Below are 206,833 nucleotides of genomic sequence, written 5' to 3'. Positions count from 1 at the left end.
AGTGGGACCGAAGAGGGTGGGGAGCGGAGGGGCGGGGAGCAGCCCAGGGGGGCGGAGCGTGAAGGAAGAGGGGAGGGACGGGGAGCCGAGCTGGACCGGGGGCAGGAGGGGTTGAGGCACCTCGCATACCTGCAGGCCCAAATCCGGTCAGCGGCCCAAGGGTGCTCCCTGAAGTGGTCCTCTAAAGGCAGAACCGCTGCGGAGAAGGCATGAGGAAAACGGGAGGAACGCAGACAAGCTTTGAGGAGGTGGGAAGATGGGGTAATGGAGGATCCACCCTGTAAGGAACAGGCAGGTGTGGCTTCACCAGCACACACTCCTGAAAATGTTTCAGGTGAGGAAATAGCCTACAGGAGTGTCATACGAGAGGAGCTGACAGGGAAACCCAGATCTTAGACTGTGGAGCAAAGCTGGCCTCTGAAGGAAGAGCCCTGCCTACACAGTGTGGGGGGGGGGAAGGAATGTTGGGCACAGCTGCTGCCACAGCAGGCCGCATCTGCAGGGAGGAAAGCCTCAGCTCCACCATGCTCCCCGTGCTGGCCTCACACCTGTCAGGGAACAGAGTGACTGTGGAGGCGAACACAGCAGATGCAGCGTCCCACTAGGAGAGGAGCAAGCCGTCCAATGGAAAGACCACCAGCCACACACACACAAGGCCTGGCACAGGGTGTCAGGGCTGGGGAAGAGGGTGAAGATGGGAGCAGAGAACGGGGGACCCATTTTAGCCTGGCCCACCTCCAGCCCCGCCAACTTACTCCCCAGGAGCAGTCCTCCCAAGTCCCTTCAAGGCATAATCCTCCTGAATGTCCCAGAGATCCAGCCTATGACACTTGGGGTCCCTGAGCGAGCTACCCACTCCCTCTGGGTGGAGATGGCCAAGATAAAAGCCAAGGCGAGGCCAGACCTGTCTGTTCCCCCCCCTCCTGCTCCCTCAGGGCATAGCTTGTAGCAGGTGCTAGACAAAGGGCCTGTCATAGCAGAGGGGCCCCACGGCCAGCAGAGACAGTGGTCCCTGTCCAACACTGCCCTGGCCACTGGCACTGTCCTCATGGAGCATTCCCAGGAGCAGCTGCAGCACTCGGAGCAATCCAGGCCCAACCTTCAGTGTGCCCGAGCCGAGCCAGGGTTACAGGCTGGGCAGACCCCACGGAGGGAACTCAGAGCTAAGAGCAGATATCCCTGCCAGTTGTCCCCCCTGCAGAGCCACTGTCGGAGAAGCAGGCCAGCAAAGGTTCGGATGGGGAGAATAAGACAGGGAGGTGAAAAGTCCAGCCAAACCATGCAGGGAGAAGGCAAAGCCCTGGCTTCCGAAATTGCAGTCACCGCTGGGGCAACAACTCACAGCCCCTCTTGATCCACCTCTACCTTTGGCCCTCCCGCACAGCCTGCAGGCTGCCTGTGTGGACACCACCAAGGACCTCTAGGGCTGAAGGGAGAGGAAAGAGGTCAGGGCTATTTTTCCCCAGCTCCCTCCCTGTGGAGTCACTGCCTCTACACTCTTCCCAGTTTCCAGTGACCAACCTTCCCTTCTTCCAGGGGTCTGTTACTACCCTTGGGGTACCCTACACTCCACTCCCACCTTTGTAAGTAAGATGACTTTATTAAACTCTCCTCAGACTGCCCTAACTTGAGTATGTCTTTTGTTTCCTGCCGGGACTCGGACTAATATGACGATCCACCATGGATTTCCTGGGATGCCATGTTGTAATAATCAACCCCACAAGGAGGCCTGGCTCCTTGTTTGGAAGCACCGGCAGACCGATGTGTTCCCCACAGCCCCCTCCCACCTCGGTCTCAGCCAAGTGCAAGGCCACTCTCCACTGGCCTTTGGTCCACTCCAGCCCCCTCGCTGGCCTTCCAGGGTTCCAAGTCCAAGTGGCTCAGGCCAGAGCCTCATTCCCCCAGGGCACTCCTCCTTTATGACTTCACCCACTGAAGTCACCTGGGGGACAATGCTGAACATTCCACCCCAGAGTCTTGGCCTCTAGGAGGCAGGGACAGCAGGTCCGGCCAGCCCAGAGGACTCTCTGTCCACAGTGTAAATGAGGACGCTGCTGGCCCATGTCCCACAGGAATGTAGAGGGCAGCCTCAGAGGCACTGCGCGCTCCCGGCACCATGGATGACGCTGCTGTCCTCAAGCGGCGAGGCTACATCATGGGGATAAATTTGGGAGAGGGCTCGTACGCAAAAGTCAAATCCGCTTACTCTGAGCGCCTGAAGTTCAACGTGGCGGTTAAGATCATTGACCGCAAGAAAGCCCCCACGGACTTCTTGGAGAAGTTCCTTCCCCGGGAAATTGAGATTCTGGCCATGCTAAACCACCGCTCCATTGTCAAGACCTACGAGATCTTCGAGACATCAGACGGCAAGGTCTACATCGTCATGGAGCTCGGGGTCCAGGGTGACCTCCTTGAGTTCATCAAAACCCGGGGGGCCCTGCATGAGGATGACGCTCGCAAGAAATTCCACCAGCTCTCCTCGGCCATCAAGTACTGCCACGACCTGGACGTCGTCCACCGAGATCTCAAGTGCGAGAACCTCCTCCTCGACAAGGACTTCAACATCAAGCTGTCTGACTTCGGCTTCTCCAAGCGCTGCCTGCGGGACGGCAGTGGCCGCATCATCCTCAGCAAGACCTTCTGCGGGTCGGCGGCGTACGCGGCCCCCGAGGTGCTGCAGGGCATCCCCTACCAGCCCAAGGTGTACGACATCTGGAGCCTGGGCGTGATCCTCTACATCATGGTCTGTGGCTCCATGCCCTATGATGATTCCAACATCAAGAAGATGCTGAGCATCCAGAAGGAGCACCGCGTCAACTTCCCCCGCTCCAAGAACCTGACAGGCGAGTGCAAGGACCTCATCTACCGCATGCTACAGCCGGACGTCAACCGGCGGCTGCACATCGACGAGATCCTCAGCCACTGCTGGGTGCAGCCCACGGCACGGGGCCAGTCCTCTGGGGCCATCAACAAGGAGGGGGAGACCTCCTGGGGCCCTGAGCCCTCATGGACCCCTGAGACCCCTGACAAAAAGTCTGCCACCAAGCTGGAGCCCCGGGAGGAGGCACAGCCCGAGACACAGTCCCAGCCAAAACCCGACGAGGAGGAGACGTTGCAAGCGCCGGTGTCAAGGCAGTCGGACACCACGGGTCTTAACGGAGAGATGCCCGGCAGGGAGACAGAGGAAGAGTTCCTCCCACAGCCTGCAGAGACACACACCTAGCGAGCCCCTCCTGGCCCAGGGGGCCAGCAGAGAATGAAGCAGAGCTCATGGCTTTGAGCCTGAGCTCCAAAGAAACCAAGGGACAAGCCAAAGAAGGAAGACGGTCCCAGATGAGCCACTATTTTCGTCAGTTTCTTCTCCCTCCCTTTGAACTTGGTAACCCACATGGCTAAAGAAGCAATAAATCACTATATTAGTGCAGACCCCAAGGTGAATGTCTTTGCCCTAGCTGACTGCAGTCATCCAGGGAAAGGACCCTGCACTCCCTGCCGCCCCCCGCCCCCGGCTCCCCACTCTTGGATCGCACCGCATTTTGCCTCCAGTTTCCGCATTTTGCCTCCAGTTTGGGAAAATACATCCCCGTGTGCCCAGCCCTGACTGTGACCTCAGGCCCCGGACTAGAGCAGAGAGCTGAGCAAGGAAGACGCTGTTTCAAGAGGGAGGCCATGAGTGCGGTGCTGGGAAGGGCAAGGGGGCACAGAGAGGACAAGACCAAGAAGGGCAGGGGCGCACAGGGGCTCCCCTGCAGTTGGGGCTGAGGATCTGGGCCCTCAACGTCCCGGGCGCTACTGCCTCCACAAGGCTGCCAGTGGGGAGGGGGCCTGCAGGGGGCAGGTGGACCAGCCTCTCAGCCCCTCTGGAGCTCCCCACCCTGGGAGGCCACTCATTTCTTTCATTCTGTCCACCAGGGCTCCCTCATGGCCAGCCAACATCCAGTTCTGGGCATGCCCTGAGTCATCCTGCTTGTGGTCATTCCCCCTGCCCATGAGAAGTGGTGGTGGCGGGGAGGGGGGGCCCGCTGGATGGCCCAGCCCCACCCAGCCTACGTGCCCCACAGTCACTGTGTGGTCTCGACCACATCCCTTTCCCCTCTAGTCCCAGTCTGTCCCCAATGGTGATGCTCCATGCTGGAGTGGATAAGCAGACATTGGCGAGGAGAGAGGACAGGTGTGCTCACTATGCAGGCCTGTGCCCTGCAGCCATCAGTGTCCTTTAGAAGGCACAGCCCTGCATTTAGCATCGCTGGCTGCCCTGCCCTGCGGGGCCCACCCATGTCATTCGCAGGCTGTTCCTTCTCACCTCAGCCACGGCAGCCCCTTTCTCTTCCTGCTCTGCACTCACTCTGGACAACCTCATGTGGATCTGCGGGTTTGACACATCAAGAGGACAAGCGCCTTCAGACTTACCCCCCACCCCATGTCGGTGTCTTAGAAAGACTCCAACTCCAGGCCCCGGGAGAAGCGAGGTCCAGTGAGTGCCCCGGCCCTACTCTCTTTGCACCCCTCCACACATCCACACCACCTCTCCACTTGGCTCCCACCCTACCCACAGCCATCTTCACACATTCTATGTCTTCCTCTCTCCGTGCTCCTGGGAGTCTGTCGTGAACACGCAGCGCAGCTACCATCAAGGCCTCTACCTGTCCCATGATTCCCCCAGTGGCCAGAACCTCCCTCCTGCATACAGTCCAGATCCCGCTGCCCTCGGGAAGGATCCCAGTGCACGGCCTCGGCATCCCAGGTCTGGCCTCCTCCTGGCCTCCCAGCCCCCTCCCTCATCCTCACACCCCCACATACACGTGCCATAATCATGCTCATAGATGCATCCCTGCAGACCTTACCCATGTCTCCAGGATCAGCCGAGGGGCCATGGTCTCCACAAAGCCTTCTGAGCTCGGCAGCCCGTCACTATAAGCTCTGCTGGGGCAGGCCTGTGAGTGCTGAGGTCCAGGTGCAGAATCGGCCCTGGGTAATACTGAAGGGGCCACCCAGTTTTCCCAGAGGCCCCAGGAACCCAGCGTCATGCAGATCATCTGGTGGCTGGAGTGGGGACATCCTGAGGAGAGGCTCGTGAACCTCCTTGCCTTGGTCATCTGTGGCTTGTGGTCATTGGGGACAGCAGGCAACATGCAGCAAGAGGGGCCTGGGAGCAACTCACTATAGCCTAGCCAGAAGGCAAGCCTTGGGCAGGAGGGGCCCCACAAAGGACCATCTTCTGTGTGCTTTACAGGTGGAGAGACAGCTCAGAGAGGGTGGGCAACTGCCTGAGATTACCAACACAGCACAGAGTGGCAGCCCAGGTGACTGAAGCCCACTCCTTCCCAGATGGCCTCATATTCTGGGGCCATTCCCAGGGTCAGCCCTGACTCAGACCCCGTCAGGGACCTTCCCCAAGGCTTTAGGATCAAGACTCTCACCATGGCCTCCACAGTCCCACCCCTGCACACTCCCACCACTCTGTCCTTTCAAGCCATGACGAGCTCTAGCAGGTCCTCGTCCCCCTCCATGTAGTTAACTCCTCAGACCTCAGCCTTCACAGCCCCGCATTCCTGTGTCATGGCGCAGCCGCCACTGGTGTGACACGGGAGCTCCCTGTGTCCTCTGGGCTTCAGGAAGGCATGGGTCCTGTCTAGTTCATCAGTGAACCCCAGCATCTGGAACCAACCCTCAAATGCCTATAGGGTGAGTAGAGAAATGGAGGAAACCGAAACTCAGAGAGAAGTGGCTTTGCCAGAGTCCGTGGGTCTCCCACGCACAGGGCTGCAGGCTGGGAGTACCCCCTGGAGGCCACAGGTCCAGTGGAGGCCTCCAGGGGGTCCGCGTCCACGCTGACACTTCCCACCAGGGACACACCAGGAGGGCCTGCCTCGGTGTGCGTATGCTGGGTTAAGCCACCTGCTCGCCGCCCCAGCAGCTCAGCTTGTGCCTCCTCTACCGCGTCCCCGAGAACCAAAGAGGCCACACTGTTCCGGGCAAGGGCAGAGTATGAGGAAGCGGAATCCACAAAAAAGGGGAAAGTGGGTGGGTCAGCAGAGTCAGCCAAAAAGGCAGACATGCAGGGGGCGCCCCAGATAGAACATTCGGGAGTGCAGGAGAAGGGCAGAGGAGACTGTCATGCTCCTGGGTCCTGGCCTGCAAATCCTCAGAGCCAGTCCCTTCTGGGAGGCAAAGGAGTGAAGTTCTGGTCATTTCTTCCAGAGACGTCCCAGGAGAGAGCGGGCATCAAGCCAAAGCTACTGCAACGGAAGCTCTGAAGAGCCAGGAGCGGGCCTCAGGGAGGCCGTGGCTGCTGAAGGGCAGTCTACTCCTACTTGGCATCTGAACTCTAGCCGCCCCACCCTGGAGATCTTCCCCATGAACCTCCAGATGCAGGGAGCTTCCCATGTGCCCCAGCTGGGTCCACACATCTGCCTGGCATGTCCTACCCCTCACCAACCCGGCAGGGCCCTACGGATCCTCTGCACTCTGGCTCCTCCATCACCAACCCTCCCGACTACCCACACAGAGGCAGGCCTCCTCCTCCCCCTCTCCCCTGAACACTGAGCACATGGCACGCCCACGTGTGGGCACAGAATGCCTGTGATGGAGAACAAATGAGCAGCACGGCTTCCAAAGTACCCAAGGAGACACACATAAGATGCCACAGTTCCCAAAGCAAAAACAAAAGGGTTTTCACGTTGCTTTCAGTGCAAGACAGCTTGAGAGATGCAAATGCCAGGGGTCCACCAGGCCACAACATGCCTGCTCCTCACAAAGGTCCAGAGTGACATAATTCAGGACCCCCCCAATCCCCGAGCCTGATCTTACCAGGACCCCCAGCACCAAAGCTTTGGCCAAGGCCATGCCCACTCAGAGGTCAGTGCACCAGACCCTCTGTCTCCCTTTGCCACCCAGTCCCTGCAGGCCCACCCTGGGCCAGCCTCCTTTCATCTGGTCAAGGGTACTGGCCTCCACTCATCCCGAAGCCCATTCTCTAGGCACTCTGTCAGGGACCATCTTAAAATGTGACTTGGGGGGGCACCTGGGTGGCTCAGTCGTTAAGCGTCTGCCTTTGGCTCAGGTCATGATCCCAGGGTCCTGGGATCGAGCCCCGCATTGGGCTCCCTGCTCCATAGAAAGTCTGCTTCTCCCTCTCCTACTCCCCCTGCTTGTGTTTCCTCTCTCGCTGTTGTCTCTGTCAAATAAATAAATAAAATCTTAAAAAAAAAAAATGTGACTTGGGTCATGACTCTTCTGGCCCCAGGCCTTGAAATGGCTGCCCGCCACCTCCCTTCTCCTCCACCCTCCCTCCAGACTGTAAGACTCAGCGATTCTCAGGACAAGCCGTCACCTCTCCCAGGCTCTTCCCTGCCTGGATGCCTCACCACCTCCTCTACCTGACTGAGGCCTGGCCCATCCTCCAGGCAGGCCCCAGCCCTTGGAACACGCATCTGCCAGTCTGGGGCCCAGGGTCCTACCGGCCCTCCCATCCCACATACACCCTGCCTGCCACAGTGGCACTCAGCCTTCTACCCTGAACAGGAGCTGCTCTTCATTCACAAGGCTGGCCAGACCAGCGCCCTTCCTCCCAGGCACCACCCATTCCAAGGACACAAGTCCTAGAGAGGGTTTTCTTCACACCCCAAAGAAGCTGCGGGAAATCGGCCCTAGTGGGGCATGGACCAATGCAGGGTCCACACAGCCAGAAGAAGGAAATGGGCATGGGGCCGGCACTCTGGCTTGACCTGGGTGGCCCTCCCTTGGGCCTGACTCATGACAAGGAAGCCACAGAGAGGAGGAGGAGCAGGGAGGGTTACTGCGGTCCTGGGTGCCGGCTTCCTTCCAGTGGGCGGGGGGGAGTGGGCCCTCCTGCCAGGCCAGCCTGGCTTCCAGGGTTCCAGGGGCCCCATTTCCCCCAGCTCAGTCCCTACTCCCGGCAGGCTGGCTTTATGACTTCACATGCTGAAGTCACGCGGGGACAATGCTGAGCGTTCCACCCCTCCAAGTCCAGGCCCAGCCCAGCCAGACGGCTCCCCACAGTGTAAATGAGGACAATGCCTGCTGGCCCACATGGGGAGGGGATGTAGAGCGCAGCGGCGCTACCTGCTCCTGGCACCATGGACGATGCCGCGGTCCTAAGGAAGAAGGGTTACATCGTGGGCATCAATCTTGGAAAGGGCTCGTACGCAAAAGTCAAATCTGCCTACTCTGAGCGCCTCAAGTTCAACGTGGCGGTCAAGATCATCGACCGCAAAAAGACACCCACCGACTTCGTGGAGAGATTCCTTCCTCGGGAGATGGACATCCTGGCAACCGTCAACCACCGCTCCATCATCAAGACCTACGAGATCTTTGAGACCTCTGATGGGCGCATCTACATCGTCATGGAGCTCGGGGTCCAGGGCGACCTCCTTGAGTTCATCAAGTGTCGGGGGGCGTTGCATGAGGATGTGGCTCGTAAGATGTTCCGCCAGCTCTCCTCCGCCGTCAAGTACTGCCACGACCTGGACGTCGTCCACCGAGATCTCAAGTGCGAGAACCTTCTCCTCGACAAGGACTTCAACATCAAGCTGTCTGACTTCGGCTTCTCCAAGCGCTGCCTGCGGGACGGCAGTGGCCGCATCATCCTCAGCAAGACCTTCTGCGGGTCGGCGGCATACGCGGCTCCCGAGGTGCTGCAGGGCATCCCCTACCAGCCCAAGGTGTACGACATCTGGAGCCTGGGCGTGATCCTCTACATCATGGTCTGTGGCTCCATGCCCTACGACGACTCCGACATCAAGAAGATGCTGCGCATCCAGAAGGAGCACCGCGTGGACTTCCCCCGCTCCAAGAACCTGACGGGCGAGTGCAAGGACCTCATCTACCGAATCCTGCAGCCGGACGTCAACCGGCGGCTACACATCGATGAGATCCTTAGCCACTCGTGGCTGCAGCCCCCCAAGCCCAAAGCCATGTCTTCTGCCTCCTTCAAGAGGGAGGGTGAGGGCAAGTACCGGACCGAGTGCAAACCGGACACCCGGCCAGGCTCGCGGCCCGAGCACCGGCCCGAGCACCGGCCGGACCACAAGCTGGGGGCCAAAACCCAGCACCGGCTGCTGGTGGTGCCCGAGAACGAGGACAGGATGGAGGACAGGCTGGCCGAGACCTCCAAGGCAAAAGATCATCATGTCACTGGAACCGAGGTGGGGAAAGCGAGCACCTAGCAGTGCTGAGGGCCTGGGGGGCGTGGTGCATGGTGTGCACCCACATAAACTAAATAGGTAGTAGGAGCTGAAGAAGGCACAGGTGCAAGGAACAAGTAAAATCTGTCAATTAAACCACTATTTTGATTACGTTCTATTAGCTTTCTTTCACTCAGCAAAGACATTAATTACTGACCACCAAATAAACCACAAAGTGTATACAAGCATCAAGAGTGCCCCGTGAGGAGTCTTTTTCTCTAGGACTCAGCCAACCACCCTCCCTGCGGTGCGGGGGTCTCCAGCATAGGGGTGCAGGGACTGGTGCTCGGGCACAGGCAGACTCATGGCGAGGCCCTGTGGGCAAGAAGACCTCAGCCGCAGCCCACAGCCAGGCCCCCACAGTCTCCCTCTGACCCACCCCGGGCCCAGAGCCTCCAGGGCTGGCCAGCTGCACGTGTCTCTCCAGCTCAGGCACAGCACAGCCCACCCTGACCCTGACCCCGACCCCATCCCGCTCCCTCCGACAGCTGCTTTCTCCATGTACTCCACTCCCTCCATTCCTGCAGTTGAGATCAGTGGCCTTGGCCCCTTGAGTGCCCTTTCATTTGCCAGAACAGCCCCAGCCCAGAACTCTCATCCACGCCCTCCCCACCCCTTCCTATCTACCTCATACACCAGCCAGCGCTCAGGGGGGCCAGCGCTTGGCCTTAAGCGGCCTTGCCTGGACAGCATCTCCCTCCGCATCACACACCCACTCAGACCTCTCTGCCTTCATGCTGCTCTGGCCCACGCCCCCGCTTCCCTATGGGGAAAAAGCACCAAAGGCCACACTTTTCCTGACCCCCTGGGGCGGTCCTGGTCCTGGTCCCACCCGCTGAGCCCAGTCCCAGCCCCCTGGTGAGTTACAGGGTTTGGCTGGGGCTTGGCCCCCTGGAAACTGGCAGGAACTCACAGTCAAGCACAGACTAGTGGGTGCCTAGGCAGATGACTGGCCCCAAGCCAGCCTCCAGGGAACACGGCACTCATGGAGGGGGCGAGGAAACATGCAGGACAACCCAAGACATACCCAAGCCAGGGCAGGGCTGGGTATGCTCAAAACAAGAAAGACTCTGGTCTGAGCAGATTCCAGGCTGTCTCCTTGGGCAGTGTAAGCCCAAGGAGGATCCGACCTGACCCCACTTAAGGCCGGAAGAGACCCATCTGGAAGCCAGCTTGGATATCCCATGTCACCAAAGCCCTCAAGGTCATGGGCAAGTGTGGCCTGTGGTGTACGTGACACTCTCTGGTCTGCATAGAGCCTGGCCCCATTGCTTTTTGACACTGTGGCCCAGGTTACTGTTACCCACGACTCCTGCTGGTGACTCAGCTGAGTATGGAAGGTGGTGCCTGGAGCACTGGGAGAGGGAAAGGCAGGAAGGGAGACAGTTCCACCCCACCTGAGCTGGAGACCAGGTGCTTGGAGAAGGTGATGCTGAGGCCACTTTGAAGGTGCCATATGTGATGTGTTGTCTGACACATAGGACCCATGCAACCCTGTCACCAGCAAACCACGTGGGCCAGGCCCAGCTGGTGAGGCTGTGGGCCTGGACCAAGAGCGCCAGGGGAACCTGAGAGGCACAACTTCCAAGGGCTCTCTCCTTCCATCAGGGGGACAGAACTTGGGGAGCAGGGCCCAATGTGCTGTGAGCTCAGTGCAGAAGGCAGGTTCCAAGCCCCAGGGGGGCCACAGAAAGCAATGCAGGGAGTGGCAGGAAAGCCCAGAGACCCTGAACTTCCAAGTTCACCTCACCCAGAAGCTTCCTCCCAGGGAGGCCTGCAGTCCTGAGACCTTGATGTGGGCACGAGGGCAGCCTGAGGGCCGTGCGGAGTGGGCCGGAGAGACGGTCCTGCCAGACTGCGCTTACGTGCTCTTTAATGACGGCTAGATAGAAACAGGCAGGGGTTATATAGAAAACAGTATCAACAAGGCCCTGGGATACACCCTGAGGGCCGTGGGGGCAAGTCTCGTGCCAGCTGGCCTCTTTTCGGTGGCTCCTGGGACAGTCACCATTTCTGGCCCGGGCCTGGGTCCCCAGAAGGCCAGAGTCCTCTGCCGAGTGGAGCTTCTGTAGGCCTGGCCCGGGCCTGACCCTAGAAGAAGTCTGAGGCTTTGCGCCGGGCAGGGAGCTGCAGCAGGTTGTCCGTGATAGAGGCTGGGTCCTGGCTGAGGGGGGTGCGTGCCGCAGAGCCAGGAGCCGGTGTGCTTGTGGGGGTCTGAGGCCCACCAGCTGGGGTCTTGAGGTGGGTCGAGCGTGCTGGAGATGGGGTGTAGCTGGCCCGCAGGGCCCGGTCTGTGTACTTGCTGGCCGTCCTGCTCACAAGGCGCTGCAGGGCTGGGGACATGGCTGGGCTCAGGCCTTTGGGGGTGAGGCTGGGGTGGAAGGGGGTGGGTGAAAGAGGCACCATTAGGCCCAACCAGGCACTGCCAGCAGTGGGGCTTCTCACGGCCCCACAAAGATAACATGGGAGATGCGTGGTCATTATGGGCTGAGGACACCCGATGGCCTGGCACACAGCTGTGGAGCCAAACTTACGGTCAAGTGGTGGTGCTGCCCTTGGATGTGGAGCTGGGATGGACCCCAACTCTCTCCAAGGAGAACGATACACCTGTTTCCACAGGGCTGACAGGAGCTTATAGCGGGACAAGGGGCCCAAAGGTGCCTCTTAGGGATGTGCTAAGGAGGTGGTTGAAGAAGGAAAAGACGGAGAGGGGCCCTGCATCCTGGTTCATACAGGCCACGCCCAGACCAGAGGAGCTGCCACAGGACCCACCACAGAACCCCCAGGCCAAGCGGGAACAGGGAGAGACCCCCACCTGTGCGGGTCAGGCACTCCTCACCTGGCCAGGTTCTCCGTCACTCTCCTTAAGGCCTCTTGCTTCTTGGCTCGGTTCTTGGCGGCGGCCTCGTTGGCCATCTTCAGCCCCAGCCGTTCCCTGCGGCCGGGCTCCAGGATCTACAAGGCAGCAGGTGTGTGGGCGGCTTGCCACCGAGCCAGCCAGTCCCTTGCTGCTGGGCACCTGCCTCTTTCCCATGGCGCCCCGTGATCCTCACAACCCACTGCCGCCTCCCTAAAAGCCCCCAAGAGCACCCGACCAGCTCGCCTGAACTGCCCACCCGCCAAGGGCCTGGGCCTCCCACCTGTCATCACGGTTCCCTGCAAACCAGCACTGCCGACTTATGAACCTCCGACAGTCTTCTAGGGAAGAAGGGGATCTTGTTTGAATCTGCTTCCCTCTGATGACCGGAGTAAACCGTTTGCTGACTTTAACCTCCATCGACCTTCTGTATTTCTTTCCAGAACTTCCTGAAATGGGTCCTTGTCCTATTTTTCTATCCAAGTGCTTGTTTGTTTCCTTACAGTTTCCCCCCAGTTACGTTAAGCTCTGCCATACAAACGCCTTCTCAATCACTTGCTTTCAGTGTTATTTACGACAGGTTTTTCTGCTGTACTTAAGTCCACCGCTTCGTATAGTATCATCCACCCCCTGCTTCCTTTGTGACCGGCTCTCTTCGCTTTATTCCTTCCTACCTTAATGCCAGATTAAGTATTGACTATGATTTTCTTCTCATTGTTTACACTTTCTGTTTTCTATACTTAACCCTTCCCCTTGAGGAACTCGTTCTGCAACATGTATCAGGCACTTTATATCCAAATACTCTACTGCTCAGCACAATTTGAACTGTCGTCTCTCACGTACCCTGAATTCAGATTTGGACTGACGTTTTGTTCAGAAGCTCTTCCCTGCTGCCTGGTAGGCCCCAGGACCAGGGCAGACTTCTGGCAACCCCATACCTGCGGCATGCCCAGACGCCTGCCGGCACTCCTCTCTCCGGTTTTTCTTGGTTATCCTCATGTCCCAGACAAATTTAAGAACCAAGGTGCCAAAATCATCTGCACACGTTCTGTGTGGACATGCGTTTCCTCCCAGAACGAGAGTGGTACTGTACCGGGGAGGGCCCATGGTGTGGCCCACACCCTCCGATTTTCCTCAGGCGAGCCTGCAGCACTAGCCTTTGGTTGCTTCACAAAAGCTAAGGTACTGTTAGTTGTTCTAAATTTCTGCTGCTACAGTGAGTGAGATCTCTTTTTCTGTTGCATTTCAAACTATACGCTGCAAGTGTTTAGAGGGATTGGTTCAAGACAACCTCGAACCTAGCTCCCCATGCAGCAGACCTACATTAATTCCAGGTTCCATGCCCGACCCCTTGGGGTTTCAAGCAGATGATGTTACCCCACGCCCTTTGCTCTCTGCAACAACACTGACCTCTGCCTCCTACAATTTCCTAGCACTCCAAGTTGGGAGTGCTGGCCCAGCACCCTGAGAACAGGACTGCATGCTCTCAGCTTCCAGCGACCTCTCTTCCTTCCTGTTCCAAACTACGCCAGTCACTCAGTTTCCCCAATAAGCCACGGAGAACACAGTGCCTTGCCTTCTCAAAGCCTCTCTGGGGTCATCCTAGACTACCCCATCTCCACAAACCACCTGGCAGCCAGCTTCCCTGCCCTACCTGCTCCAGGCCTCACGACCCCACCCTCGGGCAACTTCTACAAAACTGCTGCCTCCCGATGCATGCTCTCCTGTAACCAGACGCCGCCCTCTGCAAGCACACAATCCTTCTGAAGACACAAACCACAAACCACAGCCCACGGAACACTGGGGCTCCAGGGCCCCTCCCGGCCCACCAGCCTGCAGGCTCAGAGGGCCATGGCTTTGGTGCCCTGGCCCCACGCCCGAGTCCCCCCCCCCCAACACCTGTCCTCAGTGCCCTGGTCTTCAGAAGTGCAGTGATGCGCGGGTGTGCAGCCGGGAGCACGGCCTAACCCCTCAGGTGGTTCTGCTTTGACCAGCGGCAGCTAGACCATCCTCTGTGCATCGAGCTACAAGTGCTCCGAAGGCCATGTGTCTACTCAGGGTCCCATGTGAGCTCCCCTCACCATGACCCACCTTGAAGGCTGGCCCTGGCGTCCTGTCCACATAGGGGGTTTCAGATCCTTCAACTCTCAAGGGAGTGTTTTCAACTTCCCCCCAGGTCATCAGCGGCGACTCGTTCACACCTGCAGATGGAGAGCTCAGTCACCTTAGGCCAGGGGACACAGGTGGGGGCACTGCCAGGTCCTCCCTCCTATGACAGCCAGCTCCCACCATGCATGTCCCAGCTAACAAACACGAAGGCTGGCAGCTGGCCCACTCTCCTTCCCTGGGACTCTGGAACCCCAGCTCCTCTGCTCTCTGAGAGGACAATACTAAGGCTACTTTAGGCCCAAAGCAGGCCTGGGCCCTGACAGTTGTGGGGCTTAGCCCGGGAAGGGGGCTCCCCAGAGAAGCTGGGCTGGCTCAGCTAGGCTCCCGTCCTAGCACATGGCCACCAGGGCCTCCTGGAGGTTGCTATGGCACCCCACCCCAAAGGAGAGGACACCCAGGGGGCTTTTAGAGCACCCAAACCTCCCAGGACCCTGGGTAAACCTGTAGTGCCTCCATATACCCTGGCCTGTGTCACAGGAACCAGTAGCCCAACACAGAGGCCAGTGCTCGGGGTGGGGGGTGCAGGGGGAAGGACACCACGTGCAACGCTGCACCGTGAGATTGTCCCCTAGACTCATAAACCTCCTGTGTGAGGGCATGCAGGGCTGGAGCCCAGAGCCTCTTCCCTATGCCCCTATGCCCAGCCTCCCCCTGCCTGGCCTCCCCCTGTGCCCTTCACCATGCTCACCATAGCCCATCTGTTCAGCAGAGCCCCAACACCCCTGGTTCCCAGCAAAGCCAGTCTGTGCGGCCAAGCTTAGGGCAAGGCGAGAAGACTGCCCAACTCAATGGGCTGGGCCCCATGCATCTCAGGTCAGCCCCACCTGAGAGTCCAGCCCCGCCACAGCCCCATTCAGCCCTGACATTGCACAGGTGGGACACGGGGTCCCTGAGTCCCACGAGGCATGTGGCAGACACGGCGAAGTGTCAACAGTGCCCAGAGCCACCTGAGCAGCCCACCTCCCCACAGGCAGTCCCATCAGGGGGCCCGCCTGCCAGTGGGTTCACGTCTCACCAGGGGCAGGAGAGGGGGTTGCAACAAATCCAAATCCGCCCACTCGTGGGGAATCCTGGGGGATCAGCTCCTTGCCGTCAGGGCCTACCTTGCCCTGTTTGTGCTAGAACAAACAAGAGAGACTGGTGTCAGGGGGGCCCAAGCCACCTCCCCCCAGCTAGCTGATGGGCAAATGCACAGGAACATGCTGGCAAATCTTCCCCTCCCTGGTCTGGCAAATCCAGACCCAGAGCTCCAGGGCTGGAGAAAGAAAGGAAGGACCCCGGCCCCTGCAAAGACCTTGAGGACCTGTCAGAGCAGGCATCAGAGCAAGGGAAGCTCCCCCTCCTTCCATGCAGGGCAGGGCCGGGGTCCTTGGCCTCAGTCCACACCCCACACAAGCTGCTTTCAGCAGCTACTGACTTAGGCCCTGACAGGAAGCCACACTGACCACTGGCACATGTGCTCTGACCTCTTTCCCGCAAGGCACTTGCAGAAGCTACCGGAACAGTCTCCCCACCTCCTGCCTCTCCCACTTCAACCCCATGACCACTGGAGTTGCCACTGCACCGTGACTCCCCGGCTCAGACATCCCTGCTGTCTGCCCCACCCAGCCTCACCCTACCCCAGCCTGCCCACCCCATCTACCCCTGCCCTGCCCGGCGAATGGGTGTGGGTCTGGCCAGCCTGGGCTGGCTCCCAGCAGCCTCTCTTCTCTCATGTCCTTGTCCCCCAGGAAGCTGGCACTGAACTGACCCACAGAACGTCTCTGGCCAAGACAGTGCCCCAGTGGAAGCCCATACAGGTCAAGAAAAGACTCAGGACCCTGCCGCCCAGGAGCCCCAAATACTCACATACTGCTAGGCTCCGCCAAACCCAAGAACGTACTAATTTAAGAAAGGAAAGCAAGATCAGAGGGGTGGTGGCTGCCCACAGCCAGCCCCGGCCACTCACCTGGGCATTGAGGGCGGCAGCCTGCTGCAGCTGGGACCTGCTTAGGGCCTGGCTGAAGGGATCCCTGAGGAAGCGAGTATTCTTATGCACCACCTGCCTCGGCTTCTTAAACAACTGCTCTTCATCAGGGACGCCTGGCGGATCGAGGAGAGATGGCAGCGTGTCAGAGGGTGGGGAGGCCCCACCACTGCCCCATGCTCAAGGCTTGAGGGAGAGGCCAAGTCATCCCCCAGTTAACAGAAGCATGAAGCCAGGCAAAGCAGGGGGCAGCCTCACTCCCTCACTGACAGAGGCAGAGCAGGACCCTCCGAGGCCCGGTATGCCAGGGAGCACAGATATACACACCCTGAAGGCCAGATCCAAACACCCAGCCCCACCCCATGGTGCCCACCAGCCCCGCCTGCTCACCCTCTGGGTAGTACATGAGGGAATTTTTCGCTTTGTACTTCCAGGTCTCCACGCCGGCCTGGCTACTCTCGATGGCTTGGTGCTCTGCCGACGGAAGTGCAAGATTATCTTTCTGCCTCTGCATCACAGGGGGAAAGTGAGGGTCAGAGAGGTCCCCAGGCACTGTGCCCCTGGTCCCAGGACTCCCTCACCCTGACAGAGGATGCCCGTGCCACTGCACCCAAGGACACCTTCTCAAACTCCTCCTCGGCCTGGTAGAGCCACGTGTGGCGTGCCCGGCTCTTCTCCTTGGCCACCTCCATGATCTCCTGGAAGGAGGCGTTGTCCTCACTTGTGTACCGGCTCAGGAAAACATCCAGGCTGGGCAGGGGCGCCTTCTCTTCCTCCTCGCCAACCTCTCCTGCTCAGGGGCAGAGGTGGGGTGACACAGAACCACAAACAGCATGAACACTTTGTGGTCACTCAGTCCCAGGAACCGTGCTACTCCATAAGCAGGGTTGGAACCCTCACCCTGGTTGTGCATCTGTGGGTGAGAGCCCACACTGCCAGACAACTCCCCACCTGGGGGCAGAATCACACCCCCCCCCACACTGCCCAGGGAGCACTCAGGGGCTCTCCTCACCTGCTGGATGTCAAGTGAAATGTATGTCTGACTCAGGAAGAGGGGCATCCAGAGGTCAGAGAAAAGGCAGATGGTCATAGTAAGCCTTGCCCTGCCAAAACTGGGCCGGTCCTGTAGGACCTTTCTCCAATGCCCCAAGCTCTCCCTCCATCCCTGGGCTTTCCTTCCCTGCCTGCTCCTCCCTTCCTGGCACCTGTGCCACAGGCAGGAGGCTGTCACCTAAGCCTCCCAATCTGCTAGCAGGCTCTGAGGGCAGGGACCCCGGAGGATCCAGTGCTCCAGATGGGGCCACACAGGCACTGGGCCACAACCCCAGCTGTCGCACCCACCACCATAGAAGGGGGTACCCCCGCTGAAGGGGTGCCATTGCACTGTGCACAGTGGGCCACCTTCAGCGGGGCCACCAGGATAGCCTTGTCTTCCATTCCACTGACAGTCTTGACCGCCTACTACCTGCTAGACTGCACAAAGCACAGTGGCTAAAAGTTCAAGACCCAGAGTCAGAAAGATTAAGGACTCAAACCCCGTTCTGATGGTACCTACCACTGAGGTCACTGAAACAATTCCTAGATTTACCAACAAGGCATATTTAAAAAAAAAAATCTGAGGGGCGCCTGGGTGGCTCAGTCAGTTAAGCATCTGACTCTTGATTTCGGCCCAGGTCATGATCTCAAGGTCGTGAGATCGAGCCTTGTGTCGGGCTTTGCGCTCCACACAGAGTCCGCTTGAGATTCTCTCACTCCCTCTGCCCCTCCCCCCACTTGCACACGCGCTTGCTCTCTCAAATAAAGTAAAATTTTGATACATAAATAAATAACAAGAATCTGTAAACTGCCTGTGATTCATCTGCCACATTACAGTGGAGCTGCGATCAAGCTCCCCTGATCAAGCTCCAAGAACACATCATGATGGACTACAGTAATGCCACAACGAGCTGGATTTTGAAGCAGAAAATATCTCGTCTGTGTGAGCACACAGGGCATCTGTGTTAGCATGCTATAGACTAGGACCCAGGAGAGAACAACAAGCATCTTGTCTGTTTGGGCACTGATGTTCTACTGATGAGATTGACCGCTGATCGTAAGAAAGTCCCATAGCATGTAGTACACTTATGTCCAACGGAGCTCAAAATGCTCTTTCCTAGAAAGATTCCCTCATAAAGCTGGACCATGTCACGACACCCCAAAACATGTGTGGAAGAAGGCAACTTGTTTGTTTGTTCTACTTCCACAACATGCCATGTACTGTCCTAGGTGCAGAATATACACACAGAAGCAAGAGAGAGAAGCTCTCGTGGTGAGGAGAGGCAAGAAATAGAGAAATGCCTTTTGGGGCGCCTGGGTGGCTCAGTTGGTTAAGCGACTGCCTTCGGCTCAGGTCATGATCCTGGGGTCCTGGGATCGAGTCCCACATCGGGCTTCCCTTGCTCTGTGGGAAGCCTGCTTCTCTCTCTCCCTCTGCCTGCCACTCTCCCTGTTTGTGCTCTCTCTGTCAAATAAATAAATAAAATCTTAAAAAAAAAAAAAAAAAAAAAACGCCTTTTTAAGTGCCAGGTCCTACAGCGAGAAAACAAAGCCAGGCAGGAAGGCATGCTGGGGGTGGTGAGAAGGGGTCAGAAAAGGGTTTCCTGAATGGTAACATCTGAGCAGAGGTCTGAGGGGAGAGAAGGTGTGAGCCGTGCAGCTATCCAGGGGAAGTGACTAACTCACTAAACAAGTGCAGAAGCCCCGAGGCATTCTAAGATGACATCGGGAAAGGGGCCCTCCGAGGCCCATGAAGCCCACTGGGCAGGGGCTGGCACACAGTGAGCAGGCCGGTGAGAGAGGTGGCGAGATTCCCATTCCACAGAGGAGGGCCAGAGGCTCGGAGAACTGCCCCATGCCTGCCTCCCAGACCGGTGCTCTTTGACCCCATAGGTTGCCATTCAGGCAAACAGAGCCCTCAGGGACAAGATGTGATCTGCCTCTGGGCCAGTCCCTGGGCCACACAGGATGAGACTCGCAGGCAAACCCAACCGCTCACTCACCATCACCCTCCTCCAGGCCTCGGCCCCGGCCCCGGGGCTTGTTGCCCACCACTCCGGTGCCTGTGTGCACATCAGGAGTTTCAAATGTGGCTGGAGTCACATCTAGAAGGAGGAAGGGGGTGGGGATTAGAGCCAGCCTAAGGTATCAGTTCAGCAGGAGTTCCCCTCTCGGCCCACCACTGTCGCTCTTACAGGGCGGTGGGGGCTCTCGGGACATCTTGCCCAGGGCAGAGCCAAACTTGATGGCGATCTGACGCATCCGTTCCAGGTCTCCATTCTCCTCAGCCTCCAGGTACTCCTTCTGAGCCTGCAACTTCTCCACATCAGGAAAGAAGTCCCTCTGGATGACTGTCTGGAGGCCCTATCAGAAGTCAGAATAAAAGTCAGAGTTCACATCTGCCTCTGCTCTCAGTCTACCAATGTACATGCTAAGATCCTTGCCGATGCCCCCAACCTCTGTCCAACCCAATGATCCTGAGTTTAGCTGCACTTTCTAATGAGGATGAGCACCCCCTGTGATCTTGCTTCAACATCTAACATTACTAAACGCTCACCTGGTTTCCATGAAACTTTTCTCTTTCCCCCCACTAACTGGTCCCTCTCATCTCCTTTGCTGGCTCCATCTCCACACCAGCTGGACCAAGGTGGGTGTTGCCCTTTCATGCCATCCAAGGCCTCCTATTTCCAATCGGAACCCTTTACCTGGATGACTTCAGCCTGTCACCCCCACCAGCAGCACTGGCTGAGATTCCCAAGTCTGTACCTCCAGCCAGACCTTGCTCCTAAGCTGCACAGCTGTGCACCCAGCTATCCCCTAATGCCAGCTGCCTCTCTATCCGAGGCCTCCCAAACTTTACCCGTCCAAAACCAAACTGATTTTCTCCAATCTCCCTGCCAGCTCCTCTTCCTGCATGTCTGTTGTAGTATTAAGACCTACTTGAAGGATCCTCTGAAGCGCACTAACTCAATGATGCTGACACAATCACAGACTGTTTCCAAGACCTCCAGCCTCTGCATTTGCTGTTACAACTCTCTAGAAAGTCCTCTTTGCCACCATCCTCCCACACGCCTCCTCACGCTTTAATAAAATACCTTGTTTCCCTGACGCGCCCCCCCCCGACATATAAACAAAGCCGCCCCCTCTCTCCCCTAACAGCACTGCTGCTGCCTCCCCTATCAAGGACACCTCTCTCTGCACAGTATTTGTTTGGCTCCCCGACTGTCCACAACCCAAGAGCACGGACTTGGGTTGCTCCACCTCCGCGAGGGTACGAGTCTGCCACGACCCGAGAGGAGAGACCCGAGAAGAGCGCAAGGCGGGGAAGAGACCCAGAATTCGCTAGCGTCGCATCGAGGTCTTACCTCGATGTACTCTTCTTCGTCCAGGACCCGTTGCTTGCTCGTCGCAGCCCGGGCCTCCCCTGCCGCGCGCTTCCTCCGGGGCCCGGACGCGGCAGGGAGCGACAGGGCCCGGGTTGATGCTCCGGGCGTCTCCATCGCTATCCCAGGACCGCTCGGGCGACGCAGGTACGTAACAGCGTCGGGAGTCGGTGGGGGCGGGACTGTGCCAAATGCGCAGGCGCTTGCAACAGTCCACCAATGGGAGAGCTGTGCGTTTCGAGGCCAGCCCGCGCCCCCGTAGTGACGTCACTAAAAGCCCTGGCCCTTATGGGAGTTGTAGTCTTCGCTCCGCCCCGCTCTGGTCCTGCGAATCTGGGCTATTGGCACCAGGGGGCGTTGTGGTGGGAGAGACTAAGGGGCGTGTCGATCACGCTAATCGTGAAAATTTTTAGAACTGCGAAATTGAAAGGCCTTGGGATTCCAGTTTCTCGCAAATCATTGCGTGTGCTTCTGTATTATTAACAAAAACGCATTTTGGCTATATACGCGGTTTCAATGTTTTTATTCAAACTTTTCTGCAAGAAAAGAACCCTAAGACAATTTCTTCTTGATAGTTACCTAACAAAAGAAAAAAATACGCGGTCCAATGAAGAAATGTTTGGTTAAAAATTATTCGGTCCCTTTCGACGACTGTGAGGCCGGAAAGATTCCGGCCGGGCCGAGGACGTCGGATCTCCCTCCCTGTCCTCCTCTCCCTCGACCTTTCCCGGAAGCCCCTCAATAAAATGGTTTGATTAAAAAAATTTTTTTTGGTCCCTGAACGCCACAGGGGGTTTCCCAGAAGAGGGTCACTCTCATTGAAATGGACCAGAAAATTGTCCAACCATTTTTCAGGAATGATAATTTCTTCCCTAAAGGAGGTTGTGAATTATGTCAAACAAATTCTGACCCAGAACAATTTAGTATAATAGGCAGTCATTCCTTCATTCAGTGGGGAACTCCATGATGATGGTTCCCCAAACCATCAGGGCAAAGAGCCTTTTTTTTTTTTTTTTTAAGATTTCATTTATTCATTTATTTATTTGACAGAGCGAGAGAGCACAAGCAGGGGGAGTGGCAGGCAGAGGGAGAAGCAGGCTCCCCGCTGAGCAAGGAGCCCGACGTGGGGCTCGATCCCAGGACCCTGGGATCATGACCTGAGCCGAAGGCAGACGCTTAACCGACCGAGCCACCCAGCCCTGTGGAGCTGACAGTCAAATGGGGAAGACAGACGCTAGTCAGATCATCCCACAAACAAGCATAAACCTGCAGTGAACAAGTGCAAAGAAAGAGTTTGTACTAGGGGTCAGTCAGGGGAAGTTTCCCCGGGGTCAGGAAGTGCTTGCAGACCCAGAGAATGGACATTGATCAGGTGGAGGGAAAGAGCAGGTGCAAAGGTCTCACAGCAGGAGGGAGAAGACCTTTGGATATACAGAGTTCAAGGAGCGGTGAGGTTGAAGACGCCAGAGGGGCAGGGGCCAGCTGTGTTTGGGCTCATGGGTCACAGTGAGGAGTTTTGTCTTTCAGAACAACGGGAAGCCCTTAGAGCACTGTAGGCAGGGAAGAGGCAGGTTCACACTTGCACCCTGCCTTTTATGTGGAAGGAATGACAGAGGAACCAGAGTGGCTGCAGGCGGACGAGGCTGGAGGCAGCTGCAGTGGTCAAGGTGAGGGATGACAGCATTTTCATCAGGTTGCTGCAGTTGAACCTGGGCAGAAGATAGCTTCTGGGATTGTTTTTGGAGGCAAAACTGAGTTGCTATATGTGAACTAACTTTAATTTAAATAAAACAAAAAAAAATTGGCCTGGGTATGGTGGGTGGGGGAGGGGAGGTGGGGGTAATTGCCAGTCCTCTGGCTCATGCACCTGGTTTGCACAGCGGAAGAGTTGCTGCCGACGAGGTGATTTTGAGATGCTGTGGGCTTCCAGGTGGAGTAGTCAAGGGGACAGTTGGACATAAATATCTAGCTCAGGAAGAGGTCCAGGCTGGAGATGTAAATGTGGCAGAGAGATAGGAATTGGGGCCTGAAGGTGGAAGTGATCAAGCAAGGAGAGAATGGAGAGGAGAGGAGCATGCCTGGGGCCCAGCCTGCAGGACAGCTATGTTAATGGGCAGCTTGTAGGGGGTGAGCCTGCCAAGGAGCAGCTAGAGAGAAAGGAGAGAAAGGAGGACAGTATGACCACGGGTCCCTTGAGGGTGGAGCTCTGATCATGGCTGCCCAATACAATGACAAAGAGCCACCCGGCAGCTAGGGTCCCAGAGCCCAGTGAGATGAGGGCATCCCGGCCTGCAGGGAAGCTCTGCGCGCAGACTGTGCGGTATCCAAGGATAAGGCCAGGAGTCAGGGCAAAGAGCCTTTTTTTTTTTTTTTTAAGATTTCATTTATTCATTTATTTATTTGACAGAGCGAGAGAGCACAAGCAGGGGGAGTGGCAGGCAGAGGGAGAAGCAGGCTCCCCGCTGAGCAAGGAGCCCGACGTGGGGCTCGATCCCAGGACCCTGGGATCATGACCTGAGCCGAAGGCAGACGCTTAACCGACCGAGCCACCCAGGCGCCCCCGGGCAAAGAGCTTTGCGACAACCAGAGTGTGCATCCTGAGGGGTGGAGGGGGGTGTTGCTGTCCTGGAGGCACCCCGCGGTGTGAGAGCAGCGCCGCAGGGACATCGTGCCTGCTCTGTGTTATCTGATCTAGCCAGCCTTGGAGTCCTGGGGGCAGTAGCCTTGCCTTCTGCGCCTTTACTGAATGGACTGTGTCTCCTTTCAGATACCCCCGGCCCATCTCCTCCAAGACCCATGAGGAGGCAGAACATGGTGCCCAAGCCAGATGATGGTGTTAGATGCCTTGAGCCCACCATACAGGCCTCCTGGGGGAATCAAAGCCTTGTTTGCACACCGTCCTTCACCCTGGGGCCAGGATGATGGAGAGGAAAACAGACATCTTCCAAGGCAGTGGCCGGGGGGGGGGGGGGGGGCGGGGTGCATCCTCCCCGGTCAAACTTCCTCTTGTCCCAACATGATGGCAGAGAGGGAGGCAGACACACAGCATGGAATCCCCCCACCCATGAGCAGTACCTCGAGGCCGGTGCAGACCCCCAGCGTGCTAGGCCATGATCCGTGGGGTAGTCTGCTGTGCTGGGGAACACAGGGACTGAGGACTCACTGGGCTGTGCTCCCCAAGGCAAGATGGCCCCCACTCCCTGGGTGGGGGAGTGGGGGCCATGGCGGACTTGGAACTCTGGACTGCTTTTGTGCTGTTTGCAGTTGCTTGTTTATTTCCCAGGATCCAGACAAGGCTCACAGAATTAAGGAGTGGGGCAGTGGCTTCTGGAGATGACCTCACCCAACGTTCTCATCCTATAGCTCTGGATGCCAAGGCCCAGTGCAGGGCACGCAAGCTGACAAGCCCAGGATGCAGAGAAATCTCCTGGGGCCCGGGGAAGGGAACTATGTGCCTGCTGAGGAGAGGAGGGGCGCCAGCATACCCGGGGAGGGAGAAGAAGATTCTGGGCCCCCCTGACAAGGGGTGGTTCCTGACCTGGAGTTGATGGGGAATTGAGGAAGCTGACCTGCTCTGTGCCCTGCTCCCAGCCCCACCAGCCCCCAGGGAATCTTCCTGACCCTTAGTCACTGGAGAAGCGAGCACATGGAAATGCTCAGTGTTCCCTCCTTTCACGGGGCAGGTGACGGGGCAGGGGAGATGGGGTTGGGGAGGTAACACACACTCCAGCGGCCGGCTCCCGCCTTGACCACTAGCTCCAGGATGCAGGAAGCCCTGCAGACAGACGGGAAGAGGCTGGTGTCCCCTCTCAGCTCGATTTCGGGTAAATCTGTCCTCTCTCTGAGTCGGCCCCCAAAGACGCGGCCAAGTCCAGGAGTAGCTACCAGAGCCATCAGCAGCTCTCCTTTGGGGCCTTCTTGGCTCCGGGGAGGAGCCTCGAGGTCGCTGACGTGCGCTTCTGGTGTCGCCACTTGGCCCGGCGGTTCTTGAACCAGACCTGAGGAGCAGGAAGGACCGCTCAGGCCCTGCCCCAGGCCCCGCGTACCCCCCCCCCACCCCCCATAGGTGGACCAGGCGGGGAGCTTCCCGATGGGGATGTGGGTAGACGAGGGCTGCGGGGCCGGCACGCGGCAGCAGCACCCACCATCTCTTAACCGCTGCAGGTAGGCGCTGCGGCTCGGGCCGCGGGGACGAGAGCCCCCTTCCCACCCGGACCATCTATCTCTCTGCAAGCCTTCCCACCCCCCACCTCCGCCCGGCGGTGCCCCGGACGCCCCTTCTGCAGCTTCCTGCCCTTTCCAAGCTTCCCAAATTCTGGCACATGAACGCGCGCCTCATTAATCAGGGAAAATAAAAAAGTTTAAACCAAAGGACAACTAGCCTTACCTCCCCTCCAGTTCCAGGGACACTTTCCCCGCACGTGCCTGTCCCCGCCCGCCCCCCGGAACCGGCCCTGCGCCCCACAGCGGTCCCCGGGCATCTGGCGCCTCCTCCCACCGCGCCAGGGCCGTCTTTTCAAGAAAAGAAGGAGGAAGGAAGCCAGCCTGCTCGGCCCCTCGGCGGTCCGGCGGGCGGGCACCCACCTCCACGCGCTCCTCGCGCAGGCGGATGCGGCCGGCCAGGCGCTCGCGCGTGCCCACGTCGGGGTACTGGTTCTGCACGAAGAGCGCCTCCAGCGCCTGCAGCTGCTCCTCGCTGAAGATGGTGCGGTGGCGCCGCGTGCGCCGCTGCGGGCCGGGGCCGCCCGCGCCCGGCAGCGCCCCCGAACCTCCGCTGGCCGCGGCCAAGGGCAAGGGCGCCGCGGGGCCCAGCCTCAGCGGCCACGGCAGCCGCGCGCCTGCGGGGCGAGGGCGCGGTGAGGCGCGGGGCGGGGGCCGAGCTCCGCCCCGACCGCGCCGCGCCCGCAGGACCCCCGCGCCCGCGCCCCGCTCCCACTCACCCAGCCCGGCGGCCGGCTCCGGGGGTCCCCGGGGCGCCGCGCGGGGCCCGCAGCAGCAGCAGCAGGCGCAGGGCGCGGCCTCGGGCGCCCCGGGCTCCCCGGGCTCCGCGGGGCTCTGGCGGCCGGCGGGCTGCGGCGCGCGGGCGGCCCGCGCCGGGGGGCTCCGCTCGGGCAGGCTGGAGAGGATGTGCTCGATGGAGAAGGGGCAGGGCCGCCCGGGGCCCCTGCGGCTCGCCGCGCCCCCCGCCGCCGCCATGCCCGCCCGGCCCCTCCGCCGCCGCCGCGGGAATATATACGTCGGGGGGAGCGCGCTGTAATCCCCGGGCCGAGCGCCGAGTCCACGCGGGCTAATCCCGCTGCGCCGGCCAGGGGCGCGCTAATCCCCAACTGCGGCGGCGGGAAATCCTGCTCCGCATCGGCGCGCGGGGGGCTCCGCCGGGCCGCGGGGAGGGGCCGGTAGGAAGCCCTCCGCCCCGCGTTGCTCTTCCTGTCCCCGAAGGGCTGGCAGAACTCGCAGGCAGGGAGATGCCACCGGGAGGGCGCGGAGGGCCGCCTCCCCCTGACCACCGGGCCTGGAGGTCCTCACCCTGCTTTTGGGCAGTGGCCGGAGGCCACCCCGACCTTGCAGCCCCCTGGTTGCCCTGGCGCCTCCCGGCCCAGCCCCTGGGTACCTCCTCCTGTAGCCACCACAACCAGGGCTGGCTCCTCGTCCCCTTGGGGCCCTACAGAGGTGGATGGGCAAGTCTGGAGAAAGCCACCCAAACTGCCCATCTCTTGGCCCCCAAACTGCTGGGCTCCGACCTCAAATGGGACCCAACTCCATTGGCAACCCCACGATCGCACCGCTCTTTGGCCACAAACCTCCCACCCATTTCAGAGCCGGGATCTCAGCCTCCTGGAGGAAATGGCAGGAGCAGGAAGCTTTCTCTGCTCATCACCAAACCTGAAACCCCGTTGTCTCGTGCTCCCAAGTCTCTATCTTCTCTACTAGGTCAGGGGAGCCTTCCAGCCTTCCAAGGCCCCACCCCAGAGCTCTGGAGCGACCCCTCCTCCTGCTTCCTATATGTCCCAGAATCCCCCCCCAAAAAACGTGAAACACCCTTGCTGTACCCTCACCATAGCCATGCTTCTCAAGAGCTGACTTGTGTAGGCTCTCCACCTCCTTACTCTTCAGGCCAGTCCGACTGTCTATACTCTCCCCACCCAGGTCCCACTGCCCAACATTGCTGATGACCTGTACTTTACCAAATTTGTGAAGACTGTTCATTCTCAAGCAAGTAGCACTGAACAGCCAGTCAGACACTTCAGCTTAAGACCCTCTTCTCTGGACCTCTGAAAAAGATATCCTTGGCTCACAGGAAAGAGCAACAGACTGTCTGGCTTATATCCCAGCCGTCACTTTCTGGCTGCGGGACCTTCCATAGGTTCCCTCAGCCCCTTGTGCCTTGGTTTCCCAATCTGTAACATAATAATAGCAACCTAACTCAAGAGGACTCAACCGGTTACTATACATGAGGCGTTAGAACTGGGCTGGGCATGTGGGAGCTCCATGCATGGCAGGTGCCATTGAAAGGCAGCACACTCACATTCCTCCCCTTCTCCTCCCACCTCACACACCCTTGTTCAGACCCCTTTGCTGACTCCACTCTGGTATCAGTGAGGAGACTTTGGACTTCAGGTGACAGAACCTCCCAACTCAACCCCTGTCGCAAAAGTCTTAATAAAAGTGCCCGGGACTTAATGTGAATGCTTAGTGAAGGAACCATTACTTCTGTGAGTGGCTCTGCCGCTCCCAGCCTGCCTCATGGTTGCAAGATGGCTGCCACAGCCCCATACCTCCATCTCTTCCCATGTGTCCCTTTGGATGACTGTGGAAAGCTCTTCCAGCACAGAACCTCATAGAACCACGTGCTCGCCATTAGATCAGAGAGGCACACGGGGATTGACTGCCAATCAAAGTGGGAGTTCTGCCAGGATAGGGGCAAAAGAGTTGGTGGTTAGGAAGATTGTGCCCTCCTCACCCCAGCCATGGCAGGTTCTTCATCCGTCCCCATTCCCACCCTGGGTCAGTGACCTCCTGCAGCCTTGAAGCTTCAGACACCTTCTCTGTGACAATGACTCCCAAGTGGTTACCTTTGGTCTGACGTCTCCCTCTTTTGCAGGCTGGTATCTCCCAAGTGCCTGCTCCACGTCTCCATTTGGATCACCTATAAACATCTCCCGGCCACCACACCCCGGCTGGACTTAAGATCCTCTCAAAATCTGTTCTTGCTTGGTATTCCCTACCTTGATAAATGGGTCACCTACCTACCTATCTGCCTGGGTAAATGCACCATCTCTTTACCTGTCTACCTCTGCATACGCCTATCTCTTCACCAGTCCACCATGGTGAAGAGGGGCCCACTCTGGAGCTTTCCAAACATGTCAGGGAATTCCCTGACCCTTCTCCCTTCAAGAGGTGGCATCTAATTCCTTTTGCCTTAGAACATGAGGGCTGGCCTAATGACTCGCTTCTAACCTCTAGAATGGAGCAGAAGTGACACTGATTTCTTTTTTTAATTATTTATATATTTAAGAGAGAGAGCGTGAGCAGGGGAGGGGAGGGGCAGAGGGAGAGGGAGAGAGAGAATCTCAAGCAGACTCCTGGCAGCTGAGCGCAGAGCCTGATGCTGGGCTCAGTCTCACGACCCTGAGATCATGACCTGAGCCCACATCAAGAGTTGGACGCCCAACCAAATGAGCCACCCAGGCGCCCCAAGTGACACTGATTTTTGAAGCCAACTCAGACAGCTAGGTGATACAGCTCCTCTCTCTCTTACTCATCTTGGGATGCTTGCTCTTCGAGCCGGCCACCAGGCTGCGAGGAGCCACCAGCAGCCCCAGGAAGAGGCACGTGCAGAGGTGTTCCAGCCAGCAGCTTCAGCTGAAGGGCCAGCCAACAGGCAGCACGGAGCATCATGAGTGAGTGAGGAAGCCTTCGGGTGGCTTCTGTCCCAGCTGTCATCAACGGCAACCACACGAGAGACCAAACTGGCAACTGTGAGAGGTAACAATAGAGGTGATTTGTTTGAGGTGGTTTGTTACATGGCTCTAGATACCCAGATGGGGTCAGGTACCGGAAGGGGATGCTGCTGGTACAAGCCCTAAGTCACGTGGCTTTGGCTTTGGGACTGGACAGCGAGTGGGAGCTGGAAGGACCCTGCAGAGACTGCCAGCGGGGGCTTAGAGGGAAGTGAGAAAAGTCTTACTAGAAGATGGAAGAAAGGAGACCCTTGGTGTGGCGTGGCAAGAAGCTTAGCTACATTGTCACCGGTAGCAGGACCCGAAATAAGATGCTTCCCCTGTGAGTAAGATGATCCAGCTGAGGAGATGCCCTGCGGGGCCGCTGAAGGAGCTGCCTGGCTTCTTTCAGCCTCCTCCAGTGAAGAGAGGGGAGAGACTGACCTGAAAGAAGGAGACGTTCATGCACAGAAACCAGCGGACGAAGTTAACAAACAGACAGCTGCTGTGCGAACAAGCAGTTCCGGTCCTGGGAGCTGCCCTAGACCAATGAAAACATCTATTCTCACAAAATGCTGCCCCTGCATGTTTAGAGAAGTTCTATTAATCATCGCCAAAGCTTGGAAGCAACCCGGATGCCCATCAGCTGGGGGGCAGACGAACATGCCACGGTCCCCCACCCCAGGGGGGAGCCAGTGACACACGCCGCAGCGCAGGGCCATCTCAGAAGATTGGACCGAGTGAAAGCAGCCAGTCTCAGAAGGCTCCCTGTGAAGCCATTTATGTGACACTTTGGAAATGGCAACAGATCTGGGGAACAGATCAGTGGTTGGGGTGGGGGAGGAGCAGGAAGGAGTTTTTGGGGGAGCACCTGAGGGAGGGGGAGTGAAGGGGGAAGTGCTAAGGGGGAGGCTGGTTCCTCTCCAGCACAGGGCGGTCTGGGGCCACCTTCATAAGGTCAGGGTGCACAGCCTCTTTTACCAGGGTGGCTCCCATTCAGCCAATGCTCCAGAGAAAGGGTCAGCTGCAAGTCACCAGCTCACACTGGGGACGCTTACCCCAGCCCTGCCACACTCAGCCCCACATGAAGTTCATTGCTTTCAGATCCCCAGGATTCTGGTTGGGCACAATTTCTGGACATACCTAGGAAAAGAAAGCTAGTGGCGATGGGCTGTGGCCCCTGTTGCTTAAGTTGGTCCCGAGCCTGTAACCAGGCACCATCTGATCCCTCTTCCCCACCTTTTCTAGATCCCCTCTCCTAGCACTGTATATATCGTTCATGGTATTGCTGGATCCCTCCCCAATGTGAAGGAGACTTCAGTAGATGAGGTCTGGGCCTGAGAACTGGCTGGAAATTGGGCAAGGGATTGTAACAGTCCCTTGGGTTCAGTGATCTCAGCCTTTTGCTCTTTTACTATTTGTATTTATTTTTTTAATGTGGTAAAATGTTCCTAGCATAGAATTTACCATTGTAATCATTTTTAGGTGCACAATTCTGTGGCATTAAGTATATTCACAATGTTGTGTAACCATCATCACTGTCATTTCTGGCTCTTTCCATCAGCCCAAACAGAAACTCTATACTCATTAAACAATAATTCCCCATTCCCTCCTACTCCCAGGGCCTGCCAACTAAGGATTAGTTGGTTAGCTGAGTTCCATTGAATGGATATACCACATTTTAAAATCTGTTCATCTGTAGGTGGGTATTTGGGTTGCTTCCACCTTCTATTTTAAATACTCTTGCTGTGACTGTGGATATACAAGTATCTGCTTGAGTCCCCACCTTCAATTCTTTTGGGTATATACCTAGAAGTGGAATTGCTGAATCATATGGTAATTCTGTTTAGCTTTTTAAGAAACTACTAAATTGTTTTTCACAATAGCAACACCATCTTCCATCCCCACCAGCAAAGCACAGGAGCTCCAATTTCTCCACTTCTTTGCTAGCATTTGTTATTTTCTGTTTTTTAAATTTATAATCATCATAATGGAGTGGAATCTTGTGGTTCTGAATTGCATTTCCCTAATGATTAATGATGTTGAGTGTCTTTTCATGTGCTTATTGGCCATTTGTATGTCTCCTTTGGAGAAATGTCTATTCAAGTCCTTTGTTTATTTTTTAAAAAGATTTTATTTATTTGAGAGAGAGAGAGCACAAGAGAGTGAGAGAGCATAAGCAGGGGGAGCTGCAGAGGGAGAGAGAGAAGCAGGCTCCCTGCTGAGCAGGGAGCCTGATGAGGGGCTTGATCCCAGGACCCCGGGATCATGACCTGAGCTGAAGGCAGACACTTAACTGACTGAGCCACCCAAGCTCCCCCTTTATTCATTTTTAAATTGGGTTGTTTTGTTTTTGTTGTTGTTGTTATTATTTTACCCGATATTTCATTATGAAAAATTTCAAACATTCGGAAAATTTGAAAGGTTTGTACAGTGAACATCCATATCCTCACTACCTAGATTCTTTGATTAGCATTTTTGCTTTATCACCTATGTATGCATCCATCCATTAGTCCATCTGATTTTTCTTTTTTTTTTTTTAGTCCATCTGATTTTTCATGCATTCCCAAATAAGTTACAGACATCAGTACACCTCACACCTAAAATCTTCGGCATGCATATCATTAACTAGAGTTCAATAATTGTTTGCAACTTTAAGGTAACATTTATATACAGAGAATTATGCAAATCTTGAATGTGCCATTTTGTGAGTTTTGACAAACGTATACACCTGTGCTATCCAAACCCCTATCGAGATATAGAATATTTCCATCACTCCGGAAAGTTTCCTCATGCTCCTTCTCAGATAATCACCATCCTCACTCCATCCTCAGGAGGAAAACACAGCTCTGTTTTTCAACATAGATTAATTTTGCCTGCTCTGAGAGTTCATTGAAGCGAACTCCTACAGTATGATCTACTCTTGTATAAGGCTTCTTTCGTTCAGCATGATATATATTTGTTTACTTTTATTTGCATTTATTTTATGCAGAATTTACCCCTGGGCCGTAGTTTTGTTTCTTCAGTTTCTTCTGGTGTATCTTTTTCTTCTGTGCAAACTCCTCCTCTGGTTTAGGAACAGTCTGGTCTTTTGCAGGAAGGAGCATCTCAGTGTGGCAGGGAGAGCTCATGCACGGGTTAATCTGACTGCGAACCCTGTAAGTTCTCACTGCATCTTGGGGGCTTTGTTCACCTGGATGTGCTCAATGACCCCCAAATTACATCTAAACCCTTAAGTTCAGTGTTACTCTCTGCATTTTTAAGCATGTGCGGTAAAAATTCAGCACTCTTCTTGGGCCACCAACCCTGTGTCCAGCCCCACTGTTTGGCCTGGGCACACCTACCAACTCCACCATTGTAGCGACGGAATGGCACACACTGCTTCTGTAAAGTGACATCCTTCACATACTGGGTGGTTTTTCGGATATGCATACCCTTGATGGCCTGGGCAGTTTGTTCTTTAAGTGAACACGAAGATTTGAACCTCTGATTTGCATGATTTTGTAGGGTTTCCTGGGTCAAGTGAATAGCGAACCATTTGCAGGGATCACCTCAGGCTGCTTACAGGAAGAATTCAGCATAATATTTTTAAGATTCAGACATCTGGGGATGCCTGGGGGGCTCAGTTGGTTAAGCATCTGCCTTTGGCTCAGGTCATGATCCCAAGGTCCTGGGATCAAGCCCCACATTGGACTCCGTGCTCAGCAGGGAGTCTGCTTCTCCCTCTACCCTTCTCCCCTGCTCATGATCTCTCTCTGACAATAAATAAATAAATACAGTCTTAAAAAAAAAAAAGATACATCCATCTCATTGTGTTGTTTTGTGCCAGTCTTAGCCTATCAATAACCAGTGTTGTGGTCAGACCAGCCCTTATGGTTCTTCCTGCGATTGCAAGACATTTTTCAGCCATAAACATCAGGGAATTTGGAAAAAATAAAAATTTATTCCTTACAGGACCTAGAACTTACAGAGCACACCCGGGGCCACACAGCAAGGTCATACATAGAGAGAGAGAGAGAGAGCACAGACCTGGGGCTTTACTTTTATTGGGGTTAATGGTGGAGGCCTAAGGTTTCAGGGGCTCAGTCTTTTTTTTTTTTTAAGATTTTATTCATTTATTTGAGAGAGCACAAGAGAGAGATAGCACGAGAGAGAGAGAGCACAAGAGGGGGGGAGGAGCAGAGGCAAAGGGAGAAGTCAACTCTCCGCTGAGCAGGGAGCCCGATGATGCAGGACTCAATCCCAGGGTCCTGAGATCCTGACCTGAGCCAAAGGCAGATGCTTAACCGACTGAGCCACCCAGGCGCCCTCAGGGGCTTGATCTTTACTGGCGAATTTAAAACCTAAGAGCAAAAAAAATAAAAAATAAAAAATAAAACCTAAGAGCAGGAATTTAAAGCATGGCAAGAGAAAAAAAACAGTAGGCCCAAATGGTCATTTATCAAAATCAACCAAGATCTCTAAAACCAAGGAGACTGTTGGCGGGGGTGGCCTGGTTCTTTACCTAGTTGTGTAGCTGACAATATGTTTATTGGAGAGAACCATCTCTGAAGGAGATGCCTCCACATTCGAAGCTTACATCAGGCACTTGCATGACAAAAAAGAAGAAATCCAACTCTCAGGGCTTATGCTATATGTATGAATCAGAAATGTTTTCTTCTTAGCACTGACAAGTACTCCTTTGTTGTGAAGATATTTTCCTGTTTCTTCTAAAATGTGATATTTTTACATTTTGTGTTTAGATCTACAGTGGCTCTCAAATTAATTTTCATGTGTGCTCTGAGGCAGGAGTTGAAGTTAAATTTTTTTCCATAGAGATACCTCATTGGTACAGAACCATTTATTGAAATAATTGTCCCTTCCCTGTTACGTGTCACTGGCACCTTGTTTAGGAGTAAATGGCCTGTGGCTCTATTCTAGGCTCTCTATACTATTCCACTGATCTACTTATTGATCCTTAGACCAGTAGCACAGTTGATTGTTGTAGCTTCACAGAAAGTTTTGAGAAACTTCTGCATAGGTTCTCTAAGTTTGTTATTCCTTTTCAAGATTGCTTTGGATATTTCAGGTCCTTTGTATTCCTATAAAATATTAGATTTAGGGATGCCTGGGTGGCTCAGTTGGTTGAGCGTCTGCCTTCAGCTCAGGTCATGATCCGAGGGTCCTGGGATCCAGTCCCACATTGGGCTCCCTGCTCAGCGGGGAGCCTGCTTCTCCCTCTGCCTGCCTCTCCCCCTGCTCGTCTTCTGTCTCTGACAAATAATAAATAAAATCTTAAAAAATATATTAGATTTGTCTTGTTAATTTCTTCAGGAAAAGCTTACTGGGACTGTGTTTAGAACTGGACTGAAACTATGGATCAGCTTTGGGAGAATTGATATCTTAAAAATATTGACCCTCCAAATCAATGAACTCTCCATTTATTTAGATCTTCTTTAAGTTCATGCAGCAATATTTGTAGGTTGCAATGTAGCTGTCTCAGAGGTTTGTTGTTAGGTTTAATTTCTAAGTATTTTATGTTTCTTGATGCTATTGTAAATGGAATTGTTTTTAATTTTTCAATTATTTGTTACTACTATATGGAAATACAGTTAATGTTTGTATATTAACCTCATATCATAACTGTATTAGTTTGCTAGAGCCGCTGTAACAAAATACCACAAACTCGGTCATGTGAAACACCAGAAATTTATTGTCTCACACTTCTGGAAGCTAGAAGTCTGAAAAAAGTGTATTAACAGAACCAGGCTTTCTCTGAAGCCTGAACAGAATTCTTTCCCTACCTCTTCATAGCTTCTGGGCCTTTGCTGGCAATATTTGGAAGTCCTTGGCTTGCAGCTGCCTAGCTCCAATCTTTGCTCTTGTTGTCACATTGCATTCTTCCTGTGCGTCTGTTTTCACATGGATGTATTCTTATGAAGACCAGTCATGTTGGATTAGGGGTCCATCCTACTCTGGTAAGACCTCACCTTAACTAATTACATCTGCAATGACCTTATTTCCGAATAAAGTCACATTTTGAAGTACTGGGTATTAGGACTTCAACATATATTTGGAGGAGACATAATTCAACCCTGCTGATTTCATGTATTAACTTATAGACCTCTGTAATTTGTTTTTGTAGATACATAGAGGTTTTCTTTTTTTTTTTTTTAAGGATTTTATTTATTTATTTGACAGAGAGAGACACAGGGAAAGAGGGAACACAAGCAGGGGGAGTGGGAGAGGGAGAAGCAGGCTTCCTGCTGAGCAGGAGCCTGTGGGGCTTGATCCCGGAACCCTGGGATCATGACCTGAGCCAAAGGTAGACGCTTAACAACTGAGCCACCCAGGCGCCCCTACATAGAGGTTTTCTATATAAACGATTATACCATCTGAAATACCATCTGTCTAGTTTTACTTCTTTTACAATATTATAACTTTTATTCCTTATAGAATTATCTAGACCTCCAGTACAATGTTGAATAAAAATGGTGAAATCAAACCTCTTTGCCTTGTTCCCAATCTTAGAAGGAAACCGCTCAGTCTTTAAGCATTAAGTATGATGATAGAAGCAGGTTTTTCAGAGCTGCAGCAAAGATTTTGACGCCAACTATTATAATTATGTTCAAGGATATAAAAGAAAATATGCTCATAATAAATGATAGGATGGGAAGTCTCAGCAGAGAAAAAAAAAATTAAAAAAGAACCAAGTGGAAATTCTAGAATTGAAAAATACAGTATTAGAAATAAAAAATTTACTAAATGGGCTTAACAGTAGAAGGGAGGTGACAGAAAAGTCAGTGAACTCAAGATAGATCAATATAAATTATCCAACCTGGACAATGGAGAGAAAAATGACTGACTGAATAAATGAACAAAATCTCAGGGATCTGAGACACCCTGCAATAGTTCATATATGTTACTGGGATCCAAGAAAAAAGCAGAGGGAGAATGGGGGCATGTATTAGTTTCCTATCACTGTTGTAACAAGTTGTCACAAACTTGGTGGTTTAAAATAATACAAATATATTAACTTCCATTTCTGTAGGTTAGAAGTCTGACACAAGCCAAAATGGGCTAAAAGCAAGGTGTTAGCAGGGCTCCATTCCTTCCTGAAAGAAAATCCATTCCTTTGCCTTTTCCAGATTTTAGAGGCTGCTTTGGCTCCTGTCTTATTCCCCCATCTTCCAAGACAGCAATAGTGAGTCACTTCCTTCTCACAATTGCATCACTCTAAATTCTTCTGCCCCCTCTTCCACTTTTAAGGACCCTTGTAATTACACTGGACTCCCCGGAATACTCCAGGATAATCTCCTTATCTCAAGGTTCTAAACCTAGTCACGTCTGCAAAATCCTTTTTGTCATGTTAAAAAACATATTCACAGGTTCTGGGGATTAGGATGTAGGCATCTTTGAGGGGATCATTATTCTTCCTACCACAGGGAAGAGAAAAATATTTGAAGAAATAATGGTTTAGCCTTTTACAAAAAAAAATTTTTAAAGATTTTATTTATTTGACAGAGAGAGCACAAGTAGGCAGAAGGAGAGGGAGAAGCAGGCTCCCTGCTGAGCAGAGAGCCTGACACGGGGCTTGATCTCAGGACCCTGGGATCATGACCTGAGCTGAAGGCAGACTCTTAACTGACTGAGCCACCCAGGTGCCCCATAGCCTTTTAAAAATTTTAATGAAAGGCATACATTGACAGATTCACTAAGGTCAGCATCCCCCAAACAATGTAAAAACAAAGAAAACCATGCCTAGACACATCCTAGTCAAACTGAAAGTTGAAAATAAAGAATAAATACTAAAAATAACCAGAGAAACATGGCACATGATATATAGGGAAATGATACAAATGGTAGCTGACTTTTCATCAGAAATGATTGAAAGACTGGGGTGCCTGGGTAGCTCAAATGGTTGGGGACTGATTCTTGTTTTCAGTTCAGATCATAATCTTATGGGTTGTGGGATTGAGCAGGGGGTCTGCTTGAAGATTCTCTCCCTTTGCCCCCCATCTCACCTCGCACATGTGTGCTCTCACTCTCTCTCTCTCTCAAATAAATAAATAAATAAATAAATAAATCTTTAAAAAAATGATTGAGGGGTGCCTGGGTGGCTCAGTTGGTTAAGTGTTTGCCTTTGGCTCAGGTCGTGATCTTAGGGTCCTGGAATGGAGCCCCACATCGGGGTGCCTGCTCAGCGGGGAGTCTGCTTCTCCCTCTCCCTCTGCTCCCCCCACCCTGCTAATGTACCTCTCATTCACTATGTCTCTCTCTCTCTAATAAATAAATAAAGTCTTTTTAAAAAATGATTGAAAGACAAAAGACAAAAATGGAATAGCATCTTTAATGTGCTGGGTGTGGAGAAGGGTTTCACACATCCAGAATTCTATATCCAGCAAAAAATATCCTTCAAGGGCGCCTGGGTGGCTCAGTTGGTTAAGCGACTGCCTTCGGCTCAGGTCATGATCCCGGAGTCCTGGGATTGAGTCCCACATCGGGCTCCCGGCTCAGCGGGGAGCCTGCTTCTCCCTCTGACCCTATCCCCTCTCATGCTGTTTCTCTCTCTCTGTCAAATAAATAAATAAACAAAATCTTAAAAAAAAAAAGTATCCTTCAAGAGTGAGGGTGAAATAAAGACATTTTTAAATAAACAAAAACTAAGGTAATTTGTTACTTGCAGACCTGCACAGCAAGAAATATGAAGGAAGTTCTTTAGGCTGAAGGGAAATGATAAGAGCTGGAAACTCAGATCTCCATGAAGAAAAGGAGAATATCAGAAATGCTAAAAATGTGGGTAACTATAAAAGACTATATTTTTCTTCTTATCTTTATTTTTTTTAAAGATTTTATTTATTTATTTGACAGAGAGAGACACAGCGAGAGAAGGAACACAAGCAGCAGGGGTGGGAGAAGGAGAAGCAGGCTTCCCACCAAGCAGGGAGCCCGATGCAGGGCTCGATCCCAGGACCCTGGGATCATGACCTGAGCCAAAGGCAGATGCTTAACAACTGAGCCACCCAGGCGCCCCCCTCTTCTTATCTTTAAAAAAGTGGATGACTAAAGGCGCCTGGGTGGCTCAGTCAATTAAGCATCTGACTTTGGCTCAGGTCATGATCTTGGGGTCCTGGGATCAAGCCCCACATTGAGCTCCATGCTCAACGGGGAGTCTGCTTCTCCCTCTCCCTCTGCCCCTCCCCCCGCTCATGCTCTCTCTCTCTCAAATAAATAAATAAAATCTTTTTAAAAATGGATGACTATAAAACAAATATAAATTTTCATCTTTGTGTTTATAACATATAATCATGATCTCAAAAAGACAAAGGGTGTGGCAGTAAATAGAACCATATAATTTCTCAATGTTCTTACATTTTACATGAAGTAGTACAATATTAACTGTAATTAGACTGCAAAAAGTTAAGATGATATATTGTAATTCCTATAGCTACCAGTAAAAAGGGCAAAGGGGTATAGCTGAAGAGCTAATAAAAAATTAAAATGGACTTCTAAAAAAGTTAAAGTGTTAAAGTGAGTCAAGAGAAGACAGGAAAGGAGGAATAAGTACTAAAAATAGGTGGGACAAACAGAAAACAAATAGCAAAACAATAGACTTAGATTCAATTACATTAATAATTACATTAAATTTAAGCAAAACAAACACTCCAACTAAAAAGGAAGACATTGTCAGACTCAGACTGAATTTTTTAAAAAAAAACAACTAAGACTTAGGGGCGCTTGGCTGGCTCAGTCGGAGAAGCCTGTGAGTCTTGATCTTGGTGTTGTGAGTTCAAGCCCCATGTTGGGTATAGAGATTACTTAAAAAAAATAAAATCTTTAAAAAAAATTTAAGGGGCGGGGCTCCTGGATGGCTCGGTCTGTTGAGTGCCTGACTCTTGGTTTCAGCTCAGGTCATGATCTCAGGGTTGTGAGATTGAGCCCCACGTAGGCTCTGAGCTCTACACGGAGTCTGCTTGAGAGTCTTTCACTCTCCCTCCCCCCTCCCCCCACTTGTGCATGATCATGCACTCCCTCTCCCTCTCTTTCTAAAATAAAAAATAATCATAATAAAAAAAATTTAAGGGGCGCCTGGGTAGCTCAGTCAGTTAAGCATCCAACTCTTGATCTCAGTGTTGTGAGGTTTTCTTTTTTTTTTTTTTTAAGATTTTATATATTCATTTGAGAGATAGTGAGAGACAGTACAAGCAGGGGGAGCAGCAGGCAAAGGGAGGGGGAGAAGCAGGCTCCCCGTGGAGCAGGGAGCCCGATTCGGGGCTCAATCCCAGGACCCTGGGATCATGACCTGAGCTGAAGGCAGACACTCTGACTGAGCCACCCAGGTGTCCCTCAGCATTGTTAGTTTGAGCCCCGAGTTGTGCTCCATGCTGGGCACAGAGCCTACTTAAACAAAACTTTTAAGAAGCAGCCAAGACTTAACTACATGCTGCTTACAAGAAATGCACTTCAAATGTAGATACTGATGGACTAAAAGTAAAATCATGGGGAAAAAGGCATACCATATAGAAACAGTAAACTTCAGAAAGCTGGAGCAACTATATTCGCATCAGAAAAATTACACTTCAAGACAAAGACTATTATGAGACATAAAAAGGGATATTTCATAATGATAAACAGGTTTTTAATCAGGAAGTTGTATAATCTTAAATGTCTAGGTGTCTAATTGATTTTCACAAAACATTAAGCCAGAAGTGATGTAATTAATGGGATAAATAGACAAATTGATAAGCATATTTGGAGTTCTAACACCCCTCTTACATTAATTAATAGAACAACTGGGATAAATCAGTAACGTCATTAATGATCTGAACACCACCAACAACCACCTTGACCTAACTGACATTGACAGAGCATTCCACCCAACAATGGAAGAACACATTTTTTCCAAGTACATGTGGTACAGTCATGAAGATAGATCATATGCCAGGCCATAAAACAAGTCTCAGTAAATTCCCAAAGTTTGAAATCTCACAGAGTATATAGTCTGCCCAACAATGGGATTAAGTTAGAAATAGATAAAACCAAAAATATGTAGAAAACCTCCAGATATTTGGACACTAGGCAACATACATTTAAATAATTTGTGTCAAAAAAGAAATAAACAGAAAAATAAGGAGATATTTCAGATTTAGTGATAAAAGTACAATATATCAAAATCTGCAATATGCAAGTGAAGTAATGTTTAGGGGGAAATTTATAGCTTTAATAGAAGCTATTAAAAAGCTTTAGAAAAGGAGATATAAAACCAATCACATAAAGTTCTGTGTTAAGTGCCAGTAAAAGAAGATTAAAAAAATAAAGTAGAAAGAAGAAAATAACAAAGAGCAGTAGCCAATAATATATAAAATAGGCAAACAATAGAGAAAATTAAAAGCCAATACATGTCTTTTTTAAAAGATCAACAAAATTGATAAACTACACTCAAACAGAAAAAATAAACACAAATTGCCCATATCAGGGATGAAAAAGGGGATATCACTGCAGATTATGCAGACATTAAAAGGATAATAAAGAAATATTATGAACAACTTCATTAATAACCTAGAATTTTAATATCATACTTTATGGTAAAATTTTGGACAATTTTTCCTAAGATTAGGAATAAGGCAAGGATGTCCACGCTCACCACTTCTATTCACATTGTCTTAGAAGTCCTAGCCAGTGTAATAAAGGAAAAAAAAGACATAAAATGTATAAAGATCAAAAAGGGAAAGGTAACATTGTCTCTATTTGCAGATGACATAATACTTTTGGTGGGAATGTAAAAAAGAACCACTATTGTAGAAAACAGTATGGCAGCTTCAACCTTGGATACAGCCATTCTACTCCTACTGATTTATCCAAGAGAAGTGAAGATGCAGACTTGTATTTGAATGTTAATAGCAGCTTTATTCATAAGAGACTCAAGCAAGAAATGACCCAATGTCCATCAACAGATGAAATGATAAATGAGTTAAATACAATGAAAAGAAGACTCAGAAAAGAAAACTGTTTTGTTTTTATTTTAAGTAGGCTCCACACCCAGCGTGGAGCAACAACGTGGGGCTTGAACTCACGACCCTAAGATCAAGACCTGAGCTGAGATCAAGAGTTGGAGGCTTAACCAACTGAGCCACCCAGGTGTCCCAAGAAAACTACTGATATAAGCACAACATAGAAAATCTCATAATCATTATTCTGAGTTAAAGATACTAGTCCCCTTCCCCCCTAAAAGAATACATACTATATGTATCTTAAAAGTCTATAAAATGAAAGCTAGGAACGTTTGGGGGTGATGGTTTCATGGCTGTTTATATATGACAAAACTCAGCAAACTATATATACTTTAAATATATGTGGTTTATAGTAGTTTGTGCCTCAGTAAAATTGTGTCTCAGTAAAATCATTTAAAAAAATTCTATTTGCTAATTCTAAAATCTAGGATCATCCTGGGGCTGGTCTTCACTGATTACCTTTCCTCTTACACATGGATCATTATTTCCCGTTTCTTTGTATGTCTAATAATTTTGGATTGTATCCTGGACATTGTGTGTGATCTATCATAAAGACTAGTTTCTGTTATGTTCCTCTGAAGAGTGTTGATTTCTTGTTTTAGTAGACAGTTAATTTGGCTGAATGAAAACTGCAAAATTTGTCACTCCTGTAGTGACTCCATGCTTACCAGAAGTGGAATTCTTCTCACTCATTTTAAATATCTTTTGGGGGCACCTGGGTGGCTCAGTCGGTTAAGCATCTGCCTTTGGCTCAGGTCATGATCTCCGGGTCCTGGGATTGAGCCCTGCATCGAGCTCCCTGATCTGCAGGGAGTCTGCTTTACTTTTTCTCTCTCTCTCTCCTTCTGCCCCTCCCCACCACTCATTCTTTCTCTCTCAAATAAATATCTTTTGAAGCTTATCTAAGTTGCTAGATACTATTCTTTAAGCCATCACTACAGATCCTGTAGTCCAGGCTATTATTCCATCTGGCAATCAATAGAATATTCATTTCCACCTTGCTCCTAGCAGTTAATTCAGCACCCACTCCTGAATCCTGTCATCCCCTTCCCTACTAGGAAGCCAGTTCTGTAATGGCATCTTTCAGCTCACCTACAGAGGGCAGCAGCGGCTTTTCACAAGTGCACTCCTTAGTGTCCTCCAGGCCCTCCTGAAGATCTGGGGGAGCTCACCGGCTGCTGGTGGGTCTTCTAATCATAAACCCAATTCCACATGCTCCTTTTCTGAGTCTTCTGATCTCTTCTTTTCCACGGCTATTCTAGCATCTCTATTTTGTTTGCTGTTGACCATGACTTTTTCCACAGGCCACCCTGGGAGCATATTAGAATAATTTCTTGAGGGTTCCTGCCAGAGTCTCCTGGGTCACAGGAGAGTACCCCTATGTTGATCAGCTCTTCCTTATCAATATTTGTGTCCCATCTCCTTGGTCCATTGCCCTTAAGGTCCACCCTAAGGCATCCTCTCCTGGTTCTTGCCAGCTCTGCTCAGACAAACCCACAGTTCCCTTGCACACCGTCCATGCCTTCCCAGTGGGCCCAGCATTCAGTTAGTCTATGCTGAGATATGATCCTAGTTTGGGGTGTGGTGGCCTGCAGGGGAGGTGGGGGTGACCCAGAAGCAAGCACCGTCTGATAAGGTGCCTGCCTCTTTTGAGGTGTGTGCGGAATTCTTGTGTAAGGTGGGGTCACTTTTGTTCACCACAGAAGAATCCTAGAGGGTTCAGGGGAGTCTGAGGTTCAAAGTGCTCATCCACCCAGATATCCATACTCCATGTGTCAGGGTCCCACTTCTTCACCATTAGGACCCCGACATCAATGCAAAGAGGCTTGTCTAGGTTAAGACCCCTACTTTGCAGTGCCTCATCTTCATCTTCCTCAGGCTGCAGGGTCTCTTGCCCTGTGTCAGGTGGCCTCTGACACTCACTGTTGATTAATATCTCTGAATTTGCCATGTTCTCTCATCAAGGAATCAATAATACTTTGCAACAGCCACTTAGTTCCATTGCTCTTATGGTTACCATTTCCTCCCTACCTCTCAAGTGCCTGAGACAGTGTTCCAGCTACGGTCTCCCTCTCCACCTGTTTCCCATCGTGGTTCTCCCAGATGACAGTTTTCACTGTCACACTGCTACTCATGCCAGGGGCTATCAAGTCTCCACATGCCATCGGTGATGGTCTCTCATTGCCACCCAGCTGGCTAGGGATCCAAATTCAGAGTGCCATCCTTAGGGTCAGTTTCCTGGGACCACCCACTTCTGGTCAAGGCCATGTTCCCTAGAAGCAAAGCCTGATACTGAGATTCTTATCCAAATGACTTATTTTTGAGGGTGTGTTCTTAGGAGTGAAGAAATCTGTATTCGTTTGCTAGGTCTTCCTTAACCAAGTCCCACAATCTGTATGGCTTACAACAGAAATTTATTCTCTCACAGTTCTAAAGGCCAAAATTCCAAAATCAAGGCATCAACAGGGCAGCGCTTCTGGTGAGAATCTGTTCCATGCTTTTTCTTAACTTCTGGTGTTTCTGGCAATCCTTGGTGCCCATCAGTCTGTACATGCATTGTTCCATTCCATGTCTGTCATCACACCATGTTCTCCTTGTGTGTGTGCGTGTGTCTTCATGTGGCTTTCCCCTCTCTGTGTGTCTGCCTCTGTGTCTCTTCTTACTTTTTTTTTAAAGATATTTTTTACTTATTTATTTGACAGAGAGATAGAGAGGACAAGTAGGCAGAGTGGCAGGCAGAGGGAAAGGGAGAAGCAGGCTCTCTGCTGAGCAGGGAGCCCGATGTGGGGCTCGATCCCAGGACCCTGGGATCATGACCTGAGCCGAAGGTAGACGCTTAACCGACTGAGCCACCCAGGCGCCACATCTGTGTCTCTTCTTACTTCTTATAAGAACGGCAGTCATACTGGATTAAGCGCCTACCCTATTCCACTATAACCTCATCTTAATTTACATCTTAATTACAGCTGCAAAGACCCTATTTTCAGTTAAGTTCACATTCACAGGTATGGGGGTTTAGAACGTCAACATCTCTTTTTGGGGGACACAAAAGAAGTATAGGGTGAGTAACCATTCTGGTTTGAGCAATGAAATTTACCTCCTGGTAAACTGTTTAGTCTCAGGAGATTGAGATGGTCGTTTACCCTGGAAGCAGGACCGGGCAGGGTGAGGAATGGAGAGTGCTAAGCAAGAAGGTGGTCTTGGTTAGGGTCAGTTTCCTGTAATCCCATATGGAAGCACTGGTGGCTTCACAGATCTGAATTGCCTTGAGGCAAAGTAAGGACCAGCCTTTTGTACCCTATGCCAGTCCGTCCTTGGCTGAGCTCTGCCCCGAGCAGAGGGAGTGTGGGAGGCTCCATCACCAAAGGCAGTGCTCCAGGATGGAGGCGGCTGTGCTCCATTAGCTGCCAACACTCAAAGCAGCAGGACAGGTGGGCTGACCACTGAAGGGATCTGGACAGAGCCCCAGCGGTTTCCATGATGCTACCCATGGCGTACACCCATCCACCTATTTGTCCCCCTGGTCCCCCTGGCCCACTTTCCTACCTAGCCACCTGGAAAAACGCACACCTAGACTCTTGTTCACCTTGGTAAATGCACACCTGTCCATTCAGGTTTAGTGGCCCACCCACCCAATTGTGCGCCTTGGTAAATGCTCACCTGCCACAGAGCTGTCCAAGCCTCAGAGTGAGTGAGCCTGCCCATAGAGGCAGCAGTGATCTCTACAAACACAAATCCAATCACAGTGCTCCCCTGCTTCAAATTCTCAGGATAAGAGGATCCTGGGGATTAGTCCCCTTGTCTTTGTGGTCCTCCAGCCCCTGGACTCTGCCACGTCTGTCCATCTGCCCCACTGGCCTCTGCCTGCTCTCCTGCTGCCCGCACTCCAGGTCAGCTCCCCCAATGAGCCCAGTGCACAGCCAGCCTGGCCCGACTCAGCCCCACCCTGGGGCTCATTGTGGCCTCTGCAGAGGGGCCCTTCCTACTCACCCCACTGCAACACTGGAGATCTCGGGGCACCTTCCTCTGCACATGCTCCGTCAACAATCCTAGTCAACACTGGATGCCCTCACTTCTGTTTCCCACACTGAAGAGCAGACCCGGCTGCTTCCAGGACTGGTCAAAGCTGGTCAGTGCCAAAAGAGAGGGACAGATGGGGGGGGGGGGGGGGAGCAGGGCCTCTGGGGGATTGGGAGAGGTTGGAGGAACATCAGGGGCCATGGGTGGAATGGATCTGCTGATGAACCCTGAGAGATCATTGGCTTTGGACAGTCAGAGACTGGAGTGCAAGGCAGGCCCAGCAAGGTCCAGGGTGGGTTTGGCGGTTAGGTCTCAGCAAGTGCAAAGATGGTGCCGGGGGGCAGTGTGTGGTCCCTCAGCATCCAGCAGAGCTGGCAGCCAGAGTGGAAGTGGGGAGGGGGTCCTCAGCACAGTTCAAGGCAGACTCAGGGTGGAGGTGGGGAGTCGGGCTCCTTAAGGCAGCACCCCTTTTTTCTCCAGCCCCTCCTCCCACATCCCCTCCTCTTCCCAGACCCCCTTTCTGGCCTCCCTCCCAGGGCCCGCAGGCGAGGCCATCAGGATTCCCCTGATTGCTTTCTTTCATCCCGGTGCCTTTCTCGGCAGCAAACGCCGCTAATGCCTCCTTTATCACGGAATTAGGGGATTTGGGGCCGATAGCACAAAGAGGCCCTCGATAGCGTCCGTAATCAAACGCCAATCGGCCCGATCTTGAGCGGGACGGGGAAGAAAGCGAGCGCCAGGGATTAGCGCGGGACCCGCGGCCGGGCTGGGCCGAGATAGTATCGGCATGGTCGCGGGGCTGAAGCTGCCGGGGAGGGCCCGGCCGTGGCCGTGGAGAAAGGCCGGCTTAGCTGCTCAGCGCCGGGGATTCTGAAGCCATTAGCGGGGATTAGCACCCGGGTTAATCTGCTTTGGCCGCTCAATTGTCAGCAGGGAGTGCGCAAGCGGTGGAGGACACTTCTGACCCGAGTAGCCACGGAACCTCTGCAGTCCAGGCCCATAGGCTGGTCTCGGTTTCCCCAGCTGACTGGGCCAAGCCTGGTCCTGAGGACCAGAGGTAAGGATGCACACCTCATTTCATCAGGCCAAAGGGCTGACGCATGGACCTGGCCCTCTAGGCGTGAGTGGAGCCAGGCTCTTGGCTCCAGCCTCCACCTTTGCCAGCCTTTTTGGGAGGTCGGGGAACACAGTCTCTGCCTATCCTTGGGGTCACCCTTCCCTTCTGTCCTCCCCCCACTCCACCTCTGGCCTTGATCACCCCTTGGAGCCCTGGGCGTCAGCTTCCCCACTGAGCGTGGCTTCCTCAGTAAAGCACACACCCTCTCCATCGTGACCAGGAGCCAGGTGACCGACTGGAGGATGCTGATGGAGATCGGCAAGGAGCCACCGCTTGCAGAACCTCCATCTTTCCCTTGGGGTCCTTTTTAAGGGTCTGGGCCCCTGAGGGGCATATTTGCTGATCTATTCAGTCAGGACTGATGTGTTGCCACCTGCTGCCTCCCCACTGCTGTCATCTGCCCTCTCTCACTAGCTAGGTCCTAGATAGTTCATTTGTCTCTGCCTGGGTTTTCCCGTCTGGGAAACAGGGCTGGCTGAGAGAAAAGGTCCAGCCAGGAGGCACCACTGTCCAGTTGAACAGCCTGTGCTCGCTGCTGCCTTCCGTAGGGACACCCCCAGCCCCTAAGCCTCCTCCTGGGTTGCTAATGACAGGCCCCTGGAGTGGGAGACTCAGAGGGGTGTCAGTGCACCATAGGCCTCCCCCTCCATGGGGATGTGGCAAGGCCACTGTGCCTTACATGAACCCATGGCTGGCAGCAGACAGCTGGTCTGAAGCTGGCCAGGGAGGCAGGACCGGAAGGGAGGTAGCCCTGGAGAGGCTGGTGGAGCCCTCTTCGTCCCATCCCCTGACCCTATCTCCTTCCTCATGGCTGAGGCTGGGGGCACTGAAGCAAAGACCTGCAGGGGGGAGGAAAAGACACCGTCGAAAGTCCTTCCTGCCTTCACTTGGCAAACATCTCTGGAGCCCAGGCTCTGCGGAGTGGACACGGGTGAGCCACAGGCCCAAGCTCTGCCCTCCGGGAGCTCGGGTCAGAGTACACAGGAAGGTAACCAGGTGAGAGGGCTGTGCGGGGAAAGGGGAACAGTCCCTCTACCTGTACATAGGTCTGGCAGGGCCTGAGAACAGTGTGAATAACAAGGTGAAGGTCGGGGGCGAAGAAGAGTGTTCGAGGAAGAGGGAGCAGCGCGTGCTGCTCGTCTGGGGGTGAGTTAGAGAGCAGGCTGCCGCGGGAGAAGTCCAGCCCTGGGAAACAGCCATCTCCAGGCGGGGGTGCGGGAGCTCGGGGGATGTACCCTACGGCCGGCGTGTCAGGAGAGGCCGCTGGCAGCGTCCAATGTGGGCCGTCGGTCGCCGGAGCAGGGGCCTCAGTGACTCGGGAGCGTGTTGGGGGACTGCAGGCGAGGGCGGGCATTGGCGGTGAAATACGAGGGTGGGGACTGGTGGTACTGACTGCGAGCGACCGGCCTTCCGACACCCCACCCACCCTGACCCGCAGCTGAGCCCCGGGGGAGCGCGTGAGCGAGCCTACGCTGGCCGGGAGCGCGCCCGTGACGCCATCAGCACGAGCCGCCCCGACTTCCGGGCGCGAGCGTCCCCGCCCCGGGCCGCCGCGGTTCCTGATCGCGCGCGGGCGGCCTGGCCGCCGCCTACCCTGCTCTCACCGCGTGTCCCCAAGGCCGGAAAAATCTGGTTCCTTCTTCACAAATGGACCCAGGAAGCCCCCCTGGGTGCCTTCTGCGCCCACGGGCCCCCGTCCCTCTAATGGCGAGTGCTGAGAGAGGCCCTGATGGTCTGCGGCCTTTAGCAGCCTGCCTGGGGGCGCAAACGAGTGACCATGAGGGTGGACCCTTCTTCACTCGGCCCTGGCAAGCACAGCCTCTTTCCCGTGACCTGGTCGGGATAAGCCTCCTGGTCACAATCGCGGGCAGTTTATTTACCCTGCCCCCATCACAGCCATTGGGGGCAGTCTCCCGGACACCGAGAGCAGGCCGTTCCTCGTCAGGCCATCGGGCGGCGCGGGTGGGGAGGGCGCTGCGGGGCTTCGGTCACCCTGTGTAGGGCACCCAGGGGCAGATAAACAGGCTGGGCAGGGAGCTTCAGCCGCACCGACCCGGTCAGCGTGGTAAAACTGCCCAAGGCCCCAGCGTCTTCAGTGCTTTTCAGCCAGGGGCGGGGCGGCAGGCCACTGTAGGCATCTGAGCACTGCTTAGGAGCAGGGGGGGTGGGATGGTTTATCCCTTGAGGTCACGTCAGGAGATGACACCCCTGTGGCCAAGCCTCCCAGGTCAGGCCTAGTCAGTGGAGGATTACGTGGGGAGGTGGGCATGGCCTGCCAGGAGACAAAGGTGACAGCAGTTGGGGCTTGGTCAGGGTTTGACCCAAAATGAGTGGGGGTGGGGGGAGAAGGGGAGTTTGCCCCAGGGATGTTTGCCAGGTGGGTGTGGGCAGAGGGGAGAAACAAGACCACACCAGGGGCCACCTTTTTTCCATGGGTCACCCACAATTCTGAGTGTTGTCTGTGGCCCTCCAGTTGTCCTTTCAGGCCAGTTCTTTACTGTGCATGCATCTAAGTCCTTGTCCCTAGGGTGTCGAGTCCCTGTTCCCAGATCTTGATGAGGCAGGAGCTCCCCTAGACCCCCTGATTCTGTGCCCCTTACCAAAGACCCTTGCCCAGGGAATCTGAGAACTTGCAGGAAGTAAAAAGAAAGGAAATAACTCTGGCATCCTCAACTGAGATTATGTTTGCTATAAAGGCTAAGGGCACAACCTGAAAAACAGAATTCTCTTTGTTGGCTAAGAGGACACAGACCCATTGGTCAGGAGTGACTGTTTTTTTGTGTGTGTATTAAGCTCTAACTGCCATTCATCACCTACACAAGGACATGGAAAAATCCAGGGGACGCCTGTGCAGTAGTGGCAGGGGCAGGGGAGCTGGAGGACAGCTGCTTGAGGCCTCTGCCTAAGGGGGTAGGACACCATTCTTCAGCCCCACAGCAGTGATGACAGGGCCGGAGGTTGGCCAAGCCCTGCCCTAGGAGTAGCCACCACCTCACCCTCTGCTCCCGTGCCCTGTCTCTGAGGCCATTGTCCCTCCTGGCTACATTACGTTAGGATTCCAGGTCAAGGCCATGCTAGATGGTGAAGGCTGCCTGAGGCTGAGTGGAGGCTGGCTGTGGCTTCCAGCCCAGCACAGAGGTTCTGGCTGTGGGTGGGACATGGTGACCTGGAATCTCCACCCTCCTCACCTCACATCTCTCCTCTGATAAGCAGACCCAGCCACCTCCTGGGGTTCCCCCCACCCCACCCACTACCCCACCACTGGTCTGTGTCCAGGTAGGGGACCAGGCTGGAAGTTGTGTCTGTTCTACCTCCCAATTCCTTGAAGATCTGCACACATCTCTGCCCCTATGCCCCCACTGCCACAAGGACAAGGGTCCCCTGCCATTGTCCTCCTCTCTGCAGCCTTTGGGGTCTTAGTTAAACGCAGCTGGGCTCCCTCCCTCCAGGTCCCTGCCTGCTCACTTCCCTCAGCTTGGACACCACAAGCTCTTTCCTGCATACAGGATACCTTGCCCCTCCTGCTCCCCTTCCCTCAGGTCTCAGCTCTAAGAACTGAGGCCGCCTACTAATTCAGGTAATGTGTGAAGGGGGTGGAGTTGCCTCCACCAGAGTGTGTGGCTCTTCTGTAACCACAGCCCCAGGAGACTCAACCCAGCTGTCTTTTCTGGCTGGGCTACCACGTCGTGCTGGGAGACACAGGAGAGGGGACCTGGACTATGGTAGGGCTCCTGATCCTCCTGAAGAGAGAGGAATGGGGGCTAGGTTGCTCCTGGGTGGGGGTCCCCATGCCCTACTCTCAGACCAGTGCAGTCTCAGCCCCATCCTCCCAGTGAAGGGTGAAGGGGACAGGATTCTGGGATGCTAGTGTGTAGTCAGTGAATGGTTACCATTCCTGGAGGTCAGTACTGGGAGCACTGAGTCCCCTCAGGGCTCAGCTGCTGGGCTTTGCCTGCTCTAGGAACTACCTGGAACTCTGGCCGACTGTAAATAACCTTCCACAACTCAAAGAAAAAAGCTACACATGCAAGGGCTTACTGTGTTAGGCATTGTTCTAAGCACTTTATATGGATGGGCTGGGTTTTTCTGTCACCCCATTTCACAGATTAGGAAATTGAGATTAGGTGACTTGCCCAAGGTCACACAGTGAACAAATGAGAAGCCAGGGCTCTTTCTGTTCCCCACCACAGCCCAGAGATGCTGTCTGCTGTGTGCTCCCCTAGCCTCAGTGGCCTATGCCATGGGCCAGCACTGCCTATCACCACGGCAAAGCTCCTGAGGCCCAGAAAGGAGCCAGTGGCCTGTGTCTGGGTCTGCATGCCCCAGTATGTGTGTGGTAGACAGCCCCTGGCCCCTGTGGGCAGGCAAACTTTGCTCTAGGGCCCTTTCTTCTCAGTTGCGGCTAAGACTGGTTACCTCCCAAGAACAGTGAGTATGCACTGCCCAGTCCTATAAAACCATTTTCCTTGTACCCCTAAGCCCACAATTGTCCCTCGGATCTGTCCCAGATCCCTAGACCAGGGATCTGGATGTTGTGGGAGCTTGCAGGGGTAGGGCACTCTCCCCTAAAAGGAGCAGCTCTAGGGACCAGACCTGCTTGCTGAGGCTTCTGTTGGCAAGTTATTTCCCAATCTGAACCAAAGCCTTGGATGACTCTTACCCATGGATCACTTGGACAGCAAAGTGCCTTCTGCCCCTGCACAGCCAGGGGCCCCGGTTTATCCCATCCTGCTCTCGGGTCTCTTCCACTTTGGCCCTGGGTTGTGGTTCCCAGCTCCGATCTGGGGGGAAGGAGGGGCCCTGGGGCCCTGGTCAGGCAGTTCTACCCCATCCTGCCCCAGGGCAGCTGTCTCTCAACCAGGGTAAAGGAGTGAGCAAAGGTCCCCTGCTCAGAGCCTCAGAAATCAGATGCCCCAAAGCACTTCCCCACAAGCAGACCACAGAGAAACTGTGAGGGAGTAGTAGAAGGTGAGCTAGGCCACAGGCTGAGGGGCAGTTGAGGGCCCCGAAGCACTGTCTCCCAGGCCCAACCCCTGGGGTGGGGCAGTTCTCCACTCTGCCCACTCAGTGCTGCCTGCCAGGTGATCCTGAGGGCATGTCCACTAGCTGACCCTGCAGAACCTTGCTCACAGGCCACAAGCATGGCCTGGACAGAGTCCAAATGTTCCTTGGCATGATGGTGCCAGGCCTCTTGGGGTCTGATGCTGTGGCCACAGCTGGCTCACCCACCAGCCTGCCTGCTGCCCTGCTTCCCTGTTCCCCTGCCAGTGTTCTCTGGTGAGGGGGTGGACCTGCTCTTTACAGAGGCATGGACAATCATTATCCACCCACAGATGGGCCCACACAGGGACAGCAGGCTGCGACAGGATCCGGTTTATTCTGCCATGGGAGAGTGGTCGTGAGAGTGGCAGGTGCCACCCTGTCCCGGGCGGAGGGAGGGCCCAAGGGCCAGTTAAGGCCAGTGGTGGGAGAAGCAGGGGGCATGTAGCCCCTGGAATGCGGTGAGGCCAGGCTGAGGCCCAGAGGCAGCTGTGGTAGGCCGGGGCAGGTGCCCCTGCTGCCCAGGGTGGAAGGCACCGGGCTGGGACCGGGCCATGGCTACAGGCCGTGGACCCAAGCCACATGGGCACCCCGGGAAGTGGGGCACAAGGTCACATGACACGGAACATGAAACACAGGCACACGGCTCATGAGTAAGCACATGGACAAGTGGGCACAGATTCACAGGCCAGAGGGACACCCAGCCTTGGCCGGACACATGGACACAATGGTGGTGTCCTAACACACCACGGGACACCCGGCACTAAGGGACATGTGGACTCAATGGCTGCAGGGGACAGACCCAGGCCATGGAGTGCAAGGAACAGGGAAAAGGGGCCTTTTGGCACGACTGCACTAGAATCGTGAGAAGAGGGCAGTGGGGACTGGTCTGGAGGCACCTCGGCCAACCCCCATGCAGAGCCCCTCGGGGACTCAGTCTGTCTTCCACACTTTGTTGAGTAGCTTCACCACTTCATCGTAGATGACAAACACGATGGCCACGTCCAGGCAGACCCGGCCCAGGCGGGGGATGGTGCCCTTGTAGAATCTGGGGTTGTGGGCAGGGAGAGGTAGGAGGTGAGAAGGCAGATGAACAGTGTCCCTGGACAGTGAGGGTGGGTCCAGACATCAGAGGGACAAGGGCAGGAACCTAAAGGTAAGGACTCCTGAGGGATAGTCTGGGGCTGGCAGCGGGTGGGGACCACAGCCCTGCCCCTCCCCTACTCACGCCTTGAGCCCCTCATTCCTCAGGATCTGCAAGCCACAGTCCCATGTATTCCGGTATTTGTGCGCCTCCAAGCCCTGCAGGACAGCAGTGTGCCACAGGGTTCAGCGGCTAGCCCCTGTCACAAACTCCCTACCCCCTTCCTGGCCCCACCCCCACCTGCATCCGGGTCTTGATCACGTCCAGAGGAGTGTTCCCGAAGACACTGGCTGCGCCAGCGACAGCTCCAAACACTCCGGTGATCAGTGGGTTCATGGGCTTGTTGGGGTTGTCCCCTGGATGTGGGTGGGAGATGCAATCAGAAAGTGATGGGAAGGCAAAGGGGAGGGCTCTTCAGGGCTGGGGAGGAGCACGGAAAAGAGCCTATCAATGTGAGGGCCCCAGGAGGCCAGGTCCTGGCAGGGAAGACTGAAGAGGAGGAGCCTAACCCAGAGGGGTTGGAAGTGGGGTCTTGGGGGTGCAGACCCAACAGATACATACCCCTGTACCAGTTTCGCAAGGAGGTCATGACGAAGAAGCGGATGGCCTGGTTAGATCCCTGCTTCAACACGGTGGCTGTGAGGCCCTGGTAGGTTCCCTTCAGCCCTAGGGGCAGACAGGCATGGGAGTCATACTGGTGCTTCCCAGGCCCCAGCTGGGGACTGGGGAGTGGGAGAGTGGCACACCAGAGCACCAAAGCAGGAAGGGGAAGTTCAGGCCAGCCTGGCCAAGGTCCCTGGCCCTACCTGAGGAGGAAGCCATTATGGCTCACCTTGTTCTCGCACAATCTCCCTGACCCCGTGGAAGAATCCTCTGTACTTGGGGTTGGGGGAGGTCTGGTCGTGGATGAACTTCACCTGTGAGAGGAAAGCAAAGGCCCTAGCTCCCAGGATGCCCCTGGAAGGGCATACTTGGCCCTTTGGCTTGCAGGCCCAGGGCCCACAAAGATCTGCTCAGGGTTGGAGGTGCAGCTCTTCACCTGGAAACAGGGCCTCCCAGGTCACCGCAGGACAAAAAGACCCCAGCAAACAAGAGGGCTGGCCTTACTAAAGAGTCTCTGCAGTTACGTTTGCTGGTATTTCCTACAGCTTAGGCAGGAAACATGTTATCTTACGTTTTCTGTTTATAAAAGTGTTTTTTTTAAAAAACCCCAATGTCAGTTGTCCCACTGCCTTTAGGACAGAGTCCAGTCTCCAGAGGAGGCCCTTCCTGCACACCTCCTGCACCCAGCTCCCCAGGCAGTTTCCCCTGCACACCTTGCCCTGCTCCTGCAGGACCTTCTCTACCTTGCTGGTCTCCTAGGATGACCCCAGCCACCCTAGCGCCCCTCCGCACACCTTCTCCCTACTGGGACCCTCCCCACCTTGACGGTCTCCATGGGGCACACGACCACTACGGCTTCCGCCACACCAGCACCCAGGCCGCACAGCAGTCCCCGGGTGCTGTCCAGGCGTCCCTGGGGATCTCGCATGTGGTTGCTGAGGAACTCAAACATCCCGAACCTGGGAACAGGAGGCAGTCGGGTGAGAGGGGTTGCAGCCGCCCCGCCCGGATGCCCTCCCTCGACCACCCCAGCCCGCCTCACCTGACGGCCGCTTTGGGGATGGAGCCGTAGAGCAGGGAGCTGAGGCCTCGGTACAGGCCCAGGACGCCATGGCTGCGGACCGTCTGTCGCACACAGTCCCCTGGAGGAGGGGGCGTTCAGCGACCCCAGCCACCCTAGAGACCCGCCCCCCGCAGTTCCCCGCAGCCCGTCAAGGCTGCTCCCCGAGCGCAGGGCCCGGCCCTCTCGGTGGCGCACCGCCCCTACCCCTTCGCCCCCCGCCCCCCCGGCAGCCCCCTACTCACCAATACCCCGGTACCGCGGAGGGTGCGAGCGCTCGTCCAGCTGCAACTGTGTCTTCACGTATTCGGTGGGGAAGGTGATGCAAATTTCAATGCCGCCCGCCAGGCCGCCTGAGGAGACCAGGGACCCGGACCCTGAGACCACAGCCCCGCGGCCGAGCCGTCCGGCCCGCCGCTGCTGGCGCCCCGGCCCCTCCCCCGCCCCGGACTTTGTCCCGCGCCTGTGGTGTAGGGGAGGCCCGGCAGCGTCCCCTGCCCCACCCACGTTGTCCTGGCTAGGCGCGGAGGGGCGACGAGCCGGGCGATCCCCCACGCGCTGGATGGGGACCCGGGCCGAGCCCCACCCCTCACCCGACCCGGAAGTGGGGCGGGGCCTCGGCGTCCCGGGCCCACCCGGAAGCACCGTGGGGCCAACGGAGGGGGCAAATCGGGGGTCCGTGCCCCGTAGGGGCCCACCTGCCAGGATCGCCTTCCCCGGGTGCGTCAGCTTGGCCTTTCCGGACGCGGGTGCGGCGGCCGCCAGAGCGCGGGGCTTGGCCATGGCAGGCGGGGAGGCGGGGAGGCGGGGCGCCCGGCGTCGGCCTCGGGTCCGAGCCTCCTGCTCTCCGCGCTCGGTCCGCGGCGGCGGCGGCGGCCGGTTAAGGCCCGGGGGGCGGAGCGGTCGCGTCAGCTCCCGGGCTCCGCCCCGCGTGGTCCGAGCCGGGCCCCGCCCCTGGCCCGCCCCGCGCCGGCCGGGAAACTGAGGCCGGGGCGGGGCGAGCGAGGCAGGCGCCGGGGCGGGATCGATAGCCCAGCCAATAACCGAGCTCAGGGTCCTTGGGAGGCGGTGCTGTGCTCGGGCTTGGATCTGTGGGTCAAGGTGCAGTTTCTAAAACCCGCCCCGGCATCAGGCAGAATACAGTACGGGAAGGAGCAGGACTCAGGGTCGTGGCATCTGCCTGAGCGACCGGGATCCCCGGAGATCGGGGGTGGAGAGACAGGCAGACCCCACCCCCCACCCCCGGGGCACATGGGGCTAGTCCCATCCCTGACGTTTGAGGGTTTGGCATTCCGACACCCAACGGGCTGTGCGGCTACCATCCCCCCGCTACGGTATTTAGAGCTCCATGCAGAGAACTCAGGAAAAAGATCCTCAGTACACCCTGGCTATCTCCCCCTGGGCAGCTTGTTCCCTGGGCAGACGCGGGTTCCCATTCCAAAGAGGCCCCAACAAATCTTTTGTCCCCTGCTACCCACACCAGCACCAAGCAGGGAAGCTTTGCCTTGATAAACCGACTTTAATATTCATGATCGGTAGGAGACTCAGGGCCAGGTTAGAAGGTCCGTTCAGTTGTGTCTGGCAGAGTGGCCTGGAGGTGGCAGCTCCGTCAGTGCTGAGCGAAAACTGGTTGCCCCTCCCACCAAGGGCGGGGAATCCCTGCCGAGAACTCCCCAGGAATGCCTGGCTCCAGCCAGAGGGCCTGGAGGCAAGAGTCCACCAGAGCTGGTCTTCTTGGGCAGTCAGTGGCTACCCTGGCCTCCCCAGGCTTGGCGATGGCTTAGAGGCTGCCACCACTGGGCCTCAGCAAAAATAAACAATGTCCAGGTGTCCCCGCCTCCCATCAGGGTCCTCTGTGCTTGTGGGATGACACGCTCCTTGAGGTTAACCCCATAGAGGCGTGTTGCCGCTGAGCGCCCACTACACGCTGAAGCCGTACACAGGAGGCTGGGCGAAGGCAGGTGCAGCAGCATATCCATAGGGGAAGCCGGCAGGGGCAGGGCCTGCAGCAGGGCCCGCTGTCAGCATCAGCTGCTGGCCTGCAGAGGGAGAAGCAGAGGGTGAGCAGAGCTCCTGCTGCCCCCGAGTGGCCAGGGGCCCAAGGAGCAGGGTCGCAGACCAGCCCTGACCACCCAAGGCTCAGGCACTGGAGAACAGGTGCCTGGGGGCAAGGACAGTGGGAGTTGCTGTTGTGGGGCCAGCTACAGAGGCTGGCCAGGCTAGGGGGTAAGCTAGTCCCGAAATGGGACACTTACTTAGCTCAACTGGCTGGGTCTCAATCATGCCCATCAAAATCTAAAAAAACCAGATTGACATTAATGGTGGTGGTAGGGGGGCACAATGACCCTGAGGAGGACACAGCTGGTGGGAGACGTGCTGCGTGCTCACACCACACCCTCAGGCCTTTGTTAGTCCCGCAACACACTCCAGAACCCAACAGCCTTTTGGTGCAGCAGACACCAACTAATCTGTCTGCTCGACGGCCAGGCCATCCAGGCAGGCTCTGCAGTCACAGCCAGCAGCAGGCAGAGCAGCACATGGCAGCAGCTCAGACTGGGCCAGCTGCTAGGCACAAGGAGCAAGCAGGGGCACCCTCACAGAAGGCAGGCACCCTGAGAAAAGGGAGGACAATGGCCGTGCCTCTTCAACATTCCTGGGTCCACTGACCTTCTCCACACCCGGCAGCCGTTGTGGTCCTTCCGTGCCCCACCCTGTCCGTTCCTTCTCTGATCTGAAGCCCAGCCAGGGAAGGGCAATGTGAATGACCTTCCTTACTCACCCCTCCCTAGGGGCAAGGGGATGCCACCTACCAAATAGGAGAGGGGCGGGCTCCACCACATGCTCCTCTCGCTTGCGCAGGCTCTCCGAAGCGTCCAGTCTGTCTACCTGCCAAGAGGTGAGAGCGCTGGAGTGCCTGCCGGACAGGAGGCAGCACACAGCCTCCAGGAAAGTCAGGGCGGGGGCTGGTTGAAGGGCAGACGCTGTACCACAGTGACTACTGCCCTGCTCCACAGGAAGGTGAAGCGTCTATAACTGGGTAGACATGGAGTGCCCAAGGGGGCCCTGGTGACCCCCCACTGTTCCAGCCCGGTGCTTTTCAAGCGGGCCCCTGGCGGCCCGGGGCAGCAGAGCACGGCCGGTGACTGCAGGCTGCATGTGCAGCCCAGCTCCCGGGGCTGGCCCTCCTCTGGATACTGGCACACCGCCAAGACGACGGAGCACTTCCTACATCTAGCCAGTCCACGCTGCCCACCCTTCCTGAGGAGACCAGTCACCTGACGTCTGGGACATCCCACCTGCAGGGCGGATGCACCACCTCAGGGATGGGCAGGCTGCCTCCTTGCTCTTCCTCAAGGCTTCACCAAGGGCTACCCCATGCAGTACCCACAGGCTGGGGCAGACACTCGGACAGGGAGGGAACAGAGCAAGGTGGTGTCAGGGGCCTGAGGGGCAGACAGCACTGTCCTAGTGGTGGCCATAGCAACTGTGTGTCTGGGACACCCCCCGCCCCCTGCCCTGGCCCCACCAAAACAAGGACTTGAGTCAGAAAGAAGGAAAAATTATGTGCCCTGTGTGCACTCGGGCCAGGGAGAGATCAGGCCAGGCACCAGAACCCTAGCAGAAGCAGCCCTGTTACTGGCCCTCTGCACTCCTCTCCCCTTCCCTCCTTGGGACAAGGGCTGAGGTGAGGAAGGAGCAGGACAGTGCAGTGGCCTTGCAATCCGTACTCTCTTCCTTCAGCTGGCTCCCACCCAAGCTGAGGTCTAAGCTAGGCCTGCATCCTCCACTGAGAGAGTCAGGGGGCTCAGGGATGCGGGTTTTTCTCAGAGGGATGGTCCTCAAGCTTCCCAAATGAATCAAGAGGCCCTGGGCCCGGTTCTCCAGGCAGGAAGGGGCTGTGGCCTTCTTGTCTGGGCCTCTCGACCTCACAGCAGTCTAGTCTGTTGGGCCCCAGGCCAGCTAAGGACCAGCCCACATCCCACCACTGCCTAAGAAACCTCTATTGAGCCCACCCTATCCCCAACATGACAGGCATCGGGTCTGGTGCTGGTGCAGGCATGTGGGGCAGCAGCGATGGTGGGAGCCGTGGTAGCCCCTGCCTTCGTCCTAGGACTAGGGGAGGTGTCTGGGGACCCTGGGTTAGGGAGTAGGTCCTTCCAGCAGGAAGGCAGCTGTAGCCCAAGCACACTGTTCCACCCTGAAGTAGCTATGCAGCTGCAGTACTGACATGGCTGCCAGGATGACCTCCATCATTCATCACAGAGAGGGAGTGTGTTCCCCCCCCCAGTCCTCGAGGCCCCATGGAGGTCCCAACACCTGCAGCAATGAAGGTCTGAGCGATGTGAGTTCCTCTTATGTTAACCCATGGGCCTTGACTCTAGGAAGATATTCAAGCCATATGTACCCTTCTTTATGCAGGGGCACAGCAGACAGACTCTGGCTAAGACAATTTAGGGATGGGAAAAGCAGAAACCATGGGACAGGCTCTGAAGACAAGCTCCACACAGCACAGACACTTCCTTTAGGGAGCTGCTATCCACTGTGGTTGAGGAACCAGGGACTCTTGTAAATCCAACCAGTCTATGTACCCTGGTAGCCTGCAGATCAGGCCACATGGCCAGGACTGCCCCTCTCCTGTCCCCTGAAGAACCTCGGGACACCTCCCACTCAGATGTGCTGTGTGAATGGGACTAGGACACACTCTGGCAGTCCCTCCTCCTGTAGCAGGGAGATGGTCTTGAATGACCCATGGAACAGTCCTTGACAGGGGCTGGGCAGCTCCCAGGAGGCACTGCAGGTGGCAGAAAGAGCAAGCCCTCACAGGCCAAAGCTGGCAGTGCCAGACACCCCCCTCCTGTGCACTTATTTCTTCTCTAGCACACTAACCCCTGCAGGCCCCTCCCCTCACACCACTGAAAGAGACCCTCAGCCTAGGGGCTTCTTAGCATCGTGGGGCCTCCATGTGCCTGGAAGAACATTAGGTGTATGGCTGGATGGGCCAGTAGGTGCTGCTGAGTGGCAGCTTTTCTGCAGCCTTAGAAACAAACCAGACTAGGTGACAAGGGTCTCTGGATGGTGCCTCAATTAGGCCCCTGACCAGAACTCCTAGGGCTTCAACACACACGGAGAGTTAAAATCAGACACTCCCACCTCGTTAAACAGCTCATCAACCTGCAAAGAAAGAGTAGGATGCTAGGGCCACCAAGTGACATCTGGAGTGGTAGAAGCAACTTACTGAGACATGAGTATGGCCCCGAGGCCAGGGAGATGTGGGTCTGAGCCCATGTCTTCACCTGTCAGCTTTGGACCCAAACCTGTGACTACAGCTGTAGAGGGGATGACTACCTACCTGTCCAGGTGTTACCATTCCTACTAAGTGCTCAGCAAAAGGGGGGTTACCATGACAGGTCTGCCAACAAATGCACCCTGAACTCCACCAGAGGCGCCCTGAGAGGTGAACTGACCGCACAGGGACGGAGCCCACGGGCCGTGTGCTGGAGCTCTGCTACCTGCTGCCTCGCTGTTCTCAGAGCACAAGAGCCCTCGGCTGTGGGCGAGCACAGCTGTTGTGCCCCCTAGCAGCGTGCGGGAGAGCAAATGCAAGGGGACGGGCTCAGTTCTGCGCAGAGCTCCCCAAGGTGATTTTCTAGAATAGGTTAATGTCGGGCAGCAAACCACTGGGAAGGCATGAGGCCACTCTCCAGGGTGGGCGGGGCTAGCTGGCCAACCTGGGCTGGCCCCCCACAGGCCACTGGCCACCACGGGGCCTCTGCACGCATGGGCTAGAGCCACAGCCGTGCTACGTGGCAGCAAGGGAGCCAGGGCAGAGCCCGTACTTACTTTGCTAAGGTACTCCCTCATCACCTGGATGAAATAGGGCATGGCCAGGTCCACGAGGTTGTGTCTCCAGGCCAGCTCCAGCACTACATCCGGGGGAAGCAGGTCGTAGCAGGTGAAGAGAGAGGCCGCGAAGCACTCCTGCTTGCCTTCCTCCAGGAACCACTGCAGCAACTTCTCAGCCAGCTCAGCGTCCCTGGACTCTGCAGCATGCTGCATGGCGTCCTGCAACCAAGGCAGACGCACAGCTCAGGTCTGCCCTACCTGGCGCTGCCGGGAGGCACTTTCTGGGTCGGTAGGACACGCAACAGTGCCAGGCTCCGTGAAGGCCATCCTCGCCTGCAGAGGGGTCTCTGTGGCTCAGCTGCCCTCCAGTAGGACGGAGTACCACCTCCAGGAGGGCTGTGGAGGGCACAGTGTGCTCCTGGCAGCAGGCTCTCACAGACCTGCTGAAATGCCAAGAGGGAGGTGACACACACAGGTGCAGGCACCCTGGGAGACGGGCTCTGGTCTTGCAGCCGGACTGGCATGCAGAGGGAGTGCATGGGACTGCTTGGGGGACAGTAACAGAGCTAGCAGGGCCTGATGTAAAGGTCAGAGTCGCTGTGCTTGGCTCAACAGCCAGCACTATCCTTCCAACTCAACATGCAGCAGCTACAAGGGACCCAGCCAGTGCTCAAGAAACAGCAATCTGCCCGTTCTTCCTGACAAAAAAGTCCCCTCCAAAATCCCTGATCGCTACTTTCATATTTGCAGATTTGTCTAAAACATAAAGAATCATACCCACCCAGTGAGTAGTCATCAGTAAATTAGTGATTTCAATTTTCTAGCCACAACGGTGAGAAGCAAACGGCCTAAACTGCCAGTGCGTGGTCAGCCAGCTCTCCCGGACCCTCCAGCAGCCCTCCGCAGCCCTGGACAACCTGGGCTTCCAGACACGAGACTGAAGCCTGAAGATGAGGCCTCTCGGCCGAGAGGCACAACCAGTCTCAAAGGCATTCTGGTTGCCCCCTAATTGCTGCCTGCTGTTGTGGTCCTGGCTCCTCTCCTGCTCAGTCCTCCAACATGAGACTCCCACGTGGGACCCAACGTCCTATAAGCCAGCTCTGTGGAGGCCGCTCTTGTCCCTGCTCCTGAAAGGATCCTCTCCCACCTGCTTGTTGCTTCTGCTGAGTCCTGCCTCATCCCCACGCTGTTCCTACAAAGGCACCTGTCATTTTAATGGCAGGGGGAGGGGAGAGGGCAAAGTCAGTGGAGGCTCAAGTGAAAGCTCCAGGACACCTTCAGGTCTCCCTGGACCTCTGACACCAATGCCGTCACTGCTCGGCACTCTTCCCGCATGTCCTCCAGTCCAGCAGGGCGGCCCACCCTTGGTTGGTTCATCTTCAATGTGCACCTAAAAGTGGGCACTTCTCTTCCTCCACAGGCCCGGGGACTGTCTCATGAACTCTTACAGACTCAACTGCCATCATCAGAAAGTGGACGTTTCCAGAACCATTGTGCTCCAACTGTCCAATGGCAGTTTCCTAGAGGATTCAGATGCAATGAGGCCCACAGATGCTCTCTCAGTCTGTGCCCGCCCCCTGCATCCTGGAACCAAACTTGAATCTGAGATTCTCTCACACCTTCCCACTTCTTGTCACCACACCTGACCCATGTCACTACTGGGGCATCTCTCTACCTCGTCCCCATTCCTCAACCTCCCTCCCAAACCACTGCCAGCACTTTCCAGGGCCCTGCTCTAGGCCCTCGCCCTGTCCTTCACTGTCCCCAGCCTGCGACTGTATCTCTGCAGGCTCCTGTTCTTCACTTGTGGGCATGAGGGGTCCACGAACCTACTGCCTGTTCACACACCTATGTATGGGCCCCTAGCCCTGACCTTCCCATGCCCTAACACATTCCCTCACGCCCCACCTGTCCCGCTGGTCCTCAACAATCCCAGCTTCCCACATGCAGTTACCACGCCCTCTACACCACTGGCTCCTCAGGTAGAGTGAACACACCTTAAGGTGGTTACCCCTGACAGCCAAGAGCCCACTGTGCTTTTACACCCAACCTCTGCAATCTGGAAAGCATGCTTCTTATTGCTTTATGACTGTCCCAGAAGCCAGCAGTGGCTACTCACCAACCCCTCCAGCTGGCACACTATGACCGCCCACTCTCCCAGGACTTCCATGCAGGGTGGGCTCTGGTACCAAGGCATGGCTGACACGTGTGTGTGTGTTGGGGGGGTGCTGTGCATCGTGGGCTCTTTAGCATCACCCTGGCCTCCACCTACTAGATGAAGCACCGCACCACCAGCTGTGACAACCAAACATTCCCTGGGGGTCAGAGTCGCCCTCACTGAAAACCAGGGCACTGGAGAGTATGCCCATGGCTTTCTGTGTGTGGCTTTGTCCTTGTGGATTCTTTCTTGCACACGTTGCTCTGAGTGGGATTGCTGGTTAGAAGGGGACAGGTGGCCTTCTGGCAGTTCTCACAGCACTGCTTGCTCACTCACTCATTGCCCGAGCGATAAGGGGCCGTGCACTCAAGACCCTGGTGTGTACACTGGCAGGATGGGACAGCTGGGAACCCCTAGCAGGGGCAGTTTCCCTCTGGTGTGTTGGAGCCCCGCTGCCACCTCCCAGTGCCAGTGCCTGAGGACCCTGACAAACTGTCTCAGAGTTCCCTCTGTTAGGACCCGAGGAAGGACCATGAGCACTGTCACTAAAAGGGAGGACATGTCACATAACAGTCCCAAACTGGAGGTAACAATCGGGATGAAGCTTGACGTGTCCCTGATGTCCAGGCTTCTCTGGCCTCGGCCCATGTGCCGTGAGAGAGAGACGCCTGTCCTCTTCTGAGAAAGAAACTCAGGAATGCCAAGGACAGTTCTGGGAGTAACACCTTTTAGGTCAAGCTCATGGCCTGAGAAAAGGCTCCCCAGAGGCTCGTGGCACGGGGAACCCGTGGAAATCAGCTTAGCCACACCGCACATTACAATGGCCCTCTCATGCAACTGCGCTTTACCCCACTGGCGAGATGCTGAGGCCAGGTGGAGCGAAGGTAATGCCTTCAAGGGCCTGGGATCTCTCCAAGCAGCCCACCCTGGCCAGCAGATGCCCAGATCTGGATCAAGACCTGAGGGTGGTACTGAGCCATTGCTCAATGGCAGAAACAAGTATTGTGAATGGGATTTTCACTTTGGTGTTTTTATTCCCTATATCTTGATCAATAGAAAGCAAAGTAGGTGCCAAGTGAATGCTGCCACACTCTGTTCAGGGAGAGTGAGAGTCACAAACACCTGCTGGGAAAGATTCAACTCCATAGGAGCTAGTCTTCTGATCCAAGTAACTGTGAAGAAGCTCAATGTTAATGAAAGATAATGATCTTCAACCTGTGTTCTACAAACAGGTCCCCCTTTACTTCATCCTCCTTGTCCCCACCATAAGTATCTCCTGATAGGGGGTTGTGGCCATCTCACCAGCCCCTACCCCCAAAACATCAGGAAGCACACAGGAGCGCGTGGGGCACCGGGAAACCCACCTTGTAGAGATGGTCCTTCTTGCAGAGCTCCACGCTCTGGGCCCACCGCTTGTTGCCCTTGTACAGATAAGCCGCAATACGCCTGAACTCAATCAGCTGGTGCTTCTCTAACCGCTGTGCCAGGGCGATGTTGTCAAAGTTGTCGTAGGCATCGATGGATGCCCTCAAACCCTAGGAAGACCCGGCCTTTCCGTGGGTGAGGGACACAGTGGAGCGGACAACCAGGAATCAGTCATTGGCAGCTGCTGCCACCATGGCCTCAGAAAGGCCCCTCTTCATCTACCTCTGGTGCCTTGTGGGGCCCACAACCCCTCCTGTGCAAGGTCAGCCCTCGGAGAAGGGGGCGGGTACGAGGAGGGGCTTTCCAGTCCCTGAGTGCCCAACACTGGCTGCAGGGGTCCCTGGGGCAAAGGGAGGTCACTGCCCTCTGATAGGGCTCCTTCCCCCACACCCACCTGGTAATCCTCCTCTTCCGTCAGTAGGTGGTTGAGGGCCTCATTCACACTCTTGTTGTTGTGGCTCTGGACTGACCGCAGGTAAGGCTTCACTAGGGGCAACTGGCCTGCCTGACAAGTCAGGAGAATGGTTAGGGCACTCAGGCAAGTCATCAGGGCACTGAGCTGGGGGCACTGTGACACACTGATGGGCCAAAGTGTACAGCCTAGCTCCAGGTCTCCTTCCGGACAGCCACAACTGATATGCCCTACACATACTAACACATGAAGGGCTGCCTGGGTTACTGAGTAAATGCCAATTTCGTCTACGGATATTTTGGCTGAAAGACAAAGCTGTATCTGAAACCTAAAGCAGTTTGATACATTTAATCTTTACATTTGCTGGGGATCAATTTTAAAAACTACTTATTAAGGAATGGGGTGCCTGGGCGGCTCAGCGGATTAAGTGTCTGCCTTCGGCTCAGGTCATGATCCTGGGGTCCTGGGATCGAGCCCCACGTTAGGCTCCCTGCTCAGCGGGGAGCCTGCTTCTCCTTCTCCCTCTGCTGCTCCCCCTGCTTGTGTTCTCTCTCTCTCTCAAATAAATAAAACCTTTAAAAAGAAATAAATAAAATCTTTTAACAAAAATAAAAATAAATTATTTATTAAGAAATTACACTCAGATGACCTTGGCCCAATACCCTTCTCTGGCTCTGGGATGCTGGCTGACTCACCTTTGCAAAGAAGCCAACAGTCCGGGTGTGGTCTAGCCGGGGCGCCAGCACAAGCAACAGGTCGTTGATGAGCAGAGGTTTGTAATCCAAATAGAACTGCAGGGCTTTATAGTAGAGCTCCACATTGGCAACCTATGGGTGGAGACAGAGCTAAGGGCTGGCTCCTGTCAATCCCCAGGCTGCCCCACCCACCTGTCTCAGATGCAGCACACTCCACCATAACTCCTTCCAGTTTTTGCCCAAATGCACTTTATTAGTGAGGCCTGTTGTGACTGCCCCTTTCAAGACCAAACACTCCCTCCCAACACGCCCCACTTCCCACCTCTGACATTTTTCTCCTCAGTGACCTAAAAGGCAGGCCTTTGTTTCCTGCCTCGCCCTAGTATCTGATGCAGGGTCGACGCTCAGGTAGTATCTGTTGAGTGAATGAATGAGGGGTAACAGGCCAGGATAAACCTGAACATCAAAACATGGTTTTATCCAAGCAAGATTCCCCCAGTCCTCCCTGGAAGCTCACCCTGAGCTGTAAGCAAATCCATAACACATCCTATTATGTTTTCACTGCTCTCAGACAAGACACCATGGTATGCAGAGGGCTGAGTCGTTCCAGGCTGACCCTGTGTCACTAGGAAGGCCACCCTCCTCGGCCTGCTGATAGTGGGGCCTGGTGTTCAGAGGAGAACAAGGTGGTTCCTACCTCCAAAGGGACGTGTGCCAGGTCTGTGGTGATCAGCATGTCCAAGGGAGCACGCAGAGGTCCAAGGGTGCACACAAAATGTAGCAACATTAGAGTCATGCTGGGCGGAGCGGGTGGGCACAGTGGGAGCTTTCTAGTAACACTAGGTCCAAGTAAGCCAGCAGCAATGTGGGCCCAGTGACATCTGCAGACCACATGGCAGAGGAAGAGGACTACCCACAGCCCCCCTCATTACTGGTACTCTTTTTGGTTACTGACTTTATCCTCCTCTCCAGTCCCTGGCTTGGATTTGCCCCTCTCAGAGCAGAGCGCTCACTGTCACCACAGATTTTGACCTAGATTGGCCTCGGGGTCCCTGGTGCTGTCCCTGTCGGTGCCCCCCCCCTTCCCCTGGGCACACTTGCTTTAGAACTCTGGAACCTGCTAATCTTCCAGCCAGGCCCTTTTACTCAATGGTATCTGGACCCAATCAGGGGTCTCCCGCCAGACTAGATGTCTAACAAGCAGAAAGGGCAGTGGGGACATAAGGTGGGGAGAAGGGCAGGGGCACACTGGATAACCCGCTTTCCCCGCCTTTGGAACAAGTCATTGCTGCCTTCACTAAAGCATGGCCAGAGTGCTCCACATCCCTCTGCTTAGACAGCTTAAGGCAGAGCACAACTGGCCATGCTCCATTCCCTCAATGCAGTGACTATGAAGCTGGACATGAGCAGGCCCAACCACTCTGGGTGGGTGGGTCCACAGACATGTGTTGTGTTGGGCTGAGCCACCGATCTGGTGACATCTAGCACTCTCTGAAGCATCCACTGCTCCCATCTAGGGCATTGGCATCTGTGTGGCACCCTCTTGTGGAGCCAAGCACCAGGATAGGAGCACCAACAAGGTCACACCCACTTGTGCAGTAGGTAAGGACGGCCACCGCTGCCCCAAGACTAGGGACAGGGCATTATTCCTGTTTTGAAGAAGAGAAACAGGCTCAAAGATTCTGTCACGAGCTCAAGGGTGACCAGTGAGGGTGCTCTGGCTCCTGACAGTTACTGCACTACCTGTGAGAAGCACCTACTGTAGGCCAGGCACTTGCTGCTGCTCACTTGGCAGGCAGGAAACATGTCCATTTTATGGATGGGGTCACTGAGGTTCACAGTGATGACACTAGCTCACAGTGACAGAGACAGCAAATGCCTGAGATGCAACCCAGGTCTGTGTCACCCCTGCCTGGCCCTCCACCACTCAGTCCTGTGGCCAGATGATTCTAAAGCTCTCCTGTTGTGTGCCCAGAGTCCTGTTGTGTGCCAAGGCCTCTCTGCCAGGCCACTACACCAGCCACCACACCAGGTAGGTGTCCTCTACATCCCTCTCTCCTCCACATGCAAACTGACAAGGGTCTCTCACATAGCAGAGAGGCAGAGGCATCAAGAACAGAACTCAGCTGCCAGCTGCATGAACACTGTTTTGCCACAAGAAATGGTCTTGTCGGGGCACCTGGGTGGCTCAGTCGGTTAAGCGTCTACCTTTGGCTCAGGTCATGATCCCAGGGTCCTGGGATTGAGCCCCACATCGGGCTCCCTGCTCAGCGGGGAGTCTGCTTCTCCCCGTCCCTCCTCCTCCCCTGCTTGTGCTTTCTCACTCTCTCTCAAATAAAGTCTTAAAAAAAAAAAAAAAAAAAAGATATGGTCTTGTCTGCGAGCATGTGACCTCGGACCCAAGATGTCATGCTGACTTCCATCTCTCCTCAGGAATCTTCTGATCCTGACTACCATCAAGGTAGACTGCACTCGGGTCATGGGCCACATCAGCTGCCGCCCAAGACACCACTAAGAAACAAAAAGCACTGCCACCTCAACCATGGCATGTCATCAACTTTAAAATGCACCCCAATATCATTTGAGTTCAATGTGAAAAAAGCATGCCTAGAATTGATCAAGTACGGGTTTTCCAGCATGTTTTTCTTGTGTGCTGGGGGCACAGGAACGTGGAATGTGCCCACTCTTCCATCAGCAACCTGCAGACCTGTACAGGGTGGGATGTCTGCAGAAGGCCACCGATTTCACATACCACCACACTAAACAGCACTGACGTGTGTGACCTCAGACGCGGAGACGTGGCTAGGTACCCCATCCGTCACCCACACCTGCCCTCAGCAGCCATATGTAGAACAGAAGGCAGACAACTCCCTGACCCAGATGGCGAGGAGCCAATGCCCCCTGCCATCCCTCCCGGGAACAACAGGACTGACACACAGTCAAAATGCTCTTTCACTGACAGACAGTAAATGGGAGAGACCTGTGGACAAGTTATTCATGTAAGGCCACTGGGACAAAACGAGGACACTCAAAGCAAAAGACCCGGGACTGATGACAGAAAGCTTCATACCCTCACCTTCAAATACACAGGGCTCACAGAGGAGGAGAAGCTTGGAAGCTGGGCCCACGCTGAGCCCAGAAACAAAACAGCAGAGGCCTGCTCAGTGCCTGCACCCAGACCCGACACCTTCCAACAGTATTTGGCAGCTGGTGGAATAGTTCAGCACCCTGGTTTAGCCCAACTAGACTACTGGAGGGTGGATGCTCCGAGGAAGGGTGGGGACCCAGAGGCCAGCAGATCTGGGTTCATGAATCCACCTCCACAGGTGCCCGTGCTCCTCTGGGGCTAGCAGTTTTAGGGGGAGAGACGTGAAGAAAAAATATGCCAGATGGTAGAAAATATGAAACAATACAACAGGAAATGGCATAGACGGGGTCTGGAGGTGGGTCCCAATCTGATAGGGCAGAAGGAAGAGCAAACACCAGGGTCTGGCTGTTCAGGACCCTGTGGAGGAGTGAGGTAGGGAGAGTGGTCCTAGGCCCTGCCCCGCCTGTAGCCTGGCTTTGGGGCCGAGGCCAGTCACTACCCTTCCTAAGCATCCATTCCCTTTGTGCAGACAGAATCACCATGACCTCCACAGAGGGCAGTGAGACCCTCACAAGATGAAGGCAAACACAAACACACCCTGGGGCGCACACACTGGCATTCATCCTGCCCGCCCCTAGGATAGGCTGGGCAGAGGCAGACAGGAGCTGGTGCTCAGGCACCCTCTTACCTTGGTAATGACATCCTTGAACTGCCCTTCCCTCCAGGCGTCAGTAGGGTGATTGATCATGGTAAGGATGGCATTGTCGTACTCTTCATACTTGTCATAGAGGAACACCAGCTCTGCCCAGAGGTGCGCCTGCTCTGCAGCTCTCAGCACCTGGGAGGGTAGCCAAGGCCGAGGGCTGGGCTTGTGCCCACATGCACACGGCCGCCAGAACCTCAAAGAGGGCTAGATTACCTTTGGGATGTTGACTCGGGACCAGAAGAGCTCCAGGTGCTCTGGCATCTTCTGAGGCTTGAATTTGGAGTAGAGGATGGCCAGCTCTGTGAACATGCCCATGTGGGCCCGCTCCAGGCCCAAGGCTGCCTCCAGCAGAGAGATCAGTTCCTCAAAGTAGCCCCGATCCTGACAGACGAACAGACATGCTTGAGGTAGGGGCAAACACACCCGGGGTGGCCAGCCCTGCTCTCTCGGTTATGTGCTCTGGTTCCAGCCCGCCTGACGTGCCTGAGCTGAGTCTGACTGGTTTCCATCACATTAATGCCCAAAAACCTCAAGGGCCACCCCCAGAGGACGATTTCACACCCTCCTCATTCCCTGTCTTACTGTGTGGATAACCTTGCTCCTGCTTCTCTGAGCAATGGAAGCCATTAGGAGCAAATGTCTGTGTTGACCCTGCCGGCATCTGTACCCATGTCTACTCGCATGCTGCTTGTGCTGCTGGCTTAGGCCCCAGCACCTGCCACCTACTGAGGCTGATGGGCCAGTAACTGTCCCTTTCTCTCTGGGCATCAGCTTCTCCCTCCACAGCTTGCCTTTAGCAAACATCCTTATTCTCCCATCCTGAAATGCTCTTTCTTGATTCCATGGACCCTACCATTGCCATACCATTTTTCTACTCTTCGCAGCAAAACTCCTCAGGAGGATCCCTCCCTCCTGGGCACAGATGCCTTGTTCTGTGTAACTTCTTACTTTACCCCAACCCATGTTGGAGAGCCCTATGCTCACTTTCTGCTATTCTTTATCTGCCCCCACCCCCCTGACCTCACTCAAATTGTGTGTCTTTATGTCCCATCTGTGTGTCAACCAATGGCTCCTATTTCGTTTCTCGAGCTGAGTTTCTTCTCTGAGTCCCAGGCCCTGTTTCCCTCTGCCCCCTCCCCCGCCCCGACACCTCTATGCAAACGTCCAATCGGCAGCTCAAACTTGGTATGTCCAAAACTTAATCCCTGTCCTTCCCTTCCACCAGTCTCTGCCTTTAGTCTTCCCCACGTCCACTAGTGAGAACTCGATCTCTAATTGTTCAGGCCCAAAATAAATGGAGTCATCCTTACCTTTTTCCTCTCTCCCACACACAATCTACTAGCATACTGACTCAGCCGCACCCTCAAAAACCCCCAAACCTGACCGCCTGATCACTTCTTACCCCACCTCACCCGTCCCAGGGCTCTCCTGGCTGCCACTTGCCCGCTCCCCTATCTGCCTGTCCCCAGAAGGGGCTGTTCTCAACACGCAAGCCAGAATGGCCCCTTACCTTCAGGTCCCGTGTCTGGCTGTGAGTCCTTCATGATGGCCTGTGTTCCCCCCGACCTCCCCTCCCCAGGGCCCTTCCTTAAATACTTGGCACATTCCTGCCTCCGGACTCTGCCCTGGCTGCTGACCCTTCCTTCAGATTTCCCCATGACCAGGCCCCTCAATTTCTCCAGGTCTCTTTTCAGGGTCACCCTCTCGATTAGTGTGACCTTGATGGCCCCTTCATGAAGTTTCACCCAGGCACTGCTCGTCCCCAAACAGGTTCCACTGTTCCTGTAACTCATCACTTCCAAACGTGATGTTTGTGGCCTGTCAACCTCATTGAATGTGAATTCAACTGAATGAGGGTTTTTTTGTTTTGTTTACTGATACCATTATCTAGAATAATGCCCAGCATATGGCAGGTACTCCAACACTTGCTGAACAAATGAAGTATTCTGTCAGTCACCAGACTGCTTTATTACTTTCCCCGTTTACTTTACAGTTTTATTTCTTGAGCTTCTGTGGAATAGGAAAGCATCTGTCACTGAAAAGTCATCCAGCCTAGCTTGACATTTTAGACTCCAGTGGCCCTCACTTTCATAAGCTCATAGGCCCCTTGAACCCTGCGACTCACTAAGTCCCCCCATAGCCCTTACTATCCCCTCAGTGACAGGGGGCTGGGGCTTGAGTTCCATGGGTACAGTAACACTGCTGAGCAAAATCCAATTTTCAGTCTACCCTGCTGACCCCACATTTCCACACATGCAGTTCCAGGACAGAGGCCCGGGCCCTGAATACACTGATGTCTGTCAACCGTATGACAGAGAAGATGAACTATGACACTAACACAGATAGCTCCTACTCTTCAAAGGTCCCTTGGGGTTCCCTACCCGGGACTGTTGCATGTCCTCCATCTCTATGGTACCTGATAATCATACCCTCTGTGGGCCACACACTCTAGGGGATTGGGGTATGGGCTGTGTTTCTGCCATGACTTGTTCCCAGCAAGGTACCCAAGGATTATCCACATGTGCAAGCCACTGGCTAGGCTTCTGAAGGTCCAAGGACACAAGAAGAGGGGGGAGTACTCTTAAAAACACAAATACCAGCCTGCAGTTAGGTCCAGCATATCTAACACACCAATCTGATTTGTGGATGGGTCGTCTATCACATGAAAAGACTTTCCCATAGAGACAGTGCTTTGTATGCCTACCTGAGGATGTGACACATACTAAGGGGATGAGCGTCCCTTTATGTGGAGTGTTTAGGTGTCATTCATCATCTCCACTGCCGGTAGAGATCATCTCTGGCCAGAAACTAGTTACCTGGTAATAGCGTATCAGCTCCTCCAGCTCATCTGCGTGAATGACAATGTGAAGACCACACAGCTGTGCAAGGCGGAACTCCTGCCCATCCACGCATGCAAAGCACACCTATGGGAGGGAAGGCCAGAGAATGTGAGTGTCCCCAAGACAGTGCACAGTGCCACAAGAGCTGGCTGCCGGGATGCAACTACAAATGCAGAAATACCAGCAAACAGGGTTTTTAAAGTTAGATTCTAAACAAGTAAATAACTGAAAGGTGAGCTGCGTGAGACTGGGAGAAAAAATAATGCCATTTCTAATCTGCAGGCCAAAGGGGTATTTGAGATTGCAGAGAGAAGAGGGCTCATGCATTACTTCTAAGCCCTGAGATGTGAAAGTCTCTTTAGGGGACAGGAAAGCAATGCTGGACTTTCCAGTTTGGGGTTTGAAAACGGTTTAACAAAGTTCAAGAATAACTGTCAAAGGAGTACAGTTCACCTGAGTGTTGTTTATGTGGGAGGAGCTTACTTTAATAAATACATATATATATATTTTAAAGATTTTATTTATTTGAGAGAGAGAGAGAGAGAGAGAGAGCACATGAGAGGGGGGAGGGTCAGAGGGAGAAGCAGACTCCCCGCTGAGCAGGGAGCCCGATGCGGAACTCGATCCTGGGACTCCAGGATCATGACCTGAGCCGAAGGCAGTTGCTTAACCAACTGAGCCACCCAGGCACCCTAATAAATATTTTTTAAACTGAGCTTTTGTTTTAGGCACTCTGCAGTATGTACACTCAATGATAACAAGTTCTAGGAAGTAAAAGAAGCCCCCCGGGCTTCTGCTCAGAAAGACTCAGAAGGGGCCCCTGAGTTGCTCAGTCACTCCTTTCTTTTTCTTTCTTTCTCTCTCTCTCCCCCTCCCTCCCTTCTTCCTTCCTTAGATTTTATTTATTTATTGAAAGAGAGAGAGAACACATGAGCAGGGGGAGAGGGAGAAACAGATTCCCCGCTCAGCAGGGAGCCCCACTTGGGGCTTGATCCCAGGACCCTGAGATCATGACCTGAGCCGAAGTCAGATGCTTAACCAACAGAGCCACCCAGGTGCCCCTAAGCTGCTCTTTTTTCAATGGCTGAAGAGAGACCTCATACCCACAGGCAAAGCTGGCTTCTCTTGAGGTTTCCCTACCTCCCCATCTTCTATATAGGCATGTGTTTTCATGGTAGATAAGGCAGAAAACCCAGATAAACAAAAATAGTCCCACAACCCAGAGATAACTGGTCATTACCTCGAAACACAACTGTTACCAGCTATATTTCTTGTGATACAGCACCCACCAGATCTCTCTCTCACATACTCACACACAGAATGGAATTACCCTGCACATTCTACTTATGTTTCTCACAGAATACTCAAAACCTCCCCTCCCATAACCTTGCCTATTCATTTTGGTAAAGTTGCAATATGTACATTATTTAACCATGCCCTTGATATTAGACATTTATGTTGATTTTAATCTTTTATTAAACAGTACTTCAGAGATTCATTGAAGCTAAATCTTTTGTACCTCTCTTTACAAACTTTTTTCTACTTACAGATAATTCTGGTATTATCCGAGAGCTAGAAGACGTGCCCTACCAATTTACTACAAAAGACCAAAAATGCCAATTTACACTGATTATACCACTAATAAGGTGGTTTTTAAAAATATCTTAAATTATGACACTACTTCTCATACTGATAATTCCATGCTATTAAGACAGCCTCTGGGAGCTGATTGGTCCAAAACAGAGCTCTCCAAGGCCTTTGTTTCAATCACAAATGCAAGCTTACGAGGTTCTCTGAGCCTTCCCAGAAGACTCGGAACCCTGCCTGAACAAGGCAGGCGTCCAGACACATCCCATCTGGCACAAGGGTGTGGAGGAAGGAAGGACAAGGAGGAAAGGCTTGAGAGACTAGTGGTCTCCTGGAGACTTCCTATGCTTACCTCCTTCCACGTCCGGGTGCTGTTGGCCTTGCGGCTGCTGTCCACCGCTGCCTGGTATTCCCCGAGGTGGACCAGGGTGGAAGCCAGGCGGGCAAAGTTAGAAACACTGCTGTACAGCAGCTTGGCGGCCTCATACATTCCCTCCTCGTAACAGCGGTCTCCAACCTACGAACAACCAGGTGGCTTTGCTGAGACCTTCTTAAACGGGAAGATTCTCCAGAGATGGTCTAAAGTTCCTAGGTGGCAGGGGTATTTCTGTTTTCAAAGAAGGCGAGTACCTTTCTGATCACACAGCAGCCTGGGCTACACAGAGGTTTTGAAGGATAAAGTGTGCCCCTCAGGCCCTGGCTCCACTCTCCACCGCCTGCTCGTGTCTGCTGGCTGTCATCTCCCACATCTGCAGCCCAGTGGGCCTGGCCTCAGAGGTGTGCTCCTTGCTGCTTCCAGGCCAGTCCCCTCTGCCCCACTAACAGCTGCCCACCAGAGAATGGCCTGCCAGGGATCACACACCAGCCCTGGTTCTTGCTGCCACCCATAGATCTCGCTCATTCCCTGACAGCTTTAGCTTTCTTTGACTTCCTCTGCTCTGAGGACCTTGCATCTCTCCTGACAACAGCCAGTCACTGTCAGCTGCCAACCCTGGGAAGCCTGGTACAAGAACCTACTCTCTGCCTGCTGCCTCCCCTCCTTTCCAGCTCACCACCTCCAGACACCCCAAGTCCTGCCCACCACCCCCATCTGTGCCCGGCCAACTCTCCTCTTGGCTTGCTGGCTGTTGGCAAGCCATGTGGCTCTACCCTCACTGCCTTGGTTGCACTTGGCTGTACTCACTAGGCCAAACCCCAGTCCTGCTTAGAGCGGTTTCTCTGCCAACTCCGCACCCAAGACCGCAGAGCTAAATTCAGACAGCCAAAACCCAAAGTGCCACCCAGGCTCTCTTAAACTTCATGATGATGGCCCTAGAGGAACACACAACACTAGCAATCCTACTCCCTCAGCCCAGGTACTTGCTCCTTGTCCATCATTCATTTCCTATCTTCTTTCCCCAAATCTCCAGCAACTCAAGCTGAGTGCCTGGCTTCCCAAACCCTGAGGAGACAGACACAACCAGAAGAGCCCTTCCATAAGCACCAGGACTGAGCCTGCCCCCTTGCTGCATCTATGGTCCTCACCTGGCCCCAACGCCAACTCTACTGGTGCACGTGACCCCAGCTCCCCTCCCCTGCTCCAGGTCCCCTCCCCTGCTCCAGCAAGCCTAGCAGTGATTCTTCCCTCCATACTAAATCACTCCTATAAGCTTAAGGAATCAGTGTTATTTCCCCCAGCTCCAAACCAAACCAACCAATCTTCACTGTGACCTCAGCCCAGCTATTGGCTACCACTCTGCTTCTACCCTTTCTTTTTGAGCAATATTTCTCAGAAGAGATGTCTATCTGTCTTAAAAGCTGTCCCCAGTCTCTTTCTGTCCTCTCTGGAATCTGCTGCAATCAGTCTCTTGCCGACTTGCTAGCAGGGTCACTGCTTCTAAGTCGCCAGCTCATGATGCACAGCTTACCCATCACTCTCCCCGAGAGACACCTACTTGCTTCCCTGCACAACCCTTTGCTTTTGTCCCCCCACCCCCACCACTTTCCAGCCCCACTTCTCCCTGCCCTTGGGCTTTGGGGTGCCCTGGTCTCAGGCCTCAGCCGCCCCCCATTGCACAGGGTCAACTGCATACTGAAGACTGCCACATTTACAGCTCTATTCTTAAATTCTCCTTGGAAATTGGACTTCTGTACCCAGGACAGACGCCCCTGAATGTCGAGATCGAACCTGCCTGCACGCGAGTCCTGACTGTCCTCCAGGCAGGCCTCATACATGGCCCCCACCTCAGTAGGCACAAGTCCATCTGTCCAGGGCTGTCCCACACCACACATGGCACAGCTGCCTCACTCCCCCTTCTCACTCACACTCCACCAGCAGCCCAAGCTTATCACCAGCTCTCTGCCACTCACCTCGACCACTTTCTCTGAGTGGCCATTGACTCTGGCCTGGGCTACTGAATAGCCTCTTATCTGCTCTCATTGCTTCTGCCTCTGTCCTTCAGTCTGTTTTCAGCACAGCAGAAACTCCAGAGGAGTTCTGTTAACCCCTAAGACCAGATCATATCCCTCCTCTGCTCAGAGTCCTCTGATCTCACCCAGAGCAGAAGCTAGAATCCTGCCCGTGTCCCACAAGTCCTGACATACCTTGCCAACAACCACCTCTCCCCAACATTCCCTCTCTGACTTGAACCGTGAGCCCATGTTTGAGGTCCTACTTCAGCCCCCTGGGCCACCACTGTACTGCTCCTGCAACACACTGAAATATTCCTCAAGGCACCCTTGCACAGGCTCTTCTGTCTGCACTCAGGCCTCCTCCCTCAGAGGGATACAGACTCAAGAACTCACCTCCGGGACACCTTGCTAGCCACCCGTCGAGAAGTGCACCATCCACCTTCCCACATCACCTGCCCTACACTGTCCACCTCTCCCTGCTGTGCTTTTCTCCTGTAAACTTACCATTTCACACATCACAAATTTCTCGAATGGATCATAAGATCCACAAAGGCAGAAATTCGACTACTATTTTCACACCTGCATCCACAGTCCCTATCCTGGCACATGGAAGATGCTCAAGAAAAGTTTGTTGAATGGATTAATTAATGAAGTATCGTATCAAAGCGTATGATCCTTTAAGACTCTTGTTATTGTCAATTTATAGGCAATACAGGGAAAATGAGTTAAATGACATCACGGGACTTCAGTCAGCAGAAGCCAGACTGTGGGACACATATGAAAACAGGTGGTGGACTGATCTGGCTGACGTGTACTGACCCCACCTTGGAGGACTGTGGAAGGCAGGGAGCACAGCCTTAGGGTCACCATGAACAGAGGCAAAGAACAAGCAAAGCCATCTGAGCTTCCCAGTCCAGCTAACTTCCGGTAGGATTTACCTTCTGTGTGACCCAAGACAGCATCTCTCGCTATGGTATTTAATAGACTCCCCAGTCAGGAGAATTCTGTTATGAATTCAGAGGGAGATTTCGGGCAAGGCTTCATTTTCTAACACCTTTATTCATTTTCTGATTATAAAGGCAATTTAAAAGTTATGGTCACCGATTAAAACAAGACTTGGCAAACACAGGCAAATGAAAGGAAAATGGAATAGTATTGCCCAATCCTTATCTGTGAGTTCTTCGTTGTCACCACCTGGGATGTTTTTCTAGGTACATAGATATGTTTATCATATTGTACATGCAGGTTTTCACTCGGCTAGAACTTACTTCAAAGGTTTTTCTGTCACAAACAAGACTCTAAATACTTGTAATGGCTGTATTATATTCCACTGACGGACGTTATTTCCTTTTGTTGGACACTGGCTTTCAACTGTTATTAGTATAAATCATGCTGCAATGATTAAATATTTATATGTAAAAGCTATTTGGACTTTTCCTTCTTTCTTGGGATTTATTTTTACATCTAGACCTATGAGGCCCATGAGTAGGAATATACATATATTTAAAGCTTTTATGCATTAGATGAACTGATACTTTCCTTTGTGCTTTCTTCCACTGCTTATATGCTTAAAAACTCCTTCCTCATACAAAGATTCAAATAAATATTGAAAACTTTTTACTAAGAAAAAAAACCCCTCAACTTTTACCTATAATTCTTTCATCTGGAATTTTACCCCAGGAAATAGGAGACTTTACAGTTATTTAGCTCTTTCTTTTATTTAACATTTTGCCTTAAGGTTTGTTTAAACATTTTTGTGTTATTCCTACTTTAAAAAATATTCTTCCCATTACATTATGATAATTGCTAACATATGAAAAGCTGTTAATTTCCAACCTATCTCTTTTACCTGGCCAGTTACTCAGTTCACTTTGCTCTTCAGTGATAACAGCTAGAACACTGGCACATAGTCCTGATACATTTTATAGGAGAATCATTCTGATGTGCACAGCCAGGGGACTTAACTTCCATACCAGTGACAGTAACACAGGACTTAATTCACGGGGTGGCTTGTTTCTCAGTGTCAAAGATCTGCGCCACTCTAGGAAGCGATCCCTAAAACTGCCTGGAGCAGTTTGTGGTCCCCAGGGCACGGCCTACCTGCTGGATGTGGGCATTGTTGGGTCCATTAATACAATCTTCTAGCTCAGACAGACGGCTGGTTTTAGCCAGGGCAAAAATAAGTTCAGTATCTATATAGGATTCATGGCCCTTTTTCCTGGCCATCTGTAGAAATTTAACCAGATCCTCCCAATTGTCTAAAGACAGAAAACAAAAATACATTAATCCAGAGCTGCTGAGTTTAAACAGGAGGCTCAGCTCCTCCCATTTTGTCCCCAGTTAAGATGTTTAATCTCCCACTCGGCTTCAGTGAGGGCTTGGACTCCAGGTAAGGTCTAGAAGGACTTGTTTGCCTGCTAAGCAGAGCCCTATCCCAGGTGGGAGAGACAGAAAGGGCAGAACCACATGGAGGCTGACTCTGGGGACGGGAAGTTCCATGTCACCAAGTAAAGACCTCACCAGGAGACAGGATGCTTATTCCAGCCCCTGGAGAAGCACGGACCACAGTTAATTGGAAAGGCCAGAAGAAGCTCTGGGTCTAAGTTTCTGACCTTAAAATTATCATGATAATGCTATGCACTGTGCTTAAACTATCTTGCCAACCAAAGAGCTAGTGTCTAGTTAACAGCCAACTGAAGAGCTAGTGTCATTAACAGAATAACAGTAATAGATTCTTTTGGAAAACTTTGATTTAGCAATGTCTCCAATATCTCTGGATGTGTAACATGTGCAGATTCCTGGGAGGGCCACATCCTTCTCTTGCCAGGCTTCACACCAGTGAGAAGCAGAGCCCCAGGGAGAGGAGGTTCACTTACTGCTCCTGCTGGCTGCCTGAACGACCTCCAGGTGGGAGGAAGGGTCATCAGCTCTAATGTAGGAGTCAATGGCTTCTTTCACCAAGTCTTTCTGGAGCTGGGCACAGGCCAGCTGACTCCACACAGCAGGCTCATTGCATCTCTCCGCAAACTCGTATGCTCGGTCTAGGTTTCCAATGTGCTCAATCAGGACCTAGGGGTTACAAGAGGGCTCTCATTCTCCGCAACACCCAGTCAGCTCCAAGGAGCAGACAGATTTTTGTTCAGTTCTACATTTTGCCTAAAGTTGCATGACCATTTCAATTCAGTCCAAAGCAACTGGGCATTAAGTATTTCTCAGATGATGAATGGAGGGAAAAGATGAGACCTATACTGTAAAGGAGGAAAATGCCATGTGGAGAAGAGACACTCCAACAAAGAGGCATAAAGAAATGAGAGACAGCCAAGCTAAGCTTTTTGGGCCAGGAGAATGACATGGGAGTTGCCTCCCGATCCTGGTAAGATAGTACAATGGGGCATACAGGCTGTAAAAAGGCTCAAAGGAACTACTGTGGGGAATCAGATAGCTCAGCAGGCAGAAAACAGGCTTGAAGGACAGTCTGGAGGGCTTGGGTGCAGCAGCTGCCCCTCATACAGTTTGATCTCAGAGCAAGGCCATAGACCATGTATGAACTGAAAAGAGGAGATCTGAGATTTCACAGGCAGGTACAGAAAAATGGTAAGGGAAAGAGGCAAGGACATAAAGAATCTTGGTAAGACAGCAGTTAAAGTGATCTGTCCCATGGTTTATAATTCATTCGGAAATAAAACCAGAAAAGGCCAACGGTCTGGGAGGAAAGGGAGGAGGGCTAAGGGAAAGGATCTTGGGTTGAAGGTGGGCAGGAGGGCTGGCGGGACTGCTCTGGGGAGTTGAGGCAGCAGAGGGTGAAGGATTGGAACAGCCATCATGTGCGAGGGCCTCTGAGAATCAGACACCTCGGTCACCAGGGCTGACCACAACACCTCGATTCAGGTATCCAAGTCTAGAGGAATGACCAGGAAGTGGGGGTGACTGCCAGACAGCAGGAGCACAAGCAGAGTAGGAGCCAACAGCTTGGGAAGATGGGTTACTGGTGAAGAGCAGAAAAGAGCACAAGGATCTGAGAGATGCATCAAACAACCGGAGGGTGTGACACCGTTGGTGATGACGAGGACACAGTGTGGCAGAGGTCACTAGGGTCTACCATGACAGCACTCAGCAGCTCACCTGGATTGCTGAGGCGTTCACATCAAACTTGCGGAAGATGGTGAAGGCCTCCTCATACAGCGCACTGCTGACGGCGATGTTTGCAATGTCTGGGGCATCGTAGTTGTCCAGGCGGCTGATGTATTCCATGACCCGTGTGCGGTCCGCCTTGATGGCAGTCAGGATCAGCAGATTCTGGAGATTCCTTAGGAGAGGCGGTGGTCAGCGCAGTGTCACAGGAATGAAAGCTGTACATAACACCCTTTGGCAGGCTGACCAGCCCAAGATCCCCAATTTAAAAGTATTTAAAACACACACACGACTGACGAATAGATACAACAGAATATTTATGAAGTATATGCGGTCCAACATCTTGAGAAAGCACCAGGTAGGAGATAGGAGAAATCAGAAAACCACCAATCATTGGAAGGCTGCTGCAGCTTCTCCAGGAGCTGCCTCTACTCCTGCGTCACAGGTATCTATTTTCCTGAACTGTGCCTCTTACCAGCTCTTTGTGGTTCTTTATAGTTCTACCACATAAATTGTATATCTATGGGCGCCTGAGTGGCTCAGTCAGTCGCGCGTCTGCCTTCAGCTCAGGTCATGATCCCAGGGTCCTGGGATCAAGCCCCGCGTCAGGCTCCCTGCTCAGCGGGGAGCCTGCTTCTCTCTTTCCCACTCCCCCTGCTTGTGCTCTCTCTCTGTCAAAAAAATAAACAGTCTTTTAAAAAATTGTACCATTGTTGTAGTTCTGTATACTAGCAATGTACAATTGTAAACAAAAAAAACCCTCTACCTATTTATAATAGCTTCCAAAACATGAAATATTTAGGTATAAATCTAATAAGACATATACATGATCTATATGCTGAAAAATATAAAATGCTGATGAGAAAAATTAAGCAATATAGTTTTGCATGTTTTTGAACTTTCCTTTTCTTTAATCACACTAGATGCATTCTTATAAAATTTGTTTTCTTTTGTCTTCTTCAAAGATGTGGGGGGAAAATCTATGTAATGTACCATATTAAGAATTTAAAAAAGAAAAACATGATCATACTGATTCAGAAAAAGCATCTGACAAAATCCAACATCCATTAATGATAAAGACTCTGTACAAACTAGAAATAGAAGGGAACTTCTTCAATCTGATGAAGGCTACCTACAAAGTATCCACAGCTCTCAATGGTGAGAGACTGAATGCTTCCCCCCAGGATCAGGAACAAGACAATGTCTTCTTTCCCCACTTTTATTCAACATTCTACTGGAGGCTCTAGTCAAGGCAGTTAGGCAAGAAAAATAAAAGGCATCTAGATTAGAAAGGAAGAAATAAAACTGCCACTATTTGCAGGCAAAATGATTGATAGAAAATTCCAAGGAATCTTTGAAAAAAAGTTCTAGGATAAATAAGCTTAACAAGGTATCAGGATACAAGGTTAACCATTGTTGTAGTTCTGTATACTAGCAACGTACAATTGTAAACAAAAAAACCCCTCTACCTATTTACAATAGCTTCCAAAACATGAAATATTTAGGTATAAATCTAATAAGACATGTACATGATCTATATGTTGAAAAATATAAAATGCTGATGAGAAAAATTAAAGATCTAAACAAACAGAGAGACATATTGTATGTGTACTCAACACAGTAAAGATACCAACTGTCCCCAAATTGGTCTATAGATCTCATGCAATTCCAATCAAAATTCCAGGAGGTTTCCCTGTCGATACAAACAAAGCTGATTCTAAATCTTGAACAAGAATAAAGTTGGAGGAATCACACAACCTGGCCAAGTGATTTTTGGCAAAGATGTGAAAGGAATTCAATGCAGAACGGACCCAACAAATAAGGCTGGAATGACTGGACATCCATGTGCAAAAAAATGAACCTCAACCTAAACTTCATACGTTGTTGGACACTGGACCACACATCTAAATGTAAAATGTAAAACTATAAGACTTTTAGAAGGATTTCGGAGAGAATCTTTGACCTGGGATTAGGCACAGAGTTCTTAACACCAAAACACAATCCACAAGAGAAAAGTTTGACCTGGACTTGATCCAAATGAAAACTTTTTATATGCAAATGATACTATTAGGAGAATAAAAAGATAAACTCCACACTGGGAAAAAATATTTGCAAATCCCATATAAAACAAAGCACTTGTATCCAGAATGTATAAAGAACTCTCAAAACTTAACAGTGAAAAACCAAATAACACAATTTAAAAAAAGGCAAAAGATTTGAGAGACTCTTCACCCAAGAGGATTTTTGGAGAGCAAGTAAGCACAGGAAAAGCTGTTTAAGATCATTAGCCATTAGGGAAGTGCAAATTACAACTACAATAACTTGCCACCAAATGCTTATTAGAATGGCTAAAATAAAAAATACTGATAATACCAAGTGCTGGTGAAGATGTAGAGCAACTGGAATTCTCACACATTGTTGGTGGGAATGCAAAATGGTACAGTCACTCTGGAAAACAATAGTTTGGCAGCTTCTTAAACAGTTAAACATACATATACCATATGGCTCAGCAACTGCTATGTGTGTTCAAACAAAAATCTGGACACAAACATTTATAGCAGCTGTATTCATAGTAACCCCAAACTGAAAACAATCCATGTCCTTCAATGAACAAGTGGATAAACAAACTGTTGTACATTCATACCACAGAACACTATTCAGCAATAAGAGAGAACTATTGATGCACACAACTTGGATGAATCTCAAAAGCATTACACTGTGTGAAAAATGCCAAGTCTCAAAAGATTGCATACTGTGCAATCTTTTTTTACATGACATTCTTGAAAAGGCAAAACTGGATTGATGGTGATGAATCACAGATGGGCAATTGTCAGGGGTACAGGGGATGTAACTGTAAAGGGTAGCTCACATGAGGCAGTTTCATAGTGAGGGAACTGTTCTGTATGCTCACGTGGTGGTTACGTACATGAATCTAGGCTTGTGTTGAAATTCCCCACAAAGGACCAATTTAACTGTATTATAATTAAAAAGAAGGGGGGAAAAGTATTAAAAAATTAGGTCCAAGATTCACCCATGCTGTTGTATAGCATTCACTTCCACTGTGACATGGTACTCCGCTGTACAACAGTACCACAGCTCTTTTACCGATGGGTATCTGGACTGCTCTCAGATCTTTGCTATTGGAAATTGTGCTGCTTTGTGCATTCTTGCACATGTCTCCGATACAGGTGAGCCGAGTTTCTTCAGGGTTCAGAACCAAGAGTGGAAACATTTTCTAACATGCACTGCTTCCCAAGAGGAACGCACATTCCCAACAGGGTATGCCCAGTTGCTCGAGACTCTCATCAAGGCTGATTAGGAGAGCTAGATCCCCACAGCTCTGCAGGAGGAATGGGATGGTACACAGCGGCCAGGCTGTGCTTCCTTGATGGCTGATGAGGCTGCATTCCTGCCTTAGACTCACAGGCTGTCTCTCCTCTTGCTGAAGGATCACTCAAGAGCTTTGCTGAGTTCTCTATCAGGTTGTTTGAGTTTTTCTTTTTCATTTTATGTTCTCCATGCTAGTTTTTTGTTGGTTATGTATGTTGTAAATGTCATCTGTTTGCAGCTTCCCCTTTTCTCATCTTATTATGATAAAGTTCTTAGGTTTAACATAGTCCTATTTACTAGTTTTTCTTTTTCTTTTTTTAAAGATTTTATTTATTTGACAGAGAGAGACACAGCGAGAGAGGGAACACAAGCAGGGGGAGTGGGAGAGGGAGAAGCAGGCTTCCCGCGGAGCAGGGAGCCCGATGTGGGGCTCGATCCCAGGACCCTGGGACCATGACCTGAGCCAAAGGCAGACGCTTAATGACTGAGCCACCCAGGTGCCCCTATTTACTAGTTTTTCAAATGGTTTATATATTTTTGCAACTGGCTTATGTGTTCATTAGGCCACAAATATATTCTTCTTTTAAACATAAACTCTAAAAACATTATAGTTTTGACTTTATATTTAAATCTTTACATTGTGTGGCACAGAGATCCAATTTTAATTTTTACCCATATAGATAATCATTGTCCCAACATCATTTTACTGAAAAGTCTACTATTTCCATCTGCATAGCCAGCTCTGTCATAAATAAATGTTTTACATATGTGTGGGTATATTTTAGGGTTCTTTGCTCTGCTATAATGGTCCATTTCTCTATTCCTTGCCCAAACCATAATGTCTTGATTTAATTTTATAATATTTCTAGATCAGAATAAGTACCTTGCCATCCCAAAACCTACTCTCACCCCTTAGGTGATTTATTATTTGTGTTAGCAATCTTGACTATTCTTGGCCTTTTATCTTTTTTTATTTAACATCTCCCTGTCAAGTTTCATAAGTAAACAAACAGAGAGTTTTACTGGTATTGCAGTAAATGAGTGATGTGGGTAAAATTGATGTCTTTTTTTTTTTTTTAAGATTTTATTTATTTATGAGAGAGACAGAGAGAGAGAATGCACGAGCAGGGGGAGCAGCAGATGAAGAAGCAGACTCCGTGATGAGCAGGGAGCCCGACGCAGGACTTGAACCCAGGACCCAGGGATCACAACCTGAGCTGAAGGCAGACACTTAACCGACTGAGCCACCCAGGTGCCCCGATGTCTTTCAATACAATGTGATCACTCATGAATTTACATCAAGCTGTTTATCATGGTTGAGTGGATAGGACTACAGCAGTTCGCCTTTTCATTTGTCTCCTGATTTGTTTTTTTCTTTAAGAACCACGTCTACTTGTTGAATATATGTAAATTCATTCCAGTAAGCTTATAATTCACATTAACTGTCAACAGTTATGTTTTTATTTACTTTTAAAAATATATTTACTACTGTCTTTCTTTATGTATACTTTTTAATATGCTCATTTTAAGCTAACTACCTGGAAAGGTATGTTAAGATCTCCCAATATGGTGAATTTGCTTGTGTCTTCTTGCAGTTTTGTCAATTATTGCCTTACATATTTTGAGACTGTATTATTAGGTATATACAAGTTCAGAATTATCTTCCTGGTGAGCTGAATATTTCATTATTATATACAGTACTCCCCCTTATCTGCACGTAATACATTCCAAGACCCCAAGTGGGGGTTTGAAACTACAGGTACTTCCAAACCCTATATATTTTTTCCTGTACATACACACCTATGATAAACTTTATTTTATTAATCAGGCACAGTAAGAGATTAACAGTAACTAATGATAACATAGAACAATTACAACAATATATTATAAATAAAATTTATGTGACTGTGATTTCTCGCTCTCAAAATATCTTACCGTACCACACTCACCCTTCCTGTGATGATGTGAGATGCTAAAATGCCTACGTGATAAGAAGTGAGGTGAATGATGTAGGCATTGAGACATAGTGTTAGGCTACAGCTGACCTTCTGACACATTGCTTTCAGACAACCATTGTTAACCATGACAACCGAAATCACAGGACATGAAATCATGGATAAGTGGGGACTACTGTACTGGCCCTTTTTACTTCAGTGTTTGTTTTTTTTTTAAGATTTTATTTATTGGGGCACCTGGGTGGCTCAGTCGTTAGGCGTCTGCCTTCGGCTCAGGTCATGATCCCAGGGTCCTGGGATCGAGCCCCGCATCGGGCTCCCTGCTCGGCGGGAAGCCTGCTTCTCCCTCTCCCACTCCCCCTTCTTGTGTTCCCTTTCTCTCTGTCAAATAAATAAATAAAATCTTTAAAAAAAAAAAAAAAAAAAAAAAGATTTTATTTATTTACTTATTTGTCAGAGAGAGAGAGAACATGTGCATGCACAAACAGGGGGAGCGGCAAGCAGATGGAGAAGCAAGCTCCCCACTGAGCAAGGAGCTTGATATGGGACTTGATCCCAAGACCCTGGGATCATGACCTGAGCCGAAGGCAGATGCTTAATGGACTGAGACACCTAGGTGTCCCTCAATAATGGTTTTTACCTCAAAGTCTATTTTGTATGATACAAATACAGACCATATAATATATATATAAACATACAATGTCATATTATATTAACATATAGTATCAATATAATACCAGCATTTTTAGGTTTACATTTGCCTAACTTTTAAAAATTCTTTTATTTCTAACTTCTCATTAATTTTATGTTAATGTACTCTGAATTCAAATCACCCCATATCCTTTGGCTTCTACTGAGGCTGCTGAAAAGTCTGCTGTCAGCCTAATTTACATTCATTATAGGTAATCTATCTTCTCTCTGAGTGCTTAAAAATTTTTTTTGATGTTCCATAGTTTTACTATAATGTGTGTAAAGGTGGTTTTAAAAAATTAATCTTCTTTGGGATTTGCTGGGCTTCCTGAATTTGAGAACTAGGAACACTGTCAGTTCTGTTAAAATCTCCATCATTTTCCTCCAAATAGTGTCTCATTCCCTGACCTCTCTCTGAGGCTCTGATTAAGTCTCCCTTCAACCTGTATAGATCTTAAGCTCTTTCACATTTTCTACCTGTCTTGGCTACATTCTTGCAATTTCCTCACATGTATCTTTCAATTCCTATTTTTTAAAAATGCCCCTAAACCCATTTGGAGTTTACTTCAAATCCAATTACATAAATTTATTTTTTATTTATCAGTTACTTGGTATTTAAAAAAATCTGCTTGAGGGGTGCCTGGATGACTCAGTTGGTTAATCATCTGACTTTGGCTCAGATCGTGATCTCAGGGTCCTGGGATCGAGCCCCACATCGGACTCCCCACTCAACGGGGAGTCTGCTTGTCCCTCTCCCTTTCCCTCTGCCCCTGCTTGTGCTCTCTCAGTCTCTCTCTCAAATAAATAAAATCCCTAAAAAAAAATCTGCTTGATCTTTTGGGTATTTAAACACATTACATGTAATTTTATATTCCATGCCTGATAATTCCAATAACACAGTCCCTCTAGGCAGATCTGAGTCTACTCTGTTTTGCTGCTGGCTCTTACTAATGGAGCCTTGTTTCCTTATGCATTTTGTCAATGTTTTTACTATGAGCTCATTATTTCTTGGAATGTTATGTCAGAATTCTCTGAAGCCTTGCTAGAGGGTAGGCTCTTCTAAAAAGGATTTTATTTGTCTTTGGCAGAGATCTGAAGGCACTACCTGATGGCAATCATTTCAAAATTAAATTCCTCACTTGAGGATTTTTAATCCCATGCCAGTTCACATGAATTTGTACTAAAACCTGTTAGAGGGCCAGCCTCTCAGGGCCAGTTTTGTCCTCATAATCTAGCACCATGGTTCCAAAGAGCTCTTTTTTGTTTTGTTTTGTTTTGGCTGGTCTCTTAGCAGAGGGCTAGGCAATACTGGTATAGTTTATCCTTGCACTGAGGAGGGGCTTCACTGTAGACTTCACACCTTTTGTAGGCCCTTGGGTCTTATCTCCTGTCCTCTGTGTCCTGTAGGAACACATAGACCAGGTTCAACAGAGTTTGGCAAAAGTCACTAGCTCATGGACTCACTTTAAAGGATCATTTGTATATTTCATCCTACATCTTCAGTTTTTCCAGTAACAGGATCTGTGTAAGTATATAGGTATCTAGTCAGCCACACTGCTAACTCAGGCTATTTTCACCTGCACAGAAAACTATGTCTGGTGAAGCAGTCGGTCACAGAAAGAAGGGCAAGAACTTGAAGGTCCCCCTGCATGTGTGAAAAACAACAGTGTCCAAGGAGGCGGCACACACAGTCAGAACCACCTTTAAGTGTTTTTCTGTGGGAAGTACTAACAGCCTAAGATCTATCAAAGGAGGTTGGCCAGACAATAAGATAGAATATCCTAGCCACCTCAGGTACCTTAACTCTGGCATCCTGTAATCAATGAGGGCATAGGATTCCATTAAAATGTAATTTCACATTCCATAATTTACCATTTAGCATTTCTCAGTTTAAAAACAAACAATAACCAGTAACGAAATTGAAGCAGTAATCAAAAACCTCCCAAAAAACAAGAGTCCAGGGTCAGATGGATTCCCAGGGAAATTCTACATTTAAAGAAGAAATAATACCTATTCTTCTGAAGCGGTTTCAAAAAACAGAAACAGAAGGAAAACTTCCAAACACCTTCTATGATGCCAGCATTACCTTGATCCCAAAACCAGGCAAAGACCCCATCAAAAAGGAGAATTACAGACCAATATCCCTGATGAATATGGATGCCAAAATACTAAACAAGACCCTAGCCAATAGGATCCAACAGTACATTAAAAGGATTATCCATCACGACCGGGGATGCAAGGGTGGTTCAACATTCGCAAATCAATCAACATGATAGAACACACTGATTAAAAAAAAGACAAGAACCATGTGATCCTCTCAATTGATGCAGAAAAAGCATTTGACAAAATACAACATCCTTTCCTGATTAAAACTCTTCAGAGTATAGGGATAGAAGGAACATTCCTCAATTTCATAAAAACCATCTATGAAAAGCCCACAGCGAATATCATTCTCAATGGGGAAAAGCTGAGAGCTTTTCCCTTAAGATCAGGAACACGACAGGGATGCCCACTCTGGCCACTATTGTTCAACATAGTACTAGAAGTCCTAGCATCAGCAATCAGACAACAAAAAGAAGTAAAAGGTATTCAAACTGGCAAAGAAGAAGTCAAACTCTCTCTCTTTGCAGGTGACATGATACTTTATGTGGAAAACCCAAAAGACTCCAACCCCAAATTACTAGAACTCATCCAGCCATTCAGTAATGTGGCAGGATACAAAATCAATGCACAGAAATCAGTTGCTTTTCTATACACTAACAATGTAACTGTAGAAAGAGAAATTCGGGAATTGATTCCATTTACAACAGCACCAAAAACCATAAAATACCTTGGAATAAATTTAAGGATCTATACTCTAGAAACTACAGAACACTTATGAAAGAAATTGAAAAAGACACAAAAAGATGGAAAAACATTCCATGCTCATGGATTGGAAGAATAAACATTGTTAAAATGTCTGTGCTGCCCAGAGCAATCTACACTTTCAACGCCATCCCTATCAAAACAATTGGCATTTTTCAAAGAGCTGAAACAAACAATCCTAAAATCTGTATGGAACCAGAAAAGACCCCGATTCGCCAAGAAAATGTTGAAAAAGAAAAACAAAGCTGGGGGCACCATGTTGCCTGATTTCATGCTATATTACAAAACTGTGATCACCAAGACAGCATGGTACTGGCACAAAAACAGACACATAGATCAATGGATAATACAGTCTCCAGAAATGGATCCTCAACTCTATGGTCTACTAATCTTTGACAAATCAGGAAAAAATATCCAATGGAAAAAAGACAGTCTGTTCAATAAATGGTGCTAGGAAAACTGGGCAGCTATATACAGAAGAATGAAACTCGATCATTCTCTTATACCATACACAAAGATAAACTCAAAATGGATGAAAGACCTCAATGTGAGACAGGAATCCATCAAAATCCTAGAGGAGAACATAGGCAGTAACCTCTTTGACATCGGCCACAGCAACTTCTTTCATGACACATCTCCAAAGGCAAGGGAAACAAAGCAAAAATGAACTTTTGGGACTTCATCAAGATAAAAAGGTTCTGCACAGCAAAGGAAACAGTCAACAAAACTAAGAGGCAACCCACAGAATGGGAGAAGATATTTGCAAATGACATTACAGAATAAAGGGCTGGTATCCAATATCTATAAAGAACTTCTCAAACTTAACACCCAAAAAACAAATAATCAAGTCAAAAAATGGGCAGAAGACATGAACAGACACTTCTCAAAAGAAGACATATGAATGGCTAACAGACACATGAAAAAAGGTTCAACATCATTAGCCATCAGGGAAATTCAAATAAAAACCACACTGAGATACCACCTTAGACCAGTTAGAATGGCAAAAATTAACAAGGCAGGAAACAACAAATGTTGGAGAGGATGTGGAGAAAGAGGAACCCTCTTACACTGTTGGTGGGAATCCAAGTTGGTACAGCCACTTTAGAAAACAGTATGGAGGTTCCTCAAAAAGTTAAAAATAGAACTACCCTATGATCCAGCAATTGCACTACTGGGTATTTACTCCAAAGATACAGATGTAATGAAAAGAAGGTGCACATGCACCCGAATGTTCATAGCAGCAATGTCCACAAAAGCCAAACTGTGGAAAGAGCCGAGATGCCCTTCAACAGATGAATGGATAAAGAAGATGTGGTTTATATATACAATGGAATATTACTCAGCTATCAGAAAGGATGAATACCTACCGTTTTCATCCACATGGATGGAACTGGAGGGGATTATGCTAAGTGAAATAAGTCAAGCAGAGAAAGACAATTATCATTTGGTTTCACTCATATGTGGAACATAAGGAATAGCATGGAGGACATTAGGGGAAGGAAGGGAAAACTGAAGGGGGTGGAAATCAGAGCGGGAGATGAACCATGAGAGACTATGGACTCTGGGAAACAATCTGAGGGTTTCAGAGGGGAAGGGGTGGGGGGATGGGTTAGCCCCGTGATGGGTATTAAGGAGGGCATGTGTTGTAATGAGCACTGGGTGTTATATGCAAATAATGAATCATGGAACACTAAAAAAAAAAAAAAAAAAAAAAAAACCAAAAAACAAAACAAAACAAAAAACAACAAAAAAAACCCCCAAACACATCCTCACAAACATTCTTTAACACAATGCCACAGACCTTGAAAGCCCATCTGGCCTAAAAAATAAACCTTACAATTAAATCTTTACAGCGGATTTATGATGTGAATACACTGGTCTGTTTGACACAGAATCTCTGATAATGAATTTTTTTTTTTTTAAGATTTTATTTATTCATTTGAGACAGAGAGATACAGAGAGAGAGCATGAGCAGGGGGAGAGGCAGAGGGAGAGGGAGGAGCAGGTTCCCCGCCGAGCCAGGAGCCAGACGGGGGGTTCGATCCCAGGACCCCAGGATCACGACCCAAGCTGAAGGTAGACGCTCAACCATCTGAGCCACCCAGGTGCCCCGATAATGAATTTTAAAGTGGAAATAAATGCTGGGTGCGACCACACTGAAGCATGCTCTATTATTACTTCCAAAGTGTCTGCCCATTCTGTTGTTTCTGCCTAGAATGTTCTTCCTACCCAAGCTCCTACTCATCATGCTTCTATATTATATCTCCAGCGAGTCATCCCTGATACATGCCCAGATTTAGTTTTCTTGACATCTGTTTCCAAGCTTTGTTCACCATGATTTTGCTTGGGACATAGTAGGCACTAATGAATATTAGCTCCCTTTCTGAGCACTGTGGTTAAAGAACAGTGCAGGCCAGAGAAGCAAGATGAAGGACAGATTCCTGGGAAAAGTAGAATTTAGGTGGGGCTAGAAGAGATAGGTAGGACTGAAGATACAAAACAGGGTGAGAAGACTTTGAGGAGCAGCCAATAAGGCTGGGCAGGTGAGGTAAGACAAAATTGTAATGGAAAATGAACATCAGGCAGGAGCTTGAATTTGACCGAGTCAACAGCTACCCTCGGGCATACCCTTACCTGTGCTCACTGAAGACTGAGTTATCCAGAACTATCTTCTCCAGCAGCTCAATCAGTTCATTAGGCAGATCAGCTGTCATGAAGGCCTTGACAGTGACCGAGACCTCTTCAGGATCCTGTGTTTCTGACAATGCCGTCTGTACCACCTGGTTTTAAATATCATTTGAAAGAACTTGGTTAGATAAAGTCAATTCAAGACTATCTTTGAAGCTAAACAGAAAGAAAGGATTCTTCCATGGCAGTCTGAAATAGACAGAGAAAATAGGAGATTTCTCAAGGTAAAAAGGGAAGGTTGTCTAAAGAAGTCAATTTCAGAGATTTCTGCCTGCTCTATTTGATGATTAGTTTCTCTCTCACATCAAAAGGGCTGCAGACTCATCTCTGCCCCAATAACCATACTGTAAATTGACTCCAAAGCCAATAACACAGTGGACTTAAACATGCATCTGAAATGCATGTTTGCTTTCATCTTTGTTTTTTTAGGTCACTGTTCATAGCAAATATGGCCTCCATTTCTCTAATGAAGCTCTTGCTAGCCTAGAGTACCACAACTGCTCTGGCCCAGCTCACTTCCGGGCATGCAGTTGAGTACACCCTGAGCTCCACAGCCCTCAGAACCATGCCAAGGGAAAGACTGACAAAAAACTGGCCACACCACCCCTCATCCAATTACAGGTGTCTCACCTACAAGAAAACTCACAAGTGGGGGAAAAGACATTTTTCCAAAGAGTACACTTCCCAGATAACAGCAGGCTAGAAGGTCAGCATTGTTCTCTTTGCACTTTGTGCCAGCGGCCTTTGGTGACTTCAGGGTCTATCAGTTTTGCCAAGCTTCATCAAGGGTGGGCAATAGCAACGCATTAATGAGAAAGAACAGAGAGCTCAGAGGAGGTATGACATAGATAATATACATCTCTGGCCATGAACTTTGACCCTACAAACAGGAGGGGCTGCAATGGAACTAGAATCAAAGTCAGCCCAGTCGACCTTGCAAGTGGCCACTGTATACTCAATGGCACCATAAGATACAAAAGTTCTTCTGAGGAGTTTATAATAATCCTAACAGCTATGCAAAGGAGTTTGAGGAAAGGGGCTATCACAGGAGATAAGTAACAAAAAGGGTGTACTTAAGGGAAAGGAACACTGTGACAGCACACAGACTCCATCCAGAGTGGAGGTATATTTCCTGCCATTACGACATCTGTCCATTCTTGAAAACCTTAGAGCACTTTAAATACACACTGGTTATTTTAAGGGCAAAAATAAATTTCCACCATCTATTTGAGTCAACAGGATGCCTAATCTAAGGTTACCTCAGGAAGCTGCTTCCTCTAAGTAAACTTTCCATAATGAGCTTCTCCTCCAGACCTAAAAGCAGTCTGCTGCCGTCATGCAGTCCCTCTAATTAGAGGGGCATGGTAGGTGAATGCCCCCCAGGAGGTGGCTATGAATATTCAGTCCCAACAGACTGACAGGATCAGCAGCTTCACACAGACACAGGAAGACCAAGAGGCACCCTCTAGCTTCGGCTCAGTGCAGCATTAAAGCTGTTCATCCCAGTGCCAATGTAACACAACCTACAAGACGTGCCAGGCAGCTGGACCACACCTGGAGAAATATCTGTTGTCTCTAAATTTGGAGATAGATCTCTAGTGGAATCTAAACCTACTCTGTCCCAGGCCCTTTGCTGCTCAATGTCTTTGTCAGGTCTGGATCAATCTTAGAGATGGGTAACTCCAAAGTTGATATAATGAGATCCAAAATAACATAGGCTTCTAGCCATCTAAAAGTGTTCCAGAATAAAGTTTATTAAGGAAAAGATAATGGCACAGACATGAGGAACAGTGGACAGAAAACAAGAAGGTGAAATTCAGAAGAGATAGAGGTGAAATCTAACAAGCGCGCCTCGTGGTTGGTAACAAAGGAGTTGGGGGGGCACTTTAGTTGATCTGCTCAGGGCTGAAGGCCACTTGTTGAACCAGGGTCCTGTTCCCACCTTGATCTCAGCCCATCTCCAAACAGTGTGGCCAGAAGCCTAGGGGACAGTGGGTATGGTGAAGCACCATCTGCTGCCTAAAGCTACAGGAAGCCCACCGAGTGGCTGAGGTCGACACCCATCCGCCAGGCTGCACATAGGAGGAACCCTGGCCTCGGCACCATGCCCCCAGCTCTGAGAGAGGCACTGGATAGTCACAAGGGTGCAAGGGGTTCCTCAACAAAGCCAAGTCCAGCTGAGACAACCTTGAGAGCCACTTACCTTGTGTCATTGGGGGCTGCGCTGAAAAAAATACTAAGGGTCCAGCATGCAGGCATGCCATCAGATATTCCTTTTACTGGGGCAGCACATCCCCGCTTTGGAGATCAGGGCCAACTCTGTGCCTTTAACCAATAAACAACTCCACGGAAGATTCACACAATAGTCTGGTCATGTGTCTGAAGATGTGTTAAATATAACAATTCAACTAGTCACTCTGGCCACAAGATGATGAGAGGGCAAAGGCCTGCATACACATACTCCCATTTCCATTCTGTACCTGGTCGATCAACTGTCTCCTGGATGGGTTGGTCTCCTCAAGGACGTGAGCCCAGAGCTCTGGATCTTTTCTGCGCACCAGGTAGCGGGCCTCACTTTTAAACAGAGAATTCTCGTTGCAAACCTGAAATGAGTACACTAGTGTGTATAACACAGCCAATCAATGGACACTACTTGGGGGAGCCACCCCAGTCAGTTCCCTCTGTCCCCGACACTTATTTGGTTCAGCCAGAGCCCAAGCAAAAAACAGTACTTTGACACGGGATGAGCAGCATCCCAAAGGGGTGACAATGCACTTCTCAGAGTGACAAATTACCTCAAAATACAAGTTTCTCAGTTTATAATAACTCAGAATGGGTATGGCTGTGTGGCAGCTCCTCTCCACATCGGCCTGTTGCCTTCTACAGTGGCGCTACCCAGCAGAACCTTCTGAGACAATGAAAATGTTCTAGACCTGTGCTATGGAATGCGGTATATGAAGGAGGAACTAATTTTTTAATTTTAGCTAATTTAAATAGTATAATTTAAATAATTTAAATTTGAACAGTCACCATCTCTAAAGTGTTATCAGAATAGCCCAAGACTGGTATAAAACAGCATATATGCTACAACATTTCAAGGCCTATAAACTTTAAAATATGCTTTCACGGATTGAACTTGAGATCCTTTTTTGTGTTCTAATACATCTCCAAGAAACCAACTGTCCACTGGAACATCCCAATGTGTGAGGCACTTGTTAAGGCCTAATGGGAATCAGACTGGCTGGGTACCAGATGCCAGGCACAAGACTAAATGCTGCATGTGTGTCCATGGGCTGCTCACGTGTGCATGGCACGAGGCCAGGAGCAGGCTTGGTCTGGCCTGCCCCAAAATCTCACTGCAGCTTCTCCTTCTGACACAGCAGATCTTAACAAGCATTTTTTTCTTGTCTCAATTCTGCCTCACTAAAAGGTGATATCTATCATACATCACCTGGTAGGACAGATGGGTGCAAAGATCCCTGAGCGGTCACTGAACTGAGCTTTAATAAAAAGGTAGTAAGTTCAGCCAAAAGGTGGCTTATGGTATCAGACTAACTAAAGTCCCAACTTCACACAAACTGGCTCCCTAGAGACTGCAAGGCAAGGTGCTATGCAGACCCGGCCTGTTACATGCGTGGTTAGTGTCCAAAGCTAAAGTAGGATGAGAAACTGGTGCACTGCTCTTGAGCTTTGGCTCTGTATGCTTGACAGCCTAACAGAGTCCTTCCCTGGTTGCTGAGTTTCTACCATGCTGTCCAGACACTCTGAGGTGTCCAGGGCAAACAGACCAACTGCCTACAGATCTTACAGTCAAACAAACATCAGGTGCACCCACATGAGATTTCTGGAGTTTAGGTCACAAGGTTAACTATGAAACTATTTGCTACTTAAGTAATAAAACATGTAGATCCAAGCCAGGGCAGAGGTAAGTAGACCTGAGGGGGATGTTCCAAGAAGGGGCCAGTAAGAGCTCTGTGGTTGGGAAGAGCTGGCAGAGGGCACGTGTAAGAAGCTGCCTAAGAAGAAGAGCAGGAAGTGCAAGCACACATAGGATGGAAGCATTCAGGGTGGAGAGGCAAGAGGGGAGGCAGTCAGGCTGGGTGAGGGTTGTGGTTCACAGAAAACCTCCTGAGTCAGGCCAAGGGAGTTCAATTTTGCCCTCAAGGCTAGAGGACTGTAAGCAGAAGGCTGACAGGTCAGACTTGGGCCAGCCAGGTTTACAGGTACAATATATACAAACAGGGCATAAGCAGGTAGGAAACAAGGCAATCTGAATTACAAGGAAACCAAGTTTATGGAAATGTAGCACGCGATCTGCAATTGTGGGGCTCAGAGGAAGCCTTCATGAGCCCCCATGATAAAGCCAGCGCAACAGCTGGCAGCCAGGTGTATTTGCTGCCCACCTTGATGAGCTCAAGGTCACACTGCCCCCGCTCGTAGGCGACACAGGCCAGATGCGGGTCCCGCTTCTCACAGTAGCGGCCCACCACGCGGCTGTCATAGTAGGTGTTCTCTCTCAGGAAGCGCTCGGGGCTATTGTTGCTGTCGATGTAGATCTTGGCAAGTGCATTGTGAGTGGCAGGCTCTTCACAGCCTTCGTGACTCCGGGACTCCAGCCAGGGAAGCAGCAGCTTTAGCCTTTGAAAGAAGGAAGAGCAACGTAAAAGTCTCAAAACTAACATCTGAAACCTCCAGGGCAGACCCTGAACTCTGAAGGTTGCTTCTAGAAACAAACAAAAATCTCACTTCATTAACCTCAGGTTGTTTTAGGGACCAAAACAGACTTGAATTCCAAACAGATTTCAATTGTTAAGTTTCCCCCAAAGATCTATAGTACCAATAGCAAACAACTCACTACTAGATCTAAGATTTGTTGCATGAAAGACCAGCCACAGAGACAGTTAGTCCTGGGGCCTAGAGGCTGACCGAAAAGGGATCTTAGAGAATTAGTCATAGACTTAGCAACAAACACTAGAACCCAAGGGCAAGAGAAGATACCAAGCTAGGACCCCCTTACCTGTTTCTTTTTTCTACTTCAGCCACCAGCTCATCAGTAGAGAACTGTCCTCTCACCACCATGATTAAGTTTTTAATTACTTCCTCAGAACAATCCACATCAAGCAGCCCTCCAACCACAGCAGGGATCCGGCTAGGGTTGACCTAGAATGGTCAAGGTGGTGACTTAGTGCTGCAGGCACAGGTCACTGCTATAAGTCCCCCGTCCAGGCCTGGACAGTGTGGCTGTCTGAAAGGGCTCCTGTGGTGGACAGAATGCATATTTGAAGCTCCAACGCCTAATGTGACTGTATTTGAAGATGGGCCTTGAAGGACATAATTGTGGTTCACTGAGGTCATAAGGGTGGGGCCCTAATCAGAGAAAAGGCCATATAAAGGTACAGCGAGAAGGTAGCTATCTGTAAGCCAAGGAGAGTGGCCTCAGAAAGAACCAACCCAAGGTGGTGGGGTCAGCACCTTGATCTTGGACTTCCAGCCTCTAGAAAATGTCTACTGTTTAAGCCATGCAGTCTGTGGTATTCTGCTGTGGCAGCCCAAGCTATGATACCACCAGTCTCATACACATTCAGGGGTCAAAGGCAGTCTCTCAGGTGTAGGCTATTACCACCAACCAAGGCACAAAGGCAGCCAGGTGTCACCTGGGAGCTGGCAGTGATGGTCCCAGTAGTACCTTCTGAACGTAGATCTCGATGTACTTCTGCAGGTTGTTGCGGTACAAGTACAGGACGAGGTCATGGACAAAGTCAAACCGATCACACACAATGATGAGGGGAAGCTGGTCTGTGAGCTTGGCCTCCTGTGTATTGGGAAAGCACAGAAACAAGGCATGCAGTGAAGACCCCACAGAGCCAGACTGCATGGACCATGAATCAGCACAGAGATGGCACTGCTTCTGTAGGGAGTGGCCCCAAGGAGACTCAGGATGAGACTTTGTTCTAGATATGCTAGTGTTTCAAGGTATCTGCTTTTGGGGATATAGTGTTTGCCTTGGGAAACAAGTAACAGAAAGGTAATACTATTTGGTTAAAGAAGAACTCTGCTAGATCTGGCAATAACATTGCAAATTGGTCCAAAAGCAAGTATCTTCTGGGTTAAGACAAACAGCTCATTATGTATAAATGTAACCCAGACCCAGCAGCAGAGAGTGTAGGCTACTTTCGAGAACACCTGCCAATAAGGGCTGCCTTTCCAGACAAGGAACCATACTCCATGGAACATCAGCCAACAGTGCAGGGGGCTGCCCCCCACTCTACAGTCCACCACAATAATGCCTCCCCTCATTTGACCATACCTACATGACACTTCTCAGGGTGCCCTGCACCCTTGCAGTTCTGGGTGTGGCCATGTGACCTAGTTTCCTCTAACGGAATGGGAATCAAAATGCCACATGCCACCTGCAGCCTCACCCATAAAAACCACCAGTGCTGGCTCTTCTGAACTCTCTTTCCTTCTTCCAGTTGACTGGGAAGGCGACATTCAAGGTGGTATGCTGAAGATGGCAAAGCAGCCACCAGCCTGGTCCTTGAAAGATGGTGGGAAAGAAAGCCACCCCACTTAGGTCCACATCCACCCCCTCCTGTGGATGAGGAAGAAAGACACTTCTTGCTTTTTATGCCCCTAGCACTGAGTACCTTATTTGCTTCTATAGACTTTCCTAACCTAATTAACAGGGGCACAGTTGGGATGTTGTTGAAACATAATGCAGCAATAAACTAACTCCCTCTACTCACACATCAGATAATTAAGAGCACAGCCTCAAGGGTCGGAAAATGAGCAGTGGCCTCCTCCAAGAACTTTGGGCCACAAAGCAGAGCTCTGCACTAAGGACCCAGGGAACATTGATGGAGAAAAAGTCAGCTTTCTAAGTCTTAGGCAGCTGCCTGATGGTTTGCTCAAGGAAGGAGGTGACACCTGGACATCCTTACCTTCAGGAAGTTCTTCACCCGCTCTGGGTTGTAGCAATTACTCTCCCGGCATATCCTCTCCACCTCCTTGATCTGCCCCGTCTTACAGGCAGCCTGAATGTATTTCAAGTGCACGTCTGGATCTTGGCTGAAGTTTACAATTGAGCCCAGGAAGTAGAAGAGGCCTACAAAGAGAGATTGTTCCATCTTATGCCCTCATAATATCTACCTGCCTTTTCCACAGTCATAGTCCATCTGCCCTTGATGGCCCAGCCTACAACAATGCTCCACTCTCCCAGCTCACACAGCCCACTCACAACTTACAAAATCTATGTGAAGTTCTGCCTTGGCATCTCCCCCAAATAGCTAGTCAGATTTCCATGAAATTTGGGAGGTATACCTGAGATGTTCCGATGTGAAATACTCTATGTGTATGTACGTGGAGTCCTTCTGGAAGGCCCAGGCACACCCTAGATGGTCATCTTCAAGAATAATTCAAACTGAGGTAACCTAAGAGGGCTGTGTGACTACCACTCTAAAAAGACAAACCAGGAAGAGAGGAAAGCAGAGGCTTTCAGTGGGAGCCTCCGAACAGAGTCTGCTCCCTGACACTGAGCTGCTGGCACACATGGAGCCACTGCGGACTGGGGTGCAAGGTGAGTCACAGAGCACCGTTATTCATCAGAGGCTGACTGCCTCCTGACTCTCACAGGAGCCAGCCAGAGGTACTGGTGACAAGACCAGGACAGGATACTCCAGAGAAAACCACATTCCCTGAGGAGGTCTTTAGCTGTAACCTGGGGGAAGGAACCAGAACCCTGAAGGAGGCAGACAGCTCCCACCAACCCTACTCTACTGCCATCTCCCCACCCACGTAACCTAATTGCTGTTGCAGCCTTTCCTGCAATGGCGTCTTCTGACGAGAGGGGCAGTTCCCTGAAGGCAGGTCTTGCCTTCACTCCTCCAATATCCCAGCCTCACTAGGCCCAGGACAGTGGCTTAATACCTTGTTGGACAAATGCTCAGTTTCTATCCCTGCCCCAGCCAGTCCCTAGCAGACCCTCACCTGGGAAAGCCATCCCCCCACCAGCACATTCTCGATGTTGATGCCCACAGGAGGGCAGAGGAAGCCAACCACAGTCAGGTCTGCAAGCCCGACAACCACACACCACTGAGCCTCCATGGGGCTCTTACTCAGAGGAAGCCAAAGGGGCTACCCCCTCAGGGCCAGGCACTCCAGTGTTACTGGCCCAGATTTTCTGGTGAACACTCAGCAGAGTGTGTGACACAAAGATGCTCAGTTCCACAGAGGCTCCAGGGACACAAGGGGGATTCTAAGCATCCCCACTCCAATACCAACCAACTAATTGCTTCCTTTGCAAATGCCAAAAAAGCTACCTAAGCTGGGTAACACACACCAGACAGCAGAAATCTTCTGCCATTGACCAACGTATCAGCCTGGCTGGAAGGAAGAATCTGAGGTTGGGCAGGCAGACACCAACACCCGAGGAGGAGGTGCAGTTGGCTAGAGGCTGTGAACTTTACCTTCGTAACTCTTGAAGGATTCAAAGAGCTCCACCAGGGACTGTGTGCCCAGCTGCTCGTGGTACTTGGAGGCCACCTGCACACACAGCTGAAGGTTCTGTCTGATGCCGGCAGACAGCAGAGCATGAAGACACGCCAAAGAATCCTCCACTGACAAGGAGCCAAAGAAGCTGACGAGCCACTGGGAAGCAAGGAAGAGTTTGTCCACACCTAAGTACCATCCTAGATGCTGCCAACACTGGCAACATAACTGGGTCAATTTTTCCCACTGAGTGTGAAAAATATAAAGAATCTTCACTTGAAAGGACTGAAAAGCAACTATTCCTTGTGGTAAAAAGTGGAAGCCAGGAGTTAACTTCAGATGAGACACTAACCTCAACTATTCATCAAGCTGTCACAGACCCTGCAATACCCCACAGTTGATACAAAAACATATTCTGTAAATGGAATGCAATACCAATTAGCTTCTGCTAATGGTTTTAGACAACTTTGCTAGAGCTGTCAATGTTAACAGGTTCTCTCTTTTGGGCTAAGTCAAAGGTAGACAATGGAAAGAAAGAGGTATTGTGAGCCCAGTTGCGTGGGTGAGCCAGTGGGGCTTGTGTGTGGGCTGAATGAGAATTGTGTATAGCAGTGACAAGGCTCATGCACAGGGAAGACACATACCACAGTCCCACAACCACGAACATAGGGAAATTTTGGGAACATGTGACCCTAATGACAGGTGGGTGCCATCCACAACAGGAGTGCCCGAAGGGTGCACCATACCTCGGGATTGAGGAGGTGAGTGTGGACCACAGCCCTCTTGATGTCGTAGAGGTCAGTGTAGTGCTCCAGTGCACGCTGCAGGAGGCCCGCCTTTTCACAGAGCTGGGCAATGTGGGCCCGATCATAATGAGTAAACATCTGATTTCCAAGAATGGCATCTGCAACCTATGAAATGGTGAGGTCAGGAAGAAAGCCTGAATGGTGGCAATCACTTTTTAAGAGTAGCTGCTCTAACTATGCCCCCCAGGGCACAGCTCCAGAAAGTACTCACAGGAGAGAGGGATTTTACCAGGTCCAGGTCCTTGCCCACCTCCAAGCAGAGCCCTAGCCAACCTTCTAAGTCACCTGAGGCTCTTTGAACAAGGCTCTGTCCTCCTAGGGTGCAGAGTTGGGTATGTATAAAAGGCTGAGGCTCTGCCCTAAAGCATGTTACTGGGATCAGGCCAGGCTACTGCTCTGGCTTTCAGCCATCATATTTGTACGGTTTTCTATGGCAAGTCAAGGTCAATATGAAGGCCTCCTTCTTTAATGAGCTCAATCCTTGGACTAGCAACAGTTACAATTAGACCTGGAAGTAACAAATCCTACTGGCATTCACTAACCTGCTCAATTTGGTTAAAGGCAGAATTAGTGTGTGTGTGTGTGCGTGTGTGTGTGTGTGTGTGTGTGTGTGTGTTTGGGGGGGTGGGCATTATGTTTGAAAAACAACTAACACTCCTGGAAAGAATTCTGATGAGGCTTAATATCATCTTTAAATAAGCAACCTCTGGACTAAGAATGAGTGAGTCAACTAGCAACCTTGCTGCCTTGTTAAGTGATCTGACCCTCAGTAACTACTAGTGAGTCTTGATGAGACATGCTCCTGGGTGTCACCCAGCACACTCTTTTCCATTCCTTCCAGGATATGGAGCACCAATCAAGTATACAGTGACCACAGACCTAGTCTAACATCATGCTGCTCCAGGGTAATGCACACTCTGGGCTCCCTAGAGAGGAAACAATCCAAACCAAGTGCTGACAGCACAGTTTTGTAATATCTGGAACTTATCTGATGCTCCCCACCCTTTGTTTTCTTCAGAACTTTACTATCTTTTTTTTTTTTTTAAGTTTCCCCCTTATTATAGCAATAGTATCATTTAAAGAACTCAGAAAACACAGATGTGCCAAAAAAGAAGATATCATCCAGCCTCTGACATCCAGAGAAGACTGCCCAATGTTCTGGGCATGGTACCCAGCTGTGCAACCATTCAGGCTGCCCCTCTTTTGGGTTTGGGCTCTTCTTATGGTCTATCTGCTCAGTTCCTGAGTGGTGTTTAGTTTCTGTTTCAAAGCTCATATATTAAAAGCTGTCATATATAATCACCAAGTCATAAGAGTTCAACAGAACACCAAACAGCAAATTAATAGTACTTTTGTTTCCTAGAGGTGGGATATGGCCCACACAAGAGCAGCTAACTTGTGAATTGGAATAACCTGAAAACACAGAACAATATAATTAACATAGTGTTTCCTAATCACAAAACAATGCATGATTATAAAGAAAAAGAAACTGGAAGACAAATAAGTAAAGAACAAAGTGAACTATGATCCTGTCCACTCAGACAACCATGGTTAACAGCTTGATATAAATTTCTCCAAACTCCTTTCCTGCATACATATCTAAAATTAATCAAAAAAAGCATATACATGTGATTTAACACACCCACCCCCCAAATTTCAGTTCAAAAAATGCCCCACCATAATGAGCTACCACTTCACACCCATTTAGGATAGCCATGATTTTTTTAAAAACACACACAGAAAATAACAAGTGTTGGCAAACATATGAAGAAATTGGAACCCTCATATATTGTGGTAGGAATATAAAATGGTATAAATGCTTGGAATACAGTATGGTGGTACCTCAACAAGTTACATACAGAATTACTATATGATCCGGCAACTCCACTTCTGGTGTATGCCCCAAAGAGCTGAAAACAGGAATTCAAACTGATACTGCACACCAATATTCATAGCAGCACTATTTGCAACAGCTACAAGGTGAAAGGCAACCCAATGTCCATCAACAAGTAAACGGATAAACAAAATGTGGTATATACATACAATGGAATATTATTCAGACATAAAAAGGAATGAAATTCTAATCCATGCTACAACATGGATGAATCCTGAAAAGAATATGTTAAATGAAACAAGCCAAACAAAAGGACAAATATCATATGAATCTACTTATATGAAGTATCTAGAATAGGCAAATTCATAGAAAAGGTAAGTAGAATAGGGGGTTACCAAGGGCTGGGGGAGGGAATGGGGAGTTATCGCTTAATGGGTACAAGATTTTCTGTTTGTGATGATAAAAAGTTCTGGAAATATATAGTGGTAACAGTTGCACAATAATGTGAATGTACTTAATGCCACTTAAATGTGCACTTAAAAATGGTTAAAATAGTAAATTCTGTTATGTATACTTTACCACAGCAAAGAAAAGAAAACAGAGAAGAACAGAAAAGAGAAGAAAAGATGCCCCAGTTGTAATTGTTTCTGTGAAAGTTTTGCACCAAGGACTCTGGAAAACTCTTGCAGGAAGGTCCTAGAGCATGTCCACTGAGGCACAAGCACCCAGCCCAAAGGCACTGTGTTTAGGTGTGCAAGTCCCACACAGAAACGAACAGGTCCTTTGTCCCCTGTTTTCAGCCTAGAAATGGCACTTGCCTGGGGTGCATGAATCAGGTTCATCTCCAATAGGCGAGTCTGGAGGTGCCCCTCAGCTGGGCGATTATTTTTCAAGGCATCCAACAAGAAGGAAGTACACTGCTGAATTAAACTGTTTTCCATGAGAACATCTACAATCTGAAACAGATAGCAAGCCACATTTTTACCCAAAGGAGATGGGTTTTATTTTCCTATTCAAATAGTTCCTGAAACTGAATCTCATATAGAAATTCAATAATTCGTTCCTTCCTTTGCATTTTTAAAAAGTTTTTATTTCTTTTAGTAATCTCTACATCCATCATGGGGCTCAAACTCACGACCCTGAGATCAAGAGTCTTCTGAGTAAACCAGTAAGGCGCCCCTGCATTTTCTTTTATTATCAAAATTCAAGTAACTCATGGTCATTATTTATTAGGTAATTTTGTGAAATTATATCACTGATGTCATACTCACCAACAGGGCATTTTACTCAAGTAGATCAAAGGAAGTACTTTTATCAGTGTGAATCCCCAAAATCCTCTGAAGTGATTAAAGCAATCTTAACAATCCATTACTTAAACAAATCCTAGAGGCTGTCAACACCTGGTGTCTAGCCCTTACACTCTCATTATTTAGGCACAGTTAAGAAAATGCAAACATTGACTTAGATAACAATCATTAGAGTTAAATAGATATTAAAGAATAAGCCTTAATACGAAGTGAAATATAGCTAATGAACTTACTAATTGTGTAACTGTTTCCATGTTTAAAGTACAAGAAAAAAGTTTATATTAAAAATACTTTAGAGGGCACCTGGGTGGCTCAGTCAGTTAAGTGTCTGCCTTCAGCTCGGGTCATGATCCCAGGGTCCTGGGATTGAGCCCTGCATCAAGCTCCCTGCTCAGTGGGGAGTCTGCTTCTCCCTCCCTCTGCCTGCCACTCCCACTGCTTGTGTTCCCTCTCTCTCTCTCTCTCAAATCAATTAAAAAATACTTTAGAAATATGAAATATAATCTAGACGTAATCTGGAGTTTTCCTTCCCCTTGAGATCTATGTAAATTTGGCTCAAACCCCTTAATCATGATCTCCAAAATCCCTGCAAATTCCATGATGTATGAACCCAGTATGACTGCACTTATATCTATACAGGTTGTTGGTTTTGCCTTGCTTGAAGCTTTGTTACATATCTCTGTATTACCCAGAGCCCTTTGTACACAGTTTACTGAAGGTAACTGGACATGTGTTTATATCTAAACACTAACTACGTTATGCTAAAATAATAGTCTCACGTTCACCTAACTCCAGGTTAGTCAGACACCCACAAGATGAAAGTCTACAGACTCGAAAGCACTCACCATAACCAGGTATGCAGGCAGACTTCAGGTGGCCTCAGTCAGCAGAGGATAATGAGGTGGGGGTAGGGTGGGGCTACCATTCTCAAATGACATCCTCCACTCCCCACCACCAACCACCACACAAAGAAATAAGATCCTCACAACTTGACACATGAATCCTCTAAAATACTTCAAAACGAAAGTAAATGACAGGTATTCAAACAATAAAAGACTAGAAGACAAGCTCCCCTGGTACATCAGATTTTTTAAAACTGGAAGATTAATAGCAGACAAAAGAATCAAGACACTGGTAAGAGAAAAACAAAAGAGAATCTTCTTGAGTTATACAAGCCACAAAAAGCTGTCCCAAACAACCAACTGATGCTCACCTGGTCAATGTTGGCCACTGGCTCTTCCTCTCGCACTAGCATCTGAGAAAACTGCAGGCCCTGGTCTGGACTGATCCTCATCACACTCCTCAGCAAAAAGATCCAGTCTGGGACATAGCCAACCTAGAGGCAAGGGAACGCCCATCAGAAAAATAAATGAGGGGCGCCTGGGTGGCTCAGTTGGTTGAGCGACTGCCTTCGGCTCAGGTCATGATCCTGGAGTCCCGGGATCGAGTCCCGCATTGGGCTCCCTGCTCAGCAGGGAGGCTGCTTCTCCCTCTGACCCTCCCCCCTCTCATGCTCTCTCTCTCTCTCTCTCTCTCTTTCAAATAAATAAATAAAATCTTAAAAAAAAAAAGGGGGGGGTGCCTGGGTGGCTCAGTCGTTAAGCGTCTGCCTTCGGCTCAGGTCATGATTCCCGGGTCCTGGGATCGAGCCCCGCATCGGGCTCCCTGCTCAGCGGGGAGCCTGCTTCTCCCTCTCCCACTCCCCCTGCTTGTGTTCCCTCTCTTGCTGTGTCTCTCTCTGTCAAATAAATAAATAAAATCTTAAAAAAAAAAGAAAAAGAAAAAGAAATGAAACACTCTGAGTGGTTAAGAAAAAAATAAAGCTCCCATCCTTTGTTCTGAACTTGTGTTTACAAAGAAATGAGGAGCAATATTAGCATGTGTACATGCTGGGCCTATGCCAAACACAACATCCACTTCAATGTGATGATGCCATGGATGTGGAGGTGCAACCAATTACACAAACAGCCTGGACCACAAAGACCAGACAACCAGTGAGCCGGCTCTGACCAACACCCAGCCCACAGGCCAGTGAACTTCGGGGACAAGCTGCAGGGGAAGCCCGTTGAAACATGGGTTTAACACACAGCTGGTGCTGTGGGGGAGAAGGGAGAAGGGAGAAAAAGAACAAGATACAATTACAGAAGTGGAGCCTGGGTGGCTCAGTCGGTTAAGCGTCTGCCTTCAGCTCAGGTCATGATCCCAGGGTTCCGGGATTGAGCCCTACTGTGGTCTCCCTGCTCAGTGGAGAGTCTGCTTCTCCCTCTGACCCTCCCTCCTGCTCTGCTCTCTCTATCTCTCTCTCAAATAAATAAAATCTTTTAAAAAATTATAGGAAAATCCCCAACTGGAAGGGAACCGGAAGGACTGTGAACCTAAGACAGGAAAATTAAAAAACTGAAGAGAATAAAATAGGATCATTATCACTGAATGACAGATGCTAACAACAACACCGACAACTCACACTAGAGCACTTCCATAGGAGGAAGGGTATTTTATAAACTTCAGAATCAGCAACCACCCACCACAAATTAATTATCTGTGATATGCTAATGGTAGGCATGCATTACCTTTTTGGCATAGAGGACAATTTTTTGGAATTGGCCTGTTTCTGCAAAACACTGGATAACTTTGCTCGGCACATTCGCCCGAAGATACACACTCAGGGCGAGTGTAGGGTCTGCAGTTTTGACCAAATCTCCAAGTTCTTCTGAACACTCCAGCTGTGGTGTGCCAAAGAGACAGGGCAAGATTAGGATCAGAAGAGCCTGTGACCTCATTTTCAAACTGTGCTGAGGGTTGTGATTTCGTAACTGTTTGTACCTTATCTTCTTTCAGCCACTTTTCTAAGAGTTGTTTGCGTCCCTGCTGAAGCACTGGACGGCAAAGTTCTAAGGATTCAAGTTTATTGAGCTGACCCTGGTCAAGCAGGATTCCAAAGTACTGGAGCAAAGGAGAAGCCTGCCCAGGCTGGGCAGGAATACTCTGGAACTTCCGAACTGTGTCACTGGTACGTAGGACCCCCTGATGACAAATGGAAATGTAGGTTGTTACGTTATAATCACAAGCTGTTCCTTTACTTAACTGGCTTGTATTAAAAAAAAAAATCTGGGGCGCCTGGGTGGCTCAGTCTGTTAAGCATCTGCCTTCAGCTCAGGTCATGATCTCAGGGTCCTGGGATCGAGCCCCATGTCAGGCTCCCTGCTTGCAGGGAACCTGCTTCTCCCTCTCCTCCCTGCTCGTGCTCTCTCTCGCTGTTTCTCTTTCTCAAATAAATAAATAAATAAATAAATAAAATCTTAAAAAAAAATCTGCCAAAGGAAATTCCACACTGAATTAATTGTCAGGGACAGAAAGTCCTCTACCAAGGCAATGGCTTCCACCTTCAGCAAAAACCACAAACCGGGGACACCTGGGTGGCTCAGTTGGTTGAGCATCTGCCTTCGGCTCAGGTCATGATCCAAGGTCCTGGGATCGAGTCCCACATTGGGCTCCTTGCTCAGTGAAGAGCCTGCTTCTCCCTCTGCCTGCCGCGCCCCCTGCTTGTGCTATCTCTCTCTCTCTGACAAATAAATAAATAAAATCTTAAAAAAAAAAAAAAAGACCACAAAAACAGTGGGTCTCAGTCCCACAGGTGACTTCTAGCAAGGGTGAGAATTAGGCTTCTAAATCAGCCTTGCAGTAGTGAAGTTCTACCACCATTACATTCTAATTCAAAATACTCAAAGTCCTGGGTGAAGACTAGAAATGGTTAGAAATTGTTTGCTCATTAAGCATCACTTGAAAGACAGAAAAATCCCTTTCAAGGAGAAGCAACTCAAAACCCTTTATCTGCTCAGAAGCAGAACTAGGCCCCAGGACAATTTATCCTAATGAAATAAATCAAAGAACATGCCCTAAGCAGTACTGTTACACTCCAGATGAGTGGACAAGGTCCAGAGTAGAATGTGACTAAATAAAACACAGTACAACCACTTGATATATAATATAGCTCTGCATTTTCTATGCTAAGAAGCTGGGTGTGAAATACATATGCACATAGATAAGAACTGAGACAGAATTTTTAAAAAATGTTGTTGCAGCAGAATCATGCTTTTCATTGATTTGTCTCATTGTTGTCATGCCACTGGCGCAAAATTTTAAAGCTAATACAACTAACAAAACAGTTAAGATACTCCAACATCAGTAGTGGAATGCTTTTATAATTTATTTCACTCCCAGACTGGCGCACAGCATTTGAGGGCCATTACCTTTGGTGCAGATGCTGCTACTTTGGCGGCTTCCGCATAGCTCCCCTGTGCAAAGAGGGTACTGAATTTTCTCACAAATAACTCCTCCGCCCCAGCCAGGTTGCTACGAATGGCCAAACGCAGACCAAGGTCTGGATTCTGAAGCACATTGGTTGCATAATTCACAATGTTATCTTCCTCGACACAAATGGACAGCACCTATGAAGATCCAACAAGTGAGACTGGCCTAGCCTAGGAAAGTGCTCCATGTACACGTGCTGCCCACACCCCGCCCGCAGGCACTGCAGTACCAGCGGAGTTCCACGGCTCACCCTGCGGACGCCCAGAGCCTGGCTCTAACAGCGACTGGACGTACAGGAGCAAACACCTCATGGCAACACAGCAGAACGTCACGGTCGAGCGACAGCACGGTCAAGTGAGAAAAATACCAAGCTGCTGCACACTGACCAGTGATGCATTCAAGATGACTGCCAAATGGCCTATTTGGGTGGGAGAAACTGACAGTTTTTCATCTCAATGTTCTTTTTTTAAAGCACAGATTTCCTTCTTTTACTGTCTTTTTGACTTTAGAAAGGTAAGTTAGGTAGCATAGTACCTGCTTTTCAACCCTCCCCAATCAATCTGTGCCTGGCCTGAACATGTTAGTGGTGTGTATCAGAACCACTGCTCCATTGGTAGAAGCTTCGCGCAGGAAGGGAGGTACTCTTCTCAAAATTGATCCTATGTTAAGAATGGTGCTGTCTGAGAGGCAAAGTGATGGTAGGAAGCAGAAGGGAGACATGGGTGTAAGTTGAATAATAGGAGCTAATTATATTTGACCACTTTCCTGAAGAAGGAGGAAAAGTTAAGCTCCAGTCCCCAGTGAATGGAAAAGGTGGGAGATGAACCCTCAAAGTTCCATACCTGTCCCTTTTTGTTGACACCGATAATTCCAGAAGTAGGTTCCTGTGGAGCAGTGACAAAGATCGTGTCAGCACTAATACGGTTCATGTAGATGCACACGCCAGACTCTAGGTCATACAGATGAAGATAGCCATACTTTGTGATCAAGTAAATAACACCATGTTTAGCTCCAATCTATAGAAAGACAGAAAACAACAGGTAGAAAAGTAAGGAGAAGCCAAACAGGACAAAAGAGCTCACAAATGATGGAAGAGGATCTTGAGTTCCTTAGCCCAATAGATCATTTATCACTGGTGGGAGCAGTGTGCTGCTGACATGCGGATCCCAAGTTGATTCCAGTCATACCCACTTGAGAACTAGTTTTAAAGCCAATATTTTCCCTGACTCCTCTCAAATAAAGGTCCAATAAATAAGGCTATTCCATTTGTCTTTCAGGTCTAACTATCCTCTCCCCCACTTCCTTACCAAATCCCTTTAGAAAAAGCTGTGACTTCATAAAATAAGGAGAAAGTTCTGGATAAACTTAAAAAAATTATAAAACCTATAGTAACTTTATTTTTTAACAAGTTTATTTATTTAAGTAATCTCTACACCCCAAGTGGGGCTCGAACTCACAACCCCAAGATCAAGAGTCACATACTCTTCCAACTGAGCCAGCCAGGCACCCCAAACCTATAGTAATTTTAAAAATATGGCAGTAAAAATAGGGGCGCCTGGGTGGCTCAGTCAGTTAAGCAGCTGCCTTTGGCTTAGGTCATAAGCCCAGAGTCCCCAGCGGGCTCCCTGCTCAGCGGGGAGTCTGCTTCTCCCTCTGACCCTCCCCCCTCTTGTGCTCTCTCTCTCTCTCTCACTTTCTCTCTCTCAAATAAATGAATAAAATCTTAAAAAAAAAAAAAAGTGAGTACCAGCATAGGAAGAAACAGAAACAAACAGAATTTAACTGAGAACCCTGAAATAGAATCAAACATATATAAGAATTTAACATGAATGAGTAGATATTTCGTATCAGTGGAAAACAGACTTTAACCAGTATAAAATGCTGATATAACCGGCTAGCTATATGGGGATGGGAGATGAGTGTAAAGACCTGGCTCTTTGGGCGCCTGAGTGGCTCAGTCGGTAAAGCATCTGCTTTCAGTTCAGGTCATGATCCCAGGGTCCTGGGATCGAGTCCCACATCGGGCTCCCCCTGCTATGCGGGGAGTCTGCTTCTCCCTCTCCCTCTGCCTGCTGCTCCCCCTTCTGTCAAATAAATAAATAAAATCTTTTTTTTTTTTTAAGATTTTATTTATTTATTTGACAGAGAGAGACACAGTGAGAGAGGGAACACAAGCAGGGGGAGTGGGAAGGGAGAAGCAGGCTTCCCGCGGAGCAGGGAGCCCGATGTGGGGCTCGATCCCAGGACCCCGGGATCACAACCTGAGCCAAAGGCAGATGCTTAACAACTGAGCCACCCAGGCGCCCCAATAAATAAAATCTTCAAAAAAAAAAAAAAGAACTGGCTCTTCATCTTATTCTTTAGATCAAAGTAAATTCCAGATGGGTCAAAGATTTTTACATAAAAAGTAAATAAAACTAAGTAAGTAAAAGAAGCAAATATGGGTGAATATTTTTATCACCTTGGGGTATAAAATTCTTTTCAAAACACGATACCAAAGCCACACAAAAACGCAAATCTTCCACAAGGTGGAACACACCACAAATAAACTTTTGCTATGACTAGGGAAAAATATTTATTTGAAACACACTAGGCACTTAGTATCCGAAAACTACACAGAGTTCTTACAAGATAAAGACCCCAAGAGAAAAAAATGCCAAGATCAGGAAGAGGCAATTAACAAGATGTGTATGAGTGGTAAACCCAGCCCATCTTGACAATAATCACAAGAAGGGCATGAACATCACTGGACACAGTCCAGTGTGGTCATGCACATGCCCCTAACCCATAGTTTCACTTGTAGTTTATCCTTGGACTGAGCATTGGACAACAATGCTCCTAGAAATGCTTACTATAAACATAAATACCCAATGGGGGATTCTCTAAATGAGTTAGAGATATCCACAGAACAGATGATACAGACATTAAAATATTATATACATTTATTTATTTATTTATTGCATTTTTTAAAAAATTTTATTATGTTATGTTAGTCACCATACAATACATCATTGGTTTTTGATGTGGTGATCCATGATCCATTGTTTTTGTATAACACCCAGTGCTCCATGCAGTACGTGCCCTCCTTAATACCCATCACCGGGCTAACCAATCCCCCCTCCCCCCTCCCCTCTAAAACCCTGTTTGTTTCTCAGAGTCCATAGTCTCTCATGGTTCATCTCTCCCTCCAATTCCCCCCCTCATTTTTCCCTTCCTTCTCCTAGTGTCCTCCATGCTATTCCTTATGTTCCACAAATAAGTGAAACCATATGATAATTGACTTTCTCTGCTTGACTTATTTCACTTAGCATAATCTCCTCCGGTCCCCTCCATGTTGATGTAAAAGTTGGGTATTCATCTTTTCTGATGGCTGAGTAATATTCCATTGTATATATGGACCACATCTTCTTTATCCATTCATCTGTGGAAGGGCATCTCGGCTCTTTCCACAGTTTGGCTATTGCGGACATTGCTGCTATGAACATTGGGGTGCATATGGCCCTTCTTTTCACTACATCTGTGTCTTTGAGGTAAATACCCAGGAGTGCAATTGCTGGGTCATAGGGTAGCTCTATTTTTAAATTTTTGAGGCACCTCCACACTGTTTTCCAAAGTGGCTGTACCAACTTGCATTCCCACCAACAGTGTAAGAGGGTTCCCCTTTCTCCACAACCTCTCCAACATTTGTTGTTTCTTTCCCTGTCCATTTTTGCCATTCTAACTGGTGTAAGGTGGTATCTCAATGTGTTTTGATTTGGATTTCCCTGATGGCTAATGATGATGAACATTTTTTCATGTGTCTGTTAGCCATTTGTGTATCTTCTTCAGAGAAGTGTCTTTTCATGTCTTCTGCCCATTTTTTGACTTGATTATTTGTTTTTTGGGTGTTGAGTTTGAGAAGTTCTTTATAGATCTTGGATACCAGCCCTTTATCTGTAGTGTCATTTGCAAATATCTTCTCCCATTCTGTGGGTTGCCTCTTTGTTTTGTTGACTGTTTCCTTTGCTGTGCAGAACCTTTTTATCTTGATGAAGTCCCAAAAGTTCATTTTTGCTTTTGTTTCACTAGCTTTTGGAGATGTATCTTGAAAGAAGCTGCTGTGGGCGATGTCAAAGAGGTTACTGCCTGTGTTCTCCTCTAGGATTTTGATGGATTCCTGTCTCACGTTGAGGTCTTCTTCCACTTTGAGTTTATCTTTGTGAATGGTGTTAGAGAATGGTCGAGTTTCATTCTTCTGCATGTGGCTGTCCAATTTTCCCAGCACCATTTATTGAAGAGACTGTCTTTTTTCCATTGCATGTTTTTTCCTGCTTTGTCAAAGATTATTTGACCATAGAGTTGAGGGTCCATATCTGGGTTCTCTATTCTGTTCCATTGGTCTATATGTCTGTTTTTGTGCCAGTACCATGCTGTCTTGGTGATCACAGCTTTGTCATATAGCTTGAAATCGGGCAACGTGATGCCCCCAGCTTTGTTTTTCTTTTTCAACATTTCCTTGGTGATTCGGGGTCTTTTCTGATTCCATACAAATTTTAGGATTGTTTGTTCCAGCACTTTGAAAAATGTCATTGGAATTTTGATCGGGATGGCATTGAAGGTATAGATTGCTCTGGGTAGCATAGACATTTTAACAATGTTTATTCTTCCGATCCATGAGCATGGAATATTTTTCCATCTTTTTGTGTCTTCTTCAATTTCTTTCATGAGTGTTTTGTAGTTCCTAGAGTATAGATCCTTTACCTCTTTGGTTAGGTTTATTCTGAGGTATCTTATGGCTTTTGGTGCTATTGTAAATGGAATCGTTTCTCTAATTTCTCTTTCTACAGTTGCGTTGTTAGTGTATAAGAAAGCAACTGATTTCTGTGCATTGATTTTGTATCCTGCCACATTACTGAATTGCTGGATGAGTTCTAGTAATTTGGGGGTGGAGTCTTTTGGGTTTTCCACATAAAGTAACATGTCATCTGCGAAAAGAGAGAGTTTTTCTTCTTTGCCAATTTGAATACCTTTTATTTCTTTTTGTTGTCTGATTGCTGTTGCTAGGACTTCTAGTACTATGTTGAACAACAGTGGCAAGAGTGGGCATCCTTGACGTGTTCCTGATCTTAAGGGAAAGGCTCTCAGCTTTTTCCCATTGAGGATGATATTTGCTGTGGGTTTTTCATAGATGGATTTTATGAACTTGAGGAATGTTCCCTCTATCCCTATACTCTGGAGAGTTTTAATCAGGAAAGGATGTTGTATTTTGTCAAATGCTTTTTCTGCATCAATTGAGAGGACCATATGGTTCTTCTCCCTCCTCTTATTAATGTGTTCTATCACATTGATTGATTTGCGAATGTTGAACCACCCTTGCATCCCGGGGATAAATCCCACTTGGTCGTGGTGGATGATCCTTTTAATGTATTGTTGGATCCTATTAGCTAGGATTTTGTTGAGGATTTTGGAATCCATATTCATCAGGGATATCGGTCTGAAATTCTCCGTTTTGATGGGGTCTTTGCCTGGTTTGGGGCTTAAGGTAATGCTGGCCTCATAGAATGAATTTGGAAGTTTTCTTTCTGTTTCTATTTTTTGAAACAGCTTCAGCAGAATAGGTATTATTTCTTCTTTGAATGTTTGGTAGAATTCCCCAGGGAATCCATCAGGCCCTGGACTCTTGTTTTTTGTGAGGTTTTTGATCACTGCTTCAATCTCGTTACTGGTTATTGGCCTATTCAGGTTGTCAATTTCTTCCTGTTTCAGTCTTGGCAGCTTATAGGTTTCCAGGAAGGCCTCCATTTCATCCGGATTGCTCAGTTTATTGGCATATAGTTGTTGATAATAATTTCTAATAATTGTTTCTATTTCCTTGGTGTTAGTCGTGATCTCTCCCCTTTCATTCATAATTTTATTAATTTGGGTCCTTTCTCTTTTCTCTTGGATAAGTCTGGCCAGTGGTTTATCGATCTTATTAATTCTTTCAAAGAACCAACTTCTATTTTTGTTGATCTGATCTACTGTGTTTCTGGTTTCTAATTCATTGATTTCTGCTCTAATTTTAATTATTTCTCTTCTAGTGCGTGGCTTAGGTGTCCTTTGTTGCTTTTTCTCCAGTTCTTTAAGGTGTAGAGTTAGTTGGTGAATTCGGGATTTTTCTATTTTTTTGAGTGAGGCTTGGATGGCTATGTATTTACCCCTTAGGACCGCCTTTGCAGTATCCCATAGGTTTTGGACCGCTGTGTTTTCATTCTCATTGATTTCCATGAATTGTTTAAGTTCTTCTTTGATTTCCTGGTTGACCCAAACATTCTTGAGCAGAGTGGTCTTTAGCTTCCAAGTGTTTGAATTTCTGCCAAATTTTTTCTTGTGATTGAGTTCCAGTTTTAGAGCATTGTGGTCTGAGAATATGCAGGGAATAATCTCAATCTTTTGGTATCGGTTGAGACCTGATTTGTGACCCAGTATATGGTCTATTCTGGAGAAAGTTCCATTGTGCGCTCGAGAAGAATGAGTATTCTGTTGTTTTAGGGTGGAATGTTCTGTAAATATCTATGAGGTCCATCTGGTCCAATGTATCATTCAAAGCTTTTGTTTCCTTGTTGATTTTCTGCTTAGATGATCTCTCCATTGCTGAGAGTAGAGTATTGAGGTCTCCTACAATTAACGTATTGTTACCAATATGACTCTTTATTTTGGTTAACAGTTGGCTTATGTAGATGGCTGCTCCCATGTTGGGGGCATAGATATTACAATTGTTAGATCTTCTTGTTGGATAGACCCTTTAAGAATGATATAGTGTCCTTCTGTGTCTCTTATTACAGACTTTAGTTTAAAATCTAATTTGTCTGATATAAGAATTGCTACCCCAGCTTTCTTTTGAGGTCCGCTGGCATGGAAGATGGATCTCCATCCCTTCACTTTCAGTCTGGATGTATCTTTAGGTTCAAAATGAGTCTCTTGTAGACAGCATATGGATGGGTCCTGTCTTTTTATCCAATCTGCAACCCTGTGCCGTTTTATAGGAGTGTTTAGGCCATTCACGTTGAGAGTGATTATTGAAAGATATCAATTAATTGTCATCATGGTGCCTGTGAAGATGTTGTTTTTATAGACTGTCCCTTTAAATTTCTGTTGTATATCACTCTTGGGGTCTTTCTCCTTTTATAGAACCCCCCTTAATATTTCTTGCAGGGCTGGCTTAGTGGTCACATACTCTTTCAGCTTCTGCCGGTCGTGGAAGTTCTGCATCTCTCCATCCATTCTAAATGAAAGTCTTGCCGGGTAAAGTATTCTTGGCTGCATGTTCTTCTCATTTAGTACCCTGAATATGTCTTGCCAGGCCTTTCTGGCTTGCCAGGTCTCTGTGGATAGGTCTGACATTATCCTGATGTTCCTCCCTCTGTACATAAGGAATCTCTTCCCCCTAACTGCCCTTAAGATGGTTTCCTTGGTTCTAAGATTTGCAAGTTTTACTATTACATGCCGGGGTGTTGGCCTGTTTTCCTTGATCTTGGGAGGGGTCCTCTCTGCCTCTAGGACTCGAATGTTTGTTTCATTCCCCAGATTAGGGAAGTTCTCAGCTACAATTTGCTCAAAAACATCTTCTAGTCCTCTCTCTCCACTCCCTCCAGGATTCCAATTATTCTGACATTGGAACGCTTCATGGTGTCACTTATTTCTCTGATTCTATTTTCATGGATTCTGAGTTGTTTTTCCCTGGTCTCCTCTTTTCCCTTTTTATCTATTATATTGTCTTCCAGGTCGCTTATTCTCTCTTCTGCCTCAGTTACCCTAGCTGTTAGATTATCTAGATTGGATTGGATCTCATTGATAGCATTTTTAAGTTCTGCCAATTCCCCTTTTATTTCTGCCCTTAGAGACTCTATGTTGCCATTAATTGATTTCTCCATTCTAGCCATTGTCTTCACAATTGCTAGCCTGAATTCCATCTCCGACATCTTGGTTATATCTGCATCCATTTGTAAATCTGCAGCATAAGTCATAATCTCTGAATCTTTTCTATATTGGGGGCTCCTCCTCCTAGTCATTCTGTTGATGGGTGTTTGAGGGAATGTACAGAGTCCAAATTATTGACCAGAACCCAAGCAAGATGCACCTGTTTTCTTGGGACCTTAGGGTTGCTGGCCTCTTGTTTTCCCAGACTGTCTTCTGCAGGAGGGGCCTGCCGCGGTGTTACTCAGGCAACCCTGTTTGGGCGGTGTTGCCCTGCGCCCCTGTGGCGGGGGATGGGCTCAGCGGGAATCAGTTTTTGGGGCTTTTGTTCTCTGGCAGCTTTCCCTGGCAGCTTTCCGCGTCTCTTCCGAGAGTCAGAGCAGAAGAGACCGTTTCCAACCCTCCGCCTCAGAGCAGAGAGACCTCAGTCTGTTCTTCAGTGAGCTAGCCAGGGCGCACTGTCTCCGTTTCTGTCCGTGCTGCTATAAACTGCAGCGTCCTGGGTTGTGCGCCCCTCCGCAGCGCTCCCAGTCCTGCCTCCAGGTCAGGGCACATCTCTGCCCTTTGAGCTTCTAAAACCGCCAGCCGCTCCCAGTTCGCGCGCACACGACCCCACCGCTCCGGGATTCTGCCCCGGGGGCTGCCCTAGAGTCCTTTCCCCACCGCTACCGGTCTGCGAGTCTGTGCCCCGTCTGCAGTGTGCGAGGCTGTTCCTCACCGGGGGTGTAGGATCCCCATGGCCAGCCACCCTCCCGCTGCCGTTTATCCTCTGATATCTGCCCGCAGAATCACGGCTCCCCACTTCGTACCTCAAAACCAATCGCCTACGATATTCTGTTTGTAGATATCCAGATCTTCTTACATCTCAGGCTGGTTTCGTGGGTGCTCAGGGTGGTCTGGTCTTGTTTGCATTTTCTTATCCAGAGCCGATGAACAATTCAAGAAACCTTGTCTCCAGTCCTGACATGAAGATGACATTGTGCCAAAAGTGCCTGCTGCTTTCTCTGAATGCTGACGTCCTGTGACAAGGCGCATCACTAACTCAGATGCTGATGTCCCAAACTTTGGTTCTCATGGAGCCAGAGCAGAGAAGTGCTGTCAGGTGGGGATAAGTAGGCACCTCCGACCTATGGCCTGCACACCTGCACTGTCTGTGCCAGGGGACAAGGGACACCCCACTGAAGTTGGAGACTGTGTGTGGTCCTTATATGCACTCTTCCCGGGGAACAAGGGAAACCCTGAAATGTCCACAACCCATCCCACAAAAGGTCAGGTGAGCGGGCGCACTGGAGTTCATGTGTCTCAGGGTACAGCCAGCTGATGGACATCAGGCAGAAGAGACCCGCTGGGAACTCCACAGGTAAACCCTCCCTTCACATGCCCCACCTCTGCATCCAGGGCTATTATATACATTTAATTGGTATGGGACGGTCTATGACACAGTTAGAGAAGGTCATAAAGCTGAAGGCCAGTGCCAAGCCATTTCATAAGACTCTATTTGTGGGACGCCTGGGTGGCTCAGTTGGTTAAGTGTCTGCCTTTGGCTCAGATCGTGGTTCCAGGGTCCTGGAATCGAGTCCTGCATCAGGCTCCTTGCTCAGTGGGGAGCCTGCTTCTCCCTCTGCCTGCTGCTCCCCCTGCTTGTTCTTGCTCTGTCTCTGACAAATAAATAAAATTAAAAAAAAAAAAGACTCTATTTATATATATCTTCATAAATGCATGCATATGAAGATACTTCGAAAGGGGCAGTCACAGTTATCAGTAGGGTAGGATTTCAGTTGCTATTTAATTCTATTGTTATGTTTACTGATACTATTTGAAATTTATGGGCAACATGTATTTCTCTAAGACAGAAAAAAGCCAATTTCACTTTGTGGAAAAAAATGCATTTGATCACATACCTTTATATTTCTAGAAATCAAGCTTAAAAAATTACCATTTAAAAAAAAACAATTAGAAAGGAAATCATCAAGTATTGTCAGATATTTGAGAACAGAAAAAAAGCAAATAGCTAAGCCATCCTACAATTATGGTACATCCCTAAAAATAAATGTTTACTTCTCAAAATATTAACAAAGGATGTCATACCTTATGTCATACCAAATGCCTATGATGTACTCAGCAAAAGAGTAAAAAGGGAGAGTAGATTTATGATCTTACAAATATAATATGATCCCAATTTTGTTCAGAAAGTGTACCTAACTTTTTAAATATGACAAGTAGTGAGATCTTTGATATATTTTATATCTAACTGGTTCAGCTACAGAGATTGTTTTCTTCTTTATATTTCTGTACTACAGTGAACATCTAATCTTTTATAATAAAAAGGAAAAGGCCTGGGACTTTGGTATGTGAGCTGGACAAAGTCCCTGTTTGTAGAAAAGAGTGCTCCTTTCCAGAGAATGTTAAGATAGCATGAGCTAGAACATGAGCATCGACGTTTTCTTCTCCATGTTCTAATATATCTATTCAGGCATCTTCTGAAGCACAGGAACCTGCTACCTGCTGTTCCCCTCCCCCCCCGATCCATATTTGTTCTAACTCATGTAGTGGGCAGCACATTCATACCTGCATAGCCACTGGGAAATCAGTCTGAGCCTCTGGAGGGAAAAACACATCCACAGCTTTCTTTACAAAAGGCTGGTTTCCTGCTGCAGGCTGTCCGACTTCAATTATGTGCAACTAGAGAAGAGATATAAGTCAATCCAAGTAAACATATTAGTGGCAGACTGATGCTAACCAATGCCCAGTGGTAAGCAGAGCCACAGCCCATGCTTTGTAGGGCTAATTTTAAAACTTACATTCAAACAAAACAAGACAGTCTCTTGGTTGGAGTGCTCATGCTATTCACTAACCTGCTGCCCACCATCAAGGACACAGGAAAAACCAACACCAGAAACCTGAGCAACATTTAGTTCCAGCATGTTGGCCGAGTCACTTCTCCCCTCTCTGGGCTTTAGTGTAGAAGCCCATGAAACAAGGGGCTCTCCTGGACATGGCTCAGGCTAACACAAATCTGTTAGCAGACAAGATCTTGTAACTGAATGCCAAACTCACAAGACAGTCGATTGTGCCAAAGGCCTGAGAGTTTCTCAAGGTTATGCTTGGGGGGGGTGAGGTGCATCAGAATCTTTGGAGAATCAGGAAGAATGAGAGTGGATAAGGGCCTCCATCCCTGCTTTTATCAGAACACCTTCAAGCTCCTCTCATCCAATGAAAATGTACCAAAGCTAAAACAAGTCTGGAAAAAATCAGGAGGGGTGAATCAGAGACACAAAACAAGGGTTGGGTGGGGGGGTGTGTCCAGCAGAAGAAACTGACGATTGTACACTTAGAGAATAGTTTGGATTTGGCCTGGCAGAGAGGAAGGGGGAAACACCAAAGAGGCTTGAGGTAAGCAGAGAGATGGGCTAGAAGGGGAGGGCTGATGTAACAAGCGAGCAGGGGCCACTGCGAGTTAAGATGCAGGGACACTAGGGGCACCTGGGTGGCTCAGTTGGTTGAGCGACTGCCTTTGGCTCAGGTCATGATCCTGGAGTCCCAGGATCAAGTCCCGCATCAGGCTCCCTGCTCGGTGGGGAGTCTGCTTCTCCCTCTGACCCTCCCCCCTCTCATGCTCTCTATCATTCTCTCTCAAATAAATAAATAAAATCTTAAAATATATATATATAAGATGCAGGGAGACTAAAACTCCTAGCATACAGGCACTTTAAGAGAAATGGTAGTTTGGGAAAATTCTTTTTGAGGGGTGGGGTGGGTCTGAGGATCTAATAAATGACTATTCTCTAACCCAAATATGAGTAACAAGGGCCTCATCTGCCACAGATGTGAGACCTGCTAGCGGATGGACAGTGGCAACAGAACAGAATGGAGCTCAAGAACCGTGGTTTCTTGCTTGGGAGTTGGGAAGGATGTTGGCACTATCAACAGAAGTGGGGGCATGGGTAAGGAAGCCAGGCTTCTTTGGGAGGTGGTGGGAGAAGGGCGCAACTATGGACAAGTGGTACCTGCCTGTGAGAAAGGAACAAGGAACTGGAGTTCAGACAAAACTCAGATCCACATGAGGAGACTACTGAGCCATTCCCATAAGTGCAGCTGGGCTGGATTGCAAGGGGCACAGGCTGAGAAAACTAGTGAAGGGAACCACACCTGCCACTGTGGTAGGGGAAGTGAGATTCAACCACAAAACGAGGCAGCACTTGGGAAGACTGCTGTGGGGGTCCCCGCCATGGAAGACCATTCCTAGCCACAGCTCTACCCTGAGGGGACCTGCCTGCCTCACAGCTGAGTCCAGGAGATAAGTGGGCACACCTGTCTTACAGGGGGCTTGTTCTGGTGTGCTCTTCTTCACAGGGAGCTCGGTGGGACAGGTTCTGCCCTTGCAAGGATGCCTGTGGCTGCCCGGCTCTGTGACAAGGCGGAAAGCCTCAGTCTAAAGTGATAGGGTAGAGCAAGCTCTTTGTGCAGGCTGATATTTTTGCCTGACTCCTCTATTTTTCTACTGGTTCTCAAGGAGGGCATGATGTATATTACACAGGAGACCAAAGTATCCAATTAAGAATATTTAAGATGAGGAAGTTTGGGACCACATACTGATTTAGTGTTCTTCTTTGGGGAACACTTCAGGGCTAGTGACGAACTCAAAATAATGATTTCATGAAGTATTTCTGACAAGAGTATACTAAGATAAGGACCATGTTTTAGGGAGGCCACTCTTCAGGTGAATGATGCAACCCTGGAACCGCAGGTCTCCCCAACATCCTGAACTCTTATACCTCACATCTCTGCCCATGGCAGCCCTGCCAAACAGATGCTAGCCATGTGCTCGAGCCTAATAAAACTCAACCTGCTCCCAGAGCATGGCCTCCTCTCTGCAGCTCCCCTGGGGTCCCACCCCAACCTCACCACCTGGCCAGAACCACATAGGACTCACACCTTAGGTTAGGATAGCATGCACTGGTTCTTTCACAGCTGTTGCCTTCATGAGACTGCTGAGAGCAGAAACCACGTGTGCCTAGCCCATGCTCAACAGACTCTCAACGAGGATTTTTAGGGCAAAGGGACCAATTAATTGGTAGCTGACCTCACATTACTGATTTTACAAAGACTGGCTGTGAAACCACCAACATGACAATAGGTGAGTTGTTCTAAATACTGTTAAGAGCCTTCATTTACATGAAGCACCTGCAGGCCGTTGCCCACTCCCAATTATAAACTGGTTTTGAAATGCTGGCTAAGTAGCTACCAATTTACACTTGTACAGACTCCTAACACTGACTCAGGACATTTTTCTGAGGGAGAAGACAAAGTGGAGAGCTTACCTTGCCCCCTGCGGGACTACGTACAGCAAAGCAGAAAAGAGTGGCAGGCTTGGCATTCCCCTCACTCTTGAACTCTGCAAAAGCAGCAGCATGGCCTTCTATGGGTTGTGAAACCTTCCTGTCCACAGAGTAGAGCTGCATTGCCCCAACTACACGGTTTTGCTAAGACAAGACATTTTGCAATGAAAGAAAGAAAAGAGAGGATATAAATTGTTAAAACAAATGTTTCTAAAATGAAAGTCTCATACGTTGATATAGTTTCTCTAATAAAAAAACAAGCCTATTAGATATTAACGACACGATATAACTCTAAATTTGATGTGGAAACATGGCTGCAAACACCAGGGAAAAAAATGAGACTACAAAACAGTAAGAGAGATGGTCCCAATTTGTTAAACGTAAAGTGTGTGTATACACATAGGTATGCATTTATACATATGTCTGTGTATATGTGTAACTGTACATTCAATGTTTGTATATGTAAATCTATATATACATACATTCTATGCATACACATAAATATTCATATAAAGTAAGTCTTGGGAAGAAAAACTCTAAAGTGTTAAGAGTAGTTTAATCAGGAGGAAGAGATTATGGGCTAATTTTGATAATTGGGTTTTCTGAAATTTATAAATAGCAAAAATTATATTTAATAAACCCCAATAAGGCTACTATCTTTTATAAAACATAGAACTTACATTTTCTAGCAAAGAATTTCAATGTATTTGTATCCGATGTCAAATGCTCAAAAAACTAAGTAAAGAGACGTTTACAACTAAATGAGACATGACAGCATCACAGCTCAAGCTCCTAGAATTCAACAATCAAATCGCCACCCCAGCCGAATGAGCCCCCATGCAGTCTGTGGGTAAATTCAGATCCTCAGTGTATCTGCCACCTACCCCCACTCCTTAAAAAGGGAAACAAAGGCTTCAACATTTTTCTTTTTAAAGAACCTGTCCTTTATACTTTTGTACTGCAGAGACTTATGTTGAAGTACTATGCAAAGTACCAATTCATGCTACAACGTGGATGAACCTTGAAAACATGTGAAGTGAAAGAAGCCATTCACAAATGGATATATGAAATATCCAGAATAGGGAAATCCACAGAGACAAGAGTAGACCAGTGGTTGCCAAGGGCTGGAAGGAGGGAGAAATAGGGAAGCAACTGGTAGACAAATGTGTGCACTCTAACAGAAGAATGAACAAGAAAATTTTTAAGTAAGAGTAAGGACAGGACAAGACACTCCCTCCCAGGTGAGGATGGGAAGATTGGAGACAATATAGAGACAGTACCTTTGAGTCCCAATGCTAGAGAAGACTAAAGCCAAGAAGAGGTGGGCATAGCGAACATCTGAGATCAAGACTGAGACCTGGACTCCTGCACTGCCTGTCCTCATGAACGCACCCAGAGGCTACATGTCTAGCCTTGGGCCAGGGATCTGCTTCTGAGCTTTAAGACTCCTGCCTGGTAAAATCCACCTCGCAGGGGTGCTGAGTGTTGTGTGCTTTGGGAAAGGGCATATTGAGGACTGTAGCTGACAAAGACTCAATGCAAAAATGCTTCCTTTTGTGCCAGGCACCATGCAAGGGGCTAAGGATAAGGAAAATGAATGTGACCCAGACCCTTAAGGACACATGATAAGGGTTTCTGGCAAGGAAGCAGTAGAGGGTGCTAAGTGTTATGGCCCAGGATAGAGTAAGATGCTGTGACTCAGCTCTCTCAGTCTGGTGAGCCAGAAAGGTTTCCTGGTGACAGGTAAGCTGGAGTAGGAGGTCACAAGGTGAAAAGGAAAAGCTGTTTCTAAGGGGAAACATTTGCAAACGCTTAGACAGGAGGTTGCAAACTCTGGCCTGTGGGCCAAAATCCACCCTCCATGTTCTCCTCCTGTCTCCTTTTTGTTGAGATGACATTCACATAACCTAAAACTACCCATTTTAAAGGATTCAATTCAGTGGCATTTAGAACATTCACAATGTTGTGCATATATCACCTCTGTGTAGTTTCAAAACATTTTCATCATCTAAAAAAATCCATTTTTTTATGTGCCATTAAAAGTTAGTCCCCATCTCCCTGCCCCCCAGCCCTGGCAACCACCAGTCTTTGTCTCTACAGATTTACCAAATATTTCATATAAATGGAATCAAAATATGTGGCCTTTTGTGTCTGACTTGTTTCACTCAGTGAGGTTTTCCAGGTTTATCCATGTTGTAGCCTGTTTCAGTACTTCATTCTTTTTTAGGGCTGAGTGATATTTCATTTTATGTATAAATCACATTTTGTTTATCCATTCATCCAGTGGTGAACATTTGGGTTGTTTTCATCTTTTAGCTGTTATAAATTATGCTACTATGAACATTTGTGCACAAGTTTTTGTATGGGTGTGTTTTCATAATTTTTCTTGGATAGATGCCTGGAGGTGGAATTGCTAGGTCAAATGGTAACTTTACGTTAAATTTTTTGAGGAATCATCAATCTATTTTCCACAGGAGCTGAACCATTTTACATTCCCACTGACATACAAGGATTCCAGTAACTCTGCACCCTTGCCAATACTCATTATTTCCCATTAAAAAAAATTACAACCATCCCAATGGGTGGTACCTCATTGTGGTTTTGATTTGCAATTCCCCAGTGACTAATGATGTTGAACACCTTTTCATGTGCTTGTTGGCTATTTGTATATCTCTGGATAAATGTTCAAGTCTTTTTGCCCATTTTCTAATTGGGACATCTTTTTGTTGTTGAGTTATAAGTGTTCTCTATATACTCTAGATACTAGACTCTTCTCAGATACATGATTTACAAACACTTCCATTCTGTAAGTCTTGTCTTTTCACTTTCTTGACCATGTCTTTTGATTCACAAATGTTTTTAATTTTTAAAAAGTCCGATTTACCTATTTTTTCTTTTGTTGCTCATGCTTTGGGTATTATATCTAAAAATCCATAGCCAAATACAAAGTCATGAACATTCCTCACGTCTTCTTCTAAAGGTTTTACAATTTTGCCTCTTATATTTAGGTCTTCAATCCATTTTGAGTTAATTTTTAAAGATTTATTTATTTTGAGAGAGAGAGTGAGAGCTGGAGGAGGGGCAGAGGGAGAGAGAAAGAGAGAGAGAGAATCTTAAGCAGGCTCCAGGCCCAGCTCAATCTCACGACCCAGAGATCATGACCTGAGCCGAAATCAAGAGTTGGATGCTCAACCAACTGAGCCACCCAGGAGCCCTGAGTTAATTTTTATATATGGTACAAGGTAGGAATCCAACTCCATTCTTCTGCATTTGAATATGCTGGTATGCCAGCACCATTTGTTGAAGAGAATAGTCTTTCCCCATTGATTGGTCTTGCCACAATTATCACAACTCAATTGGCCAGGGGCGCCTGGGTGGCACAGCTGGTTAAGTGTCTGACTCGGTTTTAGCTCAGGTCATGATCTCAGGGTCCTGGGATTGAGCTCCGCATCGGCATAGTGTCTGCTTGAGATTCTATTTCTCTCTCTCTGCCCCTCCCGCTCATGCTGTCTCTCTCTCTGAATAAATAAAATCTTTAAAAAAATCAATTGGCCACAGATGTACGGTTTATTCCTGGACTCTCAGTTCTATTCCATTGGTCTACATGTCTATCCTTATGCCCATGGGTTTTTGTTGTTATTGCTGAATACTTGTTTGATAGTATGATACAATAAGTCTTTGTCCCTTGTTCCTGGCACAGAACTCCTAAAACCCTTGAAATTTCCTAAGTGATATGAGTGAGAGGTACATCATCATGACACAAAAGCTTAGGGGGGGCCTTAGATAGCTTCCAGTTTGGAACTTTCAGTCCCACCACATCCTGACCTCTAGGAAAGGGAATGGGGGCTGGAGACAGAGTTAATCACCAATGACCAATGAAAATCTACACAGAAACCCCTGAATTACAGAGTTCCGAGAGCTCCTAGCATCAAGGTGCTGGGAGGGTGGAGGGCTTATACCCCTCCATGCATACCCCCTTCCTCCCTGCCTTGCCTTATGCATCTCTTCCATTTGGCTGTTCCTAAGCTGTATTCTTTTTAATCAACCAGTAATAGTAAGTAAAGTGCCTTCCTGGGTTATAGGAGCCATTCTAGCAAATTAACAAACCGGATAAGGGGGTTGTGGGAACCCCTGATTTATAGCTTGTTGGTCAGAGGTGCTGGTGGCCTGGGACTTGAGACTGGCATCTGAAGGCATGGAGGCAGTCTTGTGGGATTGAACCCTTAACTTGTGGGGCCTGCACTAATTCTTGGACATCCAGTTGGTGTCCACAGAGAATCCGAGAATTGTTTGGTGTAGAAAAGCCAACACCTTTGGTGTCAGAAGTGTAGTGAGAGTAAATACAGTTTTTAGCTTGGATTTTTTTGTTAGTTTTTATTTTTGTCAGTAAAGCACAAATAAGTAACACTGTGATTTATAATCTTTTCTTTTAAAATATTTTTCAAACACGATGATTTCCCTATAAATGACCATGATTCCTAAAGGTATTTTTAACAACTTTATTGAGATATAATTCACTTACCATATAATTCATTCATTTGAAATATACCATCCAATGTTTTTTAGTTTATTCACGGGATTGTACAACCATCACCACAATGTACCTTCAAAACACTTTCATCCCTTAACAGAAACCTCATTAGCAGCCAATCCCCATTCCCACCTCCCACGCTCCACCCCCAGTCAAAGCAACTACTTATCCATTTTCTATCTCTGTAGATTCTGAATGTCTCATCAAAATGGAATCATACGTGATTTTTTTTTTTTTTTGTGCTGACATGTTTCACTTAGCTTAATATTTCCAAGATTAAGCATGGTCATGGTATATAGCATATATCAGTACAGATCACTCTTGAGCAATGCGAGGGTTAGGGTCATGGACCCCTGACATAACCAAATCCAGTATAACTTTTGATTCTCCAAAAACTTAACTACTAATAGCTTACTGTTGACCAGAAACCTTACCAATAACGTATAGTCAAATAACACATATTTTGTATGTTACATTATACACTGCGTTCTTAACAATAAAGCTAGAGAAAAGAAAATGTTGACAAAATATATTTACAGTACTATGCTGTATTTACTGGAAAAAAATTCGTGTATAAGTAAACCCATGCAGTTGAAACCCATGTTGTTCAAGGGTCAACTGTATTTCATTTATTTTTATTGTCAAATAAATATTCAACTGTATGGATGTACATTTTATTTATGCATTTATCAGCTGATGGACATTTGGATTGTTTCCACCTTTTGGGTAAAGTAAATAATGTTATAACTAATGGTTACCAGAGGGGAGATGAGTGGGTGGGTGGGGGAAATGGGTTAAATAGGTGATGCAAATTAAATTAAGGAGTGCACTTGTGATGAGCACCAGGTGTTGTACTGAAAGTGCTGAATCACTATACTGTACACCTGAAACTAATATTACACTGTATGTTAACTAACTGGAATTTAAATTAAAACTTAAGGGGAGGTGCACCTGGGTGGCTGTTTCAGGTACATGTCCCACTCTCAATTTTGGCTCACATCATGATCTAAGGGTTGTGGGATCGAGCTCTCTGTTGGGGTCCGTGCTCAGCGCAGAACTAAAGACTGTCTCCCTCTCCTTCTGCACCTCCCTCGCTAGTGGCTCTAATATAAATAAATAAATCTTAAAAAAAACCCAAAAACCTTAATGGGTGCCTAGGTGGCTCAGTCAGTTAAGCATCCAACTCTTGATTTCGGCTCAGGTCATGATCTCAGGGTTGCCAGATCTAGCCCAGCACTGGGCTCTGCACTGGGCATGGAGCCTACTTAACTTTCTCTCTCTTCCTCTGCTCCTCCCTGCTCCCTCTCTAAAAAAAAAGTAAAACTTAAAAAAAATAAAATATATAATATTGCTATGAACATTGTATATAAGTTTTCAGTAACAATTTTTATCTTTTTTTTAAAGATTTTATTTATTTGAGAGAGAGTGAGAGCCAGAGAGATCACAGAAGGAGAGGGAAAGGAAGAAGCAGACTTGCTACTGAGTAAAGAGCTTGATGTGGGGCTCGATCCCAGGACCCTGATATTATGACCTGAGCCAAAGGCAGACGCTTAACTTACCGAGCCACCCAGGTGCCCCAGTAACAATTTTTATCTTAAAGTCTATTTTATTTGATATTAAGAGAGCCAATCTGGCTCTTTTGGGTACAATTTGCATGGTGTATCTTTTCCATCCTTTTTTCAACCTACTCTATCTTTGAATTTAAAGTGTGTCTCCAGTAGACAGCATATATAGTTGGATTATGGTTTGTTTGTTTTTTTTTAATATTCTGCCAATCTGGGGCAGACTGGATCTCTTTGAGGTTCCTGGTTATGTAGATTAATGGTTTTCATCAAATTTGCTACATTTGGGGCCATTATTTCTTCAAATATTCTTTCTTCCCCTTTCTCTCCTTCTTGTGGGACTTCCAGTATGTGTATTAGCCCACTTGATTACATTCCACAAATCTATGAGTTTGTTTGTTTGTTTTTTAAGTAGGCCCTGTGCCCAACATGGGGCTTGAACTCACAACCCTGAGGCCAAGAGTTGTATGCTCTACCAACTGAGCCAGCCAGGCATCCCATAAGTTTTTTTTTTTTTTTTAATACCTCCTGGTTCTTTATTGTTATGGTTTATGTGGAAAGACAATATTCTCATACTTTCCTTTAGTTTTTTGGGCATGCTTTCCATTAGTTCTTTGAAAATATTTAAAATAGCTGACTACAATCTTTTTGAAAGCAACTCCAATGTCTGGGCTTCCTCAAAACAGTCTTTATTGAGTACTTTTTCCCCCTCTGAGTATGGACTATACTTTGTTTTTTTTGCATATTTCATTTTTGCTGCTGTTGTTGAAAGCTAGAAATTTTAAATAACATAAAGTGACAACTCTGGAAATCAGATACTCCTCCCCTTCCTGGGCTTATTGTAGTTTAACAAATTTCCTGAACTAATTCTGCAGAGTCTGTATTCTTTGTCATATGTGGTCACTGAGGTCTCTACTGAGCTTAGTGGTCAGTTAATAATTTGAAAGAGATTCCTTAAATGCCTTGAGGCTCAGCCTTTGCTGAGAGAGTGTATGTGTGTTGAGACATGCCTTCAATACTCTGGCAGGCAGCTTACAATACTGCATTGGCCTTCAGCCTTCACATCCTGCTTGTACAGAGCCTCAAGATCAGACAGAGCTTACGGCCTTGTCAATTCCTTCTTGGGCAGGTGCACAGCTCTGTGCATGTACCTGGTCTTCTAGATTCCCAAGAATATGCTGAAACTTTTGAAAGCCCCCTATGAACATCTCATTCCACAGCTTTTCCTTTTAATTTTTTTTAGCTGGCTTCTTATTTGCCTCAACTATTAACATCCCCACAGGCAGCTGTGATATTAAACAATTGCTGCTGATGGTGTATCACAAGTGTCCAAGGAGATAAGGCCATTTGCACTGAGCAAGAGTGAGTCAAGTCAAATAAAAGTCAAGGTCTGTGAATGGAGATTTCCAAAAAACTACTAGACAGGTCATATAATGACATTTATCTGGGAAAGGTGCTTTTGGGGGAGGTCTAAACCATTCTTGCCTCCTTTAGAGGCTGTAAGGTTGCTGTATTTCACCAACTGGTGGAGATGTTGGTTCTCAAGGCCATCGGAACACCGTACAGAGGGGGATGGGAATAGCACAAGTTAAAATGTCACCAAGCTTGCTATTCTGAGATGTAGCAAATTTTCTTAAATAAAAGTTCTTCGGATTTTTGTAAGCCTGTGGTTAATTTCCAGAACTCTGAAAAAGCTGATTTTGAGAATTTCTGCCAGCACTGCTTTTGTGGAGGAGATTTTCAAAGGTCCTTACTTCACCAGTCCTGCTGATGTCCTGTGTATAGTATTTTATGTGGATGTATATTTACATTTTTCTTGGGTATATAACTGGGAGTGGAATTCCTAGGTCACATGGTAACTCCACATTTAACTTTTTGAGGAATTGCTAAACTATTTTCCATCATAGCTGTGTGTTTTACATTCCCACCAGCAATGTATGAGGGTTCCAATTTCTCTACATCCTTGGCAACATTTGTTACTGGTGATTTTTTATTATAGCCATCCTAGTAGGTGTGAAGTGACACCACATTTTGTGGGGGGGTTTCTGTTTTGTTTGTTTTTTAAGTAAGCTCTATGCCCAACGTGGGGTTTGAACTCATGACCTTGAGATCAAGAGCGGCATGCTCTACTGACTGAGCCAGCCAGCCACCTCACATTGTGTTTTCAATTTATATTTCCATGGGGCGCCTGGGTGGCTCAGTTGGTTAAGCATCTGCCTTCGGCTCAGGTCATGATCCCAGGGTCCTGGGATCGAGCCCCGCATTGGGCTCCTTACTCAGTGGGGAGTCTGCTTCTCTCCCTCTGCTTGCCGCTCCCCGACTGTGCTCTCTCTGTGTCAAATAAATGAATAAAAATCTTTAAAAAATTTATATTTCCACAATGACTAATGATGTTGAACATCTTTTCATGTGTTATTGGCCATGTAGATAGCTTTTTGGAGAAATATCTGTTCAAATCATTTATCTACTTGTAAACTGGATTATTTGGCCTTTTTTATTATTGAGTTGTAAGATTCTTCATATATATATTCTGGATACAAGTCCCTTATCAGATATATGATCTTGATATATTTTCTCCAAATGGCAGGTTCTTTTTTCACTTTCTTGATGGTATCATTTATAGCACAAAAGATTTTAATTTTGCATCCATTTATATATTTTTATATTTTATTTTATATATTTTTATATATTTTTCTTTTGTTGCTTATGCTTTTGATGTTGTATCTGCAAAGGTTCTGCTTAACTCAAGGTCACTAAGATTTGCTCCTATGTTATCTTCTAAGAGTTTTACAGCTTCAGCTCTTACATTTGGGTCTGATCCATTTTGAATTAATTTTTAGTATGATGAGAGGAAGGCGCTCAGTTTCATGCTTTTGTATATATGGATATCCAGTATCCCCAAACCATTTGTTGAACAGACTATTCCTTCCTCTGTTGAACTGTCCTGGCATCCTTATCAAAAAAATCAACTGACCATAAATGTAAGGGTATTATTTCTGGACTCTCAATTCTACCTTATTGATCTATATGTCTATTCCTATCTTGGTACCATACTGTCTTGATTACTGTAGGTTTGTTGCAAGCTTTGAAATTGGGAAGTATGAGTACTCTTATTTTGTTGTTTTCATCAAGACTGTTTTGGCTATTTTGAGTTCCTTGCAATTCCATATGAATTTTAGGCTCAGCTATCAATTTCTAAAAAGAACTGAGCTGGTATTCTGATAGGGATTACAGTGAATTTGCAGATCAATCTGGGGAGTATTAACATCTTAAAAATATTAACTATTATATAAGATCCATGAACACAAGATGTTTTCCCATTTATTTAGATCTTCCTTAATTACTTTCAACAGTGTTTTGTAGTTTTAAGGATATAAGTTATATACTTCTTTTGTTAAATTTATTACTAAATATTTTATTCTTTTTGATGCTGTGAATGAAATTTCATTTTTGAATTGTTCATTGCAAGTGTGTAGGAACACAATTGATTTCTGTATACTGATCTTACACTCTGTAGCCTTGTACTTATTTGTTAGTTCTAGATTTTTTTTATTAGATACCTTAAGATTTTCAATATATAAAACCATGTCATCTGCAAACAGAGATAGTTTTTTTTTTTTTTTTTTTAAGATTTTATTTATTTATTTGACAGAGAGAGACACAGCGAGAGAGGGAACACAAGCAGGGGAGTGGGAGAGGGAGAAGCAGGCTCCCCGCGGAGCAGGGAGCCTGATGTGGGACTCGATCCCAGGACCCTGGGATCATGACCTGAGCCGAAGGCAGTCGCTTAACCAACTGAGCCACCCAGGCGCCCAAACAGAGATAGTTTTAATTCTTCCTTTCAAATCAGGATGCCTCTTGTTCTTTTTCTGATTGCTCTAACTAGATCTCTAGTCTGATGTTGAACAGAAGTGGCAAAGGTGGCTATCTCTGTCTTGTTCTGATCTTGGGAAAACTTTCAGTCTTTCACTATTAAGAATGATGCTAGTTGTGTGTTTTTCCTTAGATGCCCTTTATCAGGTTAAGGAAGTTCCTTTCTATTCCTAGTTTGTTGAGCATTTTTATCATGAAAGGTGTTGGGTTTTATCATATGCTTTTTCTGTCTCTGCTGAGGTGACCAAGTGGTTTCTGTCTTTTATTCTATTAATACTGTTCATTATTTTAATTGATTTTTGGATATTAAACCTACCTGGTATTCCCAGATAAGTCCCACTTGGTCATGACATACAATTCGTTTTATATGTTGCTGGATTCAGTTCACTAGTATGTTGTTGAAGATTTCTGCATCTATAATCAGAGGAGATAGTGGCCTGCAGTTTTCTTGTGATGTCTTTGATTGCTTTTGGTATCTGCCTACTAATGGCCTCATAGAATGAACTGAGACGTATTCCCTCCTCTTCTATGTTTTGGAAAAGTTTGTGAAGGACTAGTACTAATTTTTCTTTGAATATTTGGTAGAATTAACCAGTGAAGCCATCTGGGTCAGGGTTTTTCTTTGTGGGTAGTTTTTTCACTACTAATTGAGTGTCTTAACTTGTATAGGCCTACTCAGATTTTCTATTTCTTCTTGAGTCATTTTCAGTAATCTATGTCTTTCTGGGAATTAGTCCTTTCACCTAAGTTATCTAATTTACTGGAATACACTATTCTTAGTATTCTCTACTAATCCTTTTCATTTCTGTATGGTTTGTCCCACCTGTTTTGGTAAATAAAGTTGTATTGGCATGAAGCCATGGCCATTCACCTACTATGGCTGCCTGTACTAAAACTTCACAGTTGAGTAGTTGTGACAGAAACCTATTATTTTTGGCCCACAAAGCAAAAAACATTTACTACCTAAGCCTTTATAGAAAAAATATGCTGACCTCTGGCTAAGAAGAATAAAATAATACTTGAAGTACTCAAGTCAAACTGAAGCAAAGTGCTTTTGAGAAAGTATTAGAGGCAGTTAAAAAGTGTGGAATGAATTAACTGTGATCCAGTTTTATTTATAAGTATCAGCTCAAAACTTCATTCCAACCCCTCAGACATCATCATTTCTGGGGGAACAAACACATTTCCAGACCAGATTCAGTATAAAGACTGAGCTTCTTGAAATAAAGAGGAAATTCAAAAACAAAAAGTATTTAGGGCAAGTATTTGGGAAGAGTGATAAATGCTATATTGTGACTAGTTTTGTTCCTTGGTTGAGGGTCCTGTAAATCTAGGGGCCTCTTTCTGAAAGCAACATAAAGGCTCAAAAAGCATAGCTTTCTCACTGACTCTTGAATAGCATGAAGGGCTAGGGAAGAGAGATCTTCCATCTCCCCTCCTGGCTTCACAAAGGTACAGTGAATCAGTTTTATCTTTTCATGCCCATACCACCTTGCAAATTTACCATGACAGCATATGTCATACAGATTTTACCTGTTTGTGACTCTCTCGCAATTCATCCCAGCATCTGCAGGCTCTGTGTAAGGTACACTCCTCACCCCTCACATCACAAACACTCCCCGACTTCATTTCCATTAGCAACACCTGAACTGTCTGCAATCTCTGCCTACCATAAGGGCCAGCAACATCCAATTCCTTTCAGCGGGAAACCAAAGGTAGAGTTCCCACATGAGGAAAAACTCCGTAAATAGCATCTATCTACGGTTAGTAACTCCCAAGAGGAAATTATTCCAGCTAACAGGTGATACATCACAGAAAACGTCCTAGGTATAAAATTATTCCTTTTATGGAAGCCTGGGCAATCAGACCCTAACAAGCTGCTATGGGTGAATCATTATAATGTTATTATCATGTGTAGGAGCAATGGGAATGCCCATTATTCCAGATATGATGTGAGGTTTCCTACAAATATATTGTTATTCCAGCTTAACCCTCAGCCCTGACAATAAGAAGTAACTGGGGCTGAATGGAAGCCATGGGCCTATCACTAAAAGGCTCTGTGACTAAGTCCCTTAAATTACACCAAATAACTACCAGGTTACCTGAGGAGACAAACTTGCCAGTGTAATACAAAGATGAAGGGTTAGAGCAAAGGTACTTCAACTCTCCCTCATCTATGCCTCATTCTGAGATAAATGCTAGGCCATCATCGAACTCTCCCCTCCCCGAGAGGCGTCCCATACATCACCAAGTTCTAGCTATTTCACCTCTAAAGTCTCAAGCCTTGCCTCGGGCACCTGGCTGGCTCAGTCATTAGACCATGTGACTCTTGATCTTAGGGTTGTGAGTTTTAGCCCCACATTGACTGTTGAGATATAAAATCTTAAGCTTTGCCTATCCTATTCATCTCCAACACCAGTGCTTCCATCTAAATCACACATGGCTCACTTCTCCTGGGAGTTGCAGAGTGGAGGAGACTCCCAAAGTGGAGAGAAGTATTCTTTCCATCTTTGCTCACTCTTCACCTTTCTCATCCATGTCTTTACTCCAGAACATGCTATATGGCTTTCTTCCTGTATCTGCCTGTCAACTAGCTTCCCAGCCTCTAGTCTTTGTGGTGGTCCCTCCTCAACATCACTGATTGCATTATTTCGACCCCATTATGCTGCAGAGAAGGAAAATAAATCATATCACTCTCACTTGAAAATCTGCTGCAGAATTCCAACTGCCAGCAGCATGTACCTCAGTCTTGCCCCCACCCATCTCTCAGCCTTGCCCATCTAGCTGCCTCTTATGCATCCTATAGGTATCAGCCAAAGTGATGACCCCAGACTCCCAGAAAGAGCCATTCACACGGTTTCCTTTCCAAGTGTACTTTATAGCTGGCAAAATGCAGCTTAGAGGCCCCCTCTGTTGTGGGTCCTCTCTGACCTACAGTATTCTCTTATGGCTCCCACAGTACTCTCTTCAAATGTCTGACAGTCTTCTAAGTGCTAGAATCCCACATTTATACTTTTCCCACTAGGCTATGGAAGACCATTCAATGGCCAGAATTAGCTAATAAAGATCTAAAGCCAAACATCCTGTAGTCAAGTATCTGGTGACTGGATTAGCCACTAGGACTGAAAAAAGGAAGCAGAGCAGAAAGTTACCACTTTCATCATAAAAGTATATGAATTAGTAGGGGCGCCTGGGTGGTGATGTCAGTTTTAAGTGTCCAACTCTTGGTTTTGGCTCAGGTTGTGATCTCAGGGTTGTGAGATCGAGCCCCACACATCAGGCTCTGTGCTCAGTGAAGAGTCTGCTTAAGACTTTCTCTCCCTCTCCTCCCTCTGCCTCTCCCTCCTGTGCTCGCTTGCTCTCTCTAAAATAAAAAAATAAATCTTTAAAAAAGTATATGAATTAGTAATATTCCATTAAAGCCCTTAAAATAGAGTCCCAAAACTACTTCCCATAAACCTATAGGTTCCAGGTGGCTCTACAAAATTCTTCAACAATTCACTTCTCAAAACTGTGCCCGAAATTGTTTACAGGATGAATATCTGTAATCTGATGGAATACAGTAGAGTCAATGGGCCAAAGTTAAATTAAAATTCTTATATGATCCAAAGTTTGGATTTCTTGTAACCTCTATTTCCCTTAGGCCTGGGCCTATTTCTTCTGCCTCACACCTGTACCAACTTCAGTATAACACCTCTACATTGCATCAGACCAGTTCCTGAAGGCAGCCAAAAGCTTACCTGAGCCGAGATGCCAATGAGGAGCAGCCACTTCTGGTACTCGTCAGTCCGGTAGTGGATCATCTGGCACCCTGCCAAACTGGCATGTCTATCAAACATCTTCAGGGGTTGAGAGTCACCTTCCATGCTCCAGTGGTAGACTGTGGTCTCAGTCACCAGGGCAACAGTGTTCACAGAGACCCATTTCCAGAAAACCACCTCTTCTGCCATTGTATGAGACTTCATTTTACTCTTCATTTCAATATTAAAGATTTGAAGTGTCTTCCCAGCTAGTATTTGATGTGATGAAGATTAGAGAAAGATAAAAATATGAAAGACAAATTCTTACACTCTTAATTCTGAATCCTTTTGATATTACTTTAAGTTGTACTACTTACAGCTAATCTTAGATTAAGAAGGGAAAAGAGCTGCCTGAGTGCAATTAATGACACTTTGATGTCTTAATATTGAGAAGAGTCTTCTTCTTCAGAAGAATGTAAAAGTGTATGAATACAGAATGTATGAATAACAATCAGAAATTAGTTCTTTGGAAGCAACTATCAAGACAATCAGTTTTAAATTGGTATCTTCTAGTTTTAAAATACTTTCCTGGATAAGTTAGCAAAAACAAGACATTCTTTCTTTGTCTGGTGTCTCCAACTTTCAGGAAAGAATACTATCATCCCTTCAAATTAAACATCTCCAGATAACAGGGTCATTTTGTCTTAAATTCTTAAAAGCTGTCAAATAGAATTTTCTACAATGTTGGAAACGTTCTGTACTTGCACTACCAGTACAGAAGACACTAGCTACACGTGGCTATTAGGCATTTGAAATGTGTCTGGTAAGACACATTTAAGGAAACTGAACTTTCACTTTCATTTAACTTTAATTAATTTAAATTGAAACAGCCTCACATGGCTAGCATCCAATAGGACAGCTAGGTTTTAGAAAAAGGCTTTAGCATCCATCCTCTGGCAAGAGACTCATATTGTTTCCACCTCTGATAAAAAGCTGAGTTCTGATCTTTGTATCTGCAAAACTGAAAGCTAACATGAAATACTGCTTCCCCCCAAAAGAGGACAAACACAAGGATTATTTCTCTGACCACTTCTATCTGGCACTGTACTGGATGTCCTAGCTACTGTAATAATGCAAGAAAAGTGAAAGGCATAAAGATGAAGAAGGAAATAAAACTGCATTTATTCACAGACAACATAACTGTTTACAAAGACAATCCTAAGGAATTGACCAATCTACAAAGCCATTATCAGAACTAATAGGTGACTATTAACAATACTGCAGGGTATGAGGTCAATATACAAAAATATCAATTGAATTTCTAGAGGCCAGTAGCAAACAATTTGGAAATAAAATTTTTAAAAGAACTGTAATATCACTAAAAGGAAAAAAAATCCCTGTCAACCAAGAATCCTATATCCAGCAAAACCATCTTTCAAATATGAGGGAGAAAATAAGACATTCCAAGATAACAGAAGCTAAGGGAGTTTGTTACTACTAGCATTAAAGGAAGTCCTGCAGATTGAAATGAAAGGACATTAGATAGTAACTTAAAGGCATATGAAGAAATAAAGATCTCAATAAAGGTAAATACATGGGTAATTATAAAAGCTTGTACTACTGTAATTTTGGTTTATAACCCCACTTTTTGTTTTCAACATGATTTAATAGACTAAAACATTAAAAAATCAATGAGTAGTCTAAAAGCTAGTATTATAACTGGTTTGTAACTACACTTTTTGTTTTCAGTATAACTCAAGAGACGAGTGCATTAGAAAGAATTATTCATTTATATTTTTGGATAAATTATGCATAAAGATGTAATTCTGTGACAGTAACAGTAAAAGAGGGGGAATGGAGATGTAAAGGAACAGAATTTTTGTATGTTATTGATGTTAAGCTGGTAAAATTTCAAATCAAACTGTTATAACTTCAGGATGTTAAATATAGTCCCATAGCAAACATAAAAAATAGCTATAGAATGTACACAGAAGAAACAAGAAGAAATTTAAATGTTTTCATGAAAAAAAAATCAACTAAATATAAGCAAAGATAGTAATGCAGGAAATGTAGGACAAAAAAGTATAAAATAGATAGAAAACAAAATGATAATATGTTAAATGATAGAAGTAAAATGATAGAAGTCCTTCCTCATCAGTAATACATTAAATGTAAATGGATCAAAAGACAGACTGGCAGGCCACCTGAGTGGCTCAGATGGTTAAGCGTCTGCCTTTGGCTCAGGTCATGATCCCAGGGTCCTGGGATTGAGCCCCGCACTGGGCTCCCTGCTCAGCGGGGAACCTGCTTCTCCCCCTGCTCATGTTCTTTCTCTCTCTCTGTATCTCCGTGTCTCAAACGAATAAATAAAAAAACCTTAAAAAAAAACCCAAACATAGACTGGCAGAACAGATATAAAAACATGATTCAACTATATGCTGTCTACAAGACTCACTTTAGATCCAAAGACACAAAGAGGTCAAAAGTGAAAGGATGAAAAAAGATATTCCATGTAAATTGTAATCAAAAGAGAGCAGGGATGGTTAATTTCAGACAAAATAAACTTTGAATCAAAAAAGACTGAAAGCAACAAAGAAACACATCATGCTAAGTGAAATAATCCAGTTATAAAAAAACAAATACTGTATGATTCTACATATATTAGGTATGTAGACCAGCCAAAATCATAGAGACAGAAAGTAGAATGGTGGTTTCTGGGGACTGGGAGAGGAAGGAATGAGCAGGTACTGTTTCATGAGGACAGTGTTTCAGTTTTGCAAAAGGAAAATAATTCTGAAGGTGGATGGTCCTGATGGGTGTACAACAATATGAATGTATTTTAAGACCACTGAACTATACACTAAAAAATGGTTAAGATAATAAATCTCATTATACGTATTTAGCCACAATTCTTAAAAAATGAAAAAACCTGGAGATTTCAATACCCCAGTCTCAATAATAAAACAACTATACAGAAAAATATACTTGAACACTACTGACCAATTCAACCTAACATCTTTACAACACATTAGCCAACAAGAAAATACAATACATTCTTTCCAAGTATATCTGAAACATATTCTAAGATAGATCATATGCTGGGCTATAAAAAAAAGTCTCAAGAAATTTTAAATTTTGAAATCATATAAAATAAGTGATCTGATTACAACAAAATTATTAAAAATCAACAAAGTGTGAGATATTCCCAAACTCTGGAATTCAACCACACACTTCTAAATAACCCAGGGGTCAAAGAAGAAATTACAAACAAAATCAGAAAATATATGGAAATGAATTAAATAAAAAGCACAACATATCAATTTTGGGGTTGCAGCTAAGGCAGTACTTAAAGAAAAATATATTATTTTAAGCATCAAGATCAGAAAAGAAGATCTCAAATCAATAAAGTAAGTTTCCATGTTAATAAACTACAAAAAGAGCAAACTAAACCCAAAGCAACAAAAAATAAGAAGAGTAGAGCAAAAATCAAGGAAAGAAAAAAGAAAAATAATAAAGAAAAATCAATAAAACAAAAGTTGGCTTTTCACAACAATCAAGAAAATGGGACGCCTGGGTGGCTTAGTCAATTAAGCATCTGCCTTCGGCTCAGGTCATGATCCCAGCATCCTGGGATTGAGTACCGCATCAGGCTCCTTGCTCAGTGGGGAGTCTGCTTCTCCCTCTGCCTCCTGCTTCCCCTGCTTGTGCTCTCTCGCTCTGACAAATAAATAAATGAAATCTTAAAAAAAAAAAAAAGAAAATTGACAAGCCTTAGACTGATCAAGAAAAAAAGATAAGACCCAAATTACCAAAATCAGAACTAGAGAGAGGACATCATAGGTGATCTTGAAAAAATTAAAAGGATTATGAGTGAATAGTATGAACAATTTTATGTCAACACATTAGAGTGACTTAAATAGAGGACTTGGACATAAATTCCTAGAAAGATAAATTACCAAAACTGACACAAGAAAGAAAATCTGAACAGATTTACAGCAAGTAAAGGAATTCTTAGTTTAAAATCATCTAACAAAGAAAAACCCAAGCTCAGAAGGCGTTCACTGTTGAATTCTATCAAATACTCAAAGATGGTAAAGTAACAAATCTTTCACAAACTCAGAAAGCAGAAAAGGGACCACTTCCCACCTCATTCTGTAAGGCCAACACTAACCTAATTCCAAAGTCAGAGACATCACAAGAAACCACAGACCAATTATCACAAAAAGAGACAGAAAAGTCCTTAAAATAGGAGTAAACCAAATCCAGCTACATATAAAAACAATTATGGGGCACCTGGATAGCTCAGTCGGTTAAGCCTGTGGCTCTTGGTTTCAGCTCAGGTCATGATCTCAAGGTTGTGAAATCGAGCTGAACCCTGTGTAGGGCTCTGTGCTCAGTGCAGAGTCTGCTGGAGATTCTCTCCCTCTTCCTCTCCCTCCCCTACTCCTCCCCCCCCCCCCCACCGCGCGCTCTCCCTCTAAAAATAAATAAATAAAATCTTAAACTATTTTGAGGGGCGCCTGGGTGGCTCAGTCGTTAAGCGTCTGCCTTCGGCTCAGGTCATGATCCCAGGGTCCTGGGATCGAGCCCCGCATCGGGCTCCCTGCTCCGCGGGAAGCCTGTTTCTCCCTCTCCCACTCCCCCTGCTTGTGTTCCCTCTCTCGCTGTGTCTCTCTCTGTCAAATAAATAAATAAATAAATAAAATCTTAAAAAAAAAAAAAACTATTTTGAAAAATATGAAGTTGGAATACCAACACTATCTGATTTCAAAGTTACCATAAAGCCATAGTAATCAAGTAACTGGCACAAGGTTGGGCATATGGATCAATGAAACAGAATTGAGAGTCCAGAAATAGATCTTTCTATTTATGGTCAATTGACTTTTACCAAAGGTGCCTAGATAATCAATGGGGAAGAATAGTATTTTCAACAAATGGTTCTGGGTGGGACAACTGAACGCCCCTACCCCACCAAAAAAGGAGGAGGGGGAGGGGGAGGCGGCAGCGAGGAAGAAGAAGTCGAAGAAGAGGAAGAAGAGGAAGAAGAGGAAGAAGCAGCAGTAGCAGCAGCAGCTTACATCCTTACCACACACCATACACAAAAATTAACTCAAAACAGACTATGGACCTAAATATAAGAGTAAAAACTAAAAAACCATTAGAAGAAAAAATAGAAAATCATCATGATCTTGGGTTAGGCTAAACACTCTCAGGTAGGACTCCAAAATCATGATCCATTAAAGAAAAAAATTGGTAAACTGGACGTTATCAAAATTAACCGAGCCACCCAGGCGCCCTGGACGTTATCAAAATTAAATTTTTTTCTTCAAAAGATACATTAGGAAAATAAAAAGATGAGCTACAAATTGGGAGAAAATATGCAGATCACACAGTTGATACATAAAGAACCCTTAAAATTCATTAAGACAAATAAGCCAGCTAAGAAATGGACAAAAGATTTAAACAGACACTTCTCTAACAAGATACATGAATGGCAAAAAAATAAAATAAAAAAGATATACAAATGGAATTGCTATAATAAAAAAGACAATATCAAGTTTGCATATATGTTGCAAAAACTAGAATCCTCATACATTGTTGGCAGGAATGTAAAATGGTACAGCCATTCTGGAAAACAGTTTGGTGGTACCTTAAAAAGCTAAAAAAATTTACCATATGATCCACCAATTCCACTCCTAGATATACATCCACACAAAGACTTGAAGGCAAGTGTTCATAGCAGCAATATCCTTAATGGCCAAAAACTGGAACCAATCCAAATGTCCATTAAATTGGTAAACAGAGAAACAAAATGTGATATATCTATGGAAAAATGGAGTACTGGAATCTTACTCAACCATAAAAACTACTAATACAAGCTACAATGTGGATGAACCTCAAACATACTATGCTAACTGAAGGAAGCCAGATATAAAAGACCGTATGTTGTATGATTTCTTTATTTGAAATGTCCAGAAATGGCAAATCTATGGAGCCAGAAAACAGATCAGTAGCTGCCTAGGGTCGAGGGTGGGAGTGGAGAATGACTGCAAATAGGAATAAAGGAACTTTTGGGGGCAGTAGAAATGTTCTAAAACCAGAGCATGGTGGTGGTTCCAAACTCAATAAATTTACTAAAAATCACTGAACTCTACACTTAGAATAAGTGAATTTTGTGCCATATAAATTATACCTGAATAAAATGATTAAGAAAGAAAAAAAGACTAAAGTTCAACTGTAGGATGGGGGTACCTTTAAGTTTCAAAAAGCCTGGGATCACAGAGGAAATTTCCTCTAGTTCAAAAACTTGTCAAGCTGTCCTTAGACTGGTTAAAAAGAACTTCCTTTACATGATGTGCAAAATATTTAGAATCACAAAGAATAAAACAAAACAAGAAAACCCTATCAACCTCCTTTAGGAATCAACCTGCTGTCCTGACAGATTCTGTTGTCAGGGTGAAGAATGTGCTACCACAAGGGGGCTCCATCTTACCACCTCGCCCCTCCCCACCTGGGCCAAGAGTTAACTGCTAGGCTGGCACTATTATAAGCCTATATGCAATCTACCTCTAAAAATTAAGGAAAAAAGGTAGTGTTTGTAAAAAGAAGCACACATGAATATTCAAAGGGCTATGTTTCATAATAAAAGTAAAAAACATACTTGGGCCAGTAATGCAAGTGGTCAGTCAACTTTTTCTATATAGGGACATATTAAGATCTTTGTCACATATCTGTTTTTACAACTCTTTAAAAATATAAAAACCATTCTTAGGTTGGGGCTGTACAAAACCCAACAGTTTATTGATCCCCTCACTTAGAGTATTAATGTTCCATTAAGATGATGAGCAACTGATGAAGAATTCTTACCCCCTCTCCCCCACTGCTTCCTGCTCTTTTAGTCAAGGGTAAAAATGTATCTCTGGTTTTAAAATATTCACCACAAAAGCACCAGTAGAGACAGTCTGAAGAGAGACTGGGGTGAGTGAATCTGCTACAAGCTTCTCCAGAAGGATGGGCAGTGGTATGGGCTGAGCATCTCAGGAGCTCTCAGCCAGATAAAAGGACAAACTGTGAAGGCAGACCTTTTTAAAAAAGATGTCCATCTCATCACAAGCCTCTTTCCAATCACAAGACTTCACCAGTCAAAATGGGGTATCTGTGAGATTCAAGACCAGGCCCCTTGACTTCACTTTCATGCTTTCACACTGGGATCTATGGAATAGCTAAGTCATATGAAACAATAAAAGTATAATTATCTCTGTAATTCAGCCACTGTACAAATACCTTTAAAAAAAAAAAAGGTAGTTTTCCTCATTTTGGTCTAGGGTCTTTGAAACACCGTGCTACACTTGCCCACAATTTGTACTACAAGGGTCCAAGATCATCCTAATGGCCACAAGATTGCAGTAAAAATAGGATACTTAAAATTTTACCACTTTGGTTCCACAGCTCACACTTCCTCATGCAAAAGAAAACAGCACTCAATTACTATAGCTGAAAAAATTCATATGAACACTGAGAATGAAAAAAAAAAAAAAGGAGCAGCCCCTGCCATCAGAAAGCCGGCCTGGTCCTCACAGCCAGGCCATGTTGCTCTCCTAGTGGACATAAACCATCTCAGAGAACACCAACTTCAGACAAGTCCCTCTAAGACCATGATAAAGTTAGACAAAGCAAGGTCGCCTCAGAATTTTACTAAGTACCGACAAAAACAAGGTAAATGTGCAACGCACAAAATACCAAACAGCCTGGGCGCCTGGGTGGCTCAGTTGGTTAAGCGACCGCCTTCGGCTCAGGTCATGATCCTGGAGTCCCGGGATCGAATCCCGCATCGGGCTCCCTGCTCAGCAGGGAGTCTGCTTCTCCCTTCGACCCTCCCCCCTCTCATGCTCTCTATCTCATTCTCTCTCTCAAATAAATAAATAAAATCTTTAAAAAAAAAAAAACCAAACAGCCCCTCTCATGGCTGAAATGAGTGACTGCTACTTCTTTAACCAATGCCAGCTTTATCCTCACTCTAATCGGCCCTTCCTTATAGATAAGATTTATTGAGGTAACCTAATTATAAAATTACTCCCACTTTCTAACAGCACCCAATCTACAGCAAACTCCTATTTCCTTAGACCATCCCCCAAATCACCCAACCAAATTCCAAATCCCACAAAAGGTTCTTTCTAACACCCTCTAATAATAGTGTGATACGTCCCAGCCCCCCATGGTATGGTTTCACCCCTGCTGAAACAAGTAATAAACCCAACTTGTTCAACTTCATGCGTGTTGCCAGTGGCCTTTTGGTTGGAGGGGACTGACAGCATGTAAATACTGAGTTCTCTCCATTCCCCTACCACACTCCAACAACCCCCTCCAGGAGATCCACAGTGCACACAGGTAAAGAGAACAGTATCAGAGGACCAGGAAGACTAAAATGCTGGTCATCTCTGAGACCCAAAGAGAATATATCAAACAGCAAACAACATGATAGATAAGGTCTCTCAAAAATACTGCAAAATAGAAAATACAAAAAAGCCAAAAAGATAAAAAACCAAAAAGGTTAGCAATTTCTTCAACTAAAATTAGTTTATACTGTTTACACTACATGTTCAAAAAAATATTTTGACAAGAAATAGAGATGACAGAAGAAAAGATCATTTGAAATTAAAAAAAATCAGCTTTTTTTTTTTAAATAGAAAGGTCATAACTTCCAGCTGTCCATTTACCTACTGAAAGGACAAAGCAGACCCTATTTCTGTAACAAAACAGAAGCACAAGCAAAGCTAATATTTTATGCAAGATAATACATCTTGCATAAAATATTAACAAGTCCAGTATATAATCCTTTCAATTTCCCAAATCATGGCAATATGAAAAGATTCTATATTCTCAAAGTAACTAGAAGGTTTCAAGCACCCAACATCCCCTGAGTTCAGGGAAGCAAAATTCTATTAATCAACAGCTATACAGTCATCGATGTGTTTCACAAGAGAAGTAGTACCTTGGCTCATACTGTAGGATGCCTGAAGCGCCACTGTAAAGCAGCCCATCCTGGGGTCCAGGGCACCACACGGCCCTACTGGTGAACACGTGCAGTGTGGTGTTGGCCTTTCCAGATGTAGCAGTCATGAGGATGAGGCCTTGGGCATTCGCTCCCTCCTGTATTTGGCTATATGCGTGATGTCACAAAAAACTCAGGTACTCAGGGACCTCTCATTAAATAAGGCACGTAAAACATAGCTTTGGCTAAAACTTTTGGAATTAAGTTTAATATTACTGATGACACTTTCCTGTGAGTTTACTGACAGTTGTCTGATATTTAAGGTAACAAAGCAGGTAAAGTGAGGTAAAATTCCTTTCTGAAAATCCCATTAGGCTTACCTTTCAGAGCTATCACCTTAGAGGCTGGATTCATGATAGCACTTTCAGCAGAGATGGGCCGCCTGATTGGCGCCATTGGATCACTCATGTCAATAATCACTACCTGCGCCTGTTCGCCAACCTTCTCTCGGACACATATAAACTTATCAGATTCCATGGTCAGTGTGCTGAATCCAATGTTGGCTGGATTGATTCCCAAGTTTTGGAGCTAAAGAGAAAATAAACATTTGATTAAAAGTAAGTCTTTCCTCTCTGAAACAGATTAAATCTAGCCTATTATTTAGAAAGGCTAAGAGAAGGAGGAGGAAAAGTTAAGAGTTTAGAAAAAATTTAACATTAAGTGATTATTCAAGGCAAACACTGACTTGTGTATCTATACCTTTAACAGGTACAGGCAATGCATCAACAGTAGGCCGTGAATCAACTCTCAAGGAGCTTACAATCCCGCAGGCTGATGAGAACACACAAGAATAAAGCTAATACCAGGAAGAGGGAAGGATGCCATGAGTGATACAGACAGGAAGACTTCAGCTGGAAGGGGGTGGAGGAGGCCACAAAGAATATTTCACAAATAAGGAGAGCCTCAGCAGGAAGGGGGCTTGGAGAGGTGAAGGCGGGGGAAGAGAGGAGAAATGAAGAAAACACAAAAACTGGTTTCCCCAAAAGCAAGCAATAACAAAGAACTAGCCAAGAGTTTGTCCTTAAAGCAACCCCACAAATCATAAAGTCTGATTTAATTTCTTAGTCAGTTTAAATATTTCTTGGCAAGTCTAAGGTTAATAAAAAGTCAACAGGTCTGGTACATCTTTGGAGGTAGATTGCTTGAACTTGTATAAAACTTAAATCAGGCACCTTTCTCCAAAGGCCACTTTATACATAGTGCCTGGTTTAAATAAAAATCTATTAATGAGATAAGCTTCAGTGAAAAACCCTGGGAAAACACACACTCATGAAATTTCTATCACCCCTATGAAGAACCAGGCTTATTTCAAAAAATTCTCCTGCCCCAACCTACCTACAAGTATCTTTGTTTCTAAACATTGTTCTGCTCAACTCAAACCCTACTGCTACTGACTTGACCCTTTAGTACCTGTTACTCTGGGCGAACTTATATAAAAGTTTATGCTAGCAACAAAGATTAGGGACCACTTGTTAAAAATAACTACCAGCCTTTGGAAGAAGCACAAATGAGGCTGTTCATACCGCTAGTATAATTCTTTATTCCATCATTTTTTCCCCATGAACTCCTCAAAAGCAGGGACTGTATCTTTTTTTTTAATGTTATATTAATCACCATACAGTACATCATTAGTTTTTGATGTAGTGTTCCATGATTCATTGTTTGCTTATAACACCCAGTGCTCCATGCAATATGTGCTCTCCTTAATACCCATCACCAAGCTAACCCATCCTTCCCACCCACCCTCCCCTCTAAAACCCTCAGTTTATTTCTTGGAGTCCATAGTCTCTCATGGTTCATCTCCCCCTCCACTTCCCCCCCTTCATTTTTCCCTTCCTTCTCCTAATGTCCTCCATGCTATTCCTTATGTTCCACAAATAAGTGAAACCATATGATAATTGACTTTCTCTGCTTGACTTACTTCACATAGCATAATCTCCAGTCCCATCCATGTGGATGCAAAAGTTGGGTATTCATCCTTTCTGAGGGCTGAGTAATATTCCATTGTATATATGGACCACGTCTTCTTTATCCATTCGTCTGTTGAAGGTCATCTCAGCTCCTTCCACAGTTTGGCTATTGTGGACATTGCTTCTATGAATATTGGGGTACACATGGCCCTTCTTTTCACTGTATCTGTATCTTTGGGGTAAATACCCAGGAGTGCAATTGCTGGGTCATAGGGTAGCTCTATTTTTAATTTTCTGAGGCACCTCCACACTGTTTTCCAAAGTGGCTGTACCAACTTGCATTCCCACCAACAGTGTAGAGGGTTTCCCTTTCTCCACAACCTCTCCAACATTTGTTGTTTCTTGCCTTGTCAATTTTTGCCATTCTAACTGGTGTAAGGTGGTATCTCAATGTGTTTTGATTTGAATCTCCCTGATGGCTAATGATGATGAACCTTTTTTCATGTGTCTGTTAGCCATTTGTATGTCTTCTTTGGAGAAGTGTCTGTTCATGTCTTCTGCCCATTTTTTGACTTATTTGTTTTTTTGGATGTTGAGTTTGAGAAGTTCTTATAGATCTTAATTCTTGGATATCAGCCCTTTGTCTGTAGTATCATTTGCAAAAATCTTCTCCCATTCCGTGGGTTGCCTCTTTGTTTTGTTGACTGTTTCCTTTGCTGTGCAGAAGCTTTCTATCTTGATTAAGAAGCATGGACTATATCTTATTTGTTTTTTGTGGTACAGAGTCTAGCACTATTGAATATTCCAGCTGCTGAGTGGAACGGGCTGCAGGACAACAGGTCACCTCATCTGACCTTTCTGCTAACTCAGGAGGCAAGTTATGCCATGCACAATTTACACTAGTGCAACACAAGGCTTTTAGGTTAAGAAATCTTCCCAAAGTCACAATGCTAATCAGTGATGGAGACAGCTTGTGCTCTGAACCACAACACTGAGTTGTTTGAAATTCACATTTTATTTTCACACATCTGAAGTACCAGCTTAAGGCCGTAAATGTAGCGTAGTGAATGAAAGTTGAGACTTTTTCATAGCAAGTAATTTTCATACATTCATTCTATAAATAAGTACTGAATACATACTACCTACTAGCCACTAACTAGACTCTGAAAACATAAGTTACATAAGATATAGTCACACTATCCAGAACCCACAGACTATGGAGACTAATGATTACTATTAGGTTGAACTGTATGAAGTTGCTGATAAGAGGACAATGAAAAGTATCCTTGGGAGCAGAAGCCGGGGGGGTGGGGAACGGGGTGAAAGTTCCCAGGAGACCTACACAGTCTCCTTTTTTTATTATGAATTATTATAAGCATTATACTATATAAGCATCTAGTAACATTTACAGAGCACCCTAACACTCAAGCACCCAACACCCAACACTGTCAAATCTTACATTTCAGAGGCATACACTTAAGTGGGCCTATATTTTCTAAATTTTCACTTTATTATTAGTTTGGGGATCATGTTGGGTTAATATGGCAACATTCTGATTTCAACTCCAAATATCAAGAAATATTTGTACCCAATCTCTTGAGCACAGTACATTCTTAAATATTAGTGACTGAGTCCAGTTCCTCACACAAGAGCATATACACACATTCATGGCATTTGGAAAAGGTAAAAGTACCTCGCAAACCAAGACACTGAAAACAGTGCATCCAAAAATAAGTCAGAGACTATTAGAACTAGAAAAAAGGAAGATGGTGGTTCTCAACCAGGGGTGGTATCCTGTAGTCTTTGGAAACAGGGGCAATTTGAATTGCACAGTGACTAGAAAACACTACTAGCATTTACTGGGCTAAGGCCAGGGATGCCAAACACAGGACAATCCCACAAAAATAACTTTTACATCCAAAATATCAAATATTGGGGTGCCTGGATGCTCAGTCAGTTGAGCCTCTGACTCCTGATTTCGATTCAGGTCATGATCTCAAGTAGCGGGATCAAGTTTCTCGGCGGGCTCCACTCAACGAGAGGGGGGATCTGCTTCGGATTTTCCCTCTCCCCCCTGTGCATGCATACTCTTTCTCTCTCTAAATAAATAAGTCATAAATAAATAAGTAAATAAATAAAATATCAAGTACCACTGAGCTTTACTCCATATGCAGAAACAGAATCCCAGAGAAGTGGTGTGCTCAAAGCAATGTTTTCTCATTAGTTAGCAGCTATAACTAAGGACTCCTGATTCCTATAATAATTATTCTGAAAGGTAACCTAGATACACACTTATAACAGTCCATATACGAGTTAAGCAAAAGTACACAAGATACTATCTAATAATCCTTTTCTGTTCTCAAGACCTGCAATTAAATGAATCCAAATTCAAATCTGACACTGGGGAAAACATAAAAAGAAATTACTCATCCAACAGTCCTGTGGTTTCTATATTTAAGGGGCTTAGGGACAGCAGTCTGACTGGGAGGGTTGCAGCTGTGTTTACACAGGGCTGTTGGTGAAAACACCAATTGCCCATATCAAAGAGCCAAAATGTTCCAGTTGCACTGAACATCCCAGGTTTTCAGGCCTCTTGTCTTTGAAGATGCTAGTCCTTTCTCCTTCTGTATATGTCTCTTCAGGCTCATTCACTGCCTTATCACTGTACCAGCACATGGATGTTCAATAATTAATTAGTAAAGAAGTTACAAGTTTTAGGCAGTCAAGAAAATAATTTAAAGTAACTTAAAAATATGTATTTTATATGTCAAACTTACCAGCAAGCTTTTTCCTAGCCTAAAGAGGGAGCTTTGTAAATGAGGACCTATGAAAAATGATGATACTGGGGTCTTTTCTAGAACTAACCTAAAATTCTAGGACTAGGTTAGTTCAGGGTACTTTAAAAATTACATTCGTATTGTGCTTTACAGAACTTCTCTCAAATTACACCAATGTAGGTTTTCTGTATTTTAAAACCAATGCATAAGACCCTATATTTATACCTGTTAAATGTCAACTAGTTGGATTCCAGCCTGTCAAGATCTGCTTGGAGTCTAATTTTGTCATTGAACTTTGTTAGCCCAGCTCTGCGGCATCCTTCTTCAGCCAGCCAAGAGAGATCGTAATCTCTCCCTGGCATGAGGCCGCCAGCAGGCCTCAAGTAAGAGAAGCAAAAGAAGAAAATACAGAACAGATGAAAGGAATAGATTTAGTGAAACAGCAAGGGAAAGCAAAGAAATACTTACAGGATGGGGTGACAGGTGTCAACAACTACTGCCCCAGAAGGATATTAGTAAGCAATACTGTCAAATACATGCTGCAATCTGTATGTAATCTTAAAAGAAAGATCTTCAAACTCTGTTAAGTTACAAAAGCAAAAGGAGGGGAATTTTATAACAGGATTCTTTTAATCATTTTTTGAAAGATATAATGGTTTCCTTAATAGTAGTTTCTTCTGGGAAAAGAGACCCAGTGTTTGAACATAAAGGTTTAATTTTCTTTTTTCCTTTTTTAAAAGATTTTATATATTTATCAGAGAGAAAGAGAGAGAGAGAGCAAGCGCACAAGCAGGGGGAGCAGCAGGTAGAGGGAGAAGCAGGCTTCCCAAGGAGCAGGGTGTCTGATGCGGGGCTCGATCCCAGGACCCTGGGATCATGACCTGAGCCGAAGGCAGACGCTTAAAGACTGAGCCACCCAGGCGCCCCTGGTTTATACCTCTTCATCTAGTTCCTTGAGATATAAAGTTAGGTTGTTTATTTTTTCTTAATATAGGCATTATTACTATAAACTTCCCCCTTAGAACTGCTTGATGTGGAGCTCCATCCCAAGACCCTGGGATCATGGGGCGCCTGGGTGGCTCAGTCGGTTAGGCGGCTGCCTTCGGCTCAGGTCATGATCCCGGAGTCCTGGGATCGAGCCCTGCGTCGGGCTTCCTGCTCAGCAGGAGAGCCGGCTTCTCCCTCTCCCCCTGCCTGCTCTGCCTATTTGTGCTCTCTATCTCTCTGTCAAATAAATAAATAAAATCTTAAAAAAAAAAAAAAAAAAGACCCTGGGATCATGACCTGAGCCAAAGGCAGAAGCTTAACCGATGGAGCCACCCAGGTGTCCAGAAAGGTTTAATTTTCATTTATATGTTCTATTTGGGGCTATTCTTCCTATGTATATGTATTACTTTAAAGCTTGTTCCAGACAGACTTTGCCCTAGTTACAGACTTTGCTCAAGAACCTGGTGGAAAGGGACCTTGACTAAGATCCTCCTAGCACACTGTAACTCTTTTAACCCAATAAACTCAAAAAGTACTTGTGCAGTTTGGGGATTTTGAACATTTAAATATGTTCTATGGTGATAACTGATTCTTCCAAGGAGGACCTGTCCGAATTCATTTAATATTTGCTCAATTACCATGTCACTGTTGTGGATATTCTCGCAAAGGCTGACCCTTCCACACACCCTGGGTGATTGTGTGGTTACTCTCTTCACTTCGTAAATAAGAAAGTCAGAAGGTAAGTGACTAGCCCAGTATCTACTTCCAATACAAGAATCATATCCACCCAAGGCAAAATTTAACAGCTTACACAAGACCTTAAAAACATTTTACATGGGTGCACAACAATTTCAGTACACAAGGAGCCTACTGTTGTTTGTCTTAGTATAACAAAAAACATTTCACAAAATACGATGGCTATGTAATGGCAACATAAACCAAGTATGTAGTAGGCTGTGAGTACAGTGTCACTTTTCAGAGTGACTCCCTGGGGCCTCTCCAGCAGACACACGTGCACATGTCTGTTTTCAATTCAAGCTCAATCTACTCCTTAGAGTTTTGCCTTCCCTACTCATGTGTAAAAGGCTTCAAACATCAATCTCTTTCTTTAATTATGAATAATGATTAGAAGATTGATTCAATCTAACTGCATGTGAGACTCACCTGGAAAGAAAGGCCAAAGTTCTCACCTCTCAGAGATTCCGATTTAATGTTTAAGGTGGGCGCCTATAGAGGTGTTTCCCAGCCTAGGCTGGGAAGCACTGATTAAGACTAGTGACCACCTCGCTCCTACAACTTACATAGATTCCGTTGGCAGACTCTGTATCTGTTAAGAACATCACCTCAGAGATATGCTACATATCAAAACCTTGAGGGAATGCATTTATATGTTCTCTGTGTTGAGCTGTTTCACATTTCAAAACTCTTACAAACAACTATTCCTCTTCTGAATCAAGGTGTCATCGATTCTTAGCCCTTTAGCTTTTTTCCATTCTCAGCATAAATAGCAACAACCTTCAAACTTAGATATCTGAATACAAAAAAGTTCAAACAGTGCATAGAAGAAAAGTATTTCTGCAGAACTAGTCCTCCTCTCAAAACCAGGGTGACAGGATAAGTAAAGTTAAATAAATTGCTACAATCTCAAGCTGAAGTAGAAGAAAGCTTTATTATAGTGCACTAGATATAGAAGTACAGCTTCTGCTTTGGGTACATTCCTGAAAAGTTGACTGTAGAATAAAAGTTCCTATACACTGATCTGTTTTTCTTTTTTAAAGATTTATTATCTTCCAGAGGGGGGAGCAGAGGGAGGGGGGAGGGAGAATCCCAAGCAGAAACCCCTGCTGTGCATCAAGCCCCCCATGGGGCTAAATCCCATGACTCCAGCCGAAATCAAGAGTTGGAGGCCCAACCGACTGAGCCACTCAGGCACCCCCTATATGCTGATATCTAATTCCCCACTGGCCATTATAAAACTATTTTTTCCTCTGGGGAAAATCTGGCCCAAGAATTTTCATATGAAACAAACCAAAATTAAAAACAGAAGAAAGATAATTAGATTCACAAAATACAAAGTGATATGGTAGACACAGCGTGGGGGGGAACAAAATGTGAGATAAGCAGGAGTATTCTTAATAAAGTAGACTTAACAGTAAACTGGTCACAGGTGAGCTATACGGAGGGCAAATATGCAGAAAAGTCTACAAACTGTCATTAGACAATCTACATTACAACTATCCAGTCACTGATAATACAAACATTTCAGTAAGAAATTGGCTTCATTCCTTCAAAGATCTCAGGGCCTGTTATGTACTGGGCAGTGGGAATACAACTGCAGATAGGAGGAGATCCTGAGCTTGCAGTCCAGTAGGGAAAGTAACCACCTATACACCATGCAGTTAGGGCCATCATGAGGGAAGCCCCAAAGCTATGGGGGCACACAATAAAGCCTCCTAATTCTGACATGTCAGGGACAGCTTCCTGTCATTTAAGCAGAAGGCTAAGTAGGACTTGGCTGGGTAAGAAGAGTGAGGGGAAGAGGGTGCCTGGGTGGCTCAGTCAGTTAAGCATCTGCCTTCAGCTCAGGTCATGATCCCAGAGGTCCGGCATTGGGCTCCCCGCTCAGCGGGGAGTCTGCTTCTCCCTCTGCCCCTACCCCCTGCTCATACACTTGCGTGTGTGTGCTCTCTCAAATAAATAAAAATTAAAATTAAAATAAAAAAGAGTGGGGGGAAGAATGTTCTGGAAAGAGGCAATAACATGTGCAAAAGCCCACAGGTAAGAGTGTTGGGCTCCAGAGAAGGTCTTGAAGGACAAGATGGGGAGCAGCAAAAGAGCTGAGCAGGTGCTGGATTAGGCAGGGCTTTATAGGGCATTGGGGAGTCTGGCATTTTTATCTTGGAAGCAAGAAGGAAGCATTCACTGACAAACTTTAAGCAGATGTTTAGCCTTTGAGAAAACCTCTTTGCCTGTGTGCTAGAGAATGGGGAAGGCAAGACTGGAGGTAGAGGACCAGAGACAAAGTTAGTGCAGCCATCTACGTAAGCAATGTTGGCATAGGCCAGGGTCATGTTGGTCATGCTAAGAGTGGCAGAATAATGCCCAAAATACATAGGAAGAAGCACCAACAGGTGAGGGAGAAGTCATGGCTGTCTCCTAGGTTCCTGGCTGGAAACTGGAGAAGATACACATTTGGGGAGAAAGAAGAACCCTATTTTGGAACATGATGTGTTTGAAGAACCTATGGATCGTCCAATGTCCTTCTCCAACAGACAGCTGTCATAATGGCAGTAACAACTGACAAGAACAGAACATTTTATTATGTACCAGACACTGTCCCACACCTTACATTTATCACATTTATTAACTCAAAATGTCATAATAGCTCTATGAGGTAAAAACTATCCCTTTTATCTCTATACTATAGATGTAGAGATGGACACACAAAAAGGCTACAAAAATAGCCCAAATTCACTTGGCCAGTAAGTGCCTGAGACCAGATTCAAACTCTTCCGTTTGTCCTCAGTCTGTGCTCTTAACCAGAGCCTGCTATTGTCTCTCCTACATGCATCTCTGAGGCTCAGCAAAAATATGCAGCCTGCCTGGGAACACTGAGCATATGGGAATACATACAAATCAGCCAGCAGAGCATACAAAATGAAAAAATAAAGGGGCTCAAGACAGACCCCAGGTTTATTCATGAGAGGAGCCCACAAAGGAAACTGGGGTGTGGGCAGAGAGAGAAGAGAAACCCTGGGAGACTGTGGTATGACCAAAAGCAACAAAGAAAGGGTCATGAGGAGGCAGTAAAGCACAGTGTCAACTGTAGAAGATGTTTGTGATGCTGGGGTTTGAATTCATCTTTTTTGTAGCAGAGGCTGGCAAACTACAGACTGTTTTTGTATAGCCCAACTAAAAATGGGTTTTACACTTCTCACAAAATTTTAAAAAGGGGGGGTGGGAGATTATGTGACAAGAGACAATACATGGCCCTCAAAGGCCTAACCTATACACTATCTGGTCCTTTACAAAAAAGTCTGCATGACAACTTGTGACCTTGGCAAGAACAGATGCAGGGGAACAGTGGGGGCAAAAACCAGACTGCAGGTTATTAAGGAATATAAGGGAAGTGATGGAGGGATAAGGTCATTCTTTCATGATGTCTGGCTGTGAGGTAAGAGCTTCAAGGGGACAGGGGAGAGGGAGAAGTTTGTTTGTGTAAAGACAGAAGAGATATGAACATGGTTAAACACAAACATAGAAGAAGCCACTAAGAGGGAATGGATGAAAACATAGGAAAGAGAAGATGCTACTGAGCAACTCCCTATTAAAAGGGGGAAGGATGTAGGATCCAGAACACATGCAAGAGAAAAAAAAAACCCACTTTTGAGAAAACAGGAAGGCAGAAAGGGGCAACTGCAGACAAGTTTGTAAGGCTGCAGGCATGAAGGTGAGGAATATCCCAGTTTATGGCTTCTGTTTCTCTAATCATCTGCTGCCAGCAAGGGGGAGTGGCGGGATCAGGGATTTAAGGAACAAGCGGAAATTTTGAAATGTCTGCAGTTAAGGGAGAGCATACAGACTAGAAAAACAAGGAGTGCAGAGCAATCTCAATAGCTGGTTAATGCTGGAGACCACAAACCACATTTACATGACCTGTACGTTATCAAGTCACAAGCATTTTCCACGTAATAAGATTTCTTCAAGACATTATGAACTTGGATAGAAATTTAAAATGCCCTACTGATTTCCTTGCCTTTTGAAGAGAACATATTTAGTGGCTAAAGCACAGGCTTTGGAGTCAGAGATCTGAGTTAGAACTCAAGCTGTCACTTGACTAGTTGTGTAATTTTACCTTTACTGCTTACTCTCTCTCTGCCTCAGTTATCTATAACTCTGTGCCTGTTATGATAAATACTAAATTAAATAAAATTTATAAAATACATAGTATAGTGATTAGCAAGAGAAATGGTTCAATAAATTGGCTCATACATATTATTATATTGTTCTAATTAGCAGCAGCAGTAGTATTTTGTTATTTCACATTACTGTCAAGAGATGGGTGTTCAGGAGACTTCTACCGTGACACAACCACAGTTGTATCACTAACCAAGTGACCACAGAGGAATACTCTAGGGATTAAGTTTCCAATCTGCATAATAAGAGGATCTGACTGGTCACTATACTCCTATGTGCTGTGGAAAAAAAAAAAAAAAGACCTTCCAATTCACCACATTCCTGGCAATCCCGCAGTGTAGTCACAAAGACCTGAGTCTGAATCCTGCTCTTACTTGCTGAATGACTGGACAACTTATTTAACATCTTTGTGCGTTGGTTTCCTCACCTAGAAAACAGAGAAAATCATATGGATCTTATGGGATTGTAATGATTTTTTTTTTTTTTTAAGTAGGCTCCATGCCCAGCCCATGGAGACACGGGGTGGGGGGTGGGGTCTCCAACTCACAACTCTGAGATCCAGACCTGAGCTGAGATCAAGAGTCAGAGCTTAACGGACTTGGCCACTCACGCGCCCCAGGATTGTGATGATTTAACATAAAGCACAGAGCCAAGGGCAACTATTCATCTACCCCACCTCCTCACCTGTAAAATGAGAACCATATCACCCTGCACAGGTGTGACACATGCGTGTGATGTGAGTGAAGCACTGTACACCGTGCCAGTACACAACCCTCGGTCAAACACCGGCAGCCAATCTTTATTTCCCTGAGGCACAACTATTAGGAGAGCTGGAGATACAACAAACTGGGACCTCAATAAAAAGCTAAACTTTGGGGGGTGTTATTGCATTGAAAGGATCTTATTAAAACACACCATGATCCCTCTTCCTCTTTGGTCACACGATTTGACGATCCTTTCCCCCACGAAACCACTCCAGTGACTTCGGTAGCCAACAGACGCAAACTCAGAGGTGAGAATCGAGAGACGCAAAAGGGGAAATGAGGCTCAGACTCAGATTTTAGAGTTATAAAGCTTGCGACTGGAATCCGAGTGCACTGCTCGTAAGTCTAGTTACAGTTCCCAGAAGCACTGAAAGGGGACATTGCGGCAGATCGTAGGTTTCCATCACCCGGCGCTCTCAGCATGCCACCGAGGTTTGAGCCGCCCGAGGACTACCGTCGCTACCGGATAACGGGTTTCAGCGACCAGCACACCTGGCGGGGCCGCACGTGCGGGCCACCGCGCCCTGCCACTGCACCGGCCGGCGCGCCTCGACACCGACCCGCCCACCCTGGCCCGCCCGGATCTGTGTGCAGCGCCGCGTCCATCGGAGTCGGGGCCCAGGGCCAGGGGCCGGGGGTCTGGGTGGCCGGCCAGTCAGCGGCCCCCGCCCGGTCCCCCGGGAGGCGGGGCGGCGGGGGGCGCGGCTGACAGGACGGAGCGCGCGACCCGCCCTATAGCCTGCCCGGCCTCGGCGCCGGAGCCCGGGTCTCACCTGGAAGTGCTCCTGGAAACGGATGGGGAGGATCTGCGCCATAGCGGGCGCAGGGCCGAGGAGACAGCGGAGACGAACACCGAGGCGGTAGCGGCCGTGGCTGTAGCTCTCCTCACGCGGGCAGACGCGCGGCGAGAGCGGGGGTGGCGGCGGCGGCGGCCGCGCAGGCGCATTGGCCGACTCCCCGGCCCGCACGCGCTTCTCCCCGCACGAACCCTGCGCGGGATCCCTCCGCCCGCCGCTTGAGGGTCCGCGAAAAGTAGTCCCGCGCGTATCCGCACTTCCGGCACCCGGGAGCAAGAACCAGTCGGCCTGCGCTGCTTTGGGGAGGTGCCCAGGGCAGGTGTGCGCGGGAAGGTGGCGGGGTCCCGGACTAACCCCCAGCTGGTGCCCCGGAGAGGTGTGCGTGGGACGGTGGAGGGGTTCCGGGCTAAACCCTGGCCAGTGTCTGGGACAGGTGTACGTGGAAAGGTGGAACCGGTAGGGGGCTGCTCCCCGCGGATGCTCAGGACTGGTGTGCGCTGGAAGGTAGACCGAGTCTCTGGTCGCAGTGCCCAGGACAAGTGTGCGCGGACGGGCACTAGGCGTGGGCTGCCCTCAGCAAGTTTCCTGAGGGATAGGGTTTTCACAAGAGGTAAACCAAGTTCCGGGACTGCCCTTGCCTAGAGCCTTCCATGTGTTGGGCGTGGCGGGCAGTGGGGGAAGTTCTACCTCAAACTCTGGACAGTTGTTTCAGGGACACTCTTTTTTATTCAGGCACAGATGTGCCAAAAGCACCGTGAAAGGAGCGTGGGAAGTATGTGTGCAGATGAGTGCACAAGGCTCAGCCCTCGCTCCTGTAGGGAACATCTTTCCTGGCTCATGTAATTCCTATAGAGTGTGCTGTATCAGAATATCAGGGCGGAGAGCCTGCAAAGATCACATCTAGCAGCAGATGACCAACCAAAGGCCACTGAGGGTCACCTGGATTGCCTGTGGTCGCACAATAGTAGTAGCAGTTCCGGAACTAGAGCCCACACCTGCTTTGCCCAGCGGTCAGTTGTTTTCTGAGGCACCATCTGAAGATGTGTTTTGCATGCAGATGGCTCAGCTGCATAAAAGAGGTTTGTCAGGGAAGGGAAAGCCTTTGGCATTCTGTGTAAGCATTCCCACAGTGTAATCGATACCCTGTATGCTTCCGGTTGCTCACTGGTAATTTTAAGAAATTAATAGTCCACCGTGAATACCACAGTGTGCAATTATCTGCACAATGGCTTCACAATCTAGTATCGTCCAAAAATATGTTAAAGAAGAAACACTGCTCACTTTCAAATGAAATCTGTTTTTCAGTACTAACCAAGAACCCTTGCAGACTGCCCTTTCAACATCTGTGTAGCCTCACCATCTAACAATCGAGCTGGCTTTTGCTATGGGTAGTACCACCCAAATCTCTCCATTTTGGCAATTATGCCTGTGACCCCAAGTACCCTTCGCACCAAACATATAAATTCTTAGTATTAATTAGTATTGCTCCCTAAATTACCATTCCCCCCAAAAGGGGGGGGGGCTTTTGGAGGGTCAAAACTAAAAATTTACATCCTAGAAAAAATAATTTCAAGAAAATTGTGGTTATGGGGCGCCTGGGTGGCTCAGTTGGTTAAGTGACTGCCTTCGGCTCAGGTCATGATCCTGGAGTCCCGGGATCGGGTCCCGCATCGCGCTCCCTGCTCAGCAGGGAGTCTGCTTCTCCCTCTGACCCTCCCCCCTCTCATGCTCTCTCTATCTCATTCTCTCTCTCAAATAAATAAATAAAACCTTAAAAAAAAAAAAAAAAAGAAAATTGTGGTTAAACAAAATGATAGGATTCTTAATAAGTCCAGACCTCGCTGTGTGTCTGTACTTGTAATGGAACTGAACATTCTTTTTTTTTTATTTTATTTTTATTCTTTAAAGATTTTATTTATTTATTTGACAGAGAGAAACACAGCGAGAGAGGGAACACAAGCAGGGGGAGCAGGAGAGGGAGAAGCAGGTTTCCTGCGGAGCAGGGAGCCAGATGCAGAGCTCGATCTTAGGACGCTGAGATCATGACCTGAGCCGAAGGCAGATGCTTAATGACTGAGCCACCCAGGCGCCCAGGAACTGAACATTCTGATTTGAGAAGGATTCTAGTATTCTCAGCACTGGTCAGTGACTTGCATATATATATTTATAAATTTTATATATTTTATATATTTTTTGTATATAAATTTTGTACCTATCAGCAGGTCAAAAACTTGGATAATGCTGTGGTGGAGGGGTATGAGGAGGGCAATTTGATGATATTTATGCATGTATACTTTAGTGTTCTGCCTAAGGTATCTATTCTGCAGTTATTCTTGCAGACCTTCATCCTACAAATAAAATTCCAAGGAAAACTAGCAGCTCATGGTAAAAATGATAGATAGATAGATAGCTAGATAGACAGACAGACAGATAGCCAGCCAGCCAGCCAGCCACAAAACCACTCAGGGAAACAAGCCACCACAAGAAAGAACCAGGAAGACCAAGAAACAGATACAGACTCACGGAGGTTGAGAAAATGAAATTATTACAAACAACTTTTAAATTACTATATTCAATATGTTAAGAGAGTTAAGCTACAGCTTAAAAATACATGTGGGAAAATACATGCAGGAAACCTGAAACTATAAAGAATGACCCAAACAGGTTTGAAAAAGAACCAAATGGAAATTCTAGAAATGCCAAATGTAATAGAGTACAGTAAAGCCTTGGCACAATATTGTAAGTGGGCCCAAAATTATCTAATCATGCTGTGAGGTAAATAAAATGAGAATAGAGGCAGGATAAGGATGGGAACTGTCAGTCAGAAACCAGTCAGGAGACAGAAATCACGCTAGTTATTTGAACAGAGGAAATTGAATTAAAAAAAAAAAAAGGTTAACATGAAATACCATTATTAACCAAATAGCTGGAAGGGTAAAACAGGAACCCCAAGTTGTCATGGAGGTACAAGTGTAGGCATTAGCTACCACTCGTGGAGCTCAAAGATAAATAGGACCTGAAAATATTCCAACTTAGAGGAGGGCCTCTGTAGAGCTGGAAGTCAGGCCTCTGGGGAGACAGATTGATTGGCCAGCTAGGGCCAGGGTCTCTAAGCCTAGAGGAGGGGTCTCTATAGGACTTGTATGTACACTGCTAGTGAGGGTCAGTGGAGCTAGCAGCCAGAGCTCTGAGAAGAAGATGCCCTGAGGCTGGTTCTGCAATTGAAAAACTTCAGACTGGATTCAGCCTCTTCTGTGGGAAGAATCTGCTCTTGAAGAAGTATAGCTGAGGTAATGCTCACAGGAACAGATCCTGTAGTCACTCTCCAGTGTCCTTACGGGTAGAGTCTAATGGAATATTTACCAGCACAGAAATATTTGCTTCCAGAGTCTCAGCCCCAGCACCACAAGGCAGTTTATATGAGAGGAAGGAAAGATAGAGCTGAAAGACAAAACTTAATCACTGGCACAGGAAACATGTTATATCCAAATTAAAATTCCCATGAGGCTGTCAGATAAGTGAAATTAAAAAGCCCATGGAGGACTTCTGTTTCCAGGAAGCATCAGAGAACTAACAAGGGAATGAATAATGATGAAGCCAGTATCCAAGAGAAAAAGGAAATGAGAGGTTGGCCTGGCATTTGGGATGCTTTTTCCTGAGACGCATCTGCCAAGTCTAGAGGAATGGCTGAGAAGCTAGGACTCTGTGCAGCATTTTTTTATCACACTCATGCCCTAGGTGGACAAAGTTTAAGTCGGGGAACCACCAAGGAGGTACCCTAATGTATTGTTTGGGGACCACAAATTGTTTGGGACGCCATTCAAATCATTTCAGTCCTTGCCAGCAGCAAACATAAATTCTCTTGGGAGAGAGATAACCTCATAATGGGCCTCACATAGTTTCTACCATTGTTCTTAGGCAGTGATCATGCTCAATCAGAAATAGGCATCCAAGGAGATAAGATAAATGATTGTAAAACAAGAGAAATAACAGAAAAACAGATCTATAGAGAATCGAGGTAATGCAGTTTTCCCAAAGACTTTATAAGGGTTATGCTTAATATGGTTAAGAGGATGAAAGACAAGATTGAGAATTTTATCAGACCTGTGAACTATAAAAAAAGAACCAGGGCGCCTGGGTGGCTCAGTTGGTTAAGCGACTGCCTTCGGCTCAGGTCATGATCCTGGAGTCCTGGGATCGAGTCCCGCATCGGGCTCCCTGCTCAGCAGGGAGTCTGCTTCTCCCTCTGACCCTCCTCCCTCTCATGCTCTCTGTCTCTCATTCTCTCTCTCACAAATAAATAAAATTAAAAAAAAAAAAAAAAAAAAAAAGAACCAAATGGAAATCCTGTAACTGAAAAATAACTGAAGTAAAAAATTCAATGGATAGTGTTTGTTAGCAAGTTATACATAGCTGAAAAGAGGAAACTAATAAAGCTAGAGTTAGGTCAGAGGAATATATCCAAATTAAAGCACAGAGAGAATAGGGTAGAAAATACGGAATATAGACAAATATAGAGGATAGAGTACCAAGATCTAACATACATGTATTTGGAGTCCTTGAAGTGGAGAGGATGAGGCAGAAGCAATGTCTGAAGAAATAATGGCTTAGAGTTTTTTTGAAAATTGATGCAATAGATCAAGCCTCAGGCTCCAAAATTATTACAGACTTCAATCAGAATTTGTAAAAAGCAAACCACACTTAGGCATGTCATAGTAAAACTGCTGAAAACTTAAAAAACAAAAAAACCTTAAAAACTGCCAGAGTGAAAAGACAGACTACTTTATCTAAGGAGCAGTAATTTAGCTGAGAACTGACTTCTCAAACAATAGAAACCAGAACACAGAAGAATCATACTTCCAAAGTGTGAAGAAGAAAAAAAAAAGTCCTGCTAACCTAGATTTTATATTTGGAAAAAAAAAATCCCTTAGGAATGTAAGGGAAATGATATTTGCAGACAAATGAGATCTGGGGAAATTCATTACCAGTAGACCTGAACCCCCCCCCAAACCAAAAACACTACTAGATTTTCTTCAGGCAAAAAAAAATAAAATGATCTCAAATGGTGAATCAGAGATAGAGGAAGAATAAAATTCAAGAAGAATGTGTTGGTAAATCTAAATGAGAGTTGACTGCATAGCAAAAAATAATAATGCCTTCTGGGATGAAAAAAATATCAGAATTAAAATATATGAGAACCATAGTATGCAACTCAGGAGTGGAATAAATGGATTTAAGGTATTCTCAGATCAAAATCCAAGTATCATCTGAGGAAAGTGTACAGAGAGGTTAGATTTGTTACGTCTTAATTCTCTGCAGTAGGATTCATCCATACTCTTGCCATGCTTTTGTCATGAACTAAAGATGCCTCTTCACCCCTTGGTTTCACACTTGGCCCTGTGACTTTCTTTGGCTGACTGGATGTTAGCAGGCATGATAGAAACAGAGGTTTAAATGTCCTCCATTGTTTGGCTTGCACTCTTGCACTCCTGCTGCATCCATGAGTACAACATGTCCCTAGGAGCCCCAGGCTTTTCAGCTTGAAGCTCAGAATGGAGCATGTAGAGAAGAGCCAACCCCAGTCTGAAGCCTAGATGCAAGATTAGTCAAAATCATCCAAACCCCAACCAACCCACAGACCTAGAGTGAGATGTAATTTAAAAAAATTACTAGAACACATTCAGTAATGTGGCAGGATACAAAATCAATGCACAGAAATCAGTTGCTTTCTTATACACTAACAATGCAACTGTAGAAAGAGAAATTAGAGAAACGATTCCATTTACAATAGCACCAAAAACCATAAGATACCTCGGAATAAACCTAACCAAAGAGGTAAAGGATCTATACTCTAGGAACTATAGAACACTCATGAAAGAAATTGAAGAAGACACAAAAAGATGGAAAAATATTCCATGCTCATGGATCGGAAGAATAAACATTGTTAAAATGTCTATGCTACCCAGAGCAATCTATACCTTCAATGCCATCCCGATCAAAATTCCAATGACATTTTTCAAAGTGCTGGAACAAACAATCCTAAAATGTGTATGGAATCAGAAAAGACCCTGAATCACCAAGGAAATGTTGAAAAAGAAAAACAAAGCTGGGGGCATCACGTTGCCCGATTTCAGGCTATATTACAAAGCTGTGATCACCAAGACAGCATGGTACTGGCACAAAAACACATATAGACCAATGGAACAGAATAGAGAGTCCAGATATGGACCCTCAACTCTATGGTCAAATAATCTTCGACAAAGCAGGAAAAAATATGCAATGGAAAAAAGATAGTCTCTTCAATAAATGGTGCTGGGATAATTGGACAGCCACATGCAGAAGAATGAAACGCGACCATTCTCTAACACCATACACAAAGATAAACAAAATGGATGAAAGACCTCAATGTGAGACAGGAATCCATCAAAATCCTAGAGAAGAACGCAGGCAGTAACCTCTTTGACATCGGCCACAGCAACTTCTTTCAAGATACATCTCCAAAAGCTAGTGAAACAAAAGCAAAAATGAACTTTTGGGGCTTCATCAAGATAAAAAGGTTCTGCACAGCAAAGGAAATAGTCCACAAAACAAAGAGGCAACCCACAGAATGGGAGAAGATATTTGCAAATGACACTACAGATAAAGGGCTGGTATCCAAGATCTATAAAGAACTTCTCAAACTCAACACCCAAAAAACAAATAATCAAGTCAAAAAATGGGCAGAAGACATGAAAAGACACTTCTCTGAAGAAGACATACAAATGGCTAACAGACACATGAAAAAATGTTCATCATCATTAGCCATCAGGGAAATCCAAATCAAAACCACATTGAGATACCACCTTAACACCAGTTAGAATGGCAAAAATGGACAGGGAAAGAAACAACAAATGTTGGAGAGGTTGTGGAGAAAGGGGAACCCTCTTACACTGTTGGTGGGAATGCAAGTTGGTACAGCCACTTTGGAAAACAGTGTGGAAGTGCCTCAAAAAATGAAAAATAGAGCTACCCTATGACCCAGCAATTGCACTACTGGGTATTTACCCCAAAGACACAGATGTAGTGAAAAGAAGGGCCATATGCACCCCAGTGTTCATAGCAGCAATGTCTGCAATAGCCAAACTGTGGAAAGAGCCGAGATGCCCTTCCACAGATGAATGGATAAAGATGTGGTCCATATATACAATGGAATATTACTCAGCCATCAGAAAGGATGAATACCCAACTTTTACATCCACATGGATGGGACTGGAGGAGATTATGCTAAGTGAAATAAGTCAAGCAGAGAAAGTCAATTATCATATGGTTTCACTTATTTGTGGAACATAAGGAATAGCATGGAGGACATTAGGAGAAGGAAGGGAAAAATGAAGGGGGAGAAATCAGAGGCAGAGATGAACCATGAGAGACTATGGACTCTGAGAAACAAACAGGGTTTTAGAGGGGAGGGGGGTGGGCGGATGGGTTAGCCTGGTGATGGGTATTAAGGAGGGCACGTACTGCATGGAGCATTGGGTGTTATACGAAAACAATGGATCGTGGATCACCACATCAAAAACTAATGATGTATGGTGACTAACATAATAAATAAATAAATAAATAAATAAGTGTGGTTATAAGCATAAGTCACAGAGAGGTTGAGGTGGTTACATTTTTGTGGCAATGTGGTAATTGCCTTATTATGGTAATATTGATGGATACAAAAATTGGTACCTAGAAATGATGTACTTCATAACAAAACCCAGAAATATATGGCATTGCTTTGGGACCAGGTGGTGGGGTAGTAAGAAACTGTTTAACAAAGCTGAAAAGTTAGGGATCTATATTATTAATTGACAGAATTGCTTCTGGTAAATGTTATGGGTTAAATTATGTCCCTCCAAAGTCATATGTTGAAGTCCTAAACTCCAGTATCTCTAATGTGTCTGTATTTTGACATAGGGTCTTTAAAGAGGTGATTAAGTTAAATGATGTTGTATGGGTGGGCCTAATCCAATCTGACTGGTCCTTATGAAAAGAAGAGATTAGGAAACAGACACAGAAATGGCCCTGTGAAGACACAGGGAAATGAAGGCCATTTACAAGCCAAGGAGAGTGACTTGAAGAGAAACAACCCTGCTGACAGTATTTTGTTTTGTTTTGTTTTGTTTTTTGACTTCTAGCCTCCAGAACTGTGAGAAAATAAATTTCTGATGTTTAAGCCTCCCAGTCTTTGGTACTTTGTTACGGCAGCCCTAGTAAACTTATGAGTAATTTATGGGAAAGAAAGTGTATCTAATGAACTTGTACCATTTGGGTAAAAAGAATAAGGCAAATGTTGAAAACATGGGCGGGTTGCTTCTAGCTTCACTTGATAGGGTTCTACCACACATCACAAAAATGCACTCAGAAAATGACCAATTTGCGGGGCACTTGGGTGGCTCAGTCAGTTAAGTGTCTGCCTTCGGCTCAGGTCATGATGCCAGGGTCCTGGGATTGAGCCCCATGTTGGGGGAAGCCAGCTTCTCCCTCTCTCTCTGCCCTCACCCCCCAATGGTGCACACTTGTGCGTGTGCTTTTTCTCTCAAATAAATAAATAAAATCTTTAAAAAAAAAAAAAGAAAATGACCAATTTGCAAGCTGAATTTAGAAGCAATGGTGAAAGTGCAAAAGTTGCAGCATTGGAAGATGAGACTTTCTAAATCAATCAAATGTGAGGCCATTACCCATACAACCTCAGGAAGTCCATATCTAAAACTTGGCCAGTAAGACATGGACTCAGGGTAAATATCAATTGAAGATGTAGCTGTGACACACTTTGTTAGGGTGGCACTTGGTAGGCCCTTTCAGCTGGATAAGGGTGCTCCTATAAAGGTTAAGAGCATGTTTCTGTAGAAGCCTAATGTGCTGAAAGTAAATTCAGAGGCATGTCTTGAAAAGAATTTTGGGTGTGGTTTTTGGCACATGGAGCTGATTCATGACTTTGGCACTTGGAATCAAATACATAGAAAGCCCACTGCTAAGGTGTGAATGTTTCTGTTTCCCCCCCACCACCACCACCAAATTCATATGTTGAGATCCTAATCCCAAAATTATGGTATTCAGAGGTAGGTCTTTGGGGATGATTAGGTCATGAGGGTGGAGCCTTCATGAATAGTAAGATTAGTGCGCTTATAAAAGAGGCCTGAGAAAACTCCCTTGCCCTTTCTGAAAGGGCATCACCAGAACCCAGCCATGTTGGACTTCCAGCCTCCAGAACTGTGGGAATAAATTTCTGTTGTTTATAAGCCACCCAGTCTGTGGTATTCTCTTCTAGCAGCCCGAGGACTAAGACCCCCACAAAGATTTTGAGAGTGGTATTGGTAAAAGTATCACCACAATAGACTAAAAGACAGTGACTCTGTTTGAGATAAAAAGACCTCTGGGCCCTGAACTTTCTGCAGGCTGAGCATGCTGAGAAAGCTATCAAGCACCATCAGGGCATTTTCTTTGATGTATTCTTCAGAAGTGGCCAAGGAGAATGATGGAAAAGCAATGATCTCTCAGAGGGTGGAGCCAAGAACAGTGGACAATGGTGAACTGGGGAATGGTTCACAAGGACTATTTCCTCCCCACAGGGTAGGGATGTCTGGCAACTTGCGCCCAGAATTTTATAATTACTAAGGGCCAGTGACTTCAATGTACCTCTCATTCCTCCACTTTACCATTCCCATTCTTTGCCACTGATAGTATTTTTTTTTTTAAAGAATTTTTTATTTATTCATTTGAGACAGAGAGAGATATATATATATAGAGAGAGAGAGTAGGAGCAGTGGGGAGAGGTGGAGGGAGAGGGAGAAGCAGACTCCCCACTGAGCAGGGAGCCTGATGCGGGGCTCGATCCCAGGACCTGGAGATCATGACCTGAGCCGAAGGCAGACGCTTAACGACTGAGCCACCCAGGCGCCCCATCCACTGATAGTATTTATTATAGTTTTCCTGTCCCTTTTCCACAACTGTGGTTGGGACAGGGAGACGGGGCAAGTAATTTGTATGTTTAGTGTGTACATCTATATCCCAGCTGATACAGATCTTGAAATCCTGGACTTCAAGCCTGATGCTGTGATTAATGGAAGTTTTGAGGCCTCAGGATGGGATGAGAATATTTTTTGTACAGAATTATAATGAATATTTGTGTAGAAAAGTGTGGGTTGAGATAGTTTAGATTATAATTCAAGTAATATTTACTTTCTACTATTCCCACTATTGAGATGAAATTATTTTCCTGTGGTATTTTTAGGCTTAACCATATGACTCGTTTGGGCCAATGGAATGTAGATGGAAATGACATGGCATGAGTTCTATAACCCGGCCTTCCAAGACATCAGTTACTCTTCTGAGAGCTTCCTGCTCCAGCATGAGTAAAACATGCCCCATGTGTAGCCAGTGTGTCTCCTGTCTGATATCCCAAAAGAGGTGTATGGACAAAAGACAAAACACAGAGTCTGTTCAAGGTTAGGAATCTAATAGGAAACCTTCCTCACATACAAGTGAGACCCCAGATATTGCCCTCAGGGTCAGGATGACTCAGCAGCAAGCCAGCTCCACCCGGAGGGGACATCAAAGAAAGTTGCTTGGGTGGTTTAACAGAGCAAGGTGAGGAGGCAGACCTCTCTCTAAGATGTAATCATAAGCCAGGCCTTGCATACACTGGCAGGCCAAATTTGTATCTTTTAGTTTGTCCATAAAACCCCAAGCCATGAATTTAGTCTGTGGTGCTCCTAGCCTGGTAGTGCCACCTAGGGGCCTGGCTGAAGCAATTCTAGTGACCTTCAGAAAAAGGCACCTTCATCTTACACCTCAAAAATGTCTCATCAATAATATTCCAAGGAAATTAGTAGCTCACAATCAACTATGATTACACAAGGAAATAAGGTGCAGTGGGGTAGAACAAGAAGAAATAAAGACCGCGGAAACGGACCCACGAATAATTCCTGTATTGGAATGATTGTTCAGATGGAAAAAAATTACAGTATCTTAAGAATTAAAAAGAAAGACTGCTCTGTGATCTAGTAATTCTGCTTCCAGGTGCATGCCCAACAAAAATACATAGATATATTCATCAGAAGATATGTATTAAAACCAGAACATTCACTGTAGTGCTATTTATTACACCCCCCAAATTGAAACCACCCAAATGCCCCAGACAGTAGAATGAATGAATAAATTGTAGTGTGATCACATGATGGAATGTTATAAAGCAATGAGAATAAATGATCTAAGACTACACACAATGTTATGGCGGAAGCTCACAGATACAATGTTGAGTAAAAGAAAACAGATACCAAAGAGGACATATTTATGATGCCATTCAGTTAAAGAACAAAAATAGGCAAAACTAATTTATGTATAAAAAGTAGTTTGGTACTTTTGGGTTGTATTTTTTTGTTTTGTTTTATTTTGTTTTGGTGGGTTTTGTGCCTGGAAAGGGAAGGCAGGGTACATCAGGGATGCTGTTAATGTTCTGTTTCTTGTTATGAGTGTCGATTGTATGAGTGTTTTCCTTTTGTGAAAATTCAGTGAATTATTCAATTGTATTTTGTATGGCTGCGTAACAATTTTCCCCAACTTGGCACCTTAAAACAACAAATATTTATCATACAATTTTTATATCAAAATCTTAGTTTTGTACAAGAATCTTGAATTTTGTACAAGAATCTGAGTGAGCCTGCCTCAGGATCTCTCATGAGGTTGTAGTCAAACTGTCAGCAGGAGCTGCAATTGATGTGGAGAACAAAGGCAAAAGGAAAAAAAAATTAAACTTCCTTATATCTTACAGCCCATTGACAAGTACTTGGGACAGGCAGGAACTCAACTGCCTTTCTCCAGGAACTCAACTGCCTCCACGTTAATGCTTTGCTAAAGGCAAAAGACAACCTTAGCTTGACATTAGCCTGACCTCCAGGGTCCTATAAGTCTACTTTAACATATGAAAATGGCTTTGGAAACTTCCTGTATCTTTACCCGTCCCCCCCACCAAATATATGTTGGCAATCATCCTCCAAGCATATCGCACACTGATAGAGATCTGAAGGGTCTCATGACTAAGGTTTACCTAGACCTTAAATGAGCTCATCCTCACAACGGCTAGCCCCTCAAGGTCCTGGAAACCTTTCTTCCAAATTCCTTAGAGACTTATCGCTAACCCCCTCCCAACTTGAAAGTATATAATCAGCCATGCCTCACAACCCTAGGGCAGCTCTTTCTGCCCATGGGTCCTGTCCCCGGGCTTTAATTAAGCCACCCTTTTTGCATCCAAGATGCCTCAAAAATTCTTTCTTGACCATTTGCTCCTGGACCCCAACATTTTCACATTACAATGATTGGAAGGCTCAACAGGAACCAAAGGATTCACTTCCATGTTAATTCATGTGGGTGTTGGCAGGCCTCAGTTCTTCACTGGCTGTTGGCTGGAAGCCTCAGTTTCTCCACATGGGCCCCTCCAGAGAGTGCATGAGTGTCCCCATGACTTGGTAGCTGTTTTGCCCCAGAGTGAGTGATGAGAGGGAGAAGGTGAAGGAGAGGAGAGGGAGAAGAAAATCCCAAAGTCTTTTTTTTTTAATTCAATTAGCCAACTTACAGTACATCATTAGTTTCAGATATAGTGTTCAACAATTTATCAGTTGCATATAACACCCAGTGCTCATCACATCACATGCCCTCCTTAATGCCCATCACCCAGTTACCCCATCCCCCTGCCCACCTCCCCTCCAGCAACCCTCAGTTTGTTTCCTAAGTTAAGACTCTCTCATGGTTTTTCTCCCTCTGATGACTTCCCACTCTGTTTTCCCTCCCTTCCCCTATGGTCCTCTGCCCTGTTTCTTATATTCCACATATCAGTGAAACCATATGATAATTGTCTTTCTCTGATTGACTTATTTCGCTCAGCATAATACCCTCCAGTTCCATCCATGTCGATGTAAATTGTAAGTATCCTTTCTGATAGATGAGTAATATTCCACTGTGTGTGTGTGTATGTGTGTGTATGTATATATATATATGTATATATGGTATATATATGTATATATCACATCTTTTTTTCATTTTTTTATGTTATGTTAATCACCATACATTACATCATTAGTTTTTGATGTAGTGTTCCATGATTCATTGTTTGCGTATAACACCCAGTGCTCCATGCAGAATGTGTCCTCTTTAATACCCATCACCAGGATAACCCATCCCCCCACCCCCCTCCCCTCTAGAACCCTCAGTTTGTTTCTCAGAGTCCATAGTCTCTCATGGTTCGTCTCCCCCTCCGATTTCCCCCCCTTCATTTTTCCCTTCCTGCTATCTTCTTCTTCTTCTTCTTCTTTTTTTTTTTAACATAAAATGTATTATTTGTTTCAGAGGTACAGGTCTGTGATTCTTACACAATTCACAGTAGTCTTACACAATTCACAGCGCTCACCATAGCACATACCCTCCCCAGTGTCTATCACCCAGCTACACCATCCTTCCCACCCCCCACAGCTCCAGCAACCCTCAGTTTGTTTCCTGAGATTAAGAATTCCTCATATCAGTGAGGTCATATGATACATGTCTTTCTCTGATTGACTTATTTTACTCAGCATAATACCCTCCAGTTCCATCCACGTCGTTGCAAATGGCAAGATTTCATTCCTTTTGATGGCTGCATAATATTCCAGTGTGTGTGTGTGTGTGTGTGTGTGTGTGTGTGTGTATGCCACATCTTCTTTATCCATTCATCTATCGATGGACATCTTGGCTCTTTCCATAGTTTGGCTATTGTGGACATTGCTGCTATAAACATCGGGGTGCACGTACCCCTTTGAATCCCTACATTTTATACCACAACTTCTTTATCACATTTTTATTTTTTTTTAATGTTTTATTTATTTATTCATGAGAGTCAGAGAGAGAGAGAGAGAGAAAGGCAGAGGCAGAGGGAGAAGCAGGCTCCCCGCCTAGCAGGGAGCCCGATGCAGGACTCGATCCCAGGACCCTGGGATCATGACCAGAGCCGAAGGCAGATGCTTAACCATCTGAGCCACCCAGGCGCCCCTTTATCCCATTTTTAATTGGCTTGTCTTCTTATTGAGTAGTAAAATATCTTTTAATGTTCTAGATATAAGTCTTTTGTTGGTTATATATTTTACAAATATTTTCTCCAAAGCTGGGGCTTGCCTTTTCATTTTCTTTACAATGTTGTGAAGAACAAAATGTCTTAGTTTCTTTTGTGATAAAATATACATAGCATAATATTTATCATTTAATCATTTGTAAGTATTTAATTCAGTGGCATTAAATATTTTCACAATGTTGTATAAATGACTATGTATCATGACTATGTATACCTGAGACTTTTTCATCATCCCCAACATTAACTCTGTACCCATTAAAAAATAACTCCATATTCTCTCCTCCCCCAACCCTAGCAACCACTATTTTACTTTCTGCCTTTATGAATTTGCCAATTCTAGGTACCTCATACAAGTGGAGTAATATAATATTTGTCCTACAGTGTCTGACTTTTTTTTTTTAAGATTTTCTTTATTTATTTGACAGAGAGACACAATGAGAGAAGGAACACAAGCAGGGGGAACAGGAGAGGGAGAAGCAGGCTTCCCGCAGAACAGGGAGCCCGACGTGGGGATCGATCCCACGACCCTGAGATCATGACCTGAGCCAAAGGCAGACGCTTAACGACTGAGCCACCCAGGCGCCCCTAGTGTCTGACTTTTTAAATTTAGATTAGTTGGGGAGCCTGGTTGGCTCAGTCAGTTAAGCCTCTGACTCTTGGTTTTGGCTCAGGTAATGATCTCAGGGTCGTGAGACTGAGCCCTGCATTGCGTTTGTGCAAGGAGTCTGCTTGGGATTCTCTCTCTCCCTCTCTCCCTGCTTGTGCAAGCTCTTCTCTCTCTCTAAAATAAATAAATATTTTAAAAAATAATAATAAATTTAGCATAGTGTTTGAAGGTCCATCCATATTGTAGCATATTTCAAAGTTTCATTCCTTTCATGTTGAATAATACTCTATTGTATCCAAATTAGAAAGGAAGAAAGAAAGAAAAGTATCTGTAGGTAACATGATCTTATATGTAGAAAACCCTAAAGATTGGACAAAAACTATTATAACCAATAAATTCATCAAAGTAGCAGCATACAAAATCAATAAACAAATTGATTACATTTCTACTCACTAACACTGAACAATCTGAAGAAAAATTAAGAAAATAGTTCCAGAGGCACCTGCATGGCTCAGTTGGTCTGACTCTTGATTTGGCTTGGGTCATGATCTCAGGGTTGTGGGACTGGGCCCTGCATCAGGCTCCATGCTCAGCAGGAAGTCTGCTTGAAATTCTCTCTCTCCCTCTGTCCCTCCCCCCATGCTCTCTCTCTCTCAAATTAATAAATCTTAAAAAAGAGAGAGAAAATAATTCCACTTACAATAATATTAACAAGAAAAAAAACACTGAAGAATAACAAAGGAGGTAAAAGACTTGTACATTGAATACTATAAGAACATTGCTGAAGGAAACTAGAGAATAAATAATTAGAGAAAACAACCCATGTTCATAGATCAAAAGACTTAATATTGTTAAGATGTCAATACTAGTAAAAGTGATTTACAGATTCAATGCATTTTGTGTTTTTCAGCATATAAATTTTTCACCTCCTTAATTAGATTTATTCCTAAATATTAATTTGGGGGGATGCTATTAGAAATAGAATTTCTTAATTTTCTTTTTGGATTGTTTATTGCTGGTGTACTATAAACACAACAGGTTTTTCAGAGTTGACCTCATGCCCTGCAGCTTTACTAAATTTATTTATTCACTTTAATAGCTTTCTTGTGGATTACTTGGTATTTTTTATATTTAAAATCATGTCATGTGCAAATATAGTGTTACCCTTTTCTTTCAATTTGGATGCTTTTTATTTATTTTTCTTGTTTAATAACACTGGCTAGAACTTCCTCTACAATGTGGGTAACAGTAGGCATCCTAAACTTGTTTCTGATCTTAGGGGGGAAAGCTTTCAGTTTCCATTGAGTATGATGATAATTGTGGGTTTTTAATGAATGCTCTATATCATATTGAGTAGTTTTCCTTCTAGTCTTAGTTTTCTGAGGTTTTTTTTAATCATAAAAGGGTGTTGAATTTTGTCAAATGCCTTTTCTGCATCAATTGGTTTTTTTTCCCTTTTTCTATTAAGGTATGTATTATCTTGACCCACTGTTGCATTCCTTGGATAAATTCCACTTGATCATGCTGTTGGACCTGATTTGATAATATTTTGTTGAGGGTTCTTGCATCTATATGCACAAGGAATATTGGTCTATAATTTTCTTTTCTTGTGATGTATTTATTTGGGTTTTGTATCAGGGTAAGGCTGGCCTCACAGAGTGAGTTAGGACTTGGTATACTGATTCTTCAATTTTTTTGGAAAATTTTTATTTATTTATTTTTTAAAGGTTTTATTTATTTATTTGACAGAGAGGGAGCAAGAGTGCACAAGCAGGGGGAGCAGCAGAGGGAGAGGGAAAAGCAGGTTCCCTGCTGAGCAGGGAGCCTGACAGGGGGCTTGATCCCAGGACCCCAAGACCACGACCTGAGCCGAAGGCAGATGCCCAACTGACTGAGCCACCCGGGTGCCCCAATTTTTTTGGAACATTTTGAGAAGGATTTTTGTTAATTCTTTCTTAAATGTTTGGTAGAATTCACTAGTAAAGTCATCTGGTCTGGTACTTTTCTTTGTTGGGAGGTTTTAAATTATTATTTTTTCTTTTGAAGTTTTTATTTGAATTAGTTAATGTACAGTGTAAGTTAGTTTCAGGTGTACAATTTAGTGATTCATCATTTACATACAAAACCATCCTCCCCTCTGGTAACCATCAGTTTGTTCTCTATAGTTAAGAATGTGTTTCTTGGTTTGCCTTTCTTTTTTTTTTCCCCTATGATGTTGGAGGGGATGCAGAGAAAGGGAAACTCTCTTACACTGTTGGTGGGAATGCAAACTGGTGCAGCCACTCTGAAAAACAGTAACAAAAAGTTAAAAATAGTACTATCTTATGATCCAGCAATTGCACTACTAGGTATTTACCCAAAGGATACAAAAATACTGATTTGAAGGGATACGTGCACCCCGATGTTTATAGCAGCATTATCAACAATAGCCAAATTATGGAAAGAGCCCAAATGTCCATCAACTAATGAATGGATAAAGATGTGGTATATATATATATACACACACACACAATGAAATGTTACTCAGCCATAAGAAAGAATGAAATCTTGCCATTTGCAATGACATGGATGGAGCTAGAGAGTATCATGGTAAGCAAAATAAATCAGAGAAAGACAAAAACCGTATGATTTCACTCATTGTGGAATTTGGGAGGTGTTAAAGTATTAATTAAATCTTTACTTACTATAGGTCTGTTGAGATTTTCTATTTATTCTTGAGTCAGGTTATCTAACTGTGTATTTAAAGGAATTTGTCCATTTGTTCTGAATTATATAATCTGTTGACATACAGTTGTTTATAGTTATATCCTTATATTTTTAAAAATCTCTGTAAGGTTGGTAGTAATGTCCCAGTTTAATGATTGCATCTTACTTTCACTCTAAAGTCCTTTCATTTCAACTTGAAGGATTCCCTTTAGCATTTCTTGTGGAACAGCTCTAGTGGTAACACAGTCCATCAGCTTTTGTTTATCTGAGAATGTCTTAATTTCTCCCTCATTTTTGAAGGATAGTTTTGCTGGATATAGAAATTATAGTGGACTTTTTTTTTCTTTAAGCACTTTGAATATATCAGCCCACTACACTCTGGCCTCCAAGATTTCTCATGAGAAATCAGTTGATAAGCTTATTATTGAGGATTCCTTCTTCTGAGGAGCTGCTTCCCTCTTGCTGCTTTCAAGATTGTCTTTGGCTTTTCATAGTTTGACTATAATGTGTCTTGGTGTGGGTTTTTTGTTGGTTTGTTTATCCTAGTTGGAATTTGTTGAGTTTCTTGGATTTGTAGATTTATGTCTTACATCAAATTTGGGGAGTTCTCAGCCATTATTTCCTCACATATTCTTTCTACTCTTTCTAACTTATGTGATTCCCACAAGACATATTAGTGTTGGACTGTTTTATTGTGTCCCACAGGTCATTTATGTTCTGTTCACTTTTCTCCATTCCTTTTTCTTTCTGTTCCTCAGACTGAATAATTTCAATGCTCTTATCTTAAAATTTGTCAATTCTTTCTTCTGCTTGCTCCAATATGCTTTTAAAGCATTCCAGTGAATTTTTATTTCACTTATTGTACATTTCAGTTTTAGAATTTCTTTTTGGTTTCTTTTTAAAAATAAATTCTACCTCTTTATTGATATTCTCATTTTGTTCATACATCATTTTCCTGTCTTTTTCCATGCTTTCCTTTAGCTCTTTGAGCATCTTTAAGAAAGTTGTTTTTTAATGTTTTGTTTAGTAAGTCTGATCTCTGGGGTTCCTCAGAGACAGTTCATGGCAATTTATTTTGTTCCTTTAAATGGGACAAATGTTTGTTTGTTGGCTTTTGTACGTTTGTGATTTTTTTCTTGTTGTTGAAAACTGGACATTTGAATTTCAAAATATGGTAACTCTGGAATTAGATTGTTCCCCTTCCCCAGAATTTGCTCTTTTTTTTTTTAAAGTTGTTCAAGGGTGTCTTTGCTTGAGATCAGCTTGAGATGAAAACTTCAGATCTTCTCTTGTCTTTTCTGAGACTTTTTTTTCCTTGGGCATGCATAGGGGCTTTCCGAATTCCCCTGTAGACATGTTAGGTTTTGAATGTCATAACCCTTAAATGTTTGACTCTCAAAGGGGGAAAAAGTTTTGTAAAAAGAAAAACAGAAAAAATACCACAAGGGATGTTCCTTTAAATCCCCTGGAAGGACTTTCAACTGGTGCAAGTTAAAACAACAGTGGCCAGCCTCTGGGCCTGCATCTCAGGAGTCAAAAGTCAGTCAAAAATCAGAATACCAAACACCAATATTTGAGGACAAAGTCCTTATTGCTCACAGTGGCAATACCAAACACTAATATTTGGGAACAAGGTCCTTATTGCCCATGGTGGTTCCAGAAAGCCACACCAGGAACCAAGATTATGGCTGCTTGCCATAGGCTTGGTGGAAAGAATTGGGTAGCCATTACTGTGCTAAAACAGAAATTAATAGAAATGAACTGCAATTTACCAGCCAAGCTTTCCCCCAGAAGTTGCAATCATTCAAATAGACTTGAATTCCAATATACTTATCAGTTTCTGCCAGTGCAATTTTTATCTAGGTGGAAAGACAGATTCTTGATTCTTCTTACTCTTTATCTTCCTTTACTTCACTCCAATGTTTTAATGTTAATGACATATGTTTTATATTTCTCTTCATATTTCATGCTTTTGTGTTCTCATTAAGAATCCCCAGTTACTAAGATTTCCTCATATGTTTTCTTTTAGAAAGTTTATAGTTTTAGCTCTTACATTTAGATTTTTACTCCATTTTGAGATTTTTAAAAAAAAAATACGATGTGGTATGAACTGAAGTTCATTATTTAAACAAATGGATGTCAAATTGTTCCAGCAACATTTGTTGAAACTATTATTTTTCTTTACTGAGTTACTTTGACAACTTTGTTGAAAATAATTTTTTAAAGATTTTATTTATTTGAGAGAGAGAGAACAAGGGGCAAAGGGAGAGGGAGAAACAGAGTCACTGCTGAGCAGGGAGCCCAATGTGGAGCTTGATCCCAGGACCCTGGGATCATGACCTGAGCTGAAGGCAGATGCTTAACTGACTGAGCCACCCAGGTGCCCCCAAAATAAATTTACTATATATCTTTGGGTCTACTTCTGGATGCCCTATTCTATCCCATTCATCTATTTATATGTTTTTGTATAAATATACTGTCTTAATGACTGAGCTTTAAAATAACTCAAAATCAGTGTAGGTCTTCCAACTTTGTTCTTTTTTTCAATGTTCTTTTGGTTACTCTAGTTCCTTTGCATTTTCATATAAATTACAGAATCACATTGGCAGTTTCTCAAAAAGAGCTGATTGGAATTTGGTTAGGAATGAATTTAATTTATAAATCAAATGCATGGGGTGAAATTCAGGGGAAACTAGGTGCGAAGTTCTAGAGTCTTGTCCTAGTGGAGTCACACAGGACATACTTAGTTCCCCCAGCAAAACATGTCACAACATGTGTGAAATGTTGGCTATCAAATAGGTCATTAGAGACTAAATGCCCAGGGTTTTTAAGGGGGGTGATCACAAAGACAATTTTTTTCTGGCATATAACCAAATCCCAGAATGCCAGAAGGAAAGCAACTGTTTGGCATAAACCATATTGTTTGTACAAAGTTTAGGCATAATAATCCTCATTACCAGTTAATGGTAGAAACTCGCCTGAAATCTGTTTCCAGACAACAGCCAAGGGTCAACTTTTAAGATGCTATCAAAGCATAGCAGTCAGGCCAGCTATGTTAAGTCACCATCATTTATTTTCCCTTCTTTTATTCTTTAAAAAATTTTAAAATTTTTTATTATTTATTTATTTATTTATTTATTTATTTATTTATTTAATAGAGAGAGAGAGAGAGAGAGAGAGAGAGGAAACACAAGCAGGGGGAGTGGGGAGAGGGAGAAGCAGGCTTCCCGCTGAGCAGGGTGCCCCATGCGGGGCTTGATCCCAGGACCCTGGGGTCATGACCTGAGCTGAAGGCAGATGCTTAACGACTGAGCCACCCAGGGACCCCCCCCTTTTACTTTTTAACTGTACTATTTTATTGTGTTAAAATACATATAACAATTTCATCCATTTTTAAGTACACAATTCAGTGGCACTAATTATATTCACAATGTTGTGTACCATCCATTCACTTTTAACCTATTTGTTTTATGTATAAAGTATGTTTCTTATAGGCAGTATATACAGCAGTTTGTTGTTGCTTTTTATCCAATTTGAAAATCTATGCCTTTTAATATTTAATTTATATTTAATATAAATGTATATGTAAATATAAATAAACCATTTATGTTTAATATAATCATGGGTTAGCTTGGATTTAAATCTACCACCTTGCTATTTATCTTCATTTGTCCCATCTGCACTTTTTTCCTAGTTTTTTCTGCCTTGTTTTCCTGTTTTTGTTCTGCCTTGTTTGGAATGAACTGTGTATTTTTATAATGCATTTATCTCCATTGTGGCTTTTGTAACTATAACTATTTGTTTTGTTTATTTTTAGTGGTTGCACTAGAGTTTACAATATACATATTTAATTTGTCACTGTTTACCTTCAAGGAATATAATAGCATTTCACATATAGCATAAGAATTTAAAACATACTTCAATTTATCACCTTGCAGTCTGCACTATTGTTGTCATACATTTTACTTCTATGTATGTTATTAAACCCCACAATATATTATTATTTCTGCTGTTAACTAGAAGCCAGCAAATTATGATTCACTATCCGGTTTTCCCCATACCATTTGTTGAAAAAACTTGCCTCCATTTAATTGTCTTATTTATTTATTTATTTATTTATTTATTTTAGAGAGGGAGTGGGGAGCAAGGGCAGAGGGAGAGAAGAATCTTAAGCAGGCTCCATCTCCAGCATGGAGCCTGATGTGGGGCTAAATCTCACAACCCTGAGATCATGACCTGAACCAAAATCAAGAGTCAGATGCTTAACTGACTGAGCCACCCAGGCACCCCTCCATTCAATTGTCTTGACACCTTGTTGAAATCTTGTGATGTCTTTGTCTGGTTTTAGTATCAGAATGATACTGGCTGCATATTCCATTGTTTTTACATACCACATTTAAAAAACCTGTTGATGGACAATTGGGTTATTTCCCCTTTTGGCTACTGTGAATTATGTTGCTATGAACACTGGCATATCCTGTTTTCAAACCTTTCGGGTTTATACCTTGGGGTAGAATTAATGGATCATATCAAAAGTCTATGTTTAATGTTTTTTTTTTTTAGATTTTATTTATTTATTTGTCAGAGAGAGGGTACAAGCAGAGGGAGTGGCAGGCAGAGGGAGAAGCAGGTTCCCCACTGAGCAAGGAGCCTGATGCAGGACTCAATCCCAGGACCCAGGGATCATGATGTGAGCCAAAGGCAGCCGCTTAACCTACTGAGCCACCCAGGCGTCCCTATGTTTAATTTTTTGAGGAACATCTTCAGTGATTTTTAGTTTTACAAATACATACATTAAATATACATAATATATACACAAAACATATATACATACATTATATATATATAACACATATAAATAAATATATACACACATGTATACATTCACAAACACGCACATGAGTTATATCAATAGTAGTCACTCTAGGGCTTACTATGTACATCTTAACTTATCAGAAGCAGGTTCAGATTTATACTAACTTAATTCTATTAAGATACATAAACACTACTCTTTTTTAGCACTATTCCTTTCCCCCTTTCTGTGGTATTACTGTTATATAAATTATACTTCACACATGTTAAACTCAAAATGCATTGTTGTAATTATTACTTTATATAATTTAATGGCTTTTAAAGAAGATAAGAAAACAAAAGAGAACAAGTATATATCTATAGCTTTAAAAAAATTTACCTTCTTGCTTATCATTTCTGGTTCTCTTTATTTGTTCCTGTGTATTTGAGTTGCCACCTGGAGTAATTTCTTTAGCTTAATACTCATCTCCTTAGTGTTGTTATTGGCAAGTGTTTTACATTTCTACAAGTTATATGCCCAATAATACATTATATACATATTGTTTCATACAATTATTTTTCAAATCAGCTAAGAGAAGAAAAGAGAAACAAACAGGATCTCATAGAATTCTGTAGAATACGCCATTTGACAACAACATTCACATTTTTTCAAGTACCTATGAAATATAAATCAAGATGCACCATATACTAGGTCATAAAACAACATCAACAAATTTAAGATTTGTTGAGTAACTAGAAAATAATAGTATAAAGATAACAGGATATCCCCAAATACTTGGGAACTAAACAGTATACTCCTAAATAACCCATGGGTGATAGACAAAGGCTCAAGGGAACATTTTAAAATGTAATGAACTGAAAAAAAAAATGAAATGAAACATAACAAAACTTGTGGAATGTAGTCAAAGCAGTACTGAGAGGGGAATTTATAGTAGTAAATGCTTATATTATAGTTGAGGGAATGACATCAGAAACATGGCTGAATAATATGTCCCTCATTTATGACCCTGCCTCAACAACAATTTGGCATCCATCTATAGTCTATGGGATCCAGCACCATATACCAATGGATCCAGGAAGAGTTGTGCACATTGGGCATCAGGGCTTTGTCCTGGTTGTAGACCCTGCAGTGACCCAAGAACTGACGCCAACCCCTCCCCCCCTTGGCCATGGTCCAGTAGCCCCTGGAGAACATTGTCTTAGACAATCACTCATAGGTAAGTCTTTGTGGAAGTCCATGTTTCCAGTGCAGAAGTTCCAGCATACCACTGAAGCAAAAAATATGAGTTTGGATGCACTGAAGATGGTAAGAAGAATGGTTTGACTTACCTGCATCACCCTTTCTCCAAGGTGGCACATCTCAGGACCAAGATATCTTATCTTTTCAGCTTGTGATTTCTTCTGCAGGGGGAAGTGAGAGTGTTGAGTGAGCACCTGGCTTCCCCAGCTGTATAGGATGCTGCCAAGGGGGGCTGTTTATCCCTCACCCCATCTAGAGTACTGAATCATGAGCTGCATGACTGGAGAGCCAGGAAGAGGTTTGGGAAGTGGCAGATAGGACTCTTGGAGGACATTACAGGAATGAAGATCCTATTAACCACATTTCAGACTCCGTCAAAAAGCCTACCCACAAGCTGCTAAGGATGTCTCATCTGCAGATGCCACCAATTGGTCCATAGGCATCCCTAACACTCGATGTACCTTACCCACATGCCACATCTGTGGCTGGCTCCTATGTGTGTTCCCAATAGTGGTAGTGTTAGCAAGCTCTGGCAGATGGCTTGTGAGCATGCAAAGAAAGCCAGCCCCAAACTGCAGGCTAGGGAGAGACAATAAACATAAACTTTTCCACCAGGCTTGGGAAAGAAGGAGGGAAACTGTCAGCACCCACCCTGGTGGGTTGCAGGATTGAGAAAAGACATACAAGCTTAAGAATTCTGCCACCAGAGGGAGCAAAAAGTGTGCAGTAAGTATATCCATAGAAGGACTGAGAAAGCCTCAGAATCACTAGCAGAGCTGAGAGAAGGTATTTCTCTCCTGAATGCAGTTAGTAAGATTGGAGGAAGTGACTAAAGACATCAGTGCAAAACTTCAAGAACTATGAAAAATCAAGGAGACATGATACCATTCAAGGATCATTATAATCTACTGGTAACCAGTGGCAAAGACATCCAGATCTCAGATTTACCCAATAAAGAATTAAAAATAGCTGTTTTAAGGTAGTTCAATGAGCTTCAAGAAAACACAAAGATAATTCAATGAAATCAGGAAAATATACACAAACAAAATGAGAAGTTTAAAAAAGAGATAGAAATTGGGGTGCCTGGCTGGCTCAGTCAAAAGAGCATGCAACTCTTGATCTTGGGACTGTGAGTTCAAACCCATGTTGGGTGTAGAGATTACTTAAAAAAACAAAACCTTAAAAAAAGAGATAGAAATAATAAAAAGTAGCCAAATAGAAATTCTGGAGCTAAAGAATATAATGAAATGAAGAATAAAATGGAGAACATCATCAGCAGAATGGATCAAGCAGAAGAAAGAATCTGTGAGTTAAAGACAGGAACTTTGAAGTTATCCAGTCAGAATAGAGTTTTTAAAAAATGAAAAAGAGTGAACAAAGCCTACATGATTATGGGATACCACCAAAAGAAACAATTTGTAAATGGTTGGAGTTCCAAAAGGAGAAGAAAGGGAGAAGAGGGCAGAACGCTTATTTAAAGAAATATTGGCTGAGAACATCTCAAATCCGGGGAGAGATTTAGATTATCAAACTAATGAAGCTCACCAAACAAACTCAACTTAAAGAGATCTTCTCCAAGACACATTATAATAAAAATAACAAAAATCAAATTCAAAGGGAGAATCTTAAAAGCAGGAAAATAAAAGAACCTTATAACTTACAAGGGATCCCCCCCCCCCAAGGCTATTAGTGGATTTCTCAGCAGAAACCTTACAGGCCAGAAGAAAGTGGGATGATATACTCAAAAGTGCTGAAAGGAAAAAAAATGTCAGCCAAGAATACTATATTTAGCAAAGCTGTCCTTCAGAAATGATGGGAAGATAAAGATGTTCCTAGACAAACAAAAGCTGAGGGAGTTCATCATCACTAGACATGCCTTATAAGAAATGCTGAAAGGAGTTTTTCAAGCTGAAATAAAAGGACACTAATTAATAACATGAAAACATTTGAAAATATACAACACACTGGTAAAGGTAAGTACATAGTCAAATTCAGAATGCTCTAATACTGTAATATAGCGGTGTGTGTTAACCATTTACTCTAGTATAAAGGTTAAAGGACAAGAGTATTTAAGATAACTATAGCTAAACTATTTGTTAATGAATACACAATATAAAGAGAGATAAATTGTAACATCAAAAATATAAAAGGAGGGCAGTAAAAGAGTTGAATTTTTGTATGTGATCAAAGTTAAATTGTTATCAGCATCAAAATAGAGCTATAAAATGTTTTATGTAAGCCTCATGGTAACAACAATGGAAAAACTTACAGTAGATTCACAAAATATATAAATGTTTTATGTAAGCCTCCACAATGGAAAAACCTACGGTAGGTTCACAAAAGATAAAGAGAAGGGAATCAAAGCATATCATGAAGGAAAATCATCAACTTACAAAGGAAGGCAGCAAGAAGGGGAGAAAGGAACAAGGAACTACAAAACAGCAAGAAAACAATAAGATGACATTACTTGTAATTACCTAAAACTCCTATCACCTAGTAAGTCTTCACCTATCAATAATTATTCTAAGTGTAAATGGATTAAATTCTCCAGTCAAAGTCATAGAGTGGCTAAATGGTTAAAAACAAAACAAAACAAAACAAGACCCAGGTATATGCTGCCCAGAAGAGACTCACCTCAGCTCTAAGGGCTCACATAGGTTAAAAGTAAAGGAATGGAAAAAGATATTCCATGTAAGTGGAAACCAAAAGAGAGCAAGGGTAGCTATGCTTATATCAGACAACATATACTTTAATCTAAAAACTGTAACAAGAGAGAAAGAATGCCGGGGGCCGCTGGGTGGCTCAGTTGGTTAAGCGTCTGCCTTCGGCTCAGGTCATGATCCCGGGGTCCTGGGATTGAGCCCCGCGTCAGGCTCCCTGCTCAGCGGGAAGCGTGCTTCTCCCTCTCCTTCTGCCCGCTGCTCTGCCTACTTGTCCTCTCTCTCTCTCTGTCAAATAAATAAATAATCTTTAAAAAAGAGAGAGAGAAAGAATGCCATTGTGTAATAATAAAGGAGTCAGCTCATCGAGGATATAACAATCATAAATATAATATGCACCCAACATTGGAGGACCTAAATATATTAAATAAACATTAACAGATCTGCAGGGAGAAATTGACAACAATACAATACAGTAGGGGACTTCAATACCTTACTTTCAATAATGGATATATAATCCAAATAGAAAATCAAAAAGTAAATCTTGGACTTGAAATACAATTTAGAACAAATGGACCTAACAGAGATATACAGAACATTCCATCAAATAGCAGCAGAATACACATTCTTCTCAAGTGCACACAGAACACTCTCCAGGATAAATAATATGATAAGTCAAAAAACAAATCTTAGCAAATTTAAGAAGATTGAAATCATACCAAGTATCTTTTCTGATCACAATGGTATAAACACAGAAATCAAGCAGTTCTAAGGGGGAATTTATAGTAATAATGCCTATATTAAGAAAAAAACTCTAAATAAACAACCTAACTTTATATCTCAAGGAACTAGATAAAGAGGTATAAACCAGGGGCGCCTGGGTGGCTCAGTCTTTAAGCGTCTGCCTTCGGCGCAGGTCATGATCCCAGGGTCCTGGGATCGAGCCCTGCATCAGGCTCCCTGCTCCGCGGGAAGCCTGCTTCTCCCTCTCCCACTCCCCCTGCTTGTGTTCCTGCTCTTGCTATCTCTCTCTCTCTCTGTCAAATAAATAAATAAAATCTTAAAAAAAAGAGGTATAAACCAAGCCCAAAGCTAGCAGAAGGAAGGAAATAACAATGATAATAGCAGAACTAAATTAATTAGAGACCAAAAGATAAGAGAAAATGTCAATAAGAGCTGTTTTTTTAAAACCATAAAAAAGTTGACAAACCATCAGCTAGACTAAGGAAAAAAACCTCAGATAAAATCAGAAATGATGGGTTCCTGGGTGGCTCAGTTGGTTAAGCGTCTGCCTTGGGCTCAGATCATGATCTCAGGGTCCTGGGATCAAGTCCCACATCGGACTCTCTGCTCTGCGGGGAACCTGCTTCTCCCTCTCCCTCCACCGCCGCTCCCTCTACTTGCATGCTCTCTCTCTGTCAAAGAAATAAATAAAATCTTTTTAAAAATCAGAAATGAAAGAGGAGACATTACAACTGATACCACAGACATACAAAGGATCATAAAAGACTACTATGAACAATTATACACCAACAAATTAAATAACCTATAAGAAATGGTTAATTCCTAGAAATATACAACCTACCCAAGACTGAATCATGAAGAAAGAGAAAATATGAAGAGACAAATAGTGAGTAAGAAGAATGAATTAGTAATAAAAAAAACAATCTCCCAACAAAGAAAAGCCCAGGACCAGATGGTTTCCCTGGAGAATTCTGCCAAACATTTAAAGAAGAATTAATGCCAGCCCTTCTCTTCTCAAATTTTTCCAAAGAATTGAAGAGGAGTAATACTCCTAAACTTTTGCAAGGCTAGTATTACCCTGATACCAAAGCCAGATTAGAAAAGAAAACTATAGGCTAATCTCCCTGATCAATATAGTATAGATGCAAAAATTCTCAACAAAATATTAGCAAACTTAATTCAATAGTACATTAGAAAGATCATCCATCATGATCAAGTGGAATTTATCTCTGGGGTGCAAAAATGGTTCAATATATGCAAATCAATAAATGTGATACACCATATTAATAAAATGAAAAATAAAAATCCTATGACCATGTCAATAAATGTAGAAAAAGTATTTGACAAAATATGGCATTGCTTTATGATAAAAACTCTCATTAAATTGGGTATAGAAGAAACAAATCTCAATATAATAAAGGTCATATATAAGCTCACAGCTAACATACTTAATTATGAAAGTTTGAAAATCTTTCCTCTAAGATCAGAACAAGACAAGGTTGTTGACTCTCACCACTCCAATTTAATATAGTACTGGAAGTCCTAGCCAGAGGAGCTAGGCAACAAAAAGAAAGAAAAAGCATCCTGGGGTGCCTGAGTGGCTCAGTCAGTTAAGCATCTGCCTTCAGCTAAGGCCATGATCCCAGGGTCCTGGGATCGAGCCCCGCATCGGGCTCCCTGCTCAGCGGGAAGCCTACTTCTCCCTCTCCCACTCCCCCTGCTTGTGTTCCCTCTCTCACTGTGTATCTCTCTGTCAAATAAATAAATAAAATCTTTAAAAAAAAAAAAAAGACTCTACCAAAAACTGTTAGATCTAATCAACAAACTCAATAAAGTTGCAGGATACAAAGTCAATATACCGACATTAGTTGCATTTCTATACACTAACAATAAAATATCTGAAAAAAAGATAATGAAAATAATCCCAACCATAATAGTATCAAAAACAATAAAGTACTTAGGAATAAATTTAACTGAGGAGGTAAAAGATCTGTACACTGAAAACTATGACTTTGATGAAAGAAACTGAAGAGGACATAAATAAATGTAAAGACATCTGTGTTTGTGATTCAGGAGAATTGATATTGTCAAAATATCCACACTACCTAAAACCAGCTATATACTTGAAAGTTGTTAAGAAAATAGATCTTAGGGCGCCTGGGTGGCTCAGATGGTTAAGTGTCTGCCTTCGGCTCAGGTCATGATCCCAGGGTCCTGGGATCGAGTCCCGCATCGGGCTCCCTGCTCCTTGGGAGCCTGCTTCTCCCTCTCCCTCTGCCTCTCTCTCTCTCTCTCTGTCTCTCATGAATAAAAAAAAAAAAAAAAGTAGATCTTAAATGTTCTCACCACAAAAAAGAAATGGTAATTATGTGAGGTGATAGAGGTGTTAACTAATCCTACTGTGGTAATCATTTTGCAATATGTAAGTGTTTCAAAACATCACATTGTACACTTGAAACACAATGTTATATGTCAATTATATCTCAATAAACCTGGAAAGAAGAAATGTCTCAAATCAATAATGTAAGCTCCTACTTCACAAACCTGTTAAAAAGAAAAGCAAAATAAAACCCAAACAAGCAGAAGGAAATAAATATGAGCATGAATCAATGAAATTGAAAGCAGAAAAATAGAGAAAATAAACTAAAATTTCTGAAAGAGCAATAAAATTGACAAGCCTGCAGCAAATTGGACAAAGAAAAAAAAGTGAAGCCACAAATGACCAATATTAGGAATAGAATAGGGGAGAAAATACGAGTTATCACTGCAGACCCTGCAGACATCAAAAGGACAAGGAAATAGTAGGTACAACTACATAAACATAATTTTGATGAAATGGACCAGTTCCTCAAAAAACACAAACTACCACACTGACATAATATGAAGTAATCTGGATAGTCATGCAAATATTAAAGATGTTGAATCTGTAATCTCAAAATAGAAATATCCATTGCTAGATGATTTCATAAAGAATTCTACTAATTCTTTATAATCTTTTCCAGGAAATAGAAGAGCAGAGAACATTTCCAAATATATTTTATGAAGTTAGGGTTACCCTGATACAAAAGCAAGACAAATTATATAAAAAAGGAAAGTACAGCATGAATATACATACAAAAATTCTAAACAAGATATTCTCAAATGGAATTAAGCCATATACATAAGGAACTATATACCATGATCAAGTGGGGTTTATTCCAGGCATGTATAGCTGGTTCAATGTTCAAATAGTAATCAATGTAATCCACCATACTAACTGGCTAAGTAAGAAAAATTACATCATCTTATCAACTGAATCAATGTGGAAAAAGCATTTGAACAAAGTCAAACACCTATTCATGATAAAAACTATCAGAAAACTAGCAATACAGGGGAATTTCCTCAACTTGATAAAGAACATCTCCAAAACCTACAGATAGCATTATGTTTAATAGTGAGAGACTGAATGCTTTGCCCCTACGATCAGGAACAATAGATGTATCCTCCTGTTGTCAGATGGCTCTTCATTCAGAGACACTGTAGACTTTAAAGGGCACAGGACTGTCAGATATGTTGCTTTTAAAACAATGGCTTCTGTGATTGCCTTAGCAGGTTTTGTGGCAACTCTAGGCCTCATCAGTTACCTGCTGGAGAAAATAACCATGATGTTAAATCACTAACCAGATGTTCAAATAAGGTGGTTAAAGTTAGAAACAAAAACAAAAAGCCTCCCAAACCCCCAAACCAAAAACAAAACATCCAACAATATACTGGAAGTTTGAGCCAGTACAATAAGGAAGAGTAAATAAAAGGCACCAGAAAGAAAGAAAGAAAGAAAATTTTCCCCATTTTCAGATGACATGACTGTCTATGTGGATAATCCCAAGGAATCTACAGAAAAGTACTGGACCTACTAAGTGAATTTAGCAAGATTGCAGGATATAAGATCAACATATAGAAATCAACTGTATTTCTATATACTAGCAATGAACATGTGGATATTGACATTAAAATACACCACTATCTGTAATTGTTTCAGTTGCTTCTTTGGTGTAATCTGACAACACAGTTACAGAAATTGTATGATGAAAACTACATAATTAATGCTAATGAGAGAAATCAAAGAAGATCTAAATAAATGCAGAGGCATACCATGTTCGCATTGGAAGACTCAACATAGTAAGGACATCAATTTTTCCCCAAATAATACACAGTTTTAACACAATTACTATTAAAATCCAAGTATTTCTTTTTTTTAGATGCAGACAAGCTTATACAATTTATATAGATAGACACAAGTCCTAGAATAGTTATAACAATTTTGAAATGAAAGAACAAATTCATGGGGCGCCTGAGTGGCTCAGTCGTTAAGCGTCTGCCTTCGGCTCAGGTCATGATCCCAGGGTCCTGGGATTGAGCCCCACATCGGGCTCCCTGCTCCGTGGGAAGCCTGCTTCTCCCTCTTCCACTCCCCCTGCTTGTGATCCCTCTCTCACTATGTCTCTCTCTGTCAAATAAATAAAATCTTTAAAAAAAAAAAAAAAAAGAAAGAACAAATTCAGAAAAATCACTCTGTTCATGTTAAGGACTTCTGTATAGCTATAGTAATTAAGACAATGGGATATTGACAGACAGACAGACACACAGATCAAAGGAACAGAGGAGAGAACCCGGAAAAGGACCCATACAAATATGTCCAGTGTATTTTAAAAAATTAATAGACAATTATTTTTAGGGCAGTGTTAGGTTTACGAAAAAATTGACTAGTTACTACAGAGAATTCCCATATACGTCATCACATCTTGCATTAGCATGGTACTTTTGTCACAATTTATGAACCAATGTTAATACATTGTTACTAACTAAAGACTAAAGTCTTTAGAGTTTATTCTTTGTGTTGTACATTCTGTGAATTTTGAGAAATGCATAATGTCATGTATTCACTGTTGCACTATCCTACAGAATAGTTTTGCCACTGTAAAAACCCCCTGTGCTTCATCTATTCATCCATTCCCTTCTGACAAAACCTCCTCCCCAAACACAGAATCTCTGCCAATCACTGATCTTTTTATTTGCTTTTTACAGAATGTCATTTAGTTGGAATTATACAGTATGTAGTCTCTTTAAATTGGCTTCTTTCACTTAGCAATATCCATTTAAGGTTTCTCCACATCTTTTCATGGCTTTATAGTTCATTTCTTTTTTTCATGAATAATATTCCAAAGCATGGATGTACAACAGTTTGTTCATTCACTTATTGAAGGACATCTTGGTTGCTTCCAGCCCTTGGCAACTATGAATAAAGCTACTAAAACATTCGTGGTCAGGTTTTGTATGGATAGAAGTTTTCAACTCATGTCAGTAAATACGCAGGAGTGCAATTGTTGGATTATATATAAGGCTGTATTTAGCTTTGCAAGAAATTGCCAGAACTCTCTTCCAAAGTGACTGTACTATTTTTCATTTCCACCAGCAGTAAGAGTTCCTGTTGTTCCACATCCTTGTTGGCATTTGGTATTGTCATTTTTTTTTATTTTAGCCAAACTAATAGGTGTGTACTGGTAATTTCATTGTTTTTTGAATTTTTAATTCCCTAATGATGTAGCATGTTGATCATCTTTTCACATACTTACAGCCATCTCTATATCTTCTCTGGTAAGGTGTCTGTCATCATTTGTTCATTTTTTAATTGTGTTGTTTTTCTATTGTGGAATTTTGAGAGTACTATAGAGTTTGCAATATTGCATACAAGGCCTTATTATCAGATAACTTATTTGCAAATATTTTCTCTGAGTCTAAGGCTTGTCTTTTCATTCTTTTAACATTGACTTTCTCAGAGCAGCATTTTTATTTATTATTTATTTTTTAAAAGATTTATTTATTTGTCAGAGAGAATGAGAGAGAGAGAGGGAGAGCACAAGCAGGGAGAGTGGCAGGCAGAGCGAGAAGCAGGATCCTCACTGAGCAAGGAGCCTGATGCAGACTCCATCCCAGGACCCTGGGATCATGACCTGAGCCAAAGGCAGATGCTTAACCGACTGAACCACCCAGGCATTTCAGAGCAGCATTTTTAAAGTCTAGATTCTTTTGTGTGTGTGTGTGTGTTTATATCTAGTACTTCCAGCACCATTTGCTGAAAAGACTAATCTTTCTGCATTAAATTGTCTTTATCAGTTTATTGAAAAAACAAAAAACAAAAAACGACACATGCATCTATCATAAGACCCAACAATTGTCCTTCTGGGCATCATCTTAGAAAAACAAAGATGTAGGGTTTTGGGTTTTTTTAAAGATTTTATTTATTTATTTGAGAGAGAGAGAAAATGAGAGAGAGACAGAGCACAAGCAGGGGGAAGAGGTAGAGGGACAGGGAGAAGCAGACTCCCTGCTGAGCAGGGAGTCCCATGTGGCACTTGATCCCAGAACCCTGGGATCATGACCTGAGCCAAAGGCAGACACTTAACCAACTGAGCCCCCTGGCACTCCAAGATGTAGGTTTATACAAAAATTTTAATAGCAGCTTTAACTATAATAGTGAAAAACTGGAATCAGCTCTGATGTCCTTAATAGGTAAATTATTATAAAAACTATGTTGCAAAACCACGAACTAGTATATAGCAATAGAAAGGAATGAAGTATTGATATATAAAACAACTTGAATTGATCTCCAATTATCCGGAGTGAAGAAAGCCAATTCCTATAGGTTACATACTGTATGATTCCATTTACTTCACATTCTTGCAATGACAAAATTGCAGAAAGGGAGAACAGATTAGGTTGCTATGGGTTAAGGAGAGGATGGGGTGGAAGGAAATTGGTATGACTATAAAAGAGCAACATGACTCTACTTAACAACAGTAGAATATACATTCTTCTCAAGTGTACGTGAAACATTCTCTGGTATAGGCTATAAGACAGACCTCAATAAATTTAAAGGACAGAAATAATACAAAGTACATTTTTTGACCACAGTGGAATGAAATTACATCAATAACAGAAATAAAATTGGGAAACTCACAAATATGTGGAAATTAAGCAACATACTCTAAATGACCAATGAGTCAAAGAAGAAATCAAAAGGTAAATTAGAAAATAATTTGAGATAAATTAAAACAAGGACACAGCATACTAAAACTCATAGGATGATGCTAGGGCAGTGCTTACAGGGAAATTTTATAGCTTTAATTACATAACTTTAAGACACTGGAAGGAGAGTATACTGAACCTAAAGTAAGTAGAAGGAAGGAAGTTAATAGAGATTAGAGCACTAATTTATGAAACAGAGAATAGGAAAACCATAGAGAAAACAAAGGTAATCAAAAGCTGGTTCTTTACAAAGGTTGAAAAAATGAGCCTTTTAGCTATACTGGCCAAGAAAATAAGAGAGAAAACTCAGATTACTAGAAACAAATAAAAGAGGAGACATTACCAATCTTACAGAAATAAAAAGGATTATAGAGGAATACTATGAACAATTGTATGCCAATAAATTAGATAACTTAGATAAAATGAACAAATTTCTAGAAAGACAAACTACTATAATTGACTCAGTAATAGATAATCCAAATAGTCCTATAACAAGTAAAAAGATTGAATTAGTAATAAAAAAACTATTCTCAAAAAAAGCACAGGTCTGGGTGGCTTTACTGCTGAATACTATGAAACATTAAAAAATTAATATCAATTCTTCACAAGTTATCCAAAGAAATAGAAGAGGAAGGAATACTTTCCAACTTTTTCACCCATTCTGTGACACCTTGTCTCTAAAACCAGAAGAGACCTCACAGATAAACTGCAAACAAATATATCTTTTAAATATGGACACAAAACTCCCCCAAAATATAGTGACATGTAAACAGAATTATATACCATGACCATGTAGGATTTACCTTAGAAATGTAAGGATAGTTCAACATACAATAAAGCAATTAATTATTAGATGGGAACTTCCTCAATCTGATAAAGAGCATCTGTTAAAAACCTACAGTTAGGGGACACATGGGTGGCTCAGTCGGTTAAGCATCTGCCTTTGGCTCAGGTCATGATCCCAAGGTCCTGGGATTGAGTCCCACATTGGACTTCTTGTTCAGTGGGGAGCCTGCTTCTCCTTCTCCCTACCACTACCCCCCCATGCTCTCTCTGATAAATAAATAAATAAATAAATAAATAAATAAATAAATCTTAAGACAAACAAACAAACACCCCCTTACACAGTTAGCATAATACTTAATGGGGGGGGGTAGTGGATGCTTTCACTAAAAGATCAGCAACAAGCAAGAGCATCCACTCTTGCCACTTCTATTCAACCTGTATCAGAGTTTCGGGCCAGAGCAATTAGGCTAGAAAAAGATATAAAAGGGACCTAGATAGAAAAAGAAATAAAACTACCTCTAATCACAAATGACATGATCTTGTATGTAGAAAACCCTAAAGAATCCAGTAAAAATTATTAAAACTAATAAATGAGTTCAGCAAAGTTTCAGGATATAAGATTAATAGACAAAAATCAAATCTATTTCTATATGCTTGCAATGAACAATCTGGAAGAAAATTTTATTTTATTTTTTATATTTCTTCCTCTCAGCTTTTATTTATTTATTTTTATTTATTTATTTTGTATTATGGTATGCTAGTCACCATTCAGTACATCATTAGTTTTTGATGTAGTGTTCCATGTTCATTGTTTGGAAGCAAAATTTTAAAAACACTTCCATTTATAATAGCATCAAGAAGAATAACATCATTGGGAATAAATTTTATGAAAGAACTGAAAAGTGTGTTTACTGGAAGCAACAAAACATTATTGAAAGAAATTAAGGGAGACCTTTTCAACAAAGTGAATTTAGAGGGAAAAATACATCAACATAATAAAGGCCATATATGAAAACCCACAGCTAATATCACACTCAATAGTGAAAAACTGAGAGCTTTTCCTCTAAGATCAGGAACAAGACAAGGACGTGCACTTTCCCCACTTTTATTCAACACAGTACTGCAAATCCCAGCCACAGCAATCAGACAAGAAAAAGAAATAAAAGTCATCCATATTGGTAAGGAAGAAGTGAAACTGTCACTATTTGCAGATGATATGATACTATGCATATAAAACCCTAAAGACTCCACCAAAAAACTATTAGAATAAATGAGTTCAGTAAAGTTATAGGATATAAAATTAATACACAGAAATTGGTTGTGTTTCTATACACTAATAACAATGTAGCAGAAAGAGAAATTAAGAAAACAATTCCATTTACAATTGCACCAAAAGAATAAAACACCTAGGAATAAATTTAACCAAGGAAGTGAAAGAACTGTATGTACTCTGAAAACTATAAAATGCTGATGAAAGAAACTGAAGATGACACAAATGGAAAGATATTCCGTGATCATGGACTGGAAGAATTAATATTCTTAAAATGTCCATACTACCCAAAACAATCCACAGACTCAATGCAATCTCTAAATACCAACAGCAATTTTTTCCCCACAGAACTAGAATAAATAATACTAAAATTTGAATGGAACCACAAAAGACCCTTAATAGTCAAAGCTGAGAAAGAACAAAGCTGGAGTAATCACAATTCCATCTTTCAAGATATACTACAAAGCTGTAATAAAACAGTAATTGTACTGGCACAAAAATAGACACAAAGATCAATAGAACAGAATAGAGAGCCAAGAAATAAACCCATGCTCATATGGTCAATCTATGATAAAGGATATATAATGGGAAAAAGACAGTTCCTTCAATAAGAGGTACTACTGGGAAAAGTGGACAGCTACATGCAAGAGAATGAAACTGGACCACTTCTTAAACATACACAATAATAGGAGCATCTGGCTGGCTGAGTCATGGGAGCATGTGACTCCTGATCTTGGGGCTGTGAGTTCAAGCCCCAAGTTGGGTGTAGAGATTACTTAAAAATAAACTCTTAAGGAGATGAGCAAGATGGCGGAAGAGTAGGAGACCTAAATTTCATCTGGTCCCAGGAATTCATCCGGATAGGGATCAAACCATTCTGAACACCTATGAACTCAACAGGAGATAGAAGAAAAGAATAGCAGCAACTCTCTGAACAGAAAAGCGACCACTTTCTGGAAGGTAGGACGTGCGGAGAAGTGAATCCGAGGCGATATTCGGGAGGATAGACGGCGGGGGAGGGGCCTCCGTCGGCCGCTTCTGGCAAGTGATAGAGCAGCGGAGCACAAAATCGGAAATTTTAGAAGTCTGCTCTGCTGAGGGACGTCACTCCAGTGGCTAAGCGGGGGGTGGAACCCTCGCGGGACAGTGTGGTCTCAGGACCCTCGGGGTCACAGGAAGACCGGGGGTGCCTGAGTGCGGCAGAGCTCCCAGGTATCGGAGCGGGGAAGCCGGCTGCAGAGACGGAGCCGAGGCGTGGGCTCTCAGCTCAGGGTTGCCATAAACCGTGATCCACGGCACAGTCGGGCCACTGCTCCTCCAGCAGGGTCCCAACAAGCGGCAGATCCGGGGAGACTCACCTTCCTCCCCCGGGAGGAGCGGCGCGGGAGCGCACCGCAGGGATCTGCTGGGTTTGGAGACTCCACCCGGGGTCGGGTGCCAGAGATAGAAATGCGCGGTCACAGGCCGGATGAGCACGGAGTGCGGCCAGAGACTGGGGAGACGGGAGTGACTGACTGCTTTTCTCTGGGGGCTCACTGAGGAATAGGGCCCCAAGTTCTCGGCTCCTCCGGGGCGGAGATTGGGAGGCCGCCATTTTCACTTTTGTCCTCCAAAGCTGTACGGAAAGCTTGCAGGGAACAAAAGCTCCCGAGAGCAAACCCGAGCAGATTACTTAGCCCCAACCGGGCAAGGGCGGGGCAATTCCACCTCCGGAAAAGACATTTGGTAACCATGGCAACAGGCCCCTCCCCCAGAAGATCAGCGAGAACAGCCAGCCAAGACCAAGTTTACCGATCAATGAGAACGGCAGAACTCCAGCGCTAGGGGAACAATGCACATAGAATCCATGGCTTTTTTCCCATGGTTCTTTAGTCTTTCAAAGTTAATTTTTTTTTTAACTTTCTTTTGAAATTTTCTTTTACCCTTTATCAACCAACATCTTATCAATCCCTTTTTTAAAAAATCTTTTTTATTTTTCATTTTTAGAGTCATATTCTATCCCTTCATAGTAGTTAACCTTATTTTTGGTGTATATATATAGAAGTTGTTCTCTCTTTAAAATTTTGGGATACAGTTTCTTCTAACAGACCAAAATATACCCTAAATCTCTAGTATATGGCTTTGTTCTAGTCTCCTGCCTGATCACATTCTCTCCCTTTTTTTTTAAAATCCTCTTCTTCCCCTTATTTTTGTACCTATATAACTTTTTCTTTCTTTAAAATTTTGGGAGGCACTTTCTTCTAACAGACCAAAATACGCCCAAAATCTAGTGTGTGGCACTGATATGCACCACCCTGATCATATTTGATCATATTCTGGGTTTTTTTTGTTTGTTTGTTGGTTGGTTGGTTTTTATCTTTTTCTTTTTTCTTTTTTTTTTTCTTTCTTTCCCTTTCTTTTCCCCCGGTTTCAGGTCTCTTCTGATTTGTTTAGTGTATATTTTTCTGGAGTCGTCATTACCCTGTTAGCATTTTGTTCTCTCATTCATCTATTCTCCTCCGGACAAAATGACAAGGTGGAAAAAATCACCTCAAAAAAAAGAACAAGAGGCAGTACCGACTGCCAGGGACCTAATCAATACAGACATTAGTAAGATGGCAGAACTAGAGTTCAGAATGACGATTTTAAAGATACTAGCTGGGTTTGAAAAAAAGCATGGAATATATTAGAGAAACCCTTTCTGGAGAAATAAAAGAACTAAAATCTAACCAAGCTGAAATCAAAAAGGCTATTAATGAGGTGCAATAAAAAATGGAGGCTCTAACTGCTAGGATAAATGAGGCAGAAGAGAGAATTAGTGATACAGAAGACCAAATGATGGAAAATAAAGAAGCTGAGAAAAAGAGAGATAAACAACTACTGGATCATGAGGCCAGAATTCGAGAGATAAGTGATACCATAAGACGAAACAACATTAGAATAATTGGGATCCCAGAAGAAGAAGAAAGAGAGAGATGGGCAGAAGGTATATTGGAGCAAATTATCACAGAGAACTTCCCTAATTTGAGGAAACAGGCATCAAAATCCAGGAGGCACAGAGAACCCCCCTCAAAATCAACAAAATTAGGTCAACACCCCAACATCTAATAGTAAAACTTACGAGTCTCAGAGACAAAGAGAAAATCCTGAAAGCAGCTCGGGAGAAGAGATCTGTAACCTACAATGGTAGAAACATTAGATTGGCAACAGACCTATCCACAGAGACCTGGCAGGCCAGAAAGGACTGGCATGATATATTCAGAGCACTAAATGAGAAAAATATGCAGCCAAGAATACTATGTCCAGCTAGGCTGTCATTGAAAATAGAAGCAGAGATAAAAAGCTTCCAGGACAAACAAAAACTAAAGGAATTTGCAGACATGAAACAAGCCCTACAAGAAATATTGAAATGGGTCCTCTAAGCCAAGAGAAAGCCTAAAAGTAACATAGACCAGAAAGGAACACAGACAATATATGGTAACAATCACCTTACAGGCAATACAATGGCACTAAATTCCTATCTTTCAATAGTTACCCTGAATGTAAATGGGCTAAATGCCCCGATCAAAAGACACAGGGTATCAGATTGGATAAAGAAACAAGACCCATTGATATGCAAGAGACTCTCTGCGAGAGACTCATTTTAGACCCAAAGACACCCCCAGATTGAAAGTGAGGGGGTGGAAAACCATTTACCATGCTAATGGACACCAAAAGAAAGCTGGGGTGGCAATCCTTATATCAGACAAATTAGATTTTAAACCAAAGACTATAATAAGAGATGAGGAAGGACACTATATCATACTGAAAGGGTCTATCCAACAAGAAGATCTAACAATTGTAAATATTTATTCCCCTAACATGGGAGCAGCCAATTATATAAGCCAATTAATAACAAAAGCAAAGAAACACATTGACAACAATACAATAATAGGGGGGACTTTAACACCCCCCTCACTGAAATGGACAGATCATCTAAGCAAAAGATCAACAAGGAAATAAAGACTTTAAATGACACACTGGACCAAATGGACTTCACAGATATATTCAGAACATTCCATCCCAAAGCAACAGAATACACATTCTTCTCTAGTGCCCATGGAATATTCTCCAGAATAGATCACATCCTAGGTCACAAATCAGGTCTCAACTGGTACCAAAAGATTAGGATCATTCCCTGCCTATTTTCAGACCACAGTGCTTTGAAACTCAATCACAAGAGGAAAGGCAGAAAGAAGTCAAATACATGGAGGCTAAAGAGCATCCTACTAAAGAATGAATGGGTCAACCAGGAAATTAAAGAAGAATTAAAAAATTCATGAAAACAAATGAAAATGAAAACACAACTGTTCCAAATCTTTGGGATGCAGCAAAGGCAGTCCTAAGAGGAAAGTATATAGCAATACAAGCCTTTCTCAAGAAACAAGAAAGGTCTCAAATACACAACCTAACCATACACTTAAAGGAGCTGGAGAAAGAACAGCAAATAAAGCCTAAACCCAGCAGGAGAAGAGAAATAATAAAGATCAGAGCAGAAATCAATGAAATAGAAATCAAAAGAACAGTAGAACAGATCAACGAAACTAGGAGCTTGTTCTTTGAAAGAATTAACAAGATTGATAAACCCCTGGCCAGACTTATCAAAAAGAAAAGAGAAAGGACCCAAATCAACAAAATCATGAATGAAAGAGGAGAGATCACAACCAACACCAAAGAAATACAAACAATTCTAAGAACATACCATGTCACACCAGTCAGAATGGCTAAAATTAACAAGTCAGGAAACGACAGATGTTGGCGGGGATGCGGAGAAAGGTGAACCCTTCTACACTGTTGGTGGGAATGCAAGTTGGTACAGCCACTCTGGAAAACAGTATGGAGGTTCCTCAAAAAGTTGAAAATAGAGCTACCATACGACCCAGCAATTGCACTACTGGGTATTTACCCCCAAAGATATAAGGGGTATGTGCACTCCGATGTTTATAGGAGCAATGTCCACAATAGCCAAACTATGGAAAGAGCCAAGATGTCCATCGACAGATGAATGGATAAAGAAGATTGGTATATATATACAATGGAATATTATGCAGCCATCAAAAGGAATGAGATCTTGCCATTTGCAACAATGTGGATGGAACTGGGGGTATTATGCTGAGCGAAATAAGTCAATCAGAGAGGAACATGTATCATATGATCTCACTGATATGAGGAATTCTTAATCTCAGGAAACAAACAGGGTTGCTGGAGTGGTGGGGGGTGGGAGGGATGGGATGGCTGGGTGATAGACATTGGGGAGGGTATGTGCTATGGTGAGCGCTGTGAATTTTGTAAGACTGTTGAATCACAGACCTGTACCTCTGAAACAAATAATACATTATATGTTAAAAAAAAAAAAGATGAAGATAGCAGGAAGGGAAAAATGAAGGGGGGGAAATTGGAGGGGGAGACGAACCATGAGAGACTATGGACTCTGAGAAACAAACTGAGGGTTCTAGAGGGGAGGGGGTTGGGGGGATGGGTTAGCCTGGTGATGGGTATTAAAGAGGGCATGTAGTGAATGGAGCACTGGGTGTTATACGCAAACAATGAATCATGGAACACTACATCAAAAACTAATTATGTAATGTATGGTGATTAACATAACATAATAAAAAATTGCAAAAAAAAAAACTCTTAAAAATACACAAAAATAAAGTCAAAATGATTTAAAGATCTAAAAGAACTGAAACCATAAATCTCCTAGAAGAAAACATAGGCAGTGATTTCTTTGACATTGGTCATAGCATTTTTCTAGATATGTCTCCTCAGGCAAAGGAAACAAAAGCAAAAATAAACTATTGGGACTATACCAAAATAAAAAGCTTTTGCACAGTGAAGAAAATGATCAACAAAATGAAAAGGCAATCTACTGAATTGGAGAAGATATTTGCTAATGCTATATCTGATAAGGGGTTAATATATAAAAAATATAAAGAACTTATATAACTCAACATCCAAAAACCAAATAGTCCAATTAAAAAAAAATGGGCAGAAGACCTGAATAGACATTTTTCCAAGTAAGACACACGGATGGCCAACAGACACATGAAAAGATGTTCAACATCACTAATCATCGGGAAAATGCATATCAAAATTACAATGAAATATCACTTTACCTCTGTCAGAATGGCTAGAATTAAAAAGCAAGAAATAACAAGTATTGGTGAGGATGTGGAGAAAAAAGAAATCCTTGTACACTGTTGTGGGGATGCCAATTGGTGCAGCCACTGTGGAAAACAGTATGTAGTTCCCCTCAAAAACTAAAAAATAGAACTACCATATGATCCAGTAATTCCACTACTGGGTATTTACCCAAAGAAAATGAAAACACTAATTCAAAAAGATATATGCATATGTTTATGTTTATTGCAGCATTTTTACAATAGTCAAGATATGTAAGCAAACTAGATGTCCATTGATAGATGAATGGATAAAGATGTGATATATATATCATATATCGTCATATACAAATATATATATGTATATATATATATATATGGTATATTGTATCATATATACCATATATATATATATAGAATAGAATATTATTCAGCCATAAAAAGGATGAGATCTTGTGATGTGCAACAACACAGATGGACCTAGGAGTAATATATGAAGAGAGATAGACAAATACCATATGATTTCACTTGTATATGGAATCTAAAAAAACAAAACAAACAAATAAAAAGCAGAAACAGACTCATAAATACAGAGAACAAACTGATGGTTGCCAGATGGGGGAATGGGCAAAATGGTGAAGGGGGAGTAGGAGATACAAACTTCCAGTTACGGAATGAATAAGTCACAGGAATAAAGGTACAGCATAGGGATATAGTCAATGGCATCATAACAGCATTGTATGGTGACAAATGGTAGCCATACTTGTGGTGAGCGTAGTATAATGTATAAATTTACTGAATGTATGTTGTGCACTTGAAAGTAATATAACATTGTGTGTCAACTGTATTTCAGTTTAAAAAAGAAATTAAATCTATATAAACATTAAGACACTTGTGTTTATTAATTGGAAAACTTGATATTGTTAAAATGGAAATATCCCCCAAATTGATCCACAAATTCATTGTAATCCCTATTAGAATTGCAGCTGACTTCTTTGAAGAAATTGACAAGCTGATTCTAAAAATAATACAGAAACTCAAAGCCCTTAGAATAGCCAAAACAATCTTGAAAAAGAACAATTAAGTTAGAGGAGTCACACTTCCTGATTTCAAAACTTACTATAAAACAACATTAATCAAAACCGTATCATATTGGCATAAAGACAGACATATAGATCAATGAAATAGAACCGAGAGTCTAGAAACAGCCATGTGTCTATGATCAACAGATTTTCTACAAAAGTGCCAAGACCATTCAATGGGGAAATAGTCTTTTCAATAAATTGTCCCGGGACACTGGAATGCCACATGTAAAATAGTGAAGCTGGTTTCTTGACTCACACCATATATAAAAATTTACTCAAAATGGATCAAAGTTGGATGGCTTTCCAAGATGGTGGAGGAGTAGGAGACCTTAGTTTTGTTTGGTCCCAGGAATTCAGCTAGATAGCTATCAAATCATTCTGAACACCTGTGAATTTAACGTAAGAAAAGAATTGCTGCAATTCTCCAAATAGAAAAGTGACCACTTTCTGCAAGAATGACAAGACAAAACAAAAACTCGCCTCAAAAAAGAGAACAAGAGGCAGTACTGACTACTAGGGACCTAATCGTCATATACAAATATGGGCATAAGTAAGATGCCGGGAGTAGAGTACAGAATAATGATTATAAAGATAATAGCTGGGCTTGAAGGGCGCCTGGGTGGCTCAGTTGGTTAAGCGACTGCCTTCGGCTCAGGTCATGATCCTGGAGACCCTGGATCGAGTCCCGCATCGGGCTCCCTGCTCGGCAGGGAGCCTGCTTCTCCCTCTGACCCTCCCCCCTCTCATGTGCTCTCTCTCTCTCATTCTCTCTGTCTCAAATAAATAAATAAAATCTTTAAAAAAAAAAAATAGCTGGGCTTGAAAAAAGCATAGAAGACACTAGAGAATCCCTTTCTGGAGAAATAAAAGAAATAAAATCTAATCAAGTTGAAATAAAAAAGGCTACTGAGATGCAATAAAAAACAGAGGCTCTAACTGTTAGGATAAATGAGGCAGAAGAGAGAATTAGTGATATAGAAGACAAAATGATGGAGAATAAAGAAGATGAGAAAGAGATAAAAAACTACTGGATCACAAGGGGAGAAATTGAGAGATAAGTGATACCATGAAGTGAAACAATAGAATAATTAGGATCCCAGAGGAAGAGGAAAGAGAGAGAGGGGCAGAAGGTATATTGGAGCAAATTATAGCTGAGAACTTCCCTAATCTGGGGAAGGAAATAGGCATTAAAATCTAGGAGGCACAGAGAACCCCCCCTCAAAATCAATTAAAATAGTTCAACACCTCAACATATATAATGAAGCTTTCAAATCTCAGAGACAAAGAGAAAATCCTGAAAGCAGCTCGGGACAAGAGCTCTGTAACCTACAAGGGTAGAAACATTAGACTGGCAGCAGACCTATCCACAGAGACCTGGCAGGCTAGAAAGGACTGGCATGATATATTCAGGGTGCTAAATGAGAAAAATATGCAGCCAAGAATACTTTATCCAGCAAAGCTGTCATTCAAAATAGAAGGAGAGATAAAAAGCTTCCAGGACAAACAGAAACTAAAAGAATCTCTGGTCACTAAGCCAGCCCTGCAAGAAATATTAAAGGGGATCCTTTAAGTGAAGAGAGAGCCCAAAAGTAACATAGACCAGAAAGGAACAGAGACAATATACAGAAACAGTGACTTTACAGGTAATACAGTGGCACTAAATTCATATCTTTCAATAGTTACTCTGAATGTAAATGGGCTAAATGCCCCAGTCAGAAGACACAGGGTATCAGATTGGATAAAAAATCAAGACCCATCGATATGCTGTCTGCAAGAGACTCATTTTAGACCCAAAGTCACCTCCAGATTTAAAGCGAGGTGTGGAAAACCATTTATCATGCTAATGGACATCAAAAGAAAGCTGGGGTGGCAATCCTCATATCAGACAGATTCGATTTTAAACCACAGACTTTGATAAGAGATGAGGAAAGACACTACATCACAATTAAAGGGTCTATCCAACAAGAAGATCTAACAATTGTAAATATTTATTCCCCTAACATGGGAGCAGCCAATTATATAAACCAATTAATAACAAAATTAAAGAAACGCATTGATAATAACACAATAATAGTAGGGGACTTTTAACACCTCACTCACTGCAATGGACAGATTATCTAAGCAGGAGATCAACAAGAAAACAAGAGCTTTAAATGACACACTAGACCAGATGGGACTTCACAGATATATTCAGAGCATTCCTTCCTAAAGCAACAGAATACACATTCTTCGAGTGCACATGAAACCTTCTCCAGAATAGATCACATACTGGGTCACAAATCAGTCTCAACTGGTACTGAAAGATTGGGGTCATGTATATTTTCAGACCACAATGCTTTGAAACTGGAACTCAATCACAAGAGGAAATTTGGAAGGAACTCAACTACATGGAGGTTAAAGAGCATCCCTCTAAAGAATGAATGGGTTAACCAGGGAATTAAAGAAGAATTTAAAAAATTCATGAAAACAAATGAAAATGAAAACACAACTGTTCAAAATCTTCGGGATGCAGCAAAGATGGTCCTAAGAGGGAAGTATATAGCAATACAAGCCTTTCTCAAGAAACAAGAAAGGTCTGAAATACACAACCTAACCTTACACCTAAAGGAGCTGGAGAAAGAACCGCAAATAAAACCTAAACCCAGCAGAAGAGAATTAATAAAGATTAGAGCAGAAATCAATGAAATAGAAACCAAAAGAACAGTAGAACAGATCAAAGAAACTAGGAGCTTGTTCTATGAAAGAATGAATAAGATCGATAAACTCCTGGCTAGACTTATCAAAAAGAAAAGAGAAATGACCCAAATAAATAAAATCATGAATGAAAGAGGAGAGATCACAACCAACGCCAAAGAAATACAAACAATTATAAGAACATATTATGAGCAACTATATGCCAACAAATTAGGCAATCTGGAAGAAATGGATGCATTCCCAGAAACATATAAACTACTAAAACTGAAACAAGGAGAAATAGAAAAGCTGAACAGACCCATAACCAGTGAAGAACTTGAAGCAGTAATCAAAAATCTCACCCAAAACAAGAGTCCAGTGCTGGATGACTTCCCAGGAGAATTCTACCAAACATTTAAAGAAGAATTAATACCTATTCTTTTGAAGCTGTTTCAAAATATAGACATTGAAGGAAAACTTCCAAGCTCATTCTATGAGGCCAGCATTACCTTGATCCCAAAACCAGACAAAGACCCCACCAAAAAGAATTGCAGACCAATATCCGCGATGAACATGGATGCAAAGTTTCTCACTGAGATACTAGCCAATAGGATCCAACAGTACATCAAAAGGATTATTCATTATGACCAAGTGGGATTTATTCCTGGGCTGCAAGGGTGGTTCAACATCTGCAAATCAATCAATGTGATACACTACATTAATAAAAGAAAGGACAAGAACCATATGATCTTTTCAGTAAATGCAGAAAAAGCATTTGACAAAGTACAGCATCCTTTTTTGATTAAAACTCTTCACAGTAGGGATAGAGGGAGCATACCTCAATATCATAAAAGCCATCTATGAAAAGCGGGGAAAAACTGAGAGCTTTTCCCCTAAGGTCAGGAACATGACAAAGATGTCCACTCTCACCACTGCTGTTCAACAGGTACTGGAAGTCCTAGCCTCAGCAGTCAGAAAAGAAAAAGAAATAAAAGGCATCCGAATTGGCAAAGAAGAAGTCAAAATCTCACTCTTTGCAGATGATATGATACTCTATGTGGAAAACCCAAAAGACTTCACCCCCAAATTTCTAGAATTCATACAGGAATTCAGCAAAGTGGCAGGATATAAAATCAATGCACAGAAATCATTTACATTTCTATATACTAACAATGAGACAGAAAAAAGAGATTAAAGAGTTGATTCCATTTACAATTGTACCAAAACCCATAAGATACTTAGGAATAAACCTATCCAAAGAGGCAAAGGATCTGTACTCAGAAAACTATAAAACACTCATGAAAGAAATTGAGGAAGACACAAAGAAATGGAAAAATATTCCATGCTCATGGATTGGAAGAACAAATATTGTTAAAATGTCTATGCTACCTAGAGCACTCTATACATTCAATGCAATCCCTATCAAAATATCATCGAGATTTTTCACAGAGCTGGAACAAATAATCCTAAAATTTGTATGGAACCAGAAAGACCCAAATAGCCAGAGGAATGTTGAAAAAGAAAACCAAAGCCGGTGGCATCACAATTCTGGACTTCAAGCTATGTTACAAAGCTGTAATCATCAAGACAGTATGTTCCTGGCACAAAAACATAGACATAGATCACTGGAACAGAATAGAGAACTTAGAAATGGACCCTCAACTCTATGGTCAGCTAATCTTTGACAAAGCAGGAAAGAATATCCAGTGGAAAAAAGCCTCTTCAACAAATGGTATTGGGAAAATTGGACAGCCACATGCAGAAGAATGAAACTGGACCATTTCCTTACACCATGCAGAAAAATAGACTCAAAATGGATGAAAGGCCTAAATGTGAGACAGGAATCCATTAAATCCTAGAGGAGAACATAGGCAGCAACTTTGTGACCTCGGCCGCAGCAAATTCTTGCTAGACACATCTCCAAAGGCCAGGGAAACAAAGGAAAAAATGAACTACTGGGACTTCATCAAGATAAAAAGCTTCTGCACAGCAAAGGAAACAGTAAACAAAACCAAAAGACAACTGACAGAATGGGGGAAGATATTTGCAAATGTCTTATCAGATGAAAGGCTAGTATCCAAAATCTATAAAGAACTTATCAAACTCAACACCCAAAGAAAAAAGAATCCAATCAAGAAATGGGTAGAAGACATGAACAGACATTTCTCCAAGGAAGACATACAAATGGCCAACAGACACATAAAAAAAAATGCTCAACATCACTTGGCATCAAGGGAATACAAATCAAAACCACAATGAGATACCACTTCACACCAGCCAGAATTAACAAGTCAGGAAACAACAGATGTTGGCAAGGAAGCAGAGAAAGGGGAACCCTCTTTTACTTATTTATTTTTAAGACTTTATTTATTGAGAGAGAGAGCATGAGCAGGAGGAGGGGCAAAGGGAGAAGCAGATTCCCCACTGAGCAGGGAGTCAGATGTGGGGCTCCATCCCAGGACCCTGAGATTATGACCTGAGCCAAAGGCAGGTGCTTAACTGACTGAGCCACCTAGGTGCCCCACGGGGAACCCTCTTACACTCTTGGTGGGACTGCAAGCTGGTGCCGCCACTCTGGAAAACAGTCTGGAGGTTCCTCAAAAAGTTGAAAATAGAGCTACCTTATGACTCAGCAATTGCACTACTAGGGATTTACTCCAAAGATACAAATGTACTCATCTGAAGGGGCACCTGCACCCCAATGTTTCTAGCCACAATGTCCACAATAGCCAAACTATGGAAAGAGCCCAGATGTCCATTGACAATGAATGGATAAAAAAGATGTGGTATAGATATACAATGGAATACTACTCAGGCATCAAGAAAAATGAAATCTTCCCATTTGCAACAATGTGGATGAAACTAGAGGGTATTATGCTAAGCGAAATAAGTCAATGAGAGAAAGACAATTATCATATGATCTTATTCATATGTGGAATTTAAGAAACAAAACAGGATCATAGGGAAGGAAGGGAAAAATAAAACAAGATGAAATCAGAGAGGGAGACAAACCATAAGAGACTCTTAATCATAGGAAACAAACTGAGGGTTGCTGGGGGGACGGGGGAGGGGATGGGGTAACTGGGTGATGGGCATTAAGGACGGCACATGATGTAATGAGCACTGGGGATTATATAAGGCTGGTGAATCACTGAACTCTACCTCTGAAACTAATAATACATCATGTGCTAACTAACTGAATTTAAATAAAAAAGTCACAGAATGGGTAATATAAAAAAATGGATCAAAGTCCTAAATATAAAAGCCAAAACTACAAAATTCTTAGTAGAAAACATAAGGGTAAATTTACATAACCTCAGATTTATCAATGATTTCTTAGATATGAGACCTTCTAGAAGAATAAGCAACAAATGAAAAAATAAATTGGACTTCATCAAAACCGAAAACTTCTATGCTTCAAAGACACTATCAAGAAAGTAAATGCACAACCTGCAGAATAGGAGGAAATATTTGTAAATCATATACCTTGAAGGAACTTGTATTAGAATGTATAAAAAACTCTTACAACTCAGTAATAAAGACAAATAAACCAATTTAAAAATTGGCAAAATATCTGAAAAGACATTTCACTAAGTAAGATATTTAAATGACCAATAAGTACATTAAAAAAGATGCTCACCATATTTAGTCACTAGGGAAATGCAAATGAAAACCACACTGAGATACTTTTTCACACTCACTCAGATGGCTATAATAAAAAAGTTAGATAATAAGAATCTAATTGGTGAGAATGAGGATAAATCAGAACTCTCATATATTGCTGGTAACGAATGTAAAATGGTACAGCCATTTGGAATGTAGTCTAGAAGTTCCTTAAACAGTTAATTATAGAGTCACCATATGACCTAGCAATTCTTTTTTTTATTATGTTCAATTATCCACTGTATAGTACATCATTAGTTTTTGATGTAGTATTCAATGATTCATTAGTTACGTATAACACCCAGTGCTCATCACAAGACCCAGCAATTCTACTCCTATGTATACATTCATGAGAAATGAAAACGTCCATACAAAAACGTGTACACAAATGTTGATGGCAGCATTACTCATAGTCAAAAGGTGAAATCAACCCAAATGTCCATCAGTGGATGAATAGATAAGCCAAATGTGGTATTCCAAACAATGGAATATTATTTGACCGTAAGAAGGAATGAAGTACTAATACAGGCTACAACATGGTCGAACCTTGAAAACATTATGCTAAGTGAAGTAAGCCAGTCACAAAATACTACATATTCTGTGATTCCATTTATATGAAATATCCAGAATAGGCAAATTATAGAGACAGAAAGTAGATTGGTGATTGCTTTGACATGACAGGAATGGGTCATAATAAAGCTGTGGAGTTTCTTTTCGAGTTTATATCTAATACTGACTGTGGCGATGGTTGTGCATATGTGTGTAACTCTACTAAAAACCATTGAATTGTACACTTTAAATAGGTAAACTGCATGTTATGTGAATTATATTTAAGTAAATTTTTTTAAAGGGCAACATGAGGCATTCTTGTGTTGATGAAAATGTTTTATATCTTTAAAAACAAAACCAAACCAAAAACTTAGGAATGGGTCCTGTGGTTTGTATTTTTAACTTTATAAGGCACTGTGAAACTTTATCAAAGTGACTGTTTTGCCTTCCTGCTAGCAATGTATAAATGTTCTAGTTGCTGCACATTCTTACTAATATTCAGTAGTACATATAATGGGTGTTATATGCAACTAATGAATCATTGAACACTACATCAAAAACTAATGATGTACTGTATGTTGGCTAATTGAATTTAAATTAAAAAAAAAGGAGGATATGGACAAAGGGGAAAACTGTATATCAGACAGAGCAGAAAGTTAATAGAGTTACTGAAATGTATTGAGAAGTTGAATTCAAACAAATGGAAATTCCAGGAAATAAATAGAAGGGAGCTGATTCTTAAAAAAAAAAAAAAAATCATTCTAATAGGTATGTCTTGTTATATCATTGTGGTTTTATCATCTATCATTTGCATTTTCTGAATGACTAATGATGTTGAACATCTTTTCATGTACTTATTTTAGTTGCTATCCATGTACCTTTGGCGAAGTGTCCTAAGTTCAAAATAATTAATTACAAAAGTAATTAAATTTTAATTAAATTTAAGATACAAAAGAACAATAATTAAATTTCACAAAAATTACAAACTTAAAACCAAAACACCAGTAACATTTAAAGATGAAAAACAATCTGGAGAAAATACTTGCCATGTATGTGAAAGGACAGGGATAGAGATCAAATATGGGAAGAGATGATGGATTTTGTTCTCTTGAGTGTCCCTGCTATGTGTATATACAACCTCTCACTGCACCAACCTAATTTGTAAAGGGTTCTGACTCCTCATACGTGGTCTGGAGGGTACAGCTGGGAGGTGCCCAAGATGATCAAGTCAGAACTCTGAAAGGCAAGGAGTCCCAGCCCTGGAAGATAGAGGGCCCCAGTGTTCTGCTTGCAAATAAGGTCAGCAGGCAGAGGTAGTGGGAAGGTGTGGGCATCAGCGGACAGAGTAGGGAGGTCAGCAGGCATTAGGGGTAGGGGTGAGGAGAAAAGGGACAGTGGCACAGGGGTCACCAGCAGAAGCACAAAGAATAAGGGTGGGACAAGTTTTTTT

At 45.4% G+C, this 206,833-nt stretch overlaps 6 protein-coding genes across 8 annotated transcripts; 2 read left to right on the top strand and 4 right to left on the bottom strand.

Moving 5' to 3' along the window:
* Nucleotides 1–2,115: 2,115 nt before the first annotated feature.
* On the top strand, nt 2,116–3,352 carry TSSK1B (testis specific serine kinase 1B). Its single transcript, XM_036104272.2, has one exon. It carries the CDS (start codon nt 2,117–2,119, stop codon nt 3,221–3,223), a length of 1,107 nt encoding a protein of 368 aa, XP_035960165.1. The 5' UTR covers nt 2,116; the 3' UTR covers nt 3,224–3,352.
* Nucleotides 3,353–7,987: 4,635 nt separating this feature from the next.
* TSSK2 (testis specific serine kinase 2) lies at nt 7,988–9,188 on the top strand. Its single transcript, XM_036104265.2, has one exon. The coding sequence runs from the start codon at nt 8,100–8,102 to the stop codon at nt 9,186–9,188; it is 1,089 nt and encodes a 362-aa protein (XP_035960158.1). The 5' UTR covers nt 7,988–8,099.
* A 1,874-nt stretch (nt 9,189–11,062) lies between these two features.
* Nucleotides 11,063–20,753, bottom strand: ESS2 (ess-2 spliceosome associated protein). 2 transcript variants are annotated; one of them, XM_036104264.2, is made up of 10 exons: nt 20,599–20,753; nt 19,429–19,597; nt 19,237–19,338; nt 16,819–16,988; nt 16,589–16,706; nt 16,181–16,314; nt 15,248–15,350; nt 14,155–14,264; nt 12,046–12,161; nt 11,063–11,577 (listed from the first exon to the last, which is right to left on the bottom strand). In XM_036104264.2, the coding sequence occupies exons 1-10, from the start codon at nt 20,731–20,733 to the stop codon at nt 11,298–11,300; spliced, it is 1,437 nt and encodes a 478-aa protein (XP_035960157.1). In that variant the 5' UTR covers nt 20,734–20,753; the 3' UTR covers nt 11,063–11,297. The 2 variants fall into 2 exon arrangements, with proteins under 2 accessions (XP_035960157.1, XP_077916756.1); XM_078060630.1 differs by having other exon boundaries at nt 11,063–11,539.
* Nucleotides 20,754–24,394: 3,641 nt separating this feature from the next.
* GSC2 (goosecoid homeobox 2) lies at nt 24,395–25,812 on the bottom strand. The gene is made up of 3 exons (XM_078060101.1): nt 25,557–25,812; nt 25,201–25,454; nt 24,395–24,614 (listed from the first exon to the last, which is right to left on the bottom strand). Exons 1-3 carry the CDS (start codon nt 25,810–25,812, stop codon nt 24,510–24,512), a joined length of 615 nt encoding a protein of 204 aa, XP_077916227.1. The 3' UTR covers nt 24,395–24,509.
* A 25,229-nt stretch (nt 25,813–51,041) lies between these two features.
* SLC25A1 (solute carrier family 25 member 1) lies at nt 51,042–54,434 on the bottom strand. The gene is made up of 9 exons (XM_036104266.2): nt 54,229–54,434; nt 53,776–53,883; nt 53,513–53,612; nt 53,291–53,429; nt 52,700–52,784; nt 52,429–52,533; nt 52,108–52,223; nt 51,952–52,025; nt 51,042–51,771 (listed from the first exon to the last, which is right to left on the bottom strand). The coding sequence occupies exons 1-9, from the start codon at nt 54,311–54,313 to the stop codon at nt 51,657–51,659; spliced, it is 927 nt and encodes a 308-aa protein (XP_035960159.1). The 5' UTR covers nt 54,314–54,434; the 3' UTR covers nt 51,042–51,656.
* Nucleotides 54,435–55,033: 599 nt separating this feature from the next.
* On the bottom strand, nt 55,034–155,409 carry CLTCL1 (clathrin heavy chain like 1). 2 transcript variants are annotated; one of them, XM_036104260.2, is made up of 32 exons: nt 155,241–155,409; nt 143,433–143,640; nt 134,061–134,329; nt 120,337–120,498; nt 117,584–117,697; nt 107,923–108,096; nt 107,020–107,217; nt 105,593–105,793; nt 105,340–105,492; nt 103,983–104,105; nt 102,281–102,418; nt 99,569–99,733; nt 98,801–98,981; nt 97,277–97,440; nt 96,022–96,147; nt 95,353–95,495; nt 94,739–94,973; nt 92,816–92,938; nt 90,282–90,427; nt 78,799–78,982; nt 77,553–77,745; nt 76,777–76,934; nt 72,638–72,802; nt 70,675–70,782; nt 68,072–68,239; nt 67,841–67,990; nt 64,065–64,196; nt 63,352–63,462; nt 62,897–63,067; nt 59,372–59,593; nt 56,341–56,416; nt 55,034–55,569 (listed from the first exon to the last, which is right to left on the bottom strand). In XM_036104260.2, exons 1-32 carry the CDS (start codon nt 155,280–155,282, stop codon nt 55,451–55,453), a joined length of 5,022 nt encoding a protein of 1,673 aa, XP_035960153.2. In that variant the 5' UTR covers nt 155,283–155,409; the 3' UTR covers nt 55,034–55,450. The 2 variants fall into 2 exon arrangements, with proteins under 2 accessions (XP_035960153.2, XP_035960155.2); XM_036104262.2 differs by lacking the exon at nt 62,897–63,067.
* Nucleotides 155,410–206,833: the final 51,424 nt, after the last annotated feature.

This window comes from Halichoerus grypus, chromosome 13 (genome assembly GCF_964656455.1).
Source record: "Halichoerus grypus chromosome 13, mHalGry1.hap1.1, whole genome shotgun sequence".
NCBI classification, from domain to species: Eukaryota; Metazoa; Chordata; class Mammalia; order Carnivora; family Phocidae; genus Halichoerus; species Halichoerus grypus.
Note: the sequence above shows the minus strand (reverse complement) of the source record. Positions and strands in the feature narration are given on the sequence as shown.

Coding starts and splice junctions, on each gene's coding strand:
- TSSK1B (XM_036104272.2), top strand. CDS start 2,117: ATGGATGACGCTGCTGTCCTCAAGCGGCGAGGCTACATCATGGGGATA.
- TSSK2 (XM_036104265.2), top strand. CDS start 8,100: ATGGACGATGCCGCGGTCCTAAGGAAGAAGGGTTACATCGTGGGCATC.
- ESS2 (XM_078060630.1), bottom strand. CDS start 20,733: ATGGAGACGCCCGGAGCATCAACCCGGGCCCTGTCGCTCCCTGCCGCG. Junction 19,598..20,598: donor ACGAAGAAGAGTACATCGAG/GTAAGACCTCGA, acceptor GACTTCTGATAG/GGCCTCCAGACAGTCATCCA. Junction 12,162..14,154: donor CGCCAGGGCCAGCCTTCAAG/GTGGGTCATGGT, acceptor GCTGCCTTGTAG/ATCCTGGAGCCCGGCCGCAG.
- GSC2 (XM_078060101.1), bottom strand. CDS start 25,812: ATGGCGGCGGCGGGGGGCGCGGCGAGCCGCAGGGGCCCCGGGCGGCCC. Junction 25,455..25,556: donor GGAGCCGGCCGCCGGGCTGG/GTGAGTGGGAGC, acceptor CTCGCCCCGCAG/GCGCGCGGCTGCCGTGGCCG. Junction 24,615..25,200: donor TGCGCGAGGAGCGCGTGGAG/GTGGGTGCCCGC, acceptor CCTGCTCCTCAG/GTCTGGTTCAAGAACCGCCG.
- SLC25A1 (XM_036104266.2), bottom strand. CDS start 54,313: ATGGCCAAGCCCCGCGCTCTGGCGGCCGCCGCACCCGCGTCCGGAAAG. Junction 53,884..54,228: donor GGGGAAGGCGATCCTGGCAG/GTGGGCCCCTAC, acceptor TGGTCTCCTCAG/GCGGCCTGGCGGGCGGCATT. Junction 53,613..53,775: donor TCCGCGGTACCGGGGTATTG/GTGAGTAGGGGG, acceptor CCCCTCCTCCAG/GGGACTGTGTGCGACAGACG.
- CLTCL1 (XM_036104260.2), bottom strand. CDS start 155,282: ATGGCGCAGATCCTCCCCATCCGTTTCCAGGAGCACTTCCAG. Junction 143,641..155,240: donor GTTTCCAGGAGCACTTCCAG/GTGAGACCCGGG, acceptor TTTTCTCTTTAG/CTCCAAAACTTGGGAATCAA. Junction 98,982..99,568: donor CTCACCTCCTCAATCCCGAG/GTATGGTGCACC, acceptor CTTGCTTCCCAG/TGGCTCGTCAGCTTCTTTGG.